We start from the raw sequence: 208,210 nt of genomic DNA on the forward strand, positions 1-208,210 counted from the left end.
CAAAGCTGCTCTCAGGGCGGCGCTCGCTGCATGACCAAGTCACCAAGGTGAAGGGGAAAATTAAATTCTTCAGCCCCCCCCAGTGCTCTTAGCACCTGGCTCTTGCCTGTCCCTTCTGAGCAGCTGCCGTGTGCAGGCGCAGCTTTACTCTGTGCCGAGCGCTCGGGACGCCCCTTCGCCCCAGCCGGGGGGCTGACACCCACCTCGGCTCTCGCAGAGCACAAAACTGGGGTTTCCCCCAGTGACCATCAGTCCCCGCCAGGAGCCGAGCCCAGGTGTGTTCCCGCTGCTGGGCACCACGGGGCGACACCCAGACCGCAACCAGCAGGAGCTTCCTTCCAGCCTCCCCCCCATCACGGCCGGGGCCGCGTCCTTCATCTTCCATCAACGAAGAAACGCACATCTCCAGTGCAGTTCGCTGACCCATTTATAAGCAGCGCTCGAGGCAATTAAGGCCAAATCACAGGGAGAAAAAAAAAAAAAAAACAAAACAAAACAAAACCACCAAACTACCCCAAGTGCAAGACACTCCTGTGGAAACAGCACCAGCCCCCGCGGCCGCCCAGCTCGCCCGAGTCCAACAGCTCGGCAGCGCCCAGCAGGGAAACAGCAAAACCCGGGTCTTAACAGCTCCGCTGGAAAGCGAGGCTCAAGGCAGGAGGGGGGAAACACACCCCAAACCACCAAAACCAAAGCCACAGGGCTGGGCGGGGAGCAGGGAGGGAAAGGGCTGCGACCACCCAAGCGCTGGCCGGGCGGCCAGAGCCCAGCGCTGCCGTAACACCCAACCCTCCTCAGGCCAGGGCAGCTCAAACTCACATGAAAGCAGCAGCAGGTGTGCAGCAAAATCCCAAGGGTGAAACACCAATAGCTTTTTTTCAAAATAGTTTTAATTCTTGCATCCAAGGAAACAAAAACACATCTAGTTTTATATGCATTTAATAGTTTACCAATTGGTACAATAAGATTTTTTTAATATGCAGAAAACATGAATAAATTTTGTTTTACACAGTCTGAGAGCAACAAATCTTACTGTAAAACACAGAGCAGTATTATATACATTCCTTTACTGATTTTTTTTTCTTTTTTTAAAATTGTGTCAATAGCTTCAGTTAACTCCTACAGTCTGGGAACTGTTTTCTCCAATTGCAACCTCTAACATCGTTCTTATGAAAAAATTCGACGTTTGCCTTCATGTCAATGTCAGGATCAACTTCTAAAACTTGAAGATTTTGCTAACTTATCTTCAGAATGAACTTGGGGAAGCCTGAGGGATAGGTAGGACAAGAAAGCAGCTACTTACATGACACAGTGGAAAGATAAAAAGGCCAGTTAAATCCAGTTGTGACTTGTAAATCCAACTCAACCTTCCCCACTCCTAACATGTTTATCCCTACCATTTTATGCACGTATTCTTGCTAGAAGATTCTTGGTATTGACTTTTTTTTAAATACACTGGATTTTATGTACAGCTGGACAGCAAATAACTCATTCTAAGTGCGTTTTTCCTTCACTCAACTCAGTATTTTTTTTTTTAATATTCAAATCATTAAAAGGATTATCAAGCCACCACTGTCTACAAAAACAAAGTATAACCTTTTCTTTTAAATAGCTTTCACACGAGTCAAAAGCTATTTAAGAGTGATATTATCAGGCAGTTCACATAAAAACAGGAGGAGGCAAACAGGAGAAGCAGGGTACTGACAGTATAAGTAGACTGGGCTTGGTGAGTCTATAGCCAAAGCTTTCAAAATACTACAGTGCTCCACAGCCCTTGGACAACTTGCTAGCAACTAGATTTTTTTTTTTTTTCTTTTTAATTAGTGCCCCGGGCACATCATTGGTCACACCATACACAAAAGCAGGACGGTTTTTTTAATCTTCTAAAGTGCAAGATGCTATAAAACGTCAACTTCCAGATTATGTCTAAACCACAATAAATGTTGCACTTTTTCGAATGCATCTAAGACTTCCTGGGCACGTTTACGTTAGTGTGGCACTGGAATGTCTGTCTGGTTTTAAGCCAAAAAGTCTGTATTGTCTATTTGGTAACACCGTCTATATATAGTTATTTTTAAGCAATGCCAATTGTAGTAAGGAAAGTGGCAAAGCAGCAGTGAACCTCTTAAACCCTCAAAGAAATTTCTTTTGTAATCCAAACCAGTAACCTCATTATTCTACTTATTATCACAGGAAAGGCACAGGATTAGCTGACAGGAAACATTGCAAACAGTGGAAAAAGTTCAACACAGTGTAATATCACGGAGCGACACTGCAGGAAACCCTCACAAACCCAACTCCCGGGTCGTGGCTTTCGCTTGTTTGGCTTTAAACAGGGCTTTCACTCTGATCTGTGCAGGACCATCCCTGAGATTATTCACTGCTTATTAAAGGAGAAGGTTGCAAACTGCACTGCAGAAGTGTTTTGCAGAGTGTTCCACACAAGCAATTAACTGCTGCTCACACGACTTCAGTTGTTTGTCCTTGTAAACAGTTGTATGCTAAAGGGGAAAAAATGCAGTAGACAACCTCCACTTAATAGGTACCTTTAATTTCTCATTCATGTTTACGAATTACATACATGAGTGTGGTTTACTTTTATACTTCAATAAAGTTTATAGGTCCTATCAGGAATTAAACAGAAGTACTACTTTACAGTTGCAGACGCACTGAGGAATTTGAAGATGTACTACTCTTGTATCTGGAACTCTCGAACAGGACAAAAAGCAGCAAATTTTTCCAGTCCAAGCAGCTACCGAACAAAAAAAAATACTTTATTTGTGCATGCTTAACTGCAGAAACACACACTGAAAATTACAGAAGCCACTGGATTGAAGAGGTTAGCCTGGATCTGAAACGGGCTCCGACCCCCCCATGAGGACCCCACCTCCTCCGCCCCGTCCCAGGGGCCAGAGCAGCACCAGCTCCTCCACACCAGGAGCGCTCCTCCGGGGGCGGCCGCAGCACCTGAACCCCCCCAGCCCTCACCAGCGACCCTACGATGGTCAAGGATTCTTGTTTTTAAAAGGGACAGTTTTAAAAGCCATGTATTAAACAAAATGAATAAAACAAAGCACAAATTCACCGGTTAAAACATCAGACTGGTACTTCATTAAATTGTAAATTTTAAAGTGGATTTTTAAAAAGACCTGGTTAGTTTGATAAGTATTGTAATTCTTAGTTATCTACAACGGAATTTGTCACAAAAATGCTGATTAAAATGTTCCATTATAATATTTTCATTCACTTCAGATCAAAATATGTCACTTTAGGGATATGCAAATTAAAAATTGTATACACCAAGCAACATAAATACTAATAACCAAGCCGGGCTAGTTTTGCTGATAGGATTTAGTTTTGGTTTTAAATGTTTACTTGACAGCATAATTCTCACGGATGGACTTTGTTTTGTTGATGGCGTTTTGTTTTTCTTTTAGAAGCCTGTATCAATCCGTATCTGCCATTATAATCTGATTCTCAAGGTATTTAGTGCTTTCTTTAAAGCGTTTAAATACTGCATCCCAAGGTATTTCTCAGTATGCAAACCACAGTATGTTTTTATTCAAGCCACATTGTCTTGTTAAGGTAAGTATAACCTCATTTTCAAAAGGGTTTCCAAGGAGGCACTAAAGAAACCAAGAAACCTCTGTATACCCCAACCTCCTGCAAGTGAGTAAGAGGGAAGCGTACTTTGATACTGCTGTGTGATAGGAATTGCACATCTCTAACAAACATTGAAAGCAAACGGCAAGTTGTACCATGGCAGTCATTTGGGAGATTAAGCTCTATTGGAAATTAGATCACTAAATTCTAGTGGGATGGACAACTCCTCCTGGAAGTTCGTCTAGCATTGAAAAAAAAACAAACAAACAAAAAAAAAACAAACAAAAAACCATTTAAACTTAGTTTAACAGCACAGCTTAACCATTGAATGACCAAATAAAAAATAAATACATTTATCACATCAGCTGCTACTAAGATTTGTTGTCTTATTTCAGGTTTACAGTTAGTTATATAAATATACCAACCCTTGCGTGATAGGAGGCCAAAACAAGTGTATTCTGTTGATTTGGCAAATGTTTCATGACAAATATTCCAGAGTTTAATTAATTTCCATTAATTACATATAAGGTTCAGAAGATTCTGAATTGCAGCCTTATTATCTAGTATTCTTAGAGAAGATTTATTAAGCACACTTAAGTGATGTTACATAGATACACATTTCTGAAAGAGCCCTACAAAACTTTTCCCAAATGAGGTCACCAATTCAGGCACCAACAGACAGCAGAAAGAAAAACAGGTATAATTATCCAACATAGAACGACACTGTCAACTATTCAGTTAAGTGCCCTATTTCAATCATCCAACTTCTGCCTTCTTAGGTCTGATGTGACCAATGCCAGCCCATGTTCTTAAACCTATGGTACTTCTAGACAACGTATGTAAATTTACAGTATACAATTTGGATTCACCATGCATGAATACTTTGTGTGTAACATTTAATAAGCTCAATCTACATCCAGAATAATTTACATGAAAGGACAATATTTATTTAAACAGAGCTCAATGGGTAACCATGGTATCTGAGTGCATCCAGAGGAAAAAAGGGGTCAAATGTGAATTCAATCAACGGCACTCCCACACTTTTACTGTTTGATCTACACTTCCAGTAACCACATACGGTGCCGTCTTGTGGAAATCTGTGAGGAAAGAAAAGTTGGTTAAGAATGAATCCAAAACTTCATTATTTTCCACTCTCGCCAACTGTCATTACTTTTTTAAAAAAATTATACCAGCTCAAAGACTAAATTTCAAAGCTCACCACATCTGTACTTCTGAAGGCAAATTCTCTCATGCTATAATTTTGTAAAGCATGAAAATCTACTTTCAGTTCAGTTAAAGGAGCTTTCATGGAAAAGAAATCAAGACCAAGTTACAATGGAGAAGTCCAAAACATCTCAAACTGATAAAACTGTTGAATACTACCAGAAGACAGAACTTCACATATTTACAGAAGAGGTATTCAGGAATCAGAAGTCAAGAAACTTGACTTTTTGCTGTAGACAGTACAGGCTGGGAGCTATTATTTAAAGGAAAAAATGTGAAGTGTACTGTTTCTTAGGAGATGCCCAAATATTTCATATATACAAATCAATTTTGGACCAGGCCAGCAGACAGTCCTGGCAAGTTTAACCAAGAGGAATCAAAAAGCCTCACTGTGTAGAAAGGGTTCAGCAAAGCAATCTGTAAACTGAACCAGCCAATTCCCAGATTAAAACATCAGCATGGATTGGCTGATGTTCTTCAACCAATAACTTTTCTTTGTCCCTCTCTGATCAGGTGTCTTCAACAATTTAAGAGTGAAGTGAGAAACCCTGCATTTTGATTAGATTTGCCAGTTTGATTCGGAAACCTTAGTAGCCATTTCCAAGTTCACTGCTAACCTAACTTACAAAGCTCTACTGAAGAAGCTATAAAGTGCCAGAGGCATTCAGAGAAAAAAAGAGAACAAAAGCAAAGACTCCACAGTAAAGCTAGCTTTGTTGAACAGGGAGGGTTTTGTTTATTTTGCTGTGCCAGGGCAGAGGGGAAACTAATGTCTACCAAGATCTGGTAATGCCAACCAGGAATGCCCAGGAATTCAAAGTATATTTTTTTTTTCTGATCATTTTGCCTTGTACACACCCCCCACCCCCCCGATTTTTTTTTTTTTTTCTGGGCCACCATTTGCAATGCAGCATCCTCAAATGCCTACACACTCCAGAACACCCTGGCAGTTAACACCTTTATCCGATGTTATCCAATGTGCAACACTGGCAACAGAAGTGGAAAAACCCAGCACACTCAAAATTCCTATCTGTCCTTATTTCATTAAAATACATGTAGCAGACAACTTCACTAGAATCCAACACATGAACATCTAGCTTGGCACTCAACTTCAGCTGGTAAAGATGTAGAAAAATCTGTATCTCTGGCTCCGTACTTTGCAGTAAGCACTGTAGACCAATACATACCCAAAGAGGTAACAAAGTGTTCGTGCGCATTGAGGGTTTTCATGCATCGTTTGTTCTTGAAGTCCCAGACACGTAGAGTCTTGTCATCAGCACAGCTCAAAATAAATTTTCCCCCAGAATGGAACAGAACGCCACGTACCCAGTTATCATGGCCCACCTTGTGCATAAGGAGAAATCAGTGAGCAGGTGCGCGCTGTAAGGCCAAGCAGTCTACAAGTTACGCCATGGCAAACTGAGTGACTCCTTGCCCTGTTCCTGCAAGGATAGCATTTAGCTTTCTAAAACCTATTGCGACTCCAAGTTTATCTCCAGTTTCTATTATTACAGCTATATCAGCACTACCAGCAATGTGAGCTCCTGTCCTTGGAGGCAAAGCCAAGTCCTCATGTGATCTGCACTGGTTCTGCTCCCCACCCCCGGCACCACCACCCAGCCCAGCCTGAACACTGCTGGGAAACAGCAATCCACAGCCCACAGGGAGACCCACACGCTCAAAACACGGTATTTTACAGAAGACAAAATTCAGACGATTATCAGCATTGCTGTAGACAAGCCAAGCTACTCATCACAAAAACTATACCACAGTACTTCTGCATTTATATTATGTATTTTGAGATTCTTAGTATTTCTTAGCAATAAGGTCCAAAATATAGAAGCCATTAAAGCCATATATTTCCAGTGTGTGTGTCTTATTTTGCTTATAGTAGCTCTGGCTTCTCCTGAAAACAAACACGTAAGATAATTCATTTCAGTAAAATTGGTTTTACATCTGCAGCTGTGACCACCAGAAAAACACCAATGAACTTACAAGTGTCATAAGGCACATGCCAGTGCTAATGTCCCACATCTTAATGGTCTTGTCTCTGGATCCAGACAGCAGAAAAGGCCCAGGCTTGCCACTCTTCTTAGTCTACAGAAAATTATGTTTTAAGTTATGGCATATATGGAGGAAGGAGGGGGAAGAGAAAGGAAGATGCAGATCCCTTCTGAGTGCTATTTCTTAGTAGCAAAATAAGACTGTATGACAGTTTAACACACAATGCCAAAGCTGAGACAGGACACAATGACAGTAAACACACAAGGCCAAAGCAGAGAGTCACAGGCATTTTGTTACTAATACCAGGAAGAACAAACAAAAAAATACAAGGAATTAAGCAATCTGTTAAAAGAAATAGTTGTATATCCTGCTAATGCACCAAGCTAAATAATCCACACTTGCCTACTGCAAGACATCCTCTACTAATAGCAGACACGGTTCAAGTAGAGCCAGAGATCTCAGGACAAAAGAGTACAAAGTTCAGACATACCTTTGTGCTCTCATTCTTCATAAAAAGTAATGAAGCAAGTTTAAGAATTTTTGAAAAGCTCGTACTCTGAACTTATTTCTGTGTGTAAATCATGCAGAGTATGAAAGACAGACTTAGTTCTCAGAGCTTGAAATGTTTCAACTGTGAAGTTAACGTTAACTCGGCCCTGGTTCAGAGCTAAGCGCTGCAAGGTGATGTGTACAGCTGAGGAGACCAGCAGAGGGCAGGGGAGACACCACTTCAGATAGTTACCACTCCAAGAGGAAGTGAACATTTGGAATTCAGTTTTAATTGCTTCTAATTAAAAGATTATAAGGATCTTTTAAGGATGCAAGTAAAATTTGACTGAAATAATCTGTAACATCCATCACTAGACAACTCCCTGTCTTCAGTGTATCTACTCTTCCTCTTGGGGATCTGTGTCCTTTTTGAGGAAGAAGGCAAAGCAGACATGCTTGGGGGTTTTTAACTAGAAATTGGAGTTAATTCCCAGTTCATTATTTCTACACTTTGTCATCCTTATAAGGAAGTTTCTTCTGACCTTACTAAGACTCTCTTGAAGATTTAGTGACCAAAACAGAGACGATGTACCTGTGATCACACAAATGGGGATTTAGTTTTGTTAAAGAGTGCTTTCTCATATCACTTTGTATACTAGGACATGGCAGTCAAAGCTTAACTCCAGTGCAATACACCCAAGGCAGCTTAATTTCTGCATGCCTGACTCACTACTTCCCCCCACAGCTTTCAATTGCTGAGCATCCTTATAATCTTCATGTTATGCCAGATCAGCTACATTCCACATTTCTTTGCTGAAATATGTGAAAGCGGGCCCACTCTCAGCCTTCTCAGAAATACAGCATGTCTCCAAAGTTCACTTTCATTCGTGCAAAGGTAGGGTCCTACTGTTAAACAACATAAAAGGATGGATCCTACGAAGCGGAGATGGGCGATTAACAGTACACCAGGTATACTCAGCAAAACACACACCTGCTCTATCTGCCAAGCACTTTGAGAGCAAAGCGTAGTTCTAAATACTATCTGGAAAGTCCTATATAAAGCACAGTAAAAAAATCCTACTGTATGTGCTTATTTAATAGCCTTGGGAACCTTACCTCTGATCCCGTAGCTTCTGATATAGTGGAGTACGAGCTCTCGGGAGCCCAGGAAATGCATTCTACCACGTGCTCATGTTCTCGGAGCTCAGCTTTGCATTCCTTTGTTGCTACCACCCAAACACGCACTGTCTGGTCATTAGAACAACTGGCAATTAAGGTGCCATCCTGGTTAGGCCGCACCATGCGCACCCATTCTCTGTGACCCGTGAAAGTCTTCACACAGTAACTATTCAAAAAAGAGAAATACAGCACGACTCAACTAACACTGCAATAAAACCATTACACGCACCTTTGAAATTTAAGGATGCTTGACCTACTCTCAGAAGTTAAGATAAAATAGTTTAGCATGCATGTATCCATCCTGGATGATGATGTACCAGGTTGTCAAACAGTTCACGGAAAGGAAGCTGACATGAGAAAGAAGTGACAGCTAAGAACTGGCAAATCCTTGTTAAGGTAAAAAGCAGGAAGCTTGAGATACCTTGATCTGTGTCAAAAAAGGTAACAGATTCCTCCTCCCTCTTCTCCTGCTCCCTTTAAACTTGTAGTTAACCACTGAATTTATATTCCTACCCAGTCCCAAATTATGGTGTTCTACCCTCAGCTCCCAGAAAGATAAAGTCAGTTAATTAGTCCGTACTAAAACCTAAGACCCTATGCTTAATGACCTAAGGCAGAATCCTTAAGTGAATTACTCTGAAGGGCACAATATCATACCCCAATTCAAATAACGTTTGCTGACATTCAAGATTTATGTGGCCCACTTCCTATAAACAGTCGTTTATGCTTGTCTTGTTCAGGTGCTGATGTTTAGCCCGAAGTGCACTTACCCTGTTTGGACTTCCCACATTTTGATAGTTTTATCCCTTGAGGCAGAAACTATATGATCTCCATTGGGCATGATGGCTACTGAAGAAACATTATGATCATGACCTAAAACCAAAATCAAACCTTTAATTAAGTGGTAGTGGTACTGTGACAGTTTTTACAGAGGACACAGGACTTGCTATTTATCTATTTTGAGCAAGTAGCTACAGCAGTAGTGCAAGTTTTATGGAATAATCTTTACATGTAAGCTTGAGGTTTTATGAAATAATCATTTATGTTTTTAGAAACCCCACAGTCCAGACATCGAGGATCCTTTCAAATTGTTTCAAAAATTTCTTTAAAACATCTTAAAGCCAGACACTCACCACTGCAAGCAACACTTCTACACAGTTACAAAAGCTGGTAGTTTAGGAGAGAGCACTGCTAAAGCAACTGTCTTTAAAATTATCAGTTAGGTTGGATTACAGTATGCTGATCCACTGTGCAGATGTTTAAAAGGAAGACAGGTCTTCAGCGAGAGGCATGCCAAACCTCACCGCAGAACCTTACTGCTAAGGGACTGAATGTTTCCAGACACGTGATATTAGCTTTTAATAAAACACTGTACTGCATTGATTCAATAAACAACCGTATATATGACAGCAACTTCTACTACTGCTGAGAGATCTGAGAGGAAGACGATCAATTCAGGAAAAAGCATCCGGATCATTTCCTTAACACAAACCCCTTATGACCTCGTGTATGCAGTTTCAGCTCTTGACTTGACTCCGCTCACAAACAATGGGACATAATATATAGAGGGAGATAACACATTCCCTAAAGACTATTCACTTCCAGTACTACAAAAAATTTGAGCTTAAACTTGCCAAAGTGGCAAACGTTAGAATTAACTGTTTTGAAATTTTAGTATTATCCAGAACAAACTGTTGGGTAGGAGTTTTTTGACAAGCCTAGTGTACAAGCTTGACCATAACAGTTTTTATGTAATTTATGCACTTGTCTGTCTTTAAACTCTGCAGTTGTCCCTACTTAAATTGTTAGGATTAGAAATTAATATCCCAAGATCACTAGTTTAGAGCATATATAATTTCTCAACAGATGACAGGCCTTAAACAGCTTCTTTTTTTTCATCTGGAGATCTCATGTTCTTTTTTCCAAAAACTTAGAGCCAGTAAGTTCAATAATAAGTTTTTACAGGCAGCTACACTGTGTCTTGCAAGCCACGCACCTACAATGTACGACTTCACAATTTTAATTTCCATTTCTTTCACTAAGAACTAAAGAGCCCCTTGTGAGCTCCTACTAAAAAGCAATCACACCAGTGATCAAGTATCTGAAGGGTCAAGAATACTAGTTTCAGCACAAGTGTGGTACTTTACAACTCCTCACTGAAAAGATGATTTAGTTCTTTTTCCTTGAAATTGAGTTGAAGGGATGTAACTGGCAATACATGACAGTAATTCGCCACGCTGGTGTTACAACATCCAGTTCAAAATACACATACTGCATGTGTGTTCAGATGGAAATCTTTAAAGGCCAAAAAAACCCCCCTGTAGCACTACTATATTTTCTTGCTATCAGCCAGCTGCAGCATCTGTTCTTCCTCCACAATACTGTTCTGTGATGTTTAAAGAACTGTGTGCACAAAAGTCAACAGCTTTCTCTTTTCTTTGGTATATATGCATGTGTACCTATTTTCCTAAGTCTCAAACATTCTCTATTCCTACTCATCACTTCTTGGAGAAGATATTAAAAGCAAGACAAGCAGCAGCATAAAAATACTTTTACATCAAGACTACAAAATAAATAGTTGCTGTTAATATTACAATCTCATAGTTGCGGTTGTTTCCCGTTTTCTTTCCTACAGCTTTTGAGCCTAATGCAAAGGGTGTATTCACTTGAAATTGGACAAACATGAAAGCAGAAGACTGCACAGGATATACAGAACACGTTTGGCACTAATTGCTTCCTTCCTGAAGCAGTACATCAGGGAAACAGAGGTGAAGGTGGTAATTTTTTACTGATTTGAAGGCACAGTTTTACTGTCTAGTAAGCATTTAATTTTTAGCGCTAAGCCCCTCTAACTGCCATTTCATTTCAATACCATTGTGGGATGCTTCCTACAGCATCATGCATTGCAGATCTGAGATGCTATTTCATTCCTCAGACACTAAATATATACCTTATTTACAGAACACTTAAAGCATCAAAATATGCCCCCCTCTTTCATTTGAACAATACTCTGGTTTATAACCCCCCTTCCACATCAGCAGTTTTCCTGGATTAAAAATAAAAGATCTCTTCGCTTTACAGACTGCTAAATCAATTCCCTTTATACCTTACCATGCATAGTTCTGATGCACTCAAAGCCCTGGAAATCCCATAGCTTAATGGTCATATCAGCAGAACAGGAGGCCAATAGTTTGCCAGTGTGGTCAAAGGAAATATCTTGCACAGAGTCTGTATGCCCCTTAAGGGTTCGTTCAAAGTCTCCTGTCTCATAATCCCACACCTGACAAGCGAACAGAAAATCCGTTAACAACAACCTATTACTCTTTGTATTCTCCAGCCTTACATTTGCACTCTGCAGGCCAGTCTGGCACCTTATTCAATAATTAATTGAGCAAGAGACAAAGAAAGACAGCCCTAAAAAGCTTAACAGCATAGAAAAATAAGCATTATATTTATATTATTATATTATTCATCAATTAACTGAATTCATGCATCTTGAAAAACGTTTTTCAGCTAACAAAGCATTACAAACACAGCAGGAAAATAAGCTCCATTGTATCTAAAAGTCTTAACACCCAATACCCTTAAAAATAAAGATGATCTATTGATAAAACACTGAACAGAATAAATTCGCTTTACACAGTCTGTTTTTCTCCATCCCTTTCTACACTAGTTCCCTAACTCAGGCAATACAGTCCATTTTCAGCTGGTGGGGAAAGCACCATCTTTAACCATGCTCCCCACCCCCAAGCTTTATTGTGGCTCCAGAATTTGCTTGCTGCTTCAGAACCAAATAACAGATATTTTACACACTAAACAGCAATATTCAGAATACACTGGTTTAGGGATGATAATCCAAACCACTGAAGAGTTTGATATGCACATATTAGTAGATTGCAGAATCTGTCAGATATTAAATAAATGTTTGCACTTAACTGCAAGATAGCATGAAGTCCCCATTCTCAACTCCTAATTAAGCCAGTCTTCTATCATCTAACCACAAACAAAAGCCTTTGAAACAAAGCAAGCTCCTACAGATTTTATTGTGTGTTTCAAGCACAAAATTAGTCCTTTCATTTTAAATCATAAAAAAAACCCCAACCAAACAAGACACACCAAACTAAAAAATCCCACCACCAAAACACACCCAACAACAGAAAGAATCCATCATCCCAATAGATCGCAATCACTGCGAATGCAAGTCAGAAATTAAGCTACACAGGTTGACTTCAAGAATAAGGAAATTCGTCCAGTGTATCCATAAGAGGGAGCAAAATCAAAGCTAATTAGGCTCCTCTGTAACATCTAACAAACACTGTGCTGTCACTGTTTCAGCTGTCCTGTCTGCTTCAAGAAAAAAACACATTCCTCTATGTTCAAATCTGTTGCAGAAACAAGAACAGGTTAAAGCTCTTCATGAATTAGATCAGGCTGATGCTTTTTATTTTAATCTTCTTCAGCAGGCAGCTCCTATTAGAACAACCGGCATTTTTAAGCACATTGCTTAATATGCTACTCAACGTTTTTCAGAACAGCACTTTTCCAAATAGTTTTCAAACCGGCGTAGAAGAGAACGATGAGAAGTATCCTTTATCTGGACAATTCCCTTAAACTGTGACATTCAAACAACAACAACATGTACAATCATGTCTTTATGGGATGCTAAAATGAGAAACTACTTGCCTACTACAAGAAATCTCCTCCTGCCACTGTAATAAAGGCTTATAAAGATCATTTAAAGTTACTGAAAGTCACAGGGACTTCATGGGACTTCCATATCCCATTTAGAATAAATAGGAAGAACTAATTTTCAGTTAAGAATACAGCTGCATAGCCACTTCAACTCAGCTTTACAAATAATCACCTCAGGTGACTTCAGGCAACTATCTTCCTCCTCCTCACATCACTACTCTATACACTATGCCCTTCCTCCTCTACTGATCCCCCACCAATCCTTTACTTATTTCTCCAGTCTCTAAATGCACATTAGCTTAATTATTTTCTCAAGTCAAATGTTAGTAAAATACCCTTGAAGATATTAATTGGACAAACATAAAACTAAATTTTACAGATTACACAGGACATCATACTTGAAAAAACTGTCCCTAGTGAAACTAAAGCAGAATCTGAAACAATCTTCCATCAGTACAACACACATCCAGATTGAAGTACTGCTGTTACACATTGCACATCCTCTGACTTGCTTAACTCTCATTTTCTGTAGCAAACACATACCTTTATTGTGGCATCCTCTGAAGCAGAGACCATAACACTGAAAACTGGATGGAAAATTACTCGAGTGACAGGACTCCTGTGTCCACTCAATGCATACTTCTCTGGAGGACGAGGAATCCACTCTTTAGGGTCCCGTTTCTGACCAAGAGGTCCACCTGATGTAAATTCTTCCTTAGCTTCATTCAGTTTTGATTCTAACTCCATTACCTAAGTTTATGAATTTTGAAGAGACCATTAATTTCTAGTTTTATACAAGATCTAATTCACTTTCACTCATTAATATCCCAAATACAAACTGGCTCCCAAACTCACATTAAAGTAAAGATTGCATGGATCCAAACTGATTACCAATGTTCAATAGTGTTGGCACTTCTAAAAATCAAACCTAAATTAATAATTTATCATTTATTCTTTAATAATTTAATCATTAATAATTTTTTATTCTCCAATTTCCCAAATATTCCCAGGGAAAAAAAAGCTGTACAAAATCACATTCACTGAAATATTGTACAAATATATTTAAGCTACTATTTTGACAAATTACTGAAGGAAGTTGTGTAAACAAAAAGGAATACCACTACTGCAATAATTTTTTGTATCCCTGAGATAGCATGCATGTTAACCAACAGTAGAGAAACCGAAAACGTAATAAAACCCTAGATATATTAACCTTCACAATAGGTACGTCTTTATTGTTAGCACACTGATTTTTTCTTTCTTTTCTTTTAATACACTCTAGATCCATTGAAGCATTACTAAAAAGAGTTTTGTACTGTCCACTTGCAGTAGAATCACTTGCTCTAATGCACTGGAATTTATGGTTTCTTCCCTTTAACATAATGGCCAAAGACAATTGGCAGCACAGGTTTTTACCTTCTTTCTAAACCAGTCAAGCCTTCTGGAGACAGCTATTCAATCTTTCCACTCACAAACTGCCTTAAGGCACCTCTTTGCATTCCAGCTTCGGAAACTGCACGTGCAATCCACAAACTGAAGTCAAGAAATTTTTATCAAGAAACTGAGAGGATGTTTCTGCTAGCACTAAGATAGACAAAGCATTTTATACAACATGGATTTAGCTATTTTCCCTATTTGAGTCCTCAAAATTTATCTTTGAGGCATAATCTTCTAAACCCTGCATTTGTCTGACAAGGAAAACATGTAACGTTCTGTTCAGTGATGAATGTTAGCTTTCACTCATAGTTTCTAATAGAAGTAAATTCATCAAATCTCTACTTACCTTCTTTTGTAATCTTATAACAGATGTCCATTTTTTTTCCAGAAGCCCAGCATATTTCTTATCTAACTCTTCATTCTGAGGAGAAGCATTTAAATAAATTAACAAATTCTATTTCTAAAGCCTGTAGAAGTGTTTTTTCAAAGGCAAAGATCTCACTTTAATAAGAATCTCTGGACCACGGAAAGAAGAATTCAACAAAGACTATAATCAGTTTTACTAGTTAGACCAATCACTTCAAATTTTAATAGCTACAATTTACATACACAGAAAAGAAGCAAATATTTTATAATACAATTTTCAATTGAAAATACTGCAGCAGTGCAGATTAATGATGCTAGATCCTGCAAATGAAATCTAAAAACTAGGAGTAAAGTTATCTATGCTGTTTTCTGTCTTCATTACTTGAAAGCTTTTTAAGTCCTCTGCACATTTGAGAATGTTGTGTCATATTTTGTTACAGGACTCCCTCCATTCCTCTGCCCAACTAACTCTTCGACCGCAAAGACCAAGATACACAGAATTGGTAAATAGCTTCTCAAAGATTCTCCTTATTCACCAACTAGAGCATTAGGAACTAATGAACTCCCTCCTTCAGTTAAGAGTGTGCTGTCTCTACTACTTGTAAGCACAAGGCACTTTTCCCCCCATGGAATCACACATACTGTTTGAAAGTGGCAGCCAGCTCTCAGAGTAGGGTTACATATACTCCACCTCACTTGAAAACCAGTTAGTTTGAGCTAACTCAGATTTATTTTCTTAAAAAAACTTCATTATAATTAACCTCAAATTACTACCATAACACTGCATTATTCCATGCTACCTTTTCAAAGATAAGCTTTAAGTCCACTTTCCCTGCGTCTTCACCTCAGTAACTGAAGCAGAAAGCAGACTGCTACACCTGCCCTACTGAACACCACCTCAGATGCTGGAGAAATCAACACTGATTTTGAACTCTAATGAAATTTTAATGAAGACTAATTTTCTTCTGCTAAATATTGTTCCTCCTTTGACCTCTAAAGAATAGCTGAGAAGCAACAAAGAACACCTGATATTATTGTAAAAGCCAGAGAGTTACTCTTCTTTTTCTTTTCCTCCCACCTATTAACACAAGAAAGAAGAAGAAAAGCAACACAGAAAAACAACATCAGAGGCAGAGAAGAGTAATTAAATGCTGCACACTTTATTTCCATGTACAGAATGACAATCTCATACTGGAATAATTCTAAACTAGATGGAAAAACAAGAAAGGCATGGCGAAAATAACAATGCCATGTCTTACTCCATAAAAGCTCCGAGAACTGGCTACCTCAACCAGAGACCAGATGTTAACCTACTACTTCAGTGGCATTTGTAAAAGCTGGACTTATTTGCAGGAATAATCAAAAAAAAAAAAAACAAAAAAACACCCTCATTGTAGAGCTACACTTGAGTCCTTCTACTTCACTGAAATAATTTCTGCCTTTAATTTATTTTTCTTTTCCTCCATTTTAGTATAGCCGCAGCCAATTCAGATTTTCTTGCACGAAAGTCATGTTGAACTTGTAGCAACTGCATTTTCTATTTCCCTCAGGAACATCTAGCCTATTTAGATTGCCTTTTTAACCTTTGGGAAGAGAAGACTTGATTAGGTTGATAGATAAGGCAGATAAGGGAATGGTATTAGGACTTTAAATTCTAAGTATGGTATATGCCAATTTGTTACTTCTACTTGTTTATTACATATTGGAAGCAGACTGGAGAAATTAAATCAAACTTCAACCAAGCATTTTGGAAGAAGAGTGCAAGATTTGTAATGGAGAAAAGGCAAGGATTTATCGAAAGTCAGTGCACAGAAGTTTACTACTCAATCCAACGGTATCCAGAGAAATTCACATGAAATACACAGCTTCTACGCTAATAAGCAGCAAGTTTTAAAATTATACCAAGAATCATCTGTTACAAAGGAAAATCAACAGAATTAAGTTGCAAGAAATGACTGGTCTAAGTCACTAGCATCTGTACAGTCTAACAAAAGACAATTACTTACCGAGCTGATCAACTTATATCAACTATTTAGGTTTGCCCTCCTACAATACAGTTAACCAACTGGTACGCAACAGTTTCAGGCAATGACTTAACTACTGACCCAGTGCCAATCACAAAACAGACTTCCACCATTTGCTCTGTATGATAAAGGAGAGGACAAAAGCAATTCTCTTTCTTAAACGTTACCATGTGAAGTCAGCCTATAAAGCTGCAGTCTTAGACCATTTCAAATCTGGCTACAAGAGAAGAGTTTCCACTTTTCTAATTTTGGATTGTAGAAAGTTTATGCTTTTATGCAGAATTCCATGATAGCAATAAGCACAGTTAAGGAAATGAGTTACAGGGAGAGGAGGGGGAATGTACACAACAACAGGAAACAGAAATTAAATGTATTAAACACATTCTTCTGAATATTAAGCACCGAATAGTTCAGGTTGGAAAGGACCTCAAGATCATTGTCCAAACTCCCTGCTCAAAGCAAGGTCAGCTGTTACAGACTGCCCAGAACTGTGTCCAGTGAGGCTTTGAATACCCCTAGGGACAGAGACTCCTCTCTGGGCCACCTATTCCAGTGTTAAATCACTCTCACAGTAAATTAAAAAAAAAAAAAACAACAAAACTAAAACACAAACTAACAAAAAAACAAAGCACAAACAAAACAACACCCCCCCCCCCCCGCAAAAAAAAAACAAAACAAAACAAAACAAACCCAACAAAAAACAGTTTTATATTATGTTCAGATGGAATTTCCTGTGTTTCAGTTTCACCCACTGACTCTTGTCTTGTCACTAGCAGCACCAAGGAGAGTCTAGCTCTGTCACCTTCCCACCCTCTTCTCCCCAGTGCCAGCTCTCTCAGCCTCTCCCCATGAGTGATGCTCTAGTCCTATATGGAGTTGCTGGAGCAAGTCCAGTGAAGGGCCATGTCTTCCCCCCCTTAAATATCATCTTTTTTGTACATTCACCTTGCCTTTTGTTAACTTTGTTTCCTAGCACCTTTCATCTTGAAGTACCTAGGCCCTCTTCGACTTGGATCCTTAAAAGGCCATGAAAAACTCAGCATTGTATAGAGATGAGTGGTAGCTAGACAGAAAATAAACACCCCCACAACCCTAAAAAAACCACCAAGATTTAAAACATGCCTAGGTCATTAGCTGAATATAAAAGTAAGTTTTGCTCACAAGTTGTCAAGTCATCCAATGATTATTTTAAAATTTTATAGCAAGGCAATAAACTATGAGTTTATCACTTTCAGTTCTGAAACTGCATGAGCTAACAGGTAGATAATGGATATACATATTCAGAATGGCTACAAATGCCATGAAATTACAAACTCTTTACTTAAAATATAGAAGAATCTTGTTTGAACTCACCACATCTAACTCAGCTTCCTTTTTAAAAACCGAATATGCTTCTTCATAGCCATTAGAACGAAGGTAATCTGCTATTGCTCGATTTCTAAAAAAAAAGAACAGTATCTTCAGCCACAATTTTGAATATGGTTCAGACTTTTTCTCTTTTGTAAAAAACATAATCAACATCAAAGTCTTCAATGCAGTATAACACCTAGGATTACTGTGTTTGTTAAAAGCCCAAGCAAATTTTATAAATACATTTGGCGAACAGATCTTGCTTCAAGATGTCCATAGCAGGATACACTTTTTATTCTAGGTTTAGTAGGGTTGTTTTTTTTCTTTTATATTATCAAACATTGAAGTGGCATGAATGTACTGATTAGTATTGTATATAAAACCCATAGAAGATACAAAAGTGACAAATTGTATCTATATACTAAAGTTGTCACTTTTTCTTGAAGGAAAACTCTTTTGAGTAGAACAATTTAGGGTATAAAATTTTACTTCAGTTAAACTTGAATAAAATGCTCAGTTCAAGAGAACAAGTCATAGCTTTGTTTTTCAGAATGATACAATAACTTCTAGTTAGAGGAAGGGATACTGCCTGTGACCAAAACGTACAGTGCTTCAAATTTTACATTATTCTTCAAAATAAATCCACACTGATGCAAGGTAACTACTAAATTGATCTGTCTTGAACCTCTCTCTCAAGATAGCATACATTTGGTTTGGACCTACTCAAAGTTTCAATATTATGTTAAGACTTCAACAAGCAGTCAGCACCCTCCGCTTAAGAGAACAAGACTAAGGAAATCCTGAATTTTCAAAACTTACTTCAATTGGATAAATGTTTTCATGTTACACAACAACAAAAGTCTGCTTAAGAGAAGTAAGCTCAATGTTCTAAACAGACTTAAAGGTAAAATTCCTTTCGGTTACTTTAACAGCCTTCAGAAGGAAGCCTCGGGTTTTTTTCTTATTATCACTTGCTTTCTTGGGAAGGGGTGTGTGTATGTATACATACATACATATACAGGGCAGGGGGGAAAAGAGACATACTACAGTATTTAAGTAAACTGACGCACAGATACTTTTTAAAAACCAAAATCAGAAGGTCATCTACACAAGGCATTCAAGAGAAAATTAATACCCTTTAGTAGCCAAAGAAAGATGCAATAATGACTTTTTTGTTCTGAAAAGAATTTGCTTTTCACATGAAAATTCTTCCTGTGGTTTTCATCACATTCTTCTTCCCTACCGTTTACATATATTCAATCTCTCCTCGGACATTCAACTCTAAATATAACTTTTAATTCAAACAGAAATTTCAAATTTCTCCTCATAAACAATGTATGCTAAAACAAAGTATTGCCTCCTTGTCAAAATACTAAAGTAGATCCTAAGCCTCTGGTCATTTCCGATTTCCATTCATAAGAGTTCATTACTTCCATCTCCACATTAACGCATGTACTCTTTGAAGTAGAAGAAAAAAAACTTCAGATAATTGCTAAAAAAAAAATCATAATCCTGAATATATTTAAACCCCATAGTTTTTCCAAATCTAATGAACAAATAGTTGTAAAAGTCAAAATCTGAAGACAGCTTCTACTCTAAGAAGTAGAACAACCGTATTTAAGTATATGAAACAAAAAAAGGAAAACATTTAATATAACGGGGGTTGAATCATTGCTGAAAAACCAAAGAAGCTGTATTGAAAAAAAAAAAAAACACACAAAACCCCCCAAAAAAACAGAGAGCTTACCACAGACAAGAGAGACACCTAATGCTAAATGACTCGGTCCATACTTTTAAAAGGAATAAAAAACCAAAACCGAACCACAAACTATGTAAGTTTATGAAACTAGGTATCATGCGAGAGACACTGCCATCCTGATCGCTACCCACCACTCCTTCTTTCATGATTTATTACAGAAGAGAAAGCAAACTAAGGCATGAAACTCAACAGCCTATTTCCTAGCCTCAAAATCTGGAAAGAATACCATATCTTAAACGGAATTAAGGTGTTTTATTATTATTATGTTTATTTTTCGGTTGCTTTCTTTTTTTCCTTTAAAAATACCCTCCATTTTAAATACTAATTAAGGAGTCAAAGAAAGATTGCAGTAACAGTGTAGCACATTGTGATCGGATCCTTATCTGCATTCAGGAGTAAAATAGCAAAAAGGTGTCAGAATTTACTAAAGATAAAAGCAGAATTCACAAATCAGTTTGGAGCACACACTGCAATTTGTTTGCTGCTTGGTGTAACCCTTTCTTAACTCTGTGACTGAAGTCAAAACAGAACAGATAATGACAGCAAACTTAAGAATCAATTTTTATGACATTAATAACTTTGAACTTATATTTTCACCATTCTGCAATTCTATTATCAAATGCCAGTGGTTGCAAAAATATAGACATCTAAGCCATAATACATGGTGTTCAATCGGCATGCGAGCAGAGCCACTCTAAAATTTACTTGGAAACAAAAGTTAATATTTAAAGTTTAATGAAAATGCAACACAAACTTAAAAAGAATGATTCCTTACAGTTCATCTCGTTGCCTTTGTGACAGCACCATTGTGGCTGCGATGTCAGGTTAACGTGATTCAGCAGTGGCTGCCTCCTCAAGATCTAAAGCCTTCAGAACTCTGGATCCACAGTTCAGTCTGCCACAGAGGCTTAAATCAAAACTATTTTTCCAGATGGGAAATCCAATAGAAAATCCAGAGGCATTCAATACAGGAGATTCAATCCATCTAGAAGGAAGAGAAAGAGACACCATTAATTTCCTTTAAATAAGCATTCAGTCACTCTGGACTGACATGAACATTTCTGTGCTCAGATTGCAACGCTACTCTGGACAGAACGAATTGACTAAAATGGTAAATGCAATTTTCTTTTGCTAGTCTGGCTTATGCCCTTATAGCACATCTTCAACCTGGACTGAGTAGCCTGGAGAGACTTGTACACTTTCTGCAATTCCTCTCTTCCCACCATTACTCCTTCAAGAAACAGGGAGCTGAAAGAGACATCTTCAGTCACAGCCCAGTTCTAGTCTGTAGGCAACTGAATTTTTTCTTGTGATGAAAAGAACTTGGGTCCACCCTAAACAGCCTACTTTTAGCACTCACTACTCCTGTGAAAAATCCTCTATCCTCATGCTAGATTTTTTCCACTTTCTGTAGATATCTCTTTCCAAACTAAAACCAGCAAGGTTCATTCAGTTAATTTTCAACACATAGTAGAGATCAGCTAATGCTCTCCTGTATCTTTCAAGCTTTGGGGGAGAGTTTAAGGAAGAAGAGAACATTCCAGAAAGGGCCTACGGAAGATGCCACGTCACACTCCAGGCCATAACCAACAGCATCGAGGCACACTCAAGCTCATTCCTGGCCTTATATTAGGTGATTCTCTAAGATTTACCCAAACAGTATCTTTAAAGACCACAGTTATAATTCAGCATGTGGACTTCACAGGGAGATTTTTACACAATTAAATTAGACAAATTACTTTTGTTCTTCTAGTAACACTATCTGAAGAAGTTCCAAAGAACCACATTCTGAAAGACAATACTTGCCTTCTTTTCAGTCATGTGTTAACACGGTTTACCTACAGTTAATCTGTTATCCATATTTGGGGTACAGCAAATTTTTTAACCAGATCTTCTTTCTTATCAGATTAGTGCAATTATCACAGTGCAGAGTTGCCACAAGCCCGTTACTTCAGCTGGATTCAGACAGTGACTCAAGCACTACACATATGAAATAGCTTGCACTCTCAGAATATAGCTGAAATTTGATGTATTCAAGATAGTGTTCAAGTCAATCAGAACCAGGCCTTCACAAATTACTTATTTCCCCCACACACACTGTTTAGTATCTTCTTATTCAGTAAATGAACTTCAGTATTTTTAGTGTATAATCTACTTTAACTGGACAATTTTAATCTTCATCAAGGCAACATCACCAAAATAATTTTAGCAGCACTGCCTTTTGATTTCTGCACTGCAGGTACTCTTTTTGTAAGCAACATGATTATGAAAAGTGCTGAAAATAGCATTTCTTGCATACCTGACAAGAGTCCGTACATAACATAATTTACTCCAGCCATTTAGCTAGTTCGACCGACCAGCTTTTAGCAACAAGATAAACTGAACATGACAATACACAAAGACCTGGGAGACAGCAGTTGGGTTTGTCAACTTTCTACCAACTGCCCTGGGAAACACATGTTCCCACTGCCTCTCCCCTCGACATACAGGCATGCAAGGTTCATTCTAAGAGTTGGATAACAATTTTGGTATGGAGCCCATTTTAAACAAAAGCCTGTCTTATATAGAAAAATTAAAGAAAATACTAAGCTCATATCATTAATGTCTACTTATCCATCACAGGGGATCAGGAGCTTGTTTCTAAAGCTATCTAGGCTCTGCTGTCTGCTTCAAAATAAGCTTAAGCTGCAAGTTGCTTGTATTTCACTCTGCTGGTGGATTTTCCACGTCAAATGCTGTGCACCATAATACTGCACTGCAAGCCGTTTAGGACAAGAGCACTCCAAACAGGCAAGACATTATTTAATTAGTTTGACCTCTTCCCTAACAGCGATTTCAGAAACAATTCCATTGAAAACTGATGGTGCAGGCTGCATCCTTTCAGAGAACAGAAGCAAACATTTCACTTATTCTTGTCTTATACCTCTCTTCCTGGCAGACAGAGACATCAGGTTTTTCAATAGATGTATCTTGTTCACTACACCGTAGGAATATCACATGCAAATTAATGGAAATTTAGTTAATATTAAAAAAAAAAAAATACTGAAACTATCAAAAGAAGTGCCCTCTAGAGGGCAATGCTGCTATAAATTTAAGTACTGAAAACCAGAGACTTATAATGGCTGAATCTCTGCACTTCAGTATGAACACAGCAACACTTTCAGTAGCAATACACATTGTAAAGAACAAAATAAGGCACTTCTTTACACACAGAAGCCCTGTTTGAAGCACTAAATAGCTGAACACTAAGATATAAACTTCCAAAATCTGCTTGTAGTACTACCACTGTAAAAATCATAGTATTAAAAGCAGGTGGTTTTAATGAACTACCACTAAGCAGTGAATGCCTTGTAAATCCAGCATTGGTGCAATAACTCCAGTAAAAAACATGCTCCAGTATTTTATCAATTTTGACATTGTGTCTAGGAGCTGCAGCTATAGCACTTGTCTAAAAATAGCAGCAAATGTGTTTATAAGGCAATCCTTAGCATGTCATCTAGTTAGAAATGCATTTTTTCCCCTCAAATGTAAAGTAACCCCAAACTTCTCCTCCTGTACCCCGAATACATAGTAATGCCTGGCCACCTCCATCACTTGAACTCTGAACTGTTATTCAGAAACAGGTCTTAGTACTAGACAAATTTCAACAGCTACAGGGCAAAGCAGCTATATCTGCTGTTAGCAAATTACAGCTGATCCACAATAAGTTACCAATCAATCTACAGTATCTCTATTCTCAGGAAAGTGTGTATTCCAAGCTCCCTTCTCAGTATTCCTGACTTTTTAATTACAAAGGCACCACAATAGAAGGCAAAGTATTTTTACAGCAGCCTCTTTCATATATACCCTTTAGCAAAAGACAAAAGAAAACAAGAATGAAAATAAACAAACAAGAAAAAAAGCACAAACAAAAAAACACCCAGTCAAAAATGTCCAAAACCAAAATGCCCCAAAGTACCCAACTTTAATTATACACCTGTGCCACTTTTAGAATCAATAGGCAACGGATAAATACTGTCCATGTGCATTGCCCTTTCTTTAGCTAGAGAAGGCTTTGTGACATACAAAACTCAGTGGAGCAAGACTAACCAGTCCTCCTCCACTGCCTATCAAGGTTTGTAGTCACCACTGCATTATACACACCTGCAAATAACCTTGGTAATGAGAGGAAGCAAGCGTTCAAAGAGAACTCAGGAAAAAAAAACACAACACTGGGTCATTACACCTTGCCTGAAATTGGTCATTTTTAATATCAGCAGCTTACTGTAAGGTGGTGTCAAGACAGAGCTACATCTTTTTTTGAAAGAAAAGATGTCTTTATATGAAAATTTGAATTTGTTCTGTACAGGAAAAAAAGACTGAACTTAAAGCCATCTACTGAGTAACAGCTACTAATTAAATGTAAACCAGGATGTGCCTTTTATTAATAGCCCCACTTACACTGCAAAAAGTTTTAGTTTCAAACTTAAGACCTGTTTCATTACACTTCAATAGTCTGCATGTATAACAGCAGAGCAGCAAGCCTCTGCATAGGTACAATCTTGCAACAGAAGTGGGCTCCAAGTGTTTTCAGCAAGATCAGTTGTCTTTATGAGCATTTTCAAATTGGGAGCTAGACCTGGCTGAACATGTAACACTGGAACGGGCATGACACATCAAATGTTTGCCCCTCGCCCCTCCTGACAGCACAGTATCTGCTCAGTTTTATAGAATGTACAGGTACCTGGTGGGAGAGGAAACACAGACATCACCCACTGTAGTTTAGGTAGGCTACTTCTTTATGAAGCAACAAAACCCATTTGAAAACTACATGTAACATCATCCTCCACTCCATTAACAGCTGGATATCCTCAGACAACTGCATCTCAACTGCTAACTTTTCCACTTGGCTAAGGATCAGCTTTTATACCTAGGACTGGTAGAAATGTCTGAGCAATAAGAAGAAAAGATCTGATTCAAGCCGTAAGTGCTGTAGGACTGAAAAGTGGCATACTAAAGCATAATCTTTAAAAAAAAAAAAAAAGCCAAGAATCATCACAGGCCATAGTTTTCCCTACACAAGCTTCTAAAACATACAGAACTACTGAAGAGCAATAAATTGGGCAGAAAAACATGAAAAGCAGAAGAATCCTTCCTTGTAAAGGAAAGTAGAAGCAGCACAGTACAGGTACTTCTGATTTTCTCATTGAAAAAAAAAGTGGAAGACCCTCTGTCTCTTCACATCTAAGAATCACCTCCCATCTTCCTAAACTGGGATTCAGAGATTCCTCAACTTCGCCACATACAGCTTTTTGCTGGAGCCAGCTGCACTCACCACAAAACTCACCCACACTGCGCTGAGGACACATTTACTCCTATTGAAACTGCTTTGAGGCTTGGAGATTCTGCCTGACATGCATTTAAAGATGGTCCCACCCTGATGGTGATGAAATACATACCTCCTGCAACTGGCTAGCGTCAAGGCTGAGTCTAACTTCACACTCTTAAGTAGACATCGCAGATCTGATATTGTACAGGAACCACCCTCTTCCTGAGGGTGACTAAGACATCCTAACAACTCAAAAGACAGTTTCTTCTTCCTGACTTTAAACAGTAGGTCCTTATACCGATGTGTATCAGTGGGGTTCAAGTGTCTCCTAGATTACTGGAAAACTTGACAGTAACTTCACAAGGGAGATCTGATAACCTTAAGATGCACAAATAGCCAAATGAAACAGGTTCAGCTATGTTAGCTCTTTAAGACAGATATATATTTATATATAGTCAGTATTCAAAGCACAATAGCGAAACAGATAGAGTCAAAGCAATGAGGTAGGAAAAAAAACCCAACACTTTCAGGCAAGAACTAGTCAGAATTCCCCTCAGTTCATGATATGTCATGCCAATAAATAAGCCTTGGCTCATAGGTATTTCTATGATGGTGTTCATACTTGCTTCAGGAGACATTTAAATATTATTTTCCACAAGTATTCTCCAAACATAATTGATAAACAGATTATGGAATAAAATTAACCCGTAACATTTTAGTCTCAACTTGCCAAAAATACCTGTTCATCTACCTAAACTAGCATCAAGCAAGAGCAAAGTTGCTGGAATTAAAATTCCCCAAACTGCCCATTCTGTACACATCTTAAAAAATAAATTTTAGTCTGTAAATTCCTTCAGAGTTCATTATTGTTTTGCTTATTGGAGTACAAGGGATGCTAAACAGTACTAAAATTTGAATACATGTGTCTGGTAAAGACACTGTGCCCTGAATTTGACATTTAGCTTTTAGCTATTTCAAGCTGACAACCTAATTTGCAAACCTACAATGAGACTAAACAGAAGTTTTCAAAAACACACTTGAAGATATAAGTTTTAAAAATCAAAGCCAGCATGCTTTCTTAGTTTTAACTACAACACAGTGTTTCTGGACTTAACCCTTAACTTACTGATTACCGCTGTTAATTACTGCATAGATACCACAGCTCATCCAAATATTTTATTTAGGGCAGCATGAAAGTTTTGTTGTTTTTCCTGTTCCACCTAAGCCCACTGTTTTACTACTGTTATGACTTTGTTTAGTAATTGTAGTAACTCATTGCTACAGCTTTAATTGGACGGTTTTATCTGTATGTGGCAGGGTACCATTCAACTTTTTCAAAGGAACACATATACTGTACTGTGATAAAATTGAAGCCATAAATATGGAGGTCAAAGAAACGATTAGCTACTAGTTATTAACTCATGAAATAAATTATACCTTCAGTAAGATGCTACATTGGTCCCTGCAAGGTATTAGTTCAGTGAGGGATTTAACATCCCAGAAAGGAGAAGGGCTCTTGTCCTTTAAACTGCCTTATGGGAATCACACCATGGGAAGGAACCGCACCGGGTGCTTACCAGCTGCCAGCACACAACAGCCAAGCTTATTAATTTTCCCACTAATGTTGCCATCAATGGGGTGTTTCACATTAAGTTCTTATGAAGCCCTTCCAAATCCAGGCATTTTCATAAATGTATCCTGAGATACCAAACTCTGCCATCACAACCCACTTTCTCATCTTCCTCAGTATTTTATCAGCAAGATCAGTTCAAGGTTCTCCATTGTCTTTCCTTTGCTCCCATCACGCGTGTCAAATGTATCACTTAGAGATCAACACCATAAACAAATCACTGAAATGGCTCAACTGACTAACAATACCCATTTCCGCTCTTCAGAAAAAGTTGCAGTAAATATCACTCCCAGTTGAGATATGATCCATCTAAATTGCAGTTTAGCAAGTTAAGCAATTGCATATTATTAGAAACAACATATACACCACTGAACATAAAATATATATAAATGGGAAATAATGTTCATCAAACTCATCTTTCATTCTGGACATATGCTCATGTTGCTAGACTCAGTTGAGCATGCCCCTGTCGTATGAGCAAAACCCAATCTAACACGCACACGTTCGCATCAGTGCTCTCCTTTCACTGTGCGCAACTATGCTACACAGCAAAGCCATCTGTATCAGTGCCCTGCTGACTGGCAGTGCTCTGCTACTGGAGAAATAAGGTTTAAGAAAATCTACACAAACATCAAGTCATAACATACAGAGAGCAGAAAGCTATTCCAAGTCCATAGTGAACCAGTATTCCTTTCAGACATTTGTAGGTTCTGAGCAGATTTTTAAAGTCACCCTAATAAAGCTGCAAAGAGCAACGTAGAGAAAGATATATTACATTATAAAGCCTTTACAAGTTTCAGAAGTTCAATTTCACAGGCTTCTTTCACAGCCTAATTACTCTGATTACTTAAACCAGGGGTCTCATCATCAAGAAAATCCTCATCAGCACCACGATGAAAGATGGTCTCACCCACTGGAACACCATGCTCAAAATCTTTATCGGTCTGGTAATTTTTAAGTCCTCAAGCCTACAGAAACATTTGCTTACTAGCAACTACAAAAAACAATCAGCCTTAATACGTTCTTGAGCACTTTTCCTATCTCCCATAATTCCCACAAGCACATTCGTCTCTCCTGTATTTTATATCTTCTCTCTTAGCTTTTGAGTTTTTATGAGTTAAACCAAGAAAGTTAGTTTCAATGTCATTCCTTGGTTCCCAACATCAGCAGCAGCAGCAAACAGTTAAATACGTCAGCACCACCCCAAGTTCACCCTGCTGCCACTGTCTGACAACCTAACAACCACTGCCGACCAACCCGGTATTGCAGATCTTGGAATACATGTTCAGAGCTCCTCCAGGAACTTAAAGATAAATTAATTCAATTTCTGCAGTTTTAATGACCATTGCTTAGGGTCCATCAACAGTCTTCCCCACAAAAACACAAGCTATGTACACTTAATATGTAACTGTAGCTCATTATATCCAAAATTAGATGATAGATGGCATAAATTACAGAGTAAACGTATTAGCAGATACAGAGCAGACCAACTCTGTTCAATTCTAAAAGCTTATCAGAGCTGCGCACTTCTGTGCTTTAAGAACAGTACATGGAGTGTTTTTTTGCTTTGGGTGGTTTTTGGTTGTTTTTGGTTTTTTTTTTTTTTTTTTTTTTTTTTTCAGAATCCTAATACCTTAAACAACTCAACTACAAGAGCATTTGTTTTCCAAATAATGTTTCTTTGAAGGAGACAAAATCTGTCAGGTTAGGCACGCCTAATACTAAGTGCTTGGGTGTTAAAAAGGCACAAAGCCATTACAAATACAAGGAAGATACAACTGGGTTCACATTATGAAATCAATTACAGAGGTTTAGGTTGCTCACATTCAGTTTCAAATTTAAATCTTAATTTGCAATAATTTATAATTCCAATAATGTGTAAAACTCAGAACAGTCTTGAGTGTCCAGCTACATGCTACCAACTTTCGAACAGTTTCTCTGACTCATTCTACTGTTCTTAAAAGATGTTTTACCTGAAAGAAAACTCCTTGTGCTTTCTCTTCTGAGTTTGCTAGTGGATCTGAAATCCTAGTTCAGTTAGACTCCTCTCTTCAGGTAATTTTTCAAACCCAGCAAAAGGCAAGTCACTTTGAAGTGGTAGCAGAGACCAGAGCCACCAAAAAACTAATTGAATTGATAGAATCCGAATTAAGTTCCACAATTCTTCAAAGTTGAGACAACCCATTTGTGCATTAATAAAATAGAAACTTTTGTTGCATTGTCTCTTGCTACATGGCTGGCACATTATATCCTTGTGAAGTTTTTTAACAGTGTATCTTATTTCATAACATATTAACAAGAAGACTTAAAGTGGTTATTTGTGAGTATTTGAAGGCAATTAGAGCTACAGTCCTTTAGGGAAGAACTAGATTAAATGAATTGTTCCCTTATACCTCTAGATTATGCTGCTAAATTCTAGCAAGTATATAAGAACATTTCATTTTAATCTAGACAAATTTTTAATGGTCTGATTTTATTTTAAACCCAGTAAGCAAAAAGCTGCTTTATCAAACTCAAGCCACAGAAGAGGACAACTCTTCCCACAAATGAATGCACTCTAGAAACAGATTACATAGAAGCTGCCATTTAAATATAAATCTAATTAAAAGTAAAGTAATATCCATATTTCTTGGGCATAACTACTATGACCTGAAAAGGTTTCTTAGAAATCTGTTTCCATCTGCTGATAGGAAAGAAAAATGGTAACAAGCATAACAAAACATCCAGTTCCTTTCCCGTCCCCCATTCATCTCACCCCCAGTTACAACAGAAAAGCACATACACAGTATAATCACAAGAGAACAGCCAAGCAGTTCCTCTTGCAGTGTGGCAAACACACCTTATCCTAGAAAATGTCAGAATTCATCACCTACTAAGCCAGCAGGGATGAGTCGAAGAATACAAGCAAGCTACTCATTTATGAGCTGGGCTAATCTTTTTTCCCACTTTTCAGCCTCCATCAGTAAAGCTAGCTGAAGGATTATTAAAAAGTGAGCACCACCAACTATCTTATTTTGGAAAAACAAAATAAAAAGCAAATCTGATCTGAATTACAACTCTGAGTGTTATTTTTAATTCACATGTTTAGTGAGCGAGTTATTCTGCAATTAAGCCTTAAATGCCTGTAGGTCTTAAACACAAATGCTTTGCCAAGTTTGTCAATATAGTATGACACATAATATAACATTTTGTGCAGTGTTAGTTCACATTTTGTAGTAAGTTACCAAAAATATTTTCCATTTTAGCTCAGTTAAAGGTTTATCAAAGCCTATGCCTGTTTTCTCATCTACTTCACCTGCTTTTACAGGTTAATTTAACTGACTTTGCTAAAAACCTGATACTACAGTTTACTTCTCAAAATAATTCAACAATAAATCCATGGGGAACTAGAAGGTAATCTATAGCAGATCAGATATAGTGCCTACATTCCAAAGACTTGGAATGCAGGCTGTAATTACATCTAAAAAATAAAGCTAGGAAATGTCATCAAGATGCTATAAAACAGGAGCAAGTTAACTACTCTGTGCTGCATGTTTCCTAAATAAACACATTTCTGTCCTAAATAAAGGTGTACATTTTTAAATAAACTTATATGCCCATCTACTTTTCCGTATTATTTCAAGTTACAACCACTTTTTAACAGATCACTGGCAGTTACTACCTACCTTCAGGACTTGTAAAACAACAAAAACCATTTTTGGTCTTGCTACCTTCCCAGGTATCAACACTATGTGACTTTTTGATACATTTGGCCCAAAGTTGCTTGGAAAAATTTTTTTTTTTTTGGTGGGTGTGGGAGAAGAGAAGTCTTTAAAAGACATTTATGCTCCCTGTATCACTTCAGTTTTGCAGTTCTCATCGAAGCATGATACAATTAACCCAGGAAAAATCTCTCAGACACACAGTCACTACCTACCATTTTAGTGCCTTTAAACTTGTTCCAGGTCAGAGCTCACTGAACTTCACTGGAAACCTGAATGGCATTTGGTCGGACACAGGTTAGTGAAACGGGGGGGTGTGGGGGGGTGGCGTGTAGAAAGGGACCAAGGGAGAAGGGAGGAGGAGGGTTAGTGTTCCAGTGGGCTACAGTATTACAAGCTGGTACTCTAAACTTGTTCAGAGAAACGCACGATGCACATCATGGATGATTCCAGCAAGGTATATTTCAAAATTGTTTTTGCTAGGTCAAACAATACATACACATTTTGTGATAGCAATTCTAGAATACTGTATTTAACATACTTTCTCTTAGCCATCAAGAGTGCATTTACTCAGAATAGTTTCTTACAGCTGGTCAGCAGTCATGCACTGGATTTGAACTCTGTTCTTTTCAGTTCCTCACCCCATACTTCTCTGGCTTGAACAATTAAGTAGTAGACTTACAACTAAGAGAGGTCACAGGACTATATCCAAATTTGAATATTTCAATTATTACACTGTCTGTTATATTGGAAATGTGATGTTAACAAAAATGACTGAACTGATTAAATTTATATATGAGAAAGATTTGGAAGGACACTTGAGGGAACACCTCTGTTAGAGCTTTAGAAATAGGAGAAGGTCAAAAACACAAAGAAATTCAAACACAAATTCAGACAGAACTTCCACTCTTCAAATCATAAGACAACTGTTAGTCTTTTAGCCATTTTCAAAGCCTGTTCACCAGAAACGGCTTCACTTGACAAGTAAACAGAAAAACAAAATATTTTTTTTTTAAAAGAACAGACATCATAATTGTAACACATATCTTATTCTGTTACAGGGAACAGAGTTCAATCTTTCATGACACCGGTACCAGAAGTAATGAAATCAGGGTTCTCATAGCAATCTCACCTTTCTTATAATCTATCTTCACCCACTACACTACTGCCTCTAAAACAGATCTGAAGTTGTGAGAACCAGTCCCTAAGAAATACCTGCCTTCCTCTTCCCAGCTTCACCAGCATCCCTTCTAGGAATCCCTTCATCGCCCATCAATTTTGCACATGCAGTAACTCTCCTGCTGGAGACAACTGCTCTCCCAGGACGAAGGTCCCTCATCTATGCCAAGAGAGCAGAAGACGAACACAGAATTACTTCTTTTAACTGCTGAAATGCAAAACACCTTCCCATGTGGAAGCAAATGTCAGATAGCACAAAACAGGGCCAAGAGAGACCAGACACACTAGGCAGCAGATCACATTATTCACAACCATCTCAGTTCTCATTTTGTTGATGTATAAATTTGTGATTGTGATATGCTGTGGTACTGGAAATTATCTATCATTAGTACTCATCCCAGACATATCAGTATGACAAAACCATGAAAAAGATAAATTCCAAGTTTGTTGGAATAGTGTTAGCAATTCACAAGATGTTATTACAAAAATGGTATGCATGATGTTAGAACTTTAACCCCATCCTCACTGTCTGCTGCAGATGATACTAGGGTCAGAGCTCCTCTGTTAAGCTTCCTCCAATCTAGTTCGCACTTGCTGCCTACAAATCCAGCTGAGCAAGAACCAAAAAATTCTACCATTACTGATTTAACAGACACCATCTGTTTCAAAATACACACACATACTCACATTAATGACATCATCCTCTTAATAGATTGTAAAGACACTAGCATTTAAATAAACCAAACTGTTTAGTCAACTTTTTCTTCACCCCCCAAAACAGGTGAATCGAGAACAAGACAAACTCCCAACAGTGTTTCTTTATGGAAGAAAGTCATTTATCTACAGGTAAACAGGCTAGATGTTTCTAACTGGTTTTCCTCTAGTCTTAAAGAAGGATAAACTTAACACCTTTGCTTTAGCATTAAGCTACCTACATGCAGAGCAATCTGGGCAGGGGGTGGGAAGAGACTTGTCTAAACCAAAGGAACTTAAGATTTGTGGAGCACAATAGGAACAATTAATATTGATACAAGAGTGAAGGTATAAACAATCTCAATCACAAAGGCCACTCTACTATCTCAGATGTAAACTAGTACGGCATCATGCCACAAAACCTGTCACCTTTAGCCCTGCCTCAGAGGAGGTATGCCAGCTGACTCGGCAACGAGCGCTGGAGAACAAGAGCTGCCTCAGAAAAGCCCAGCTACTAACTCACTCAACAGGGACCTAATTTAACAATGGATCTGAGAAAATTACAGGACAGACATTTGGTGCAGCACCACCTACAAGCCTCAACCACGACGGATTGTCCCATAACTGGAAACACCTTTTCAAGACTGTACCAACTAGTTACTGGTTGAAAATATCAGGTAAGTCTTCCAGAATCAACAGAATCACAACCACAAAGATGTATTTATTACATTTATTTAATCACAATCTTTATCCAAAAGTCCATAAGCAGTCAAATCAAACTGCTGGGTGCTCCCAGAAGCATCACCAATAAGGAGCAAATAACTAAAGTACTTCTAAATGTATTAACTAACAAGTGCTTTGAATTCATAATGTTGATTTTTTTTATATAGTTATGCATGCATCAGTGCTCTTGATACTGCTTAGTATGACAATGCTGTGCACACATGATTTGCTTTGAAGAGGACTGTATGTTTATAGTACTGATGAAATGGATCACAGCATACACTTCTTTTGTAAGTAACATTTTTATTTGAAATTTCCTTAACAGTACATGCCAGCATGAAGAGATATGATAGGTGGTTTCCATGACAGTGAACTAAGAGCAAGATAGCCTAAGTCACACCTACCTAGTACCCTAAAGAGACAGCATAAGGTTAAAAAAAAAAAAAAAAGGAAAAAGAATAAGCTTTTAAATATGCTGAATGAGACATGCATTGCCTCATTCAAGTCGTGCTTCAATAAGTATAAAGAAGAAAAGACCCTTCTTTAAACAATTATGATGTTAGAGATACACATTTGCTGGGGCTAGCCTGCAGTACCTAGCAAATTCGCCAGATTAAAATTAGAACTAAATTATTCATCAGATAAAAATCATGGTTCTTTCAAATGTTTCTAATATGTAATACTCATCATTAGGTCTCAAAACATGGTAGGAATGAGGAAAAGTATTTTTCTAAAAAAACTAACACAAGAAAAACAGGCATTTACCTCAACCTAAGCTAAGGGTACCACAATGAAGCTGACATAACACAGCTATAGTCCAAATCACACCACTGCATCTCCTGTAATGGCACAGGCCTTCCATGCCGAACCTGACCATGTGTGCATTCCTGCTAAGCTGGGAAGCATTTACAGCAAGACTTCTGCAGAAATAACCTTATGTATTTGCAAACTAATTTTAAACAGGTCAGGATTATGTCTTAGTGTAAATACCTATTTTTTAAAACTTAAATTGAGGTGTAACCTACTCTGCCAGGCAGATCAAAAGACAAAGCAACATCACCCATTAATAAACACCTATGCTCACAACACCCAAAAGCCACATTAGGAACCCCATTCCCCTTGTGCCAGGTAATAAAGTAGCTCCTGAGAAAGCCATTCAACCCAGGCAAGGCTTAATCAACCGAATGCATTTTTAGTAAACAGGTTGTTCTGCCAATGATATTTAAGCTCTTAAAAAGATGAGAAAGCAAACAGTTGTAACTTCATTAACAGATTGCACATATAGACAGTACGTAACTTACTACTTCGGTATAATAAATCTCACAGAAAAAACACAGAACCATTCTGATTAACACATGTGGCTCTGATACTTGGGAAATTATCTTCAATTGCCATCACAAATTACATGTCATAGGCTGGAAACTCCCCCACACCTTATATGAAATCTGAAATTATTATTTATTAATACTAATCATTGATTTTTATTTGTTCTCTCATTTTCCTAAATTTAGGCCTAAGGAGTTCTTATTTTCAGGCTGACAAGTATTTCAGCAGCCCTCCCACAGCCTTTGCCTTTAGTTTAGAAAATGGGCCTCAAGTTCACAAAAGTAGGAGAAAGCTGACCAAAACAAAACTATTCAAAAGCTGCTCCCCTTCATATTACACTAGTTTCAACCACTCTAGTTCAGGAACACCAGGAGCAGCTACAGAGGGTTGTAAACACACTCTGTAACAAACATACCCAGTATATTTCTGAGCTATAGAAGGGCAGGGGTTTTCCAGCTACTGGTTTTGCCCAGAACATTTTACAAGTGGGTACAAACACATAATTAGCACTGATGGAAGTTGGTTATAGAGATCTTGACAACAGAGACTAGGTTAGAGTGTAACTGGCATGACAGCCAACAGATGTTAATTCAATAGCTGTCCCATCGATAGCAAGTTGGATAGACAAAAAAGTTGAGAGCAGACAAAGCATACAAACTGAGCACATCAGGCGGGGTGGAGTGTAGGAAACAGTATGGGCAGAAGAGTCAGCAACACACACGAGACAAACCTTGGGTGGAAGTCATAAAGGCAAGTATTAATGCCTTGTTCTTTGGTAGAACAAAATATAACAACTTACTCCTGTACATAAAGTAACTGCCATCACTTCAAGGTCAAAAATCAACCAAAGTTATAAGGAGGCAAGCATCTTATTGGATTCTTCATTGCTCTTAGCCTTGATACATTTTTAGACCCAGGTAGTTAGTGAACACATCCACTGAATCCTGTAACATCTACTCTGCATCTTATAAAAAAAGCCACTACCCTTTAATTTAATTTTGAGCAAATTAAAACCAAACACAGTCTCATCCATAGCCATCTACCATCAAAAACTGGACTCCAGAACTGACACAGACCCAAGAAAAAGCAAAATCTCAACCTGCTTCAGAATCATTTGTGTTCAGTGTTGTACTTGCTCTGAACAACACTGAATTAAGGTGGGAATGCCATGAGCCACATCTGGAACAGGAGAGCACTTCTACAAGCAGCCCATCTAGATGCCTCATCTGATCCCTTTTGTATTCCCCAAATCCTTTGTTCTAATGCCTTTCCTACACAACTTTAAGTCTAAGCATCAGTATTACCCCTGTGATGCAGCAGTACCCAAGTGGCAGAGTAACACTCTTACAGAGCCATGTTATTCAAAAGGGCTTCCAAAATCTTGAGATGTTATTTTATATGAACACAGCACATGAAGAAGGGTAACACAATTAAGCCCATATACTAATAGGAGCAACTCTACTGTGGTCACCGGAGAAAGCAGGGATTGCCTTTTCTTGGATGTCCACCCATAACCCAGTCTAACCAAGAAGTTACATGAACAAATAAAAGCACTAAGCAACAATACAGGGGGTTCTCTGTATTTCAGTCTTGTGTGTAAAATACTCGCACAAAAATTATAATTATTATCTAAAGAGTAAATAAAATAAATTCAACAAGTGAATATCGAAGTCAATAAATTGAAATGGCTATCAGACAAAAAAATTCTGGCTTTGCAACAGTGACTGGTCACTTCTCACTGGCAGCAAAATCAAGATCCACCCTGCAGAAAAATAAGCCTCAAAACAGAATGCGAGATTTGTTTCATTTCAGAAGGTTCCTGCACCATTAGATTCTTCCCTAAAGAAGAGACTTCATTGTTACAGCAATTAGTATTCCTCCACCCCAGCAAAAGGGAAAAAAAAGCTATGAAAGGGTAATCTAGCCATTTCGCAGCTTTGCCTCCTTACTCCACCCAGTCTCTTCTCTGCTCAATGGCTGCACACAGCATCCATAAACATGGTAATACCAAAAGAAACACACAAAAATGAGATCCCTGAGAACAAGCTAGAAATTTACAACAGATCTTTCTGTTTAAAAATATTTTCTTTGTTTAGATCCCCAACATAATTTTCCTATTTAACAAAATTACTCTAAGGGCAAGTAACATTGTGATAGCAGACCCTCCCTCTTCCGAAAACCAGCCGAATGCTGCACAATCATTGACAAAATTATCATCATTGAATGCAGGTTCTTTAAGCCACATCTCCTAACACTATAAACAATACTGTCATAGGAATATACACTTAAAAGAATCTCCACATATATACATAGTTCAGCCAGGTCAATATGCCCAAACATTTATTTATATTAAAATGTTTATTAAAGATTTTTAATATAGCTTAGATTAACCTTCCACCATCCCCTGGTTAGGTAATTCATTATGAATTGACTTGACCTGCAACAACCAAGCCCTCTGCTGCAGCACTATCAGCAAGGAAATTTTACCAGTGATACTACAGCAAAAAAAAAAAGGGAAGGTGTTACATTATTATTGGCATTAAAGGTCGAGTCTAATTGCATCCACCTTAAACGACAAAAAAATAAATAAAACCTCACACCCACAGAACTGAGTAAACCCTCAACTTTTTAAGGGAGGCACCACTCCCACCCCCCAACTTCCATCTGAAGCCCTGCCTGCGTATAACCCCTCCTGACGAAACAAAAACTCGAGGAGCAATAAATAGAGCATTTTAGCAAACTCGATTGCTATTAACAGGTTTTCAAGGAAAGTCTGCGTGACTGTAGACAACCCAGCAGCGATATGACCCCAAGAAGGAGAGATTAGACTTCCCTCCCCCGTTTTCACTGCAGCTGGTTCTGAAGGTCTGAGCCACCTCCTATCAATGCTTTCCCTGCTAGATCACTGCAGGAAAACAGGGTGGATGTGAAACAAATTCTTAAAATAACACCTACTCCTTTCCCCTGTATTATCAATTCTTGTCTTGTTTTCTGTGCGGCGGCCGACTCCGGAGATCTGGGCCACCTCCTGACAAACGCCTGCCTTGCCCTCGGAGAGGACGGGGGAGAGGAGAGGAGGGGGAAACCCTCCAGGAGGAACCCGGGGAAGGGATGCTCGGTGTCCCCTCCGGCACGCATACGCTGACCTCCTGGCCCCCGACTATTTTTTTACGATTATTCGCGCCTGGCCCATCGCCTGCTCCCCGGTATCTTGCTAAGTCACCAGAAGAAATGAAGCGGCCTAACGGGGCGGGTGGGGGGGGGCGGCAGGCCGGAGCCCACCGCGGGGGCTCCTCTCCCCCTCACCCCACCCCGCTCCCTTGTCTGGCCCACTCCTCCCCCGCGCCGTTTTCCTGCTAAGTCACCGGCGGCGGGGACGGCGCGGGAGCCCGGGAAGGTCCGGCAGAGAGGGGAGGGAACCGGCGGCCCCCACCCCACCCCACCCCACCCCGCCGGGACGCGGGGACCGTCCCCCGCCTCGCCTCCCGCCCCGCCGCCCTGCCTCCCCCGCCTCCTCCCCGGCTCCCTCCTCACCAACGGGCGCGGCCGCCATTTTGAGAGCGAGCTGGAGAGAAGGAGGGAGGGGGGGGGGGGGGGGGCCGGCGAGGGAGCGGAGGGCGGGGAGCAGGCGAGGCGAGGAGGGGGGAGAGGGAAGGCAGTAGAGGAGGGGAGGGAGAGCCGCGCCGGCCGCACGGCCCGCCGGGCCCCGCCGCCAGCCGGGCCGGCCTCCCGCGGGGGGCGACGGCGGCCGGGGGGAGGCGGGGAGGGGAGGCGCGGTCCCGGCCTTACCCGAGCCGCCGCTGCGCTCCGCTCCGTGGGGCCGGCGCCGCCCGCCTCTCCCATTCACCGGTGCGGCGGGGCGGGGCGCGGAGCAGGGGGGGTCCCGGGGGGGGGGGGGGGGTGTCCCGGAGGCTGCCGCCGCTCGCACCGCGCCGCTCCGCGCTCTGTCAGTGGCGCCCCGGCCGCCGGGAGGGAGGGAGGGAGCGGCGCGGCCCGCCGCGCCACTGCGCATGTGCGCCGCGGGGGCGGGGACAGCGGCCGCCCGCCATCTTGGGATCAGGGGAGGGGAAGGGGGGGGGGGGGGCCACGCTGAGGCGTGGCGGGCGCACGTCCCGGCGTGCCCCGCGCCGCCCGCCTCCCGGCGTGCCTCGCGCGCGCGCCCCGGTGCGGCCTGCGGGAACGGGCCGACACCTGCCCCGGGACCCCCCCGGTGTCCCCCCCCGGTGTCCCCCCCTCAGTGTCCCTCTTCAATGTCCCTCCTCGGTCCCCCCCTCAGGCACCGGGCGTTGTAGCTCCTTGTAAGCGTCCCCTCCTCACTCTCCGGCTGCGGTGGCATCCCGTTGCCCTGTCACACACAGAGCGCCCCCCACCATCCCCCCCGGCATCGCTGTTCTTCATCATTATTTTAATCGATGAAACTGCGTTAGTGATGTCTGTAAACGGCAAAAAAAAACAACCTGGCGAATACCAGTGAAGAGACTTAATGCTGCTGGAGGGGCTAGGAAGAGAAAGAAAAGAGTCAATATACAGATTTGTGCGGTGTAGCTGGGAAGATGCTTCGGGGACACCAGCGCTCGAACGACGCGGAACACGCAGCGTCTGCATCGCTGCTGGGCAAAGCGATGGGGAGAGCTGAGAGATGGGGCCCCGTGATGTGGCACAGCACAGCTCTCCGCCCGGGATGGACATGAAGGAGCTGGTGCTGGCTTCCTTCTAACCAAACTGGTGCCACTGCCAAGGGAGGTCTTCAAGCGGAATTACGCTGCTCCTTTCTGTGGGCTGTTGGATTTGGTCTCGCCACGCAGATAAACTGCTATGGCTTGTTCTGGCTTGTGTGGAATCTGCTCCTGAGACAGCACTGTTTTTAGTGAGTAACCTTGTCCCACAGACCTAGAGTTACAGATTTGAAAGAAGCATGGATATCATTTGTGACCTCTACCTCTGTACAACTGGAGATCCAGGAACTTGCTGTGTCCCCATGCATCTTGCTCGAGTGTATTCACAGTATCAGTATGAAGAAAATCATGCTTGCTGTAGAATGATTTCATAATCTCCTACAAATCTCGCTTAGGTAAATCTCAAAATATCCTTGGTTTAATATATCGGTGTTTCTAATGGTAAACTGAGGCATAAACCACTGATAATTTAACCCACATGCTCACAAGGAGTCACTGACAGAGTACTGAGTCCTGGAGAAATGGGCTGCCGCTGCCCTCAGTTGCCATTTCACAAATGTAATCAAGCAACTGTGTGAATCCGAAGCCAAATTTTCCCTTCAATTTTTGCTTTTGCAACCCTTGTGGTCTTCAGAGGCTTGAGTATCAGTGACAGCAGTCCTTCCCCAGGTGCTCTCCAAAATATTCTGTTTGGTAAATGCCAGAGATGAGCTGGCAGTGGACCTAACCAGTGTAACTGCTTAATCACAGTAAATCCAGATGCAGAACAGAAAGAGCCCTGCTGTTACAGGAAATGGTTACATGTGTCAGTATCAAAGACTGGTGACCAAAGTCACCTCTAATGTTGGCAGACATAACAGCATAATACAACATTTAACGTGGCCATAAACTTTTCTGAAATGCTGATGTGAGGAAAAAAAGTAATTTCACATGTAAAATTACCTGTATAGCAAAAACTTGAAGAAACTTCAAAGGACACTGAAAATTCCATAGTCAAAAGCCGTGTCGTTTAGTCTGTTTCTATTGCAAGTGGCAACTGAGATTACTAATATCTAAAATTCATGTAATGGATCTCTGTTTATGTACTGAGGGCACCTGGCAGTGCTTTCTGTCAACTTCACTGTTGTGCTGCCACTTACGGTCTGTCACCTCTGTTGTTTATGTTGGTTTATATAGCAGTAGGCAAGAGAGGGCTATTTAAACCCCATACACCATGCTAATTCATCCAGGACAAATTGTGAGTGTGAACCTGCATTTAACTTACTTTTTTAATCGACTAGATTACAAGTTTTAGATCCACGTAAGCCTTGAAAATTTCTTACAGTTTACTCCCAGAGATGATGATATCACAGATGTTCCCAAATATACTGGTGACATTCAGAATGGACTAAAAATATAGAGCAATTCATTTACAATATACTGATGAATGTAATTAATGATGAGATAAACAGTTGGATAAGTCAGTAGGACAAATTTCCAGTGAGGAGACAATGCAGTGTGGATCTGATCTTTTTGTTAGTGAAAACCAATCAAAATGGGGGAGTGTGTGTCAGTATCCCATACGAGCATTTCAAGGAAGCGATACTTTCCAAAAAAGAGGATTGGATCTGGCCATACCAGGTTTTTTCCACCCAGTATTTCTAAATTTCTGTGCTAACCACTGGCAATAACACTTCCCTTCCGTGGCAGAGAGGACATTCCTGGTTCCCATGTGAGGCACATGTCAGTGGTATTTCATAGACACCTCAACATGAGAAACACAGTGGATGAAAATAGCAAATCTGCATGATCCTTCATGCCACTCGGGTATATAGAAAAATAATGCATCCAACTGAATATTATTACTCCCCACGTTCTAAATCCTAGCAGGTATTAGCCAGTGGTCAATTTTGGCCTCTTAAGTTGTTTTCTGGCAATTAACATACTTTTAATTTTTAAACATGTTAAGTAAATTTTCTTATCTCTTCAGAGGCATACAGTCATTGGCTCATTTGTTTTTGAATGTACTGATTATAAATGCAGAGGCCTGGAAGTAGCTTGGAGCCTTCCACTCCTACTGTAAGTAAAGGACACGAGCCCTCTTCACCTGCAGGTTAATACCCATAAACATGTTCTCAGTTATACTGTGGTGCATGTAGTTTACGTCCTGAAGTCCCATGGACTCTGACCTGCTGATCACAAGCCTTTGAGCCTGACGGTTCAGCCATTTTAACCCCATCTGTACAGTCTACTTGTCTGGTCCATATCTCACCAGTTTGGCTATGATGATACTGGGAGACCATGTCAAAAACCTTGCTCAAGTCAAAGTAAACAACATCCCCAGCTCTCCTCTTGTCCATAGAGCTGGTCATCACACTGCAGAATATCGGGCTGGTTAGGCGCTTTAAGCATTAATGACTTCTTGGTCAATCAGTGCTGGCTGCTCCCGGTCATCTTGTTGTTTCTTGTACCTGAAGAAGATATCCTGTTCCCTTCCCAGGAGCCAGGGTCAGGCTGGCCAGTCTGTAGTTCTCTATAAGTGCCCATTATGGTAACTGCAACCAGTGAGCAGGGTATCTGCAGAAACGGCCTGAAATTTAGGATAAGACTTTAAAATGATACACCAAAATTATATTTGCATTATTTCAGTTTGTTTGCAAGGCAGGCAAAGCTGCTTTGACATTCTCAAAATTCTAATATATCAAGTATTTTGGGGTGCACACTCAAGTTATAATTAGCACCTACCCAAGAAATTAAATGCCTCTCACAGAGATTAATAATTTCCCCAACACTTTTATGACACAGGTATTTTATTCTCCCTTTATAGCTGGACTTCCTTCTAATATCATTGCTTGATACTTGTATGGAAAAAAATTCCCAGCTCCCAGCACAGCTGAACTATGAGGAGTCTCAAAGCCCATTTTGCTTGATCGTTTCCTTGATTGCTGCGCTGTACCTTGATAATAGAAAACACATACCCTCTGCCTCAGCGGGGATGTGCAGATCCAAATTGCATAGCTCCTTCTGATTGCAACTTCAAATTTTTCTTCAGGGTATTCCTAAAGTAAATGTTTACAACTTGTACAGCCACGCTTCAGCATGAGCCAGGCTTCTACAGTGTATTTTTTACCATATGGGGTGGCATACACAGCTATTTCTACTATACCAGAGATTACATATTTCAAAGCGTTACATCAGACCTTGCTAAAAGGTTTCTGCTAAACACTAAGAACTTCATTCATTGATAATTCAAATGTTGCTTATGAATGACAGTTGTCATTAATATTTTACGTGTACATACTTGTGTAGCAAAACATCCATAGCAACTGTACCACTGCAATCAAATAATTTACATGTTGCAAGTCCATCGTGATGCCTGACCTAAAAAGGATATGAGCTGTTACAACTAAAGAGCTTTGAAAGATACAAAGTTGTACAAAAATGCCTCCACAGATTTGAACTGAAAGATTGATTCAGTTTTAGGTTGGGAATAAATTCTGGTGACACAAATACTGTCATAACTAGGTGCCTAAGCACATACTGAAGGAAAATTAACTTCTAGCTGTGTCTCATCAAGGAATTCATTGAGTCAGTGGGCATGTCCACCTGTGCCATTAACCTTGTCCTTGAAATAAATGACAAGAAGTGAGAGTTCTCCCATCTTTTGGTTCACTAGTAAATAGTGACTTCCCTGGGGCTCAAGCAAGACTTGCCTCTAAAACTTCAAAATCATCCACTTTATTGTTTTTGTAGATGGAATTGCATGAAAAAGTTTCTGCCATTGTATATTTTTGAATTTTAACATCACTTGGGGTTTAACTTAAAGATATTGAAAATACTGTTATTTTTGCAACCAAAACAGAGAGGAATTACCCATGTGTGGGAAGATGTTGTGTTCCCAGTGCAAAGCATAGCACAAAAGCATTCAGATTCCTTTTTAACATATATTTGGATTTTAGAAATCCTTTTTCCAGTACTCCTGTGGCCTTTCTTGTTTATTAACAACATAAGGAAGAGGGCAACCTGTAACTGTATCCCTCTCTACCCAACCTTCTTAATAGCATTAAAAAGAAGAGAAGCAAATCCAGTCTCCAATGTGTTTCAGTATTGAGAACCGTGGCCTTGTGCAGTTTTCACCCTTCACAGTAGAATTTTTTACTGAAGTGAATCCCTTCTCAAATTTATTATAGAGAAAGTGAAAATTAAATTTTCAGGAAGTCTTCCATTTTTACTACTCGGAGTTCACATGCATATATTTATTCCATTTTGCTTCTCAACTTAACTGGTCATCATGCACAGGTTATAAATAGTTTATGGTACTAGCAGTGATGATGTTGACTTTCTGTACCTTGATTTAATAGTCTTTATTTCTGTGGATATTATTTTCGCATGGTTCCTTCTTTAAACTCACATGTTAGTCCAGCAACTACTTTTCCTAGAGCCAAAAGATGAAAGTCCAGGTACAAGTAGCATTTCACCAGCTTATCAGTTTCATTTCTACTGGCTGTACACAGACAGAGGACCTTCTATAAACTTTATTGTTCACCTTTAAAGTACAGCTTTATCTGACAGCTGTAAGCCTGGCTCACTTGTTAAGTCACAACTTATCTACTGGCTATTTTGCATTTTAGTGAGGGTATAATCGGTGTCTGCTGTGCCTCACATTCAATCCCCTCTGTCCCCATACAGTGAGATAATAAAAGTATCCTTTCTTGTGATGCTGTGAAAACATAGAATAACCTTGACAAAGTTTTTAATCTAAGAGTGTTAATTGCTGGTATTTATTGCCATACAAGTAGGTATTTTCCCAAATTTTTAAAATTTATATGAGAAATACACTTACTCAAAGGACGAATATACTTATTCTTAAATTTTCATTTAGTATTTTCAGCAAATTATTCCTTATATCTTCAAAATGTTTTTATGAGTTAAAGTGAATGCCAATAACATGTACATTCCAATTAAAAGTATAGTAAAGCAATACAGAGATAATAAAAGATCCACCTTTCAGTCTAATTGGGCATGCATTTTTGCATGCAAAAGATGCACATAGTTTTCATGCTAATTTAGAGGTGTACTACAGCTGAACATGCAGATTAGGTCAGCATAGACTCCTGTAGCTAACTAGAATAATTTGTGTGCATAAGTACCTGATTTGCATAGCAAACTGCTGCAAATGCACACGCAGATATTTTAGACGAGATAAATCATTCATCAGTCTTACAGATGTGTTCCTAAGCATATTGCAACTGCAGGTAAGCAAAGTTTGACATACTTGTGCAAGCCTTTGTTGTACCTCAGCATCACTTTTGCATTCACACCTATAACCTTTCGAAATCACATTTCATAATTAAATTAAAGAAACTAAGTATACAGATTGTTAGGAGTAGCAATGTGAGGTTGCTGCACAAATTTGTAAAAAAAAAAAAATGAAAAAAGCAACTATAACATGAGTTAGTCAGCATAAGGGTTGGGGAAAATAGTCCAACGCATATTAGCATGAGGTAGTTGCGTTAAAAGAGGGGAGAACAAACTAACCTCAATGTATTCTTAATCCATAGTTATCCCAGATTTGGATTAAACTGCCTTCTGGAGGGTTTTTAGGGCCCTTTTTATATTGAAGTGTTTACCTTTGGCCACATCATTTCTCCTTCTAATGGGTTTATATTTTAAAAAAGACAGAGATGAACTTTTCTGCCAGGTCTATCAATGGAATTGCTGCTGAGTCAAAAGCATAGTTAAAACCAAAGCAAATACATTGCTTTTCTAATTCTTTAAATTCCATTGCTAATTATAGTAATGTGTAATCATGTATGTTGTTACTGCTGACACTACCCACCCCCCTTCTAAATTCCTTTCACTATATTCTTTTTCACTTGAAATAATAAAGCACTGCTGGCAATGCTAAATGACCTTGTTTGCATTTTATGTAATCATCATACAGCAAAGGGTAGTTTCATTGCACTCAATCCAATATTAAAAGATATTCCGGTGTTATTTTTCATGCTTTTATGATTTTATTGTTTAACACATAAAAACTGGGATTTTGCTTCTAAGTTAAGAAGCAAATCCTCTAAATCACTTTCAGCCATACATAATTAGTTTGTTATTGCAGAATCACCAGAAGCTCGTTAAAGTTCTGCTTTTACAGCAGAAATCTGTTGCTCAAGATATTGGAAATATGGCCTCTGCCCCAAGGATGCTGCAGCATTCTAAATACAGTTTAATGGTACAAGTATCTTTATTGAGTTGATCCATGAAAATTAGAGGAAGATGTTATTCATAATTTCATTGCCATTATAGATGTGGGAAATGGAAAAAGCTATACAGGAAATGTAACTTGTGGTGGTTCTAGAGGAAGTTTATCAACAGTGGCTGACTTTGCAATCGTTGCATGTCTTGTTGACATGAGATCTTACCCTTCTCCTCAGGTGCCCCAGGGAGCTGGGCTGGTGTGAAAAGCCAGTTGCTGCTTCTCCAGAAGGACGATGGACTGTGCAGCTGAAATACTGACAAGCTAACGGAGGAGATTTCCAACTCATAGGCTAAGGTATGCAGGAAGCCTGGTCAGTGGCTACTTTAAAGATGATTTTTAATCTTACATTTCTTCTAAACAAGAATATAATCCTGAACAGAAATAGTTACCTCATAAAGGGAAAATTAATGCTCTTTTCCTTGGTACGCTCTATGTAACTAATAAACCTTTTCCAAACTTTAATAAACCAACAAGCTATTCCCCCATTAAAATCAGCAACATTTTACAAAAATTAGAGCTATTCAGAATTGTAAATGCCATACCAGTGCTTCATTTTTAAAATCTTAGGATATTTATTATTTCCAGAAAATTCAAATTCTCTTTTGGATTAGAAAATTTGTAACTATTGTTTCTCAGTAACATCATGAATGTTATTGGTTTAACTGGAAGGCTGAGGAGTTGAAATAGGTGCGTGCTGAGACTGCTGTCAACTTTTAGAACAATGGTCTAGGTTTCTTTCTAATAGGAAGGAATATTGCAGCTTCCCCATGGCCAGGAGGTAGGTGGCTCATAATGCCTTATGATTCACATGCATAAGAATGTACCATGCACTGATACTCGCACGCCCTAATCAAATTATATGTTTGACACATTCTTAAAATGAAACTTTCTGAATGCAATTATACTCGTTAGTTGTGCTGTGATTCAGTATTATGCTAGCTAGTAATGAAATACTTTGTGGCTGTTCTTCATAGCATATGTCATAAGGAAACAGTAACATTAGCTTGCCTTTTTACCACTGCTTTTCCTCTGGAGAACAGCTGTAATTAATATTATGTTATCTAAAATGCCTTGTGAAGAAGGATCACTTGGAGGCATCGCCTGTCATAGGAGGTGTTTTCTAGGAAGAAAAAAATCTAAGACTTAAAATGCGTCAGACAGCAAATAGAAAGAAAGAAGACAGAGTGGGGTAGAGTGCTTGCTGTTACCCTTGGGATGCTACACTACTACCCATGTGGAAGTTCAGCATTGAAAACTGTAAATGACAGATGTAGTAAAATTATTCATTCTGTAGTACATGAATACATGTATTTCTTTATCCCTTCTAGCTGAAACTATAATTCTGAATAGTGAGGAAAATGGTAGAAAGAAGGAACACTGTTCATTTTTTGAAAAGTTACAAATTCTTAACACTGATATAGGGTGATTCTCTCCTGTGCTTTGTTCTCTCAATAACTGCTTCTTTTGGACAAATCATTTAACATCTTTTGAATACTTCTTAAAAAATTTAAAACACTGGCATTATTAGTTGATGTTTATGAAGTTTGTTTATATTTATGCTTCAATAAATGTCACCACAAAAATAATATTAACCAGTATTTGAAAAAAATCTCTTTCAAAACCAGTGGTAAAGCTCTAAGTGACTGTGATAAAATTAATCATCTAACCGGTCTGTAATGTTTATACCAGAAAGTTAATGTGCATTCACACTCTACTGGCTTAAGTGCCTCCTCAGACCTTTGGTATACTTCTATTATTTGTTCTAAGCATAATGTAGTGCTCTCAGTGACCTTATTACATTTATATATATAATTAGAAAAAGATACATTTCAGGATGTGACATTTTTTGGCCAGGTTAGAAAGCATACTTAATTAAAAATGCTTTGGAAGGGATGAATTGTCTGTGACTCTCTATTGTATTTTCTATATTCATTCCAAGTAGGAAACTCTAAGCAAATTTCATTAAATTAATGTGTGTTACCTAAAAAAATGATAAAGACTGAGTTCTATGGTTTTAAGAGCTCTCTATGAAAAAAGGGAGTAGAACTTTACCTGAAGGTAAAAATTAGCATCCAACCGTGACATAACATTTTACAGGCAAAACTTCCATCAGTCTCATTTAAAGCTGCACAAAAATAATATTATAGTTAGGTAATAGAATGTTTTATTCAATAGTTTCATAATTCAATAAATTACTATATGACTGAAAGAGACATGGGACAGAGTAGTCTCAGCAGATGATAGCACACGATTCTCAGAGTGTTCACCCTTTATTTTACATCAGTACTCCTTCTGGCTTATCCAGTAATGATATACAACTATAACAAGAAGCCAGATGTGAGATTGGAATTATAAAAATTACAGTTGTGAGGTTCAGTTTGTTACTATCTTAATGCATAGTGACATCCTTAGTTAGTAGTTGTGTTAATAAATAATGACAATTCTTATTTGGAATTGAGAAGAATTTCCAATTGAGGCTGATTTACTAATTCTTAAAAAAATGGGAACGAACTCCTCTTTGGTTCATTTACAGAATCCCAGTAGATTTCCATTTGGCCTGAAGAGTTTTCTCTGTCCCTGTTCTCAGGCTTCATTGTTATCTGTATTCACTTCTTTATCTTGTATGGCAGCTTTTTCATTATTAAGCAGGCTCTGTGAAGGATATACTAGATTAGAACAGTTCTGTCGTTTTATGGCACAAGACGATACAAAGTATGTCCTAAGAATTCTGACATACTGATAGAGCAGAAGATTTGTTGATATGAACTGTATCTAACACATCTAACGTGTAGTAGCCTTCCTAAATGTTGTATTTACAGAGCTACTCTGGAATTTTTCAAAAACAAACAAAACCAACCAATTTGCCTCTTTTAAGGATTTGTTCAGAAGGATGTAAAACAGCCAAAGCTGCTGACCAGTCAGCAGAGGATGCGAATTGCATAAATAAGAAGTTGTTTCTTCCTGTAGCAATATTTCCTAGGACTCTTATTTCTTAGGACTTAGAAGTCATCAGGGTGGTGGTATGTACCACAGCTGAAAGAAATATATTGTGTTTTGTTTTAAGTTGGCAATGGAACCATAATGAAAAAAAAACAAACCAAAACATAAACAGTAGGGGGGCAACTGTTTGACATATTATGCCAGAATAATTGTTAGGTAAGGCTGTTAAAAAGAAATTGAATTATGGTGAGATAGTAATAACTACTATGGGAGTCTGGACTTTAAAATTTTCAGCTGCAATGAGTTAAAAAACTGAATCATTTGGGAAAATTGATACGGTTTTTGGAGGGCCTGATCTTGTACGGAATTCTGCTTTCTCCATCTCCCACCTTCTCTTTCTGCGGATGCTCAGCATACTTTCACCTTTTATTTTAATGTGAGCAGAACTGGGCTCCATGTGCAAGCATAGCTTTCAGGAGCATCCTTTGAAAGTAGAGAAGTACCTGTAGGCAATTCCAGCAACACTGCATTTATTTTAATTTTCTTGACAGAGGAAGACCAAGCACTGAAAACTGCGATGATTGCATTTTAATATATACATATATATAAATCAGATAAATTTTAAATGTCTAAGAACAAATGCTCAAGGGAAAATAAAACAAAAACATTTCCACCTTCAAGCTAAAACATCAGTCTTCAGAACGTATAACCTGCCAGATTCTGTATGTTCACTGTTAGGTACGTTGTACAAACTACCGTTTTTAGTTCAGGGTGGTTTTTCCACAAGGGAATCTTTCCATACTCCAAGTTAATTGTGTTTCTCTTCTCTTGAGTTTCTTTACTACCTAGAAATTTAAGCTAATGTAGTCTATTTTAGGTTTTTAAAAATGCTCAGCATTATGGTATCTATATATTAATCTAAAAACATTATAAAAATCTGAATACAGGGAAGTAAGAGGACAATTAGGGATCATCCTAGTTCTCACAGACCATAATATCTTTTGGCTGGCTTAAATAGTTGCCCTGAAGTAGTACTGCATTATGCTATGCAGAATGTGTATATTTTAATGAGGTGAGTTAATCCCTGTATTCTAGGGAATGACCTTGATAGCATTATCTGTCATTACTTACAATACTGTATGTATTGGAGTGCACAGAGCTATTCTTGGACTGCCAGACCAGTTAAAGAAAAACAATGTTTTGCAGGGAACTAAAATTTAGTTGCTTATAGGCTGCTAATCGGTCACTGCAGCGAGTATCAGAACCAGTAAATGACTGCTGTGTTTGCTGTGAGGGCTAAAGAAGAGCACTGGGGACACTAGTAAGGTACTAAGGGAAAACTCACTGTTTTTTGCAAGTTGCAGGGGCTCGGCAGCACTCAGCTCCAATTTGCGTTGATACTAGCAGCGACACCTAAATAACAGGAGGGCCACGTACTTTACTAACACCAAACACTGGGGTTTTGTAATAAATCCCTTGCCTCACAATTTCCATCATCTGTGTCCACAGCTGGAAGTCTTCAAAGCCTGTTAGCAAACAGCAACTAGTATTTCACTGACACCTAAGATGGGGAAAATAAAACACCAGCAGTGCTAAATGTCATGCGTGGAAATGACAATTGTACTTGTTCATCAGCCCTTCACCAGTTGAAGATTGAAAAATAATGTGGGGCCTTGCTGATGGGATGCACTGCCAGTCAGAAAAATGGAAAGCACTCTGACCAGAAAGAGCTGAGCCAGCTGAATGCCTTGGAAAGAGCTCTGTGCCAGTGAGCTGTTATCTAATAACTTGGTAGTTCAAGCTGTGATAGAGAATCAGAGAGCACAAGAGAGCCTCTTGTAGCCTGGCATTTAGACACCTGAAACAGAAAGCTAAAATCACTGGATTTTTTTCTTTTTTAATATTAGCAGTACGGTGTTTATGTGGGCTGTGAGACATAAAGGGCAGCAAAGTGAAGTTACGTGTGGCTGTAAAGCCAGAATAGAGAAGTGAGGTCAAATAAACAAGCACGAGCCTCTCAAATGTAAACTATGAGCAGTGCGGGCTCCGTAGTCCAGTAGTGACGAGACACTGTTACCTGGAGCAGATACCAGTGCCAGATGGGAGGGGGTGAAAACGCAGACAGGACAGCAGGTACGCCAGGAGCCAAAGGCACCGCAGTGCCTTTCTGTCCCCACTTCCCAAGAAAGCACTGGAGTGACCTGAGAGGCAGCTGGGGCGGTGCTGCCCTGCAGGAAGAGGCTTCCGAACGCTTCCAGTGGCTGAGGATGCTTGTGGTTTGGTGTGTGGGTTCCTGACTCACTTATAAATTCTTACGAAGATTGGCAGTAATTTTATTGGTAGAGGCTCACCAGGTAAAGGAGAGTAAACACTGCTCAGAGGTAGTCAGAGATGGTGCTCGTGCTGTAAGGGCTCCCTAAAAAGCAGTAAGAGTTTCCTGGAACCTTCTCCAGCATGGATGCAGGACAATCGGTTGTCCAGCTGAAAAAAGGTTAAAGATGTTTTGAAGACAGCAACTTGATTAGTTTAACATTCATTCCTGTCTTAATGAATATCTAAAACACTCTCTTTCACCTTAAGACTGTAGAGAGATGCTCTTCCTATAATTACAGGGCTATTATGAAAATTGGAAGGAAAGAAAGAAAAAAAGGCTACAAAAGATAACTAGGTTAATTCCAGGAAAGTTCAGAGACATGGAAGCACATAGCTATTGTACTTCTAAAAAGGTACCAGCACCTTGTTTAAATGTCTGCTTCTGACAGACAGCTTCCCCGAACTGAGTTTTGGAATTAAAACTTGAACATTTTGTCTCAGCTATTGTGTGGCTCAGGGCACTAACACTCTGAAACAACACGTAGGAGGGGAATAAAAGGGAGACAAAGTGACAGATCACTAGAGAATTTGCTTGACCACCTTCATTCCTTTCCTTTCTAATATTTTTATCTTGGAACACAGTTTAAATTTCTAATAACTTATTAATAAAAATATATGTCTATTAATATTTTATTAGACATAGACACTGTGTGTGTAAATAATACAGTATAGATATGTACCGTCATGCTTATAATAGTGCTAAAATTTTGAGCTGAACTTACCATGCAGATTCAGAAAATTGAACAGAATTATTACATATAAAGAGACTTCTTAAGGATTAACCACATCTGCTTCTTCAATGTAATACCACTTTGACATTTTTCAGTGCATATTTTCAGCTCGTAACATCTTTTTGCTGCTAGACAAATCCTATGAACACATCCTTGGTGCTGCAGTTATTAGAGATGAGCTATTTATCTTGTGATTTCACAGTAAATATTAACTGCTGTAAGACAGCACTTGCAGCTAAAAGAAGCGACCCCCCCTTCTGCAGTTCCCAGCCTCCTCTTTCTGTCCCCATGCTGTTCCCTCCCTTTGTGTGATGAATTGGTGGGAGAAGAATCAAACAGGAACATAAGCAAGAATGAAAAATGACCCTAGTTTTTACCTGGATCAGTGTCATGATGTGTTTCCTCATGTGGCTACATGAAGACTCTGGCTGGGACAAATAAAAGGGCTGTGTCGGTGTAGAAATGAGCGGGCAGAGAAGCCTACGGGTGCTTCTCTCAGCACTGATGCCAAGCTATATCGGTTCAAACGGTGATAGAACTTCAGTCTACTCCCCGCCAGTATTTGTAGCGTATGTACAATGAAAAGAAACCAGTTCCATAATCCCCACTGGGGTAAATGAAAGCGTTTCTATTAACTTCAGCTAAACTGTGGCAGTTTAAGAATTTGGAAGATCCACCCCCTGGGCTACATTACCGCTTCTTAGCCTGACCCAGTTCTTTAAGCTTATGGGAAGTCCCCCGTTAAAGTTGACTGGAGCAGACCCTTTAAGGTGCAAATGAACCTTTGGCTTATATTAATGAAGTCACACCGGGAATGGATACAGCCCTGTTCCAATCAGTGATCTAATATTGCCCAATGATTGCAATTAGCAAAGTACATTATTTTCAGATCATTCTTAATGGATGGAGGAGCTTGACATTAGCTACTTCCTGTAATCCAAGCTCAGCTTAAAAATGTTGTGGAACCTCATCATAGTACATTGGAAATTGAGTAGGAAATTTCCGTGCCTCTAGTATTTTTTTTTAGGATCTTGAAGTAATTAAATTAATTTTCATACCTTAACTTAGGATGTTTCATTGTGTGACACTGACAGTACTCTAGAATTCTTTATGGATGTATTTTTATGAGCTTCATTCTTAATTTTCCATTGCCTTGCTCCTTGTGGAGTAATTTACATATATGCAAAATGAATGTAAAAAAATCAAATCAAAATTGTGGCCTTTCTCACTGAGGTTTTGCAAGTGCTAATAATAACACAGGGTGTAAGGCAAGTGGAGAATCTAGCCTTCAGGCATGAATCTGATTTCACATTATTCTTGTCCAGTTCTTTGTTTTGATGTTATTCTTAATTTTTATCAGTATTTTTACTAATTAAAAAATACACAAGTCACACCATTCGAAAATTGTTGTGAAACTCATCATCTAATACAAATTTTAATCTGGAGTGTTGAGAATGATGGTGAGAAGCAAGACAGGATGGTGTGGGGGTGGGGAACTTGGAATAATCTAAAGAAATGGGAGGAGAAGGTGAGAAGCTCATTTTATTCTCGTGTAGCCCATGAGGCAGGAGTGTCTTTAGCCATTGTAGCAGAGTGTCTCTTTGTGAGCATACAAGTTGTGATGAGAAAGATGAATACACGAAAAGAGAGAGGTTACTGTCAGTGTCCCAGTGAAAAAATGTCTTAGCAGGTTGGCAATCAGCTCGTCAGAGATTCTGTAGTCCTCGTATTAGCCAGGTGGCCAGTTCCCCACTCAGCCTGCCAAGTGAGGCGATGATCAGCGCGGAGCCAGACAGGGTGCCAGGTGGCCAGATCCACCGCTCGGCATCCAATTAACAGTGGCACTGGGTGGGAGCCAAGTGGAAAGGCAGCTATGAGTCCGGGAGAGGGAGCATCGCTCTACCACCACTCCAGTCCCGATGTCAGGTCCAGCTGCCTGCCATTTTTCTAGAAAGCTTGATTTTTTTTCAGTTTTTGCTCTGGGTTGTATTGGTTGGGTGGGTGGGTTTGTTTTGGTTTTTTTTTTTTTAGGAATAAAGATGTCTAAATCTTTTGGATGGCTCCAGTATTATTCTTTTACAGCATTTCCTCAGTGCGTAAGAGCAGAACTGTGCCACACCATAAGTGGTGGGTCTGTCCGTACTAGAAAGAAACTACCCAAGTCACTTAACTTTTGAACTGCGTTTGAGTATTAACCCAATTTAGGGAATGTTAGCCCGTGTCTGGTACTGGGTGTCATGGCACAGATGGACCTCACCTGATTATACCTGAATTACTTGGCAAGAAATGATTCTCTACTCTGTCCCCATTGAGAATTTTAGATATAAGGGCAGTTTTCAAACTCTGTTTTTCATACTGTTTCAGCACTGAATAAAGGCAATTGCCCTTTAAAGGAATTTTCACTTCAGTGGGTTTTGTAAGATGCTTTTTATTACATACACTTTACTTAGGGGGTCTACTTTTCCCATTCTTTAAATATGTTGGGAATTTTCCATAGGTCTAAATGGAAGAATGAAATTTAGTGCTTGTTACGATTATGTGAGCATAATTGTGCATTTCCTAAGAACACTTTGGAAGACAATCAGGATTTGGGAGTTGGGATGGCCCAGTGAAACTGATAGTTCAAATGATCCAGTGTTTGTTGGGATAGTTGTTGTCCACATTGGTGACTAGCTGGATGTCCCTCTCTGAAGTGCACATGGTCTTTTATTGAGCCTTACTGCTCTGCCATAGGAGCAAAGCCAAAAATTAAAAATGTTTGAAGTCTTTTCCACTCCCTAGAAATCAGTTTGAGACGTGTAAGTAGAGAAAGTGTGTGAGTTTTATACACATATTGTGAATAAATAGTGGTCTTCAATTTGTAGTATCTTGCATAAGTACTAAGGTATTAAAAAAATCAGGGAAAGGGGAGTATTAAAAAATTCAGCCCTAAAGAGGCCTCTCTCATAGTCTGAAAATAGCATTCCGCCTTTAGGCTGGCAGTTAGGGCAAGATTAGGGCACTTTTGAATGAAGCAAGCCGACTGGCCAAAAGTGAGATAATCGTTTATAGGAATAGAGCTATATATAGCCTGAAGGATACCGCAGCTCGAACTACAGTCTCCAGTGACTCGGTCAACGCGGGGAAGGTGCTCTCAGGGGAGAGAGAGGCTTGTCCAACGTCTCAGGGCTGTCGCTGCAGTTAACACAAATGAAAAACTCTGACGGAGGGCAAGTGTCACGGTTTCGTGGTTCTACCTAGGCAGCTACAAATAATAATGTTTAAAACTCAGTTCCATTGGCTGGGCATCAGATTTGTCACATCTGCCTGCTTCGTTATCTCTTAGTGCAAGGATAGGCATATAAGAACAATTAGCTACATCAAACAGAGATTGTTTAAAAAGAGATGGTGGTTATCTCACCTGAGATATCAGAGTATTAGTGCTCGTTGCAATTTCTCAAATACTTGATTCGGTTAAATCGCTTAATACTTTTCTGTATTAGATTTCTCAGTGATAAGACAGCATAGCAGTTTTGATCCACAACTCCTTAAATCAGTGAGATATCCCAGCATTTTTGGATGAAGGAGTTAGTAACTGATGTACTATAATCCTGAGCTGACTCAGAGTAGACCCGTGACCTTGTGTTTGCCTCTCTCACCAGTTTCCATAGCTGCAAAACGGAGCTAACAATGCTTAATTATCTTCTTTATCTACTAAACAGGGTTAAGGCTAGGGACGTTATGACCATTTAATTACTATTTGTAATGAGCTCTAAAAATAAGTGACTAAGGACCGGCGTTGGAGTAAATGGTGTAGCTGGTGGGTGAGCTCTGCGGGGGGGTGGGAGGGCTGAGCGTGTTGGGGGGCTGCAGGCAGCTGGAGCTGGAGGGTGGCACTGGGGGTGACTGCGCGCCGCGCCGCGCTCGCGCTGGAGGATTCCAGCGCTCCCCCGCCTCATACGAAAGGGTGCAGTCTAGCGATGGCTAAGCACGATGCCAAGCTCCTTGCATCATCCGCTCTCCTCCCCCTCTCCCCACCACAGCTGTGATAGTAACAATTACGCTGGGAGGAGTGTGTCTATCTGTGGCATTTCCACCCATTTGATTCCCCCCTCAGACGATCACATGGAGGTGGGGTTTCTGTCTTGCTTACGTGTCTGTGTTTTTAAATAAGCCTCTCCTTGTGTTGCTGCTCTGCAGTCAGCATGCCACCAGACGGTCTGCGCTGCGCCGCGTACAGCAGCGGCTGCATCAGGCGATAACAACTTGTGGCTTGCGAACTGCGCGCAGCTTTTCACAGACGCTGCCTGCAAAGATCAAACGCCCAGGCACCCCGCTCGCCCCCAGAGCACCCCGCTAGTCAGCTCACCCCCCCCTTGCCGACCGACCGGCCCGTCGGCCGCACGCAAGGGGGAGGGAGATGTCCTTTCAGCCAAAGAGAACTGGGAGGGAGAAAAGGCTTTATTCGGTCCAGTTTGTGGTGGCCAGTGGCAGGACCCAGACTCCCAGCAGAAGGCCCGGTAATTCCCGCAGCGGTGCTGCTTGCCTCCATCCCCAAAGACACGGAGCCCGTGGAAGGCAGCAGTGCTGCCTGTTCCCGGGGCATGTTCACGCAGCTTCCCCAGCAAACCTGAGGATAGCCACAATCTCTGGCCAGCGCACAATGAGCGAGCAGAGCAATTTTAGTCCCTGAAATGGATTTATTTTGAAAAACAACTTAAAATAACAAGTGTTTGCTTCTGGCTAGGTCCAGAAATGCGTCGCTATCTTTGTGAAATATAAAGAAATGAGGATTTTGTGCCTTTTTCTTATATTTTAACATAACTGCTTTTAGAATGCCTTCATCATTTTGGGCCAGAAGAAAGCTGTTTTCACGTCAGCTTCTTAAGGGCAGTTAATTAATGTAGTATTATGCGTGGATGAAGACACTGCCCAGCCCAAGAAAAAAGAAAAGACAGAGAAAAGAATGGTCAGCTTTGCATATTCCAAAACAAGAACTCCCAGAGGGGTCCTTCCCCAGAGAATTTTTTTCCATTTTAATTCATTCTTCAATCACTATTGATGATTTTTACCAGCATCATCAGGCAGTATTTACATTTGTTTATTTTGATATGAGAATGTTGATGAACAACATGTGAAAGAACCAAACTGAAATGAGTTCAAAGATATTATCACTTTGTCATTAATGTAATTCGGGGCTTGTTTATCAACAATCTCACATTCTCAGATGCCAGTTGAAAATCTGCTGAAGGAACATACAATTGGAATGGTCCATCTGTAATTGAGTCTAGTCAGCTGCTATCACAGGGGATCATATAATCCTGTTCCTAAATGTCTGTGACACCCCAGAATTTTGTGGGGTTTTTTTAGCACGAGAGGATGAGAGTCTGCTCCAGGTTAGAAGAACCTCTCCTGAACCTCTCTTCGTACTCATCCATACGGGAGGCATCCTCATCCCTGTACTCGTCCGTACTGCGGGCAGACAGCTCTCTGCTGACTAGGCAGTAGGGACCATCTTGCAAGGGGTTTTAAGGGTAAAATTATTTGCTTTGATTGCAGGTGGCTTTCACTGCCAGCACTGCTGAATTCATGCTAATCTCAGTGTACACTTGACATGCCGTGCCCTATACATTTCTAAGGGTGTAGGCAGCAATGTCAGGTTTCCTTGCAGCAGTCCCTCCGTTACCTGCCGGGCTAGGCGTCCCACTGCCCGTAATGTGGCCCCAGCGCGGCGAGTGCGGCTCTGCGTGCCCGGCCGGGCGCTCACGGAGGGCCCGATGAAGGACGGAGCGCCCCTGCCAGTCACCATGAACAATGTTGCCCCGAGGAAATGAGAAATTGCCTGCCCGTTTTACACCCATGTGCTTTACAGATTAGCATATGGCTTTAGGTATTTAGGTGCTTTAAGCCTGACTGTAAGATTTTTTTTTTTACCCCCATAGTAATGAAGTTGAACTAAATGATCTATTTTCCAATATGCCATAAGGCTGATTAAATAGGAGACTGGAAAAGGGGGTTTAGAGTCAACATTTAGCTTTGGGTATTCTTTTGTTTGTTATTTTTTAACAGTGGGTTGGAGAAGATTACAAAGCCTGAAATGAATATAAATAGTTTCCTGATTAAAAAAAAAACAAAAAACCAAAAAACAAAAAACAAAAGCAAAGCAGAAGAGGACTTAATTTAAACCTTGCCCTGAGGAGCTGGCAGCTCAAAGCCAACGCTGTGGACTTGCATAGTAGAACTGTAAAGAGCAATTCCTCACCAAAAGAAAATGAAACTCATCTAGCTGGTTTTGCTTTATAATGTTCTTTTAGTCTAACTGTTTGGTGTGCTATTACTAACATATTCGGACTGGGAATTAGGAAACAATTATTTATAACAGTAGTGCTTACCTAGCTCTCCTCAGCTTCAGAATACTTTCTTAGCATCAAATAATTTCTGCAACACTCCCAAAATGACAGTCATCCTCATAATTTTAATAGTACTTATCTGGGAAATATTAGTAAATGTTTCCTCCCAGCACACCCGGGAATAAGCAGCTTCCCTGCCCATATCTGTGTCACATATGGAGGCACATACGCACTTCATAGTCACGGATGCACAGACACAGTCCTGTCGTGGGGACAAAGCCCTGATCTTGTGACAGTTCCTCGTCAGCACTCCCGTGTCCTCCAAGATTCCTGTTGGCTTCACTCAGTTCTGTGCTCAAGCTGCATGATTGGAGTCAACTGTAACGTCATGCTCCAGAAAGTTAAGTAGAGAGTACAGTAGAGAGAGGAAAAAAAAGAAAAAGGTGAAGGTGTGTAGGAGTACAGCCACTAGCAGGGTAAGCAGGGAATTAGGGAGATAAACAGGGAAAGGAGTACGGCTCAGATTTGCTGAAGGATAAGAAGTAAACTTCTGTGGAGTAAGGAAGAACAGGAGAAAATCCCTCCAGGTGATTTGAGTTATGAGGAAGAGGTTGACTTTGCCAAAAAAAGTACAAGTTTGGGTGGAAAAAACCTATTACAGCTATGGGTTTTGGGGTGGGCCATGGTAACGGATCCTGTTGTTAGAAGGGCTGATAGAATGCAGGCTGTAAGAAGCAGGGAGTCCCCCTCCTGCAGGTGAGGTGTTGGGAAACAGCAGCAATCACTGCTGAAGCATTTAAAATTTAAATTACAGTATGAAGTTTCTTCAGGTCCTGTAATTTGTATTTCAATGATTGTATGATTTAGAAATTTGAACTCTGTATATTTGGCTCTGTCACACAACACTAGAAGTCCCAGTCCATTCGGGGGGCCCTGGATTTACTTAGAGCATTAACATTAGTTAACAAATATAATAACACTGATTAAGTGTTTATTATCTGTAAGACTTACATGGGAAGGAAGCTGAAATGTCCGTATTGACAGTTGGGTAGAAGGCAGGAAAGGCCCAGTAAGGTGTTCGAGCAAGTCAGGAGTGGGACCCCAGCCCGCTGCTTCCCAGCTCCCACAGTGTGACCTCCAGACAGGCTCTTTCCATTTGTGCTAGCACTCGCTTTTTCTGCAGAAACCTGGCAAAGGATCAGGCAAAGCGTAATGGAAAAGCAGTTGCATGCTGCAAGCAACAAGCCCCACAGCGTTTTGCATTTATTTTTGTTATATTTGGAGACGTGGACTGGGTAATCTGATGTCTTTTACGTCTTATCTTGTATTGTTTCTAGCAAGATTGTTTAGCGAGCATGGCACCTTTAGGCATTATTGATAAAAGGCATGTGAAAATGGAACCTTAACGGGCTGCTTCTTAAGGAATATGGAAGCAAAGATAATGCTTACAGCAAATCTAGGGCTGCACTGCCAGCCAGCACAAATAGCCATGATTTAATACCTGCTGAGTTACGCTTACTGAGGGTGTAGTCCACTAAAGGCATTATGTGCTTAAATTTTCTTAATTTAAGACTTTACATATGAACATATGGTAAAAATACAGTGAAGCAGTTTGGAAATATTGGTGGAAAACAATACACCTTTACTTATCCCTATTTCCTTATTTACAGATCTGTGCAATCATAAATAACATCTAAATGTGTTTGTTTACATCCATTTTGCATCTTGTATCTGTTAATTACCAGGTACAAAATATCCCTGTTGCTGCCTAGTGCATTAAGAATCGTGGAGGGTTTTTTTGAATCACCAATTAATATAGATTTTTTATCTATTGAGAACAGGGCTGAAGGTAGACTTAGCAAAAAATGCCTTGTGGTTGGTGTTTTTACTGTTGTCCTTTAGTGAATACCATCCGAAGTAGTTTCAGCACTTACTGCATTTGGCCGTCTCTGCCAAGTAGAATACAAAATTATATATAAATATATAATTTTACATTAATTTATACACTTAAATCTAGTTTTAAGGTACTTTGGGGAAGATGGGGATAACTCTGACCCAATTTTTCACTGAAATGATTAGTAGTTCTATATGCCTCAAACTGAAAGACATTAAAAGGTGCTGTCTTGTTGAAGTTTTATCTCTGGTGATCAAGTTTATTTAAGAATTCTGTAGTTAACCACTCAAAAATAGATTCACTAACAGCCACTAAGTAATTTCTGAGTATTTAGGTCAATTGTTCTTCTCATTTCTAGTTTACAGCTTGTGAGACAGAACCTGGTGCAGGTAGTTACTGATTTGAAGTCACTTTTGTTTCCACTAAACTTAGTGTGAATTTTGCCATTAACTTCCGTGGCCAGGGCTTTTTGTAAAGGCTTCCTCTAAAATTATTTTAAAATCTGTTTCATCTGATCCGGGGGCACGTTTGCAGAATGGAGCATTTCCTCGGTGTCAGCGTTTGACCCAAAACTCGCCACTGCTTTTCCCACAGCCCTGCTGATGCTCAGCTTGCACATCTTTCATCACGCCCAAGGATGCCCTGCGTGACTCGAGGGTCAGCAAGGAGAGACTGTGTGGCGTGCTCAGAGTCCTACAGCGGGGCACGCAGACGCCTGACTAAGGGATTTTGATTCTAAGAACTGGTTTTGTGCTGTAGTTTCTTTTTTCTTGAGCGGTTCACGCGTACCTTTTGCTGTGGGCTTTTTATTTTTCACTGTCTTACAGAATTAGAGGGGAACAAATACAGATACTGGATTGTCAGAAGTTACTGTAACTTTCTTTTCAAGGTGAGAGAAATCTCTCTCTTGGTTTTGTAAGCTATTGTTAAAGAGTCTTCGGCATGTCTGGAGAATCGCGGCCACAGGTTCCCGCAGGCCGCGTTGTGTAGCACCGACACCCTTCGGAGCTCCGGCTGGAGAGGTCGGGTAGCTGCAAAGCCGCCCCCGGGGACTTTGGTATGGCCACGTCTCCTCTTCCCGAGCTGCTGTGCAGCCTGCCGAGGGATGCTGTTAAAAGGCCACGTTAGTGGCACTTGCTCAGATTCATTTTCAGGCTTAAATGTAGGAAATTTCGGCATTGCTTCCACTGCAGTTCCACATTTCAGAGCTGGTGTGTACCTTGCTTCTGTCCAAATCCAATTGTTTTGGTAAGTTAGGAGTTCTTTTGCCTGGAATAGCTATGTCAGTGTAAGCCCAAGATATTTTAGATTTTCTGGCGTAATTTCTTTCCCTTCCTTTTCTGCTATGTCAACTATATCACGACTTGGCGATTTGCTGAGCGTTAACAATCCCATTATAATCAGAGCAATGCAATTTGCCTGTAGACAAGCTCTTAATGTCATTTACAGCGATTATTCCTGTGTTAAAATTACAGTATTGGTTCAGAGCAATCTAATTATTTTAAATGATTATTTCAGAAAGATTGTAAACCAAATCGGTCATCGTTTTTCGTAAAATTGCTTCACCTGTCTTTCCTACAAATACCGTCTTCTCCGCTTTGACGTATGGCCGTTGTGAGGCCGCCTCTCGTTCTGCCCCGGCGACCGTGAAGCTCAGCCAAACCCCGCTGCCATCGGTGCCAGGACCGCGCCACCCCGCCGGCCGCTGTAAGCCAGCCGCCCCGAGCTGCGGCGGGAGATGCGCGCGATGCTCCCTCCCTCCTGGGGCGTGGGGAGCGGCGGGCAGCAGAGCCGCGAGCCGGCGGCCACCCACACAAAGCCACAAAGAAGCCACAAAGAAGCCACAAAGAAGCCACAAAGCCACAAAGAAGCCACAAAGAAGCCACAAAGAAGCCACAAAGAAGCCACAAAGCCACAAAGAAGCCACAAAGAAGCCACAAAGAAGCCACAAAGAAGCCACAAAGAAGCCACAAAGCCACAAAGAAGCCACAAAGAAGCCACAAAGAAGCCACAAAGAAGCCACAAAGAAGCCACAAAGAAGCCACAAAGCCACAAAGAAGCCACAAAGCAGCCACAAAGAAGCCACAAAGAAGCCACAAAGAAGCCACAAAGAAGCCACAAAGAAGCCACAAAGCAGCCACAAAGAAGCCACAAAGCCACAAAGAAGCCACAAAGAAGCCACAAAGAAGCCACAAAGAAGCCACAAAGCCGCCACAAAGAAGCCACAAAGAAGCCACAAAGAAGCCACAAAGAAGCCACAAAGAAGCCACAAAGCCACAAAGAAGCCACAAAGAAGCCACAAAGAAGCCACAAAGCCGCCACAAAGAAGCCACAAAGAAGCCACAAAGAAGCCACAAAGAAGCCACAAAGCCACAAAGAAGCCACAAAGAAGCCACAAAGAAGCCACAAAGCCACAAAGAAGCCACAAAGAAGCCACAAAGAAGCCACAAAGCCACAAAGAAGCCACAAAGAAGCCACAAAGAAGCCACAAAGAAGCCACAAAGCCACAAAGAAGCCACAAAGAAGCCACAAAGAAGCCACAAAGAAGCCACAAAGCCACAAAGAAGCCACAAAGCAGCCACAAAGAAGCCACAAAGAAGCCACAAAGAAGCCACAAAGCCACAAAGAAGCCACAAAGAAGCCACAAAGAAGCCACAAAGAAGCCACAAAGAAGCTACAAAGAAGCCACAAAGAAGCCACAAAGCCACAAAGAAGCCACAAAGCAGCCACAAAGAAGCCACAAAGAAGCCACAAAGAAGCCACAAAGAAGCCACAAAGAAGCCACAAAGAAGCCACAAAAAAGCCACAAAGCCACAAAGAAGCCACAAAGCAGCCACAAAGAAGCCACAAAGAAGCCACAAAGAAGCCACAAAGCCACAAAGAAGCCACAAAGAAGCCACTAAGACACAAAGAAGCCACAAAGAAGCCACAAAGAAGCCACAAAGAAGCCACAAAGCCACAAAGAAGCCACAAAGAAGCCACAAAGAAGCCACTAAGACACAAAGAAGCCACAAAGAAGCCACAAAGAAGCCACAAAGAAGCCACAAAGAAGCCACAAAGCAGCCACAAAGCAGCCACAAAGAAGCCACAAAGAAGCCACAAAGAAGCCACAAAGCCACAAAGAAGCCACAAAGAAGCCACAAAGAAGCCACAAAGAAGCCACAAAGAAGCCACAAAGAAGCCACAAAGCCACAAAGAAGCCACAAAGCCACAAAAAAGCCACAAAGAAGCCACAAAGAAGCCACAAAGCCACAAAGAAGCCACAAAGAAGCCACAAAGAAGCCACAAAGAAGCCACAAAGCAGCCACAAAGCAGCCACAAAGAAGCCACAAAGAAGCCACAAAGAAGCCACAAAGCCACAAAGAAGCCACAAAGAAGCCACAAAGAAGCCACAAAGAAGCCACAAAGAATCCACAAAGAATCCACAAAGCAGCCACAAAGAAGCCACAAAGAAGCCACAAAGAATCCACAAAGAATCCACAAAGCAGCCACAAAGAAGCCACAAAGAAGCCACAAAGAAGCCACAAAGAAGCCACAAAGAAGCCACAAAGCCACAAAGAAGCCACAAAGAAGCCACAAAGCCACAAAGAAGCCACAAAGAAGCCACAAAGAAGCCACAAAGCCACAAAGAAGCCACAAAGAAGCCACAAAGCCGCTGTCAGCGCCACGAAGGGTGCCCCCGCGGCGCCGGGTGTCCCTCGGCGTCCCCTCCACGAGCGCCGCTCTGGGAGGGTGCGTGCTGCTGGCGGAGTCACGGAGCTTGTGCGGAAACGGCCTGGCACAGTGTCAGCGTGACAGTTACGTGCGCTTTTGTGTTTTAGGTCGAAGAAGCGCTGCAAAGTCATGCTGTTGGTTTTACAGTAGGAAATAAATGCACAGAAGAACGTGCCATCAGGAAAACGGACCTGATCTTCATTTATTTTATTCTACTTCTGTATCATAGGCTTAAGAGTAGTCGCCACCAGTTTAGATATTTATTTATTTTAGTTATGAAGGCTGGTGAGAATCTGTTTTTTAATTTCTAGCCTTGCTTCCAGTGTTTATCTTAATTTCCAAAACAAAACCTAATTTATATGTTAAAAGGACTTCATCCAGATTGGTTTTATATGTGATTTTGTCATTGGCTGTTTTCTTGCCAGTGGTGGGACGTTCAGGGGAGATTTTTTTTTGGTCCTGAGCATCATTATTGAGTGTTTCTGTATTTCCTTACAGCAGATTCCCTCTCTAGGCAAAATGAACTGCAGTCACTTTTTGCTCCAAGGTAACTACCCTGTCCCTAACGGGAAGGGTTAGCAGCTGGTATTTCAGGTTTCTGTTTGGTACTGCCTGCGACTGGCTCTCCTGGCAATATAGCTGGGACTTTGGAGTTTTATAAAAGTAAGATTCCCATCACCTAACTGGTAGAGTTGGATCTATTATTGTTATTGTTATTGTCATCATCATCTGGATTTTTCATTTTCATTTCACACTCCTCGGCTCAGACTCTCCATTATTGTCTTGCACCCTGTTCAGTGATTTTATGCTTATTCTGGCTGGTTGTGCTAACACCCTACAACCACTTTGCCAGTGCAACTTTTCTCACCCTTTGGAGAAACAGATCTTCTGGCCTTTAACCCTACAAAGAAGAACATTAGTTTAGTTTTCTGTACTTTGATACTTGACACTTGAAGATTTCAGGAGATAAAGAATAAAAGTGTCCCTTTCTCCTCTCCTAATTCAACAGTGTATCTTGACAGCTCCTGACTCGGGCCATTTTGTGTAGCTGTGACTCTGGACACGTTTTGATCAGACAGGATCAAATTTGGAACTGAAGATCTCAAGGCGTCTGTTGTCTGCCCTGAAAGCCAGCCAGCTCTGCAACGTCTCGATACGGGCTGTCCATGGGAGGGAGACAGTGAGCTGTGCCGGGGGCAGGGGAAGGTGCTGCCCGTCCCTGGGAAAAATCGCAGCGCAGCTGGGCCACCTCGGGACCACCCTGCAGGGTGCCCGAGCCTGCGGGCTGGCTCTGCGTGGAAATTAGCGCATGGCACAGGACGTGCGTTTGCTGTCAGGAGAGGAGTGAAACTGAGAACACGTGAGTTGCTGTCAGATTAATAAATGAATCACCAAAAAAGAAAAAAAAAAAAAAAAGTATTAAATCAGGCACTTCTAATACCATATACTTGATAGAAATGTGAGACTTGAGCAAATGCTTTCAGCATCTGAGAATATTATCACTATGTAGTGTGCTCAGATTCATCCTGTCTTTGCAATTTTTCTAATGCCAAACAAATGCTGTTTGGGTTTATGTATTCAGACTAATAGTGACACCCAGTGGCTGATCAACCCAACCACAGGGATCGTAACAAGCGTTTCAAACGGAGTGTCCAGAAGCGATGAGCTTATGTCGATTTAGGTCAGATGGAGTTAATAGTCCACATATGTCATGTGCCACCTTCAAGACTTTTGTGATGGCCAAAACCTTGGCACCTTCCCACTTGTTCTGGAAAACGGCAGTGAAACCGCACAGTGGCGAGAGGAGGAACTGCTGTGTGTTCACCTGTGGTGGTGGGCAGCTTTGGCCACAGACTGACACCTGGTTTAAAAACCTCATTTTATCTCTCTAAAGGACTCTTACAAAGTGTGTTAGCACTTTGGACATAGGCAAATCTGATGGCTCTTCTGAGAGCTGCCTAGGCACTGGGGAATACATAGAGCTGCAACAGCAGTACTGGTTTAAAATGGGGAAGGTTGTTTCACGTGCTCACGAGTCCTCCAAAACTGTTAAAAGGAAGCTACATTAAGAAAACATAACTAGCAGAACTGGTAGTGCCGTGTCATAAACGGGGTTAGGGCTTCTCGGTGCCCCTAGAGCATCTGATCGGAGTACGTGCATAGTGGAAGGTTTTATTTGTTACCGAGATGTTATTTATTACTGGCCTTGGCCCCAAAGGCAGCAGCTGGGGCCACCCTTGCAACGGCTGACCGCTGCAGCCCTGGGCACGCCACGGGTGAAGAAAAATCCATTGCTCGCTTGTGGTGGCAGCAGCACCCTTCCCGACGGTAAAATGCAATGGTGGGGTCAAAGTCAGGCATTGCCTAAACCAGCCATCCTTTTATCTGACTGCTTAGTTAATTGAGAGCGTAGCTGTGTTTTGTTTCCCAGAGTGGTCTGCAAGTTAGAGGAGATTTGGGTGATGTGCAATTCACAGAGCTTCAGGATGTTAGTTACGATAGCAATACTATGTTCTAGGAACAAAACAAGATATTTCAGAGAAACCTTGCACAAAATGGTAACATCTCCCAGAAGAAGTCTTCTAATATGAAGCATACAAATAGCTTGATGGAATAAATGGTTGCTTCCATCACGAACAGAACTAATTTTGGACAGGAGTGCCTGATGTGCCGAGCAGTCCTTCAAAATGAATGATTAAAGATAAAAACAGATTTATTGTTTTCACTTGCATTGGGCCTCAAATCTGCAGGAAATATGGCATCTACTTTCTGAAAACACCTGTGTAAGACTGTCCTAATGTATTCTGACAATGATTTCATGGTGTCCACTGAGCACAGCTAATTGCATTGTCACAATTTTAAACATTTCCAGTCCTGGTTGCAATTACATGAAGCACCTGGCAAATTTGTTTTGACTTTACTGTCTTCTGGTTAACTTAGAAATGCCGAGTGACGTAAGTTCTATTTTGTGGCATACTTAATTTTCTTCTAAGAGGCTGCCAGTGAACTTCACACACGATGAAAAATCTGCTTTGTAAGTTTGACCTGAACATAGATGTTCTCTTGCTTGTACTGCACGTAGCAGAGCTGCCGGGGCATTGCCACTCCTCTCCCTTCCAAACTCTCCTGGTCTCTGGAAGCCCAGTTCCCCTCGCTGGCACGCTGCCGGAATTCCGCCAGCACCACCGGTGTCGCACGGTGGAAACCTGTGCACGTGAGCCTGCACGGAAGGCACCCGAGACGGGAACCCGTGTTTGATCCGCTTACCGAGCTGCAGCGGGCTCTGGAGACACACCTTGGCTCGCCTCCCCGTGAGCTTCGCACTAGCACAGGCTTTCACTCGTCTGCTCAGACTAGACTTTCTTATACAAAGATGTGCGAGATCCACATTCCAAAAGCACGTATTAAGGAATGTTAAAAAATGGTATTTTCTTTTAAAAAGCTTAACTTCATGTGATACCACTAAAAGGAAATAGTTTTTTTTTTACCTCTCAAACCTTTGTTTAGTTTATTTAGTTTATTTACTGTATAATTGAACTTGTAATTACAGTATCCATTTAGCAAAAAGTTTTCTTCTAAAATAACTCTATTTCACTTGCCTCTGTCTTGTGGCTTAATTTCTGACAAATATTCCCAGAAATATATATAAAAAGATTCATAGTACCAGTAATATAAAATATTGCCACAATACTATTGGAAGCCTTAAACACGTACACTTGTAAATAATAGATTCTTCACAAGACTGAAGCATGGCTATGGCAGCTCCACCAGGAGCATCCTCAGGGTCTAGCAAAAAATCTTTTGCAAAATACCCGATAAGAAGATACCTCCATCACACCTGCTCAGAGGGTCAGATTATTTCACTCTTTTTATAGGCACATAATTTATCCAGAGAGGGCCAAAGAGTTATCAGATCTTGTAGTTAAGTGCTTAATTAGCAACTAAAGAGTAAAGTCAGAAAAATTCCGTTCATTATTTGTCATGGATACTGAGTACATTTCACTTTACTACGTAGAGTAATACATTTATATTAAGACTTTACACTTTCAAGGTTCACAGGTCAAGATTAATCAGTTGAGACCTTGGAACACAGCTCTTCTCTTCATGAAGTAAAAGCTGAGTCAGGGAATCTGAAACAAGGGTCCATACATTTATATATAGCTTGATCTGATTGAATGGTTAAAATGTAATTGAACAGCAAAAATAACATTCCTTTGCAGAAGAAGAATTAAAGACCTTTGGAAAAAGAGAGGTGAAACACAAGTAATTTTTCAGTGTCAGTGACATTATGAATTAATCTCCACCATGGCTGAGGTTGATGGTTATAGTGTTCCTTTCCTACTATAATCCTTTCTCCAGAGCAGTTCCTCCTGCTTAAAATATTCAGCAGAGAAAGATACAAATATCAACATTTTAAAGTGCTAGGTGCTTTGGCAACGAATCATTTGCTGCCAAACAGAATACATATTTGTTTCTACATGACAATTTTATTTACAGAAACTTTTAAATTTTGATCTACTTTATATGTTTTGTAGTAGCAAACCAGAATATAACTTGCTAATAGGTTGTTGTGGTCACCCTAGCAATGCTCATCAACAAGCAGAGATGCCTGAGGAGTGAGGACCAGTCTCTGCACCTGAGCTCCGTTTGGACTTTGCAGGAGAGCAAGGCTCCTGCCTCAGCTTCCTGGCCCTGAGTTTCCAGACTTCTGTTTTCCTCCTGAAAAGGAACAGCTTTGATTTATATCCTGACAGTGACTTTTCAGTGATTTTTTAATGTAAATATACTCCTCTCTCACACTCCCCCCTTTTTTTTGTATCCGCCAGAGCATCTCAGACCTCCACCCCCCTGCAGCAATGCGGTTTCCCTTCACAGGGGGAATTCCTCACGCACTGTTTCTGGCTGGTTTAAGGGTATTTTGTGCTGCTTGTCAGGCTTGGCACACCAGACGTTCTTGACCTGATAGTTTTAGTGATTTTTATTTGTGACTCTGGAAAGCCTTTGTAGTTCCATGCATAATACTGGCATGAACGTCTGTGTTTTGCTTGTGGTCTGGCTGCAGTGATGCTATTCAAATTGTTGTGCTCAGCTGTCTTTACAATAATTTAAAAATTGTCCACTCTACAGTTTAGCAAATCTTCACTTATTTCCACAGATGTAGAAGCAATTCCAAAAAAACAGTATTTTTGCTTAGTTATGTACTTTTCTCTGCCCTGATCTATTCTACACATTATCCGTTAAAGTTTACACATGCCTGCATAGAAAATGCAAGACTGTTACCATAAAAAGTAATTATTTTGAGCCACAGTCTTTCTTTCTATTACCTTCTGTTTTTATGAGCTTCTCTGCCAAGACTAATCAATATGTAAGCCTCAGCATGTTTGTAGCTAGTTCAATCTTTTTATATTAAAAGTTGTATTTCATAGCTTCCAGGTCTCGTAATTTCATCACAGCACTCATGATATTCACCTTTTCCTTAACTCCTGCAGACAAGTGTTTTGTTATTTTAAATATTCTTTTAGTTCTTGCAGTTGTTGATAAAAGCTTGCAAATATGACCTTACAGGCTTGAAGATTTCTAGGGACATTACGACGCGCAAAAGCTTAACCATTTAGAATGAGGTACTATTTTAAACCTCGACTCGAGAGAGGCTTCATCCTGATTCACGGTCTTGGAGTTGCAGGACTGTATCTAATGTACTGTTCATTCTCTCGATTATCTCATACTGATGTTCCAACCCCGAGGAAGGAGTTAGCAGACCCCCTGGCACGGCCCAGTCGGGGGGTGTCCGTGGTGCGGGTCGCCGGGGGTGCGGGGCGGCTGGCACGCCGCATCGCCGGGGGGGACAGTCCCCGAGAAGAGAGCGCCGAAGCACAGTTGCACCCGTTTCAATTTCCATTTCTTGTGCCCAGCACCATGCTTTGCAGCTTGATGTGCAATTTTTACATTAACTAGAGCTTGAACCCCAACCAGGATTTCAGCTTTTTATAAATCCACTGAATCATTTATATTTGTATTAAGGTTTGTAATCTTGTTTTTGAAAAAGGAGCGCTGACCTTTGGCTTGTGTCATTTGCCAGGCTTCCTCGAAGCTGTGCCGTCAGGTATTATGGGGATAATGAGGTGGAACAATTTATTAATCTGTCATCCCTGAGAAAATGAGTTACATTTGTTTTGAGGCCTTAATGTAGTGGTCATAGGTTAACCATCTTGTAAAATCCCTTAGGCTTTTCTTTTCAGGTATGAATAAACTAGGATCTTACTGACTTACCATATATCAGGGAAAATAATGGGTGAAATCTATAATTCGTGTCAAAACTTTGTGGATTTTCTTAGGGTCAGGAATACACTGGTGGCTTCAATGCTGCAATTCATTACACCTACAGAGCTCTGTTCTGACTCTAGAAAAACTCTGTCCAACACTGCAATTTGTAGGTTCATGCTCTAAATTGACAGATCTGTTCACCTGGTTTTGACCATACAGAAGTCAGCGTTTTAAGATATCAAACCCATAATTAAGACAATTATTGAACTGTTGACTTTTTTAAACTATACCTTTATAACCTTATGTATCCGTAAGTGCAAAATTTATTTTAATTCTAATAAAAATAACCGTGGCAGTGACTCACAGGTATTTAGTGTTCCTCAACAATTTGGAAATTATCTCAGAAAGAATAGAGTTTGATTCTAACATAGGCTCAATCAATATAATGCAATTCATTCTACTACGCATTTAAATATTCACGCTACATACAAGGGAATAATAGTTATGTAGTGTTGTCTAGCAAACTCTGGAAAGTATAGTTTGCCTCAATGTTATAGCAAATTTTTTCAAAGTATTATTTTCAGTATTTAGTATTTTTTGTAAGAGAGTACGGATGACCTGGTGTTTGATTACCAGCCGTCTTACTTGACATTTTTTCCTGTTAGGAATCATGAAGAATTTTTATGTGGTAGACATCTGCGGTCAAGCATAATTATTACTGTCCTCTTTAGGACTAAATTTTCTAGTAGGTAGTAGATCTAATTAGACGTTGTGGATTTAAACAAAAATCCCACCAGTACCTTTGGTGTGAGATTATTGTCATGTGCAGAATGCTTCTGGTCACCTAACTTGCATCATAAGAGCTTATAGGTCAGCTTTTGGTGGGTGTAAGGATGGAGTTCTTCAGGAACAGCTATTCCAGAGTAAGTGTTCTTAGTTGAAGCATGGGAGCTGTTTGACTCTGAGGTCAATGAGAAACTGCTACTCCACAACTAGAAAACAAGGGCAAGAAATCAGCAAATTTGATTTGGAATCTATTACATCTTCAGTTAAGCCTGCTTGGCAGTTCCATATGTATTTGTTCTACATAGAAATGCAAATTTGCCACTTGAAAAATGCAAGTATTTTCAGATGAATCAAAATACTGTCGTACTTTCTTTCTGAACTTCAAATGCTCTTTTTCATCATCTGTCACACACACTTGTTTCTATTTAACATTTTCAGCTAGTATGTGCACGAAGAAAATTTCACCATGAAAACACCTGCTACAAGTGTGTTCTGTTGCCCTCAGAGCACGTGCAGTTTGAACAGGATGTTATAATCCTGGGGGAGCTCCCCCCCCAGCAGATGCTCACCGGACTGCTGTGTCCAGCCCAGGCCGTGTCCCCCGTGTTCTCGGGCTGCGCAGAAGCACCGGCTGGCTGGCTCGGGGCCTCTCCTCACGCGCTCCAGATGCAAACCGGGCATCTGATGCCACTTCTGGCAGTGGGAGCTACACAGTCTGGTTGCTGAGGCTCTATCACTAGTCCTTGCTTTCTAAACCTTTCACAATAGCTGTTGAATAAGCTCACATTATTTCACAGTTGTGCACCCTCTACTTCACTGTTTTCTTCGAAACACTAACAGTGGAGAACATCATAACATTTATGTGCTAATGGCCCAGATAGCAGACATGATAAATGTAAAAAAACCTGAAAAAACTTAATGCAGATCCTTATTTCATTTTTCTTATGCGTCCAAAAATCAACAAAAATTTTGTCAATGTCTTTTGACCTTCTACTTGACCTAGTTCTCTTTTAGTCTAGAACTATTCCCTCCCCTTTGCCTTTCCGTAAGTCTTCTTTCCAGAGGACCACTTGGGTAACTTTTAACTCCCTCATTAGCTAAGCTGCTGCAAGGGCAGCAGCCCACCTAGAAGAATGAATTCCATGGGGAATTATGCTGCCTGATGTCTGCAGATTTGCTCATTTGAAGAGGTCATTATCCTGTAATAGCCTCTGACCACTCTACATTTGCCATCCTTTGACAGTGCTGTAGAAATCACAGTTAAACGATACAGCATAGTTTTACTGCCATCTCACCCACTCTTTTAAAATCAAAATGCCCCTTGCAATTAGAAGCTGACACATAGAGCCATATGCTGATGTGTCACATAGTACAATATAAGTCCTTTAGGGTTTGCATTTTGGAAAATAAATCTACAGATCCCCTCATCTGAGCTGACTCTCCACAGAACAGCTGCAGCAAGTCAGTAATGTCCTTACGATCTCACCTGCTGTTTTCCCATTTGCTCTTCTGTCTGTCTTCCGATGTGCCCTGTCAGTTTTGGTGGTCTGCTCTTTTATTTCATCTGAGAAGATGAAGAACCAAAAAGTCACTGTTTTGCATTGTACTGGCATCCATCCCTTGTCCCAAAGAAACCAAAATATTCAGCGGTCCAGCTGCATTCTGTTCCCCGTCCGAGCTGGACACAGGGCAGAGGCAACAGCTCTCCCAGTCGTCAGCCTTTACCGAGGGTGCTCTGTGGGCCCGTATCTCTCACACAAGCTGTCAGCCGTCTGGCCCACTTGCGTGCAGTTGTCCATCTCGGCAGGGCGTTGTTTCACCTGCTCTGGAGCTGAGGTGGATCCAGTGCAGCTGCTCCTTTGCCAAGATCCAGCCACAGCCTGTTCCACAGTCGATGTCGCAGTGATGGAAGGTGAGAGCTTTACCCACCCGACTGCCCGCAGCGGTGAGTACTCTCACAGTGCAAAGTATTATTTCTCATTTTGGCAGTCTTCTGGAGTTACTGTGAGCCTATAAAACTGCCTGTAGTGGCCACTGAGATAGGATGTCGTGATGCCTGTACAGCAAGAACATCCTTCCTGTTTCAAGTCCAAATTAATTATTATCTACCCAGACCTGCCCCGTCATAATCCACATAGTCTCTCTTCAGCCCTCCTAGGCTAAGCCAAACATCTTGACATTTGAGATTCTCTCTCACTTCCCCCAGGCTGGATCTTGTGGTGTTTGCCCAGATTTAGCACGGGCTGTTCTCCAAGTTTCTGGATCTGATGAAGTTGCAGTTCCTCTGTTAATCCCTCCTGGGCCACTTGAGCAAAGGTAGACTTTCACAGACATTAGTCAGCTTTATCATTGTTGGGGGAGGCAAAGTATTTTGCTTTGTTTATAATACTTTTAGTATTGGAAACTTAAGCTAAAATTTGATGCATCACATTGTTTTCCTCTCTTGATACAATTTAGAATCATATTCGAAGTGGCTGATGTAGTAGAAACTGGATACCACACTGGATCAGTATCCTACAGCTATTTAATTTCTTAAAGTTTTTGTTGGTTTTATAATAGTGGGAGTGGATCTGTGAAAATGCAAGACCTGAAACTTCACTCAGAGCAAAAAAAAATTGCAGCACACTAGTGAACAGAAAAGCTGCCAGGGATAGAGTCCAGTCCTCCAGGAACATTTTCTGTTCCTGCCCTCCTCATTGCAGAATTTCCAGCTTCCAAAGCAAAGTATGTGACCTGCAGGCGAGAGTCTGTTCACAAGAAATCTGATTTAACCCTTGTCCAGTTCCTCCTGTGTGCAGAAGGACACGTGTACAAAATGCAGCATGTTCGTGATTTACAGTGTATACACACAGTCAGAAAAGTTGATTTATCTGGCACCTGAAAGCATCGTTTATATCCCAGGCATGAAGAAAAGGTGGCAGTGAATCTGAAGAGAGTGCGGAGCTGAGTTCATTGCTGTAGTTAAATGATTAATATGGTGGGATAATTTATCAGGCCAAGGTTTTACCTGGAATTAACAAAAAAAACCCAACAAACTTCCAAATTAAGGCTGTAGATACAAAATGCCTGATGACCTAGTCCACTGCGAGCAAATTGATTAAATCCTGTATGCAAGTCCTTGGATATCAGACTATTCACATTTTAAATATCCAATTCAACTAAATGCAGCTTCAACAAAGAGTACTACCTGTCATGTTCAGGGCAGAGAGAAAGTCTGAGTTACGATATTGCTGACACCACTATTGTACTGTGATTAAAATATGGCTTTTGATTAGTAAACAGATGGATTTTGATCTGCATCACGAGCTGGAATGAATTTGTTGCCAGTTCTTGAAGCGATTTGTGTTCTTGGAATCAAACTACCAAACAATAACAGATGTGAGTACATTGAGCTGTCAAGAGCTTAATGAAGTAAAACCGAGATCACTAACTGGTTTTAGAGAAGGGTTAAGGGGATCCCTTTTTGAAAGCTAATTATTTAGGACAGCACACCTGTCATTAGGCAGCAGAAGATACCAAAAATTAACCATTGTCTCGCATGAATTCTCGCTCTGCCACATGTGGTTGAAATGATAGACAGAGTTGTAGCTCAAAATTAATTGAGCTTTCAAATCTGGAGAAAGCGGGGGAAAAAGATTGATCTAGGGTTATTAAAAGCAGTTGAAATCAGTAGCACAGCATGCCTTCCATTATTATAAAACATTTCCTTTTGATTCTTAGTATTGTGAAGGCATTTTGGTACCCAGGACCCGGGTAGTTCAATCCAGCACAGTAGAGGCATCTGCTTTCGGCAGGGTGCGGCACCGTGCAGAGGAGCACGGCCTCGCAGGGCAGGGGACGGGCGGTGCCCGGAGGAACCGGGGGTCTGGGTGTGCTCAGGCCTCGGGCCGTGGGCGGTCACGCAGGGGTGAGTCTGGCAGGGTGGCTCTTCCCTCGTCTGCGGGGGCTCTGCAGGCTGGGGACTCCGATCTGGGCAAAGCCACCGTAGTGCTCGGGCAGTGTCCAGCATGACTGGGCCTTCATTCAACCGCGGGCTTCCTGGGTTGATGCTGCGGCACCACGCCAGTGGGCAGAGATCAGTTATACGTGTGCGGCCTTTGTTACACGGGTCTGAACAAAGTGTGAGCTTCCTTAGTAATTATAGTCGGACTTTGGCAGTGCTTTGATGGCCCAGGCCATGTTGCTCAATGATGGCGGGAGCTGCTCCTTTCCCTGACCTAAAGATGTGAACGTGAGGTGGCAGTTAAAGCTCTGAAGATGCCGTCTGTTGCTGTTTGTCCCAGGCGAAATGTGATGTAGGAGGGAACCTGCAGAAGAGCCCAGGGAGCTCGTCCAGATCTCGCAGCGCCCCGGCTGCTTGGTGGCAGCCGCCCCTCTCTTCACGTGGTGCCAGAGGAGCACCAGCCAGTGTGGCTGGGGAGGGCAAATCACCTTCTAGCAAGGGACACTTACATTTGCAGTGCTTGTTTGATCCTTCCAGTGTCAACAATTTAGGTTAGTCACCAATCTTCATTAATCTTATTGCTGTCGTAAAAACAGCCATTGTGGGAAATCAGTATCTGCTGGATTAAAATCACCTTTTCTGAGTACTTTCCAGTGAGTGATGCTTCCCATAGTCGTGCATGGAAGAAACATGATCTTTTCCAGTTCTGATTTTTTGAGGGTGTGAGGGGGTGTCGGGCATGAAGCTATCTAGAAAGATACATAACTACGAAATAATGCTTCTGTGTAACTCAGAATTCTGCTGACAGAAAAAGGTAAGCTAAAGTTTTGTCTAAAATAATCTCATCTAAGTGGTGAGTATTTCCTTGAAATCCACCGAATCCCTGGTGACCATGCCAGAGTCTGCCTGGGGGTGGGAGGGCTCTTCATGGGGCTGGCTGTCTCGGGGACATGATTCTGTACAGGTTTCTGTATGCAAGTACTTTTACTCATGCGACTCATACTATTAAAATGAATCACCTACTGCTGGCAAATATAGAGGCTTTAAAACACAGGCATGTAAAAGAGACACAATGGCTGGCTGGCACTAAAAGTGTAGAAAGGAGAGAAGAATCTTTGTTAGTATCTCTTTCTGCGGTACACAAAGGATGCACGTTTCTGACCCTGGGGCTCCTTTGCAGAAAAGCAGGTTTATAAGTTCTAGGAGATTGCTGCATTTTTACAGATTTAGGTGAATGTATAACTGCCTCCATAGGAGCTTTTTATCATTTAGCATCCTACTGATGTCTGGTTTTCCTCTCCACAGGAATCCTGCCCCAGAATGACTGTAAATTACCAGGCAGAAATCTTTGATCACTCACCAATTATCTCTTTTCCTTTCAGCATGCAAAGCTCTCTATATCAGGTGACGCCGGTAACTTCAGTACAGAGAGTAGCATTTAAAATCAGCATATTGGGAAGTTGGTTACCTGATACTTATTCTTGAACAGAAAATTTCCTCTGTGTTGTTCTTTTATACTACTCCTCTCAATGTAAACACAAACCTAGTGTGTATGCTTGAATAGCGTTACTTGCTTTCTACATCTACTGTTACAAAGACTTAAATCTTCTAGCCAAACTTAAATCTTTGGACTTCATTGATTATTGTGGTGAGAAGTAGTACCTTGTTGTAAGCAGAGAGCTTGAGGTGGAGAGACAACTCTCACTTCTGACCCTAAACTTTTCTCTTTTTTTCTTGGAAGATGGTGGGAAGCAATAAAATAATCAAGATCTGCTTTAGCTTAGCAAGTAGGCATGGACTCAGCTTTAGCACTGCCCCTGACCTCAAGATCCTAGTCCTGTGCTTCAGATGAAGGCACCTTGCTCGGCTGGAGCCAGCATCCTCAAAGGGATCATATTCCTCCTTCATTTTTTAGAACTGTGAAGAGGAAGATTTGCTTTCCTTTTGTGTGAAGGATTTTTCAGTTGTAATTCTGCACAATTTTAATACTTTGTTTTGAAGACTTAACGATACTTTCCAAATGGCAAGCTCCATTTTTAAGGTTGAGATGTCAGTATGATTTCGGCCAAGTTACATGTCATGCAGTCACATGCCAGTTGCCCCTGGAAATGAACTGGGGCAGCAAGTTGCTGTGCACTGCTGCTCACAGGATTAGGTTTTATGTTGCAAAATGCTGACCTCCTTAGGTCTGAAGAGTTTAGCTGATGCACGCTGCCTCGTCCATGGTAGCTGCAGGGCAGGAGGGCAGCTTTGGTTGAACCGGCTTCTCGAGCGAAGCGAGGAGCGGCCCGAGAAGGACCGTGAGCCTCTTCCCTCTCCCAGGAAGCCGAAGCCGTCATTGCCGCTGGGAAATCACGACACGGTGGCATCACTCTGGTGTGGGGGAACTTAGTCCTGCAGAGCACAGAGCCCAGGCACTGCAAGAGCGGCTGTGGTGCACAGAGCAGGAGGAATGGGAACTGGGAAAAAAGCAGCGCTGGAGCTGCCGATGTGGCGTCGTGCTTTAGTCCACACTGCAGTTGCACTTCATCAAAGTTCGCATCATTTGAAACTTATTTATCAGGACAGTGTAGACTCTAGAAGAAATGTGTTCTTCAATATTGACATTTTACACTTTTAAACTATTGTTGGGTTTTAACATATTCTCAAGTTCTCATCTTGTGGTAAGTTTAGGACTTTTATTTTTTGAACTCTACATTGTCTTACTTATTCCTTCCCGGAGGGAAGTGTCCCACATACTCAGTCCAGCAGAGTGGCAGCCACAGAATCAGACTCTCGCTTCCCCTGTGAAAACATTGCAAAGTTTCTCTTGAATTTTGTTCTACTTTTCTTAAACCTATACAGTGATTTTAATCTATGAAATGAGTTTTACTGACTTTGCACTTCCAAAGCAGATTTCTAAAACCAACAGTGATTATTAACTATTTGTATTACAGTAACTATTAAAAAGAGGGGGGGGCAGTAGTGTGCGTACCACTGGAACAGGCAGATCTTCTCACAGAAAACAAGCATTCAGGCTAGAAAAACCCAAACAGCACCAAAACAAAGGGTGGCAGGGTAAAGAGAGAAGGGCGAGAGGTCCCCTCTCAGGGTGGCCCAGGGGCAAGTGGGGCTGCACTGCCCAGCGTCGCGTGCGATGGGAGGTACTGGCCGGGTGCCCGAGCCGGGGCGTCGGGGGTACGTGCAGTCGTGCTCCTGGGCAGCAGCCTTTGACGCTGTGCTTGGTGTGGAACCCGCGCTGGAGGTCAGGCTGGCAGAATCTCCCGGTAAGCGCGGCTTGTGCCTGCGCTTGCGCTGTCAGGCCGTGGCAATCCTTTTGCCGGGGTGAACCAAAGTCACCAATTGCCCATGCCAGTGGCAGTGTTTGCACCAGGCTCGTGTCTTTACGTTTAAAAATTGATTTTACCAGTTTGATAGTGGGGCGAGCACTCATACTGGATCAGTTACAGGGGATGGGCAAAGTACATTTGGAAGTGGGAACCCCTGGGTTCTTTCCAAGACAGTAGCACCAGTGTTGCCACAAGAAGGTTACGTTGCTTTACCCTCTTATGAAGAACCAAATCCATGCAACCATCATTTTAGGTTGCTCTCATTGTGGTGGGAGGGCTTTGTGCCATTGCTGACTACTATTTTTTAATGAATAAACCAGTTCCATTAGTTCTTTATTCTTCTTTCACTCATTATGTTACAGCAAAAAGAAAACTTTCCCTGCTAGAATGTCTTGAAGTAAATGTGTTGTAGGAATTTGTTTTTTATGGATATTTCTTCATTCACATCAGTAGATAATTACATTAAGCTGTCTTTACCTGGAGGGATTTGAAAATCATATGAAACCCAACAGTCACATCACCACGCAAATGACATAGATCACTTACAGATTAAGATGGTCCCCTCCTCCCCCCAAACCAAAAAGACCATTTGTAAGGAGATGTGTTACCACCCGCCACCCGTCCCTCCAGCTGTCAAGATCTTGAGTCAGTTCATTACAAATGGGCAGCTTTTTAAACTATGCACCTGACCATATGTTTTCTGGAGACTGTTGAAGTGAAAAACGCCCTCTCTGTGCTCTTGGTGGCTGGGTGATGCTCCCTGCCCTGCCCTGCTCTGGAGGGGCGCGCTCTCTCCGTCACTGCTGACTTCCCTGGAGCTGTTGCTGCTGGAGCCAGCGCTGGCGGGCACTGGCCATGGGCTCAGCTGGCCATGGGCTCAGCTGGCCACCAGCTCAGAGCGGAGGCAGCCCAGCCCCGGGGCGGTGGGTCACCACAGCCAGGCCAAAACCTGGTACTGGCCTTCACCCGGGGCTGGGCTGCACCCTGCTCTGCGCCCAGCGGCGCTTTCAAATGTCTCTTCTGTTTGGTTTGGTTTGGCTTTTTTAACCTTAGAAAGGAGTCACAAAAGATTACAGATAAAAATAGGGGAAAGTGGGTTTTCTTACCCTTTATAGATTGTTTTTATTTGTAGTCCAGCTAAAGCATAACAGCCCACAGAAAATATAGTAGGCCATTTGTCCTTTACGCAATCTGCAAGAAAAGGAGCAAAAACACAAGTAAAGCAACTTTCCTTGTATGTACATTTGAAAGTAAAAACCAAAAATAACATGCAGTCAGGGAACAAAATAAACCAAAGGGTACTTCAGCAGTGACCATTTCTACTCAGCTGTAAAAAGCGTTTGCAAAGGCACTTGTGTTTTTTCTAGGTGACAGCCCACACGAGGGGAGCTCATCCTCTCACTCGGCCAGCTCCTGGCCCTCCAGCTTTCAGAGCTACCGGCTCGATCCGTCGGGTTCGTAATTATTAGTTCTAGTGTTACCTGCCGGGGCGGCCTCGATGGAAGGCACTTGTGGGTGAGCACAGAGCAGCAGCTCAGGCGGACCTCTGTGTTTGTACACGTCACGTAACCCCGTAGATGTTTGTAACCCCTTCCCTCGGAGCATCGCAGAGGGCTTTGCACCACTGACGACCCGCGCGCGTTGCCACCCCGCTGAGAGCTCACCCTTGTTTTATAGATGGAAACGTACAGCACGGAGGAAAGGAGTTTATTCAAATCGAAGGCGGCGGCAATAATCCAGCCCAAACATTTCATTTCAAGCCCTTTACTCTTCCTGCAGGCCCCCCGCCAGGCTCGCGGTGTGAGGGTGCTCGCGGGTGGGTGCGCTGGCTGAGCTGGCGCCGTGGTCGTCCCTCTCCCTGTCCGTGTGTCAGTGTGCACACGCGTGTGTGCCCCTGCCAAGCTGCAGCTTCCCCAGGCGGTGGGGGCAAGGGCGCTTCTCAGCGGGGGGCAGAATAAATGCAAGTTGCTAATGCAGCCCTGGGATGCAGGCGGGCTGCGGAGCACAGCAAGAACAAGAGCCAGCTAAGCAGAAATATTGGCCTACATTTTTTTCTCCTCCTGGTGGAAGGCATGCGAGTTTCTATGGCAACTTGTGTTTTCTGTTCATCAGGCCTACTGACTCACTTCTGGGGGAGCTGCGCACACTAAAAAAGATTGTTTTCTTTCCCTGCCAAGTCAAGTGGCTCCTTTTCGGCAGCCCCACTGCTCTCCTCTGAGTCCTCCTGGTCGGTGTTTGAGGCTGGTGTGGCTTTGCAGAACCAGTTTATGGCCAGAAGAAAAGACAAAAGTCAAACGTTACAAGGTCCTCATCGCCTCGAGGAATGCTTGGCTGAGGTTACCCGCTTCACAAGGGCACGCTGGCTGGCTGATGCACTGGGCTGCGCTGGGCCGGCTCTGGCGAGAGCGTTGGGCTGCGCAGCGGGGAGTGGGGTGCCACAGCGAGTGGGGTGGCTCCCGGGGAGGGCACGAGCTGCAGTGCCAGTGCCACAGCGAGTGGGGTGGCTCCCAGGGAGGGCACGAGCTGCGGTGCTGGTGCCACAGCGAGTGGGGTGGCTCCCGGGGAGGGCACGAGCTGCAGTGCCGGTGCCACGGCGAGTGGGGTGGCTCCCGGGGAGGGCACGAGCTGCGGTGCCGGTGCCACGGCGAGTGGGGTGGCTCCCGGGGAGGGCACGAGCTGCAGTGCCGGTGCCACGGCGAGTGGGGTGGCTCCCGGGGAGGGCACGAGCTGCGGTGCCGGTGCCACGGCGAGTGGGGTGGCTCCCGGGGAGGGCACGAGCTGCGGTGCCGGTGCCACGGCGAGTGGGGTGGCTCCCGGGGAGGGCACGAGCTGCGGTGCCGGTGCCACGGCGAGTGGGGTGGCTCCTGGGGAGGGCACGAGCTGCAGTGCCGGTGCCACGGCGAGTGGGGTGGCTCCCGGGGAGGGCACGAGCTGCGGTGCCAGTGCCACAGCGAGTGGGGTGGCTCCCGGGGAGGGCACGAGCTGCGGTGCCGGTGCCACGGCGTGGGCTGGAGCATGCAGCCCGGGCGCGCTCGTGGGCGCTGACGGGACAGCGCGAGCGGAGACCCCGAGCCCAGGGCCAAGCTGTGCAGAACACGTTTGTTCCTGAGCACCTCTGTGGTGATAAGCATTTTTTTTTTTTTTTTTTTTGTTAACCTGCTAGTCCGTTTTGTCTTTTACTGACATATTAGATTGGCAGCCCGGCTTTAACAGCTATGTCCCAAATGGCTTCCCCCACACAGACCAGTGTCCATTGCTAAAAGATTTGATTGATGGCTCTGTGGTGGTGTCTTGCGCTTCCTGGATCAGAACTTCCGTGGGAATGGGCCAGCATGCCTTCCATGGTCTCACCTGGTCACCCCAGTTTTTCTGACTGGGAAACTTCCATAGCTATACAAGCTTGATTTTTCAGCAGAGCCCAGGGATGCTCAGTAACCATTTTTCCTTGGAATAGAGGGGGCGTTTTGCATCTACTTCTCTCAGGCTCCGCTGAAAATTCCATCTATGATACCCCGGAGAACATTATGAATACTCGCATGACCAGCAATTCTTCTGAAGCTTTTTCTTTTGCCTAATCACAAACATATGGTACACTTTAAGGGAGATTATCTTTATATTGTTAGCTTTAAAATGCAGCCTTCTTCTAGCTTTACAAGGTCACAGCAGCTATCCAACTAAATGGTAGAGAAGAAATAAAATGTTAACGCAGCATGACCTTGGTCAATCAGTTAATCTTTCTCTACCCTATTTACTCCAGCAAAATAAAAATCCATCCCCACACACCGCACAGTGCTTTGAGATCCTGGGGTGAAACGTACATCATAAGCCAGAGTATTAATTATTTAAGGCCTGATAGTATGCTTGGTACAGGAGGGAATACAGATGAATTTACTATTATTGTCTATTTGTTTATGTATAGCTATGACTTACATCGATTGCAGTGATGCAGCTGTCGAAGCGTACAGGTTGGAGTTTGCAGCCACCATATATTGCTTCTCCCTTTTTGTGGCTCGTCCCACTAAGATTTAGAAATGACGGCGAGGTATGTGAGGGCTCAAGCAGCAACCGTACTACTACTTCAGGGAGTAAGAACATTTTAAAAGACTTATGTCAGCATTTTATGTAGAGCTCCTTATTAATTATACTGCAAGGGGGAGGAGGGGGCGGATGGAGCCAGCACTGAGAGTCAGGGGGGGTGTACGCTGTCAGCCCAGCGTGGATCCTGCAAACAGTGTGTGTGCGGAACACGGGGGAGGCAGAGGTTCGTTCCTCTTGTTCCGTGTTGCAATTGCAGTTCTTGAGGTTTTGTGGGAAAACCTAATCTAAAATTGCTCGTAAATTGGTTTTCTGGTTGTTACATTAAGCTGGATTACGCAGTGTAAAGCATTGATTTTGGGATTTTAGAAAGCTGAATAATTTATGTGCACATCGCCTACTAAACTAGATTGTGGCAGTTTGATTGCTCTGGTCCTTCTCGGAACAGATCCAGACAACGGCTCTTTTAAGATACAGGCAAACTTGGAACTCCCTTGCTTTTTACTGTCTGCCTTAAAAAAAGGGGGGCCTTTGCTAACATTATATTATGTTATTGAGGTTTTATATTATAGTGTCTAATAGTGTTATCCTACTGCAGGCACAAAGCATGATTTTTAGAGCTACTGTTCCTTAAAATGTGCTTTTGCTATCATTCCGTTTTAATATGGCCATATATTACCATACAGAAATGTTCAATACAAGCATGAGTACATGCAGACAGAAAGGGAAAATTGTGTTTTTATGAACCATGCAGACATTTATCATACATCTAAATAAAATCCTTTTTCAGACCTTCCGTCAAATTGAATTGGCTTCTGTCATTCAAAAACTTCTGTTTTCACACATGAATATTATAGAATACCTTTAAAAATAAAATAGCATGTTGGCACATAAGTTACTTAACTGGGTGTCTGCACTGTCATTGTGCAGAGACTTTGTCTCTGAAGAACTTAATATACTCCTGTATGGGTTTAATTCATGTACAGATGTTGATGGTAGGTGTGTAATTTATCTAAAAACTTCATTGCATTTTTAATATTCTGCATCTTTACTGGTGGTAGCAAACAGGGCAGAATGTGTTGATTGTCCTCTGGTGCTGGGTCAGCTTTGGTTAAATCATCAGAAGCAAGAAACATCTACTAAGTGTTCTTTTGCTGAGTCCTCCATTTAAATGAACTTGCAGGGAGCAGCAAATATTTTTCCTCCCATTTTCTCCTGAGCAGTTTCTGCATCCCTCAGAGGTCACAGCCTCCCCGGAGAGGAGCCCAATGTCTGAGAAACGCTGCTCTGAACAAGTCCAAATGCCGCTATTCAGCAACACTCTAATAATCTCACCTAAATACACCAGCTTCCATCCGTCAGATGATAGACCCTGGATATGAAAACCCCTCGGTAATTGTAATCACACAATGCTGGCTAGCAAGCCAGTCCCTACACCGGCCTTTACCAAGACGGTGCATTATCCTCACACAATAAGTTATTGACACCGCGGCTGGGGCTGACGTTTAGAGCGGGGCTGGTGACAGTGAGTGTTCGGAGCTGGTTGTGGCGCGGCGTGTCCTGCCGCCATCGCTCCTGCTTACCCTGGGCTGTGTAAACGTGGGGACAGAGCCCACTCCCGGGCAGGGACCCCGAGGTGGGGGGGGGGGACACCTCCCTGTTACGTGGGGAAAAAGCGGGACATCCCCTCCAAGCGAGCGCTGGCTCTCCGGTGCCGTGAGGGGTAAAGCGAGACCTGTCTGATGCTGCTGCGCATCCCTCGCCGTTGCCCACGCTGAAGAGGTTCACTCACCCAGACTCCTGCATCCTCATTTCTCACTTGGCTGTTTCACCACCATAGTCTGGTTTGGTCAGTTTTTTTTCAGCTGTAGACTTATACAGCTTTTAGTGGGTTTGCATTGAAGACAGACTAATGTGGGGCATACGGGTCTCTCAGATGCCGTCTGTGAATTTAGCAGTCTCGGATAGAAACTGGTCCCCCCCTATTGCTGCAGGAAGGTAAGGGCAGTATCACAGTTATCCGACCGGCTGATCAGTCCGGAAATGTTTGCAGAATTGAAATATTAGCGATACAACAGTTCTGGCATTATGATGGCTTTGAAAGACCAAAGGACAGAGCACCTTTATTGTATTATACTCGCTGCTGTTTACCATTGGATTTCTGGGCTAATTATTGCAGGCTAGCGAGGCTGCAGGTTTCGTACCGTGCGTTTTTGGGAAGCTCTGCCAGCCCTGACCAGGGGCCCGAGCAAACCGGGTTGTGCTGCTGCTGCCGCACGTCCCCGCTGCCGTTGGTCCCGGCCCCGGCGCGACCGCGGGCTCCCGGGTGGGCTCCAGTGGGCTTCCGTGGGTTCCCGTGGGCTCCCGCGGGGGGGCGCCCGGGCCGCGGGGTCCATCTGCCGGCGGCTCCCGGGCACTGCCGGGCCTCGGCGGGGCGGGCAGCGGCTCGGGGGCCCAACGCTGAGCAACGGCACCCGCGGAACGCCGCCCCGGGGGGACGGGGGGTCCCCGGGGCTCCCCATTGCTTCCCAGGGGCTCCCCAGCGCTTCCCGGGCTTCCCAGCGCTTCTCAGCACTCCCCGAGCTCCCCAGCGCTTCCCGGGGCTTCTCAGCTCTCCCCGGGGCTCCCCAGTGCTCCTCGGGCTCCCCAGTGCTCCCCGGGGCTCCCCAGTGCTCCCCGGGCTTCCCAGTGCTTTCCGGGGGCTTCCTGGGACTCCCCAGTGATCCCCAGGGCTCCCCAATGCTCCCCAGGGCTCCCCAATGCCCCCTAGGGCTCCCCAGGGCTCCCCAATGCCCCCCAGGGCTCCCCAATGCCCCCCAGGGCTCCCCAGGCCACCGCACTCTGCAGAGCTCCATCCAGTTGTCTCTGTCTCCACAGTCTTGCCGCGGAAGCACATTTGGCACGAGGGAGACGAGGGGAGTACATGTTAAACCTTTTCTTTAGGTTTTGAGGCTCACCTACGCAGGAGAGCAGGGTTGGGTTCGGTGTGTCGAAATCACTGCAGCTTTCTTCTCCGGTATTCTGCTGCCTGGCACAGATTTTAACACAGGTGCCTTGAAGCAACATAGGGGCAAATCCAGTTTTCAATGGAGAACACTTGGATTTCTCTGTGTATCTCGTAGATGAAATGCTACCGTTCCCAGTAGGTACTTTATCAGAAACAATAGTTGGCAGCAGATTGGGAAGATACGCTCAGTGTTCATTCCTCAGTCAGCTATTGCTCCCCAAACCCAGGAGACCTCAGCACGCAGTCTGTGGACTTTGGATGGACCTCTTCCCCCCCGCTATTTATCAACAATTCCAGAAGCACCTTCTGCAGCTGATTGCAGTCTATTACTGCGACACAGCATTTCCTTGACCTGTCATAAACAACAGGTCAGGTTTTTACCCGTTTAGAAATCTGCAAAGCTAGTATTAAGTGCCTCGTGCTTTAGCACAGGCCACATTGGCAGTTCAGATCCAGACCTGAACAAATGCCCAGGCTGCACAAGTAAAGACCGGAGGGTTTAGCGGCGTGCCCCCAAAAGCCAGCGCTGGGCGTGCGCACTGGGAGCCCACTGAGTGTTTCTGAATGCCAGAATGACTTCCCGGTTCAGTTTATCTGGACCAGTCTCTCCTCAGCACCTCTGTAGCAACGTGCACCGCGTGTTGGAGAAAAAATACCAATGGTGGCAGGGAGAATGTAGCCGGGGGGAAATGTGTAGTAGCGGTGATGGCACTGTCTCGCCGCTGCAGGCCCTACAGAGGGTTCCAGGAGCATCCAGGGCTGGCTTGGCAATAAGAGAGATTTTACCAACGTACATTGCATTGATGGGATTTGCACTGATATACTGTACAGAGCTTCGGTGTCCACAAGAGTGACTGAAAAACAGAGAGTGAAGAAAAACTACCTTTAGTGCTTCTGGGGGTCTAATATTAATATACCTCACAGTCAGAAACCTAAACCAACTCAGCCTGGCTTACCCGGAACATTGAAAAGCAATTGTATTACAAAATATAAGTAGTTTTCTGGGAGGAAACATGAGGTACTTGTACACCACCAGTTCCTTAAAATAGCAGAGAAAGCTGTAACGAGGCCGAGCAGCTGGAAGCTGAATTCAGGCTTCTTCAAAGGAAAAACTAAGCATGGCTTTTAACTGGAGGTGTGAGTAGCAGCTGGGACAGGTGGAGGTGCTGACTTCTCCTGCTCACTGTATTTCCAGATGACAACTAGGTATTTTTTGGAAGATACACCTTAGCATAATACAAGCTGTCCTTATGTCATGCTGAAGTTACTGGACCAGTCTGGAGATTACCGGGTAAAACCAGGAGGAATCTGGAGTGTCCGAGACCTTGTGGATCCGGTGTCGGCACTTCCTGGCGCTGCCCGAGGGGGGGTGTCGGGTGCTGCTGCAGGGAGGAACGGGCAAGTTTCCAGCCGTATCGGCAGATCTTTGCAAGGCCCATTCGTCACACAAGTCCTGCTTAACCACTCTCCGTGATTAAATAGTTACAATAAGAATTTATTCATCATTAAATCCATAAATAAAAGGATTACAGAGAAATGGTTCAATCAGAAATGAGCACTAATTATTTTCACCCTTCTGGGCTTTCCCGCATTCAATACTTGAATTTCAAAATTAAAATATTGAGATAAACTCCCGCTTTCATGTGAGCACAGTTGGTTTAATTTCTTATTCAGTGTGAAGCTTGAAAAGGGGGAATAAACACTCATCTAATAATTTACGTTCAGTCAGAATTTAGGCCCCGAGCAACAAAGTATTTAAGCAGGCGCTGAAACTTTAAGCCGTCGAGTATTCTCACCGACTCCAGAAGGATTACTCAGAGGCCCGAAGTGAAAAGCTCTTTATTTGGAACAGGGGGAGAGCGGAATTCACGGGCGCTGGAAGCTGAGTCGTGGTGCTGAGCTGGGGGGGACGGGTGGTGGGAATTTATGGTGTGGGGTGCAGGAGGCCGAGCTCCGGCCCCGCACGGCCGCCGGCTTGCCGGGGTGGTTCCGGGCCGAGCAGGGATCCGCTGCGAGGCAGGAAGAGTCACATCGCTTTGTCTAGTGCTGCCCCCATGACCCCACGGGGCGCGAGTGCGTGTGAGAGGGTGGCACAAAATCAACTACCTGAGTTGCTCATCCAGATTTTATTTGAACAGTTATAAATAGTGTGAAGAGTGAGAATTATTTACCTTTAGAACGTAATTTAGCTGGGGTTCTAAAAGACATTTAATGCGCTTAGATTACCCAAGGTGCTCTAAAACCATCTATATTTCATATTAAATACAAATCATTTGGGCTGGGATGTAGTTGTTTATCTTGCTAGGAAAAACCTCCCATTTAGGGATTCTTTTTTCTACCAACAGGCACAACTGGGAAGCGATGCTCCATCGAAGCAGCGGGCAGAGATGCGGAGCCCAGGCTGCTCCCTGGCGACGTGGTTTCCCCAGGGCTGTGGCACAAGGTCTGGAGAACGTCCCGGTGCCGGCAGCGTGAGCACCTCCCGCTCCGGGCACCTCCCGCCAGGAAAGAGCGTGAGTAACTCTGGCCGGGGGGAAGCCCCCGTGGTGAAAATTGCCAAAAACCTAAACCTGCCCGCGGCCACCTCACACAAAAATTCTGAGGCTGGTTTTGTGCGAGGAGCTGCTGTTTGCTGCACAGGCGGAAAGGAAATCAGCAGCGTAACAGGAAGGAGATTGTCGAGGCTTCAGCAGTATTGCCAGAATTACCATTCTTCCAGATTCGCACAGCTGAAATTGTTTTCTTTAAAACATCCATCACACTCCCAGTATAGAACGTGATGCTTAGGATATTAGGTGATCGTTGTGGCATTTTGCGTATAGATGCCATTGTAATGCAGCATCACTCTCAAAACAGCGATTTTTCATCTCCTTTGAAATCTTGTCCTTTTTTTGAGTGGGAAGGGCAGATAAAAGGAAAGATAATAGGACCTGTAGCCACTGCTTGTTTTCCCTGCACTATCAATATATGAATATCACGATCATAATTATATCTAAATAAATCTAGACCCATTCAAACTTTATATATAATGCCATCAATAACCCTGAAAATAAAAAACTGCATTTTACTGAGTGCAGTAAGGCTTTGCATTGGTTGTGCTACGTAAAATGCTTAAATGTTTTTTTCACTACCCAGCTTCATGTTTAAGATCCTACCCAAATTCACCGCTCATAGTGCATGATAGCAATTTCTCTCATGCTCATCTCCACTGATTTGAAACTTTCTACGGCCAGAATATAGTAGAGATTAATATCTTTATATCTGGCTATCATCCAGTATTATCTAAAGGACTGACTAAACAGGAAATAATAAACAGAGAAGTTAAAATGCCGCCGGCATTCCCTTGAAACAGGTAAAAAGACACCCCCCTGAACCTCTTTGTGCTTGTAAAGGAAACCAAAGCTTTAACTTCTCATCCCATAAGTTACATCTAATCTTTGGGGAAGATGAAAAACACAATAGTCAGCGGATTTGACTGGCAGTTTCAGAACCACAGGTGGTGGGTGATGAGCCCTCCCGGCCGCGCCGGAGAAGGGCTGGACGTGGGCAGCCCCAGGGTGCCCAGAGCTGCCCCTGCGGATGCAGCCGTGTCCTACCTGTGTCCCACCTGTGTCCCACCCGTGTCTCAGCCGTGTCCCAGCCATGTCCTACCCGTGTCCCACCCGTGACCCAGCCGTGTCCCAGCCATGTCCCATCCATGTCCCAGCCATGTCCCACCCATGTCCCAGCCGTGCCCCAGCCATGTCCCAGCAGTGTTCCACCCGTGTCCCAGTTGTGTCCCAGCAGTGTCCCACCCGTGTCCCACCGGTGTCCCAGCCATGTCCCAGCCGTGTCCCAGCCGTGCCCTAGCCATGTCCCAGCAGTGTCCCACCCGTGTCCCACCCGTGTCTCAGCCGTGTCCCAGCCATGTCCCACCCGTGTCCCAGCCATGTCCCACCCGTGTCCCACCCATGTCCCAGCCATTCCCAGCCATGTCTCACCCGTGTCTCAGCCGTGTCCCACCCGTGTCTCAGCCGTGTCCCAGCCGTGCTGCACCCTCACCCCACCCGTGTCCCCGAGCAGCCATGGGCAGAGCTGCCGGGGCCGGGCAGCCTGCGGGAGGGACGGCTGCCGCTTCGGGCCAAGCGGCGCTGCGCGGTGGTGCCTCAGCCCCGGAGCCTGCCCGGCTGCGGGGTGCATGGAGCCCAGCAGCTGCTCCTCACAAGCCTGGGGCGCAGGGAGGGTAGAAATTGGGCCCCTTTGTACTTTTAGCACATACGCAAAGTTTTAAAAACTCCAAGTGTTCACAAAGTCAATCCAAATAATTTAAGCGTTCTGGTTTATTGCTGTCCCTAGTAACAGGGTCAAATGATTCAGCAAAAACCTTTCTGAGTATAATCCTCCAGAGGTAGATGAATACAGAGTTGATGGATTTTGGATTTGTTCCCAAGCTGCTGTATCGGTTGGGTCCAAAAATTCACAATAAATGAATTTAATCAGGAAATATCGCTCCGATATGAATGTTTAATGGCACTGATTTATACTTTCAGCTGCCAAAGTCAGGAGCTAGCTTAGCAGTCAAGAGCCCGCAGAGCTCAAGGTTTCAGAACAAATACCTCTCCTTGGAGATTAAAGTGTTGCAAAAGATGTTACGAGACAGGCAGAAGGAAAGTTTTTCCTCCTACTGAAGCAGTTAACCCAGCACAGGACTAAACTATTCAAACATATCTGAAAATGTTTCTTGTAAAAGCTGTGTTCCAGCAAGCGTTCTCCTTTAGACCACTGGCTGTTGCATTGTCAGTGAGTTCCTCTAATGATTCATTTCTGTTGTCTTGTTTTTTTATCTCACCCGCTGAAAACCAAGACTTTGCAGCACCTGCAGCCAGCGCAGGGCTCTGCGCTGGGCCCTGGATCCGCAGGCAGGTACGGCAGCTCTGCAAGGGCGCAAGTTCTGCGCCTGAGAGGTGTCTGCAAAGCAAGCTGGACGGCAGAACTGCCATTCCTTCTTGAAACTGTGGCCACCTGGAACAACAGTCTGTAACCCTGTGTGGTTTGTAGGATTACGCGCAGCGTGAAAGACGAGAGAGGTGGTTGGAAAAACACTGGTTTGCTGCACTTACACCCATAGGCCTGGTCTGCAAGACTGCAGCCCACGCCGTCAGCTTAGACTGGCACAGATGTGTGTCCCGGCTGGGGATCTCACCCTGGTTCCTCTCAGACAGACGGTCGAAGTCACCGTTTTGTCGTCGCTGCCCGAGGGCCCTGCTTTTGAAGTGACCAGTCTGGAGTCTGATTGATAGTCCTGCCCCTGGGCAGCAGCAGTAGCCGCCCGCCCGCCCGGAGCTCTGCGGGTGCTCTCCAGACTGGTGGGGAGGTGCCGCGCCACCCTTGGCTCCTCTGCTACGGTCGGACAAACCTGATTTTCGGATGTAACATACACAACACGTGCAAAATAAATCTAAGTATGTCCAGGTTACAAAGGGAAGGGCTTAGGAAATGTCAGATGCCGTTTGCTCTGTGATCGCTTTTACTGAGCTCCTGAAGGACACGGGCATTGTATCCTGACTTACAGCAGTAATCACACGATTTTTATACAGGCGCAGAGCCTGGACATCTGCTCTGAAGAGTCAGGGCTGGGTGGTGAAGGGCGTTCACGTTGCTGAGACTCTTTCCTTTATTGCAGAAGTTGCGAGGAGCGGGTGGAGGTGGTTTGCCGAAGGAGGGCAGAGGACTGACAAGCGACGGAGAAGCTCCTTGGAAAAACGAAGCGCGTCCCTCTGTCAGCTGCAGCCCGTCGGGGAGTCCCCTCCGCCGGGCCGCCACGGACAGGCCTCACCTCCAGCCTGGGCTGCCGCGCGGTGACAACATGCTCCTGTAACAGCGCGGTGAGGCCCCGGCAAAGCCCGGGGCCAGCGGCTACTCCCGTCTGCAGAGAGCGGGGACGGGCGTACCCACACAAACCAGCCCCGGGCTCCGCAAACCAGTACGGCCCAGCTCACCAGGGTCTGGTTTTGCCACCTTCAGCGGCAAAACTCAGTGTAGTTTTTGGCCTGGTTTTGCCTTAATTTTTTTTTTTTCGGTAGAATGAAAATTCTCACAGGAACATCTTTATTTTTTTTCCCATTCCACTCTTTCCACGGGAAGCGTTGTCTTCTCTAATCAGTGTCTTTTCCCTTTACTTCTGTATCTTTTCCCAGCCCGAACACCTAAGCCAGTCAGAGACAGACACTTAGCATGGAAAATTTCAGTGTGGATAACTAAAGTTTAATTTAGTTTTGCAAGCTACTGAAAAAAAAAGGGCCTTACCGAGGAAAACGTTAGTTAAGGTTAATGGTAGGAGCTTTCAGCACCCCTGCGAGGCATTGCCAAAGGAGCGGGCGCTACCTGCGAGGACTTTCTCAGAGTGTGACGATTTTGTCCGATGCTTTCGGAAAGGATGCCTCTTCCCTCGCCTTCGCCCAAGGGGCACGGTCACCCCCCAGGCACGGGGCAGGGGGGACGCTCCCGAGCCCCCTGCCACTCACACCCACGGAGCCCCCGCCACCAGCTCCGGGGAGGATCTGCCAAAGCAGCGCAGGGGTCAGGACCGGGGAAGAAGGTCTCCTGCGAGAAAAACCACGCCCAGGCCCTGGGCTGTTGCGGTCACAACTTCTATTTTTGCAGCGTTTCAGGTGGAGCGTGGATTTCACGCGGGCTGGCCAAGTCCGTGTAGGATGTGTGGGGTTTTTCCACGTAAATTTTCTCGACTTTGGGGGACGCGGGGAAACCCACCCGCCGGAGCAGGGGGTCCGGGAGCCGCACAGCACCCCTGGGGCGCACCCGCCGCGCCGCCCGGCCCCGTCCCGCGGGGCGGCGGCGGCGCGGGAGGCCGCGGCGCGGGGCGGGGCGGGGCGCGGCGCGGCCCCTTTAAGGCGCGCGGCGGCGGCGCGGGGCGCCCATGTGGAGGGGCTCCATGCCTTGTTGTCCTCCGCGCCCATTGGCCCGCGCCGCGGTGACATATTGTAATGGGCCGCGAGCGCACTGCGGGGGGAGGGTCGCCCGCAAAACCCGGCGGCCGGAGCGCTCCGCCGCCGGCCCGGCCCGCCCCGCCCCCCCGCCGCCCCCGCGGCGAACCGGCGGCCTCGGCCGCCCCCCGCGACCGGTGGGGGCTGCGGGGCCGCCCCCGCGCCGCGGCTTCACCGGGGCGACCAGCCCCGGCCCGGCCCGCCCCCGTCCCGTCCGGGCGGCGCCCCGCCGCTCCGCGCCGCGTCTTGCCGCCGCCCGCCGCGTAGTAGCGGGGCCGCGCCAGCGCCCGCCTGTTGTGTTTCTGTTGCCGCCCGCCATCTTGTCGCCAGCGCTGCTGCTGCTGCCGCTGCTGCTGCCGTCGGGGCGAGCCGCGGGGCGGCGCGGCGCCTGCGGCCGGGCCCGCGCACCGGGGGGAGGCGGCGGCGGCGGCGGCCGGGGCCCGCGCCATGAGCATCGAGACGCTGCTGGAGGCGGCGCGGTTCCTGGAGTGGCAGGCGCAGCAGCAGCAGACCGCACGTGGTAAGGGGCCGGGGCCGCGCTGACAGCCCGCGGCTCGGCGGGGGGGGGGGGGGGCGCTGCCGGGAGGTGGGGGGGAAAGTGACAGGGCGCGGGGGGGGGGGGGGGGGGGGCGGCGGGGTTGGGGCGGGGTGGGGGGGCAGAGCAGCGCGGCGCCGCCCCGGCGGGGGTTCCGTGGGGCGGGGGGGGGGGGATGGATTGGAGTTGGGGGGGGGGGGGCCGCTGGCCGCCCCCGCCCCGCCCCGCCGCCGCGCGCTGCGTGTCCCCGCGCCGGCGGGGTGGGGGGGGTGGGGGGGTGGGGGGGGGGAGGGTGGTTATGTTGGGGGGGGGGGAGGGGGGCGGGGCCGCCCCGCGTGACGCGCCCAGGCGCCGCCCGCCACCACGTGCGCGCGGCCACGCCCCGCCCGCCCGCGCGCGGGTGAACGGCGCCAGCCCCGCCCCCGGCCCCGGTCCGCTGCGGAGTTTGGGGGGGGGGGGGGGGGGGGCGGAGGCTGGGGAACCCCCGCCGCGGTTTCCCCGTTCCGTCCCGGTTTCCCCGCTCCGCCGCTTCCCCGGGGGCCGTGCGGCGGGTTTTACCGGGCACCCCCCCGCCTGCGCGCTGCGGGGGGGGGGGGGGGGGGGGGGGGGGGGAGGAGCCGTGCTGCGGCACCCGCGCGGCGACACGGGCGCGTACCTGCGGCAGGGCCGGGAGGGGACGGCTCTTTGTGTGCGCTGCCGGGCTGGAGCCGCTCAGCCCATTGTCTGGGCGATGAGTCATGCGGGAGACAGCAGATGCGATGGGGCGAGGCGGCTCGGGGAGGCGCGCAGGGGCTGGAGGCTTCCCGAGTGAGAAGCCGAAAAGGTGCAGTGACGGGGCTGCCGCGGTCCCTTCGCCGCCGCCCCTTGGAGACCTGCCCCAGGGCCATCGCCGGGGCTGCTCGGACCCCCGGCCCTGGGGCTCGCAGGTGGCCAGCGTGCCCTGGGCATAGCAGAGGTTAAACACTGCCGTTAGCAGAGTTTTTTATATCTTCCACTGCTGGAATAGATTTTACGTACTGTCCGGTTACCCCACGCCACGGGAGCGTTTTGTAAATGGACACAACAAGTGGGGACCTGGCATGCGTGGGAAGAAGCGTCCAACTGTGGGGCAGGAGGGGCAGAAGCGACCTGCCCGCATCGTGTCGGGTAACCTCTGAAGGCAGACGTTACTTCCAAGTGGGGCACGGGCAAGGCGACGCACCGGAAAAATCAATCGGGCTTTCTGGTTGCAAGGAGCAGCACGGGAGGACGTGCGGGGATGCTGGTTTATACCACGGCCCGCTCCAGGTAGGGCCCCGCTGGGGAGAGTCCGCGCCGCAGCCAGCGCTCCCCCGGCCGTCGGCCCGTGCTCTGTGTCCCTGCCGCACCGGGCACGGCACGGCGGGGCTGAGCTGGCCGCGGGGGCAGCAGCGTCAGTGCAAACGTGGCTGCTTCGGGGAAGTCGTGAGCACCAGGAAGATGTGTGGCATGAGAGGGAGGAGCCCGTCGCTTGAACTTCGGGAAACAGGAAGATGTCAGGGGAGAGCAGGAGCGGAGAAATAGCTGGGAAGGACTGGGCAACAATGAAGCGTTCTAGACTGGCTTCCTTTCCCTCGCCGCCTTCTTCCTCTCCTCCCCTTCAGCTGCGTGTTCAGAGAAGCTTTACGGTCTGTGTTACACCCGCAGTTAACGCTGCGTAACTCTGGGGGGCCAGCCTGGCCTTAAAGGCAGTCCAGTTTGGGGACACCATTAAAAATGTAGAATAAAACCGATTTAAGGCTGCTGGGTCGAAAGCTGGCGGAGGTGCGGTGGAGTGCTCGGCCTCGGGTGGGGGAGCAGGGTGGGAACCTGCGTGGGGATCCCCGCTGACACAGCGGCGACCGTGGTGCGTCTGCCCAGCCGCTGGCCAGGCCTTCCCACCAGCTAGGTGGTAAAATACCATAAATACTTAAGCTGTTACTTTTCCAAGCCTGGGAATAAAGGAGGAAAAAAGTCTTCCATGCAGCCAGGTGCTCCTCACCCTGTCTTTACGAGTAAGAAAGCCGATAGAAGGTGAAAACGGGTTTTGGAGAAAAGAGAGCAGAACGGCTTTGGGAGGGAGGAGGGTTCAGGTCCGGCTGTTCCCCTTTGCGGGGATTCCTGGTGACACGGAGTGCCGCAGTCCTTGCACGTGGAAACGCGTCGGGTGAGGCATTGCCGCGCGTTCTGCCGGCGTGGGGAGCACCGGGGCCGCTCTCCGGCTGGGCAGAGGTGGAGGAGCACTGTCCCTGCGTGCGGGCTGTGACCGGGGAAGGGAGCGTTCTGAAAAGAGGAGAGGCAGAAGGATTCTCTGAAGCAGACAGCAGCTGGATCTTCGCGCTCTCCTTGGACTCGCCGGGAGCTCAGGCCAGCAGCTCTTGGTGCTGCTTCTTCTGGTTGATGGTTACTGGGGCGCAGCTTGAATAATCTCAAGCTCTGGGGAGTAGCGCAGGGCAGAGCTGCTGCCAGAGCTCCGCGGACTAACCTGAAATGGAATCACGTCCTTCGGGGAGGGATGCGGTGTCCGCAGAGCTGTGAGATCGACACCTACCCCAGCACCTACCCTCTCGTTCCACGCGGTGCCACGGGTGGCCCCGCAGGGTGCTGGGTCCTCGGGCACCCGCCTGCTGCCTCGTGCCGCGTTTTGCAGGTCTGCGGGTGAGGCGGCGCTCGGCTCTGGAGTCGGGTCCTGCTGCGTTCCTCGAGGGGCTGGTTTCCCTGAGCACACGTGTGGTGTCCGAGCGCTTTCAGGCTGGACACAAGAGCCACAGAATGTCCCGTTTCCCTGCCCGTGACTGAGGCCTTTGCTCAGCTCTGTTTTGTTTTCCGGCAGGTACACACGTGGCTCTTCCTGCTGCTCCAGCCTCTTCCACCAATGGAAAATTAAACCATGCAGGCTTTGCTTTTCTTAATTTGTAACCGGAGCAAGTCTGGTTCTGTGCCCTCAGCTCTCTGAGAGCCGTTTATTGCTTTGGGGCCGTGTTTGGGACGCTGTTTGGGTTTGCCTGTGGACCCACCACAGGGAGACCCGGCGGCTTTTGACGTGGAGCCTGCCCTGCCGCCAGCCCGTACGCAGTGGTGTCCCTCCTCGTGAACCCAGGTGATCAGGCACTGCCTACAGTATGGTTCAAACTGTGTTTGCAAGGTGTTTACTCAAAAGCCTGTTGAATATTGCATATTATATGTATTAATATTTCAGAGAACACAATTTCAAATTGCCGAAAAAAGCAGAGTCAAAATACGTCAGCTTGAGAGACACCGGCGAGAGCAACAGCTCGACAGAGTCTGGCAGCGTGGTGCGGTCGTGGTTGGGAGCGCGGGGCCGAAGGAGGCTTCGGTGCGGGGGGGATCCTTGAGTTGGGCCGTTCGTTATTAAAGCTGAGTTCAGCCTGTGCTAAAACACTTGCTGGAACTTGCAGGGTGCAGCACAAGTGGTTGGTTGTTACCTCCCAAGTGAACCGGGAGCAAATGAAAGGCAGGTAACAGACTTAAGTTAGAATTACATGCCGATTAATTAAACAGCTGTGCAGATACTTCTGATGATTTTTTACATCTTGCTCTTGATGACGCTTCCACAACATAAACATTTCTGCTATTTACTGATGTAAAGTAGTGGGTTTTGGAGGCTCTTTTGCTCGTGTGCTCACTGCACATCCCAGTTCGATCTTGCGAGTACGCTTGGTTTTGCTGCGTGCTTTGTGCTGGGCTTGTATGACTCGGGAATAGTTTCTTACAAATGTGTATGGCAGATTTATGTAGATACGCAGAGAGATGTAACAAAAATGAAACTTCAGTGGTTTGGCTCCCCATCCGAACTCCTGTTTATATGCTCAGCAGACCCGTTCTCCTACATGATGGCAAACGTTAGGTAGGTGATGATACTAGTAACAGTGTTCTTTGGATCTCATTAATATGTGGGGAAAACACCAGGTTTGGGGGAGGCGAGGGGGATAGTTGATGTCACGCATTTCTTCTTATAATATTAAGGCCATGGGAATGCAAACAATAACAGACACGCCCTGGATGTACACCGCGTTGGCCACATACTTCAGCATTTCTGATTGTTTTGGGAGTCATGCTTTTGAAGCACTCTTGTCTCGTCCACATCTGTGCTTTCATGCTTCGTGTGTTGCTGCTGCTAACCCCTTTCTCAGCAAGCGGCTCACATGTACGTAAGTGCATGTGTTTACACATGCACAGACCCGCAAACTGAGATCCTTTTCTTGTCTGTTATGTGCAAGCTTCTGAGGCATTTGACTTGGATTAGGGGGTGGCTGATATCTTTGAATTTAGGTTAATCCAAGAATGTTTCATGATCTAAGAAAACAACTTTATTTATAATTGCAAGTAACTAATATTTATTTTCTTAGGGGTTTTTCCCATAGATACTCATCTCCGACCCGCTCAGCTTGTGCTCTCTGCTTTGCTCGATGCTGCTCAGTTATGTTTGTAGCCTCCCATTTTTTTGAACGTTGCCAGCACGGGTGGTGGCCGAACAGTAAGGATAGTTCTGGTCTTTTCCCATCTCATCTGACTGCCATTTTGGCACATACCTTAATTGCGTGGGTTTGATAACAAGATGTGTGACGACCAGAAAGATTTCCTCTGGCTGCAGTGCCACCCACCTGGTGCTGGTGGGTGGGGAGGAGGACCAGCTCACACCCAGCATCCGCGTTGCGGCGATGGCTTGGTGCTGTGCTCGGTGTGGTCCTCCTCCGGCATCCCTCAGTGGGTCTCGTCAGTGTGATGTTGAGACAAACCCTCAAACCCCCGCAGGGCTTTGTGTGGCCAGCTCAGGATGGATGTGCCTGGGTCCGGAGCATCTCTGGCTGCGTGTGGGCATGTCCTCGGTCATCGCTGGCCTGCCGCAGCCAGCGTGTCCACCTGGAGTTCTTTCAGGAGAAGTTAAAGCACCTCCTGCCAAGCAGTGCGGCGTTTGTCTTTTTCCCTGAGAGCTGCGCTGCAGCCCCGGAGCCCGCCGGTGCTGCCGTGGCAGGTGGAAATAGCTCTGCTAGCTGTGAGCGCAAGCCTCGCTTTCTGGAGTCTGCACAGGCCTGCCAAAACCACAGAATAAACTGACAGCAGGCTGGCTTCTGGAAGATAATTGCCTCACGTAATCCTAACCTATCTTGTTACTCAGGTGCTGGACTAGCTGTTGTGCTCACCTTTGCCTTTATCTTTTTTTCCTTTATGCTGAGTGCAAAGCCGGTGCAGGCGTCAGGCCTGGTGGTGGAGGGTAAGGGAGCAGCAGAGGACCCCTTCGAATCTGACGTTGTCTGAGCAATTCTTCTCTCCTGATGCACTAAAGTAACATTTTTATCTCACTGTTTTGGGAAACAGCACTGTGGTATAGGCCAACCAGGGCTGGAACTTGGAAATCTGCTTTCCTTAACTGCTGATGCCATTCTCTGTCACGACAGTTGAATTTTGACTACAAAATGCTGAACTTCATGAAACCTGATACAGCTATATAAACATAAAAACATTTTTTTTTCCTTTTTAAATTGAAGATAACTCTGATTCTCTCAGTGGTATCTCACAGTGTAATCATATTCAACATGTGAAAGGGTTTCATTGCTTTTAACTCGTTGCTCTTGAGGTACTTGGGGTACGTAGTGCTGGGGAGCGCGCTGGCTGCCCACCCTGCACGCTGGCCTGGGTGCTCTGGTTCAGGGCAGAGCCACACGTCCAGCTGCAGTATGAGGGAGAAGACAAAATGCACACGTTGTCCTTCTTTTCCCATCTTCATCTTCTTTTGTCTTCTCTACACATACAGGTGTACGGGTATGCTTAGAAAGGAATTGACAACACACGTACAAAATACAACATACAAAGTTTGCAGGCCTTCCTTGCCAAGAAAAAATGAAAATTCCCTTCTGTTGGCTGCTAAATTGTTTCACCAGGGGACATCGAAACATTTCATAGTCCTTAGTTGAATTTGCAGTGCTTCTAAAAGGTCACAGGTGGAAGAGCCGAGGTGCAGGGATGTGAAGTGCCTTCCTGAAAGCTGTGCCTTGATAAAGCAAGAAGTCAGGTTGAGCTTTCTGGTTCCACATCGCCTGTCTAGCTGGATGGAGAGGTTGGAGTGTAGGGAGCCCCAGGACTCACTGAACATCACAGCATCTCCTGACGGGCAGCTGCCTGCGTTCCGTTGCAGAGGACGGGATAGGGATGAGTGAGGAGTGTTGTGGACTGAAATCAGGTCTGTGTTACTGCAGACGGTGCATTTCACTCTGCTTGCTGGTTAAAGATTCCCTTGCGTTTCCCCAGTCCTTCCTTTGGCCTCTGATCTTTTTCATAGCAGCACTTGATAAAGAAAGTAATTTCCTCCGTGTTTCTGTGCTCAGGGTTGTATGTAGAAGCATGTTGTGTATCTGATGGTACCTTGTGAGGGCCTACAAGGTGCTGACAGCCCTGCAGAAGGCGATGGATGTGTTAGCACGTGTGTTACACCTGGTGCCTAACACAGACAGTGCTACCAGGGGCTGTACCTAAGCGCTGCTGCTGGTAACGGGAGTCCCAGTGTCCCTGGGCAGTGCACTCGTATTTCTGTACGGAGCGGAGGCAAGGGACCGAGAGAGACCGGCCGGAGGGACCTCGGCAAGGGGGGTTGGTGCCTGGGCCCTGGTTCTGCTCAGGCTGGTGAGAGATGCTGGGAAGGGGATTGAACTCTGCAGTGCTCACTCCCACCTTTCCAAAATTGCCTTGTATGACCAGGGCCACCTGAATTCAATGTCCACTTTATGAAATTTTGGTCGTATTCTTGGTTCTGTTTCCTTCCTGTACCCATTTGGCTTGATACAAGTGCACCCTTGCTCATGAAGTCTCTAGATCAATCTCTTGAGTATTTGTGCAGCTGAAAAGACAGCAGGTTTTCCCACTGCAGCACAAAATGCTCCCTGGTTCAGGATGCTGGCAGGATCTTGCTAGCGAGGACATGCTGTAGTTTTAGCTGTGATGTAGACTGAGCTCTCGTCCATCTGCAGGAAGCTGAGCAAACAGACCAAACCAGGTATTTTTGATGAGGGATGCACATTTAGCATGTGCCTGGACCACTGGCAGATGATGCTGTAGCTTCAAGGTTTTGTTGTGAAGGTGGGCAGAGTCGCGGCGATGCTGTGGTGTGTGCTGGAGGAGGATGTGGTCTGCTCCCAGAACCTGCTCTTCTTCTCGGGGCACCGGCACGTTGACCCCGTGAGTCAGACGTTAACTTTGGGAAGAGCCTTGCTCTGTGGCTGGGAGCAACGTCTGTGAGTGCAGAGGCAGTGGGGATAACTGCCCTGGTGCGGCCAGTCTGGGTGATGGAGGAAAGACTCCCAACTCCTGTGCAGGTGTATTGTGCTGTGACGGGCAGCCTGTGAGAACAGCCCCTGGCACAGCCCCGGGATGAAGGTGCAGCAGTGGGCTGTTGTTCTCCTCATGGGATCGAGGAACGTTACATGACCTGGTGTGTTGAGCAAATAGGCTTACCTAAGAGGCTGATAATTAACCGACAGATCCGGTTTTGCCATGACTCAGTGTGTGACATGAAGTCATTTAACCTGTCTTCCCTTCAGTTGTAAAATACAAGCAGTGTGTTGCCTGACTTTAAGAAGTTTGCAGACCACTTGGGTGCTGAGGGTCTGAGGCCTGCTTGCGAGCAGGGGATGAAGTGGGGTCTCGGAGTCTCTTCTGTGGGCACATCAAGTGTCTGGGCTTTTTATTTTGTTTTGAGAGTACATAGTTTGTTTATAATATGGCTTGTTCAGTCAGCTCATGTTTACCGTTCTTTTCCGACCAGTGCATTTAAAGCGCATCGTCGCTTGCCATGTTTCTGCAGACTTCAGTGTGCCACACTGCTGTAATTCTTTAAAATGCAGATGCCCAGTGGAAAAGCATTGCGACAGCATCTCGTGTAGAAACAGCCCTGCTGGTTGCCTGCCCAGGGGCAGCCCCTCTGACCATGGAGCAGAGTCAGCAGGCAGTCGTGTGCTGTTGGTGCCGCCCCGCCTGTCAGAGCCGGCACTTCTCTGCGCTTGATCCTGAATTCCACAGAAAGTACAGCAAGAGTTTTGCATCGGTCCAACCTGCCAAGCGTCGGTGCTGCAGCAGAGGCAGCGTGTGGCATGCTGGGCACCTTGAAGGCACTGGGGTGTCTGTGTATATACAAGTCTGTCCATGATGGGTTTATTTTTTTAGCGGTTGATCTGTTTTCTTTTCCTCTGCAGCACTGCTAAATCCCAGCCCTTTATTTCTTTCTTCTGTCTACAAAGAGTTAGTTGTAACTAAACTGCAGCTAAAATGACTACCTGGAGCTGAGTCAGGGTTTCAGTTAAGCACTGGAATAGCAAATTAAAGCACAATGTAAATTATCCATAGAGATTCGAGAAGCTGTTGCTTTGAGAAACGTCTGCCACGTATTATTTAGTTATGGTTGATTCTTCTTTGGGGCTTAGGAGATTAACTACATGATTTCTTGAGGGTCTTTCCAACTTTCCTTTCTGCATTCCAGGAGCTGTGACGGTTTTGTTGAAAGGAAATACTCACTTCCTTTTAAGCCATCTGTCTCCATAAAGTAGGAATAAAGTTTGTCTGCTGTCTAGATTTTATCAGGCAAGAGGATCACCTTGTCATTTCTCTAATTTATTTCAGGTTTGGATACTGAGGTCACTGATTTCTAAGTGCTGTAGATAAGCCCATCATGCTGAAACCACCAATGGTCTGTATTGGTTGGTGCTAAGGAGGGATAGTTTACGTGAAAGCTGATTTTCTTTTGCTCTTAACAGATATGACAGAAATATGTTGTCATCCTCTGGCTGAAAAACCTGAGATTCGAGTATTTTTGTTGTTAACAGTGAATGGTGGCATCGTCCGCTGACGAGGGATGGAGAGCGTGTGGTGTGCCGGTGCAGTGAGGACAGCTCAGCAGAGGGACCGTCGGGTGGGAGCCAGGGGCTCAAACCCCTGACATTGAAATCCCGGGAGGGCTGGCTTAGCTCTCCGCTCGACTCCACCACGAGCTTCTGATTTCTAGTCGCGAGGCACCGCAGTGTCCACTGGGAACAGCGTGCTTCTAAAATGCGGTTTAGTCTTTCCTTAAGAATACGTTTGCGGCCCAGTTTGTGTTAATAGGAAGGAAAACGGGACGTTTTGGTAACAGGCTGAAATCTGACCCCCACACCCAGGCGAGCAGCAGCGGCGCGTGGTCTCGCTGAGGCGCCGTCGGGTGCCTGGCAGCCGGCTCTGTCCCCGCCGGGGTCCTGCCGCGGGCACAGCCGGCGGCCTGGGTGGGCTCGGGGGGAAGCGCTGTGCCTGGGGGCTGCCACCTTACTGAGGAAGAAGCAGCCGTGCAAAAGGATGGACACCAAACGGTGGTTTCAGCAAAGGTGGGAGAGAAAAGCTTGTTTCTAGGTGCTTGGAAGCGCCAGCGGCTGTTTACTGGCGTAGCCTCTTGTGTCAGCAGCCTTAGGTATGAGTCAGAGTTAGCCTGGCTCAGGCTGAGCGTTACTGCTCTCCAGTACTGCTGACTCTGTTCTTATCTTCCCTTTCCTGGTTCTCCCCGCCAGAGTCTGGGACCTGCAGAAACAGAAACCAGCCCTCAGGCTGCAGCCTGCCCTTCCTCTCTGGCGTGGCAGTCCCCCTCTCCGAGTGTGGCCGGGCCAGCCTCTGAAATGGAAAAAATCTGGAGACTCTTTCTGGCCCCAGCACTTTCCCGGTGTGAACCAGGAGTGACTCCTGTGGGTGACACTGCTCTAGAGCCGCTGCGAGTGAAATCCGGGGCACGCTTCTCCAGGTCTGTAATGGTCCGTGGTGTGCAGTGTAAGCTCCCAGAAGCATTGAAGGATTCAGAGAAGCACTTCAAACTATTCAGAAGATTACACCACAGAACTGTCAATGCCTAAGTGTTCATGGAGTTAAATAATATTCTCTCTGTACCGGGGAGGGACCTTTAAGCATATGTAGAGGTAAGGTGCTTGATTATGCAAAGGCACATGCTGTTGATAAATTCTGAGTGCTGGTAGTGTCCCTAGTACAAAATAGGAGCATTAAAAAGGGCATTAAAATTCCGTAAAGGCATGCTCGTGCACTGCTCTTGCAGGATGGCTTCGGCGGGAGGCTCGGTGACGTTCCCTGGCCGCTGCCAGCCCGGGAGGCACGTGCGGTTCTGCCTGCACGGCGGGTCCCTTCGCAGGCAGCAGAGGGGCGGCGTTTCCAGGACAGGCAAAAGGGAGGAGGCAAATTTAAACCTGGTGGATTATTAGGTAACAAAGTTAAGACTGCCAGGCACTTTGTATTCCTGGACCATCAGGGCCCTAAAAGAGCTCCAGTCCACCGGTCAGACACGCCAACCCTCTTCCCGTGTCCTCTGTGACAAGATTCGCTGTTCTGTCCGGCTGCTGCTGGCGTTGCTGTCGTCCTCCTCGGCAGTGTCCTGCTTCGGTGGCTTGGCTGGGAAGCTGAGGCCCCCCGCTCTCGTGACACGGGCCTTTTGGCCCGCGGTGTGGTGCGGGCAGGGTGAGGTTCCTCGTCCCCGCGTGTCCCGGTGTGGTTCCGACCCCCTGAGGGTTCACGGGGCCGGTTCACTCCATGGGCTTGTTCAGTCCTCAGTCCCTTCGATGGGAATGTCAAAACTGAGCGGAAATGACACGTGATTTTGGGGTGCGCCTGGCGGTTCAGCTGTCCCTCTGAGCGCAGCACAACGCCCTAAGCCTTGCGTGTTTTGTGCATCCTGGCCTTGCAGAAGCTGGTGCACCGAGTGCAGCGCACGCCAGAGAACGAGCCGTGTGCGTGTCTGAGCACACGCCGCGCTAGTTACCCTTCGCTGGCTTTATCTGTATCTGTGAAGGAAAGTGGGTGAACTTACTTCATATGAAAAAACAAAAGAGCTCCAGGGCGCTTTTATAAAGTGTGTCTGGTTTGTTTGCAAGGCGTGAGCACAAAGCGAGCAGGAGACAGATCTTCATAGCTCGGTGGAAGGGTTTCTGTCCCGAAGCAGTGTGTGTGTTAGGAGGAGGTGGCTCAGACACCTTTCAGCCCTCCCTGGCAGGAGGGCCCGATGGCGTGGTTCCTTCTTACCTGGGGATGAGTCAGACACAGAGGACAGTGGCTCGCTAGTGTCAGATTTTGGCTAAAATAAAATCCTTGAGATAAACCCTTTAGCTGAAGGGAGCTCAAGATTTGCAACACCAAAGGCCTTGTTGGCGGCTTGTCAGCAGCCCGAGGGCTGCACCTGCTTTGCAGAGACATTTGCATAAATATTTCTGATCAGTAACGCACGCTTGTAACCTTACTTTCCCGTTCTCTCGGCTTCCCTGATGAATGAAAATTACTTGTAGGAATTTCACTGCTGACTGCTGGTGCGCTGGAAGGCAGTGCTGTCAGCGCAGACCTGAGCTGCAGGTCTCCTTTCTAGGTGCTCTCCTCTGCTGTCGTGACGTGAGCGCTGGCAGCCTTTTGGGAGTGGATTCAGCGTGGGCAGGTCCTGCTGTCCTCGTCGGAGCTCGAGCGGTGCTGGGAGTTTCCATTAATTGACTTCTCTGCTGCCCGGCACGGTGCAGTTTTACATTGGGGGGAGGTGGTGAGGTCCTTTGTGCGGCGTGTGCCCGGCCAGGGCTGGTGTGGGGTCGGCCGCGGGACGCTCGCCCTTGCCCAGCCTGGCTACCTGGCCACACGCACACACAGAAAACACCCTTGGTCAGAGGGTCACCGGGGTTGAATTTCCTCATGCGTCCTGTGCCAGGGCCACTGCGTTGGCTCTGGCTGCAAACCGAGCAGCAAAGTGGAGCAAAAGAATTGCAGACAAAGGGCTTTTATTTATTAGTTATTAATTTTGTTCCGTTGAACCAGTCTGAAATCATCGGTAGCTAAGATTTATGTGGTTTACATCAGGGGATTCCTGCTGGGGTTTTTGCCACCCTGCCCTGCTTTAATTCTTCCTTTAAGGAAATGTTGATAATTATATTTTCTCAAAACATTTCAGGGTAAAGAAATACTGCATTCAGACTCTGAGCTTCCACATAAACAACCTCACATTTTGCAGTCAGTCAGATCTTGAACTCACCCTCCTGCTTGGTGCTACAAGGAGTTGAATTAAAATGTTGGATCTGAGTCTTGGGCAGCCATGGGAAAAGTGTTCTTTGGGTGTGCAGTCCTTCCACTGGCTGTGTTGTGCGTGGTGCCTCCGCAGGGTCAGAGCCCGGCGGTGCAGCCCTGGGGCTGGAGCTCTGTCACATCTCACTTTCTCCTCCCGTAGGTGCGGGACAATATTTACACTGTCAGCTGGGTGCTTGACCCCGTTCCTGCGCTCGTGAGGTGTGTGTGCTCGGGCTGCTGCTGCAGCTGAGTGGTGAACTGGGGCTGCTGAGGTTTGTAGGGTTCGCAGTTCCCCTCCTTCCCTGCTCCGGCAGCAGGTACGGTGCCGGGCTGCCCTCCCCGAAGCTCACGCTGCGCGTCTTTTCGGGCGTTCCTCGCTGGCCTCCTCGGCCCGGGGCTCTCGGGTGCTCTGCTGCAGGCCTGGTGTGGCTCTGCACGGAGCTGTGCAGGCCACCAGCGAGCAGGGTTGGGCCAGAGGGCTTTAATGAAGGTTGGAGGAAATATGATGCATGCTGTGGAAATCCTGGGCTGGAGGGAACCTCAGGAAATCACGCTGTGTGTGAATCAGGGGCAGTGACACTGTGTGGTCACGTGTACCAGGGGTCATTCGGGATCGGGAATAAAAGTTCGTTCCCTTTATTGCTCTCTCTTGCCTTTGCACTACACCCCTCAAAATCAAAAGCTGGGTGAGAAGGTGCCCAGGCAGCGGCAGGGCCGCTCGGGCAGTGTGCGAGGGCTGCGCGGCTCCGTGGCGGTGAGGTTGCCTTACTGGGGGGGCCCGGTTCCCCTCACCCGCTGGTATTTAATACAGCTTTTTCTTGGAGATAATTGGGGGTTTGAGCATCACCGTGTTATTCCAGGTTGCAGTATACATGCTTTTCTATCAAATTTCCAAAATATACACTCCGATTTCAGCATTTAGGTCAAGCCCAAGCTGCTTCTGCAGACAGGCTCTTTCAGGATGTTTCTTAGAGCTTCCTCTTAATTACCTGACACTGGCCGCTATATAAGACAGGATACCAGGCTGTATGCGTCATTTCTCTGATCTCTTGCTTGATGAAGTAAGGGTTTATTAGCCATATATTTGTTTATTACCATGAGGAAGTTGTAGCTCGAAGCATTCTGTTGGTGCACCATTTTTTGTTCCAGCTCCTTGGAGGCTGTTAGGAATGGGATCTGCCGAGCTTCATGGACAGCGGGTCTGGGGGTATTTGATTAAGGCTGTGGCATGTTCAGATTGCCAGGGCCTCTGGCGCCACAGGACTTGTATAAATAAATTTAATTTGTGCCATGTTCACACAATTAAAGCTAGAGACCTGGATCACATTTAATGAGGTTTATTTTGCTAGTCAGGCCACACAGATTTAATTTACTTTGTCTAGTGTTGGAACATATAGGAACGTACGCACATCAAAGCTAGGTTTAAGAGCTTGAATAAAATCCACAGCAGTAAAGAAGTGCCCTGGCAGGTTTGTATCAGTGTAAAGTCCATTGAGCTAGGATTTACACTTGGTAGTATAAAATACAGGGCATTTCAGCCTAAGGAGCCTGCCCTGCCCTGTATGGGTGGTTGGTTACAACCAGCTGCAGCCCTGTGGCTGCTGTTTATCTCTCGGCCGCTGAGTGTGCTGGGAGAACTGGGGGACGCCGAGCTCACGAGGTTTCCCTGTCTCCTGCACACAGGCTCTCAGAGGTGATCCTGAAAGGCAAAGTTTTTTTCTTGGGATGCTGTTAGTCCGGGCTGGTCTCCAGGCTTGTCCTTATCTCCTTGGAAGTGAACGGCAGCGTTGGCCTGGGGCTGCCGCAGGGCCAGGGTGGGCTCCTTGGTCAAATGCTCCATAGCTCTTTGTCAATTTAAAAAGAGAGAAGGAAGAATTGAAAATGTTTTGCTGTGGGTCGATTTCTTCTGCTGTACAGCAGAGCGTAGTGATGTGCTTCCATGCGGGCACAGGCAGGGAGGGCTTTGGGGCGGTGTTGTGAGCGTAAGCGTCGCTCGGGGTGCTGAGTCCATCCCGGCGGGCTTGGGCAAGGGCGAGCGGGGACTGATCCTGCGGAGGAGCCGGGAGTTGCCTTGGCAGGTCTCAGGGGCCGAGCGTGGGGCAGCACGTGGTTTATGTTTAAACAGTCTGTGCTGGAGTGAAGGGGCAGCGAGCGGGAGGTGCAGCGTGGCTCGGGCACGGGAGGGATCTCCCGGGGCGCGGGGCGTGCTGTGGGCTGGGCTGCATCACCCCCGCGGCCTCCGGTTCCCTCTCCGACAGGCGGGCAGCCGCTCACCAGCCTGGTCAGAGGCCTGCGGGTGGGGAAGGTCAGGGAAGCGCCACTAATCCCTGTCGGTGTTTCTCTTTCAGAGGAGAATGAGAAGCACGAGAAGCTCCGCCTGGAGAGGGAGCAGGAGCAGAAGAAGGCCGGCAAGGCCAGCGCGCCGCGGGCCAACAGTGCCGTTCCCCCGGAGGAGCCCCGGAGCGAACTGCTGGTGCCCATCTCCCCCCCGGCCCCGGCCCCCCCACCGCCCCCGCCCCTGGCAGCCCCCATTTCAGTCATTCCCATCCCCGTGGTCACCAGCCCCCCCCAGCAAGCAGCCCAGACCACCCTGTCCCCGCCGCTCGTACAACGCCACCAGCCCCTCGTGAGCACTCCCAGTGTCGCTAAGGAAGTCTCTTCGGTCGCGCCGGTCATCCAGCGGCCGCCGGCCCCGCTCCTGCCAGACGGGAAGGCTGCAACCCCCCCGTCGGGCAGCCCGAAGCAGCTCCAGCATTACGCGGCGCCGGTCCTGGCCATCTCCCAGCACCATGTGGTTCAGCAGCCCATCCAGCCCCAGCCTCTGCAGCACCCGGGAGCACCCCCGCAGCTCGGGGCGCTGAAGCTGGCGCCGGCGGAGGACACGAAACCGAACGAGCAGAAGAAGAGACCTGGAGGGTGAGTGCGCCTTGTGGGTGGAGGCTTCTGGGAGGGACCAGACAAAAATGGTACCGAAAGCCGCATCGACCTGGAGCAGCCACTGCTTTTGCAAGGAGTTGTCAGAAATACCAAGATCCGTGGATGTTTGGATGTCTGTCTGGTTTTTTGATAGCAGGGTTTCTTAGCTTGGTGTTTTTTATTTTTCCTCCCTGACTACACACTGTAGGGTTCTGTACAAGGATTTCTTTTTCCAAGCCAGAACTGTTAGGAAGCAAGTCCCAGTGCTGCCTGTCTGATCTCCAGTGAAATCTGGTATTATGTTTGGCAAAAGGTCTCTGCTTGTACTGATCAGGGAAATGGTGCAGCAATGCTGCTTGCAGGAACTTTCTTGAAAACAGGGATGTGATCTGGGAGGTTTTCTTTGCCAGGACAGAGATCACCTTAGCTGCTGTTTCAGTTTCCTAGTGCTCTCAGCGCTGAGGGCCTCCTGCTTGTTCAAAACTCTTGCAGCTTGAAGGGGCTGAAGGCTGTTTAATCTGTCCTCACCCCTGGACAGGTCCTGTGACTGATGTTGCTCCAGGTTAGTGTTTGTGTAACTTGTTCTTAAGGACTTTGGCTGCTGCAGACTGCCTTGGCCCCTCAGTCTTCCTGCAGGAGAAATGACCTGGATCTGTTCAGTTTTTCCTCCCGGGCCATGTTGTCTGGAGCCCTGACCGTTCTCCCGACTGCTCGCGGTGGGCAGGTAACTCTTTGCCATGGTGTTTAAAACGGTGTGCTGATCCCAGGGAGCCCGGGCAGAAGGTCGCCCCGTGCGTCTTGCCTGTTCAGCGCAATAAATGCAAAACGTACCCCGGGTTTCGGGGCGGGGGTGGGGAGCTGGGCGGGGGTTCAGGGGAGATGCTGCCGGACAGAACGCCGGCCGCGGCGCCGCTCTTGCTGCGCGGCGTAGCAGCCCCGTCCCGCTCCGGCGCGGCTCAGGCTGCCGTGCCGAGGTGGAGCCCGCGGCGCTGGGGGCCCTGCTCGTCCCTGCGCTCCCCCCGGCCTGAGCAAGTGCTGGCAGGAGGGACAGGCGAAACGCAGTCCTTCGCGGGCTGGCGGCCTCCTCGGGAGAAACGTCTCGGCCTGGTCAAAATCTGGTCTTGCCTTTCGCTCCCTCGGGCTGGAGCTCGGTATTGGGAACGTTCCGGAAGGTCAGGAGGTGGCCGTTCGCTTTTCCCCAGGTCCTGGCGGTGTCGTGTTTGAGCTGTAACGCACAGCTGCTGCAAGCCAGCTGTGAGAGGAGCGAGTTGGCACTGAGCGTCCCGGTGGGCGGCCTCTGTGCAAGGGCCAGTAGTTTCAGTGTCATCTCCTGGGAGCAGGCAGGGGTGCGAGCTGTAGTGGGCAGAAGCAGGGGTCACGGTGTCCTCTGGGACGTAGAGATCCCAAAATGCGTAGAAGGAAACCGCGGAAATAATGTAGATAAGAATTTGTAAAGATAATGACCTTTGTAAAATGCCAGTGTGATTCCTGTAAGGTAGATTGTGATCTTCAGAGCTTGGCTGCGAAGCGCTCGGCTGCAGAAACGGTGAGCGAAGCGTGTCTGCGCTCGAACCAAGCGTCCCCGTCGCCGTGGTGGGGGCTGGGGCGGGGGCTGCGGGGTTTCCTCCTGGGAGGGCCGTGCGCTGAGCGCAGCGTCGCCGCTCCCTCTGTGCCGTGGGCAGGGCGTTCTGCCGCGCAGGGCTCCTGGAGCTCTCGGCGCAGGCGCACCGAAAAAACACCCGCCTGATGCCGAGCGAGTTGCAGAGGTTGCCTGAAACACGTTTTGGTGGGTTACCCCAGGGTGCGTGCTGCTGTCTCCCCAGAATTACTCCTTTAGACGTAAAGCGCAGAAAAGATGTCACTTTCAGCTTGAAAACGTTTCATGGGAAAAGGCTGTCAAATACGTGTTTTGAAATACCTGAATATTTGTTAATATTTAAGGTACCTCCTGAAATGCTCACCTCGGTGTCGGTGTATTTTCAGCCAAAGGCAAATAATTACTTTGCACAGCGTATGGAAGATACTTGAAATCTCCACGTGTCTGCTAGTGTAATTTAACACCACTGTAGCTGAAAAACTAAGATAACATGAATTTGTTTGGCTTTTTCTAAAAGTATTCCTCTGATTCGGAGGGTGGGGACAGACAGACCAGAACCCCAAGAACCAGAAGCCCATGCTGGTTCTTCCTTCAGCAGTGACTGGAGGATTCCTGGATTACTTCATGCCATATTTATGTCAGCTGTGTTATTTCAGGCACAGTAAAAAACTGAAGCAGTTTGAAGTATGTCTGCCAAGTCCTGTACACTTTCATTTGAAACTGCATAAATCTTACCCCACTGGAGTGTAGGCGTAGATCAGAAGTGGGTCAGAATCTGGGCTATCTAGTACTGTATAAATCCGTACAATTCTTACTCTGTGTCTTTCCCCGTTGTTGCTAGTAGCCGTGTCTGTGTATATATACACACATTATACCTGTTTGTATCTTGTGTGCAGTATATGCGTAATGCTTATCCCATCTAATATGCATGTAAAGTATGGATTTTATCTTGATACAGTATAGGTAGAAATATATATGCAGCAAATATTAAAACAGTGATATCTGAACACCTCTGTTGCTTTTTAATATTTACCTGTATATCCTAGACACACACACACTGCTGAAAGTACAGGTTGAATGGCAGTAGTTTTAAACCTGACACTGAGTTTATCTTTGTTCTGTTTGGGTTACAGGGTTGGGACCAGGGAAGTACATAATAAATTGGAGAAGAACAGGTGCGTAGAAAGCCAGGGGTTTGATTTGTTAATTGTAATTCCCCCCTCCCCCCCCCCCTTTTTTTTTTTGGCCTGTAATCTGTCAATATTTGTTTGACTTTGGCGTTTTTTTGTTTGTTTGTTTGTTTTGTAACAAATAACCTGAACAAAATTCTCAGTGACTTTTAATGAATCTTGCAGTATTGCTTTGCTTTCCTGCAGCTCAATTCTGCATCTCTTGCTTTGCAGTGTGTTTTACTTAACTGCGTAATTGCATTAGAATAACCTTGCAAAGCCCTGATCCCGCAAAGTAATTCCCTACGTGCATAACAGTGTAACTTCTCCTTTGATTTAAAGTAATAAAATAGCCAAAATCAGGGGTCGGTGTACAGTGTGAATACAAAATAAAGATCAGTTCCTGATCCAAAACTTACAAGTCTAACTAGCTGAATTGGAAAAACGGTGGAAGTGGAAGCAACAGCCCAGGGAGATGAACTATTTCATTTAAGATTGTACGGTGGTTTCCTAACAAAGCTAGGACTGGAGTCCAGGCATGCAGCCCCGTGGTCCTGCTGGCTTGAGCGGGGTCAGTTGAGCATGCACGTGGTCTCTCTCGGTGGCTGCTATGCACAGGTGTAAGTGCTTTGCCGGATTAAGGCCCCAATTAAGCTCTAGGCCTCTGCTGAATTGATTTCTGGTGTGTGCTCCCACAAGCTGACGAACCACCTGTGTTTTCTTTAGACGTGCGCATTTGAAAGAATGCTTTGAGACATTAAAACGCAACATCCCCAACGTAGACGACAAGAAGACCTCAAACCTCAGCGTCCTAAGGAGTGCCTTGCGATACATCCAGGTAGGTACAGCGTTCGGGTTACTGCTGGCTGGCACTGCATAGCACTTTATCTGCTGAAACCGGAGAATGGTGCCAACTCGGCTTAGACCGAGTTACTCATTTTTCCTGTAGTGCAGAGGAGAAAGGGGAGAGAAAAACTCCCATTCCTCCTTCTCCTTCCCCGCGAGCGTAGTCATTTATAAACTCCAGATTTCCAGAACGCTTGGATCTTCTAGGAACACTTGCTTCATGTGGTCTCCTTACCCTAGAAGTTCCTAGTTAACCACAGGTCATCCGTACCGGCAATGGAGATGTAGGGAACAGGTAATTCAGATGATCTTAAAGAGGGACATCCAGGCTGTATAAACTTAAACTGCTCCTTTTTGGATTAGGGTGAATTTTAATCCATATGTTTTGGGGAGGTTTTCTGTTTGCTTAACCAAAACAGACTGACTTGCATGAAGGTTTTAAACATCTCAAATGTTTGAGGAGATGGCGATATGATTACAGGTCATTTGCTTGGAGGCAGGGAAAGACTGGAGTTTGGGGTTGTGGCATGAAGCTCTAGGTGGATGGGGTACCTAAAATGAGCCTGGCAGAAAGTAAAGATAAAATTCAGTTGTGGTGTTTGCAGGTTGAGTGAAGTAAGTGTTGGTGTTTGCACATTTAATATTTGGAAAAGTGGTTAGTGGTAGCACAAAAGAAATTCTTAGACATGTCCTCTGTGACTGTGAAATCAATAGCATGTAATGCAATTAAAATTCATCTGGAAAATGGAAGAGTTGCTAAATTTATAGTGCAAATGAAGAGAGCCAGTAGACCTCGTAGATTTTGGCTGGAGTAAAGGGTGCTGAGGACTCTTCACAATGGCCTTTTCCACAGAAAAGCGTTATCTTTTTTTCTCTCTTTCTCCCCATTTTCCTTAGTGTGTCTCAAACATCATTTCATTCCTATGTTCAGAAATACTGGACATTGATTACTTGCATCAACTTTACTTTAGAGAGTCAGTAATTACTCATCACCTTTCGGAGTTAGACCAGCTCAGCCCTTCTCGTTAGTCTTCATCATCGACTTCCCTTGGAGAGCCTTTGGCTGGGGCAAATTTTAATGGTACCTGGCCAGTGGAGGATGGCAAACAAAAGGAAGAAAATCTATGTTGCTTAAAAAGGTCGTTTTTGGAGGTGTGGCTGTGTTGCAGCCTAATGGGCATTAGAAAAGATCTGAGCTTTTCACGTGATTCAAGGCAGGCCGGTGTGGGTAGAGATGAGCTGTCGTTAGCCGTGAGGGAGACGCAGCGAGGTGATCGCCCGCTCTCGCGCTCGGGAGGTGAGTCCGGCGGCAGGATGTCAGGAACGGAGCTGTTTCTGGCGTGGTGGCTACGCTCTGTGAATACTGATGCAGGTGTGGGCCTGCCTGTGAGCCGACTCTGCTCCCTGGCAGCATTTTTATTCAGTGCCTTTGGAAGACAGCTTAAAATTCTCTTTGAGGACGTCGGTGCGGATGGCCGATTCTTCCTCTTCCCTGGATCCATTGCAGCGTGCTCTGAGGCTCAGACGCAGTGCAGTTCAGTGCTACCTACGAGCGTGCGTACCAACATCTCCATAAATTGCTGGGAATTAGAGTCTCGTCACGTCCTCTTAGGAAGTGTAAACTGCTTCTGTGATGGTCCAGAAGGTATTTGCAGATTCAGAACCACATTTTGTTTCCTTTACATTTCTGCCACTCGGGGCTGGTTTCAGTGCAGCCTTTGAATTGGTTTTCCCGGCACGGACCCGTTCTGGGAATCGGGATGGCTGGGATCCGGTCTGTCGACCCGGCTGCCCCGGTGTGCCCACGCTGGTCAGCGTGCCGGCCGTCTGGGGCTGAAGGGGCTCTCGGGGTGCCGGGAGGGCAGTGTATTTAACCGTTCAGTGAAGTGAAAATGCAGAAGTTCTGGCGGTTGACAGCACAATGTTTACATCCCTGTGTCGGGGGCGGTCAGGCCGTAGGTGGCTGGGTCTGATGCACAGCTCCACTTTTGCATGCCTGTGTGCACCGCAGGCGGCGTGGCTTGGGGGGGAACGGCTGCTGTGACTCCTCGGGCGTGCGGTGCTGGTGCCAGCGTCTCGCACGCTCCCCCAGGTACCCCCGTTCCCTCCGGGCTGGCTTCAGGGAGTGCACCCGGGAGCAGCCCCCCCCCCGCTTCTCCCACCAGTTCCAGCACAGAAAAGTGGAACTCTCTTGGACAAGTGTTGTCTTTCCAGCCTCCTACTCTCAGGTGGCCTTGAGGGTGAGGGAGCTGGTTTTGTGGTAGGCACGCAGGGCCGGGGGGCCACGGGACCCCAGCGCTGAGCCGGCCCCGCGGGGTGGGAGGGGAGGTGGGGGGTCTGTGGGGGGAGCGAGCCGGGGGGCTGCGGGGCCGTGCCCGCCTCGGGGCGGCTGCTTGCAGCACCCGGCCGTCCCCTCCTCTCGGCAGGGAGGATCCCGAAAGCGGAGTGTTTTCCTTGGCAGCGCCTTCGCCGTGGGTCTGCTCCGGAGTCACGGGATGCGGTTGCGCTAGAAATTGGAGCGCTCTGTTTATTTGACTGAAAAAAACACCCCAGATTATTAGAAATCTGATTCGAATTTTCAGAGTTCAGAATTAAAAATTAATCTTTTTGTTTTTAAAATTCTTAAAAATTCAGTTTGAATTTAGCTTCAATCTGTCTCAATAAAAATAGCATTCCTCAGCGCGGGCTGGGACGAACCTCCTGCAGATGACGTTCACCTCTCCCCGGGGGTTACAGCGAGCGTCCGTGGGACTGGGCTGGGACACCTCGTACCAGCTCGGGTGGGCTGAGGTGAATCCCAGCCTCAGCTGCAGACAGGAGCACAGAGCTGGTCATGGTTACAAGAAAAAACAAAAGCAGCATTGCCTTCTTGGCAGCAAATCACACCCCAGACGCAGTGTGTTTCACTCAGCAGGCTCGGTGCTTGCCTCTCTCCCTTGAAAAGAGAACAGGGGGGTTGTACAAAGGAGATTTAAAAGTAAAACCTCTTATTCTCGATATAGCAAAGTAGTTTTTCACTGAAGGGGTAAAAAACACCAAACAAATCAAAGCTAAATGAGTCTGGCAGAGGAGGAGTGCAGCGTGCTGCTCCTGAAGCTCTGCTGAGCTCATGATCCGTGCCTGCAAGGAGTATGACAGTGCACTAATTGTTGCAGCCTCTCTTCCTGCAAAATTCTTTTTCCTCATTCCAGCTGGAACTTCTTAGAAACAGGCTGTTTGTTTCTTTGGCTGGATTTAAATATTTGTATCTGCATCAAATTAGATAAGTCAGAAAGTTAAATTCTGAACTTCCCATGGAGCTGTCATTTTAATTTATCCTTAGAGCTGGGTTTGTGCTCTGCAACAGTAAATGAGAATCTCTGCAATTAAACACACTGTTGCACAAAGGAAATTAGGCTGAATGCAGCTGGAGCTTAAATCCTTTTGAATGGTGATTCAGTTCTGGGCGGTGTAGGCTGCTGTGCTGTGGCTCTTGGCTGAGGGAGGTGTCCCTGTGGGTCAGGGCAGCCGGGAGGGCTCCGCTCCCAGTGCCTGTGAGGAGGCGCCTTTGTTACGCCGGCCACCTCGCCCTTCGCTTTCCTCCCTGCGGGACACGAGGGAAAACGCTGGAGGCCTCCGGAAAGTTTGGAAGAGGCGTGAAGTGGCGTGGGGAACAAGCGCGGTGGGAGGAAAACGCTGTTGGCTTTGGGAGAGCAGAGCCCCGTCCCCTGGGCCGGGGCGTGCCGGGAGCAAGGCGGCCGAGCCGCGGGGCTCACGGGGAGCCGCGCTGCCGGGGTTGCACCGTGCCGGGCAAGGTGCTGCTGGGGTGGGAGTCCGTGCAGCTGGGAGTTGTGATTTGACTCTCTTCAAAGGATTCCCTGACCCCTAGGAGACATAATCATCTTAGTTGGAAGCTAACTGAAGCCTTTGAGCAAGACTGTTTCCTCTTCTGTGTCCTCAAACTGCGCCTGTCACTGTGGTGCCTGAACACCTTCCAGTTTCAGGGGTTATTTTCTATTGCACGTTTAGTGTAAGGCGACATCCAGGCGATTTGCTCACCCGGTGACATGGGGACAGCCAAAACGAGACGCGAGCAGCACAGCCGCAGCCTGGCAGATTTGAGATCACGCTGCAAGGCCTGCTTGCTTGCCGGTTTCCCCACCGCAACTAGAGTCAAATGCTGACTAAATGGTAATGTGCTTACAAAATAGTAGACAAAGCTGAGCTTCCCAGGGTGTGCAAAAGGCAAAGAGGAAAACCCTTTGGCAACTGTAAAGCAGGGTGCCACTGCGATCTAAACTACTGCTCAGACGTTGCAAAGGTATTGGGGGGGAGAATGCTGGGATGGTAGGTGTTGGGCCTAGTCCTACAGAGGAATATTTGCCCTGTTTAAGGAATAGATTTCGCTTACAAATTCATAGTCATCATCTACCAGTCCTACTTGCTGCTTGTAGTGTCAGAGAAGGAAAATAGCTGTGGTGAACTTAGAGTTCATAATGTGACAATTTGTCATTTATTGCCTCAGGAAGGGGCAGGAAGGGTAGCGTTTAGCTGTGGTGAACTTACAGTTCCTAATACGACAATTTGTCGCTTACTGCCTCGGGAAGGGGCAGGAAGGGTAGCGTTTCCTTCTGCCCCAGGAGCTGGGGTTGGCGTTGTACCCCACCTCCCGCTGACTTGACGGGTATCGGAGCGCAGCCGCCGGCTGACACTAGCTGGAAACCTGCCTCTTGGGCCATGCCTGTAGTCTCCCCAGATAAATTTTTGTTGCAAAGCAGCCTTTTGATTCTTCTGGTTATATGTGCTTAGAGAAGTGTATAAAAGAGTGGCAAAGCCATTTAAAAGTCAGAAGACTGCTTGTGTCAACAGGCTGCAAGCCCCTTGCTGTCACTTGAACTGCAGACCAGCTAGCCAGAGAAGTATTTTACTGAAGTGAAATGGTCTCCATCTCCATGATGGAAATCTCCCCCTTCCAAAGCCAGCCGAGGCTGGGTGGGTGCTGGGCTGTAGCTCCCTCCCTGCTCCTCACAGGCAGTGGAAGCAGCACCTTACAGTTTCTGTGGTTTGATGCCTTTCTCAGGAGCTAAAAAAAAAAAAAAAAATGTTCATGCTAAAAAAAAAAAAAATCATGGTGTACTGGACTCAAGGCAGTTGACGTCTCTTTAGATTTGCAAGTGAACTACTGCATTGTTCATTTTGAGGGAAGTGTGCCTAATTTCCTCATCGGATTACAGACGTGGGCTTCCTCAGCTGAACTGGCTTCACGTGGCCGTCCTGTGGCCTCAGCCGACCCGCTGGCTTGGTCACCGCTGCCCAGAGGGATGTTATTTTCCCGTGTCATAGGTAACAGCTTTAGATTGAAGTTAAAGCAAGGACAGAAGTTCATAGGTCTCCAATCGTTGTCAAGTGGAAAGAAAAATAGTAGTGCAGCAAACTCAAACCAGTAGGCATAAAGGGAGAAGTGATTATCCTGGGCGGGAGAATGGTCTCGGTCCCTTCATAAGCAAGCCCCCAGCATCCTGCAGAAGAGGATGCATCAACATCAGTCATTGTATTTTGATGCAGGAGGCTGGTTCAGTTTTCACCATTATCACGCTGGTTATTTTGCCTTTCCTTGTGTCTGGTTCCTCCGTTGTCTCTGCTCTTTGCAGCGTGGGCTCTTCCCCCACTGCTCTGGGACCGTCTCTGCAGTCACCGGCTGAGCTGAGGGCACAGGCTGCTGTGTAAGAAACAGTCAATCACAGAGCTGGTTCCTGACCTCCTGCCAGGAGTAGAAATCCATCGTGAACTGACTTACCTGTGCTCATCAGTAATGCTAATTGTTTACATGAGATGTTTAAATAGTTTATCCTCACTTAGTCTCTTTTGGCTTTTCAAACTGCCTGAAGCAACACACTGTGTACCTGAAAATGATGCAGTTTCCCATCTATGCCAACAATAAACAACAGAATTGACTATCTCAGGGGCAGAATGTATACAAAGTACTGTCCAAGGATGCCTAAATAGTGCATGTAAAAAATCCTTTGTGCTGTCCTTTTGAAGCTGATCTTGTGGACATGTGAACAGACCAGATAATGTTTTCACATTTGTTAAGTTTTCCTGTTAATAACCACAGCATTTCTTCCTTTGATTTGGTTTTATTTATTGGTTGCTTCTTCATCCATGCCTGAGCACACCAATTCATCCCTGTCTAGCGTAGAGGACCAGAAAAAGACCAGTGGATATTTAAAGTCCCATGGTAATGCTTAAGCTAGGGTTTAGGTATTACATAGATGGAGGAGGACACTGCAAACATGCTGGTTCCTGGTGCAGGGAGATGCTGTACCACAGGCAGAAACCCCACACGTTGATGTTAGTGTTTGCTCTTGTATAAATAGAACTCATTTGCATTCAGGCACTGTGCAAAAATGCATAAGCCAGACTGATGCTGAATCCAGTTAAGTTCCCCACCTTGAAAAGTATAGCTGTAACTTAATTTTTTATTCTGTGCCAGCTACTGGGTGAATATACTTACCTTCTGTAAAACTTGCCTAGTAAGAACTGGGTCCATTAGTCCTTTCAGTGCCTCCTTCATGTGAACCACACTCACATGCCGAGCAGTGCTTTTTCATGTTGTTTACCTGACCTGAACAATTGATTCTATCTTGTCTAATTAGCCTGAATTTCTTTCCCATTAATAAAGGCTTCCAGCAACAATAGGCTGTGGTCATGCAACATGGTGTCATCTGTAGATTTCAGAAGGTGATGAGAAATAAGACCTTTAAAAAAAAAATAGTGTTTAGCAAAGGAAGTTATAACCTGCTTAAAAAGTGAAGCAGGTAAGAATTAAGACGTAGGGCTGATCTGCCACTGGAGTCAGTGGGAGTTGTTCATGCACAGCAATTGCAGGGTCTAGTTCCGTCCTTAACGGAGTCATTGAAGAATTGATTTTAGCTTTAGAGGCAGGACGTCAGGCTACGTCGATACGGGAGATGGGGCGCTCCAGCTGAGGAGCCGGGGGATGCTCGGAGAGCCTCCAGTCCCCCGGCACTCGGCGTGCCAGCCTGAGCCAGCCAGCTTCCCCGCTCGGGCGTGTTCGACAGCTCCCGCCGTGAGCCTGGGACTGTGCTAGCACACAGCAGTGCTGGCATCGTTTTCCTCTTGGGTGGCTTTGCACCGTTGTTGAGTAGAAGAAATGTGGGATTGCTGTCTTGAATCAGGGAGTTCGGCACTGGAGCTGGTGTGGGCTCCCGGGCCGCTGCGGATGTCTGAAATGAAATCCTCTGCCATCCCTCCCCAGCTGCAGCGTGATCTGCCGGAGGGGAGGCTCCGGCCAGAGAGCTCTCGGGGGATTTTTATTTGCAGGAGCGGCCACAAAACGTGTCATGCAATAGAGTGTTTAAAAATGCCCAGTGTTTGAACCTTGTTGAGTGAGTGGAAGCTGTTTCTTAACCTCTGCCCAAAGAGATGGTGGGGTTTTTTGTTTTTGTTTTTTTTTTTTAACAGTGTCTTGCTTCTGACTCATACATGAGAGTTTGGAAAGGCTGAATAGAATTATAAATCTTGTACGTGTTTTTTTTAATTGCTAGGGATTCTACATCTATCATACTGCTGTCATTTAAGCAGTAGTTTAAAGCAGCAGTCAAGGTTGTCAAATCCAAAACAGCCGGTAAGTGGAGCACAGCACGGGGTTTGGAGGTGATGGCTGTGCTGTAGCCTGTTTGGGTGCTGTTGCTCGTGCAGGTTGTCGCCGGCTGTCAGGGAGCAGGCACGGGAGGGAGGAGGGTGCGCGCGACATGACGAAAGCGGTGGTAATCACAGCCTGATTGCACGGGCTTGCTTTTATGTGTAATATTGCAGGAGCCACCTACCTTTAAAACGAGGCAAAACCCCCAGAGAAACAGAAAACCTCACTGACATCGTAACTGTTGGGTTTGTTTTGTGGTTTTGCCCTTCCCTGAGAGCCTGATAGGGAAGAGGTCAGGGGCCCCGTGACACAAGTTGCAGGGGTAGTTTGGATAGTTCTTGTTAGCGGTAGCGAAGGTGTGTGTTGATACTCTTTAAAATTACAGTGAGGTAGTTACTGACCAATTAAAATTACAGACAAATAGTTGCAAGAAAACAATAATCACTGCGTGTGCCTAAGTGCAGCAGAGTTCAGCCTGTGTTACACAAAGCTTTGCAGCTGTAGGTGTCGGTGGCAGCTAGACATTGTCAACTACAAAATAATATGTGAGGGGGATTTTGAAACTGTAGTACAGCAGCAGGAAGTTGGTATCAGCTTGATCTCCTGTTGGTGTGTCAGTGTTACTCTGATGTGATAGAAATACTGATAAAACACGCTTTGGAGGATGTGGAAATACGAGTAAGATTTTTACAAGGCTCCCTGTCTCAGTTGTTATTTATCACAAATTAATAGCGACTCTGATCTGCCTGTGCCTTGGCCTTGCCCTGCCAATTCTTGTGGTTTTATCCAAACACTTTTCTGAGTGCAGCTGTGACTTCTTTTTTGTCCCTTCTCTGTTGCTGCGGACAGGCCCCGCGCGGGCCGTGGGAAGCTGGGTCACCTGGCGAAACGGTGAAGCTGCTCTGCACAGAGTGTTAACGCATGCATCAAACCAGAGAAAAACGATCAGGTTTCTTTCCAATTTCTTTTATCTGGCTTACTCATCTTTTATGTCATTATGAGTTAAAATACTACATCAAGTTTAGGTTTAGAATGTCCCTCTCACTGTGGAATTTTTACAGTTTTCTTAAATCCCTCTTGGTTACATACAGTTTGTTCAGGGACAGCCAATACAGCATCCATAGGAGAAAATACAGTCTGCAGTCTGGTAATGAGGGTGTCAGGTAGCGACTGTTGGTCCTGTCATGCTGAGATACGTCTTGATCTGAATACCTTGGCTGCTCGGGTCATCTTGAGACAGCATTTAGGGAAAATTATGTCTTTGAAAACTATGACTGTGACTGAAAGAGGAATGTAGATGGCAGGTGACCTGTTGTCCTGTGCAAAGGAGGTGCAAGTTGGGTGCTATTTGTTGGGCAGGTACCTGATTATTCACTATATTTGTGTTTTAAGAAGACAGGAACTAGCTAGCTGAAGGTGACTGTGCAGTTTTCTGCGGTGTTAGGAAGAACAACTTGTATTTTGCTTCTCTTCCCAAAAGGCTGAGATCTTTGAGAGGAAGGCGTCTCTAAAAGAAGATTGATTTCATTCTGCAGGCATTCTGCAGTGATGTTAATGTTGCGCAGGTTGGGTGGGTTTGCAGAAAGCTGGTCGATTCTTGCTATATTCTGCTCTGTCAGAGTAGTGCGTGTTGTGATTCAGAGCTCATCGTCCCCAGCAGCTGGCACCTTCCTCTTGCTTCATGTTTAAGAATTCTGTGGGACGTGGCCTGCCCTGAGGCAGCCTCCCGGCCCGGTGGGTCCTGCTGCACCGTGCAGAGGAGCTTCAGCCTTGGGACCAGGTTCCTGAGCCGCGGCGGGAGGCTGAGTGCTGGGGTGTGCAGGCACGGGGGGCCCCGCAGCGGGCCCCCACCCGCAGCCCCAGCCCCTTCAGCACCGAGGCAGAGATTTTCACTTGGACGCGCGGCTTCGAGTCGTGGCCTTGCACAAGTGCTGAAGTCGGTTTGTATTTAACAACTGGCTTTTGCATCCTCCCACTGCCGCCGTGGCCGTAACAATGCGGGAGGTGGGTGGAGAGAAATCCTCTGGTGACCCAGATCTGCTCCGTGGGCCGTAGGTGGAGCCGTCGGGATGTGAGTAACTGGCACTGACCTCCTTGCGAGGATGGAGAGACGGGGAGGGGGGGTGGACTGAGTCACCGGGACCTCGGCCCCCCAGGCCCACGGCCGCAGCGCCGCGGGGTGGTGGTCCTCTTCTGCTGGGGAGCGCGGTTCTCCGGGAGCTGGTGGTTGTCGGGACCCCCGTCGCCTGCCCAAACTGTGTGTTGGGAGGGGTGTGCCCCTCTCCCCCGCTCGGAGCCTGGGCCGCGTTAGGCCCTGACGCACAGCTCGCCGCTGCGGCTTGTCCGCTGGCTGAGCCAGATCTGCAGGAATACGGACAAAGGGAGCGCCGGACCCCGGGACCCATCCAAAACCCTGTCTCCCCCAGCAGCTGCTGTGAGCTGCCTCCCAGAAAAAGGCAGGAATACTGCAGCAAGTAGATGCAGCGATAATATGGCTCCACGTGAATCTCCTCCTCGTCCCCAGCAGCCAGAGGTCTGGCTGTAGCTCTAAAGCGTAACTGCCTGCTGCCCTCCAGAACTGCCGTCTGTGCATCGTCACGTAGGAAGCGCTTGCAAGGGTCTCTCGTCCAGCAGTTGTGTTGTTAATAATAACCACTCCCTGAAATAACAGCACGCTTTACTTTTGCTTGCAGGAGATTATTTCAGTTATACCAGAGACATACTTCCCACACCAAGCAAATGAAAATAATTTGTTTGGGATAATTTTCCGAATAACAAACACCACGGTGTTTCCAGGTCCTTGGGGCATCCAGAAGCCATTAGCATCATTAAAAATGTTTCGCTTATTTCGTGAATGACAGAGACTATTTTAAAAATAGGAAGACCAAACCACATGACCAAACTTAAAACCCAGTCATTGCAAATACTACTTCAGGTTTTTTAACGTTGAATTTCTCTTAACCTTGAGAGTCATATCAAGGAAGAAACCAGATCTGCTGTACTGGTAGAAGCCGGCGTGGTTCTGGTGATTGGCCCTGGGCATGGCTTTGCTTTTCCCTGGTTTGTGCTTGTACTGTGTGTTCCAGTCATTTGCTGCTCTTTTTTGTTTTTCCTGAATTTATTCTTTGTCTTTCTGATTTGGATTCTTCCTACCCTCTACCCTAGTAGCTGTTTGTACTTTGTCCAGAGAGCGGTGCTTCAGGGGGCTGGGTCCTCTTGGATCTGCAAGGCCAGTGCAAATAGCCATGTTTCAGCTGTATTTTTGTTCCAGAGGTTATGGCCCAGAGTTTTTTTTCTGTTTTTCCTATCAGGAGTCTTAGGTGCTAACAATGTGGAAATAGTAAGTGTAAATAACAACACATGTTCTCATTTTCCCATGGTTTCTCTGCTCCGGGCAGATTTCCTGATCTGTGAAGTGTTTCTGTCTAGATATTCGCCTCTAGACGTCTAGATATTCGCTGGGCTGCTGCCCACCCCCCCGGGGGCACGGAGCCGGGCCAGGAGGCTGCTGGTGAATTCCCCTCGGGTCGGTGGGAGCTGCGGGGTGCACGCCGTGCCGCAGGTCGCCTCGTCTCCTTTGGAGGGTCTGCAGGGTAGTGGCCGTGCCCGGGGTCGCATGCGGCAGGGTGCTGGTGCTCAGGCCTGCGAGTAGCCTGGGACGGGCTGCGGTTCGCCGTGCCAGTGTTAGTTTGGATCCGGCGCTCTGTGGAGTGTTAGCTGTCGGAGCTCGGGAGGCGGAAATCGGCGCACAGAGAGCGGTAGCCTGAAGTCCCTGTTCTGCTCCTCCCCTCCCTCAACACCCAAGCTGGCACTCGTCACCATCCGCTGGGAACTGGTCACGGCAGGGCCCCTCCCCGTGTTTTTTCCCCAGTGCTGAGCACTTTGCCTTAATATCTCGGAGCTTTGGGTTGAGCCCGTTGTGATTTTACTTTATATCTGGGGAAAGCGAGGCCGTAATCCCGTACTGAGCAAAGGCTCTCGGGAGAAGCCCGTGGAGGCAGTGCTGTAGTAGCATCTGTCTGGGTGCAGCTGCACGTGGGTGATTTTCGTGGGGTGACGCGTGCGGGAGAGCGGAGCAGCAGCGCTGCGGCAGCTACGTCAGGCGCTGCGGTGGTACCGTCGTGGGCCGCGACCTGTATTTCCCCGTCGGCGGTACCAGGCTAGCGCATCCGGCCCCGCTGCGGGATTCCATCGCCCCGAGCCAGCTGAATGAAGCAGTTACCATGGAAACCATGGCTTTGGTTCCCGTGGCAACCAGCCGGGGTTTCGCACAAGCAGGAGGAGAGGTACCACCGTTACCGCTGCTGCTGGCCTGATCCTGCCCGGGGCTGCTTTCCGCAGGCTGGGGGGCCGGGCCCCGGGGGGGCCCTGGGGACGGCGGGGGAGTGGGCTCTGGGTTTTCCTGCTTCCGTGGGCTCTCCTTCACCGCGCTGGGTTGGGTCGGGACAAGCCATTTCTCTAGATGCTGGGCTCTGAACAAACTGCTCGTAGCGCCCGAAGAGCTTCAGAGAAAATTTAGCACCATTCAAAGCAGGAATGCCCCAAATCGGTGTAAATAATGCAAAACCCCGAAGTACTAGAGGTGAGGGTGGCACCTCGGCCAGCAGAGTCCTGGGGGCTGGGGCTGTTGGGGACTGCAGGTGCCTCAGCACCCCGCTGCCTTCTGATGTTTCCGGCTGCAGCGTTTGTGGAGACGGGCTGGTGGACTACTCGTGCTGTAGATCTCTCACACCATGCGAGGATAAGACCCTTTCCTTAGGATTTAGCTTTTTTTCCATTCTATATAGGAATCAAAACTCCACGTGGCAGTGGCCTGACCAGCGGGGTCGGGTCAGTGCTGAATCGCGTGGGGGTCCTGCAGGTGGGATTGCTGCTCGGGGACCTCCCCTGGGCCCCAGCTCCTGGTTTGCTGCGCCAGCTGCAATCCCAGTAGCAGAGAGTCAAAGAATCTGGCTCAAAATTGCAAATCACTCCCATGATTGCTCACTGATGAGGAATTTTTAATCAGTGAATGCCATGTAATAGAGCACAGCAGCTGAAATATGCTTTTGGGAAAGCTCATATTTGAACGTGTATTTTTAAATTGCTAATATAATGTTTATAGGGGAGCTTTTTAATAAGACCTTTTAAAGCTCACTAATGCCAACTGCAGGGCTAGCGTTATTCTTGAGGCAAGTGTAGAGAAGGCATTGGAGTCATTATTTTTGATCTTGACATAAGAATAAGCAATTTAATTACAGGCAGCTATAAAATGGAGAATTCTTTACAGTGACAAATGACTGTTGCTGCATAGCGACAACAGTAGTTTGTGTCTGGTTTGTTTACTGAATAGTGGCAAGTGGGATGCGTGCAAGGACCAAGTAGGAGCTCTGAAACTGCGGGAAGAATGGGCACAAAGGAGCGAAATGCTCTAACTGGTATTGCATCAGGTGTTTGCTGTCACTGCGGTTGTGCTGGCCTTGCTTTAATAATCCACGTGAGCAACGGCCGCTTTGAAGCTGACGGCTACGTGTAAAGGAGGAAAATCACTCACGGGGAGCAGAACCAAACCCACGGGTGGATTTCAGTTTGGTCACTGCTGTTTAAATAAAAGATGAAGGGGCTCTTCACCACTGCCCGTGCTTCCCTGCCAGCGCTTCCACGCGGCCGCAGCTCTGCGCAGTGCGGGGGGCCGGCTGTGCTGGGGGGGGGCTGTGCTGGGGGGGGGCTGTGCCAGGACCCCTCGGCCCGCGCCCGCAGCCTCAGCAGGCACTGCCAGCCAAAGGCTCTCCGGGCTCCAGACCCTGGCCTGCTTTCCCTGGGACCCCTCTTGTGCTTTGTATTACCCACACGCCGAAGTGTGTGGCCACATGGCTGACGCGCCTTTTAAATACAGCTTTCGTGTTCCAAATTGTTCTTGCAGGGATGCTGATCCCTGCGGCAAACAATTCCTGTGCGCTTTATTTGCCCTCAGCTCCCTGTTTCGCGTGTGATGAGGGCTTAAACTTGCGAGAACTGTAAATGTTTGGAGTGAAATGATTGACTCGTTTTCACCAGAGCCAGCAGCCGATGCGCAAAACTTCCCAACCACCAAAAGCCATGAAAAAGAAGAAATCTGTGATTTCTTCCTGGGATAGTTCATCTTCCCCCACGTCAGGGTCAGGGTTTACTGTCTCTTTTAAGTGATGCTCTTGTGGAATTTTTTTAAGTACATGGAAATGAAAAATAAATCAGCTTTAAAGCTGTAGTTTCTGTAGCTTCCTTACACTGCCGAGTAAAAGTTGCTTGGGCAACCAGGGCTTCCAGTTTCTTACCATTAAAAAAATAAACCCTACAATCATCTCTGCACAAACATAAGGAGAAGGGTCTGTGCTGAAGTTTGTTGCTTGGAAAAGAGCAGTCTTGGGGGGTGTGCGTCTGTTGAGCTGGTGGAAATCACGCTGCCTTCTTCGGTGCATGTGGGTTGTGCTCAGGTCGAGTCTCCCTGGCTCTGGGTTGTGAGAGCCCCGCTGCTTTGCATAGAGCAGAGAACCGAAACCGCGGCTGGCTGCACCTCGCCTTCTCCAGGGGTTTGCAGCTCCCAGGGCCAGCTGGTCCTCGCCACTCTCTGAGGAGGTGGGAAAAAAGAAACGCAGATAACTTCAGTGACTTTCCCATCATGGAGAAACAGGATCGATATTTCATGAGGAGGAGCTGCCGGAGAGGGAGGAAGGCTCCGGTTAATCACACCGAGTTCATTATTAGGCCAAGTAGCAGCTCAGCCAGGAGATCCATCTTTATACCAAGTGAGCTCCAGTGAATTGCATCCTAGAATAGTTCCTGAAAGATTACCAGTGCCAGTAGAGACTCCGGCCCATCTGCTCCTCCAGCCTCCCCGGCAGCTTCCCTTGGAGGGCGCCCAGCTGGCGAGCCCGCCGGCCGGGGGGGCCCTCGGTGGGCGCCCCGGGGGGAGCGTGGGGTCGCGGCGGGTGGCTGCCGGGAGCTGGCACCCCGGGGAGCCGGTTCCCGGCACGGGGGGCAGAGCCCACGGGGCCGGCTTGGGGCAGCGGCGCGTCCCGGAGCCTGCGCTGCAGGAGCGGAGAGCCACGGCGAGCTCCCTGGCGCCGCGCGCTGGGAGGCTCGTCCTGGTGCTCGCTAAGGGTTTGCCTGCCTTTGCCGTGATTAAAAGTTGGTAAGTAATTACCAGCTGCTCTCCCACACCTCACAGTCGTGCTTTCCCCTGGCGCGGGGAGTCTTCTCTCGCAGGAGGGAAGGGAGCCAAATCTGCTGGAATATGCTTGTGCTGTGCACAGCACAGGTGCTGAGGCGCTGGGGGTTTCTTTCTTGCCCTTCCTGGAAAGCTGCGTTCCTGTGTTCTGTCCTTCCCTAACCGTGCCCTGTGAGTAACCGCGTGGAAAACGTGCTCGGAGAGAAATGCTGCAGAGGGGCCGGGCTCCTGTCTGTCTGCAGTGATTTCAGTCACAGGCTTTCTCCTGCTTGCTTCTCGCCTTACCAGAGACTGAGGAGGAGGTCGCTCACATGGGTTCTCGCATATTTAAACCTGAGCACAGGCACATGCACCCTCCTCCTTGCCTTGGCTTTGCCTTCGCTGTCCCACCACAACCCTTCGGTTTTCTTTTTTTTACTTTTCTATAAGAAGAAGGCAGGAGCTACCTGAGTCTTTGTGCTGTCTTTGGCTGAATTAAAGGCCTGGCTGAACAGGCTTTAAAGTTATTCCCAGCTAACTTTTGAGATAAAAAACCAGCAAAACCATTGAAACACATGAGGTCAGGTTCTGATTGCAGTTGGCCTGGAGAACTTGAGAGATAAACAAAGAGCGCGTATTCAGAAGATCATGAGCCTGGTCTGAGATCTGCTGTTCCACAAAGCGTAAGGTTTGCCTTTAAACTCAGAGCTTGCCAGCAGTGAGTGAAAAAGAGCATGTGTGCAGGCTCTGGAGAGCTGGGGTTTTCAGAAGTGTGTATGTGATTTAGATTCCCAGTGGCGAAACTTAACTTTAGAAAATGGACAGGCTATACATGCTTCTGCAAATTTCACGTATTTTGTCTCCTTTGTGTTTATAGTAAGTGCTGACCTGGGCTGGGGGACAGGTTCTCTATCCTGTTACTATTCTGTGCTACACTACTGGCTTAAACTCCCATAAAGCAGTACCTTTTGTGAAGATCAACTGTTGTTTTTCTGCTGCACTGTGCAATAATTGATCCCCATCAGATCTGTGTGGTTTATATTTCTCACTAATAGTACTGGGGAGTGTTTGGCATTTTTGTGCACTGTGCTGACGCAGCATCTCTTCCCTTCCCTGCCGATGAACGTATTGGATCTCCAGCGCTGGGTGGGCACTAGCAGAGGAGGAGAACATACACTGGTCTTTCACATTTGACTTCAGGATCTCCCCTGGGGTGCAGGGTGTTGTCAGCCCTTCGCCGTCTCTTTTAAGTCGGGAGTTCTTGGTGTGGTGTGTGTTGCTTAGAAGCTAATCAGTACTTGTGCCCTTTCTTTTCTTCTGACTGTGGAAGAGTTCCCCCTGTGATTTATGTGCTGGTTATGGGAATTCACCATGATTTTGCATAGACCTACTTGAGCTTGTATGCCCAAAGCTTGTCTTTTTTCCCCAGCTACTCTTAGTTGGTTTAGTAAAAGATACTGTCTCTTCTTGTGCACCTTGTCTTTGAAATACATGGTTGTGGCTTTATCTTCCCACATAAGAGCAGAGTTTTCTACACAAGGTTTCTGTCTTCGTGCAAGGATGTGGAGTGTTTTCCACCCTTCTCAAGCTGTGGACCAGCAGGTAGCTGCTGTGCAGGAGCACTGCTCTGTGTAGCTGCTTCCTTTCCATAGGGCTGCTTGGGAATAGATGTATGTAGTAAAAACCCTATGGCTGCACTCTTGGAGTGGCTGACAGTGGTCTCATCTCTTCTTGCTTAGTGATCAGAGGGGGCTGTGCCCATTTCCCTCCCTTTGCACCTTCCCACCCACCTGCGATAAGCCTCAATCCTCTTGGAATATTCCATAAGGCAGCTGAAGTGAGGCTGATGTCGGGAGCTGGGTACTGGCCCCTGTCACTCTGAGCTGCTGTTGAAGTGCAACAAGGAGCTCCCTCGGACTGGGACAGGAGAGAGGAGTCCCAGTTTATGTTGCTGCACCTCCAGCAAATACCTGCCTGGGACCTTGGACAGTCTGTTTCACGATCCACCAGTGCTCTGCACCCCCGAGTTGTTTGTGGGTGTCCTTACAGAGATTCTTTCTTGCCAGTGTTTGCACACACGAACCGTCAGTGCCCTGTGTTTAGCTGAGAAAGTGCTGTGCTGGGAAGGGTCTGGCTTCCACGTTACATACAGTCATAGTGCAGTGCTCTTGACTCTTAATTTTTTAGTTCTGTTGAGGAAGTTAGAGCAAAAGAGCAAGCATGAAGGAAAAAGATTGCATTTTCTATCTTTAGGGTGGCAGAAACACATTTTTTTCAGAGAGAAAGCCTTGCAGATTTTCCTGAGGAGTTTTAGGCTTTAAACTTAGTCCTGGAGTTGAAGGGACCTGATGTGGTTAAACATTTTAGTTTTCGAGGCTCATCAGTTTGCCTTCAGAAGGCAGAAAGTGGTTGGCCAAAGTAACCCTTTAGGTTCTTGTGGTCAGCTCTCATCCTTTCCCTTTCTGCCTGAATTTGCAAGGCGTTAACTATATCAGAACATATTTTACACCAGCATAACTGGTAATAAAAAAAAAAAAAAAAACAACAAACAAAACAAGCTATGGACATGGGAGTGACGAGATTATATTTGTCTTTGTTCTCCTTATGCTTCTTTTTTTTTTCCCCTCTGTCTTTAGACTTTAAAGAGGAAAGAAAAAGAATATGAACATGAGATGGAGCGGCTGGCGAGAGAGAAGATTGCTACCCAGCAGCGACTGGCAGAATTGAAGAACGAGTTGAGCCAGTGGATGGACATCTTGGAGATTGACAGAATTATTCGACAGACAGTTCAGCCAGAGGATGACCAGGCATCTACCTCGACAGCATCAGGTACCCATAATTTTTCTCCTCTTGTAGTCATCACTGTACGTCACTGACACAGTTTCATAGCGGTGGTGGGGATCTTTGTGAAGCACTGTCAAGGTTTTGCTTTCAGAATAAAGTAAAAGGTTTTCAAGTGATTTGTAATCTTTGATGTTGGCCTAATAAGGCACTGCCGCTTGTGTAAACTGAAAATTGTGCATCGACGTTAGGTAGAATCAAAGTGCAGGTTTGCACAGTCAGTCTGATGATACCTCGCATGGAGATCCCTGCTTTTTTCCTCTTGAGCAAACATGCACCCCTGCTTGTTAGAACTGAGCGTGTATGGGCATCCTGATGTATTTGTGCATGGCTGTGGGAGGGTGTTCAGCCGCGTAGAGAAGAAGAAATTGGTACAGGAAGGATCGCCCGAGCATTTGAGCAACTTCATGAGCCTTCACGGTGTGTGAAAAGGATTCACAGTGAAGAGGAAATGATGCTAATGAATGTCTGACATGCTGTTCCCAGTAAGAAGTTTCTGTGAGGTAGGAGAGTGCATGCTTTTCTCCATACCAGTGATTTGCAGCAAGAAGAATAGGCAGTCCGTGGATGTGCAGTGCTTTGCTTTCCAGAGATGAGGAGGCTGTAGCAGCCCGTAATCATTTGCAGCAGTACCTTCAAATCCCGACCGCGTTTGCTCTTGGCACTCCAGGCAGACAATACAGCAGGTTCCAGGAAGGGAAAACCTGAGTTTTCTGGTTCGTTCAGGCTTGTGTCGGGCTCATCACCTTTGAACACACTCACAGACTCCGAGTGTAGGCTGATGGAAGTCGAGAGTAGGAGTGCTTCCCAATGGGAGGAGTGTCAGCCGTTCACCTCTCCAGCTGGCCTCTGCTGCAAACCATCACTTCAGGCTCCTACTAACCACAGAGCTTGCAGAAGGGAAGTGTCTTCCCTGGTTTCCCTGCTGCTTCTGCATCTTCTGAGATTTTTAATCTCTGCTGCATGGCTGGCCTTAGAGCAGGCAGTGCAAGGTGCCCTGCTCGTCCTCCTGATCTCCGCAGGCTCGGCATGTTCCTGCATTGCTTCTTTAGTTCCTGGACTGGACGAGAGTCCATTTTCCAGAACCAGACGAGGAACTTGCTGCTCTGTGTATCCATGGCTGTTTCCTTCCTGCTCTGGGAGCAGAAGGGCTGGTACCGATCGGTGGAACGACTGGACAGGAAAGGAAGCCCTGTTCCTCCCCACAAGGAGCCCTCGTCAGCCCAGACGGAGTTCAGCCCAGGTGCTCTCCGTCTGCCTCTGCTCGCGCTGCTTCCCTTGCCTGCCCAGCCAGATCCTCAGCCTGTTGCGAGCACCCTGCTCCAGCTGAGCCTTCGAGCCACTCTCGCCTGCCTGGCTCCGGGTCCTGGGCCCACATGCAGGGAAGAGAGGGCCGTGCCGTGCCGTGCCGTGCCGTGCCGTGCCGTGCCGTGCCGTGCCGTGCCGTGCCGTGCCGTGCCGTGCCGCCTGCCTGTAGCTCAGTGACTCCTCCTGCTGTTGTCTCTTCCGCCCGTGCTGCCTTTTAGGGAGGCTGGTTAGTCCAGTTCGTGCTCTGCTTTTTTTTTTATGGGAGTTTCTTCCTTTCGTTTTTTCCAGAGGGTGAAGACAACATGGATGAAGACATGGAAGATGACAGGCCAGTGAACTCATTACCAAAACTAACCCAGCGCCAGCACCCCGAGCTCCTGAAAGCCGTCCCTGCAAACGCTGCTCCCCACCACCCGGCGGTTCTGCCCCAGCACCTCTCCATCCAGCAGAAACAAACCCCAGCCCACGCACAGCCTCCCATCCAGACACAAGCACTGGTCCAGCCGCAGGCGATCGTCCCTGCACAGACTCACATCGTGGCGGCGTCGACCGTGCAATCGACTGTTATTGCCCACACCGCCACCACCCACGCTTCGGTCATTCAGACTGTCAACCACGTGATTCAGGGTCCACAGACCAAGCACATTGCTCACATTGCACCTTCCACGTCCAGCCCCGTGCAACTCACCACTGCTGCTCAGCCCATCGGCCACATCACTGTGCACCCAGCCACCATCAACCACATGGCCCACCTCGGCCAGCAGCTGCCCATCTACCCCCAGCCCGTGGCCGTCAGCCAGCCCGTGGTGAGCCACATCGCTCACACGATCTCGCACCAGCAAGTGAACGGAACCACAAGCCTTGGCCAGCAAGCGGTGATGGCCAAGCCTGCTGTAGGAACCCAAGTTGTCCATCACCCGCAGTTAGTGGGGCAGACGGTCCTAAACCCGGTGACTATGGTGACCATGCCATCCTTCCCAGTGAGCACACTGAAGCTGGCCTAGAGGGGATCGTCCCGCAGCGAGGTCCTTGTCGGGAACCTTTCCTAAACTCCACACATTCCAACCACGTCCGCCTCGGCGGGAGGGCAGTGCAGGAGGTGCTGAGCGGCGGGACGCGGGGCTGGGCTGCGCTCAGCCGCCCGGCAGCCAGCCTGCCGCCGGCGCCGGGGGACGGGGCCTCTCTGCACTTGAGTTTTGCTAATCCGAGGAAACTTCAAAGACAGTTGTTCATGGTGATTTTTTTTCCTTTTATGTGTAATCAGTGAAATATGGATATGATGTTCTTAAGACTTTAATTTTTCCCCTTTTATGTGTTGCTTCTTTGTAGAATAAAAATTGCTGATCTCTTTATTGAGACATTGCGTAGAATGGGAAAAAAATCATAGAAGTCTATATTTATATATATGTGTGTATGTGTGTGTATATATATGTATATACATATATATATAAATATAACATTTGAAGAAGGCCTTTTGTAAGGTTGATTATTTTGCAGGATTATTAGATGAAATTCATTTTTGGAGGAAGAAGACAGAGTGTCCTCTCTAAACAAGAAACTTTAAGATAGATGGTTTGGTGGACCAGGGTACATATACAGTGACAAAAAAACAAAAACAAAACAAAACAACAAAAAAAAAAACATAAAAAAAACCCCAAACAAGTTAAACCATGTTAAAGGTATTTCCCGTCAATATAGTACATTTCAAAAAAAAACATCTAAAATCACTGTGACTTGTTATGGCATTTTAAGGAAATTCTCTGTCCTGTCTAATAAAAGGAAAAAGAATACACAACCGGACTTCATTTGTTGCAGTTTTATAAATGACTTGGTTTTTATAGCTATGTCCAAAAAATAATGTTTTTTATTATTTTAATGGTGGACAATGTTTTGTTTGGATGTTTTTTTGGGGGGTTTTGTTTTTTGTTTTGGCTTGGTTTTGCTGATGCAGTAATCGACTTTGCAGATCTCTGTGCATGGCACTCCCCCTTTCAGGATCCCAAGCCCCCAGGTTTCTCGGGTTCGTTCCTGTTTTGCAGGGGCAGATATTTTGTGCTGGCAACTTGCGGTATGTTTATCTGGCCTGACGGGGTGGAGCCTGGGTCAAGATGACCAACAGAAATTAAGTAGATTTGCTGCATGGGTTAACTTTCTTTGCTGGTTTGTTCCTGAACTGACCAGGTTTTAGCGTGGGAGTCAGTGGGTTAGAAAAGGGACAAAGGTGGATGCGGTATCTTCCAAAGCGCGAGCAGTTTTGCCGTCTTTTTTTTCTTTGGGGGGGGAAAAAAAAAAATACTCTAGTCTTATGTAGGCTAACGGTATGCTCCAGGAGATCAGCGTGTGTGTAACCCGTGTCCGACGGGCGCCCGGGGCACCCCCTCGCCCCGAGTGAGCCCTCGGGTGTCCTTCCCGGGGGGTCACGGCAGGAGGAGGGAGCACCTGCCGGCTCGCTTCGGGCGCCTTTCATTGCTGACTGAATATCCTGGTCCGGGCACCGTTCTGTGTGTAGTACCGCTGTTAATGATCACTTTTTTTTCCCCGTCTTCCTCTCTTTTTTTTAAGAAGGGCCGCTCCGCGGGCCCTCCTGCCGGCGGTGCCGCTGCAGCCGGCGGGCGGTGAGCGGGCACGCGGCCGGCACCGGCACCGGGCCGGCTGGCTGCCGCTGCCTTTGGGCCCAGATCTTCCACAGGAAAACGCGCTCGGCTCCCTGCCCCCCTGCCCCTTGACTCCAGCGGGACGTTCGGCCGGTTGTGGACTGAGGTTCAGTTCAGAAAACCCACCGGTCCCACCCCACCCGTGCTGTGGTTGGAACTGTGCTGGGGGCAGGAGTAATTGCTGCAGGTGGAGATATGTGCACGATTGTGCCTTCTGAGCAGACATGGCTGAGAATTGCATTAAATCTGGTCATAAAGCCCTGGGTTGCTCCGTAGTTAACACTTTTGGTTTTCTTTCTTTTTTTTTCTTGCATCCTTGGGTCCAGGAAGCCCTTGCCCATGTTGCTAGCACACTCCCTACAGCAGAACGGACAAATCTTTTAAGGATTCTTTATCCTTGAACCACATTTAAACAGTTTGTTCTTGTTTCTAGTGCACTATTAACACTGTGGGGTTAGCAGAATCGCCAGGGCTTTATCGTCTCCTTGTACGTGTAGGTGCTTTCCCAAGGACGTTGTGTTGCGTGTGCCGGTCTTTCGGAGATCACCGTTGGGTATCAGGACAGTTGCTCCTCAGCAGAACCTTGTGAAAACTTGCAACAGGGTCATCCCCCTTCTTGGGAGGAGCTGCGTGGCTTTGCCTCCTGTAGCTGTGTCAGGAGGGGGAGAAGGTGCCTTTCTGCCTTTCTTTCCTGTTCCAACTCGTAAAATAACAGCATTGAGGCAGGAAGCCTCATTTCTAGTCAAGAGTGGCTGAGCTTATTGAAGGAGAAAAAGCCTGGGCTGGGCAGTGGGGCTGAGCCCACGAGCGTTGGCTGAGAGCCCCTCGTTCCCCATCGTCGTTCCCCGTGTGCCGGCGTTTGCCGGAGCCGTGGGATCGGCCGGAGTTCTGGGATCAGCTGGAGCTGTGGGATCAGCTGGAGCTCTGGGCCTGGCCGGAGCCGTGGGATCGGCCGGCGCGGGTTGGTCCCGCTCGTAGGCGCAGTTCTGCGTGACAGCTTGCTGTCTGCATTGAAAATTACCCACCTAAACCCCGCTGGCTTCTCATCCCGGGATAGATACCGGTAACTGCAGTGACCCAGGCATACAGCTGCTGCGTGTTTTTCACAGTAAAAAGTGTAGGGGATAGAGGGAAGAGTTCCCATTTTATTTGATGCAGGCAAATGAGCTTTCTGGTGGATTATTTAATGGCCTTTACTGTATGGACGGGTGATGCTGCTGACCTCACCTTCTGCTCCCTTGTGGTCTCAAGGTAGCAGTGTCACTACCTTGCTCACGTGCAAGTCCCGCATCTTTGCCGGTTTTCCCCTCCCCGTTGGAGTTCTGCAGTGCCCTCACGGCTGACCCCGTCGCTGGCGTTCGCCTCCCCCGAGGAGCGGCTTGTCCCGCTCAGCCAGCCCCTAAGCTGCTCCGGGCGTCTCGGGTACCCCCCTTCTCATCTGCCTTTTCCATGGCTACCAGAAACATTTCTTTGGGTCTGTTCTGTTTGGTTTTTAAAGTCAGCAAGCTTCTTTCTGTTCTGCGGGGAAGAGAGCAATCCACAGCCCTTCTTTCCCCACATCTGTCATTCCTGCTCAGAAACTTCAGATTTACGCTAATGCTCTTAGAAATCATGTTCAGTACTGTATAACAAGGGGCACTTTAGAAATGTCTCTCCTCCTTTGATATATGTGTTTTCCCTATGGAGAAAGCTATATATAAATATATATATATGTACACTTTGGGATTCAGAAGATCTCATTTGTCCCAAAAAAAAAATCAATAAATACGAAGTTTACAAGAAATCTCTTCTGTTGTTCAATAATATTAGTTGTTGGTAACCGTACCACAGAAAAAATAGCAAATGGTTTTTCTATGTAGTAGCTTTGAGAAGACTTTCCTGTCCTGTCAAGCCTGGCGCAGAGCGCAGAGGTCCCTCTCCTGCGGCGCCGCGCGCCCCGGCCCGCGAACACCCGCTCGCGCACCCCATCCCTGCGCGGCGCTTCAGCCCCCACGGGCGCGTGGGCTGGAAAGGGGCACCAGCAGGAACGGGTGAGCGAAACCCCGCGCGCAGCTGCAGTTACGTGCAGGAATACTCTCTTGGGTTCGCAGCCTACCCGGGCCGGGGAGCTGGCCGGCGCTGAGCCGGGTCGGCTGCCGGGATCGGGCTGGTGCCCCGGGCACGGCTGTGGCTCTGCTTCAGGCCCCTTCCCCCTCGCCTGCCACCTGCCTGCAGGCACGGGGGAACAAACCCGAACCGCTGCTTCGAAAGTATCCTGAAAAGAGTTCTTACAGCTGACACTTTAGATGCAGGAATGTTTTCCTGACCTCGCCAACAGAACTTGGCCAGAACCCCGTAGTTCAGCCTAGCAAGGGCGACGCCCCGTTTCCCGCGCCCTGGGGAGCGGCGGGGTCGGGCGTCCCCCGTGCGCGGCCGGTGCTGTCCGTCTGCGCTTCGCTCGCCCGCGGCCAGGGTTGGAAACGCGGCGGGAGAGACCGTTGGTGCTGAACTCCCCGGGCCGGTCACCGCCTCGTGCTCTCCGGCCTTTGCGCTGGCCCTGGCTGGAGCCGCTGCCGTCCAACGCTCATCTGGCGGCTCAGGGTTTCTAAAACCGATCAGAGCAGGCGGGGAGGTTGTAGGGGAGAGTTTAAAAAAGGCAGACAAATTCCCCAAAGTAGCGATGACCATTTTTCTCATGGCGTCGGGTGGACGAGCGGTAGGAAGTTTTGAATTCCCAATTCATGAGCTGGGTTTTGAAGCCCTGCTTAGGGCCACACTCCCGTCCTGGTGCGGGGTGAGGGATTGTGTTGGCTGGAGGAGCCTTGGCGTTACTCCGAGCCTCAGCAGGCTCCGTCGTGCCGCCGCGGCTGGGGCCGCGGTGACCCGTGCCCCGAGCCGGTGCCGCCCGGGCCCTCGGAGCAGCTGCCCCGGGGCTCCTCCGGCCCGGCCGGCACACCGCGGCGGGGGCGGCCGCGGTGTCAAGTCTTGGCTCACACCTGCCTCAGGCAAAACCCTCGCTGATCTCAGGAAAGCCTGAGGAGAGACTTGAGAACGCCGGCGGCTGCTGCCCGCTTGGGAGCAGGGCACCTGGGCGCGCAGGGCCCCACGTGCAGAGGTGAAACTGCACCGTGCTGTAGAAAACAAACCATTTTGATTTGAGCGTGAGCCAGACCGTTGCCTTCAGCCTTCCTTGCAAACGAGGCCGTTTTTCTGCTGGCACTTGATGTGCAAAGAGCGAGAGGGGGACACGGACACGTCACAGCTGCCGACGCACGGGGCAGCCCTGTTCCCCCCTGCCCCAGTGTTCAACAGCTTGGGTGGGTTCGAGAGCGAGTTTTTGACCAAAAACATGTCTTGTGCAATTTTCTTTCACGATGATGACCCCCCCGCCCAGAGAAGGAATCGCATGCTTGCTTTGTGATTTGTGTTCGGGAGTGGTGCACCCAGGAGGGGTCGAGCAGTGAGGGGTTTGCCTGGGGAGGAGCAGGAGCTGCAGGTCAGCGGGGTGGGCGAGCACCCCCTGCGCTCAGGCCGGGCTCCTTGGCTCTGTGCAAACCGGGCGAGTCGGAGGCCGGGGCTGCCGGGGGGGTTCCCCTGGGGCCCTGGTTCATGGGCAGCTCCCCAGGCCGGGGGCACGGCGGGGGGCAGCCAGCGACCCGCCTCGCGCGCCCGGGAAAACGGGGCTGGAGCCAAACGGCGGCTGCCGGGGCTCTGTTTCTGTGTGTGTGTGGTGTGTGTGTGTGTGTTGTGAGTGTTGTGTGTGTGTTGTGTGTGTGTTGTGTGTGTGTTGTGTGTGGTGTGTGTGTGTGTGTGTGTCCGTGCTGGGGGCGCACACTGGGTGTCAGACGCAAGGAGGGCTCCGGAGCCGCGCCCCGGTGGGATCGGGGGGTGTTCTCGGGAGCAGTGAGCTGGACGGAGGTGATGTCCCTTCTGCAGAGGCTTCTGCTCTTTTCAAACCGTACGCAATTTACCCGGGTAGGAACTGCACCACCAACTAATCGGCGTTCGGCCTATGACCGCGCGGGTCCAAGGGCCGCCCAGGCTGCTGCCTGCTGGTGTTGGACTACTTGTCTCTTTTTCTTTGTTTTAATTAAAAGTGGCCTTCTGTAACAAACGAATAAAAGAAACAAAAAAGCGTAAAATGCCTTTAAGTGGTTTAGGTGGAGGTGAGACTATTGCTGCTTGTGTCGGTGTTGGTGTGATTGTCCGTATGCACGCCTGTTTATATACGTATAGACATTCAACGCAAGACTTTATCGTGTCTCCGATTTTTGTATGTGGCCTGTGTCTCTTTTGGACTGGTTTGCATCCCGAGTGAATTTTTTGGCATTTAAAAACCACCGCAACAACAAAAAAAAGTGTGACAGTTGTTCCGGGTGGGGATGAGGGGCGTTTGGAGACCTCCCTTGTGTGCTGGGGAGGGAGGCAGGAGGGCTGGGGGGGGGAAGACGTAATTTGCCCGGTGTGACGATGCAGTTGGTGCTTGTTTGGCCCCTTTGCTTTCTGTGATGTGTACCGAGGCGTCCCCGGTGAAGGTGAAATCCGCCAAGCTCTGCTCCCCGGGTGACGTGGAGGCACTTGCAGGAGCCCCGTGGGGCCGGGCCCTGGCAGCCGCGAGGCTCTGGGGGGGGCGGGGGGTGCCGAGCACCTCGCGGCTGAGGCCCCTCTTGCACTCCGCATCTGTTTGTTTCTTGAGTGAACAATTGCTCATTTCAATCTTATTTTAATTCTAAAAGATGCTGGAATGAGGAAAACTCCCATACTTCTGGCCTGTTTTCCATCCCTTGTTATGATTTTGAACAGATTAAAATTCATTAGAACAGTATATTTAGATTATTCCTTTCCTTAGTCCAAATCAGTTGTTAGGAACAGATGTTTGGAGTTAAGGACAATAGGTTGTGGATAGGGTCGGTCACGGCATCTTTCTCTTCCTGTTATACAGAACTTAAAAATGATGATCCAAAACCTGACTTACTGAAACAGCCGCGCGAACAGCGCGGTGGGTGGGTGCCGCCTCGGCGACCACCGCCTCCGGCTCTTCCTTTGTGCCGTGAAGACGAAGCGGAGCGGGGAGGAGGGCTGGTGGCGGGACGCAGAGCCCCCCACGGCTCGCCCGTGTCACCTCTTGCTTCCAGGAGACACCCCACGCTCCCGTCCCACCCCCGTGCCGGGAGTTCCCCGGCCCGGCCTCCCCCCGTGGGGGGGGGGGGCAGCCAGGAATCCCGGCCCCCCGCGACCCGGTGCCAGGGGCGGCTCTTGGCAGCGGGGGGGACCCGCCCGGTGCCCCGTGGGTGGCCGCGCATCCCCGCGGCACCTGCGGGCGGGAAATGCAGACTGGCTGCCCCGCGCCGGCCCCCGGGGCCGAGCCCCCTCTGCCTCCCCCCCCCCGCAATCACAGCGAACACGCACTCACACCGGGCAAATGCGGTCTTTGTTTACAGTGAGGACGTGTCACTGTGTTACCAATTTATTGAAATACTAAATATTGAAAAACCTAGACTGTAAAGATTTTTATGTGTTTGGATACATCTGCTATGTGAAAAAAAAAAAAAAAAACAAAAAACAAACTAATTTTGTACATATTGTATTTTTACTATTCAGCTGTACTATACTGGCTCTTCATGCTCCGGAATTTAGGTATCCAACATGAATAATATCCATGTAATAAGCACTTGCCTGAAATAAATACAAAACTGAAATAAACATGCACTGAAATCTGAAACGGGATTCTACATTTTCCTCCTTGTGCTTTGCATGCAGACGTTTCAGTTTATTTGTGATTTTCCAATTACAGGAGCAATGCTTTCTCTCCTCCCGCAGCCGTAGCTGCCCCTGCGGGCGCGTTACCGACCAGCAGCCCCGGATCCCTCCCTCCGGCCCAGGCCATGCCGCGCGGGGGGAAAAGCAAGCACGCCTTCCTTCCAGCCTCCAGAACTGGTGAAAACTCGGAAAACGGACGTGACTTGACCAGCTTTAACGTGCTGGCACCCTTTAGAGAAGCTGCGATACCCGTCGGAAGCGGGCGCCGGGGCCGCGGCGCTGCGGGAGCTTCGCCCCCGCGCCGGACGGGCTCTTTTTGGGGGGTGCAGCCCCTGCCCCCGCGGTCCCGCTGTCGTTCATCTTGGCTTGGGCACAGGGCTGTGCCTAAGGGGTCGGAACCGAGCCCCGTGTCTGCACCTCCTGCCTCGGGGTTTTAGCCAGCAGCAGCCCGAGTGCCTTGGTTCCGTGGCTCCTGCTCACCTGTGCGGGGTTCGGGGTCCTTCCCGGGCCGAGCCCCCCCCCGCTTTGGCATCCCGGGGGGGCCGGGAGGGCTCCCAGCCTTGGCCCAGGGCTGCTGGCTGGCTGTCGGCAGAAGCCGGTCAGGTGTTTCAGGGACAGTTGGTCTAGCATGGCATAGCAACACTGCTAACACTGTTAATTGGGTTTAATTAACTTTAATTAGCTACCAGGTGAAAGCAAGCAGCAGTTCTGATGCTGTACAGCTGTTGTTCCTGTTGGCAGTTTTGAGGAGGGTGTTGCAGGAGGATGGTGCCCCATACCCAGCCCTCGGCTCAGCCGGGGCTTGGGCTGGAGCCCCCCCCCAGCCACCCTCCTGCCGTGGGGTGGGCTGAGGGGTCCCACCAGTCCCTGCTGATGGCTCTGATGCCCCTGGAGTGAGGCTCCCCGCTCGCCCCAGCGCAGTACTGGGCACCATCCTGTCCCCCCTCGGCAGCCGGTCCTGCGTCGGGGCGTCCTTACCACGGTGGGTGTGCTGGGGGGGGGGGGGGGGGGAGCTGGGGGGCCAAGCCTACATGATAAAGAATTGGAAATAGAGCCTGGCACAAGTTCTGTTACCTAACTCGGGTTTAACTGCTCTCTCCTGCAGGTGATGAAGCCGGACTCTGGGGTTTTCCTGCTTTCCCTGCCTGTGGTATGTGGACGCGGAGCCCGGTAAGCCGGAGGGGGGGCGAGTCAAACCCTTACGGCAGCTTTGGGGGGAGCAGGGCTCGTGTGCAGGGTTGGGGGGTCTGGCTGGTCCCCCCCCCCCGAGGCAGCCCCGGCCAGGACAGGGGCTGCGGGGGGGGCTGAGGGGGGCTGAGCAGCCGCTTCGGAGCTGCCGCGGCTGCACCCGGGAGGGGATTTGGGGTGTTTTGCTCCACCCGGTGCCCAGGTTAAGGCCGAGGGACAGCTGCGGTTTGCAGCGCTGCTGCTGCTGCTGCTGCACTTTTTAAGTTTGATCCTCATGCAGACCCCTGCTGCTGCCCTCCTCCCTCTGAAGCTCTCTGTAATTATGCCCAGTTTGCTTTCCAAATGCAGCCCTTTCGCTGAACCGTTGCGTCGCTATTTTCAAGCCGCTCTGTCAGCCCCTGGGAGGTGCCTGCCTTGGCTTTGGTTAATTAGATGCTGTTAAATGAGCTGGGTGGTCCAGTAGCTTGCTGTTGTTGGCCTGGAAATGGCCTGCCCTCTCCCTTGTCCACTCCCTTGATTTGTAAGATCCTCCTCATCTGAGAGTTTAGAGTCCAGTCTCCAGCCTCACTTTACAGTGGATCTGAATAAACTGGGCTGAACCACTGAGCTGCAGGACGCCTAAGCGGAGGCACCTTGGAAGGGAATTGTCAGCTCTCTGCATTCCTCAACAGTTATTTGGGCTCCCCCAGCCCCATCAGAGGTTGCCCTCGTACGACGTAACAGCTGATAAGCTGCTCTGGGCTTTAGCAAACTTGGATGAATGGATTAAGGAGGCGCTTTTCAGGCTGAGGCATGGAAAGCGCATTTTGCTGTGACTGTTGTGCAGGGAAAGTACAGTGGGACCTTGAAGTTGCAAAGTGGCAGAACCTGTGTCCTGACAGGAGTAAATAAAAAAAATAAAAAATGTTGCAGGTCTGGGAAGGTTGTTAAAAGTGTCACGGAGCTGTAGCAAATGTTGATCCAAGCACGCATCCAAAAAAATAATCCCAAACAAAAAGAAAACTCAAACCTGGAATGTGTGGGCACGCACAGAATAGTACCAACCTGCTTAGGAAGGCAAAGCACTCAGCTGCTGTGCCGCGGGTCACAGCTTGATTTCCCTCCAGAAAGTTAAAAAAGAGTAGGATGTGGTAGGAAATGTTACCTGCGGAAGGGCTTGGCTATGGCTTGGGGCTTGTAGCATTTTCCCTTGTGTTTCTGCTGGCTTGCCAGGCTGCTGTGAGGAGCCGGGTGGAGGCCGGTGTCTGGGGGGTGCGAAGCACCGGGGGGTCCGAAGGGCAGAGTTCAGCGCTGGGAGGATTCGTGAGGCAGAAATCGCTGTGATGCCCTTGAACGCCCCCGCCCCCAAATGCCAGCTTTCTCAGGTGGCACTTTTTGAGCTGTTTATGGAGGGGTGGGGGAGCTCCTTCATGGAGACACAGGGGCTGGGGGGGAAGCAGCCAGCCCCCCGTCCCCGGGGCTGCCACCCTCCTCGAGGGGCCGCGGCGCTGGCGCGATGGGCTGCCGGGGCCGGGGGGGCTCTCGTGTGGTTCAGGGCAGCGTTAGAGAGCGCCCGGGAGGAAGAGCCATGCAGAACGTCAGGGGAGCGCTGGCACTGCGGGGGCGAGGCTGTAGGAAGCCTGGCTCGGAGCTTGGGAGGGGTGAAACGTTCCCTACCAAACCCAGTGCTGTTCCTGTGCTTGCGTGGGGTTGGCTTTCTGGTTTTTTGGTTTTTTTTTTTTTTTTTTTTTAATTATTTCAGAAACTGAAAAGCATTTCTAGGTGAGCTTCTGAAAATGGAAAGCCTTGGACTAATAGGATACTGTGAGATGTGGCACTGGACTAAGGGCCAAAGTTGCTGCGTTTGGCAAAACTAGGGGTAGAGTGGAAAAAATATCTGAAACCTCACCAGGCTGCCAGCGCCGGCTCCGGGTTACAGAAAAGGGGCAGGACACGGTGGAGTTTTCTTTTAGTTTGGTTTTCTTCTGGCAGTCGGGAGCAGTGAGCCTTTCACAGTGATGAAACTTCATTGGGATGCTGTATCTGTTGCTGCAGGGACTCTGCAGCTTCGGGGTACAGCTGTCTGAATAGCTACGGCAAAAGCTGCTGAGAATTTGCAAAGAGAATGCGGGGGGGAGGTGTGGGGGGGTGCAATAAGGTCTTGTAGAAAAGAAGGCCAGTGTGCAATCCCAGCTGTAGTACCCGTGTCCTCCCTGCCCACCCCAAGTCCCACCATGCAAACAAGAAGGCAGAGGACACCGTGGGACTGGAAGGTTATTTAAGCCAACATGTCACTGGATACACTTCATAAAGGGTTTATCCTCTTTTATAAGGACAAATACACGATTAAGAGCTGTAACAGTCACGAGCAGCGGCTGGGGGATGGCTGGGCTGCGCCTACCCCAGCGCAGGGGCCTTTGTTGGGTGTTTTTACAGGAGAATGGGCTCCACTATCCCCAGGGTCCCACCTCCGGGCGGAGCTCGCCAGCCTAAAAACCTGGGAAATCACTGCAAAACCTGCCAGCAGCAAACCAGCCCTGGGGTAGGAGGGCAAGTTCTGAAGGAGGGAGCGACCCTGCGCCAGAACAGAAGCAGCCGGCGGATGCTGAAGAGGTTCGGAGGGGGGGCGGGGAGCGGTGGAGGAGGATCTCCGGGAAGCCCAACAGCTCGGCTGGATTTCCTGCTAGCTGCAGCACGATCAGGCCTAAAATTGCAGGCTGAGACTTTATTTTTTTAACGCTTGTCATAGGCCTGCTTCTGCCCCCACTCCTTCCCCGGGGCTGAACGGGCAGCGGGCTCGGTGGGTGAGGGTCGGCGCCCTTAGGCGTGCAGGGCGTGCAGCTTCAGTCTGCCCTTGAAGTCATGCAGGTGGCAGTTGCAGTCCATCTGGAGATGACCTGCGTGCTCCAAAACCACCACTTAGCACAACAGCCCCGTGCTCATCATAGAAACAGGAATTACAGATCGCGCTCTCTTCCCAGGCAGCCAGGTCTTCAGCGGTCCCAGTTCTGCCTCTGAAATTACCTTGGGGGGAGAGAAACGGCTTGCAAAGAGCTCCACAGAATGCCTGACGGTAAGTATTTATTCATATGTTACATTTAAACATAAATAACTGAGCAATAAAGAGAATAGTCTGCTCCCAACAAAAATATATAAGTCAATACACAATATTCATAAAATACAATTAGAATGTTATAACAAATACAACGAAGTGTGCAGAGGTTTGTTGTTTGTTGTTTTTTTTAAACAGAGTTGTACAGTACATTCCCAACATACCGAAGGAAAATAGTGCAGTTTTATTTTTTACATCACTTCCTCAGGCTCTGCGAGTTGAAGGGTTTTCTCGCTCATCGTCAATTCTTAAAAAAACCACTTTCACCTTTCGAGTGGACAGACAGACACGGAGCCTGCGGCGCGTTTGAGACCGTTTGTCCACCCGGGAGCGGCTGCGCGGGGGCAGGCGGCTGAGCCGACCAGACCTTTTTCCCCTGCAACTCCCACCGTTGCTGTTTGAGCGCTCTGCGCTCGGGGGGGGTTTCCTTCCCAAGGGCTCCTCCGCAGCACCGTGCTCAGCACCGAGGGGGCCCGTCCGGCTGCTCCGGAGCCCAGAGCACAACCCGCTCCTCCCCGGGGGCATCTGGCTCCACCAGCCAGGGGGGATTTCAGTTTGTTGTTGTGGGTTTTTTTTTTTTTGTTTTTTTTTTTTTTTCATCTCTCCCCTCAAATTTTGAGAGACCAGCTTAAGGGAGGGCTTGGCTACTGAGCTGAGCAGCACTTGGTGTGCATTTTTTCCTTTTTCAGACTATCATTTGCTATTTTTAGTTTACTGCGATCATAAAGACCTAAGCACAGATCGTCCTTCTAGAACCAAATCTGCCTCTTTCTTGGGGCAGTAACACTCCGCTCGTATGAACCCCAAGGCAGCACTTGCCTAGTGCAAAGAGCAAACGTGCCCGCTGCTTGGGTAATAACAAGACCAGAGTTACTAAAACAACCACCTCCTACCAGTATTTGAATCTTCAAACAGAATGATTTTATTCCCTACACCTCTTTTTGCTAAAAATCTGTTTTTAAATGTTGATAGGAGCTGATCTAACGAAGGCAAACTTCTCTGAGCACCTGGTCGAGTTGACTACGTCCCTGCCCGGGGCAGGGGGGTTGCACTGGGACGGGCTGACCTTCAAAGGTCCCTCCCACCCCCGCCAGCCTAGGAAAAGCACACGGAGCAGTTTTCTCTACCAGGTTCAGTGGAAAGCAAGCTGTGTATCCCGGTCTGCTCTGAAGGATTGAAAAAAAAAAAATAGCAGAAATACAAAAACTCACATTTTAACTCTTGGGGTTTGTTTTTTTTTTTTTTTTTTAAATCGGTAAGGTTCGAATGGCAAAGGGTGGAATACTTCAGAGTGCCTGAAGCGCCTGCTCGAGGTCCCTGGGTTTCCTAGGAGCACGGGTCCCCAGCAGCCATGAAAGCCGCAGCCGACGCCGATCGCAAACGCTGCTCCCACCCCCCGGCTGCCCCCCAGCCCGGAGGCCGGCGGCGCGCCGGGACCTTCACCCTCCCCACGGGACCTTCACCCTCCCCACGGGACCTTCACCCTCCCCACGGGACCTTCACCCTCCCCACGGCGGGCCGGGCCGGGCCCGGGGGGGCAGCAGCCCAGCCACAGCCCTGGGTCACCTCGGCCCCCCCGGGCCGGGCGGCTGGAGCGCACGCGGCGCCGGGACGGCTCTGCCCAGCGGCAGGTCGGATCCCGGGGAACCCGCTGGGGCTGGCGAGCGCTGGGTCCCGCTCGAGTCGGGGGGATCCCAGGGCAGGTCCTCCCGGGAAGCTCTGCGGAGCGGGGGGCAGGCGGCGAGTCAGCCGGGGGGGAGGCGAAAGCTCCGCGCTGTCTGCAAGGCGGGATCGGAACTTCGCGGCCCTCCACGCGCAAAGAGCGTGGGAGCTGCTGCCGCGAGCAGGATCTGCTCCTGGGCCCTGAACTTGGACACCTGCACTGCAGCGGGCAGAGCTGGCCGGCTGGGCATGTTCACCGAGCAAGGCTGCGGAGCAAAACGAGGGCGTCTGCGGCACGCGTAGGGCGGGGAGACTCGGCAGCAGGAGCCAGTCAGCAAGGGCTGACCCATGTTCTGAGCTCACGTGGCCAGGTCGTCACTGCTCATCCTAACCAGGTGGGTTAAAGGCCCTTCTCCCCGCTGGTAACCTTGTTTACTTGCTGCTAAATGCTCTGCTAAACGCAAACCCAAACGGTTTAGCAACAGGTGCTCGTAGACGTTCTCTTCCATGTTCAAGGCACAGACAGTGACTCCCCGAACGCGCTGCTCCAAGGGCCCAGTTCAGTAACGGCGACACCTGAGCGAGCCCTGGAGCTGGCCTCCCCTCGCGGAAGGGTCTGGCAGAGCACACGACGTGCATCCGGGCTGAAAGGTGCCGTAAGTCAAAATATAAATGTTCTAGTATGTCAAATCCCCCCCCTTTTAATATCGCAAAGATGTAGACAGGCGGTCTTCCAGAGAGGGAAGTAAGAGAATGCAAAAAGATTTTGTCTAGAAATACAAAGTGAGTGTAACAAGGACTATCAAACACGAACCTTATCTGGTGAGGAAAAGTTCTGGTTTTAAAAGTCTGTTACAAATCTCTTTGATATTTATTACATGGAAGATGCAATTAAAACACCATTTTGAAGTTACAGTGCAAGAAACGCTCCATCCAGTAACTCAGAACAAGGCCCACAGTGACAGTCTGTTCATTATCACTTATTTTCAATCAGTGTCTGCACTTTGTAGACCAGGTCTCTTGCTATCCTCAGAATTTCCTCGGCATTATGATGCTCTGCCATTTCTAAAAGACACAGACAAACATTCTTAACTGTCAGCAGCAGGAACTTTTCTGCCCTAGCATGGCTATTAATGTAGCATTAACTAATTAGTGTAGCATTAGCAGCAATGCAGAAGCATTGCAGGGGGTAAAGCTAAAATAAGCGGAGGAATCCCTTAGAGCTGTGGGTCCTGGCACCAAGAGCTCAATCCTTCTGGTGTCAGTTCTCCTGGTGCAGAAATCCCAGTGCCCTGCGGCCCCAGCCTCTGTACCCACACGTGCCTGAACTGCCCTCCTGGGGTCTCAAAAATGTAACGCTGAGCTCGGCTCCATCAGGAGACGCCCTTCCAGGCAGGGCCTGTTGCTGGAGTGTCTGGGATGCGAGTGGTCGAGACAACTAAGGGGCTTCGCGTCCAGGGAGCGACGTGCCCGCGCAGCTCCACGTGCAGCCGCCTGCCCTCTGCAGCCCGGGGATCAGAACGGAGCTCTCGACACACCCGAATCCTCAGTGCTGCAATCAACGCTTTGTTCAGCTTAGGCAAGTACTGGGGTTTCTTTTGTTTGCGGGGTTTTGGGCTTTGTTTTGGTTTTTTGTTGGGGGGGGTGGGTGGGTGGGTGGTGGTTTTCTGGGGGTTTTGGTAGGGTTTTTTTTGAGGGAAGCATTAATGTACAGCCTTGGAATACAAGTGGCCGAGGCAAAACAAAAGCAAATTTGGGGCTTCTGCAACAGATGGCGGAAAGGCACAGCACTCATAACTTAGTAAATTACTGTGATTACACAAAACTGTTTCCAAACTTTAAGAAATATCCCAACAGGGAGCACTTGTTCAGGACTAACTTGCATTCTACAGCCAGGAAGAGCCCGAGCTTGCTTTGGCAGAATGCTTTTTGCTCTGGCAGTGGGTGTTGGTTGGCATCTGTGGACCACTACGGTAAGCAATGAACCATGGAAGTGGTTTGGGATGTTTTGCATGACCAGTTGCCTCAGGAGGGTCAAGCCCTGTACACAGAAACAACTCTGGCAATCTTAACACTCGCGAGAGACTTTTGCAAAAAATTAAGCAGTATTTTAGCAGCTCACATTAAAACAAGGGCAAAGAGTCACTGTGGCAAATCGTTTAAACAGAAATTCCGAAGCTTGCTTTGTGGTAAAAATTACCCCTGAGTCTGAAAAAGCTACCGTGGTCTGTGCTCCCTGTAGTTCTTAAAACACTGCTGTCTGTGTGTGCCTACTCTGGTCTTCAGGAAGCGTGTGGAAATCTGGGCTCACCCTTTGCACGAAGGGGCAAAAGTTCCAGAGCTTAAAACGACCAGGGGCTTGTCACGACAGCAAGAACTCTGCCCAGCTGCAGACAGCTAGTCTGAGTAAGGCAGAAGGAGCAAACTCCCGTTATTTGCTTTTTTATCAAAACGGCTCTCTTAAAGTCTCTTACCGTTAAAAAACTTGATGATATCAGTGAAGTCCATGTTGTTATCACGGATAATCTCTCGATAAACTTCCACAAGTGCTAAGGCAATGAAAAGGACAAAATGTTCTGAAGAGATGTGCTTTGCTGCCCAAATAACTTCCCACACTGTAAATACATCCTCGTACAACAATTCTGAATGGGAATAAACATTACAAGAGCATCTGATTATTCAAACTGACCATTTCCCCCTCTCTAACTAATGACTTACAGGCCTTATGCAGACATGAACAGCACTTGATGACTCCTCCTTTTCCTCTCCCCCAGCCAACTCCTGCCACTTGTGCAAGCACAGCAACAGAACTGGGTTTAAAGGAAAATGAAGGCAGGAGGCAGGTGTGGTGGTGCAGCCTGAACCCCCGCAGTTGCCGAACGGCCGTGACCGCGTGCCAGCAGCACAGGGCGGCCCGTTTGTCCGAGGCTGGGCTACACGAGAGGCTGCGGATCCGAACGGTGTCCGGGGGCCCTTCTTGGCTTTGCAGTGAACCTACCAGTGCTAAAGCTCTGCTGTTTGGAATTGGCAACAATTAGTTGTACAGTGGACGTGCGTGAGCTAGGTCTATACACGCTGCAGTTCAGAGACAACCCGCGGAGGCTTCGTCTGGAGCCGTATGGGCTCATCCTCTGCCCAGCCTGTGACAGTGAGGCCCAGGGGACCGGGATGTGGGGGCTGCGCAGTTCTCTGTGAAGGTCAAGGGTTTACTGTTCAGTTCAGAGCCACAATTCCTCCCCCCTCCCTGTCAGATAATGGCTCATAACGAACAGCTGATGGATGTGCAATCATCGCCCTCTATCACCTTTGTGTTTTAGGGTATTTGAGGGGGGTGTCATCTTCTGCTTCTTGGAGATCAGTGTGTAACTGAACGGAGCCACCGCCTTGGGTGACAGCAGGCTGGGCCCCTCGATTCCAACCAACTACTTCTGTTAGAGTGGGGGGGTGGGGGGGGTGTGCTTGTGCAGGGATCCTGGGGTGCTCCCACAGTAAATAAAGTACCTCACTCAGCAAAGTGCAACAGCTCCTGAGCTCTTGCTGAGCTGCTGCTTCTTACCAAATGGATTAGAAAGGAGGTATCAAAGCTTACAAAGGCGTGTGATCAACTCAGGATCATCTTCCTGAGCAGCCAGGCGTTTGCACTGTGGAGAAACTTGGGCTCCAACCACATCATCAGGAATTCTCAACGCTCCTTTCTAAGCTTTGACTTCGTTCCAGTGCTAGTTCATTGCTGAGTTGCATTAGCTTTCCGAGCTACAAGTTCTCTTGTGAGCCTAGCTGCTGCTCACCATCAGACCAAAACACAGAGCTGTTCAGTTTTGCACAACTCTAAACTATAGGCATAGAACATTATTACCTCTTTTAAAGTCAAGCAGGAACCAGCGATAGCAGAAGTAAAAGTGAGTGTAATCTCCATTCTGGTGCATCAGTTCAAAAAGCTCTGAGTCTAGAATCTAAAATGCAAAACATCAGCTGTCAGTATCTTGTCTGGAAGTGGCCAAGATCAAAGGTGTTGGAGTCTGGTTAAGATTTCCATGCTGCTTTTTATCACCTGCTCCCGTGGCTAATCAGAGCAGCTGCATAGCACAGATCCATCCTTTTACTATGTGCTTGCAAAACGCCTGTGTTGTGGGCGCCCTGACACAGACTCACTTGGTGAAGAGCTACTGTTGTGCAGGTGTGAGGTGATGACATTCAGTCTTCTCTGTGATTTTAAAGGTCCAAGCAGCAAGTTACAGATCCTACCGATTTTCAACTGGTGGCAAATTTTCCTCTTCCCACCCAACTCTACTTGTAATACTGGACCTGGGGTGCAAAGACTGAAACCCATTTACCTGGAGAAAAGAAGGAAGAGAGACTTTCCAATCGCCAGTTTGTAATCCTGATGAGCAGTGGCACCGTTCCACACTGCAACATCTAAGCTCTGGAACTGAACAACTACTTGCCATGTGTCTGCTAAGTGTCCTAAATGTGTAGGCACACCTGCAGTCATTCCCCACAGATGTCATCCTAAGAGCTGCTGGATAAGCAGGGTGGCATCCTCTGACAGTCTCGCTGCTCAGCGGAGACACCGCAGCCCAACGTTCGTGTGCTGCCTGCGTCTGCCGTGCTGGCTGTCTTTGTTGACCTCTGTTTTCACTACTTTTTAATATGCCACCCATCAAATCAAATAACGGCTTATCCTGATAGTTTTCACCCTTCTTATGCTGATCTTGCTCAGGTTCCTGCTGCTTTCTGGAGTGGAATGGCTAGGCCTTAAATCTCTCAAAAAAAACCCCATTCAGCAAGGATCCGGTGTGAATACAACGACAGCTGTGGTCTATTTAAACCTGTAAGAAATTAAGTTTGTGCAACAAATATGAGTGCTTTCTCTGCTAAAAAGCAGTGCAGACTGGATCCTACTGCTCGTTCTCACTGATGTCAGTTGGAGCTGGACCGTGGGAGGCTGGTGTTCTGGAGGCAGATGGTTGGGGGGTTGGTTTGTTGAGTGAAGATGAACTGACCTACTCTAGTACGCACGCTTCATTGCGACAGCAAATGCTGTCCCCTGAGAAGAAGGAAATCAGTTTGGGGCTGCATAGAACAATTCTTACCCTCCTCAGCTCTGAAGTACCAGATGACTATGAACCCTAGTCCTTAGAGTTCCTGCCCTTTACCGTGGCGTCAAGCCAGTTCTGAGCCTCTGCCACAACCTCGTCTTCTTTCAGATAAGATTAAAAAGGACTCACCTGGATTAGGGACCGCATGTTGGCAAAGTGTGTGTCCATAGCACCTCCATTGGGGAAGTTCTGGCTCATCCTCTTCATCAGGTGGCTGAAGCAGCTGTAAGCCAGTTGATCTGCAGATACAATGCAAAACGCTTGCTGTTGCTAATTGTGTGACTTCCTTGAACCAAAATAATGAACTGCAGGGCAAGGGGAAAGCAGGAGTTTCCCCTTTGCTGTGCCCTAATCCTATCACCAGTAAATAGCTGAAACAGAAGACAGTTCTTGACTCTGGACCATTTTTACTAGTTATGTTTCAAAAGAACCCAGCTTGCAGTTGAGTTTTCAACTTCAGCAACTGCCAGAACACAGCTGCTTTGAAAATTTAGTAAAATTTAATCTGGAAGTCAGTGAGTCAGCAGGGAATCCCCGAGACACTAATGTCAGCCATTTCAACAACAGCCACACGTAGAGAAAATACAACTCAAGAGCTGCAGGTTTGATTTTCCCGGTGAGCTAGCCCTGGTTAATGCATACAACTTCTTCTGAAGCAGCATTTCTAAAGAAAGACCATAAAGATACCAACATGTTCCAAAAGGAAACCCTTCCTACCGTTGTCAAGTACAACCATCAAAGGAGCCAGGAGGTCACACATGCCTTGAACATAACCGACTTCCAGGTGCTCCCAAACGTAACTGCAGAAAGAAGAAAACACGAGATAATAAGATTAAAAATCCTCCTGCCACATGGTGGCCTCAAAAATTTGTCTGACACCTAAAATACAACTCCTTTTGGAAGCTTAAGTGTCTTGTTCTAGAGTGCTGTAAAAAGTAAAGCTAAAAGTCCAGAGAACTACAGCAATTCAAATCTTCCAATGCACAGGTATAAAATAGCAAATATTTCTCCTGTTTTCTTTTGTTTTTTTTCAGAAAAATTGCTGAAGGCTTTATAAACACTCTGATCAGGACAGAGCGGCATGTGAGACAGGAATAGCTCTTGTACTGTGACTCTTGCCGTAGGCTCTTCATGTGTTGTGAAGTGTAGAAGAATGTGATCAATTGTGTACTTACAGGATGAGTTAATATTGAATTTTTCTCTTCCTTTTCCTCAAAAGCTAAATATTGTATTGAAGTCTAATTTGATTATGTGAGAGAAAATCTTAAGCAGCTGTTGAACGTGTGTGTCTCAGAACTTTCTGACACTTCACATGCCAGAGCATTTCACAGCCCTGGATTGTTTTCTGCTTGGATAGAGAGGACTGTACCTTACACACATGGCTTGCATATCGATAGTTTGTGAAAAACAGCTAACAAAAGCATGACAGTCTATGGAAAAAAGCTCAGATTTTTAATAGGTAACTTTTTTTTTTTTTAAGCTTTTGTTTTCTTTTTTCCCCTAGGTGGAATCTTGGTATTTTTTCCAAGTGTTAAAGTCTGTGACACGCTCTGCTTTATGTGTGTTGCCTGAATGGCCTTGATGGCAATTTGCATTCCAGGAACTGAAGACTAGCTTTCGATTGCTTCCAGCCGCCCTCAGTGCTCAGAGGGGCTGGTTTGGTTTTGGTTTGGTTGGAAGATGTAGGCTTTCTGTCCACCGAGTAGATGTCCCTCAGTACTGTACCTGGGTACCTGACAATTACCGTCACCTTTACAGCAGGCCATCAGGGCATGGATCTGTTACCCCATAAATAGGAAGCCAAAGCTAATTCTATGTGCAGGGAATAGTTCAAGGTGGCTGATAGGGTCTGTCTCTTGAGGTAGAAAGAGCATCTACTCCAGCCTGCATTCCAGGCTTGGACGGCTTATCACGCCCATGCTCGCTAACCTACCATCCTACCTGATCCCCCTTGCAAGGCTTAAGTTCATGAGTGAGAATTTTTATACAGACTGTTATTTTCATATTACTATTGTTTATGACTTATGTCAGAAATGTGAAAAGTAGTTCAGCTTACAAGCTGTATTACCTGCACATGACATTTCGGAGTTTCTCCAGGTTATCGGCAGTAAAATACCAGTAATTCCGATCACACCTCTGGACATCTTTATCAATTCTGTGCAAATTTAAGGCAACAGTGTCCAATAACTCTATCTGGAAGACAAAAGTTTTAGTTAGCTCTGCAGAGTTTAGAGCATTCCAGGAGTTTATGCAGATTCACTCTGAGAATCAACTAACAGAAACAGTACAATTGTACTCTGGGTGTATGAGAGCACTGAAATACTCGATTACTGTCAAAAATCCCAGGTAAAACGCATACGTTTTCACTGGTAAATGTCCCAAGCCTGTCCTATTTCCAAATGCTTATTTCTAGTTCAGTTTTTGTCTCTCTCTGCTGAAGTTGCTCCATTACTAATCTACTGACAGCAATGCTAACAGAGATGGTGGAGTCCTGAATCTAGATTTAGCTTGTGTTTCGGTTTGATTAAATGTGGGTTTTAGCTTGAATTAAATGACACTGAAATCTTACCAGTGGTGTGTTGTCCACACCCCCGCACCTCCCCCCAGCCTCGGGAAATTTTTAGCTGCTAGAACTGTACCACATTCTTTTCCTTGCCCTCCCACTCAAAGAAGGACCCAATTTTTTGTGCTGTTGTATTACCAGCCTAGCTCAAAATCCAGATGAAAAGATTTGGATGCAAAAATCAGTTCTCATCCCACCACCTGTAGTTCTAGTTTGGGACTGTCTCTCATTAACTCCTAGCTGAAAAAGGACAAGTCTTTGCTAGAAAAGCAACGCTGTGCAGAGAGATGATGATACTCATGTTGTGACCTACTGTGTAGGACGCAGCGCAGAGAGAAGCAACATCCATCAAATAATCCACCTGGGAACACAGCTGCTCTTCTGATACAGAATCCTGAGACTGCAGCACAACTGACTTGGCTTTCTGCATACGTGGCACGTCTGCATCAGTCCTTCCCAAGTCAGCGCTACCTTCTTCTTCAGCCCCGTCTTCGAAGGAGACACTCTGCCCGTCATCGATGCTGGACAGGATGCCTGAGGCCACAGAGTAGTTCCTCGAGGACGGCAGCCCCGAGTCGGGGGAGTCGAACTCCACAGACTGCTGCTCCACTGCAGCTACAGCTGCTGGCGTGTCGGCGGGCACCACGGTGAACGTGGGCTCGTCCTGACCTTTAGAGTCCCGCTCCGCTGCGTCCGTTTCATCTACGGATATAAAGACCTGGGGGTGGGCAGGGGAGAGAAGATTCAGATAAAGCAGGGGGGAGTAGAGAAGGAAGAAACATTAATGTAGCAAACCAACCTCCAGCCACAAGAGAGAAATGACTACACTATTCCAGTGAGCAAGATCACTGAGTTTCCCTGCATGCAAATAGTTGAGTGCTCCTCACTCAGTCTTTATACTGACACTGGAAGTCTAAAAATAATGCCAATTTAAGACCTGCCATCCATCTCCTAGGATGATGTCTCCCCCTCTTTCACAATCTTCAACTAGAAATACCTTGGAAAGCAGCGGAGCTTCCCTACCTGCAACACCAACACCAGGAACATCTGGTCACTTTGGAGACCATCAGGCCTCCAAAAATCCAGTTCAGCTACTGCTGTTTGAAGTCAAGACTGGCTTTCAAATTCTTTTCACCATGCAACCACTTTACCTCTTCTCTTGCTAAAAAGCTCTTTGCTGAACTTCCTCTTTGCTTTCTCTTCTCACTTGCCTTACTGAAATCAGTTAGCTGTTTGAGGTCTGCGTAAGCGATGGCTGCCCAGGGACACTTTTGGCACACACGTGCCAACTCTCCTGTCCAACAATGTGAAAAGAAATCTCTTTCTTGATTATTCAAGTTACAGAGGGGTTAGTTCAGTCTGCCTTGGTACTGCTTAGCATCTTACCTTAGATTGACAAACATCCCTTCTCCCAAAACAAAATCACACCCAACCTGTCAATCAGGGACATGACAGAAGCAAAACCATGCTTTAGTAATAGTGATCTTTTGCTTTATGCTGGATTTGAATAAAGGGCCTACAAGTTAGAGATCCAGCAAGCTATTCCTCTACTGAGAGAAGGATCTCCTCTAGTAGGTGAACCTTAAAGCACCTTGGGCCGGTCCTGCTCAAGAACAGCTACAGACCACCCGAAACAGAGACCTGCTCTTTGCTCTACTACGGAGGCAGCACAGCTTCACATTCTGTACGGGATTCAAGCCGGCCCAGGGCGATGGAGCTGTGCTGACCTAAGTCTCTGCCTCTGTGGATGCCAACCCCGCCGCGCTGCCTGCGCCGTAGGGCTGGGTGGGAAGGGAGTACCTACATCGTTGCTGATGGTGGAGTCCCTGTGAATCAGTCGCTGGACATGGCTGTCGATGCTGCTGCCCGACGAGAACTTTGCCAGCGTGGCAGAATGTGATTCTTTCTCTCTCTGCTTTACGATGACCTCGCAGGCTTTCCACTCAGCCATGACCTTCTGATACCGGAGAGCAATGTCTTCATCCACCTGCAGGCAGACAGACAGATCCTGAAATGCTGGTCCTCCTTGAAAGATGGCAACAACAGCGAGTGGAAGCCAGGAGGAAGAGGTCTAAAGCAAGTGCAGAGTCTCAGACTGAAAGCCTGAGGGACCCCGAAGCCCTCTTGCTAGAGCGCACATCGCTGTGACTGGGGCAGTAGGATGCTGTGTGTTTACTGCAGGGAATAAACTATCCCTGTAGACGCCACAGAAGATTCGTGTAAGCACCCATACACGCTATCAACAGCGCTTCGACACTTCAGGAAAGGACAAAAGATGCCACTGGCTTTCATGTGAAACCTCACATAGAATCAACTGCAACCTGATGGAGCAATTGCTGCCTCTCACTGGATTATTCCTAATTTTGTTACATCTGCTTCCCAACCCCTTCTCTATTCCAACTCTAACATAGCCCTTGCGATGAATTCCAGCTCACGGGCTTATGGACATCAGCCTGTACAGAGCGAGACACTGGCAGAGACCCCTGAGCAGTAGCAATCCCAGCTCCCACAGCCCAGTCCTGTGGCTGCTCTGCACATGGCCAGATCCAACCACTCTATTCCCATAGTAATAAAACAGATTTTTGCCACTGCGGGCTTGCTCTGTTGAAAGACAGACACAGGAACCTCCCTTTAGCTATTAAGGGACATGCAGTAATTTCACTACTCTGTCACTTGTCGAGAGCTGAAGAGAAACCACAGTTGTGAGCTGGCTTCAGGCTCTGGCCTCTGCTGGCTGGAGTTGCTACCAGAGCATTCATGCTAAGAGCTGCAGGCTGTTTGTCACTTGCAGTAGCTGTTGAGTCATAAATCATAAAATACAACAGGTAGTGGAAGGCTGGAGGACAGCCACGTTTGGGAGTGCCTCAGGTACTGATGGATGACTGCAATACTATCATCAGAAGGCAAAGATGATAAATCACCCGCAATGACTTCAGTTAAGGACTCAGTAAGTTTCCTACACGTGCAAATGTTAAAACCATTTTCATGTCATTCATTTAACGGACCCTTCCATTCGGTGGCAAGCTTTGGACTCCAGCAGCACATTTCTTTGAGGAGTTGGTTATTACTGTTATTTACTACTGGTGTGGAGTAGCTCATTAGAATTCCAGGTTTGAAGCACCCCCGTGTTAGTATGGTACAAACTCAGGGGAAAAAAATTATTATAGGAACTTGCATTCTGCAGATCAGATCTTTTATACCTTGCAACATATCTTTATGAATTTAGTGTAATTCTTATTGTACAAGCGGACTCAAGTATTTACCTCTTCCTGCCAAATCTCTTACGTTCTAGCTGTATACATGTGCATGCCCTTTGAAGGCCGAGCTAGAATCCACAAGTTGTGCCTCTAGATCTCCTGCTCTAAAAATCTAAGTATCTGGGTCCTTTTTTCAGTTCCAGACATACCTGCTATTCCTACACATGGATCAGAAATCTGATGGTTCATATACCTGCGGAGAACCGAGACGGCAAAATGCAGTCTATGCAAGAAACCTCCAATATCCTATATTTCTTGAAAATTTTAGGTTAAAAAAAAAATAAAATTAATGGACCACCAAATGCAAATTCACAGTGCATCTGGAAGTGCTGCAGTTTATCCACATCACTGCTGCTGAAGCTCTGAGCCAAAGTCATGGAAGTGTTTGGATGGGCCCTCCTTTCTTCACCAAGACAATAAGAGCTAAGGAACTTTGTCCACGTGGTGCTCTAGAAGGACTTATTCTTTTCAACTTGTGCTGTATGTAAAAAAGGAGTGAGTGAATAAGTCCCCTTGAGGAACAGATGTTCTTTCCAGCAGGACTATGGCAATGGATGAGCCTGGCTGGATATCTGGATTTGCTTCTCTTCTGGGGCAGTTTGCCTGGCCCTCGGCAGGTAAGGCAACCAGCAGGACTTACTGCCCTCGTGGTCTCTGAGGTATTTCGTCTTCTTGTGATGCTGATGTGGTGGGAGGGCAGGGATTTGCCTCAGCAGTGCTCAGCAGAACATTCTTGATGTACACACTACAGCTGGAAAATCTAAATATAAATGCCTACACAGATGACTGGATTCAGGGTGAAGAATCTGGATTGTGACCCTCTTTGAACAGTTAAGGGGTGTATTGCTTCATCCCTCTTCAGAACTGGTTTATAAAGAATAGCATGAGGAAAAACAAGTCCAATTGCTGTAGCAATTTTTAGTAAGAAGAATGCTGCTTATAAAGTGCCCACTGTTTGCAAAACAACTAATTTTTCTATTGCAAGGCTCTAGGTCGGGCTGCCTGTCTGATCTGCAGGTGCTCACAGGGATATAAACGATCCCTTGGAATATAAAATAATTGGGAGTTAGCAAATGCCAAATGTTCTGATATAGAAACCACCCCTCAATCCATCTAATCCGGGCCAGGATCAGCTACTGCGTGCGTGAGTGCGACCTCCCTGGTAACGACACCAACAAAAGCAGAGTAACGTGCCGGTTGTATTTCAGGGCAAACCTCATTCCTGTTCCAGACAACTCAGCCAACGTTTGGGCGATTCTTACCGTCAGTTAAAAGCAAAGCTCTACCAACATACAAACGCAGGGCGTACCCGTAGGGCAGCGTCCTGCTGCGGACCTCTGGCTCTGGAGGAGAGCACCCCGTTCCCGAGCAGCCGCCGAGTGCGACTGGCAGCAGCGTTGGGGTTCGCCCCGGCAGGCCGGCGCTCCCACCGCCAGGGAGCCCGGGGCCGGCCCCAGAGCTTCGCAGAGGTGCCAGCGCCCCGCCTGCCCCGCGCAGCTGAGTTCTTGCTCTGCACGTGAATCGGCTCCACAGCTGCACCGTGGCACGAACCTGGTTATCGCGCATCACCTGAAGGGAACACGTTAGCTTTGGCTCCATGCTGCAATGAAAATGCCACACAGCGTTCCAACAGCAGCTACACCAGATCGGAGAGAGGCTGGCCTAGCCTAGCAGGCACTTACGGAAAGCGTGTAGAAGTAAGGAACTGGGGTATTGCCGAGTTCTTCCCAGCACTCTGGCTGAGGACCCCCTCCAGGTTCTGTTAGCAAGTGTGGCTGAGTGAGGGCACGACTGCCATTCTGCCTGGCCCCACCGGTTTGTTACCAGCCTGGTTTATTATCAAGGCACTTGCCTAGTAATTGTAACGAATGAAAGCACTCAGCAAAGTTAAAGTTGGTATTGCTATAAACAGATTAGCAGAAGGAGACAGTGTAACTAAGAGATGGGCAAATTGTGGTTTCATTAATGGAAAGTATACGCTTAATGCCAAGTTTCAGACTGCAAAATAAGGCTGTGACATGACCTAGGCAATTATTCACTGATCAGTGTTAGCAGCAGCATGGGAGATATTAAGAGGAATAATGTCTTGTCTGAAATTGCAGCTTGTGTTTTAGAGAAGAACATCTTACTTAAGCCTAGCAAAAGCATAATGGACTTCTAAACCAAACCTTCCTCTGGGTAGTTTTATCCTCTAGACAGTAACTCCCAGTGCACTTCAGAAGGGACATCTGGGCTGTTCACAGCTCCAGTAGAAGTCCACGCGTGCGGATGCAGTATCATGTAGATAAAGTAGTCATTTCAAAGAGCCCTTTGAAGTATAACTCAGCTAACACGTCATATAAAAGAGGGATTACCCATTTACTATCTAAATGTCTGTGTCTCCCCATTTTTTAAGTGACAAATCTGTGAAAACAGGATTTGCTCAGGGCAAGTGCATGTCACAGGCAGAGGCTGAATGCAGGTTTCCTGACTGGAACGAAGAACTCCCTTTTAGTGATTTGCAGACAGGGTAACATATCATAATCCCTCTACTAACATGTGTCACTCATGTTTTCAGTAGCATTTTTCCCTTAGGAATATTAAACAATAATAAAGATTAACACCTGCTATTCAGAAAACAATAAACAATACCTATTCTGCAAACCTAATGCACATCCCCGGGAAGTTGTGCTTACCTGGTCCATTTCCTTTTTGGCCATGCCGAATTTATAGTGACCTAACAAGAAGGGCCATACTTCCTTTCGAATCTCATGCTGCACCCCGCCGTAGTAAACTCTTCTTAGTAATTCCAGTTCCTTGTAATTCTACAGCAGTCAGGAGAAAGAGGTATTGAAGGTAACACAGCTTTATGTTCCTCGGGCATGCTCATACACACCTAATACCAAGTATACAGACAGTGAAATGCACATACGGCACTAAATAAATTGTGCAACTTGATGTAAGCCTTTAGGGCCCTAGCTCAAATCCCGTCTAGTGTAAGTTGTCATGCCTCGCATGGAAATAATCTAACTTTTAATAGACTAGAGTCATCATGAGATCGGTTGCTTTGACGATAATTGGTATCTTTGCCATCATCAGAGAAGCAAAGGATAAAAGAGGTTGTAAGAACTGACTCATTCTCACTAGAAAGAGAAGTGGTCCTGCAAAGACTAGAAACCCCTGTAATGCTCCCCGGGGCCTGTTCTGCGGGATAGCACACCCGGAGCAGCAGTGCGTGGCAGCGAGTGTAATGATCGTAAAGGTCTTCCGTTACTTACCTTCTTGTCCTTCTGATACTTGCTCCAGACCTCTTTAGTCAGGCCTCCCGCGGCACTGGAGGGTTTGTCAGGCGGGATGATAGTGTGGTTCACGAGCGCAGACAGATGCGTCCGCACCGTTGACAAGTGGCGGCAGTAGGCAAGCCCTGTGTTGGGGCAGGAGGCAAACTGCTGTAAACGAGAATCTACCTAATAGCAGCAGTTGTTTTTTGAAGATGAAGCTGTGACATTGTAAACCTGCCACTAATAATCCTGCGGGAACTAAACGTGCATTGTACTGTGTAAGAATGAAGAATTGCAACAGAGCCAAAGATTAAATAAATCTTACAGACTAGTAAAATCCAAGCAGAGTAGGACACTGCAATGTAAAACTACATTCTGTCTTCACTAAGCATCAGATCGCCCATTGCTGTATGCAAACCCCACAAATAATGGAATGAGGAAGCTATGATACTTGTGTCACGTCCACCCCGCCGCCCTGAGGTGAACTGACTCACAGCAGGAAACCTGGGTTTGAGCTGCTTTGTAAAACAAACATCACACGTATGTTAGATAAGCACATGGATACCACAAGGGCTGCATGTAAGAAGCTTCACTTACATCCATAAAAGGCTCTGGAAACGATTTGCCGCTTCATGCTTTCACACAGCATCTTTAATGGAGTTCTGGGGAGGCACATTCACAGGAACATAATAGGTCACGAGGCCAAAGATCATCACGAATTTTATGCTGATCTCTACGACCAGCACACAGCAATTCTTTCTCTGCACCAAGATTTATTTAGGTAAAGGACAACCATGATGACAAATTACGCTTTGGAAAGCATTTTCCCCACCAGCATTTTGGCCCAAAACAGATTCACCTGGCACATTTAGCCACAACTGCTGCAGGTGCATTGTAAAGGTCCTTGTCAAATTAGATGAATTGTTGCCCTTCGTTGTAACTGCTAATGACTTGTTAAAGAAGATGCTTCCAGAGCTGAATTATATTAAACGAGACAAAAGAACTAGATGCAATTCTTCTATCAAAATGTGACTTGAGAGTAGCCTAATAGGCTAGCTTTAACAAACTAAATTTCTTGCTGTATAACTCCATCTTTTTATGTTAGAAACCACTTGAAAATTATTATTCTTTGTCTCTGGTGCTGCAACCAAGAAAACCTTCCTACTTTTAACTGTGGCACGCACAGAGTCTCCGAGGTGAGCCCTCTGCACAGCCTGCTCACCGATCGTGGAGGCAGTTGCAGCAGCTGGGTATATCGTACGGAGAGCTGCCCGTCGAACAGGAGACGCACGAGGAGCCTTGGCTGCAGTGCTCCAGCTGCCACGAGAGCAAGTTTGGCCCAAAGCCTTGCATCTCTATCATTTCGCTGGTGTCTAGGGAAAAAACCAAACAAACAAACAAAACAGAACAGCAGGCCATCAACCTTTTTTCTTCTTTCCCCCCTCTTTCTTCCATGCCTCTTGATGGCTTCATGCTTTACTTCTCGGCGGGCTCTGAACCTTGATTCCACAAAGGGGAGAGCACCATCCTAGTGACCTCCAAAATACCTGCTCTCAGCACATCTAAACCAGCTGCATGCTGTGCACCGTCACTTCCCATGAAGTCAAATCCCTTAATTTCTCCCTTTCTTTCCCATGTGCATCCCAGTTTGTGTTTCAAGAGAACAGAGAAAAGGGTGCTACAGTAACAACTAAAACTGGTTCTCATGTAATGCTGTGGTAATGCTATTTATGGCCAGAGGAGATCATCTAACCTGACCTATTTAATTCAGGTCTCAGAATTTCATTCTGCAGTTCCCAGAATCAGCCGTGTAACTGCTAGTCCAGCTACAGTGAAAGTTTCAGCAGAAATTAAGACAAACCGATTCAGTTATTTTCAGAAGATGCTTCTTTCCCCCTCAGAACCAGACCTAAAATATTTAGCACAGAAGGTCAAGTCCTACTAATGTCAACACTGTTTATAGAAGTAGGATACTCTGCAGGAAAACGTCATCCCGTAGTACAGTGCAGCTTCTTGACTCATCCCCGCTCCACCAAATCTATTTGCCTTTTTAACCAGTTTCAGGAAGGCAACCCCCAAAAAAACACCAGTTGCCTTCAGAAAGCTTGGCTTCAGCTCTTCAACCTTCCCAGCTGGCATTTGAGCTCATGGGTTTTTTTGGTTTATAATAAATAACTGGCCTTTCAGCTCACCCGTGATTAAAATGAAGGCAAATGCTGTAATACCATATGTCACTAAGTTAACATTTGTAAGCAAAATCCAGTCCCCTGGGCCGTGCTTTTAAAACATACATTTGTTGGGTGGTAGTAGGGGCAATTCCAAACCATCTCATGCATTTTAAATCAAGGTAGCATAAAGCATTTTAGTAGTGCCTATTAGAAACTGGGCATAGGTGAGGAAGGAGTGGAGTAGAAACGTTTGTTAACAGAAAAAGCACAGGCTCATGCGGAAGCAGTCATGTGTATTTCATTTCACAAAACAAAGTGTGATGCAAAAATGCTCTTCACCTTAATTCTTCAGGAAGGAGCTGAATGACCCAGTATTTATTGCAGCTTCTTATTGGGTTCAAATAAAAACCATTGGACAAACATTTTTAGATCATTATTTTTTGCCTCCCCTCTACAGACAAGAAAAGTGGGTTTTTCAGTTTTAATTTTTTATTTTATTTTTTAGAGAAACAAGGAAAGAACCCCACAGAACCTAAAGATTCAGATGAAAGGTACCTGAATTAGTGAAGAATTAGAGTGAACAGCATCTTTTATTTAATTGTAGTGGTATTATCTGTAACTTCAGCTACATGCAAAAGTTAAGCATGTTGCAAAATGTAAAAGCAAATGGCTAGCAAACCTGCTACAACAGTGTTGTCATTATTTAAAAGGGATGCTGCTGGAGAGCCAACAGCCAATCCAATCTAGTTCAGCATGAGTCACTACTCAAACAGCAGACATAACTAACTCTACCGTTACCTTCAAGATTAAATAAGCAAAAGCAGGTGTATCTGACAGCTGTTCTAGTGGGATAACTGAACATTTCCATCACCTGACTAAAGACTAAATTGTGTTTCTTACGCTGTAGATCACAGCGTTGGCCTCTTAATGTGTATGTGGCAGTGTCAGACCTTCCCTTCCATTGTCACCCATATCCAGACAGGATCAGTTAAGACACACAGAAACTTCCTTAAACAGTATCTTTTATCAAGGGGAACGCAGTATTTTTAGAGTTTCTTTCCATCCACACCTTCCAAGAACTTTTTATTAACTTGGGCTGGGCTTTATCAGTTTCTGTGGTCTACTACACTGGGATAAGTGTGTGGGCAGCTTACAAGAAATGAGGAAAATCTCCCTGAGCACACGTTCATATCCTGTCTAAACCGAACTTAAGCACTAGACAGAGATGCAGGGAAGTTATTGTCCCCTACAGTCAGTCCCACCAGACCAGGGCTAACATCCACTTGGAACCATTGCCCCACTATCTAAAGGTATGAGTGTCTTGTCTGGAGTCATGATACACTGTGTTTTTCTTAGGAAATAGAAATACCAGAAAAAAACACGTTCATGCTAACAGAGCGCATGCAAGTAGTTGCTCTCTCCCTCCTACTTCCTCTGCAAATGTCAAAGTTTTGACAGCTACTTTGCAGCCTGTTAACAGAGAAGATTCTGTTCTTGCTGATACGCTCTGGCTACTAGGAAGAGGCAGAGACTGTTGTTTTGACTGTAACAGGAGCATGCCAGATTTGGCACATGCACCTCACAGGTATCCAGGCCAAAAGTCTGGCGGTGTTGAAGCTGTGCAGTAACTGGTAAGCCTAGAGAGGGGAGAGATTTCACATGAACGCGAGGAGAGGCCTCGACAACACTTGCCTGTCTTCTGCAGAACTGCAAGCCTTAGAATCCAAGCTGGCAGGAGGGCTTTGGCCCAGGGAATGGGTTCTTTTGTACGCCATTCAGCTTCCCCCTTTGAGAAAGCAAGGACTTTTCCGTCTCCAAAACTACACTACTAGATCCTGAATGCTTGCTAATACGTACACTTCTTGAGAATACTAACTTAATGTATCTGTTATGAATTGCTTTAGGGAAAGCATTAGATGATATTTTGGAGAGTGGAGAGTCTTGCAGCTGATCCTCTGAAACCCACCCAACCTATGAGTGCACGAAGAGGAATGAAAGCCCCCGACCACAGAAAGGTAATTGCATCTCCATACAATCTTCTCTGCGCACTTCTGGTACCTTATAGAGGCACCCAAAGCATGGGAGCAGGCATACTTGAGCCATCCCTGCGCTGAAATTGTAACTCACTACACTTCTGCCCTATTCTGTCTACACAGGCACACTCCAGTTCTGACTTTGCCCAGCACATCACTACTATTGCTGTCGTGGTTCACCTCTGAGCCTCCCGTACAAGGCTCCCCAGGCTGTTACGCTGTACACGACTAACTCAGGGAGGGAGAATACAAAGACCTGTTCTAGTCCCTCCTTCTCTTGTGAAAACATGCTCTAGTATCCAGCTTTTATGAAGGTGGGGCAGGAAGGCTCCAGGAGGAGAGAAGGTTTGTCTGTTCAGCAGCATACACGCTCAAAGGAGGGGCGAGATGCTATTGTTTCCAGTTCCCATAGGTCGTGAGCGTATTCCCAGTCTCTCTGCACAGTCAGCTTAACCTCCAGATCTCACGGCGTGAGTGAAATGGTTCTCCCTGTAATAATGCCAACACTGTTGTATGCATCAGTGGAACGAGCTGCAATAGAGCTCTGGGACACAGGGGGAGGAGGATAAAAACCTTTCATCCTATTAGGAGCTGTGAGGTTCCGAGAGCAGATCATTGATAGCATTGCGTGTAGCTTATCTTCCTCCTCCTCATCATCGTCAACAGAGGTAGAGCGGCTGGCAGCTAAGTGGTGGTAGTTAATAGTTACTGCTCAAAGAAAATAGTGAAAGAGGAGCATAAGAAGAGAGAACTCGGTTCTGCGGGAAAGCTCAAAAGGACATATTCATCAAAGACAAAGGACTTGAATCCTGCCCTCATCTTGAAGGCACAAGCTCCTGTAAATGGGTATGAAAAATGAGTTTCTTACAGAAAAAAGCATGCTGCACCCAACGCAGGCCAGCTTTGGATTGTGCACAGGCCATGTTCCCAGAGCACACACGTGACATCGTGGCAGTGGAGAAAGGTCCCAGTGCCAGCCTGCCGTAGGTGAGTACGCTTTTTAGCAAAACTCCATGGGAATTCTAGGCTCCAACTAGCTTCTCTCCTTCACCATGCCCTTATCAATGCTGAGGCCTCGCTTCCGCTCTGAAACCCGTGCCAGATGCATCTGGACAGCAAACATTCTGCCTCCCAGCTCTGTCTGGCACTGCCAACATGCAAGGTACAGGCCTGCTCCTAAGGAAGCCCGAGGCAGGAGCCAGCTCGCTCTGCCTTGCACTCAGCAGGCAGGTCTGTGCTGAATGTGCCCACAGAATCTGCAGTCCCCTTGATTCAGGCAAAGGCAGAACATGCTTTTGCTGGTGTGTGCATGAACTTACCTGTGCAAATCCCGGAGCCCTACTAAAGCATGGCCACCCTTGTGGTCCAGCCCCCTGGGGTAAGGAGGATTCAGTTGAGATTTCTGCTTTTTCAGCTGCAGTAAGTCCCAATATGAGCATTAAATCCAAATTCCCTGTAAACATTAGGGTCTGATCTTCCTGGGAAATTCTTGCTTCTTTGCCAAGGGCAATAAAACCAAACATGCTGCTTGAGAACTAGCTCAAATGCCTTCTTGCATGTAAGGAATTTGTATTCACTGATGACATGAGGTGGTTTGGTGCTTAGGAATTCATTTAGTTTCCTTGGAAGGGCCTTTATTTATCCATTGTTAAGTTCTTGCTTCCAAGCCAGGAAAACTTAGCCCAGGGAGTTCTTGGGGTACTTTAAGAGTGCAGTTTATGGGTTTTTTTTCTAATAACAACATTATGAGCAAGCAATGTGGCCAATAAAAATATCCTCATTTCGGCAGCAAAACTGCTCTTGGCTAGTCAAGCAATCTTTTTGCTTTTAGTCTCAGTTTGCAAGCCCAGGGGAGTATTTTGAAAACTTCCTCTGCAAAACACAGAGCAAATATAAATATAAATAAGATTCCCCACCTCATCTCCATTTCCACAAGTGTCACTGCATTAAGGAAACCTACAGTAAACTGTACTTGTTGATAACAATTGTTACACAGTGAAATTTTGTGATGGGTTCCTGGGAAGTTTTCCTAGGGTTTTTTTTTGTTGTTGTTATTTTTGTTTTGTTTTGTTTTTTTAACAAAGCAGAACAAAGGTACTTACTGTTATCATGCTTGTGTCCTGGATAGATAATTCTGAACACATAGTCTGTAGAAGTGTCTTCAGCTGGCATTTCCTCTAGGTCCACTGACTTGTTGCTGTTCCGTTTTCGAAGCTTTGGAAATACCTTACCCTAGAGAAAATAATGATTTCATACATTCAGCTACGAATGAGTAATGGAGAACAACAAACTAAGTACTTCAGACCTTTGGCATCTTAAATATTAAAACTAAACTTTCAATGTTGGGAGGAGGTGAGGGAGAAAACAGCAGTAGAATCATACATAGCAGGTGGTTTAGGGGTACTTAACTCTTCTGTGTACTTAAAACACAGCTTTTCCTTGTAATCCATGGAGTTGGGCACCAGCTTCTTCAGTGATCCAAGCCTCTGACAGCAAGTGTCCCAGTCCACATCATTTGGGTTCATTGCTCAATGAGGTAATGAAGGTATGAACAATTTTTATAGACTATTTGTACAAGAATCAAATTGGACTAAATGGAGTTTGTTTGCCTCCCACTTTACTAGAAAGCAGCTGGAAATCAATGCCCGGACCCTGTGGAGCGGGATGCTGGAACAAAGACATGAAGATCAGCCCTACCTACTACAAGCAGCTCATCAGAAAAGCAGTACCTTGCCCTGCTGGGACCAAAGTGGTGGTTCCAGCTGACCCCGAGGCAGGAGACCGTTCTCCAGACAGGAAAGAAACGCGAGGAGGTGACCTCCTTGGGGGAAGTGCAGCGGAGGTCTCTGAGTTCCATCCTGACTCACCAAGACTAATGTCCATCTGCTTTCTGCTGCAAAGGAGGACAAGGGGAGTCCACACTGTTACATCGGAACCTCTCTTTTTGCTATTACTTTCTATGTAAATTTTGTTTGTGATCATCTCTAAGTAGATAAATAAACCTCTGTAAGTCACAGGGCGATCTAAGGACGATCTCAGTCCTTTAGCCCTAAAGAAGCTCAAGATACAAGCAAACTATGGCAGGCCTCATGCAGAAACATTTAAAGTGATTCTGATTACTAATATAATAAATAATAAAGGAATAACTAAACTAGGTCTCTGGTGTAGGACATAAATTGACAAAGGACACACAATTTGGAATGAAAATCAACCTAATGGATATGACCAGAGGCTGTCAGCTCCATTCTTGTGAGAATTAGCAAGTCACATTCCCTGTTGTAAATTTTTCTCATCTATCTTCACTGCTAGTAGAAATTTAGCACAAATAAGGAAAACCACCCTGAGCTCTGGATACTCTTTTAAGCATAATAATCTTCATCTTATACAATTATAAAAGAATATAAGTGAACTAGGTTCTTAATTTCCTTTTCCAAAACTGACTGACTGAGGCACCTGGGGCCACCTGGGTAAAGAGGGGATCTCCAGGAGCACGACGTGTTCACAGCACAGCTTTGCAAGTTCCAGTCTGGTACCTGGGTGCTGTGCCAGGACCGCCAAGTGCCTGTCATCTCGTGCAAACAACAAAAATCCTGTGTACATGCCTGGCACCTGATACTGTAACAGCTTTCTCAGTAAAGAACAACAAAGGTTGTCATGTGTTTCACCTCTGTTGTTTAATTCCCCTTTCCCTAAGGAACTGCCCCAAAGCAGAGCAGTGACACATCTGAGCAGTCAGTGAAATACTGGACAGGCACAAAGTGTCCAGGGGAAGCTGATCCAAGTGAGGCAAATGGACCTGAACTAACGTTGCATTTGTCATCCTCTACCAGCTAGGATTCTACATTTTAACATTCATCTCCATACGACCCTAACCAGTCAGAAGCGTTAATGTCACTGAGGGAGGAAAAACGATCATTCAGGTGGCTCTCCTGCACAGGTATTTTAAAGCAATAGACATAAACTGTCTTCTAAAACAGGCTCTTAGTTCAAAAGGTCCTTTAGTCCAACTGTAACTCAAATCTGACTCCAAATAAAATTTCTTTGTCTTTGCTCTGTGATTTTGACTTAAGGCTTGTGGTAAGGAAAGCAGTGGGAGAGACATTTTGTTCCAGATTCCTCTCCCTGTGTTGAGCAGAATGGGCTACTGAGAGCTGGATGGTCAGAGGGTGGCTCTGGTTACACACACTCCCTTTCTACAGGTTGATGATCCCCCTACAGACATGGTTGACAGACCTGGTTTTTCCTCCCCTCTCCTTTTCTGTAATTGCCAATGGATGGAGGCCCATGCTTACAAAACCAACGCTTCTATGTTTAATACCTGCTGCTGACAGCTTCCCCTAAGTGCTGTTCTGCACAGATGCACAGAAAAAACAAAGTGCACAGAAAAAAACAAAGCACAAAGAAAGCAACTGACAACTGGAGCACTGTTAGGCAGAGTTCTTACCAGGCCTTTCAGTGAAGACATCTGAAGAAGAAAAATGGTTTGCCTTCTTTTGCAATAAACCCCTAACAGGCACCATATAAAACAGCAGCAGCATTAGCAGCATTAACATTCACCTGGCAGAAAGGGGCTTTGGGAGCACCCCCGTGAGAAGAAGATTTATGCTTACGTTGCTGATGGCAGTGGATGCAGACGATCTGGCTGAGCGGCACAATTAATGCGTAGTCCCAATAAACACTAATAGGGAAGGAGAAAGTTCAGGAAACATTTTTTTTTTCCCATATTCAGAAGTGCTTGTGGTTCCAAGCACCCAATAAAAAGACTCTGCTAAGTTAATAACTGCTTATTAAATTTGGTCAATTAAAATAAATTAATAGCCAAGTAAAAGGCAAAGAAACCAGCTGTCGACAGTGGATACATCTGGCACCAGCCTTTTCATAACCTCCCTTTCCCTCTTCACCTTCCCTTCCCCCCCCGCCCCATACCAGGTTACAGCAGTGCTCTGGCTAAGATTAAAATGCCCGGGGCACAGACTGCACGATGGTCTTGTAGTGGGTTTCAGGACAGCCAGGTTCAGATCTGTCTTGCACATGTGATTTATGGGCAGCAGCATGTAAACCCACTGGGGCCCAAGCTTACAGATTAAACACTGGAAACCACCCTGAACCCTTCTGAGAACAACCTCAACAGAGTTTAGCAATAAAAGCAAGGGTAGAGGCCTTCATTAATGTTCTATTAAAAAAAAACACATGAAGTTTTAGAAAAAGAATGGTGTGGACTAAGCACCTGAGAGAACTGTTCTGGGGTTGAAGGAACCATTCTCTGAGGAGGCATACCTGCCTGGTTCAAGACTTTACCTGTCTTTCTACTGAAGCAGAATGCCAAGTTAGATTAATAACTGATCTAATGAAAGACAATGACATTGCAGGTCTCTCTTTTGAAGCTGGAATTAGCCATGCTTGCCAAGTGATTTGTGACCCTCTGAAGGGAGGTGTTAGAATTGTAATGATGGGAGGTAGTGTTGAGCCTTTTCTCCCAAACACCTGGAAAAGCAGGCTTTTGTTTTCCCTTTGAAAAGGCCTTATCTCCAAGTGCATTACAGGACCTTTGGAAAGTTGTTTAATCTGGGGCAAAACAGGAACAGAATCCAGGCTGCCTGACACCTCAATTTATGCACTACTCAGAAGCCCTTCAGTTAAATCAGCCTTGGTACACTTATGTCATATTGCCAAGTATACAAGAAATGAACACTGCGAATGCTTGTGATCTTTTCCTGAACACAATGACTACCTTTTCTCCAGCTCTGAATCTCCAAGGGTTCCATTCATCAGCTGATTCGGAGTCCATTTTAATGTCAAACTATCTGCTGACTGATGAAGGGAGAGATACCCAGGAATTGCCTCCAAGTCATCTTTCTGTTCAACCAAAGCAACAGACAGACAATCCAGGTGACTCAAGTGCACAATATAACTGTCATGTTCCAGTCTTCCTATGCCGCACAAGTTCCAGAGCAGTGCATTATCTAGGAACTGCTGAGGGAAACCTTAACACCAGAAGCACTGGTATTTAATATCACTATTAGAAAGAGGGGAAGAAGCACAGTTTGGTCACTACTTTATGAGATACAAGTCCAGTGTGTTTGTTTCTACCTGTAGGCCCACTTCACAGTTCACACTGGTCAGGCAGTGAGAGCATCTGTCGTGCCTTAGTCCACCTCAGCACAACAGAGTTAAGAGGGAGGGCAGCACTGTCCTGAGGACAAGACATTAAGCGAGTACTTGACAAGCCTGAGTTATATTCTTGCCTATACTATGGACTTCCCAAGTCACAGCCAGGCAGCAGCTGTGTGTATTGGCCCAAACCTCAGCGTACTCACCGGCTGGACCAAGACATTGTTTTTCCCATACAAAAGGTGTGTTCGGGAATTCTGGTGCAAAGACTCCACATACTCTCTTGCCGAAGCAGCAAAGCGATCTTCTGACGTGCTCCCACTTGAATGTCGTTTCCGGATCTAGCGCACACACAAACACAGTCAAGGCAGATCAGGTAGGACGGGAATGACTGTTACCAACAGGCCAATAAAACAGGAACAGTTCCATTTAGACCGATCTCTGTTGAGTGGAACAACCTCTGGAGCCAGGAGACCTTGCAGAAAAATGACCTGGACTCTTACTCATGCCTGACCAAGGCAGCTCATAATTTCTTGTGAACTACTTAGTCAGATCAGAAGTGTCAAAAGCCACAGAATGTAGTGGATCACAAAATTTTCTACATACAGATAAAGAGGACATTTGGGCCCAAAAGGACTCCTAACCTGTGATAAAGGCTCCATTACAGAAGAGAAAAGAAAGGTTGTTCTAGATTCAGATCCCTCCCTGCTGGGGTTGTCTGTATTATCAACCTGTGCCAGCTCAGAAATAGCTACACAGCAAATACCTACTCCCAGGGCTGGGCGCTTCGAAGGGGAGTCCTGACGGCCGTGTACTCCATGAATCCGGTGTCGCTGAACAAGCTCATCTGCTGAAGGGTCTGTCCAATAGTGATCTGCTGTTTTTAGCTTGGTGTACTCCAGAGCACATGGCCCAACTAAGAAAACAGCCCAAGAGAAACCTTCTGAGTCTGTTCAGAAACATACTTAGTCTTATCCTGCTGGCCAAGTACTGAAAGTGAGAGGTCTTTCTCAAGCCAAGTGAATTTTAATGATCACTTCATGATCCTATAGGATCAGCCCATAATACAGACAATACATATAATAATGTATCATGTCCTATTATCTAGGGCTGCATAAAAATATTCCCATAGGACACAATACACTGCCACAGCAGCACTAGTAGCTAACATCTGCTAGTAAGCATTCAATAAAAAGCCATTCCCAGCCTATTCTCTGATCCAACCAATAGGATGACCAGACTCTACTGGCCTCGTAAGCAACAAAACATCTTCTATGTTGCTCTATTATAAATAGTTAAACTATGTGCTAGAAATAAAAATCACCTTTTGTAACACTGTCATAATAGAAAATGTTTTAAGAAACTATTTATTTTATTTAGCATTAAAAGAAGTACATTTGCAAAAACTCACCCAGAAGAGAAGCCAGTATTGGGCCACAAACAGGATCTGACAGTAAAGCTTCTTTTTCATAATATTTACTAGGAATAAAAGATGAGAGCCCAGTCAAAACCACCGGTCGTTATTTTTAAAAGCTCTTATGCCTCCTAGTAGCATGAGCCCATTGACTTTAAAAATATCACGTTACCGCTTACCAGAAAGTATGCCAAAGGAAGCAAGAGAGGTAAGGGCAGAGCAGCCAGACACGCTGGTGTTAACCTGACAATTCCTCCAGCATTAGCTGTGGCCCCAATAGCCCAGTGGAAATCGCCTGCGTGTGCAGGGGGAAGCATGACTGCTGAAGTCGCGTTCCAGGTCAGACTTCATACTTAATAAAAACTGAGGCCAAACACTCATTTCAAGAGCAAGTTCAGACAACTAAATGACCTATACAAAAGGGAAGATTTAAGAGCTTAGGGTTCTAAGAGTTTTACCAAGGCTGAAAACAGGATCTAGGCTGTACATCTGGAGCACTGTGCATGTACTGAAGCAGGACACATTTTCAAAGCTTGATTTTAGTTACAGCTCTAACACAAAAATGCCAGCAACAGAACTTTGCTGTGATTATCAAATATACTCTCTCACACAATGGGCTGATAGGAAAACTGTGTACCTAAACAGCCAGAGACACAACCAAAGGGATCCAAACCCCATATATTTCCTGAACTTGACAGGTAGAGGAAAAGCAGTTGCGAGGATTACCTAGAAAACACTGATGCATGCATCTCTTCTAAAAGCCCTCATAGAGCTTGACTGGCTCCTCTACTCATCTCGTAAAGAAGAAATGTTGTGTTGGTTTGCAGGTAAGGAAGGCTTTCATAACATGTTGTGTCCTGAACTATTTTTAAAGATCATTAAAATACATTGTAAGAGAGCTATGAAGAAATTAATTTAGCCTATTTTAGACATCTGCTTCAGAATGAGATCATTTCCTAAACTCTATCAATAACATTGACTAGATCTCTGTGGAACATAAAAGGAGTCTAGAGCAACCAGTTCAATAAACCTACACTCCAGACTTCTATATTTAACAAGACGACCACCATCCCTACTTTGGATCCATATTCTGCCCTTGATCAGCTGTGTAATCTCAGGCAAGTCACTTCCTCTCAGTATGCTCATTCTGCCTCATCTATTTTTGAACTGAGCTCTTGAGAGGCAGGAGCTTGCCTTTTGCTAAATGTGTTTACCTGCTGTATTTGATCTGGGGCTTTGGGCACTAACGCAATATGGAGAAAAAACAATAACTCTCTGCAAGCAATTTTGTCAGTTTTCCACAGAGACCAAGAGGTCCACACATTCTCAAACATCTCTTCCATCTGTGAGGAATAATCTTGAAACACTTTCAAGAACAATGAACTACTACAAATAGTAGCTCTTGCAATGACCCCAAAGTCTTCCCATCACAGCAGGCAAAGCTGACTTATAAAACCACATAGCCAAAAAATCAAAACACCCAAATTTCTTGAACTGTCATTATCCTCTGCTGTCTCTTCCACTAGATGGGGCTCAAACTCTAAACCACCTTCTCTTCCTCAAGAGCAGAACAGCTGAAGGACTTAAACATGGAGCATTTGAGCAGTAATGTCACAAAAACGCATGAGAACAAGTCTTATAAAGAGGTTCATTTTATTTACTAAGTCAGGTTCTCAAAATCACACACCTGCAATTAAGGACCTGATCCTAACTCATTTGAACGGATGGAGAAGGCTGTAAGGTGATCATCTGTAATACACAGTAATGGAACAATGGAGACCAAACTCTCTTGACGTGTCTCCAGGTTAATTATGTAGAAAAAGAAATTAAAAAATCCTTGTATCCATGTATCAGAAGACATACTGATACAGTGGACTAAAATGCTTTCATTAACTATGTCTCTGGGACACAGCCAACTCTCCCACTGTCTCTTCTGCACACAGCTCTTAAAACAAACTGGCATTAGGTATCCCAGAGCAACAGTTTTCTTTGAACAGCACAAAGGCCTTTCTTCCATTCTCTTTTTAGTGTCAAGATAGATCATGAAAATAAAGCTGATAACGAGGAAGACAGTAATGCAAACTTGGAAAATACTGTGGAAATAAGTTCCTCTGCCCTAGCGCTCTTCCTCGTTCAGACCCACAGGCTTTGGACAGCCAAGGATGTGTCTGCCCAGTGCAGAATTACAAGAGCACCACTGTGAAGAAACTGCAATGGCAGCGGGTACAGACACACCTTTCTGGGACCATTTCAAGCTTTAAGGTTCCTATGTTTCTCTTATGGAAAATCGTCCCCATCGTGCACCGTAATCCTTATCAACTATGGGAAGGTAGGAAAGGTAAGAGTTAAGAACCACCTCTTTGAAAACCAAAGCTAATGCTGGATAGTAGGCAGCAATGATAGAATAGAGAGGACGTGTCTTTTCCTCTTAAAAAGCCCCTGTGGATTATATCCATAAAGCATTGATGCGCTTCTCCAGTTTTGCAAGGGAAGATTCACTTTACACAAAGCTTGACTTTTCTGAAAAGGAAACATGATTCAAAGAACTTGCTTTCACAACCTTAAGGTTTTATGTCATTAACTCCTCCTGTTCTAAACTTATTTCCCCTTCTTTCATCTACAAAGGGCATTTTGCTGCCTGACATCCTAAAGTTCCAAAGGATTATTTTCATCTCATGTAAATGAACTAAGAACTCTTGACCTATTAGAAGACATTTCTATTCCACTAAGGTCTAGGTCTCATTAGAATCTGGGCACCTAATATACTTCAGGTTGTTTTTTCAGTTAGTTTCTGGAAAGCTGTATGGCCGTTAACATTTTTTGTAAGTCCAATAAACACTGTCAATGACTCAAAAGTATTTTTTTTCTAAATGCCTGTGCAACTGGTTTTCTTCTTACCGGAAGCCTGCAGCACAGAAATTCACAGAAGACTTCTGATGAAAGAGCTTGTTGCAGATACCAAAACACATCAGTCCAACAAATCCCTGTGCTTCTGATTCTTTCCTTACCTGCAGTTATCGACAATATACTGCACAATCTTGTCGAGCACTTTCTCAATCAAGGCTGTCCGAACCCATATGTGTTTGATGGCCTGTGGTGTCAGGACAGGTGTTTTGCTTGCGGTTGATCCCTGCCTCTTGAGGGGTTCCTGTCCATTTGGCTGATTTTTCCTGCAAAAGGAGATGAAGTCAAAGTAGTCAGAATTGAGGTGACTTCTCAAAGAAAGTGCTCCAGTGAAAGACTGCATGGAGAGGTGCTGGAATACACAGCACATATCTGACAAACGTGTATCTGTATACTATCTGTCTCCATTACTGTGTTAGTACTCACTACCACTGGGGTGTGAAGTTTCAGTCAGTCCACCATCAGGGATTTTTTGAAAATCATGGCTCTGATGATTTAGGATCCCTCAGTTCCAAGACACGAATAGGAGAAATCTGTAAAGATTATCTAATTCACAGACAGATGCTAAACAACCTCTAAAAAAAGCCCCCAATCAGGCGTGTATTAGGTATCTCAGGCTAGGTAGTCACCTACCAAAAATATCTTTTCTGCTTTTGGAGCTTTAGGAAAAGCCCAACATTTGATCTCCTCCGAAACTCCCACATACTAGACTGCAATGAATAGGTTGTAGATCTACTGCATACTATACACCCTAAAAGAATAAAAAAACAACAAAATGCAAAGTGTAGCAGAAAATAAGCAGCACCTGATGAACAGAAGTTTGCTTCTTACCAAGGAAAGCATCACACCTAATTGGGAAAGCCACAGGGAGGATGGTAAGAAGAAGATTCTTGTCTCCCAGCTTTGGTACCTTCAGGCTGAAGCTCAGCACGACCCCAAGGTGGCACACAGCCATTTCAGCACGAGATAATCCCACTGAGAGCAGAAGTATGAGGTAGGATTTGAGATGACACAGGCAGAGCTTTTCCAGGGACCTCCTGCCATACCATCATCAGGCAATCAGGGCGCAGGCCCATCTTTCCATTCTCTCTGTAAAGCACCATATATAGCTGCAGCACAGCCTGTGCTAGAGCCTTGGCAGCGAGATCCTATCTCCTACCACCTACAGCACAACAACAAGACAACTAGGAGATAAGCAACATCAAACTGAGAAACTAGAACTATAGCAAATGAGCATCCAAAGCCAGCTGGGAGCTCGCTTACAGCCAAGACCCCCTGCTTGTTCCTACAGCATAAGCCAGCACAGCAACAGGTCCACCTCAGAACCGAGCTGCTTAATGCTGCCTTGCAGTGGGTGGATGGCAAGCTGGCTACACAGTGCAGAATCGCTTCCGAGGGCAGCTGCGCACAGGGGCGCGGGGGCTGCCCAGCGCGCTGGTCTCTGACCCACACGGGAAGCCGTCATTCCTCTCTGCGGAGTCACCTGCTGCCCAGAAAAGCTGCTTGACCCCGGGCCAGCGGGGGACAGCGGCATGTCGTGCCCCAGGCACGCCGGGGGATGGTGGTTTGCAGCATGCGTACACAGGATGGCACTTTTCTTTGTAGACCCCAGCACGCCGTGCCTCCTGCCGTGCCCCTGCACGCGGCTGGAGCTGCGATTTGCATCATGCCAAGGAGCAGTTTTATGCCTTCTCAGCACACCTGTGCTCTTATCCATGCTGGGTGTCCTGCCACAGTGAGCATCCACCTCTCAACCACTGAGTTCTGGTGTCCACAGTACATTTTCATACTGACAACAATGTTCCCTTCACTTCTTCGGTGGCACTGACACAAGTTATCACTTGTTGCTGTTGAGATAATTAATGGCCTGAACAGATTTGGAACCAGAGACTGATTTTGAAGCTGAATGTGCTGCCTAGAGCTTTCCAGTTCCTAAAAGGTGACCCACAAAAAGGAAAATGGGTTTGTTCTCTCCATTTCTCTTTCCTGCTGCCTAGCAAAGTAGCTGAAATGTGAATTTGTGTTCCCTTCCTCCCTCCCCGCTAGCTCTGCCTGTGGCACGAGTTATGTAAGACGACAGCACTGCTCCATACTGGGTACCTAACACGCAGCAACAAGTCACAATGCACAATTTTACAAGGTGGTACCAGCAACACAGAGTCTCGCGTGACAGCACTGGTGGGGCACTGCCTCAAATCCTCTCCTCCTAAAAATACACATTGCAACTAAGCCACGTGTCCGTCGCGCAAGCTGGTGGTGAAGCTGTGCCAGCCCTGCCCCGCCGTGTGATGATGTCTTGTGACGGGTCCATGCTCTGCACCAGGCAATGCAGATGCAGGAGAAAAGTGGACCAGAAAGCCAAGCTCTGGGAGAGCTTCCCACTTCTGCGCAGTCCTGCGGCTCTGCCTTGGCTCTCCACGCACTGCGTAGGGCTGACAGGGAAGACTAACCCTCTTAATCTCCTCCTTCCCAGAAAATTTTCCCCTTAAGGTAGTGGAAAGGTTCAATTTTGTCCTAATGAGCAGAGAAACCCTGATGTCTTCAACAGTCTGCAGTAGAAAATCCACGTTCTCAAATGATCCTATTCTTTGACAGCACTCAGGAAGGCATTCAGTGACAGAGTAAGGACATTAGTTGGGTGCTGTTTTGAGGGAGATCTGAAACTCCCTCTCTGCATTTACACAGTCCCTAGTCCTCCATTAGGCCATGACAGCACCTCTACAAGGCAATACACACGCAGTGACAATCCCGAGTCAAGAAATACACGTGACACCACTGATCAGAGAAATTCAAATGTGTTTAATTGCATCCCAAGCAGCAGCTTTCCTAAGCTACAGCCTCAGGAGCAATTCGACTGCTACAGCACTTCCGTCTCATTTTACATGTTCAACGAAGCAAGTCCATCCCCTGCAGTATTTCCTAGTAGAGTCTTTTTGCTGTGCATTATTTTCTACAGCACTTAAAACGTGTGGTTGTTAATAGCTGAAAAACACACACAACTTTTCCAAGAGAAACCACAGAATAGAACTTCATTTGCTGCTTTCTGTTAGAAGACACAGCCAAAGGTCTCTGAGGGTTAGAGTAGGGTTCATGTGGGCTCTTAACTGAGGAGCAAGGCTGGTGAATTTTCAGTAGAAAGCATCCTTTTTCCCAGTATTTAAAAAAATAAAATTAATAAAATCCCAGTCTGCATCAGTAGGCACACATTTTAAAAATATATCAAAAATAGGTACATACCTGTTAAAAACTACATAACGGAGTCTGGCAATTAGAAGTCTAATAAAAGATAAATGCAAGAAAATTACATAGAAATCTAAGTGCTACTTTAAACAACTGTCAGTAATTGGAGACTTCAATAAAACACAAATTGAAGTTAAGCTCTCTTGACAAAGCCCTTCATACAACAAGTTGATCAAGAGGCTACAAGTTCCTCCAACATACAAAGACCTCTTAAGGCTCAGCGGTGCCACTACCATCTACAAACGGAAGGAAAAATGCTGTGTTTACAATACAAGACACTCATCCCTCAGGCTCATGCACTGGGATTCAGTCAGCAGAACCACATGGAAAACTTTAATTGCACTACTCACCACTAGCAAGAATTTCGGGACTTTCAGCAATCTCAATTCCTTGACTCCAGCACAACTTCAGCTGTGCTCAAGTCCAGTGTGCACTTAACTGCTTTCCCATAACCCATCTCTCACTGCTGACCACCTCTTCATAGAACACCACGTTGGAAGGGACCTCAAGGACCATCTGGTCCAACCTTTCTTGGCAAAAGCCCAGTCTAGACAAGCTGGCCCAGCACCCTGTCCAGCTGAATCTTAAAAGTGTCCAACGGTGGGGAACCCACCACTTCTCTGGGGAGATTATTCCAGTGGCTGATTGTTCTCATTGTGAAAAATTTTCCTCGTGTCCAATCGGAATCTCCCCAGAAGTAACTTGTACCCATTACCCCTTGTCTTTTCTATGTGACTCCTTATAAAAAGCAAGTCTCCATCTTTTCTGTAGCCACCCTTTAAAAATACTGGAACGTGGTGATAAGGTCTCCCCTCAGAATTCTCAAGGCTGAACAAACCCAATCTCTCAGCCTTTCCTTACATGGCTGCCTAGTCCCTTGATTGCCTTTGTGGCCCTCTTTTTGAGGTCATCCTTCCTTCTATAATTCTTTGTATCCATTAATTTAACTATTTCTACCATAATATCCACAAATCTTCTGTTACCGGTTTGGCAAGGAGCATGCCAAAACAGCTTTTCTAGTAAGTCTGTCCTTCAGTTCCTCCTGCCACTCACATCCCTTCCCACCAACAGTCCAAACTGGTCCACCATACCCTGACTGTGAGCACTCCCTAAAATCACCAGTTATTATTCACTTTTGTTGCTTTGTGTGGGCTGAACACACTGATCTGCTATACCAAGAAGCAAAGCAAAACACCAGAGACACAATTCCAAACTTCTGTCCCTTTGCTAGCTGTCAGCTTGAGCAAACAAAAGCATTTGCCTTATAGTTATAGACACTAAGGAGACAAAGCTTGAACAAATGTGGCCAAGAAAGGCTCCTCTGCATTTACCAAGCAGTCTCTGCAGCCTCTCCACGCTGCACACGCGGTGTATGGATCTTGCTGATAAACAGACCTCAGCCTCACCTGCTTTCTACCTGCTGCTGCAGTTCCTGCACTTTCTTGCATATGTCTCCAGCTACCGCGTACGTCTTGCCAACTTTGGTGAAGAGCGCGGCCACCTTGTCAGTCCGCAGGAAGCCGGCAGCCCTGCGCTTCAGCATGTGCAGGAGACACGCTTCCACAACACCTGCAAGACAGGGAAGGAGATGGAGTTAGGGGTACTGCTGTCCTTCAGTCTTCTCTTGGGTGAATGCCATCTGCTAACACCCACTGGGCAGGTGTGGAGCCCCAAGAACAGAGCTGGCGGGGGGAGGGACAGACAGACTGACCGACCAGATCTCAAAATCAGCTAATGCAAGCATTTGTGTAATCTGCAACAATAAGCACTTTGTAAGTTACAGATAACATCAGTACATAAACGAACCAATGGAATTAAGTATCTCCCAGTATTTTCACCCCATTTTACGCATGTTACTGTGAAAATATTCCCAGTTCTACTGAAAATGAAGCCAAAGGCAAAACCTCTTCTCAACTCCTTGTGGCGGAACCAGGTCCCCCAACTCACAACATAACGAGTTAGAAATCTTTGACTGATGATCTGTTTTGAGCAGAGGCTCCTATTTATCTTTGTGAGTTGCTACACTCATTTTTCCCACTTGTATTGCTCCATATGGTCTGTTGTCTGCAATGAAAAGGACTAATTGGAGGTCATACTTGCTTGTTATTTGCTACTCATTTTTAAAATCATGTTGTAGGAATTTTAGCACTGGCCTGTGAAGAATGATACTGGCAAGAAGGCATCTCATGTAAGTTATAGAGAGTTCAGGTTCAAACCTGGACTGATCTCTGAATGCAGAACATGCGAAATTGCTGTATTTAACTGATTACTGGCATGCAGTTGATTGCTGTGTATCATTTAATCTATCTAGTAACCACAGGATCTTGATTTGAAGAAGCAGGGTAGAACAAATCATCCTTTTATTCCTGATAATTAAAACACTAACTCTTCACGTCTCAAATGGAAGTGAGATACTCTCATTATGCCACCTCTCAGTGGAAAATGACAAGGTACGAAAATAACAAAAAAAGTCTACAAACTTCCTCCCTCTCCACTGCCTTATGTATTCCATTCTCCTCTAGAAAAGACTATGAAAAAGTCATGAGACAATGCAAACATCACTATCAAATTGATTAACATGATTGGGAAGGAACTTGGATGCAACAAGACTACGGTATACATGGAAACCTATGGGACAGGTAAGGCATCAGGAGAGTTAAAGATGCTTTTATTATGTGTTTCGCTGTTTAAAATGTCATGTTCAAGACAAAACCACAAACCGCTCCTGGAGTACTGCTGCCTGCAGATCCCTCATTACACGGTGACTAATAGAAAACTTAGAGAAATGGGGAGGCTGGGTGAGGGGAGACAGACGCACAAGAATCAAAGCCAGAGCTACACTATCTGTAGCACACATAGAACCCACAAGCATTGGAGTCCAGCTAGGTCACAGCTGAGCTGAGCTGGGGTTTGCGGGGTTTTTGTGTGTGTGTGGTTTTGATTTAATATTCCTAAACTCTGAAACCAATCTAATTGAGGGAAGTGGACTTTTGAGTTGGCTGGGTGGAGAAGAGAAGCGTGGTTGTTTTACTGTGTCAGTAGAAGGGAACGTGTATCAAACACAGCAGCAGGTCGGCTGGCTGGAAACACACTCTGCTGGGAAGTGGTACAGTGATGATGCCTTCAACTCACCTAGATTATGGGAAAGACATTTTCCTTCTGGTGAAAACAGGGACATCGGCCCACTCAGTCCTCCCTCTCTTTCTTCACATTAGGAACAAATGGATTAATAACAATGAACTTAAACATCACCACGGGACATTTCAGCTCACCCTTGGCTGATGAGCAGTCTGCAGCTTGCAGCTGCTCCAGGCTCTCTGCATGTTCACACCGTCCTCAGTTACACTGGGTTTGTCACCATAAACACAATTACAAATAGCTAGGCCTGCAACGAGCCTCCACCACCTCCTGGATAGACCCTCTGACCTGAAATGCTTAACACACCTTAATCAAGTTATGCTGTGGGCATCCATGTTCCAGCCTAGAAAATGCTCCAAGCGCCAGGGCAAGCTGCTAGAAGAGCGACTTGTTCAAGTCTTTGCACCAGTAACAAAGATCTCCAGGGTAAGATGCCCACATCCCCAGCGGCCACATGTCCTGACGTGGTAGGATGTACATCCTGGACAAGCAGCAGCCATCGGCTACTGGATCTTCTAAGGGATCGACTGCAACTCGACATCGCTTGGTTAGGAGCTAGAGAACAAAGTGACAGACCTCAGGAAAAGACAGCATCCCCTGTGACTGGTATGAAGTTACTCTGCAATCAGAGGTATTGAAGATGAACCAGTTATTAGGGCATTTGCTGGACTAAAATTGTAGGGGCTACTGGAAAACAAAGGGGAAACTGAACAATTATGCTGGGGAAGATAAAGCCCTCCCAAAGCACTGGAGATCGCTACAAGACAGTAAAGTCACGAAACCTGCTAAGATAGGCTCATCTTCCAACAGAGCCCACCATCTAGCTTTGTACAGAAAGGTTAAAGGGCCTATGAACTGAGAAGAAAATGTAATACTACTACGGCCTGAGAGATGCAGCCAGACCTACAGGTACAACAGATCCACCTGTGAGGTTCATTTTGCAAACGTTACCGTAACATGCTCTGATGGTCACCAGTAAAAGACCGCATTGCACTATTTCAGCCTTTCAAGACTGTGCACCAAAAATTGAACTAGCTCTCATTTAAACTGCTGCAGGAGAAAAGAGACAAAATAAATACAAATAAAAAAAACAAAATAAAAACCAAGCCTTCCCTGTCTATCAGCTTTTAAATTGAGACTGCAGATGACTCATCCAGTCAACACTGTCCATAAAAAGGTATGAAGGAGAACAGACCAATTCTTTCATAGGGAGGGGGAAAACCTCAACTTTATCTGCAAGGTGTGCACTCACTGAAAGCCAGGCAGGCATGCCAGCCCTTACAGAAGGGCTTGAGTTCAGCATCTGAGCGATGCTCTCCTGTGTTTAATGACAGCAGGCAGTCCTGTGGTAAACTGCAGTTAGAATTGCCACACTAAATTTTTGTTACGAGTAACAAATGGTATTCCATCTGCTCTGATACACACTGTGCCTCTCCCAAGATTTGGCAGCTAATTTTGAAATAAGGGAGTATTTTGTTGCGCTTTAAGCCCAGTACTGTCAGGTGCAGAGCACCTCCTGAAGACCCCCCTCCTTATTGTACTTAATAGCCTCCAAATCCCGTAACACTTGAAAGCCTGTGTCTGAAAAAGACCAATCCTCACTGCTCAGTCCCTGAAAACTAACCTGAGTCCCAGGCAAGACCGACTGGCATGCAGAAACACCTCCTGCGCTTAGCTAGCCTAGCAGCTACGGCAGTCGGGGGTCACAGGATGCGTCTGTATCGAACGGCATTAGTCAAAACAGCCCCTTCATCTCCAGCGCTGCTACCCTATTTCTTTGCTTTGCAAGACTGAAGAATGACCTGCTGAATGAACAGAAACATTAAGAGAAGCGTTTATGAGGTATTAATAACTTCACATTTTGCGTCTTATCACACTGGAAAAAAGAAAACACTAATTGGCTTCCTGCTATCACTCACTACACAAATTAACCTAATGCGTGTTCAGAAAGCACAACCATTTGCTCTTACAGTGCAGAAAACAGCTCTAGAAAAACAAAGTGGAAATGCACTGTGGGATAACTATGCCACTATTCTGCTTTCAACTGTGAAGGCAGATATGTTTTTAAGCTAAGTAACATTGGATAAAATCTGACTGAAGATAAAATTTCCATGGAAAGCCCTAATTTCCCTATGAGACAGCCAGTGGAATTAAATATTGATGGCTTGGGAATTTGGGATTGTTCATTTTTAACGATTTTTATCGAGATACAACTAACTTGATTTAGCAAAGCCAAGTGCTCTAATTGTATACCCTGAACTCATTCCCTGTAAAATAGAGAAGTCAACATTCTCTCTTCTCTTCCTTCCTAGTCTGAAGTTTATTTAGACTGCAAATTTTTCAGAATAAATTTGATATATTCCTTTATTGCACAACCTATATGAGAACCACTGCAACCGAAACTTCAGTTTCAGCTTAAAATGAAACAAGAAACATGCACTATCTTAATAGTCTCTCCTCAAGCTATCTCCTCTGAAACACGTCATGTAAATGCTGTTGGCAAGCATGTCAAAAGCACAGGATCGTGATGCACTGTGCTGTGACCAGCTTCTTCCAACACTTGAACAACAGGGACAATTCAAATAAACACAGGAAAACCCTACACACACAGAGCCACCCTCCAATAAATGAGTAACTGGGGAGATTGGCAAGCCCTGTGGAAAGCAGCACAGCTGGTATAAATGAACAGCATGTCTCATGTACTTACTGATAATGAAGGACATAGGTTTTTTTTCTTTTGTTTTGTTGCAGGATTTTCTTTTTTATTTTTTAATAAATAAGAGCATTTGAGCATTCACAGCATTCAACTCATGTCTTCAGCATAAATGCCCATGCTATGCAAATCCACACCTCCTTCTGTTTCCAGGGCAAGTGGACAAAGTTGTTGTTGTGTAAGAAAGTGGACAAAAGAAATAATGGCCCATCCCTGTTATTTCTGTGTCGCCATAACCCAAATAAAGCCTCACTGAGTGGTACAACAAGGTATTCATACACTTTTACACCCACCATCTCTCTAAAAAAAAGTGTGATTCACCTTTCTTTGTGATCTCTCATTTAATTGCTTATTACTTTCCAGTTTCACCTTAAACAGCACCAACAAACAGATGTTTGGATGGATAAATAGAGCATCCTAAATTTTCAACAACTGGTTACTACTTTCTATATTAGGCTGAGGTCCCACTGCATCAAGCACTGTATAAACCCATACTGAGAGACAATCAAACACACAGAGATAAGACTGATAAAAAGTAGAAGAAAGTGAGTATAAAATTATCCCACTTTTTGTAGTGAGAGAACAGCATTCTTGAATACTTAAAAGACTTATCATCAGGAACTGAGGATCAAGGCACTTATCTGCATTTTATCTGTAATTAGATTTATCTGGAAGCAGAGAAGGAAGATTATTCGGCCTTGTCCCCTTGTGAGAGGGGCAGTAAGTCACTGTGTTTCTCCTCTCCATCACATCCCCAAGAAGAGAACACCAATACCCCCCCTCCATGATTAGGGTGTTGTTGCAGCTGGCCCTGGGCTGTACTGGAATAACTGCCCCAGCATTTCTTGCTGCTGTTTGCAAAGAGGGTCCCGGCCAGGCTGAACCCCCATGTCCCAGCCCGGGAGGAGTGAAAACCAGGCTCACTGAGATGTTATATGGCAACAGTGGAGCGGTGCCAATGGCCTCAGCTTTTGCAGACTCCTCTGCTCCCGGGACACGAGCTTGTTTGCAGCACAGCTACTGAGCAGCAAGTCTGACACCGCTTCCCACACTGAACTACTGCCTCAAAAGACAACCACCCCCTTGCTTTTTCACCCATATTATGCACAGAAGCCAAAGCGTGGCACTACGCCCTGAAAAGAGGACCAGGACACGCAGGCACATCCCTGCTTGACCCCTCAGCAAGCAGCTTATAGCAGGAAACATCCGCTGCCATCAGAGGACAGCTGGAGGCGGCAAAGGCAATGCCTGTGGTCTGACACAAGTGGGAGCCCAGTGCTGACGACAGCGAAGCCGTTTCTACTCAAAGGAAGAGGGAGCATCTGTGCATCCATCACAGAAGCAGCAGCGGGGGCGAGTGCTGTTTGGCTGCCCGTGGGGTTTTGCAAGGCCAGGTAGAGCAGCATGGGAAGACCAAAGAGTGATGACAGCACGGGGATGTTCTTCACATCCCAGTCATAGGTCCCGTCTAGCAACCATCACAACAACTCTTAACCCAGCTACTGTTTTGCTCTGTCTTTCAATTAGAAATAAAGAAAATGAAAAAAAAAAAAAGAAAAGCAGCTTTCCGGATGCCTGAAGCAATGCAGCAATAATTGGTTCCAAATTTTAAATGAAGCAACCTGCCTTTAAAAATAACTGCAAAGAAGTGCATTGCTGTTGCTTAGGAAACAGGCTCTCTTCCCACCTTCACTGTTGTTTTTTTTCTTTCTTTAAAACAATAAAATATTAATGAAACAAATTTAGTGAAAAGCACAGCAGGCACAGCTTTCATTATTAATAAATGTTGTAGCTGCCACGGAGGGCAATTTTCACAGTGACTAAAGTCCCTGAAGCCCCAATATTTAATTATTCCATTGTGACATTTCTCATCACAAGGACTTGGCATAGCATCAGTCCCTGGCTGACGGTAATACATGTGCAGTGGTTATTTGCAAGGAGAGACACACTGGAATTAGCTGCTGGTTTGCCTCAACATGTATGTACCATGGGATGAGAGATTAATGCACCACGTCCAGTTTTATGTGTAAGGCACCCTCAGATCTGGGTGCAGGTTGTAGTCTCAGCCTGTGTGACCTTCAGGTCACTTCATTCTCCTCTGCTTCACCCACAGAGGGAGGCTAACAGTGCTGCCTGTCTCCAGCCCTTCTCTCCAGGCTCCTTTCTACAAGGGAATTATTCCAGAACAGCTAGCTGACTTCACATTCACATCTGACCTAATCTGAATTACCTCTCAAACGCACGGTGGCTTTGATCCAGCTAAACTAGGAAACACTGGAGGAGGACAGTGCGCCTTGCAACACAGATGCCCTGGTGCCCCAAGGCCGGGAGGGCGCAGATGTCAGCCCTGTAGCGCAGGAGGGCAGCCCCCTCCACCCAGCGAGCGGCACGGGAGCTGCGCAGCACCCGCGGAAAAGCGGAGGGAGCGCGGAGGGCTTTCTGCTTCCTGTGTGTCCGAAGGCAAACACTGATCTCATCGCACCTCGTCAGCATCGCCCACAACCACACTCTCCTGCACGCACACACAGCCAAGCTCAGTCAAAAAGGAAACGTTAACACGTCCGAAAAAACTTGCAGAAGAACCACCTCAAGCTGCAGAATCTTTTAAAAGACATGAGAGGACCCTGACAGTGGCACTCAAATGGCTTCATGGAGAGAAAATACAAGGTATTTGAGGACATCTCCTTAGATCCACCTATCTTGGCTATTTTTGTTTCCCTTCTGTTTTAGATCAACCACAAAAATTACATTTCTAAGCATTGGATTGAAACAGTAAAAGCACGTTTTCTACAGTGAAATAAACCACCATTTACAAACTCTTCTTCCTGAAAACCTCCAGGTGGCTCCAGGAAAGTCTCTCCTTTTCTGTGCAGAAAGGCCTCCACAACCCCCTCCTTTGCTTCACAGTTTAGGGTGTTTATGCTTCTTGCATTCTGGTAATCTGCAAGGGAATTAGCATTCTGTCTTGGCCGGCTCTGGGATTATAAAACAATTCTCCATGGCAGGCTCTTGGCATTCATCTTGTAGGCTTGTGGGAACAGGTGAAAACAAACTGAACTCATTTACCCTAAATATACTATACCCCCCCTCCTATTGTTCTGCAGGACGATGTGAGAAACAAGAAACTCTAACTGACCACACAGAAGGGTATGGTGTACACAAACACTCCCCCATTTCCATAGTGCATCAGCATACATTCTCAATCCATTAAAATCAGGACAGATTATGTCTCTGAGTGTGGTTGTAATACACATGCATAAAACCCAGCCAGCATGCAATGGAGATGACATCAAGAATACACTGTAGAGCTGGGGGGTGAGAAAAAATAATCTTGACACAGAAGTATTTTGGGGGAAGACAGCTGGAGGTTTAGGTAAATCAGGTTTCTGCAAACACATTTTTCTTTGTTTTTGAGAAACCAAAAATAGGTAATCCCCCCAGAGTTACAAACAGCAGAATACAGAGCTCAGATTACTGCCTAAAAAGATAACACACAAAACATTTTAGTGGTAGCAGTCAGAAGAACCTTTGGGCCAGGAGAAGGAAGTTATTTACCTAATTTAAAGAAAATGAAGCATTTTTCCCTTTTTGGAATCTGACACTCTAAAAAAGACGCAAAAGGAGATGAAGATTTACGTGCGCCTGGAGGAACTGATAACATCAGAAAGACATCAACAGGTAACTTTGTGTACAAGCAGGTAGTTTGTACACATATGCACATGCTTTTATCTACATGCATTCACACACATGGATAAATAACTACTGTAAGATTTCTGAACATAGCACAATGTGATCCTGAGCCTGCCTACTGTCACTATACTTACAACAGTAAGTACACACAAAAACTGATTACAGAGAAATGCAGATATCCATTACGTATAGATTGGAAGAGCAGCACTGCACTTGGGATAAATCACCGCAGCTTGGGTAATTCCCTTGTATGGTTCAGCTGACAGCAGCCATCCAAAAATTCATTAACTCCAGCCAGGTTTGAGGAACATCCCCTGCAGTATCCACTGCTGAATTTAATTAAGTGCAAATATGTTATTGATTTACAATCCAAATAACCATGGTCCCCAACAAGCTCTGGAAAATGTCACTTTTTTATGACTTCAACAAGGCTACTTCTTGAAGGGTCAGGTGAACAAGTTCAGTGTTCCCCTTTTTTGCCTTTATGAAAATCTTGACATGACTTAATAGACTTTGAAATGAGAGCTCTAGGGATGGGGCTGGAAGGGTAGCAAGCAAAGAAAAGAAGGCCTGGGGAAGGATTATTTATGGGGTTTATTTAGCAGATGAGATTTTCCTTAGACAGAAAGTAGTACTGCAGCTAAATACTTTGTTTTCATAGAAACTGTGCACAGGGAATTGAATTCATGAGGAAAATAAGAGCAAGTGAAAAGAGGAGGATGATAAAGAAGCAATCAGATGCTCATGATCTCCAGCTGCTGTCGCTTCACCTAGCTAATCACAGATCTGCCCAGTTTGAAACCAATTTTATTACCAAGTTATGTCATTAAGAAATGCATACTGAGTAGATGAGATACCCAGCTGTACCTGCATACTAGCAAAGATGAAAATGACCACAGAGGAGATAGACAAATTTTCTCCTTTGTCCAAAGGGTACTGCTTTGTGCGTTTTATGGAAGAGGGAAGAACTGAATAGCAAGCACGTGCTTAAGTCTCAATCCCCATCTGACATTCTGTCTTCAAACGCCAAGGATCGTAGACTCCTCTGGTATAGCTGCACTGCAAACAAGGGGCTTCCTGGGACACATCCAAGTACGCTCACGGGACACTAGGCAAGGACAATACGGAGAGAGGTGGGACACAGCCAAGTTCTTACTCCACCTGCCTCACCTGATCTTCAATACATCGTTCATCAAACCCAAGCACGCAACAGCCACGGCAACCGAGATGGAAGGATTCCCTCGCCTATCTGAACAAAAAGCACTAAAGAAAGGGGTTCATTTTGAGCTGGTATCTTCCTTAGACCTCTGGTGCTGTGATTTAAATATCATAGCATGGGGGATGAAAGATATAAAGATATCTGCATTCACTTCTTAATCTTCAGGGTTAAGGACATAAACCTCCACCATGAAAGAGTTCATGTGTCACAGAGACAGAGAAGCACCGTTGGTACAAAGAAACAAACAAACTGCTTCACAGAATAGAAGAGTAGGAAGCAAGAGTATAAGAAGCAAAATCCAATTAAATATTTCCTTTATAATCACAACCTCAAGCTAACGCCTCAGTAGTTAAGTAATGGGCATCCCTTAATAGCTACATGCATCAAAGTTATCGGTGCTGATGCATTTCTTCCATTGCTGATGCATGATTTCAGTACTTTCTTTTAGCATACACCCATTTTTCACTTCACCACAAGGCTAGGGACATCTGAAGCCTGCAACTCCATTACAAGTCTGGCATATTTATTACACGTTCTTATTTACAGCAGCCCTACCATGGTTATATTCGAACAACATCAGCACTGCTAAGAGATGCGTATCTTAGGGAGTTAAAAGGCAACTGTATTTCTGCTGTAGCTCTTATTCTGACTGGACAGCTGAGAAGTCAAGATGGCCAATGCTAGATCAACCGGGAGGGCAAACTGTTTTCATACTTAATTTCATTTTCATTTCAGGCTGCAAAATGAAGAACTTTAAAGTATCTGTTATTTTATTGGTGTTCTATAAAGCACTAATGTAGCAAATCACTTGGATTCCATGCAAAGGAAAATACCAAGGTGATAGGTGCTACAAGAACATCAAGTATTTATATTGTACAACAGCATAAAGAGATGTTATCTGTGATCAGGACTGCACAAAAGGTCCTGAGCAACTGTCCAGGCGGAGACAGTCTCTGCCTTGAAGAGTCCATCAGTAAAACTGCACTTGATGACTGAAAAAAACCTTTCCATTTCACTCTTGGAGATTTCAAGGGAAAGGAGATACATTGTTAAAGAAATGTTGAAAACGCACTATAAACAAATTATTTAATTTGAAAACTCCACTTACAGTGAACCGGATGGTTTGAACCCGTATCAGAAGAAAGCACCTTGTCTCCCTGGAAGCAAGGTAAAACCAGCAGTTACTGGGAACTGAACATCCAAGGCTGTGCAGTTTAATGGTTAAGTTCACCTGGACTCGAGCTACTTATGTTTTGTTCTGTCACACAGATAGGACACAGACATCATATTTTCAATAAAACCCTGGAGAAAAAAAAAATAATCTAAATGCACAGTCCTCAGTTCTAAAGATAGTTCTGGCTGGGAAACATCAAGGCTAGAAGTTGGTGACCACTCCTCTCTTTAAAATATTGACCATTAAGGATCTCAATAACCTTCAGGAAATTGAAGTGTTTCCATTAAACACTATTAAGGGTAAATCAAAATTACTGAGGTTTCTCCAAATAACTGAATATGATCAAATTCAGTGGCCCAGGACTAAAGCAAAATGTTTAGCAGAGTGCTCTAAAAAGCATGAGAGATTATATTTCACTTCTCAAACTAAAAACACGTGCAGTTCAAAAACAGATTTCACATCAGAGCTAATATTCACTCTCTTTTCTTGTTCTCTTCACTAAAGCACACCAGTCATTACTTTAAAGAGTCATCTTTGGAGCACAATCAAAAACCTTTTATATTTGTGTGAAAAAATATTTGCCTTCCCCCAGTTATGATCATCTCTGGTACTCTCTTTGGGCTAAGGTGTTTATGAAGTGAGGTAGAATCTCTGTAAACTACTTTATAAGCATTATTCATCACTGAAAATTTTCCATTTCTTTTCCAAATAGGAGCAGTAATACAGGGAGGCTCATACTTTATTTATGAAACGTGCATTTCCATAGCAGATTAACTACATTTTTTTTAAATATCAATGCCAAAGGTAGAAAGCCCAAAGAATTAAAATAATAAAATGTCTGGTTGGAAAATGGTTATTTACATCTATTTCTACATAAGTTACATTTCTGTGAGCTAAGGAAAAAAAGAAAGAGAGGAAGCTGAATTGCTAATTTTTTGTCAAACCTAGGAGCATTGTACTATTCAGAAGCCTCAAAGGAATAACCTAAAACCCCCAGAGCATAAGGCACCTCTTCCTACTGGGGCTAATTTTCAGAGGAACTGGAAGGCTGTACCTCCAACTAAAACTGATGGGAACAGCTTGCTGCGTGGACACTCAGGACACTCCAAAAGTGAGGTCCAGACTAGCTCCAAATCAAACTCCTGTTCCGTTCATCTGTTAACACTTCGTTGCCATACTTTAAATAAGATGCAGAAAAAGGGTTTCTATCAGGAACTTATTTCTCACTTTAAAAACAAAAAAGAGTTTCCCTGCCTTGCTGCCTTCTGTGATTTTAGTGCAAGTCTATGGATATTTGACATTCTTCTGAAAGCTTTACCATCTTGAAGCATGCCACTGACAAGAATCTCTGGATAAGAAATGTATTTTCTTAGTAGAAACACATTTCTATTCCTCAGCTGATTTTATTTTCCTGTCGTGAACTTTAATCCAGTCTTGTAATTTAGGGCCATGAAGGAAAAGATTTCTGACTCATGATTTTTCATTGCTTGGGGCTGGCAATCATGACGTTTGGTGACTCTGATAATTGCTTGCATTTCAGGTCCTGAACGAGAAAAAACAGAACACAAGCTCCAGCATCATGCAGTCATTGGTTCCTAATTAGATCTTCTCTTTCAAACAAAATTAACTTTGTGCAAAATAGGATAACAAGTCATCATAAGACCACTGAAGAAAACAGTCCCACAACTAACCACATTCTTGTGGTTAACCCTTACATATGTTAGCAGCTCAGATTCCTAACTAGCACTACCAGGCACTCCTGCAAGTCAGACATGCCATCCGTCCCTGAATATCCGGTCTTGAGGAGTCACCAGCCATTTTCACGTTCAAAGGGGTCCTGGTTTTCCACTGCCAGCTTTGGCAGACATATCCATTACTTCAGTTGAAGCTATTTGATTGTATTCCTACAAACATTTACAGACCTTGAAACTTAAGATCTTAACCAATCTCAGACTAAGCATTTGGGTCCAGAAAATCCAGCCACACAATTGCCTTCTTATTGTGTACCACCTCCAAAATACATGGAGTACTCATCTGCTATAGGAAGCTGTGACACTGCCTAATTAAAGCAGGAAGAGAACTGTTAAATTGTTTGATGGCAGTCCAATCTTAATAAGTGTTTTGCAAATTAACTGCAATCATGTTATATACCGAATTGGTTCTAAAATGTTGACAGGAGCCAAGAACCATTCTGTTTCTCAGAATTCACCAGTCCTTTCACTGTGAACAGATACTGATTGATACAGAGCTATTCCAACTAACATTTCCCTCTACTTATTTTCCACAAAGGAAGTATCTTACACTGATGATTATCCAAGCCTAGGTGCCTCAGGGCTACGCGAAAGGAAACTGCAATGGATGGATACAGGGCCTCCACGTTAGGTCTCCTCTTGAGTGTGGAACTAAAGCCTAAAGCACAGCTGCCTCAAAAGCACTTGTGAGCAATAGTTTTCCTCCACTCTGCTTCTGAGAACAATAACTGCTTGAGCAGGAGGCCTGATGTATGCAGACACTTTAGGAGCTTGAAAGTAAGAGTACACAACGTGAGATACCCTCCAAAAAGACAAACAAGGCATAACCAGTTCAAAAATACTTACTGCACCAGGTCAGCAACTCTTTGAATGAGATTTAAAAACCCCACACTCTTTAAAAAGTCTCTGAAGTAAAAGTGACAGGACTCCCAGTCTCACACCCTCAAACCCACCACACAGGCTAACATCGTTGGCATCAGGACAACAGAGCACGGGAGTACCCTGACGGGGAACGCTGGCAGGCTGCATGCAAGATGCACATGCAAGACGCACACAGCTTGGAACAGACAACACAGTGTGTTCACGTTGCTCCACCTGATGAGGAATACAAGTACCAGCTAAGGAGTATCCCACAGAAGCAGCCATTTGCATCCTCAGCCTGGAGTCCAGCACTGATGTAACATAACCTGTCCCCAGTCAAGACTGTATTCTAGCCTTGTTGCACCAAAGGAGATGCAGGGAGGCTGAAGGAGCTACTTCACAACTCAGAGGATCATACGAGGGAAACCATACTGAGATGATGTAGTATGGTAGTATTTACCTCCCACCTGGCACATCAGGCCTACAGACCTGGAAGTCACCCACGCCGGGAAGGATGTGTCCTGCAGAGCTGGCCAGGGGCACACGCCGCACGGCACAGCTCCCGCACAGACCTCCTCACCATCCTCCCCCTCACGCGCCCTCCCCTCCGCCATGCCCTGCGACTACCGAACCTATGGCAGGCGGCTGCTTCCAGAGGAGACTGGGCCGGTCGCTGGGCCAGTCAGCGCCTGGTTCGTGGTCAGGCAAGTGTCTGATCACTTTGGGAGGGCAGATGTCAGCTGGAAGGGCTTAGGCCACCTCGCCGGTGAGTTACTCACACAGCGGAAGAGCACTGCCTCAAGGACTGCTCACTAACCTGGATTCGTTATATCACAAGCTCCCCCCGGCGCACTGATCACATCCTTCCTTTGTTTAAAGGGCTGCATGCATGACTAAACGCAGTCACTGATAACGTATGAACACCTTTGGTTAAAATTCAGATCCAGTTCTGCAGTCAAACCGTATTACCTTTCCCAGTGCATTACTGGACGGACCATGACATGAATTTCATTTTTCTTTTTTTAGATCTGTGATATTTAAACATAGCATTACCCAGAAAAAAACAATAATTTTCATCAGTTAATAAGAGCAGAAAAGCAGCATGCATAATGGAAATGGAAACAACAAAACCTGAGGTTAATGCAGCTCAATCAAGGGGGCAGGATTCTCTCCCAGGCTGAGCAAGCCAAGCTCTCCAGTCTCCTCTCACAGGAGAGGCTCTCTGCTCCTCTCCTCTGCACAGCCAGTCTGGAATGGACCAGCACATGGAACGGCAGGTTCTGCAGGGAGTATTCTCAAGACAAGACAGTAACTTAATGTTCGGAAATAGCAAATTTTCTGCTTGGGCTTAAAAGGGGGAAAATGTCTCTGGTCTAGATAAAACACAGCTTTAGAACAGATTTGGAAGGCAAAGATGATTAAATGGCACAGAGGTAAAAAAAGGACATACTTCCAAATGCCTCTGAAGTGAAGAACAATAACCAAGACTGGGGGTAAACCAAATTATATTAATAACTGTAAATGGGAAGAAATAGCACATGTCAAGTATCCAAAGTGTACCAAAAAAGATACCGAAAGTATCAAGAAAACAAAAAGGAGATAGTTTTGTTGTTTTCTTTGATAGAAGAGCTTCAATGCCTTACAGAATCTGAGTTCAGTTTCTTTGCTTCCTAGTTTACAGGCGGTTTGGTCACACTCACATCAACACCTCGGTATCAACAGGCACACACGATGCTGTTCAGAGAGGCACCGGGATGTACCGGACTTCCCTTCCTTGTCAGCAAAAATCTCAGTAGTGCGATACGATGAGAGAAAGCTGCCTGAAACACCAAATATAAACCGACAGCCTACTCCTGGGTTGACTCGAGTTCAAGTTCAGACACTGGAGGCTGGGCAGCCGGTTACCAACACTGGGCATCCCGAGGGCTCAGAACCAGGCGCTGCAGTCGTGAGGCTCCAGACCAAATAAAAGCCTCTCGCTGCAGTGCACCAAGCAGCACTCCCTCTGTGCAACTCCTTCTCCATCACCACCCGGGAAGAAAAGGAGAAATTTGGCTGCTGCAATAAAAGATATATACATTATACATAAGTATTTTACATGTAATGCCCCCAATACTCTAAGGAAGAACACCCCCAGAGGGACGAGGGGCCTCATTCCCAAAGCCATCCAGGGATGTCACACCGACCGCTCGGGCTGTGAGGTCCACGAGATGCGCACCAAGTGCAGCTATGAGGAGTGTAACCGCTGCAGCTATCGCCCCTCCTCCCGCACGAGGGGCTCCAAGGAACCACCAAAACCCTGCGATAAACCCACCCGCTTCCCAGCACAGCCCCTGTGCAAACCCAGACGGGTCCCTGGGGAGGTCCGGCGGCACAATTCCCGGGGTCAGCGACAGAAACCCCCAGCTCCCTCCTCTCCACCCACGCCCCAGGGAACACGTGCAACACTAACCTGCAGCCCTCAAGTAAAGTTGACAAGAAGCCTCAAGCACAACGTTAAATACCGGTCTACAGCTCAAACTCAGAACTGGCCTTTTCATTTCAACCACAAAGGGATTCTGTGCATTTTAATTAGTGGGTTTAATTACCGGTAGCAGATTTATTATTCAGGCCAAAAAAAGCTTTCCGTGTAGTTCATCCCCTTCTTTATTTCAGGTAAAAATCTCATTGAAAAAGCCAAGTTCTACATGTTTGACTGTGCCCAAGTTACTATTTTTACTCATGTTGACTGCCAACCTTCCCTCAAAATGCAGTAACTACATTCACTTTGACAAGGAGGCATGCTGGATTTACATCTAAACAATATATGTTTTGATTCCGGCACATCCCAGCTCTCAATAATCTACCTGAAGTCTATGGCAATTGTTTTACAGTATGAGAATTCAGGATTATTTCATTTAATGCACTCAAAATATTTATTCAGAGACAATAAACTACTGAGATTCATTTCAAATGACATAAAAATAGCTTTCATTTATAAAGCAGGCCAAGCACGGTCAACTCCTATGAACAATAATTTAATTATAAGTCAATACAAAGTTCACGTTTCCTTTAAAACAAACACGCAGCGAATGTTGAACGTTTTCTACAATCCCAGTTTTTATTTGTCAGCATCCTTGCTACACTTAAGTAATCAATACACCAATCAGAACAATATACTCTTAACTACACTGAGGGAGATATTGTCTGGACAAAGTTTGTTTTCAGAGTAGTTATCAATTTACCTTTAAAAACCAGACATTAGCAATATACTCTACATTTAATTACTACTACTATGGGAGCAGTGTCCTTCTGGTAACACAACCCATTCACCAAGCATCAAGTATGCACCATGTATATGTCTTGCTTTAAGCATCTTTTCCAGGAGAAGGCTCCCTACGCACTCCCTTTTTTTTTTTCCCCCGCCAATGAATAACGCATACAAACAGAGCATGCGGTCTGAGCACGCAGGGGCAGTTATTACAGCCCTGCACACAGAGTAAACAAGCAAAACATGAAGTGCATTAAATGTCCCGGTGACCCGTGCTGTTGCGGCCACCCATTCCACCGTGGATGCAATAACTGGGAGGACTGGCAGAGAAGGGGGATAAGTCTGCCAAAGCCTCTCCCAGCTTCTCTGCCCGATGTTGCCGGAGGCACGCGGGCCTTGCAAACCGGGGGGAAGCCCCTGGCTGTGCCCTGCTGAGGGCACCAGCTCTGTAAAGTGCTCTCGGCTGCCCCATCGGCCGAGCGGCTGGGGCGACAGAGCCCCTCGCACGCACTAAGTGCGGCCACGGGAAAGGAAACAGCTCTTTGGAAAGCTTCAAAATGCTGGCATCAAAGACTGAAAGCATCTGAAGGGCGCTTTTTTTTTTTTTTTGGACAAGATAAAGGGTGTTATTAAGCACAGTTTGAGTTGACTTTGTACATCTAGAGTAAAGATATCCTTATCGGGTACACTTCTAGCTTCTGAGAAACCTTCTGTACAATTATTTTTTTATGTATCAGAAAAGTGTGAAAGTAAAAAATGAGTTAATGAAAGATCTTGACTGGACACATAAAAGAGACTCACTTGGAGAAAACCAGTCCTGTGAGATTCATGATGAGAGCTACGCATCCTTGAAGACATAAAGAACAACCTCCGGGTAACCTTGTCTTGGGTCCATTATGAATAAGGCATGTTCCATTACATTTGCTGTAGGAAGCTGATTTAAACAGGTTTTTAATTCTTTGTTTATAGCAGCACGTTAGTGTCAGATCTAAAGATGGGCAAATGCTCAGAAAAAGGCTTAGCAAAGCTGCAGTGTAATGCACTGGACTGGAAAACCCTGCTTGCTGATTATTGGTAAATACACGCTAGATAACCGCAGAAACAGACAGAAGTAAAGCGTCTTTTTTCTTCCCCCTTTCCCTCAGAAGTGTAAAAGCTGGAAAGGGCTAGTATTCCTTGTGAGAACACAACCAGCCATGAGAAGTTCAGGGTGGCTGGTGAACGGACGGGTGCGGGGGGAGAGCGACAGCGTTCTCCCCGGCCCGCAGAGATGGCACTCGGCTGAGCAAGGCACGGTCCCTACGTCACGCGATGTCAGCTGCCGTTACTAGGGAAACGGCACCAGATAACCCAGGCTGAAACATCCACAGCCCGTTTCTAACGGGAGCGCCTGTCCGCTGAAGGCGCCACGAGTATCCACCGAGCTGGCGTCATTTCGTTACCCTCTGACTGACAACGCGATACCGGTGAAATTCACTCAGCGGCAACCTGGAGCCCAAAGGAATTTGGAGTTTTTGTCCCAACACCGCACACATTGGCCACACTGCACCCAGTCCAAACTGAACTGCTACGGCTCTGAATCACAGAGATCTTTTAGAAATCAGACAGGATGAAAGAGTAACTGGAAGGTAATTACATTATAAACTTGGTTGAGAACAAATACAAAGCCATCTGCATTCATTGCTTCCCCACAAGGATGAAAATGTCAGCACTGTTTTACTCCTCTTAGATCACACAGGCAAAGACTATAGACTGACACCAGAGTCGCTGTGGTTACAAGTCTCTCCCACTGGATGAGCAGAACTGACCTGCACAGGGACATTGTTCCTCCAGGGCCCAGCAAGGGTGGCATGGAGCCGGCCCGTGTCCAGAAAATGGCATTTCCTTCATCTTGCAAAGCTGAGCTCCCTGCTTCATCCTCTGTGCTCAACGTGTTAGGCAGGCAGTGCTGAGACTGTGTCTCCTAGCTCAAAACACACATTTTCTGTGGTCTCAGGGTGACCTTGGAGCAGGAAAGGGGCCCACCCACCCACTGGACACCAACTCTGTAGAGTCAAATCCCATATAAGCTCCTCTACATTTGCAAATGAACCCTACACAACGTGAGCTGCTCTTCTGTCCAACTGCATCCTATGGATTGACTCCAGGACCACGCAGACATGTTTCAAGGGCTAGCCAGCCTGTCAGGAAAACCCATTCAGGCTCAACATCCTGCAGTAATCTTACATGAAAAACTTCCTTCTGCTGAAGAGATGATGCACCTAAGCTCTGCTCAGAGGTGCTGCAGTCCAGCATGGGGCTGAACAGTGAACACTGAGTCTGCCATCTCAGCCTTGGAGTTTCTCACCCTTACAAACCCCATGTACTGTGACAGAAAGGCACCTCAGGGTGTGGGGAATGTGGCACACACTACTGACTTGGCACCTTCAGCCATTTACGACCTAGCAGAGCTAGGAAACTTGCAGTTACTGGTGCAGACAGGCCCTGAAAATCAACTACCATATATTTAAGAGACTCTTGCTAAACTCAGCCTTGCAGGAGAGTAAAATGATTCACAAGAATTCTATATTTATAACAAAGATTCACTGAAAGTGACTCATGTACCGAGCCAATCTAATTTTAAATAGAAGGGAAAAACCTCTTGAAGAGGCACATGAAACTGTAGTGGGGGAGGGAAGAGAACTGCACACACAGGAGAGCCCCAGCCAGGAGCTGTTAGCCAAATCTACTGGAAATCGTTTCTCCATTCAATTAGCTGAAGTGATAGCAGAGCATTCAGCTTCACCTACTTCTGGTTTTGAGTTAATTAAATCCTACATTCAAAGCAGCTGCAGGTTGGAATACTTCCTTAGGATAGGTAGAATTGCTGGGCAATAATAAGGCAGCTCATGGAGAGTTATTAGTTCTTCAGACCCTACAGAATTCAGAACACAAAACCAACTGGAATCACAGTGGGAGGAAAGGAGAAATATTAAGAAGATTTTACAGTATTCCTAATTTTGGCCAAGCAGATTCTAACAGAAATAGCTGCCGCCCCACTACCCCTTACATCAACACTGCAGCACATCTTACAGAATATAATTTCAAAGACAGAGAACAGACACACAACACTAGGAAAGCTCTCGAGATCAAACAGGCAGCCTGCAGCAAGGGCACTGGCTCAGGGTTCCTTCACCTGATCCTACCTCAGGACTGTTTTCCTCAGTTACTTTTTCTCATCTGTATAGTAAAAATATACAGTAGATAAAAGGGAAATATTTAACATAACCACAACCTAAATGGAGGAAACTGCTACAGTCTATATTATTAGCAATAAAAAATTAGCCAGAAAACACAGCCAAATCTTGCATTCCTGAACTGAACGTGTAGGGATGAATAAATTCTCCTAAACTGTAAGTAGAAGATAAGTTGGAAACAGCAAGCAGGCTAGAGAAAGATTAGCTTTGCATACAAAATAACCTGCACAGCAGAGCAAGTTGGAATTTCAATGTCACAACAGGAAGAGGTTACTATTCTCTGACTTTAGCTTTCAGTAATGTGTCAATACTTCTTTGTCTAAACAGCCCACTTATCTCCAAAGCCAAATCTAACTTCCACACTTGTTAATCTCTCCATTGTCATCAACACATAACTGGGTATGCTTGGCTGCAAATGCTCCATTCTGTGAAATCCAGTAGTGCTTGGATGATGGCTGTTCCCCAGCATCGCTCCCAGTTAAGTCTTTAATTTGAAGCATGAAGAGAAAGCAGCCAAGAAATCACAGGCCACCATACCTACTTACAATTGTACATAGCTTTAATTCTCAGCAGTATCTTGCTGTAATGTTTCTCCACATACCAAAGTCTGATTAATAGAGTTAAATTTTTAAACACTCTAGTAAATTATGGGCTAGATTTCAGAACTGTTGAACCAGCATTCAACAGTCCCTTCCCAGGCACTGAAGTGGCTACGACTCCAAAGGGGGACTTGCCGTGAACTTTCGGGAGTTGACCTCTACTGAGGATCCATCATTGGATCATCTTGTATCCACCCACCCACCCACCCAGGGTCTGCTTCACCCCATTATCACCACGCACCCACCCACCAGTCTGTCTGCAGGGATCAGGCAAACTACCATCAAATCTCAGAATTTATTCAGACTTTGATCGATTCACAGAGTTCTGAAACACCAGCTGCCCTTGGCATACATGATGTTATCTTCAAAGAAACTTTATTTTCTTGCTAATTGTTGGTAATGCAACTTCCAAAATACAGTCATGAGGAAAAGTTACCAACATAATGGCACACTGATTACATTAAAAAATACACAAGAATGTCCACAGTGTCAAAGCCTAGACCTCAATCTCTCAGCTGCACCGTTTATGTAATACAGTGCACAGTGGAGAGCAGAGAGTTGTGAAGATCCCAAACCTGCCAGTTAGCCAGTGACATGATGATGGCTAGAAAGGTCGTGGAGACTTCCATTGTTTCTTATTTTTAAAAAGGCAACAGCTCTTCTAATGACTTTTTGTGATGGATTCTGTCACCTATATTCAAAATAAGACACCTTATTCTTCAAATACGTTGAGACAACATACCGAACAAAGTACTTCCAGCTGGAAGGTAGCAGCCAGATTTTAACCCATGACTATGAAAATTTCATCTTCTGGCAGTTACTCTCTGGGTTGCATCTTATCTCCAAACACTTATTATTTAACCCACTAGTGCTACCTAGTAAATCACCTTGTTGTTTTGGCTTGGTACTTATTTTGGATAATGCCATTTTAATAAGAGTTACTTTCTTATTTGTAAGGTACACACAGATGTAGCAAATGTAAAGAAAAGGAAAAGCTCCATGACTTCTGATATTGAAATCCCTGCCTTTACCTCTGACAGCAGAGAAAATACATTTCTACAGGAAAAGTAAGATTATGTAGTGTTAGCTCTTTTGTGTGTCATTTACCACATAAGGCGATGATGTGACTGCTGTCTTCATGTACAAATTTCCGAGTGACAGCTTCTTCCATGATCTGCTTTACCTAAAATAGATAGAAAGAAGTGACTGTAAGATTCCAACACAAACCAACACAACACTTGGGAGTTTTGGTTTCAACCTCTGCTTGCCCTTTCCCCATCACCAAAAGACTAACAACTCACCCAAGTTGCATTTTGCAGGGAAGGAGGGATAGAAGCGTTTAAGGAGGGAAAGGAAGGACAAACCTGAGCAGCTTTTCACAGGACAAGGGAACCTCTGGTAGAACAAGGACAGGTCTGTTTGGGGCATGTCCCTGTAAAAGGCTGAATTATTTCAGAGCACCTGGAGTGCCCCCCGGAGAACTGCAGCAGAAGTTCCAAAGGGCTATGCAAAACCTTTTATATAATTCAACGTTGGCCTTCCTGCTTATAGTCACTTCTGCTCATGAAAAAGATTATGTATTCAAGCACAAAGAATCCCTGAGCTACGCAGACATACCTCCCAAGAGAGGTTTACAGCAACCTTTCCCCTGTTTAGGGACTTTACACACCACAGTAATTACAAATTGTGGTCTCAAAGCTCTGCTGCACCAGACACTCTACAAAAACAATATAGTGCCTACAGAGAAGACAGTGCCTTCAGTTTTCACTTCTAGACACAATTTAACAATTACAGCAAATAAAATTACATTTATCACACTTCTTACTGATTTAAAACAAAAGTTTCCCCCCAGTTTCAAGGCTGATGTGTCAAGCTCCAAAGGGAATTCCTTGCAGGTTACTGACTTCCAAAGATTAAGGAAGAAAACAGACAAATCTTACAATTAGGTTCTTCAAGAGAGGCTGCAGTTACCCTCCATTCATCTGCTAGCTTATTCCTTCCCCAGTGGCTTCCTCAGTCTGATACCAGATGAAACCCATTTGCCTCAACCAACTCATTTATCAGACATTCATTCCTTCCTGGCCATGGAGCACTTATTTTTCCAGATTCAAGTCCACAATCATTTTTGGCTTCTCTCATTTGAGAGCTATAATTACAGGGTTAGGATGCTCTGCCTAAATAAATGCCACGTCACTTCCAGTATATGACAGGAAGTGCTACCATGGCAGAAGATTTACCAAGATACTCTCTTCTTCCAACATTATTTCTTTTTTTTTTTTAACTTGAAAACAACTTTTACAGCAGTCCTGGAATGCAACAAATAGTGGATTATCTGGCAGGTAACCACTGTGTGGCTACCAGCAAGCCCAGCAGCACGGCCTGGACACCAGCTTGCTCCGGACCAAGTGCCAGCACCAGCCTGGTGCAGGGGCCAGCTCCGCGTACCCAGGGGACTTCGGTCCGTGCCTCTCCGTAGGGCTGGCAACCGTGCCCTCAGCTCCCGTCAGGCTGCATCTGGTACCCGAGATAACCAGAATAAAGCTAGCTGGGTTACCGCTTTGCCGCACTGATGGGGTCCAAAGGTTTTAAGCCTTCCCACTGAGCGCTGGAACTAGAAGCTGCAGGTGCGAGGCTCAGTTGCCAGCTGGGCTCTCTGCTTGCGCTGCTGTGATGAGGCAGCAGGTGCCTTCTCCAGTTTGGAGGGCTTCCTCCTCCAGTGAGCTCATTTGCGAGGCCAGTTCTGGATGCTGTAACGAAGCACGCCTTCCCCCGGTAACCATCCGGAGGCCTCTGTGCCCACTCTACACACCCACCATGGCTGGCAGCAGTCTGCAGCTCCAGCACTTGCTGCACGAGCCTTTCAACACATGGCGTTCTCCTCGCCCCAAATTCTGGACCAAGTTGATCCTACAGGATTTGGGCTTCTTATCAAACAGGAGCCCTCACCCTTGCAAAGAAAACACTGGGGAGGGGGAAAGCAAACAGGTAAGAGGCTCTGAAAGTGGAACATGCCTTGTATCTGAGGACTTCAGAGCAAGTCTTTGCACTTTATAAAACCTGGCTCACTGTTCACACACTGAGGCTTGACAATATAAACTCCTAACAAGGCAATTTTTTTTTTTTTTTCCTGTGGAATTTCCGATGTGGCTATTAGAACTTTGGTCCTTACAGTAAAGCAGTGGGAGGTGGAGAAGTAAGAATATATCAAGAAAGAAGCAGAGGTGTGAGAAGATCTCAGGGATGGGAACTCACACAGGAAGCATCTGGATTATTCTGTTTATCCAACAATCTCCTCACATTTTTAGTCACATCATTGTTGATTTACAAGCTTGATGTCTGTTTGTCTTGGCAGGAACCCAACAAAGCTTGTTCCAAACCTCACCTAGAGGTTTGAAATCATCTAGATAACAGCACTGAGGCAGATCACAGCTCAGCAAAAGGGACAGGACAGCTGCGCAACTCTGCCCGTTTCAGTTCCAGCTCAGACCCTGACCTGCATTTCCACACGTGGGAGGCAGCGTGTTCCGGCAAACACAGCTTGCAGAGGAAGCAGAGAGACGGTGCCACGCACTGCCGCCAAGCCAACTCATCTCTGTGCCTCAGCCCACCCATCTGTCAAAGAAGGACAGCAATCCAACCTTCGTAAGCTGTTCTGATTTCGCTGGATAAAAACTTCATTTAATCTACTAAATGAAAGGCCTGCTTTACTAAATGGAAAAAGTACCTCTGAGTGCCACTAGCATTAAGGCGGACAGAAGAGGAGGCATGAGAGAGCTGCACCAGGGTAAGTCATGCACATACGACTCAAGTTCACGGACATGAATTCAGGACTGTGATTTCAGTCTCAGCTCCCTGGAGAACAGCAATTGAGCTTCAATTCCTGGCGACAGGGAGGACGAAGCAAGAGCTCTGGGGCTGAGAGGCCAATTCCCCACTGTCACGTATTTCCCAGGCATACCCAAATCGTTAGTCTTTACTAGCTCAGTATGTTATTTAGATCCCAGTTTGTAGACCCAGGAACAAAAAAAGCATATGAAAAATTAGAAAGAAAAATGTTTCAGGTGTGATAATCTACCCTACTTTTATACAGCAGCACCATATGGTCAGCCCATCAGCAGATTCTGAATGCAGGACGTCCAGAGCTAAGCAGGACAGACCAGGGAAGCAACTAGTGCCTGTTTCCAACTGCCACTGAATGCAGAGCAACCTCTCACTGACTCTCCAGAAAATGTGCAATGTTATTAGAAAACATTTTCAGGGCACAGACGTTAGATGAGGATTCAAAAGCTAGAATGCAGTGTTCTTCAATCCCACGTCATTCCTCACTGCCACGTAATTCAGAGATGCTCCAGGCAAGGAGCTAAATCAAATGTTTCTGATCAAATGGAACACGAGCCTTTTTTTTTTTTTTTTTTTTTTAATGTTGCAATTTTGTGCATCTCTCTTTGTAGAGAATTATGCTGTTGTGTCTCTTGTGTTCTGAGGAGGAACCTGTCAATGAAGCTTTCTGAGCCTAAACCTACACAGACACCCACTTGCAGATACCAGCAGACCTGACCAAAATTCAAATTAATTTGAGCAACCTGCTCTAGCAGGGGGGATTGGAACTAGATGATCTTTCAGGTCCCTCCCAACCCAAACCATTCGATGATTCTGATCTCATTCAAAGAAACATCAGCAGCCCACCGACTGCAACCGCATCCACCTGCACAGGTTAAGAAGCCTGCCCAGCCTACTGCCCCGCGGTCCGTGCGGGGACGGAGCCGCAGCCAGAGCTGCCAACTCAGGCACCGGGAGAGGAACCGGCTCGGGTGGGAAGGAGCAGCCGAGGCGTGACACCGGCCCCCACCACTGCCCTGGAAACATCCCTTCCACCCCCCTGCCTCCTCTGGAACACCAGTGCAGGCTCTGCTCATTTAACCAGGCTGCTCATTTGCACGAGCACGCAGGAGAGCAGCAAGAGTGTCAACTTCTGTGCGCTCCAGTCTCTGCATGAAGCAGAAGCAGCACCGCGGCAGGCCCCAGCACACATTCTGCTTGCCCCAGAGAAGGGAACAGGCTCCCTCTGCACCACCTTTGCCAACCACTGGAGAGCAAGGGTGACGAGCTCTGCCCACCCAAGTAAAGGTCTTGGCATCTGAGGAGCGAAGCATATCCTGGTGGTAGCATTACCCAGGGAAAGCAAAGCGAGCTCCTCAAACAGGAGCTGATAAGCATTTGCACAATGCTGTAACGGATCAGTAGTCTGACTTTCTCCTACAACAACCAAAACTTTCAGCATGTCAGCCACTGAACATAGGTCATAATATATGGATCATTTAATATTTCAGCAAAGAAAAACACAAGAGAAATGCCTTTATGTTTAATTTTAAAGTTTTTATTATAAGGAAGCTTTAAAAATGGAAAAAAACTCCAATTTTGCAGCAACCTCCTGGTGTAAGAGATTGAGAAAATGAAGACTACTAAGACATAACATGCACTGACAATATACTAATTTATTCACAAGCAGAGGGCTGGAAGAGACCCTCAAGTGTTGCCTTTTCCATCCCTCTGTTGAGTTCCTGGTCCACTCCAATGAGCACAGACAGTGAGGACTTGCCTTACTGCAATTTTGCTAACCTGTCACAATGATGGATTTCTGACCAGGGCTGACCAGCACATCTCAGTATATCTGCAACCTTCAGGGTCAGGAATGACCTTTCAAACCAGCACCACTCTTTCAGAACACAGGTTGTAGCGCTTCCCCCAAGCAGGCATCATGATGGGACACTGGAAAAGCACCACAGGGACAATATAGCATCAGAGGCAAAGAACAGTGCTCCTAAAATACTGGAATAATCAGGACCACAGTTAAAACCCACAGCATTTTTTCCTCAAAGGAGAAAATCTTATGTCCAGCATCTGTGCCTTCCTTAGCTTGTGTAGTTACTGTTCATCGCATTTACTGATCGTTCCTGCTGCACTGACTCTTTGTTACTCTTGACGAAAAACTGGGTGCTGCAAACAAAAGCTGTTAAATAAGTACTATATTTCTGCTCAGAAGTGGTTGCATTTTAGTTGTAAGATGAACAACTGTGTTTCTGAAGTGCTCTGAAATTTTTCAGGATTAAACTACTAAGGTTATTGTTATTCTTTTTGTTTCACAGCTAGAAAGAGTGCTGTGTTTAAATCCAGAAGTGGCAAAAAACCCTCCATTTCACTAGGCAGAAGGAAATGGCCAGAGAAAAGCCTGTTTTATGAGTTTGCTTGTCACAACAGATTTTCCTGCAGAGAGAGATTAATGTTTGAAACGTGAACTTATAAGCAGCCTCAGCATGAATCCCAGTAGAGTTAAATTTCAAAACACATTACATGTCCTCCTTTCTATTAGAGCCAACAAAATACATTCTTTACCAGTGGGAATTGAAAACCCATCTGAGAAAAAGCAAACAACATTAAATTTTCCCAAAGGAAAAATTGGAAGTTTTTGCTGAGAGGGCGAGACAGAATAAAATAAAGAAACACTTTGCACCAAGTGACTTTGGAGACAACCATTTTATATTTTGCAGAGACAACTGAATTTTAACTGGCTTGGTGTGAACAGCATACAGAAAGAATATGCTCACTCTGAACTCCATTAGATAGAAGTTATGTGAAAATAATTACATGGGAGGAAGAACCTGGATTTAAAGGACAAGGGAATGGAATGATTGCTTTGAGAACGGACACGGACTTACCAAGTTTTAAAAACAAAACCACCAACACACAACAGGCATGCAGGTATAAGTGGCTATGTGAAAAGTCACACAGAATAAAAAATTATATTGAAAATTCTATTGGAAAAAAGTGAATTACCATCACTGGGGGCAGCATAAACTGGTGGTTTGCATTCAACACCTGGCTCCACTGACTGAGATTTTATTTTTCTTTTAAATAGTCAATCTCAGTGTCTCTGGCTGCCTCCTGATATCCTTTGTCTTAACATGAACAGAACAGACAGGGTTCCCTTCTACACATCTGTGCAGTGCACAAGCAGGAGGTGTTACCTTAATGTGAGTACAATCACCAAAAAGCTCTCATGACTATTCTAGGATGGAAAGCTCTGGGCAACCCTCAAGGAGCCAAGCCAATCTAAATCCTCTAAAAGAGCATTTGCGAGGATTTGGAGAAGAAAAAAAAAAAAAAAAATCAAAGACAAAACAAAGATGTAGATGACAAAGAAGGTGCAAATAACAATTTCAAGCATTATTCAAGTAATTTAAAAGCTAGAGTCCAATTAAAAACGTTTTAGAGACTTTAAAAACAAATTAGCCTCAGATTTTTTAATTATATACCACTTGTTCTCCTTGGCTCAAGCTGGTTTGGATCATGAAAATCCATTTCACATTCAATCTCATACATTAGCACAAGATTGCAACGTTCGGAGCTGGAAAACATTTCTCAAATTTATTTATATATTTAAACATTAACCCAGGAGAGCAAGTGCACACACTTCTAAATCAAACCTTATGCTATGCTGGCCCAAAGGTCCTGGTTCAAGCTAAAATTTCTAGATGAAGTGGCAGGTTCATGGCTGCATTGAGCCGCAGCATTTCGCGGTAGGTAACGCCTGCTCGGTGCCCTGCAGCCAGGTGCTGGCAGGGTCATTCCAGGACACGGCCCTACAATTTTGCATACAGACTGTTCTTTACAAGGCCATCCCTACTTTATCACTTCCAGCCAACCTACACAGACTGAAACATCTGGTATTTTCTGGTTTCAACACTAACAAATATTAGGACACCAGATTCAGGCTCAGGAACCTTGGCCATAGCAACAGCTTTTCATTTCAGCTTTAACGAATCCTGCTCTCTAGCTACTTCTAATTTCCCCAGCTGTGAACTGGGGGAAGGGAAGGAACAAGACAATAGTTAGCTCTTTAAAAATACTTTTTATTGCTGCGGTGGATACGCATTACATCTTCACTTAGCTTCTGTGTAAGAGCAGGCTGCTACACACAGCTGTTACACAGTCAGTGCCAGAAAAACGCAAAATCTGGTACTGGGGTGTTCCAGGGAAAGGTGGCCGCTCGCTAAACTGGCAGTTTCACCTGGAACGTGCTCACCAAGGCGCTCTTAGACCACGCTTACACCACACCAGGCACCTCCTCCCAGAGCACCCCAGCAGGGTCCCCGAAAAGCGTCCCGCTGGAGCGGTCTCAGCCCGAACCCCGCTCTGCGGTAAGAGTGCGAAGCACAGCATCGCTCTTTGCCAGGACTGAGGCACTACCAGTCCAAACGTGAGGATGAGCAAATGCCACCGTCCCCATTCAGGTCAAGAGTTTATCCACCCGCAGATCTCAGCTTGCCCCGGTAGGTAGAGGTCACGCAGCTGTTTGTGAGAACCACCCAAATTAACCCAGCCCTCCTCGCCCCCTTTCTCCGAACAATCCCTAGAGCCCGGGTATTAACAGCACAGGAGCAGACGCTTCTGCCAGGGCTCTGGCATTTGGGAGCCTTCAGTTCATCCAAGGGTATCTTAGGACGAGCCTTCTTCCACTGATTTTCCTCCTTTCTCTTCTAAAACTCACTGCTACGGAAAAGTTAGGAAAGAACTAGTAATAAGGGAAACCTAACCCAGGGAAAGGCAGCCAGGGCCATCAGCTCATTACAGACACCTGCCTCAGATGAACAGGACCGGCACCTGCTGCAGGGGTTGGCAAGAGCCCCCAGAAACGCAGCTCTTCTCCCCAGGGTCACTTCGGAAAAAACCCTGCAAAACCACCGACGCGTTGCTAGAGCAGCATTACCGCGTCACCCTCACCAGCCTCGTTCAATAGCGCCTTTATTTATTTACCGATTTATGTATTTTCCAAACACGGGATGGTCGCGTATTGCGCCGTAACAGCACAGACATGGTTAAACAGTTGTAGCCAAAAAAAAATCCCTCCGCTTCCCATTCATCGCCTCCTGAGGGAAAACTGGGTTTTCATTCAACCCGGCCAAAGCTTTATGTTATTTACTCCGGGCAAACTCCTAGCTACCGGCCCTGCCACGAGAGATTAAACAAACCCACCAGGCGGAAGGTCCAACCTCCCGTCACCGGCCGGACCCCGCCGCGGGGGGCCCGGCCCGCGGCCGCGCACCCCGCCCGGGGCAGGAGCCCGGCCCCCCCGGGGCCTCCGCGCCCCGCTCCTCCCGCCTCACCTCCTTCTTCACGTTCCACAGCAGCTTCTCCTTGGCGGCGTCCGCCGAGCAGCTCATGGCGGAGCGGGCCGCGGGGGGCCGCGCTCAGCGCCGCCCGCCCGCCCCGCTGAGGGAAGGCTCCGCGCCGCCCGGCCGAGCGCGTCCAGGCTGCGGAGACCCCCGCAGCTCCGCGGCCATCTTCCGCGGCCGCCGCTGACGTCAGGCCGGGGGCGGGGCCGCACCTGCCGCCACCGCCCCGGCTGAGGGAAGCGGCGGGGGGGGGGGCGGCTCCATGGCAACGGCGGCGGGGGCGGGGCCAGGCCCTGAGGGAGCGCGCGGCGCGGCAGCCCCGTTCCCGCCGTTCCGAACCGCCCTGGGCGCGCATCAGGTTAGGAACAGAGCTTAAATTTAACCTTTTTTTTTTTTTTTTTTCCCCCCTCCTGGTGCTTGTTTCTGTAATTTCCAGATGAGCGAACGGCACGCTCGGTTCGCTTCCTGATCTTGGAGGCAGGACAGCACTTTGCTGGCTTCCCCAGGAAGCATTCAAGCTCTTCCTCCCAGAGCAAATACAGGTGTAGGCAGTCTGATCCCTTCAGCCGAGGTATAATAATAAACCAGAGCTCACCCTCAGCGCATCCTCCAGCTACTGCTGGAAACCCTACAGCAGGTGTAGCTGCAAGAGACACCCCAGGAAAGCCGGGCGCAGGGAGAGCTCCCACAGGAGCAGTGCGGAAAAAAGAAGACATGGCAGGCAGGAGCTGGACAGGACTGACCTCCGTTAGTGCAGGCAGAAAAGGGAAAAAGAAGAGTTGTTCCATGTTTGAAAGAGGCAGCAGATAGAGGAGACTGAATCGCATCACCCAGTCACAAGAATCAAGAGTCCTACCACGCTGACTAGAAGCAGGCTGTTTCTACAAGCTTTCGTATAACATAAAAGTCAGGCTTGCGGTAATCTCCAAAACTGTGGGGAAGGCTAGCAGTATGCACTAGAAACCACAGTCCCATCAGAGAGGCTTCTCACCTTTCTGAACAGAAG

At 46.1% G+C, this 208,210-nt stretch overlaps 3 protein-coding genes and 1 long non-coding RNA gene across 13 annotated transcripts; 2 read left to right on the top strand and 2 right to left on the bottom strand.

Annotated features, from left to right (window-relative positions):
* Nucleotides 1–1,759: 1,759 nt before the first annotated feature.
* PAFAH1B1 (platelet activating factor acetylhydrolase 1b regulatory subunit 1) lies at nucleotides 1,760–38,682 on the bottom strand. Of its 4 annotated transcripts, none has more exons than XM_033004750.2 (11): nucleotides 38,477–38,682; nucleotides 20,903–21,112; nucleotides 18,372–18,456; nucleotides 14,975–15,049; nucleotides 13,735–13,941; nucleotides 11,611–11,779; nucleotides 9,270–9,372; nucleotides 8,437–8,665; nucleotides 6,823–6,924; nucleotides 6,015–6,171; nucleotides 1,760–4,700 (listed from the first exon to the last, which is right to left on the bottom strand). In XM_033004750.2, exons 2-11 carry the CDS (start codon nucleotides 20,932–20,934, stop codon nucleotides 4,627–4,629), a joined length of 1,233 nt encoding a protein of 410 aa, XP_032860641.1. In that variant the 5' UTR covers nucleotides 20,935–21,112; nucleotides 38,477–38,682; the 3' UTR covers nucleotides 1,760–4,626. The 4 variants fall into 4 exon arrangements, with proteins under 4 accessions (XP_032860641.1, XP_042647389.1, XP_032860642.1 ...); XM_042791455.1 differs by having other exon boundaries at nucleotides 38,616–38,633; XM_033004751.2 differs by lacking the exon at nucleotides 38,477–38,682 and adding an exon at nucleotides 38,222–38,329.
* A 53,444-nt stretch (nucleotides 38,683–92,126) lies between these two features.
* On the top strand, nucleotides 92,127–131,812 carry MNT (MAX network transcriptional repressor). Of its 2 annotated transcripts, none has more exons than XM_042791746.1 (6): nucleotides 92,127–92,446; nucleotides 106,879–107,446; nucleotides 110,177–110,218; nucleotides 110,939–111,050; nucleotides 128,505–128,697; nucleotides 130,306–131,812. In XM_042791746.1, exons 1-6 carry the CDS (start codon nucleotides 92,374–92,376, stop codon nucleotides 131,019–131,021), a joined length of 1,704 nt encoding a protein of 567 aa, XP_042647680.1. In that variant the 5' UTR covers nucleotides 92,127–92,373; the 3' UTR covers nucleotides 131,022–131,812. The 2 variants fall into 2 exon arrangements, with proteins under 2 accessions (XP_042647680.1, XP_032860699.2); XM_033004808.2 differs by lacking the exon at nucleotides 92,127–92,446 and adding an exon at nucleotides 93,156–93,284.
* Nucleotides 131,813–141,735: 9,923 nt separating this feature from the next.
* LOC116964644 lies at nucleotides 141,736–143,895 on the top strand. Its single transcript, XR_004408860.2, has 2 exons — nucleotides 141,736–142,190; nucleotides 142,559–143,895. It is a non-coding gene; the product is annotated as an uncharacterized LOC116964644 (long non-coding RNA).
* A 1,308-nt stretch (nucleotides 143,896–145,203) lies between these two features.
* On the bottom strand, nucleotides 145,204–207,396 carry SGSM2 (small G protein signaling modulator 2). Of its 6 annotated transcripts, none has more exons than XM_033004803.2 (24): nucleotides 207,196–207,396; nucleotides 199,139–199,214; nucleotides 177,807–177,969; nucleotides 173,265–173,426; nucleotides 170,254–170,321; nucleotides 169,613–169,758; nucleotides 169,049–169,183; nucleotides 168,463–168,587; nucleotides 167,342–167,409; nucleotides 165,461–165,621; nucleotides 164,834–164,963; nucleotides 163,305–163,439; nucleotides 159,753–159,903; nucleotides 159,128–159,192; nucleotides 158,528–158,673; nucleotides 157,946–158,074; nucleotides 153,818–154,000; nucleotides 152,327–152,731; nucleotides 151,519–151,643; nucleotides 150,168–150,250; nucleotides 149,580–149,689; nucleotides 148,208–148,304; nucleotides 146,826–146,993; nucleotides 145,204–145,416 (listed from the first exon to the last, which is right to left on the bottom strand). In XM_033004803.2, the coding sequence occupies exons 1-24, from the start codon at nucleotides 207,250–207,252 to the stop codon at nucleotides 145,328–145,330; spliced, it is 3,177 nt and encodes a 1,058-aa protein (XP_032860694.2). In that variant the 5' UTR covers nucleotides 207,253–207,396; the 3' UTR covers nucleotides 145,204–145,327. The 6 variants fall into 6 exon arrangements, with proteins under 6 accessions (XP_032860694.2, XP_032860695.2, XP_032860696.2 ...); XM_033004804.2 differs by having other exon boundaries at nucleotides 163,305–163,415; nucleotides 165,461–165,624; XM_033004805.2 differs by having other exon boundaries at nucleotides 146,826–146,900; nucleotides 165,461–165,624.
* Nucleotides 207,397–208,210: the final 814 nt, after the last annotated feature.

This window comes from Tyto alba, unplaced genomic scaffold, assembly GCF_018691265.1.
Source record: "Tyto alba isolate M040663 unplaced genomic scaffold, T.alba_DEE_v4.0 Super-Scaffold_19, whole genome shotgun sequence".
Lineage (NCBI taxonomy): Eukaryota > Metazoa > Chordata > Aves > Strigiformes > Tytonidae > Tyto > Tyto alba.

Excerpts from the sequence above, each read along its gene's own strand:
- PAFAH1B1 (XM_033004750.2), bottom strand. The coding sequence starts at position 20,934 with ATGGTGCTGTCACAAAGGCAACGAGATGAACT. Across the intron at positions 15,050-18,371 it reads AGGAAGCTGAGTTAGATGTG|AATGAAGAGTTAGATAAGAA; the intron begins GTGAGTTCAAAC and ends GCTTCTCCTCAG. Across the intron at positions 11,780-13,734 it reads CAGAGGATGCCACAATAAAG|GTGTGGGATTATGAGACAGG; the intron begins GTATGTGTTTGC and ends TTCGCTTGTCAG.
- MNT (XM_042791746.1), top strand. The coding sequence starts at position 92,374 with ATGAGCATCGAGACGCTGCTGGAGGCGGCGCGGTTCCTGGAGTGGCAG. Across the intron at positions 107,447-110,176 it reads CAGAAGAAGAGACCTGGAGG|GGTTGGGACCAGGGAAGTAC; the intron begins GTGAGTGCGCCT and ends TTTGGGTTACAG. Across the intron at positions 110,219-110,938 it reads AATAAATTGGAGAAGAACAG|ACGTGCGCATTTGAAAGAAT; the intron begins GTGCGTAGAAAG and ends TGTTTTCTTTAG.
- SGSM2 (XM_033004802.2), bottom strand. The coding sequence starts at position 207,252 with ATGAGCTGCTCGGCGGACGCCGCCAAGGAGAAGCTGCTGTGGAACGTG. Across the intron at positions 168,588-169,048 it reads ACAATGTCTTGGTCCAGCCG|AAAGATGACTTGGAGGCAAT; the intron begins GTGAGTACGCTG and ends TTGGTTGAACAG. Across the intron at positions 152,732-153,817 it reads ACTCCACCATCAGCAACGAT|GTCTTTATATCCGTAGATGA; the intron begins GTAGGTACTCCC and ends GCCCACCCCCAG.